The 272,500-nt window shown below is 47.3% G+C and overlaps 2 protein-coding genes and 1 long non-coding RNA gene across 4 annotated transcripts; all 3 read left to right on the plus strand.

Annotated features, from left to right (window-relative positions):
• Positions 1-43,796: 43,796 nt before the first annotated feature.
• Positions 43,797-186,272, plus strand: LOC139543154 (IQ motif and SEC7 domain-containing protein 1-like). The gene is made up of 14 exons (XM_071349392.1): positions 43,797-44,380; positions 108,920-109,211; positions 109,808-110,143; positions 113,888-115,059; positions 137,881-138,042; positions 142,245-142,367; positions 142,536-142,702; positions 142,946-143,085; positions 151,830-151,955; positions 153,185-153,284; positions 154,618-154,779; positions 155,477-155,665; positions 177,926-177,975; positions 184,673-186,272. Exons 1-14 carry the CDS (start codon positions 44,313-44,315, stop codon positions 185,957-185,959), a joined length of 4,374 nt encoding a protein of 1,457 aa, XP_071205493.1. The 5' UTR covers positions 43,797-44,312; the 3' UTR covers positions 185,960-186,272.
• Positions 186,273-199,982: 13,710 nt separating this feature from the next.
• Positions 199,983-205,184, plus strand: LOC139543156 (uncharacterized). The gene is made up of 2 exons (XR_011668616.1): positions 199,983-203,307; positions 203,378-205,184. It is a non-coding gene; the product is annotated as an uncharacterized lncRNA (long non-coding RNA).
• Positions 205,185-208,987: 3,803 nt separating this feature from the next.
• Positions 208,988-235,951, plus strand: LOC139543157 (CXXC-type zinc finger protein 1-like). 2 transcript variants are annotated; one of them, XR_011668617.1, is made up of 16 exons: positions 208,988-209,161; positions 209,860-209,990; positions 210,214-210,314; positions 210,524-210,879; positions 217,047-217,202; positions 217,561-217,716; positions 219,437-219,547; positions 219,984-220,198; positions 227,070-227,277; positions 227,528-227,641; positions 227,721-227,770; positions 230,672-230,768; positions 233,098-233,250; positions 233,840-234,045; positions 234,130-234,297; positions 235,857-235,951. XR_011668617.1 is itself a non-coding variant. In XM_071349396.1 (15 exons), exons 1-15 carry the CDS (start codon positions 209,159-209,161, stop codon positions 235,870-235,872), a joined length of 2,010 nt encoding a protein of 669 aa, XP_071205497.1. In that variant the 5' UTR covers positions 208,988-209,158; the 3' UTR covers positions 235,873-235,951. The 2 variants fall into 2 exon arrangements, 1 of the variants encoding a protein (XP_071205497.1); XM_071349396.1 differs by lacking the exon at positions 234,130-234,297 and having other exon boundaries at positions 233,840-233,982.
• The last annotated feature ends 36,549 nt before the right edge of the window (positions 235,952-272,500 follow it).

The raw sequence follows: 272,500 nt of genomic DNA on the forward strand, positions 1-272,500 counted from the left end.
AGGTCCCTTACCATCCAGTATCTCCTCCCATGTCCATGAATCCTGTGTAGGTGGGTCCTGTTGCTGCTTGACACGCCGCTTGGTCCTAGATTGGTGGGTAATTCTGTCACGATCGTCAAAGGTAGAGAGTGAGGACCAAGGCGCAGCGCGCTTGGTCCTCACTCTCTATCTTTTATTTAGAAGAGGAAAAACACGAAGACGAACACTATACACAAACTAACCAAAATAACAAACGACCGTGAAGCTATAAACGTAGTGCAAACAAAAAGCAACAAACGTTCAACATAGACAATTACCCACAAATACATGATGCCTATGGCCACCTTAAATATGGCTCCCAATCAGAGACAAATGAAAAACATCTGTCTCTGATTGAGAACCACTCAGGCAACCATAGACATAACTAGACACATACACTCAACCAGAAACATACACTCCCTAGAAACATTCACTCAACACAAACCCATACACTCTAACAAATTCCCCTAGACACTACAACCACCCAAGACAAGACAAAAACACAAACATACCCCATGTCACACCCTGACCTAACTAAAATAATAAAGAAAACAAAGAATACTAAGGCCAGGGCGTGACACTTCTATATTATGACAGACCAGCTACTTCTGCTGTCTCTCTTATATTATGACAGACCAGCTAGATATACTGTCTCAATTATATTATGACAGACCAGCTAGATCTACTGCCTCTATTATTTTATGACAGAACAGCTACATCTACTGTCTCTTCTATATTACGACAGACCAGCTCGATCGACTGTCTTAATCATAGTAGTTCTAGCTGGTCTGCCATAAAATAATTTAGACAGTAGATCTATCTGGTCTGTCATAAAATAATTTAGACAGTAGATCTATCTGGTCTGTCATAATATAATAGAGATAATAGATCTAACTGGTCTGTCATAATATAATTGAGACAGTAGATCTCGCTGGTCTGTCATAATATAATAGAGACAGTGGATATAGCTGGTCTGTCATAATATAATAGATATAATAGATCTAGCTGGTCTGTCATAAAATTATAGAGACAGTGGATATAGCTGGTTTGTTGTAATGTAATAGAGACAGTAGATCTAGCTGGTCTGTCATAATATAGTAGATACAGTAGATCTAGCAAGTCTGCCATAATATAATTGAGACAGTAGATCTATTTGGTCTGTCATAATATAAAAGAGGCAGTAGATCTAGCTGGTCTGTTATAATATAATAGAGACAGTAAATCTAGCTGGTCTTTCGTAGTATAATTGAGAGAGTAGATCCAGCTGGTCTGCCATTATATAATTTAGATAATAGATCTAGCTGGTCTGTCATAATATAAATGAGACAGTAGATCTAGCTGTTCTGCCATCATATAATTGATACAGTAGATCTAGCTAGTCTGTCATAATATAATAGAGACAGAAAATCTAGCTGGTCTTTCGTAGTATAATAGAGACAGTAGATCTAGCTTGTCTGTCAAAATAGAATAGAGACAGTATATATAGCTGGTATGTCGTAAGTTAATGTATAATAAATCTAGCTGGTCTGTCATAATATAGTAGAGACAGTCGATGTAGCTGGTCTGTCATAAAAAAATTGAGACAGTAGATCTAGCTGGTCAGTCGTAATATAATAGAGACTGTAAATCTAGCTGGTCTGTCATAATATAATAGACAGTAGTTCTAGCTGGTCTATCATAATATAATAGAGACAGTAGATATAGCTGGTCTGTCATAATATAAAGGAGACAGTAGATCTAGCAGGTCTATCATAATATATTAGGGACTGAAGATCTAGCTGGTCTGTCATAATATAAATTAGACAATAGATCTAGCAGGTCTATCATAATATATTAGAGACTGTAGATGTAGATTGTCTGTCATAATATAGTAGAGACAGTTTATCTAGCTGGTCTGTCATAATATACTAGAGACAGTAAATCTAGCTGGTCTTTCATAATATAATTGAGAAAGTAGATTTAATTTGTCTGCCATAATATAATTGAGACAGTAGATCTAGCTGGTCCGTCACATTATAATACAGTAAATCAAGCTGGTCTTTCGTAATATAATAGATACAGTAAATCTAGCTGGTCTGTTCTAATATAATAGAGACGGTAGATCTAGCTGGTCTGTCATAATATAATAGAGACAGTAGATCTAGCTGGTCTGTTCTAATATAATAGAGACGGTACATGTAGCTGGTCTGTCATAAAAAAATTGAGACAGTAGATCTAGCTGGTCAGGCTCCTGACTGACGGACGGCTCTAGCGGCTCCTGACGGACGGACGGCTCTGAAGGCTCAGGACAGACGGGCGGCTCTGAAGGCTCAGGACAGACGGGCGGCTTTGAAGGCTCAGGACAGACGGGCGGCTCAGACGGCGCTGGGCAGACGGGCAGCGCAGGCGGCGCTGGGCAGACGGACAGCTCAGACGGCGCTGGGCAGACGGGCAGTGCAGGCGGCGCTGGGCAGGCGCTGGGCAGGCAGTGCAGGCGGCGCTGGGCAGCAAGGGCATTGAAGATGAAACGTGGCTGGGTCTTTCAGCATGACAATGATCCAAAACACACCGCCCGGGCAACGAAGGAGTGGCTTCGTAAGAAGCATTTCAAGGTCCTGGAGTGGCCTAGCCAGTCTCCAGATCTCAACCCCATAGAAAATCTTTGGAGTTGAAAGTCCGTGTTGCCCAGCAACAGCCCCAAAACATCACTGCTCTAGAGGAGATCTGCATGGAGGAATGGGCCAAAATACCAGCAACAGTGTCTGAAAACCTTGTGAAGACTTACAGAAAACGTTTGACCTCTGTCATTGCCAACAAAGGGTATATAACAAAGTATTGAGATAAACGTTTGTTATTGACCAAATACTTATTTTCCACCATAATCTGCAAATAAATTCATTAAAAATCCTACAATGTGATTTTCTGGATTTTTTTTTCTCATTTTGTCTGTCATAGTTGAAGTGTACCTATGATGAAAATTACATGCCTCTCTCATCTTTTTAAGTGGGAGTACTTGCACAATTGGTGGCTGACTAAATACTTTTTTGCCCCACTGTATGTATTGTGTAATATGATGTTATAGGACTGTCATCTGATCAATCAATCAATCAATTTTATTTTATATAGCCCTTCGTACATCAGCTAATATCTCGAAGTGCTGTACAGACACCCAGCCTAAAACCCCAAACAGCTAGTAATGCAGGTGTAGAAGCACGGTGGCTAGGAAAAACTCCCTAGAAAGGCCAAAACCTAGGAAGAAACCTAGAGAGGAACCAGGCTATGAGGGGTGGCCAGTCCTCTTCTGGCTGTGCCGGGTGGAGATTATAACAGAACTATGCCAAGATGTTCAAAAATGTTCATAAGTGACAAGCATGGTCAAATAATAATCATGAATAATTTTCAGTTGGCTTTTCATAGCCGATCATCAAGAGTTGAAAAACAACAGGTCTGGGACAGGTGGCGGTTCCATAACCGCAGGCTGAACAGCTGAAACTGGAATAGCAGCAAGGCCAGGCGGACTGGGGACAGCAAGGAGTCACCACGGGCGGCAGTCCCGACGCATGGTCCTAGGGCCCAGGTCCTCCGAGAGAAAGAAAGAGAGAAGGAGAAAATTAGAGAGAGCCAAGATTTTCAAAATTTCCATAAATGACAAGCATGGTCAAATAATAATCAGGAATAAATCTCAGTTGGCTTTTCATAGCCGATCATTAAGAGTTGAAAACAGCAGGTCTGGGACAGGTAGGGGTTCCATAACCGCAGGCAGAACAGTTGAAACTGGAATAGCAGCAAGGCCAGGCGGACTGGGGACAGCAAGGAGTCACCACGGCCGGTAGTCCCGACGTATGGTCCTAGGGCTCAGGTCCTCCGAGAGAAAGAAAGAGAGAAGGAGAAAATTAGAGAGAGCCAAGATTTTCAAAATGTTCATAAATGACAAGCATGGTCAAATAATAATCAGGAATAAATCTCAGTTGGCTTTTCATAGCCGATCATTAAGAGTTGAAAACAGCAGGTCTGGGACAGGTAGGGGTTCCGTAACCACAGGCAGAACAGTTGAAACTGGAATAGCAGCAAGGCCAGGCGGACTGGGGACAGCAAGGTGTCATCATGCCCGGTAGTCCTGACGTATGGTCCTAGGGCTCAGGTTCTCAGAGAGAAAGAGAGAACGAGAGAATTAGAGAGAGCATACTTAAATTCACACAGGACACTGGATAAGACAGGAGAAGTACTCCAGGTAACCAACTGACCCTAGCCCCCCGACACAAACTACTGCAGCATAAATACTGGAGGCTGAGACAGGAGCGGTCAGGAGACACTGTGGCCCCATCCGAAGAAACCCCCGGACAGGGCCAAATAGGAAGGATATAACCTTCCTATTTGGTGATTGATGAAGATTGTGAAGGTTAGTGAATAAATTTATATCTTTTGCTGGTTTTTTCGCTATCGCTACCTTTGCGGTGAATGAATGCGGTTGTGTGGTTGGCTATTGTAGTAAGCTAATATAATGCTATATTGTGTTTTCGCTGTAAAACACTTAAAAAATCTGAAATATTGGCTGGATTCACAAGATGTTTGTCTTTCATTTGCTGTACACCATGTATTTTTCATAAATGTTTTATGATGAGTATTTAGGTATTTCACGTTGGTCTGTAGATATTCTAGCTGCTTTGGTGAGATTTGTGATGGTGGCTGCAATGTAAAACTATGATTTATACCTGAAATATGCAAATTTTTGAACAAAACATATGCTATACAATAAATCTGTTATAAGACTGTCATCTGATGAAGTTGTTTCTTGGTTAGTGACTATTTATATCTTTATTTGGTCGAATTTGTGATAGCTACCTATGCAGTAAAAAAATTGTGAAAATATGCGGTTGAGTCTTTTGCTATCGTGGTTAGCTAATAGAAATACATATTGTGTTTTCGCTGTAAAACATTTAAAAAATCGGAAATGATGGCTGGATTCACAAGATGTTTATCTTTCATTTGGTGTCTTGGACTTGTGATTTCATGAAAATTATATTATATGATATACCTGTCGCGTTAGGCTAGGCTATGCTAGTCAGCTTTCTTGATGGGGGGATCCCGGATCCGGGTTTGTGACTCGTGAGAAGTTAAGAACTAGTGTATCTTTCATTTGCTGTACAACATGTATTTTTTAGTAAAGTTTATGATGAGTTCTTTGATTGATTAGGTGACTGTCCAAAATATCTCCGGATAATTTTGTGCAGTTTGGCTACGTATTCACATTGTAAAACCACGATTTGTACCGCTAAATATGCACATTTTCAAACAAAACATATATGTATTGTGTAACATGATGTTATAGGACTGTCATCTGATGAAGTTTGTCAAGGTTAGTGAATAATTGTATATCTTTTGCTGTTTTTTTGCGATCGCTACCTTTGCGGTGAATGTATGCGGTTGTGTGGTTGGCTATTGTGGTAAGCTAATATAATGCTATATTGTCTTTTCGCTGTAAAACACTTAAAAAATCTGAAATATTGGCTGGTTTCACAAGATGTTTATCTTTCATTTGCTGTACACCATGTATTTTTCATAAATGTTTCATGATGAGTATTTAGGTATTTCACGTTGCTCTCTGTAATTATTCCGGCTGCTTTGGTGATATTTTTATGGTAGCTGAAATGTAAAACTATGATTTATACCTCAAATATGCACATTTTCGAACAAAACATAGATTTATTGTATAACATGTTATAAGACTGTCATCTGATGAAGTTGTTTCTTGGTTAGTGACTAATTATATCTCTATTTGGTCGGTTTTGTGATAGCTACCTATGCGGTAATTTTTTTTAGGTTGAGTCTTTTGCGGTTGAGTCTTTTGCTATCGTGGTTAGCTAATAGAAATACATATTGTGTTTTCGCTGTAAAACATTTTAAAAATCGGAAATGATGGCTGGATTCACAAGATGTGTATCTTTCATTTGGTGTCTTGGACTTGTGATTTCATGATATTTATATGCTAGTATTTACTTGTGGCGCTATGCTAGGCTATGCTAGTCAGCTTTTTTACTGATGAGGATGCTCCCGGATCCGGGATGGTGACCAAGTAGAAGTTAACCGAATAACACGGTGCCTGACCAGTAACGCGCTGCTTATAATAAGCACGAGGAGTGAGCTCAGGTCTGCTACCTGGCTTAGCCACACTCCTCTTTAGCCTCCCCCCCCAAAAAAAATTCTGGGACTGCCTCTCGTACCTGTCGCGCTGCCGTGCTGCCTCCTCACATCGCTGGCTCCTCTCTCCAGTTGCCTCTGCTCTCCTAGCTGCCTCCACCTGTTCCCATGGGAGGCGATCCTTTCCAGCCAGGATCTCCTCCCATGTGTAGCAACCCCTGCCGTCCAAAACGTCTTCCCATGTCCATTCCTCCTTCTTGCGCTGCTCCTGCTGCCGCTGCCTGTTACCACGCTGCTTGGTCCGGTTTTGGTGGGTGATTCTGTAACGCTCGTCGTTAGGTGGAAGAGAGGAGGACCAAAGCGCAGCGTGGTATGTTTCCATATTTATTGGAAACACTTAACAACACGAACAAAAACAATAAACAGAAAATGAAACTAACGACGCTACAGACCTGAACATGTGAACATACAGACAACGAAGAACGCAATGAACAGGAACAATCACTGAGAACAGCCTACCTAAATATGGTTCGCAATCAGAGGAAACGTAAAACACCTGCCCCTGATTGAGAACCATATCAGGCTAGTTGACAACCCTAAACCAAACATAGAAACACATAACATAGAATGCCCACCCAGCTCACGTCCTGACCAACTAAACAAGACTAAACAAAGGAAATAAGGTCAGGAACGTGACAGGTCTGCCATAATTTAATTGAGACAGTAAATCTAGCTGGTCTTTCGTAGTATAATTGAGAGAGTAGATCTAGCTGGTCTGCCATAATATAATTGAGACAGTAGATCTAGCTGGTCTGTCGTAATATAATAGAGTCAATAGATCTAGCTGGTCTGTCGTAATATAATAGAGTCAATAGATATAGCTGGACTGTCACAATATAATAAAGACAGTAGATGTAGCTGGTCTGTCATAATATAATAGAGACAGTAGATCTAGCTGGTCTGTCATAATATAATAGAGACATTAGATCTAGCTGGTCTGTCATAATATAATAGATACTGTAGATCTAGCTGGTCTGTCGTAATAAAATAGAGACATTAGATCTAGCTGGTCTGTCATAATATAATAAAGACAGTAGATCTAGCTGGTCTGTCATAATATAATAGAGATAATAGATCTAGCTGGTCTGTCATAATATAGTAGAGGCAGTAGATCTATCTGGTTTTTAATAATATAATTGTGACAGTAGATCGATCAGTTCTGTCGTAATAAAATAGAGACAGTAGATATAGCTGGTCTGTCATAATATAATAGAGACAGTAGATCTAGCTGGTCTGTCAAAATATAAAATAGACGGTAGATCTAGCTGGTCTGTCATAATATAATAGAGACAGTAGAAGTAGCTGGTCTGTCATAAAATAATTGAGACAGAAGATCTAGCTGGTCTGTCATAATACAGTAGAGACAGTAGATCTAGCTGGTCTGTTGTAATATAATAGAGACAGTAGATGTAGCTGGTATGTCATAATATAATAGTCAGTAGATCTAGCTAGTCTGACATAATATAATACAGTCAGTCGATGTAGCTGGTCTGTTATAACATAATAGAGAAAGTAGATATAGCTGGTATGTTGTAATATAATAGAGACAGTAGATGTAGCTGGTATGTCATAATATAATAGTCAGTAGATCTAGCTAGTCTGACATAATATAATACAGCCAGTCGATGTAGCTGGTCTGTCATAATATAATAGAGACAGTAAATCTAGCTGGTCTTTCATAGTATAATTAAGAGAGTAGATCTAGCTGGTCTGCCATAATATAGTAGAGACAGTAGATCTAGCTGGTCTGCCATAATATAGTAGAGACAGTAGATCTAGCTGGTCTGTCAAAATATAGTAGAGACATGAGATATAGCTGGTCTGCCGTAAAATAATTGAGACAGTAGATGTAGAAGGACTATCACTGAGTGGTTTCTATAAGACCTGATCCTGAAATGACTATCACTGAGTGGTTCCTATAGATCTGATCCTGAAGTGACTATCACTGAGTGGTTCCTATAAGATCTGATCCTGAAGAGACTATCACTGAGTGGGTTCTATAAGGTCTGAAGAGACTATCACTGAGTGGGTTCTATAAGGTCTGAAGAGACTATCACTGAGTGGTTCCTATAAGATCTGATCCTGAAGAGACTATCACTGAGTGGTTTCTATAAGGTCTGAAGAGACTATCACTGAGTGGGTTCTATAAGGTCTGAAGAGACTATCACTGAGTGGTTTCTATAAGGTCTGAAGAGACTATCACTGAGTGGTTCCTATAAGGTCTGAAGAGACTATCACTGAGTGGTTCCTATAAGGTCTGAAGAGACTATCACTGAGTGGTTCCTATAAGGTCTGAAGAGACTATCACTGAGTGGGTTCTATAGATCTGATCCTGAAGAGACTATCACTGAGTGGTTCCTATAAGGTCTGAAGAGACTATCACTGAGTGGTTCCTATAAGGTCTGAAGAGACTATCACTGAGTGGTTCCTATAAGGTCTGAAGAGACTATCACTGAGTGATTTCTATAAGGTCTGAAGAGACTATCACTGAGTGATTTCTATAAGGTCTGAAGAGACTATCACTGAGTGGTTCCTATAGATCTGATCCTGAAGAGACTATCACTGAGTGGGTTCTATAAGATCTGAAGAGACTATCACTGAGTGGGTTCTATAAGGTCTGAAGAGACTATCACTGAGTGGTTTCTATAAGGTCTGAAGAGACTATCACTGAGTGGTTCCTATAAAGTCTGAAGAGACTATCACTGAGTGATTTCTATAGTTCTGATCCTGAAGAGACTATCACTGAGTGGTTTCTATAAGGTCTGAAGAGACTATCACTGAGTGGTTTCTATAAGGTCTGAAGAGACTATCACTGAGTGGTTTCTATAGTTCTGATCCTGAAGAGACTATCACTGAGTGGTTCCTATAGATCTGATCCTGAAGAGACTATCACTGAGTGGTTTCTATAAGATCTGATCCTGAAGAGACTATCACTGAGTGGGTTCTATAAGGTCTGAAGAGACTATCACTGAGTGGTTTCTATAAGATCTGATCCTGAAGAGACTATCACTGAGTGGGTTCTATAAGGTCTGAAGAGACTATCACTGAGTGGTTCCTATAGTTCTGATCCTGAAGAGACTATCACTGAGTGGTTCCTATAGTTCTGATCCTGAAGAGACTATCACTGAGTGGTTCCTATAGTTCTGATCCTGAAGAGACTATCACTGAGTGGTTCCTATAGATCTGATCCTGAAGTGACTATCACTGAGTGGGTTCTATAAGATCTGATCCTGAAGAGACTATCACTGAGTGGGTTCTATAAGGTCTGAAGAGACTATCACTGAGTGGTTCCTATAAGGTCTGAAGAGACTATCACTGAGTGGTTTCTATAGTTCTGAAGAGACTATCACTGAGTGGTTTCTATAAGATCTGATCCTGAAGAGACTATCACTGAGTGGGTTCTATAAGGTCTGAAGAGACTATCACTGAGTGGTTCCTATAGTTCTGATCCTGAAGAGACTATCACTGAGTGGTTCCTATAGTTCTGATCCTGAAGAGACTATCACTGAGTGGTTCCTATAGTTCTGATCCTGAAGAGACTATCACTGAGTGGTTCCTATAGTTCTGATCCTGAAGAGACTATCACTGAGTGGTTTCTATAGTTCTGATCCTGAAGAGACTATCACTGAGTGGTTCCTATAAGATCTGAAGAGACTATCACTGAGTGGGTTCTATAAGGTCTGAAGAGACTATCACTGAGTGGGTTCTATAGTTCTGATCCTGAAGAGACTATCACTGAGTGGTTCCTATAGTTCTGATCCTGAAGAGACTATCACTGAGTGGTTCCTATAGTTCTGATCCTGAAGAGACTATCACTGAGTGGTTCCTATAGTTCTGATCCTGAAGAGACTATCACTGAGTGGTTCCTATAGTTCTGATCCTGAAGAGACTATCACTGAGTGGGTTCTATAAGATCTGATCCTGAAGAGACTATCACTGAGTGGGTTCTATAAGGTCTGAAGAGACTATCACTGAGTGGTTCCTATAAGATCTGAAGAGACTATCACTGAGTGGGTTCTATAAGGTCTGAAGAGACTATCACTGAGCGGTTTCTATAAGGTCTGAAGAGACTATCACTGAGTGGTTCCTATAAGGTCTGAAGAGACTATCACTGAGTGGGTTCTATAAGGTCTGAAGAGACTATCACTGAGTGGGTTCTATAAGATCTGAAGAGACTATCACTGAGTGGGTTCAATAAGGTCTGAAGAGACTATCACTGAGTGGGTTCTATAAGGTCTGAAGAGACTATCACTGAGTGGGTTCTATAAGGTCTGAAGAGACTATCACTGAGTGGTTTCTATAAGGTCTGAAGAGACTATCACTGAGTGGTTTCTATAAGGTCTGAAGAGACTATCACTGAGTGGTTTCTATAAGGTCTGAAGAGACTATCACTGAGTGGGTTCTATAAGGTCTGAAGAGACTATCACTGAGTGGTTCCTATAAGGTCTGAAGAGACTATCACTGAGTGGGTTCTATAAGGTCTGAAGAGACTATCACTGAGTGGGTTCTATAAGATCTGAAGAGACTATCACTGAGTGGTTTCTATAAGGTCTGAAGAGACTATCACTGAGTGGGTTCTATAAGGTCTGAAGAGACTATCACTGAGTAGTTTCTATAAGGTCTTTAGAGACTATCACTGAGTGGTTCCTATAGATCTGATCCTGAAGAGACTATCACTGAGTGGGTTCTATAAGGTCTGAAGAGACTATCACTGAGTGGGTTCTATAAGGTCTGAAGAGACTATCACTGAGTGGTTCCTATAAGGTCTGAAGAGACTATCACTGAGTGGGTTCTATAAGGTCTGAAGAAACTATCACTGAGTGGTTTCTATAAGGTCTGAAGAGACTATCACTGAGTGGTTCCTATAAGGTCTGAAGAGACTATCACTGAGTGGTTTCTATAAGGTCTGAAGAGACTATCACTGAGTGGTTTCTATAAGGTCTGAAGAGACTATCACTGAGTGGTTCCTATAGATCTGAAGAGACTATCACTGAGTGGGTTCTATAAGGTCTGAAGAGACTATCACTGAGTGGGTTCTATAAGGTCTGAAGAGACTATCACTGAGTGGGTTCTATAAGGTCTGAAGAGACTATCACTGAGTGGTTTCTATAAGATCTGAAGAGACTATCACTGAGTGGTTTCTATAAGATCTGAAGAGACTATCACTGAGTGGTTTCTATAGATCTGAAGAGACTATCACTGAGTGGGTTCTATAAGATCTGAAGAGACTATCACTGAGTGGTTTCTATAAGGTCTGAAGAGACTATCACTGAGTGGTTTCTATAAGATCTGAAGAGACTATCACTGAGTGGGTTCTATAAGGTCTGAAGAGACTATCACTGAGTGGTTTCTATAAGGTCTGAAGAGACTATCACTGAGTGGTTTCTATAAGGTCTGAAGAGACTATCACTGAGTGGTTTCTATAAGGTCTGAAGAGACTATCACTGAGTGGTTTCTATAAGATCTGAAGAGACTATCACTGAGTGGGTTCTATAAGGTCTGAAGAGACTATCACTGAGTGGGTTCTATAAGGTCTGAAGAGACTATCACTGAGTGGTTTCTATAAGGTCTGAAGAGACTATCACTGAGTGGGTTCTATAAGGTCTGAAGAGACTATCACTGAGTGGTTTCTATAAGGTCTGAAGAGACTATCACTGAGTGGTTTCTATAAGGTCTGAAGAGACTATCACTGAGTGGGTTCTATAAGGTCTGAAGAGACTATCACTGAGTGGTTTCTATAAGATCTGAAGAGACTATCACTGAGTGGTTTCTATAAGGTCTGAAGAGACTATCACTGAGTGGTTTCTATAAGGTCTGAAGAGACTATCACTGAGTGGGTTCTATAGATCTGATCCTGAAGAGACTATCACTGAGTGGTTTCTATAAGATCTGAAGAGACTATCACTGAGTGGTTTCTATAAGATCTGAAGAGACTATCACTGAGTGGTTTCTATAGATCTGATCCTGAAGAGACTATCACTGAGTGGGTTCTATAAGGTCTGAAGAGACTATCACTGAGTGGTTTCTATAAGGTCTGAAGAGACTATCACTGAGTGGTTTCTATAAGGTCTGAAGAGACTATCACTGAGTGGTTTCTATAAGCTCTGAAGAGACTATCACTGAGTGGGTTCTATAAGGTCTGAAGAGACTATCACTGAGTGGTTTCTATAGATCTGATCCTGAAGAGACTATCACTGAGTGGGTTCTATAAGGTCTGAAGAGACTATCACTGAGTGGTTTCTATAAGGTCTGAAGAGACTATCACTGAGTGGTTTCTATAAGATCTGAAGAGACTATCACTGAGTGGGTTCTATAAGGTCTGAAGAGACTATCACTGAGTGGGTTCTATAAGGTCTGAAGAGACTATCACTGAGTGGGTTCTATAAGATCTGAAGAGACTATCACTGAGTGGGTTCTATAAGGTCTGAAGAGACTATCACTGAGTGGGTTCTATAAGGTCTGAAGAGACTATCACTGAGTGGTTTCTATAAGGTCTGAAGAGACTATCACTGAGTGGTTTCTATAAGGTCTGAAGAGACTATCACTGAGTGGGTTCTATAAGGTCTGAAGAGACTATCACTGAGTGGTTTCTATAAGGTCTGAAGAGACTATCACTGAGTGGTTTCTATAAGATCTGAAGAGACTATCACTGAGTGGTTTCTATAAGGTCTGAAGAGACTATCACTGAGTGGTTTCTATAAGGTCTGAAGAGACTATCACTGAGTGGTTTCTATAAGATCTGAAGAGACTATCACTGAGTGGTTTCTATAAGATCTGAAGAGACTATCACTGAGTGGTTTCTATAGATCTGATCCTGAAGAGACTATCACTGAGTGGGTTCTATAAGGTCTGAAGAGACTATCACTGAGTGGTTTCTATAAGGTCTGAAGAGACTATCACTGAGTGGTTTCTATAAGGTCTGAAGAGACTATCACTGAGTGGTTTCTATAAGCTCTGAAGAGACTATCACTGAGTGGGTTCTATAAGGTCTGAAGAGACTATCACTGAGTGGTTTCTATAAGGTCTGAAGAGACTATCACTGAGTGGTTTCTATAAGATCTGAAGAGACTATCACTGAGTGGTTTCTATAGATCTGATCCTGAAGAGATTATCACTGAGTGGGTTCTATAAGGTCTGAAGAGACTATCACTGAGTGGTTTCTATAAGGTCTGAAGAGACTATCACTGAGTGGTTTCTATAAGATCTGAAGAGACTATCACTGAGTGGGTTCTATAAGGTCTGAAGAGACTATCACTGAGTGGGTTCTATAAGGTCTGAAGAGACTATCACTGAGTGGGTTCTATAAGATCTGAAGAGACTATCACTGAGTGGGTTCTATAAGGTCTGAAGAGACTATCACTGAGTGGGTTCTATAAGGTCTGAAGAGACTATCACTGAGTGGTTTCTATAAGGTCTGAAGAGACTATCACTGAGTGGTTTCTATAAGGTCTGAAGAGACTATCACTGAGTGGGTTCTATAAGGTCTGAAGAGACTATCACTGAGTGGTTTCTATAAGGTCTGAAGAGACTATCACTGAGTGGTTTCTATAAGGTCTGAAGAGACTATCACTGAGTGGTTTCTATAAGGTCTGAAGAGACTATCACTGAGTGGTTTCTATAAGGTCTGAAGAGACTATCACTGAGTGGTTTATATAAGGTCTGAAGAGACTATCACTGAGTGGTTTCTATAAGATCTCATCCAAAATACACTATCAATGAGTAGGTTCTATAGGACAGGACAGGGTAGCTGCTGTTGACATGTAGGACAGGACAGGGTAGCTACTGTTGAAGTGTAGGACAGGACAGGGTAGCTGCTGTTGACATGTAGGACAGGACAGGGTAGCTGGCATTTTAGTTTTTTTCCTGTTAATGAATGCTGAGTTGTAAGACCAGTCCTTATGTCATTGTACATTAGCCTAAAACACCTTTAATAACCTTATGTAGCCTGTATTCAGCTTTACGTACAGTACGTACGTGTACAATAGCCTAAAATACATGTTGGTCCACTGTGGCCAAAGGAGGGGAAGTGAAGTTTAAGACGCTCAAGTGAACTCATTCTCCATTATTTAGTGTGTTGGGATGCAGTGCATTAGATGTGGTGTGGTCTCACAGCAGCAACAGCACACGGAGAGAGAGAGAGAGAAGAGGAGGAGAAGTTGCTTCAATCTACCGCTGTTGTCGTGTCGTTATGTAGCTTCAAGTAGCCTTTATGTAATGTTATGTAGGGCAGCAGATCTTGTGTGGTGGTGGGCTCACAGCAGCAACGTCACAGAGAGAGAGAGAGAAGAGTGCCATCCGTTTTTTGTCACCAAAGCACAATATACTACGCACCACTGCGACCTGTACGCTCTCGTTGGCTGGCCCTCGCTTCATATTCGTCGCCAAACCCACTGGCTCCAGGTCATCTACTGTCAGAGTCGTGTGTATAGGTGGCAGGGAAGTCAGGCGCAGGAGAGTCAAACGGAGTGTAATGGAGTCTCTTTAACAGAAGTCCACTAAACATACTCCAAACACTAAATGTACATCAAAAACAAAAGTGGGTACGAGGACCCGTCGCACACCTATACAGACATAATACAACACTGACATTAAAACAATCTCTGGCAAAGACATGAGGGGAAACAGAGGGTTAAATACACAACAGGTAATGAATGGGATTGAAACCAGGTGTGTAGGAAGACAAGACAAAACCAATGGAAAATGAAAAATGGATCAATGATGGCTAGAAGACCGGTGACGTCGACCGCCGCACACCGCCCGAACAAGGAGAGGCAACAACTTCGGCAGAAGTCGTGACATCTACAAGTCTTTGCTAGGTAAACCCCCGCCTTGTCTCAGTTCACTGGTCACCATAGCAGCACGCTCTCCAGCAGGTTTATTTCACTGGTCACCCCCAAAGCCAATTCCTCTTTGGCCGCCTTTCCTTCCAGTTCTCTGCTGCCAATGACTGGAACGAACTGCAAAAATCGCTGAAGCTGGAGACTCATATCTCCCTCACTAGCTTTAAGCACCAGCTGTCAGAGCAGCTCACAGATCACTGCACCTGTACACAGCCCATCTGTAAATAGCCCATCCAACTACCTCATCCCCATACTGTATTTATTTATTTATTTTGCTCTTTTGCACCTCAGTATCTCTACTTGCACATTCATCTTCTGCACATCTATCACTCCAGTGTTTAATTGCTATATTGTAATTACTTCGCCACCATGGCCTATTTATTGCCTTACCTCTCTTATCCCACCTCATTTGCACTCAGCTGTATATAGATTTTTCTTTTTTCTACTGTATTATTGACTGTACGTTTGTTTATTCCATGTGTAACTCTGTGTTGTTGTACGTGTCGAACTGCTTTGCTTTATCTTGGCCAGGTCAGTTGTAAATGAGAACTTGTTCTCAATAGAAGCACTGTGTCGTTATGTAGCTTCAAGTAGCCTGTCCTGTCCTACACTTCAACAGCAGCTACTTTGTTCCCTGTTCCCTGTCCTGTCCTACACTTCATCAGTAGCTACCCTGTCCTGCCCTACAGTTCAACAGTAGCTACCCTGTACCCTGTCCTGCCCTACAGTTCAACAGTAGCTACCCTGTCCTGTCCTGTCCTACACTTCAACAACAGCTACCCTGTACCCTGTTGTCATGATGCTGGCCTGGGGGTAGGTTTATGACAGTCATAAATACCCCCTCCCCTTTTTTCCTCTCTCTACCCTACTGACGTGACCATTGAAAATCCCTTGGTTAACATAGAGATTCTGGGAACATCAGAAGGTGGGGGGAAATGAACCATATTTTGGTAATCCAACCAGTTGAACATATGCGTTGGTACTTAATGAATATGATGTCAGTTCGGTTGTCATCTGAGACATTCTCATCAATGATAGGATGACATAAACGGTACAGTGGAAAGTCTACACATTATAGTTATCAGATTCACATGGAATTGTTGTGCAATTCAAATGTTTAAATATAAAATTATTGGTGAAAAGATTAAATGTAATTTTAGCTTCCAAATGAGAGATTTGGGTTTTCATAAGGTTAGGGCTCTGCTCAATCAGTGGCCCGCCCCTGTGAAGAGACGTGGGTTATAAAACTATGAAAACACACCCTTCTCGAAAATGCACTATATAAGCTCTTGACGAAAATGTAACCTTCTGTTCCGAGGACGATAGGATGACGGTCCATACGTTGAAAAGGACTAACATGTCAACTACAGAACTAAGCCAACCTCAGCGTGAGCTTTGGTTTTTATTTTTATTTTACCGTTATTTTACCAGGTAAGTTGACTGAGAACACGTTCTCATTTGCAGCAACGACCTGGGGAATAGTTACAGGGGAGAGGAGGGGGATGAATGAGCCAATTGTAAACTGGGGATTATTAGGTGACCATGATGGTTTGAGGATCAGATTGGGAATTTAGCCAGGACACCGGGGTTAACACCCCTACTCTTACGATAAGTGCCATGGGATCTTTAATGACCTCAGAGAGTCAGGACACCCGTTTAACGTCCCATCCGAAAGACGGCACCCTACACAGGGCAGTGTCCCCAATCACTGCCCTGGGGCATTAGGATATTTTTTTTTTTAGACCAGAGGAAAGAGTGCCTCCTACTGGCCCTCCAACACCACTTCCAGCAGCATCTGGTCTCCCATCCAGGGACTGACCAGGACCAACCCTGCTTAGCTTCAGAAGCAAGCCAGCAGTGGTATGCAGGGTGGTATGCTGCTGGCATATGCTGGTATGCTGTTGCGAGTGGTATGAACTTTGAACTCTTATTCGCTACATTAGTGATACCTCCTAGCCGTTGAGTTAGCAGCGGCCGCTGTAAACGTGGGCTAGGAGAGGACAGACAGAGTATCCCGTCTACCAGACAACGACGACACTACAACGTTTCCCGTTCACCACCAGAGACACTCTTCAAAGGACAAAGGACTCTGTTGGGCAACACGGTCTTCCATCTACCACCAACCTATTGAAGCGCAGCTCAGAGTAAATATTTATTGCATTTTCCTTTTACAAATGGGCTATAATTTACAATGCATAAGATTCTGTATTTACGATCGAGTAGCGGCCTACGGCCCGATAGAGACATCGCTTCTCCCTTTGTTCTTCAGGCTTCCCGCTCTTTCACTCAAACCCAACCCCCCTTTTCTTTGTGTAACCAGCTGTCATATCTGTTCCATCCGCTAGGGATGTTTTCCTTTATGACATAATTTGTAATCAAGGTATGATTCATTATGTGTATATGTAATTCTGTGTGATTAATTAGGTATTTAGTAAATAAATAAACCCAATTGTGTTGCTGATTCAACTTGTTAGGTTCGTGAAGATAACCAAGAATTTACAACTTTCAGATAAGACTAAAATAAGTTGACGATTAATATTGACTGCTATTGATGTAAAATATTACTAGGTCTTTAAGAGTTTATTCGGAAGATAACAGCTCTGTAAATATTATTTTGTGGTGCCCTGACTTTCTAGTTAATTACATTTACATGATTAGCTCAATCAGGTAATATTAATTACAGAGAAAGGATTTTATAGAATAGCATGTCATATCACTTAATCCGGCATAGCCAAAGACACGACACTATCCTACACTTCATACAGTTGCAGTACATTCGGAAAGTATTCAGACCCTTTGACTTTTTCAAGATTGACACGTTACAGCCTTATTATAAAATTGATTCAATTATTTATTTTCTTCATCAATCTACACACAATACTCCCATAATGACATCACAATACTCCCATAATGACAAAGTGAAAACTGATTTTTAGAAATGTTATTAAAAATAAGAACCAGAAACACCTTATTTAAATAAGTATTCAGACCCTTTGCTGTGAGACTCTAAATTGAGCTCAGGTGCATCCTGTTTCCATTTATCATCCTTGAGATGTTTCTACAACTTGACTGGAGTCCACCTGTGGTAAATAAAATGGATTGGACATGATTTGGAAAGGCACACACCTTTCTATTTTATTTTTATTTATTTAACTAGGCAAGTCAGTTAAGAACAAATTCTTATTTACAATATATAAAGGTCCCACAGTTGACAACGCATGTCAGAGCAAAACCCAAGCCATGAGGTTAAAGGAATTGTCCATAGAGCTCCGAGACAGTATTGTGTCGAGGCACAGATCTGGGGAAGGGTACCAAAAATTATCTGCAGCATTGAAGTTCCCCAAGAACATAGTGGCCTCCATCATTCTGAAATGGAAGAAGTTTGGAACCACCAAGACTCTTCCTAGAGCTGGCCACCCGGCCAAACTGAGCAATCGGGGGGGGAGGGGCCTTGGTCAGGGAGGTGACCAAGACCCCGATGGTCACTGTGACAGAGCTACAGAGTTACTCTGTGGAGCTGGGAGAACCTTCCAGAAGGACAACCATCTCTGTAGCACTCCACCAATCAGACCTATGTGGTAGAGTGGCCAGACGGAAGCCACTCTTCAGTAAAAGGCACATGACAGCCCACTTGGAGTTTGCCAAAAGGCACCTAAAGGACCCTCAGACCATGAGAAACAAGATTCTCTGGTCTGATGAAACCAAGATTGAACTATTTGGCCTTAATGCCAAGCGTCACATCTGGGGGAAACCTGGTACCATCCCTACGGTGAAGCATGCACTCAGGACACGGGTGGGCATGACACTGGGGTGAAGGTTCACCTTCCAACAAGACAACAACCCTAAGCACACAGCCAAGACAACACAGGAGTGGCTTTGGGACAAGTCTCTGAATGTCCTTGAGTGGCCCAGCCAGAGCCCGGACTTGAACCCGATCAAACATCTCTTGAGAGACCGGAAAATAGCTGTGCAGCGACGCTCCCCATCCAACCTGACAGAGCTTGAGAGGATCTGCAGAGAAGAATGGGAGAAACTCCCCAAATACAGGTGTGCCAAGCTTGAAGCGTCATACCCAAGAAGACTGGAGGCTGTTATCACTGCCAAAGGTGCTTCAAAAAAGTACTGAGTAAAGGGTCTGATTACTTAAGTTAATGTGATTTTTCAGTTGTTGTTTTTTACAAACAGATATGGGACCAGGCTATCGGCCATAGGATTTGGCAAGACAGCACAAACAGATCTGGGAGCATGCTATCGACCATAGGATTTGGCAAGACAGCACAAACAGATCTGGGAGCATGCTATCGACAATAGGATTTGGCAAGACAGCACAAACAGATCTGGGCGCATGCTATCGACAATAGGATTTGGCAAGACAGCACAAACAGATCTGGGAGCAGGCTATCGACAATATGTGGGTGTAGTTAGAGTCTCTTTTTTCTTTTCTCTCCAAATCCTCCAAGGTCTGGAGCGAGGGGACATGAAAAGCAATTACAAAAGTTTCTGTGCAGTGATAGGTAGAACAAGAGAAAGGAGAGAAAAATCCATGAGCTAGATAATAGATGGGGGTTTTCTAAGAACGAGAGAGTGTGAGAGAGGCGGGGAAAGAGATGGATGGAGTGACAGAATGCAGTAGTGCAGTGACAGAGAACGAGATGAACAGACTGGGAGAAAAAGAGTGGAGGTACACAGACAGACCTGCAATCCAATCTCGTTATAGTGAGTGAGTGGGAGGGAGGGTGTGATGGAGAAAATACGGGAGGAAGGGAAGGAGGAGAAAGATGGGAGAACACGAGACATGTGTCTACACGTGTCTGCTTGCACAGTATAGTATTTGCATTTGAAAGGACATGTAAAAGACAGAGGGTGAGCAAAGTGAAAGAGATCGAAGTGAAAAGAGAGTGAGAGATTGAGTTGAAAAAAATGTGAGAGAGAGGTGAAAAGAGTGAGAGAGAGATAGAGAGAGATGAAAAGAGTGAGATGGAGGTAAAAAGAGTGAGAGAGGGAGATAGAGAGAGGTGAAAAGAGTGAGAGCGATGTGGAAAGAGTGAGAGAGCGAGAGATAGAGAGAGAGAGCGAGAGTGAGAGAGATAGGTGAAAAGAGTGTGAGAGAGGTGAAAAGAGTGAGAGATATGTGAAAATAGTGAGAGAGGGAGAGAGGTGAAAGAGTGAGAGTGAGAGAGAGAGAGAGAGAGAGAGAGAGAGAGAGAGAGAGAGAGAGAGAGAGAGAGAGAGAGAGAGGTGAAAAGAGTGAGAGAGAGACGAAAATATTGAGAGAGAGAGAGAGAGAGAGAGAGGTGAAAAGAGAGTGGGAGAGAGAGGTGAAAAGAGTGAGAGATAGAGGGGGGGTCAGCTATACAAATTGATGGAAAGTGGTGTTTGGGGAAAAACATACAACATTATAAAATCCATGTACACAAACACCAACTGTGGTTAAAATGGGCACAAGGTCGTGGGGTGAGACAGGGATGCAGCTTAAGCCCCATCCTCTTCAACATATATATCAACGAATTGGTGAGGGCACTAGAAGAGTCTGCAGCACCCGGTCTCACCCTCTGAAGTCAAATGTCTACTGTTTTCTGATGATTGGGTGCTTCTGTCACCAACCAAGGAGGGCTTACAGCACCTAGATCTTCTGGACAGATTTTCTCAGACCCTGACAGTAAATGAAATAATGGTGCTCCAAAAAGGTCCAGTTGCCAGGACCACAAATACAAATTCCATCTAGACACCGTTACCCTGGAGCACAAAAAAAACTATACATACCTCAGCCTAAACATCAGTACCACAGGTAACTTCCACAATATACACCATCAAAAGCAACATAAAATTCTACATACCAGCTATTTTGTCTGGCTAAAACTACTTGAATCAGTTAAATACCCATCACCAACCATGAATTCACAAAAATGGGACCAACACCGAATTGAGACTCTGCATGCCGAATTCTGCTAAAATATCCCCCGTGTACAATGTAAAACACCAAATAATGCATGCAGAGCAGAATTAGACCGATAGCCGCTAATTATCAAAATACAGAAAAAGAGACGTAAAAATTCTACAACCACCTAAAAAGGAAGTGATTACCAAACCTTCCAAAACAAAGCCATCACCTACAGAGAAATGAACCCCTAAGATGGTTCAGGGGCTGTGTTCACAATCAGAACCCCACAGAGCCCCAGGACAGCAACACAATTAGACCCAACAAAATCAGGAAAAAACTAAAATATAATTACTGAACACAAAGGAAAGAAATTACAAAAAAACAGAGCAAGCTGTAATGCTAATCAATCAAATGTATTTATAAAACCCTTCTTACATCAGCTGATGTCACAAAGTGCTGTACAGAAACCCAGCCGAAAACCCCAAACAGCAAGCAATGCAGGTGTAGAAGCACAGTGGCTAGCACAGTGGCTAAAAACTCCCTAGAAATGCCAAAACCTAGGAAGAAACCTAGAGAGGAACCAGGCTATGAGGGGTGGCCAGTCCTCTTCTGGCTGTGCCGGGTGGAGATTATAACAGAACATGGCCAAGATGTTCAAATGTTCATAAATGACCAGCATGGTCAAATAATAATAATCACAGTGGTTGTCAAGGGCGCAACAGGTCAGCACCTCAGGAGTAAATGTCAGTTGGCTTTTCATAGCCAATCATTCAGAGTATCTCTACCGCTCCTGTTGTCTCTAGAGAGTTGAAAACAACAGGTCTGGGACAGGTAGCACGTCCGGTGAACAGGTCAGGGTTCCATAACCGCAGGCAGAACAGTTGAAACTGGAGCAGCAGCACGACCAGGTGGACTGGAGACAGCAAGGAGTCATCAGGCCGGGGAGTCCTGAGGCATGGTCCTAGGGCTCAGGTCCTCTGAGAAAGAAAGAAAGAAAGAAAGAAAGAAGAGAGAATTAGAGAGCATACTAACAGAGAGTACACAGTGGCAGAATACCTGACCACTGTGACTGACCCAAACTGGAAAGCTTTGACTATGTACACAATCAGTGAGCATGGCCTTGCTATTGAGAAAGCCTGCTATAGACAGACCTGACTCTCAAGGGAAGACAAAATGTGCCGCTGTAACAGTCCTGACCTGTTTTATGTTGTTTTTATGTGTTTATGGTCAGGGCATGTGTTTTGGGTGGGCAGTCTATGTTATTCGTTTCTATGTTGGTTTTGGTTTGCCTGGTATGGCTCTTGATTAGAGGCAGGTGGTTTGCGTTTTCCTCTAATCAAGAGTCATATTTAGGTAGGGCATTCTCACTGTTTGTTGGTGGGTGATTGTCTCCTGTGTCTGTGTTATGTCTTACACCATACGGGATTGTTTCGGTTGTTCGTTTCGTTTCGATGTCGTCTGTTACCTGTACGTAAGTTTATGTTTAGTTATGTAAGTTTATGTTCAGGTCTCGTCAACGTCGTTTTGTTATTTTGTAGTTTGGAAAGTGTTTTGTTTCGTTTCGTGTGCCATCAATATTTATAATAAAGATGGCTTATTTCCCTGAGCCTGCGTTTTGGTCTGAGGATCCTTCTCTTCTCACCTCATCTGAGGATGAGGAAAGCGACAGCCGTTACAGAATCACCCACCAACAAAATGTGACCAAGCGGTATGGGAATGCTCGACGGAGCAACAAGGATTTCTGGACTTGGGAGGAGATCCTGTCTGGTAGAGGACCCTGGGCGCAAACTGGAGAATATCGCTGCTCTCGTGAGAAGAGTGAGGCAGCCACAGCCCAGGAGCGGTGGTTTAAGGAGGCAGCTAGGAGACGTGGATGGAAGCCGGAGATTCAAGCTCGAAACCGGAATTATGAGGGGACACGTCTTGCACGGAAGCCCGAAAAGCCCGTGAGTAACTCCCAAAAATTTCTTGGGGGGGGCTAAAGGGTAGTGGGCCAAGGGCAGGTAGGAGACCTGCGCCCACTTCCCAGGCTAACCGTGGAGAGCGGGAGTACGGGCAGACACCGTGTTACGCAGTAGAGCGCACGGTGTCTCCTGTACGTGTGCATAGCCCAGTGCGGGTTATTCCACCTCCTCGCACTGGTAGGGCTAGATTGGGCATTGAGCCAGGTGTCATGAGGCCGGCTCAACGCGTCTGGTCTCCAGTGCGTCTCCTCGGGCCGGCATACATGGCACCTGCCTTACGCATGGTTTCCCCGGTTCGCCTACACAGCCCGGTGCGGGTTATTCCACCTCCCCGTACTGGGCGGGCGACCGGGAGCATTCAACCAGGTAAGGTTGGGCAGGCTCAATGCTCAAGAGAGCCAGTACGCCTGCACGGTCCGGTATTTCCGGCGCCACCTCCCCGCCCCAGCCTAGTACCTACAGTGCCTACATTACGCACTAGGCTACCAGTGCATTTCCAGAGCCCTGTTCCTCCTCCACGCACTCTCCCTATAGTGCGTGTATCCAGTTCAGTGCCTCCAGTTCCGGCCCCACGCACTAAGCCACCTGTGCGTCTCCTAAGTCCTGTACACACTGTCACTTCTCCCCGTACTAGTCCTGAGGTGCGTGCCCTCAGCCAGGTGCCACCAGTGCCGGTACCACGCACCAGGTATAGAGTACGCTTTGAGAGTTCAGTGTGCCCTGTCCCTGCTCCACGCACTAGTAGGAAGGTGCTTATCATTAGCCCGGTGCCTCCAGTTCCGGCACCACGCACCAGGTCTACAGTGCGCCGTATCCGGCCAGAGCCATCCGTCTCCCCAGCGCCATCTGAGCCATCCGTCTCCCCAGCGCCATCTGAGCCATCCGTCTCCCCAGCGCCATCTGAGCCATCCGTCTCCCCAGCGCCATCTGAGCCATCCGTCTCCCCAGCGCCATCTGAGCCATCCGTCTGCCAGGAGCCTGCAAAGCCGCCCGTCTGCCATGAGCCTGCAAAGCCGCCCGTCTGCCATGAGCCTACAGAGCCATCCGCCAGACAGGAGCCGCTAGAGCCGTCAGCCAGACAGGAGCCGCTAGAGCCGCCCGTCAGACAGGGTCTGCCAGAGCCGCCAACCAGACAGGATCTGCCAGAGCCGCCAACCAGACAGGATCTGCCAGAGCCGCCAACCAGACAGGATCTGCCAGAGCCGCCAACCAGACAGGATCTGCCAGAGCCGCCAATCAGACAGGATCTGCCAGAGCCGCCAGCGAGCCATGAGCAGCCAGAGCCGTCAGAGAGCCATGAGCAGCCAGAGCCGTCAGAGAGCCATGAGCAGCCAGAGCCGTCAGTGAGCCATGAGCAGCCAGAGCCGTCAGTGAGCCATGAGCAGCCAGAGCCGTCAGTGAGCCATGAGCAGCCAGAGCCGTTAGAGAGCCATGAGCAGCCAGAGCCGTCAGAGCGCCATGAGCGTCGAGAGCCGTCAGCCTGCCATGAGCGTCGAGAGCCGTCAGCCTGCCATGAGCGTAGAGAGCCGTCAGTCTGCCATGAGCGTCGAGAGCCGTCAGCCTGCATGGACCTGCCAGAGCCGTCCAAACAGGACCTGCCAGAGTCCTTCAGCCGGGATCTGCCCCTTGTCCCGGTGTTGCCCCTTGTCCCGGTGCTGCCCCTTGTCCCGGTGTTGCCCCTTGTCCCGGTGTTGCCCCTTGTCCCGGTGTTGCCCCTTGTCCCGGTGTTGCCCCTTGTCCCGGTGCTGCCCCTTGTCCCGGTGCTGCCCCTTGTCCCGGTGCTGCCCCTTGTCCCGGTGCTGCCCCTTATTCCGGTGCTGGTCCTTATCCTGGTGCTGCCCCTTGTTCTGGTGCTGCCCCTTGTCCCGGTGCTACCCCTTGTCCCGGTGCTGCCCCTTGTCCCGGTGCTAGCTGTTTATTTAGGGGAAGGTAGTGTTAGGGTGGTCAGTAGAAGGGGTAGACAGAAGAGGGGAGTGACTATGGTGGTATGGGGACAGCGTCCTGAGCCGGAACCACCACCGTGGTCAACTGCCCACCCGGACCCTCCCCTGGACTTTGTGCTTGTGCGCCCGGCGTGCGCATCTTGAGGGGGGGGTACTGTAACAGTCCTGACCTGTTTTATGTTGTTTTTATGTGTTTATGGTCAGGGCATGTGTTTTGGGTGGGCAGTCTATGTTATTCGTTTCTATGTTGGTTTTGGTTTGCCTGGTATGGCTCTTGATTAGAGGCAGGTGGTTTGCGTTTTCCTCTAATCAAGAGTCATATTTAGGTAGGGCATTCTCACTGTTTGTTGGTGGGTGATTGTCTCCTGTGTCTGTGTTATGTCTTACACCATACGGGATTGTTTCGGTTGTTCGTTTCGTTTCGATGTCGTCTGTTACCTGTACGTAAGTTTATGTTTAGTTATGTAAGTTTATGTTCAGGTCTCGTCAACGTCGTTTTGTTATTTTGTAGTTTGGAAAGTGTTTTGTTTCGTTTCGTGTGCCATCAATATTTATAATAAAGATGGCTTATTTCCCTGAGCCTGCGTTTTGGTCTGAGGATCCTTCTCTCCTCACCTCATCCGAGGATGAGGAGAGCGACAGCCGTTACAGCCGCTCTGTTCTTGGCCAGCTGCAGCTAAACTAGGTATTTCCTTGCAGCACTGGACCACACGACTGGACAATAATCAAGATTAGATTAAATTAGAGGCTGCATAACTTGCTTTTTGGAGTGTGGTGTCAAAAAAGCAGAGCATCTCTTTATTACGGACAGACCTCTCCCCATCTCTACAACCATTTAATCTATATGTTTTGACCATGACAGTTTACAATCTAAGGTAACGCCAAGTAATTTAGTCTCCTCAACTTGTTCAACAAAATCAGGAAAAAACTAAAATATAATTACTGAACACAAAGGAAAGAAATCCAAGATGGCGTGGCAGTCAGATGTCCTTTGTCCTCGTTCTGTCCCGTGTATATATTTTTTATATATTTTTCTTCGCATTTCTTTTTATATATATATTTTTCTTCTTAAAAACTCAACTTCAAAACACTCTCCTGCAACCTACCTCACCAAATGTGGTGCGGATCTGCTTTTTTTCTCCTCAAAGGTATTATTCACCTCGTATCCGAAATCTACAACAGAAGCTAGCCAGTAGTTAGCCAGCTCACAAGCTAACGTGAGTAGTTCAGCTAACCACAGCTAGCGCTTATCAGCTATCCTTTAGCTCGGAAAACTATTGCCAGTTTTGTACAACGCGACTCAGACCAGAGCATACCAGACCTATTTTCTCTCCATATCCCCAGATTTTTACCGCAATCTCTGGACATTTACACCTGGATCTTGCAGCTAACTAGCTGCTATCCGAGTGACTATTGGCTAACATCAATTCCGGAGCAAACACCAATTATCCCGGAGCTAGCCAGCTGAAGAGTTCCATCAGCCACTCCTGGGCTACAATTACCTATCCGGACCCGTTTTACTGCCGATGCGGAGCCCCACCGGGCCTTCACGACTGGGATACCGACGTTATCTGCCCGAGGGAGTTATTCAACTGGCCCCTCCATCGCGACGTAACCTGAACGCCCATATGCTAACTGCGGCCCGCTAATCGTTAGCTGTCTTGAGCATATCGGCTGCTATCTGAACAGGTCTATCGAACAATCTTACGCCGCGGGCTAGCTTAGTGGAGGCCTCACTGCTCCATCTACGGCTGCCCCCTGGACACTATGATCACTTGGCTACATAGCTGATGCTTGCTTGACTGTCCATTAATTCACGGTACTCCATTCCGTTTATTTGTGTTTTATCTGTCGGCTCTGTGCTTTAACTCAGGATCTGTGTGTAGTTAATCCGACCCTCTCTGCCTAGCCGTCGCCATTTTTACCTGCTGCTGCTGTGTTAACTGACTAGCTGCTGTTATCTCACCTGTTGTTTTAGCTAGCTCTCCCAATCAAGACCTGCAATCACTTTATGCCTTATTGTATGTCTCCCTCAAATATCAATATGCCTTGCATACTGTTGTTCAGGCTAGCTATCATTGTTTTGGTTTGCAATGGACCCCGTAGTTCCACTCTCCGTACCTCTGATACCCCCTTCGTCCCACCCCCCACACATGCGGTGACCTCACCCATTGAGACCAGCATGTCCAGAGATACAACCTCTCTTATCATCACCCAGTGCCTGGGCTTGCCTCCGCTGTACCCATGCCCCACCATACCCCTGTCTGCACATTATGCCCAGAATCTATTCTACCACGCCCATAAATCTGCTCCTTTTATTCTTTGTCCCCAACGCTCTAGGCGACCAGTTTTGATAGCCTTTAGCCGCACCCTCATCCTACTACTCCTCTGTTCCTCGGGTGATGTGGAGTTAAACCCAGGCCCTGCATGTCCCTAGTCACCCTCATTTGTTGACTTCTGTGATCGAAAAAGCCTTGGCCTCATGCATGTCAACATCAGAAGCCTCCTCCCTAAGTTTGCCTTACTCACCGCTTTAGCACACTCTGCCAACCCTGATGTCCTTGCCGTGTCCGAATCCTGGCTTAGGAAGGCCACCAAAAATTCTGAGATTTCCATACCCAACTATAACACTTTCCGTCAAGATAGAACTGCCAAAGGGGGAGGAGTTGCAATCTACTGCAGAGATAGCCTGCAAAGTTCTGTCATACTTTCCAGGTCTATGCCCAAACAGTTCGAACTTCTAATTTTAAAAATTAATCTCTCCAGAAATAAGTCTCTCACTGTTGCCGCCTGCTACCGACCCCCCTCAGCTCCCAGCTGTGCCCTGGACACCATCTGTGAATTGATCGCTCCCCATCTAGCTTCAGAGTTTGTTCTGTTAGGTGACCTAAACTGGGATATGCTTAACACCCCGGCAGTCCTACAATCCAAGCTTGATGCCCTCAATCTCACACAAATCATCAAGGAACCCACCAGGTACAACCCTAAATCCGTAAACATGGGCACCCTAATAGACATTATCCTGACCAACCTGCCCTCCAAATACACCTCTGCTGTCTTCAATCAAGATCTCAGTGATCACTGCCTCATTGCCTGTATCCGCCACGGGTCCGCGGTCAAACGACCACCCCTCATCACTGTCAAACGCTCCCTAAAACACTTCTGCGAGCAGGCCTTTCTAATCGACCTGGCCCGGGTTCCCTGGAAGGATATTGACCTCATCCCGTCAGTTGAGGATGCCTGGTCATTCTTTAAATGTTACTTCCTCACCATATTAGACAAGCATGCTCCGTTCAAAAAATGCAGAACCAAGAACAGATATAGCCCCTGGTTCACTCCAGACCTGACTGCCCTCGACCAGCACAAAAACATCCTGTGGCGAACTGCAATAGCATCGAAGAGCCCCCGCGATATGCAACTGTTCAGGGAAGTCAGGAACCAATACACGCAGTCAGTCAGGAAAGCAAAGGCCAGCTTTTTCAAGCAGAAATTTGCATCCTGTAGCTCTAACTCCAAAAAGTTCTGGGATACTGTAAAGTCCATGGAGAACAAGAGCACCTCCTCCCAGCTGCCCACTGCACTGAGGCTAGGTAACACGGTCACCACCGATAAATCCGTGATAATCGAAGACTTCAACAAGCATTTCTCAATGGCTGGCCATGCCTTCCTCCTGGCGACTCCAACCTTGGCCAACAGCCCCGCCCCCTCCGCTGCTACTCGCCCAAGCCTCCCCAGCTTCTCCTTTACCCAAATCCAGATAGCAGATGTTCTGAAAGAGCTGGAAAACCTGGACCCATACAAATCAGCTGGGCTTGACAATCTGGACCCCCTATTTCTGAAACTGTCCGCCGCCATTGTCGCACCCCCTATCACCAGCCTGTTCAACCTCTCCTTCGTATCATCTGAGATCCCCAAGGATTGGAAAGCTGCCGCGGTCATCCTCCTCTTCAAAGGGGGAGACACCCTGGACCCAAACTGTTACAGACCTATATCCATCCTGCCCTGCCTATCTAAGGTCTTCGAAAGCCAAGTCAACAAACAGATCACTGACCATCTCGAATCCCACCGTACCTTCTCCGCTGTGCAATCCGGTTTCCGAGCCGGTCATGGATGCACATCAGCCACGCTCAAGGTACTAAACGATATCATAACCGCCATCGATAAAAGACATTACTGTGCAGCCGTCTTCATCGACCTGGCCAAGGCCTTCGACTCTGTCAATCACCATATTCTTATCGGCAGACTCAGTAGCCTCGGTTTTTCTAATGACTGCCTTGCCTGGTTCACCAACTACTTTGCAGACAGAGTTCAGTGTGTCAAATCGGAGGGCATGTTGTCCGGTCCTCTGGCAGTCTCTATGGGGGTACCACAGGGTTCAATTCTCGGGCCGACTCTTTTCTCTGTATACATCAATGATGTTGCTCTTGCTGCGGGCGATTCCCTGATCCACCTCTACGCAGACGACACCATTCTATATACTTCCGGCCCTTCCTTGGACACTGTACTATCTAACCTCCAAACGAGCTTCAATGCCATACAACACTCCTTCCGTGGCCTCCAACTGCTCTTAAACGCTAGTAAAACCAAATGCATGCTTTTCAACCGTTCGCTGCCTGCACCCGCACGCCCGACTAGCATCACCACCCTGGACGGTTCCGACCTAGAATATGTGGACATCTATAAGTACCTAGGTGTCTGGCTAGACTGCAAACTCTCCTTCCAGACTCATATCAAACATCTCCAATCCAAAATCAAAGCAAGAATCGGCTTTCTATTCCGCAACAAAGCCTCCTTCACTCACGCCGCCAAACTTACCCTAGTAAAACTGACTATCCTACCGATCCTCGACTTCGGCGATGTCATCTACAAAATAGCTTCCAATACTCTACTCAGCAAACTGGATGCAGTTTATCACAGTGCCATTCGTTTTGTTACTAAAGCACCTTATACGACCCACCACTGCGACCTGTATGCCCTAGTCGGCTGGCCCTCGCTACATGTTCGTCGTCAGACCCACTGGCTCCAGGTCATCTACAAGGCTATGCTAGGTAAAGTGCCGCCTTATCTCAGTTCACTGGTCACGATGGCTACACCCACCTGCAACACGCGCTCCAGCAGGTGTATCTCACTGATCATCCCTAAAGCCAAAACCTCATTTGGACGCCTTTCCTTCCAGTTCTCTGCTGCCTGCGACTGGAACGAATTGCAAAAATCTCTGAAGTTGGAGACTTTTATCTCCCTCAACAACTTTAAAAATCTGCTATCCGAGCAGCTAACCGATCGCTGCAGCTGTACATAGTCCATCTGTAAACTACCCACCCAATTTACCTACCTCACCCCCCATACTGCTTTTATTTATTTACTTTTCTGCTCTTTTGCACACCAGTATCTCTTCTTGCACATGATCATCTGATGATTTATCACTCCAGTGTTAATCTGCTAAATTGTAATTATTCGATTTATTGCCTACCTCATGCCTTTTGCACACATTGTATATAGATTCTCTTTCTTTTTTTCTACCATGTTATTGACTTGTTTATTGTTTACTCCATGTGTAACTCTGTGTTGTCTGTTCACACTGCTATGCTTTATCTTGGCCAGGTCGCAGTTGCAAATGAGAACTTGTTCTCAACTAGCCTACCTGGTTAAATAAAGGTGAAAAAAAAAAAAAAAAAAAAAAACAGCCGCACCAGATTCATTACCAGATTCTGCAGAAGTCTAGAACTTAAGGAATGAATTGTACCAAATACAATGCTCTTAGTATTAGAGATGTTCAGGACCAGTTTATTACTGGCCACCCATTCCAAAACAGACTGCAATTCCTTGTTAAGGGTTTCAGTGACTTCATTAGCTGTGGTTGCTTATGCGTATATGGTTGAATCATCAGCATACATGGACACACATACTTTGTTTAATGCCAGTGGCAGGTCATTGGTAAAAATAGAAAAGAGTAGAGGGCCAGGAGAGCTGCCCTGTGGTACACCACACTTGACATGTTAACAATAGATGTTTCCATTAAAGAAAACCCTCTGAGTTCTATTAGATAGCTCTGAATCCACGATATGGCAGAGGTTGAAAAGACATAGCACATACGTTATGTTACGGTCAATAAAATAAAAAAAATGCACTGAAATCTAACAGTACAGCTCCCACAATCTTCTTATTCTTAATTTATTTCAACCAGTCATTTGTGTCAGTGCTGTACATGTTGAGTGCCCTTCTCTATCAGCATGCTGAAAGTATGTTGTTAATTTGTTTACAGAGAAATAGCATTGTATTTGGTCAAACACCATTTTTTCCAGCTGGCAGGAAGCTGATAGGTCTGCTGTTAGAACCAGTAAAGGCAGCTATACCACTCTTGGGTAGTGGAATTACTTTGGCTTCCCTCCAGGCCTGAGGACAAAGACTTCCCTCCAGGCCTGAGGACAAAGACTTTCCTCTAGACTCAGATTAAAGATGTGACAGACAGGAGTGGCTATAGAGTCAGCTACCATCCTCAGTAGCTTTCCATTTAAGTTGTCAATGCCAGGAGGTTTGCATAGTCACTTTACCCCTACCTACATTTACAAATTACCTTGACTAACCTGTACATATTGACTCGGTACCGGTACCACTATATACAGTTGAAGTCGGAAGTTTACATCCACTTATGTTGGAGTTATTAAAACTCGTTTTTCAACCACTCCACAAATTTCTTGTTAACAAACTATAGTTTTGGCAAGTCGGTTAGGACATCTACTTTGTGCATGACATTAGGAAACTTTTCCAACAATTGTTTACAGACAGATTATTTCACTTATAATTCACTGTATCACATTTCCAGTGGGTCATAAATTCACATACACTAAGTTGACTGTGCCTTTAAACAGCTTGGAGAATTCCAGAAAATGATGTCATGGCTTTAGAAACTTCTGATAGGCTAATTGACATAATTTGAATCAATTGGAGGTGTACCTGTGTATGTATTTCAAGGCCAACCTTCAAACTCAGTGCCTCTTTGCTTGACATCATGTGAAAATCAAAAGAAATCAGCCAAGACCTCAGAAAAAGAATTGTAGACCTCCACAAGTCTGGTTCATCCTTGGGAGGATTTTCCAAATGCCTGACGGTACTACGTTCATCTGTACAAATAATAGTACTCAAGTATAAACACCATGGGACCACGCAGCCGTAATACCGCTCAGGAAGGAGACGCGTTCTGTCTCCTAGAGATGAACGCACTTTGGTGTGAAAAGTGCAAATCAATACCAGAACAACAGCAAAGGACCTTGTGAAGATGCTGGAGAAAACAGGTACAAAAGTATATATATATTCACAGTAAAACGAGTCCTACATCGACATAACCTGAAAGGCCGCTCAGCAAGGAAGAAGTCACTGCTCCAAAACTGCCATAAAAAAGCCAGACTACGGTTTGCAACTGCACATGGGGACAAAGATCGTACTTTTTGGAGAAATGTCCTCTGGTCTGATGAAACAAAAATAGAACTGTTTGGCCATAATGACCATCGTTATGTTTGGAGGGAAAAGGGGGTGGCTTGCAAGCCGAAGAACACCATCCCAACCGTGAAGCACGGGGGTGGCAGCATCATGTTGTGGGGGTGCTTTGCTGCAGGAGGGTCTGGTGCACTTCACAAAATAGATGGCATCATGAGATAGTAAAATTATGTGGATATTTTGAAGCAACATCAAGACATCAGTCAGGAAGTTAAAGCTTGGTTGCAAATGGACAATGACCCCAAGCATACTTCCAAAGTTGTGGCGAAATGGCTTAAGGACAACATAGTCAATGTATTGGAGTGGCCATCACAAAGCCCTGACCTCAATCCTATAGAAAATTTGTGGGAAAAGAAAAGAGAACTGAAAAACTGAAAAAAGCATGTGCGAGCAAGGAGGCATAAAAACCTGACACAATCCTGTCTCGGAGCTCTACGGACAATTCCTTTGATCTCATGGCTTGGTTTTTGCTCTGACTTTCACTGTCAACATGTGTGTGCTTTTCCAAATCATGTCCAATCAATAGAATTTACCACAGGTGGACTCCAATCAAGTTGTAGAAACATCTCAAAGATGATCAATGGAAACAGGATGCACCTGAGCTCAATAGCTCAACTCCTAGCAAAGGTTTTTCAGTTTTTTATTAGTAATACATTTGCAAACATTTCTAAAAACTTGTTTTTGCTTTGTCATAATGGGGTATGGTGATGTCATAATGGGGTATGGTGATGTCATTATGGGGTATTGTGATGTCATAATGGGGTATGGTGATGTCATTATGGGGTATTGTGATGTCATAATGGGGTATGGTGATGTCATAATGGGGTATGGTGATGTCATTATGGGGTATTGTGATGTCATAATGGGGTATGGTGATGTCATTATGGGGTATTGTGATGTCATTATGGGGTATGGTGATGTCATAATGGGGTATGGTGATGTCATTATGGGGTATGGTGATGTCATTATGGGGTATTGTGATGTCATTATGGGGTATTGTGATGTCATTATGGGGTATTGTGATGTCATTATGGGGTATTGTGATGTCATTATGGGGTATTGTGATGTCATTATGGGGCATTGTGTGTAGATTGATGATGAATTTATTTTATTTTATTCATTTTAGAATAAGGCTGTAACGTAACAAAATGTGAAAAAAGTCAAGGGGTCTGAATACTGTATGCTGCCATATTGTTGCAAAGGTCAACAACTTAGGTCTACTCTGCTCCCCACAGATACACTGTGCCCCTAGGCCGTCTGTCTGTCTGTCTGATAGTGAGGCGGGAGAAGTGTAGACCAAAGTTGACGTTTTCTACACTATGATTGTGTAACATTATATACGTGTGTTAAACTAATGTGTTAATCTGTGCTCGAATGTGTTTCTGATCTGAACTGAGTAGCCAGGCAGGATGTGAGTTTGGTACTGGACTGTGCTCTAATGTGTTAATCTGATCTGAACTGAGTAGCCAGGCAGGATGTGAGTTTGGTACTGGACTGTGCTCTAATGTGTTTCTGATCTGAACTGAGTAGCCAGGCAGGATGTGAGTTTGGTACTGGACTGTGCAATACATGTATGAGTTGTGGTTTCAATCTAATGGAAGATAGTGAGAAGACATTTAACGTTTCATTATTCATATGTACGGGATACACATGGTATTCTCCGTAACTTAGCACTCACTCAGTCACTCAGTCTGTATTATACTGATGATGTCATCCTGTATTATACTGATGATGTCACCCTGTATTATACTGATGATGTCACCCTGTATTATACTGATGATGTCATCCTGTATTATACTGATGATGTCACCCTGTATTATGATGATGATGCCATCCTGTATTATACTGATGATGTCATCCTGTATTATACTGATGATGTCACCCTGTATTATACTGATGATGTCACCCTGTATTATACTGATGATGTCGTCCTGTATTATACTGATGATGTCACCCTGTATTATGATGATGTCACCCTGTATTATACTGATGATGTCATCCTGTATTATACTGATGATGTCACCCTGTATTATGATGATGTCACCCTGTATTATACTGATGATGTCATCCTGTATTATACTGATGATGCCATCCTGTATTATACTGATGATGTCATCCTGTATTATACTGATGATGTCATCCTGTATTATACTGATGATGTCATCCTGTATTATACTGATGATGTCATCCTGTATTATACTGATGATGTCATCCTGTATTATACTGATGATGTCATCCTGTATTATACTGATGATGTCATCCTGTATTATACTGATGATGTCATCCTGTATTATACTGATGATGTCATCCTGTATTATACTGATGATGTCAGCCTGTATTATACTGATGATGTCAGCCTGTATTATACTGATGATGTCAGCCTGTATTATACTGATGATGTCATCCTGTATTATACTGATGATGTCATCCTGTATTATACTGATGATGTCATCCTGTATTATACTGATGATGTCAGCCTGTATTATACTGATGATGTCAGCCTGTATTATACTGATGATGTCACCCTGTATTATACTGATGATGCCATCCTGTATTATACTGATGATGTCAGCCTGTATTATACTGATGATGTCATCCTGTATTATACTGATGATGTCATCCTGTATTATACTGATGATGTCACCCTGTATTATGATGATGATGCCATCCTGTATTATACTGATGATGTCATCCTGTATTATACTGATGATGTCATCCTGTATTATACTGATGATGTCATCCTGTATTATACTGATGATGTCAGCCTGTATTATACTGATGATGTCAGCCTGTATTATACTGATGATGAAATGTTTATTCTATTCTACTGAGCCATTTACTTTGTGTTCGTATTCTTGACTTTTATATTTTCTTATTGTTGTTTCATTGTTGAGAAGGAACCAGCAGTAAGCATTTGGTTGGACAGTGTATACGATGTGTATCCTGAACGACTAATAAAACTTGAAACAGTTTTTTTTTCAAATGTAGGATCTTAATTTGAGCCAGTTTGCTAGAGTAGGAACATTCACATTTCCTGCTACAACAGGATACAACAGGGATTCAAACCAGCAACCTTTCAGTTGCTGCCCCAACACTTTAAACGCTAGGCTACCTGTCGTCATATAAATACACTACAAGGTTTAAAGTTCTCCTGCAAATTAAGATCCTACATCTGTATGTGTCATATGTTCTATTATACTGTACGCGTCATATGTTTACGTCTCACACATGTCATGTGTTGTGTTAATAAGTGTCATGCGTGTCATATGTTAAGTCGGAGGCCCTCCCATCTTGCAGATAAATCCAGCAAAACAGTGTGAAACTCCAGTCGCCAAGGCAATAGTCTTGACTCCCGCTTCCAGCACCCCTCCCCTTGGTTTCACAGCAACCGTTTCTTAGTGACATCTCTCTCTCTCTCTCTCTCTCTCTCTCTCTCTCTGTCTCTCTCTCTCTCTCTCTCTCTCTCCTGTGCATGCCTCTTCCTGCAGCTAAACTTGATTGTGAGAATGACAGAATGGGGAAAGGGAGGAGGAAGGAGAAATATAAAGGCTGAGAGGAGGGTAGGAACGACGGAACGACGGAAAGGAAACAGGGTGGATTAGTGCATAGGGGCATAAGGGGCAGATAGGAAGGCAAATAGAACAGAAGATGAAGGAGGAATAAATAAAAGCTCAGCCCCAATGCTTCTCTCTTTCCTCAGCCCCAATGCTTCTCTCTTTCCTCAGCCCCAATGCTTCTCTCTTTCCTTCAGCCCCAATGCTTCTCTCTCTCCTTCAGCCCCAATGCCTCTCTCTCTCCTTCAGCCCCAATGCTTCTCTCTTTCCTTCAGCCCCAATGCTTCTCTCTTTCCTCAGCCCCACTGCTTCTCTCTTTCATTCAGCCCCAATGCTTCTCTCTTTCCTCAGCCCCAATGCTTCTCTCTTTCCTCAGCCCCAATGCTTCTCTCTTTCCTCAGCCCCAATGCTTCTCTCTTTCCTCAGCCCCAATGCTTCTCTCTTTCCTTCAGCCCCAATGCTTCTCTCTTTCCTTCAGCCCCAATGCTTCTCTCTTTCCTTCAGCCCCAATGCTTCTCTCTCTCCTTCAGCCCCACTGCTTCTCTCTTTCCTTCAGCCCCAATGCTTCTCTCTTTCCTTCAGCACCAATGCTTCTCTCTTTCCTTCAGCACCAATGCTTCTCTCTTTCCTCAGCCCCACTGCTTCTCTCTTTCCTCAGCCCCAATGCTTCTCTCTTTCCTCAGCCCCAATGCTTCTCTCTTTCCTTCAGCCCCAATGCTTCTCTCTCTCATTGGGTGTCATTTCTACATATATCTCTTGTGTACGTCATAACAATATTTAATGTGATATTATGACACTTGAGAAACTGCACCGAGGTCAAGATGGATGTGTTTGTGTTATGGGATCTGTTATCAATTGCAGGCTTTCAACAAACATATTGAAAAATTACACATTTTGGTCAAGTCAGCTGTCAAATAAGAGATCAGAATACTGATCTGGGAACTCAAATGATGGTTTTCAAAATGTCCAAAATCAATGTTTTTAAAGGACAAATCACAAACCAATAGAACATGAGAGAAATAGTCTATTGGTTTCAATGGCATTTCGAAGTCTTTATAAAATATTTGCCTGCATATTTTGTTGGACTTTGGCTAGGCTACTTTGAAGCAAGGTAAGACGTCCCTCATAATACAGTATGTATTAAAACGTTCCGCTTTCAAACAATTAAATATTTGTTTTCAAACTGCATACTGCCTCCAGCTCATTGCAAAGTGGAGTACTGTTAAAATAGAAAAACTCAAAACATCACCGTTGTGTTGTAAAACCATGAAAATGACCGCACCTAAGCTGAGATCTGGTGTTTGGAGGGTGTTTGAATGTGAACCCAACGGACGTGTTCTGATACACTGAATGGATTTCCAAACAGAATGGAAGTACTGAAACACACAAAGCGGTTCTTCATTCTGAATCATTGTGTTTTTTAAGACAGAACTGCGACAACCCTTGTTTGTGTTTCAATGCATTTAAAAGGCAGCATCCAAACACAAAATGTTTTGGCAGACTGTGTCTCTCATACGATCAAATGGTTTTAAAATTGCAAATATTTATAGCATGAATATTGATTGATGATGATTTCAGTCAATATTTTGATGAACATTTTAAAGAAGCCACTGGGAATGAAATACCTTTTCCTAGGGTAGGCTTAGGCACTAATTATAGGCTACAGTTACCAGGCTCATTATGAGATTAGAACTAATGATACAATCACAATGTTTAGGGCTATGTACATTGTAGCAGTGGTAACGTGAGGTAACAGAGTACCAGTCAAAGGATCGGACACACCTGTCACGGATCCCTCCGGAACTGTACCATCACGAACACCTGATTCCCATTTCCCTGATTGTAACGGTATAAATGTGCCCTTTGGTTACCATTGGGCTGTCGATTATTGGTCCAATGTCTGTTGTGCCTACCATATGGTATATATATATATGACTCATACTGTGGTAGTCTATATGATGCACTTTATAGCCACTGTTACTGTAACCTGATCTAGTGCTGGACTACCACACCACATGTTATATATGACTCATACTGTGGTAGTCTATATGATACACTTTATAGCCACTGTTACTGTAACCTGATCTAGAGCTGGACTACCACACCACATGTTATATATGACTCATACTGTGGTAGTCTATATGATACACTTTATAGCCACTGTTACTGTAACCTGATCTAGAGCTGGACTACCACACCACATGTTATATATGACTCATACTGTGGTAGTCTATATGATACACTTTATAGCCACTGTTACTGTAACCTGATCTAGAGCTGGACTACCACACCACTTCTGCCATTCATATTGTTATCTTGTTGCTAAATGTGCATCGCTTATTCATGTATTTGCTTTTTTTGCATATTGATAGCGATGTTTAATACTTGTATTCAAATTGCTTAATATTATATTATAGCATTTGAGAACTTAATTATGCATTCGTGTACTATCATTATTGCTTGTTGTTATCATTTTGCTATCTCTGTCTCCCTGTAGAAAAACATACGGTACATACCCCTAACCACAGTCAATCAGGACACGAATTACATACTAATCCCAACTGAACTGTCAATCATATGATCAAACCCAACATACGGTACATACTCCTAACCACAGTCAATCAGGACACGAATTACATACTAATCCCAACTGAACTGTCAATCATATGATCAAACCCAACTGTACGGTGATTTAATTCAGCTGAACAACCGTCCATGTGTCATCATCTGAATATAAAGACTCAGGTCAGGACATGAGCACAATGGACGACTGGTGGATCGCGTTGAGCCTTGGGCAGAAGTTTATTAACAAGTTTCGTATGAGTGCTACTGCTACATTAGCAGCCTGTATTTTTTCCATGAATGAAGAAATAATGCCTAATTTCTTTTAGATTTTGAAGAATATGGATAAATACCTTATAGATCTTTGAACTGTCTTTGAACTGTCTTCATCAATATCAAAATGTTTAAGGCCTCTTCGTGTTTTGTTATTTGATCATTAGCAAAGAAAAGAAAAAGCATTTGAGGCTTCAATCATGTCTTGAAAAAGTAATTTTACACGTATTAATTGTTATCCAGGACATATGAATTAGTAGTTTCTCATGTTGTTTGTTCTTTACTTTTGGAACTGATGAGGAGTTTCTCAACACACCGGAATTTTTTAATTTTTAATTTAACTAGGCAGGTCAGTTAAAGAACAAATTCTTATTTTCAATGACGGCCTAGGAACAGTGGGTTAACTGCCTTGTTCAGGGACAGAACGACATATTTTCACCTTGTCAGCTCAGGGATTTGATCTAGCAACCTTTCGGATACTACTCCAACGCTCTAACCACTAGGCTACCTGCCGCCCGTCCACTCTAACCACTAGGCTACCTGCCGCCCCTCCACTCTAACCACTAGGCTACCTGCCACCCCTCCACTAACCACTAGGCTACCTGTCGCCCCTCCGCTAACCACTAGGCTACCTGTCGCCCCTCCGCTAACTACTAGGCTACCTGCCGCCCCTCCGCTAACCACTAGGCTACCTGCCACCCCTCCACTAACCACTAGGCTACCTGCCACCCCTCCACTAACCACTAGGCTACCTGCCACCCCTCCACTCTAACCACTAGGCTACCTGCCACCCCTCCACTAACCACTAGGCTACCTGCCACCCCTCCACTCTAACCACTAGGCTACCTGCCACCCCTCCACTCTAACCACTAGGCTACCTACCACCCCTCCACTCTAACCACTAGGCTACCTGCCACCCCTCCACTCTAACCACTAGGCTACCTGCCGCCCCTCCACTCTAACCACTAGGCTACCTGCCACCCCTCCACTAACCACTAGGCTACCTGCCGCCCCTCCACTCTAACCACTAGTCTACCTGCCGCCCCTCCGCTCTAACCACTAGGCTACCTGCCGCCCCTCCGCTCTAACCACTAGGCTACCTGTCGCCCCTCCGCTCTAACCACTAGGCTACCTGTCGCCCCTCCGCTCTAACCACTAGGCTACCTGCCGCCCCTCCGCTCTAACCACTAGGCTACCTGTCGCCCCTCCGCTCTAACCACTAGGCTACCTGCCGCCCCTCCACTCTAACCACTAGGCTACCTGTCGCCCCTCCGCTCTAACCACTAGGCTACCTGCCGCCCCTCCTCTCTAACCACTAGGCTACCTGCCGCCCCTCCTCTCTAACCACTAGGCTACCTGCCCCCCCTACGCTCTAACCACTAGGCTACCTGCCGCCCCTCCGCTCTAACCACTAGGCTACCTGTCGCCCCTCCGCTCTAACCACTAGGCTACCTGCCGCCCCTCCACTCTAACCACTAGGCTACCTGTCGCCCCTCCGCTCTAACCACTAGGCTACCTGTCGCCCCTCCACTAACCACTAGGCTACCTGCCGCCCCTCCACTAACCACTAGGCTACCTGCCGCCCCTCCACTAACCACTAGGCTACCTGCTGCCCAACAGTTAAAGCAGTAAGATCAGGGAATACACAGTAAGAGGAAGAAGTGTTCTAAAGGAATCAAAACACCACAATAGTATTTTCAACCTTTTCTGGGTTAGTGCTCCTAGTCTCTGGCAAAGGTGTTGCACAACTTTTGATTACGTGTGGTTACAACACACCTGATCGTGTTTCAGAACACCGGGATGAATGTCTCAGTAAACCTTCAATCTGTCCCAATGCCCTCACAACCATGTTTCAATGCTCCAGTAAAGTTAAGGTTTTTATCTCCTTTACTGCGTTCACATGAAGAAGAGACGGAGATATTGGGGACGTCGGTCAGGATGCCTTGTAAGGATCCGAAGGCGAGTGAGTAATCTGCCTTTACCATCAGTCCTATTAGCCAACGCGCAATCCTTGGATAATAAAATGTATGAGCTCTGATCAAGACTATCCTACCAATGGGACATTAAAAACTGTAATATCTTATGTTTCACAGAGTCGTGGCTTTCAGTCCGTCAGCAAGATAGAACAGCTGCCTCCGGTACGACAAGGGGTGGAGGTCTCTGTCTATTTATAAATAACAGCTGGTGCACGAAATCTAATATTAAAGGAAGTCTCTAGGTTTTGCTCGCCTGAGGTAGAGTATCTCATGATAAGCTGTAGACCACACTATCTACCAAGAGAGTTCTCATCTCTATAATTCTATTTACCACCATAAACCGATGCTGGAACTAAGACCACACGCAACCAGCTGTATAAGGACATAAGCAAACAAGAAAACGCTAATCCAGAGGCGGCGCTCCTAGTGGCCGGGGACTTTAATGCAGGCAAACTTAAATCAGTTTGACCTAAATCAGCATGTTAAATGTGCAACCAAAGGGATAAAAACTCTAGACCACCTTTACTCCACACACGGAGATGCGTACAAAGCTCCCTTACCCTTCATTTGGCAAATCTGACCATAACTCTATTCTCTTGATTCCTGCATACAATCAAAAACTAAAGCAGGAAGTACCAGTGACTCGCTCAATAAGGAAGTGATCAGATGACACAGATGCTAAACTACAGGACTGTTATGCTATCACAGACTGGAACATGTTCCGGAATTCTTCCGACGGCATTGAGGAGTACACCACATCAGTCACTGGCTTTATCTATAAGTGCATCGATGACATCGACCCCACAGTGACTGTACGTACATACCCCAACCAGAAACCATGGATTACAGGCAACATCCGCACTGAGCTAAAGGGTAGAGCTGCCGCTTTCATGGAACGGGACTCTCACCCGGAAGATTATAAGAAATCCCGTTATGACCTCCGACGGACCATCAATCAGTCAAAGCGTAAATACAGAACTAAGTTTGAATCGTACTACACCGGCTCTGACGTTCGTCGGATGTGTCAGGGCTTGCAAACTATTACGGACTACAAAGGGTAGCACAGCCGCGAGCTGCCAAAAAGACACAAGCCTACCAGATGACCTAAATAACTTCTATGCTCGCTTCGAGGCAATCAACACTGAAGCATGCATGAGAGCATCAGCTGCACCTGACGACTATTTTATCACGCACTCCGTAGCCGATGTGAGAAAGACTTTTAAACAGGTCAACATTCACAAGTCCACAGGGCAAGATGGATTACCAGGGACGTGTACTCCGAGCATGTGCTGACCAACTTGCAAGTGTCGTCACTGACATCAACAACCTCTCCCTGACGGACTCTGTAATACCAACATGTTTCAAGCAGACCACCATAGTCCCTGTGCCCAAGAACACCAAGGTAACCTGCTTAAATGTCTACTGACCCATAGCACCCACGTCTGTAGCCATGAAGTGCTTTGAAAGGCTGGTCATGGCTCACTTCAACACTAACATCTCAGAAACCCTAGACCCACTCCAATTTGCATACCGCCCCAACAGATCCACAGATGATGCAATCTCTATTGCACTCCACACGGCCCTTTCCCACATGGACAAAAGGAACACCTACGTGAGAGTGCTGTTCATTGACTACAGCTCAACGTTCAACACCATATTACCCTCAAACCTCATCACTAAGCTAAGGAACCGGGGACTAAACATCTCCCTCTGCAACTGGATCCTAGACTTCCTGACGGGCCGCCCCCAGGTGGTGAGGATAGGTAACAACACATCTGCCGCTCTGATCCTCAACACGGGGGCACCTCAGGGGTGCGTGCTCAGTCCCCTCCTGTACTCCCTGTTCACCCACGACTGCACGGCCATGCATCACTCCAACACCATCATTAAGTTTGCAGACGACACAACAGTGGTAGGCCTAATCACCGACAACAATGAGACAGCCTATAGGGAGGAGGTCAGAGACCTGGCCGTTTGGTGCCAGGATAACAACCTCTCCCTCAATGTGATCAAGAAAAAGAAGATGATTGTGGACTACAGGAAAAGGAGGACCGAGCACGCCCCCATTCTCATCGACGGGGCTGTAGTGGAGCAGCTTCAGGACTTCAAGTTCCTTGGTGTCCACATCACCAACAAACTATTATGGTCCAAACACACCAACAGTCGTTAAGAGGGCATGACAACGCATGTTCCCCTACAGGAGACTAAAAAGATTTGGCATCTTCAGATCCTCAAAAAGTTATTCAGTTGCACCAGCATCATGACTGGTTGCATCACCCCCTGGTATGGCAACTGCTCGGCCTCCGACTGCAAGGCACTACAATTACCTCGACTAACCTCGACGCACATTGACTCTGTACCATATATCCTCCACATTGACTCTGTACCAGTACCCCCTGTTTATATCCTCCACATTGACTCTGTACCGTAACACCCTGTATATAGCCTCCACATTGACTCTGTACCGGTACCCCCTGTATATAGCCTCCACACTGACTCTGTACCGTAACACCCTGTATATAGTCTCCACACTGACTCTGTACCGGTAACCCCTGTATATAGCCTCCACACTGACTCTGTACCGTAACACCCTGTATATAGCCTCCACATTGACTCTGTACCGGTACCCCCTGTATATAGCCTCCACATTGACTCTGTACCGGTACCCCCTGTATATAGCCTCCACATTGACTCTGTACCGGTACCCCCTGTATATAGTCTCCACACTGACTCTGTACCGGTACCCCCTGTATATAGCCTCCACATTGACTCTGTACCGGTAACACCCTGTATATAGTCTCCACACTGACTCTGTACCGTAACACCCTGTATATAGCCTCCACATTGACTCTGTACCGTAACACCCTGTATAGAGCCTCACTACTGTTATTTTATTGTTGCTTTTTGTTTGTTATTTTTCGAATTTTCTTTTTTTTCTTTAAAAAAAAACCTTTCAGTTTGTTTTAATAAATATTTTCATAACACTCATTTTTCTTGAAACTGCATTGTTGGTTAATGGCTTGTAAGTAAGCATTTCGTGGTAAGGTCTACTACACCTGTTGTATTCATTGCATGTGACAAATCATTTGGATTTGATTTTACTATAATATTTTCTTTGTCTTTCTATCTATTAAATGGAAGAAGGATAACAATTTACTTGGATTGTATAGATAGAATGCACCCTCACTTGCTGCGTGTGTGGACTGGAGCCGGAAATTGTTCACCAAATCAGACTAGCTGTAGTCGTGTTGTTGCCGTGACTGCTGTGTCACGCTGCTCCGCTCTAGCAGATAGCAGCCTGAAGCGACCAGAGAGAGATAGAAACGGCCGCGTTGGAGAGTCAACGAAATGAGGGAGGAGAGGGAAGGGGGAGATTAAGAATTAGAGGTTGGGGATAGATGAAGGGATTGAGATCCGTGTAAAAGGAGAAGATTGAGCGGGAGAACCCTCGACATTTCTCCTCTTTTTCTCTTCTGAGTTAACAATGCGCTCTACCTGAAATAACAGAAGCATGCGTATGAGAACGTATCCCTGGAGCGCGTCTCTCCAGGAGCGGATATCGAGCCAAATTAACGACAGGAGGGAATAAGGGTTTTACGCACCAGGACCGACGTGGATTCGTTAGCAACAATGTGGTGCATCAATTGCGCCTCAGACAAGACTCCTGTTATTCTAAATAACAACAAGCTGATATACTGGTAAGGGCGCGTTTGAGTTGGATTATAGATTGCTGTTTATCAAAGATTATGCGGCAATAATTGTTATTCGCCAGTAAAAAAAACAACAGATTATTGCATTCCATATTATTGCATTTATTTGTATTTTCCAAACGGGTACATGATTGTGATATGCTTAATAAATGAATGGTTTAACGTAAATGATAGTATTGACAGTTAGTTGGTCAATATGGTGTTGTGGACTGCAACAGAAAACGGCTTTGTTATTGAACTGCTGTTTGATGTGCTGCCTCAAATGTCGACTCCTGTTCTGTACAGTAATGTTAGCCTACAGCAGACCCCATTCTGTACAGTAATGTTAGCCTACAGCAGACCCCATTCTGTACAGTAACATTAGCCTACAGCAGACCCCATTCTGTACAGTAACATTAGCCTACAGCAGACCCCATTCTGTACAGTAACATTAGCCTACAGCAGAGTAGGCTACAGTTTTGTCCCTTGGAATATGTCCTCTTAACTCTCAGGTAGGATAACAGTTGGGGAGATAGGAGACCGACCACTAACGTTTAAAAAAGGATGCATTGTTTTCTGTGTTAATCTTTTACTTCTCTACAAATCTACAGCTTCTACACATTCATTTTATTGACCACTCGTGTGGTGGTATGTACTTAATATGGTGTGTGGTGGACCTGAAACATTACAGGGTGAATCAGGTGTTAAAATGTCTCTGATATATGAAGGTAAGGATATTGTTTATTAAAGTACACATTTTTTCATAACCATACTATATCCTAAAATAATGAATATCTTAGCAGAGACGTGTGTGTGTGTGTGTCCTTCACAAACAACCGTTTTATGAAGGAAAATATCATTATCACATCTACTGTGTGTGTGTGTGTGTGTGTGTGTGTGTGTGTGTGTGTGTGTGTGTGTGTGTGTGTGTGTGTGTGTGTGTGTGTGTGTGTGTGTGTGTGTGTGTGTGTGTGTGTGTGTGTGTGTGTGTGTGTGTGTGTGTGTGTGTGTGTCAAATGAGAGGGTGAACTCAGGAAGAGATGCCAAGTCTATTTTATAAGCAGTAGTGAGTTACAGCCACGTGCTCGCTTTTTAACTACACCAGCAGGCCCAGACCTCAAATACCCTTTTGTAAAGTGTGTGTGTCTGTGTTGTGTTGGGGTGTGATGTCTCTCTTACTTAAATAATTGGTTTATAGATTTACACTGACCTATCAAAGAGAGTCAATCCTTTAAAACAGACCTTGGATCAACGATCCTCTCTCTTTCTCGCCTTGCCTCAAAGAAAGGCTGGTCCAAATCACTAAGGATTTAAAATAGTCCACAAAAAGGTTCTACAGCATCTCTTCCCTCTCAGGAGGCTGAAAAGTTTGGCATCGGCCCTCAAATCCTCAAAAATGTCTCCAGCTACACCTCTGAGACGATCTTCATTGGCTGCGTCACTGCTTGGTATGGTAACAGGACCGCCCTCGATCGCATGGCGCTACAGAGGGTGGTGAGGACAGCCCAGTACATCACCGGGACCGAGCTCCCTGCCACCCAGGACCTCTATATCAGAGAGTGGTGAGGACAGCCCAGTACATCACCGGGACCGAGCTCCCTGCCACCCAGGACCTCTATATCAGGTGGTGGTGAGGACAGCCCAGTACATCACTGGGGCCGAGCTCCCTGCCATCCAGGACCTCTATACCAGAGGGTGGTGAGGACAGCCCAGTACATCACCGGGACCGAGCTCTCTGCCATCCAGGGCCTCTATATCAGAGGGTGGTGAGGACAGCCCACTACATCACTGGGGCCAAGCTCCCTGTCATCCAGGACCTCTATACCAGGCAGTGAGAAAAGAGATTCCAGCCACCCACAAACGTTTTAAAAGAATAGAGACATTTCAAATCTTCTATTATTGGCTGTGTTCAGTGTTGTAACAATGAGCAAATAGCCTCTCTCTGTCTCTGTCTCGGTCTCTCTTTCTTTCTTTCTTTCTTTCTTTCTTTCTTTCTTTCTTTCTTTCTTTCTTTCTTTCTTTCTTTCTTTCTTTCTCTCCTCCCTCCAGCCCTGGCCACCTGTCCCACCCTCCCTCTGTTGTCCAATAGCAGAGATCTGTCCACTCTTCTCTGAATGATCCTGATCCTGTCATTAATACAATCCCCAAGATTATTTTCCAAAAATCCACATCCATATCCTCTACCCACCAAAAGCTTCAATTTAAAACTATTTAAAGAGAAAAATCTTTCAGTGGCGCAAGTAGGAAGTAAGGTGGGTCCTTCCCACCTACGTATTGCTAGGGGAAGCACTGCTGTAAAACTCATCTCAACCTCTCTCTATGGTGGCCAGTTTCAGCCACAGCTCTGTTGCATTGTGGTATAGTGTTGGGTTTCCACGTTATGGCATTGAATCTAGTTTGTCTAGCAACTCGTCTCAGTAGGATGTCATGGATCGACGTGCCATGTTGAAATCGCATCTCTGAAAACTCACTTAAATAATACCTTTGATGATACAGTGGGAGAAAGTGGGAGAAATACATGGTTATAACATCTACAGAAAAGACAGAAATGCCAAAGGGGGGAGGCGTTGTTTTCAGAAACACATTCCTGTAGAGCTTAGAGACGATCTCATGTTAAATACTGTTGAAGTAATATGACTACAGGTTCATCTGCCTCACCTAAAGCCCATTCTGGTGGGAAGCTGCTATAGACCACCAAGTATAACAGTCAGTATCTGGATAATACGTGTGAAATTCTTGACAATGTATGTGATATCAACAGAGAGGTATATTATCTGGGTGATTTCAATATTGACTGGCTTCCGTCAAGCTGCCCACTAAAGAGTAAACGTCATACTGTAACAAGTGCCTGCAACCTGGTTCAGGTTATCAGTCAACCTACCAGGGTAGTTACAAACAGCACAGGAATGAAATCATCAACATGTATTGATCATATCTTTACTAATGCTGCAAAAATCCATCAGATGTTTTATTCATAATTTACTAGGCAAGTCAGTTAAGAACAAATTCTTATTTTCAACTGATGGCCTAGAAACAGTGCCTTGTTCAGGGGCAGAATGACAGATTTGTACCTTGTCAGCTCGGGGATTCAACCTTTCAGTTACTAGTTCAACACTCTAACCACTAGGCTACGCTGCCTCCCCATGTAGTGATCACAATATAGTAGCCATATCTAGGAAAACCAAAGTTCCAAAGCCTGGGCCTAATATAGTGTATATGAGGTCATACAATATGATCCTATGTTGTTGATATAATAATAATATGTGTTGGTGTGTAATGAGGAGCAACTAGACGCACCAATTGACACTTGAAATTGCTTATTCCAGTTACTAATAAGCACGCACCCATTATTAAGAAAACTATTGTAAAATTGTTAAATCCCCGTGGATTGATGAGGAATTTAAAAAATTGTATGGTTGAGAGGGATGAGGCAAAAGAAATGGCAAATAGGTCTGGCTGTACAACCGATTGGCAAACATACTACAAATTGAGAACTCATGTGACTAAACTGAATAAAAATGAGAAGAACTACACTATGAAATAAAGAATGACAGTAAAATCTTTGGAGGATTTTCAATGAAATTTTGGGGAAAAAGGCAAACCCAGCTCCATCATTCATTGAATCAGAAGGCTCATTCATCACAAAACCCAATGATATTGCCAATTACGTTGATGATTTTTTTCATTGACAAGATTAGTAAACTTAGGCATGACATGCCAGCAACAAATGCTGGCACTATACATCAAAGTATAACTGATCAAATTATGAAATACAAGCATTGTAATTTTTTATTTCGTAAAGTGAGTGTGAAAGAGGGAAGCAAAAGTCATTCCGCTACCTAAGAATAGTAAAGCCCCCTTTACTGGCTCAAATAGCTGACCAATCAGCTTGTCACCAACCCTTTTGGAAAAATAGTTTTTGACCAGATACAATCCTATTTTACTGTAAACAAATTGACAACAGACTTTCAGCACGCTTATAGGGAAGGGGATTCAACAAGCACAGCACTTACACAAATGACTGATGATTGGCTGAGAGAAATTGATGATAAAAATATTGTGGGGGCAGTTTTAATAGACTTCAGTGCAGCTTTTGACATTATCAACCATAGTCTGCTGCTGGGAAAAATACTTATGTGTTATGACTTTACACCCCCTGCTATAATGTGGATAAATAGTTACTTGTCTAACAGAACACAGAGGGTGTTCTTTAATGGAAGCCTCTCCAACAAAATCCACATAGAATCTGGTATTCCCCACAGCTACTGTCTAGGCCCTTTTACTTTTTAAAATCTTTACGAATGACATGCGACTGGCTTTGCAATACTTATCAAATAAGTTAGTCTTATTCAATACTAGCATTGTATTTGGGACAAATCATTCACCTGTAACGGCATTCAAGAGAAGAAGATGAGGACCAAGGTGCAGCGTAGTACGTGTTCATATTCAATTTAATAACCCGAACACAAAACACGAAAATGACAAAAAGAATAACCGAAACAGTTCTGTCTGGTACATAATACAAAACAAAAAACAACTACCCACAAACATTGGTTGGAACAGGCTACCTAAGTATGGCTCCCAATCAGAGACAACGTTAGACAGCTGCCTCTGATTGGGAACCACACCAGGCCAAACACATAGAAACACAACAACATAGAAAAAATAACATAGACTGCCCACCCTAGTCACACCCTGGCCTAACTAAAATAGAGAATAAAAAGCCTCTCTATAGCCAGGGCGTGACAATACCCTAACCTCAACTAAATCTTGTAATAAATAATGTGGAAATTGAGCAAGTTGAGGTGACTAAAGTGCTTGGAGTAACCCTGCATTGTAAACTGTCATGGTCAAAACATGTTGATACAACAGTAGCTAAGATGGGGAGAAGTCTGTCTATAATAAAGCACTGATCTTCCTTCTTAACAGCACTATCAACAAGGCAGATCCTACAGGCCCTAGTGTTGTCGCACTAGTGTTGTCGCACCTGGACTACAGTTCAGTCGTGTGGTCAGGTGCCACAAAGAGGGACCTCGGAAATTACAATTGGCTCAGAACAGGGCAGCAAGTCTGGCCCTCAAATGTACACGGTGAGCTAGCATTAATAATATGCATGTAAATCTCTCATGGCTCAAAGTGGAGGAGAGATTGACTTCATCACTACTTGTTGTTGTAAGACGTGTTGACCTGCTGAATGCACTGAGCTGTCTGTTTAATAGCACACAGCTCAGACACGCATGCTTACCCCACAAGACATGCCACCAGAGGTCTCTTCACAGTCCCCAAGTCCAGAACAGACTATGGGAGGTGCATAGTACTACATAGAGCCATGACTACATGGAACTCTATTCCACATCAGGTAACTGATGCAGCAGTAGAATCAGATTTAAGAAACAGATAAAAATACACCTTATGGAACAGCGGGGACTGTGAAGAGACACACACACACACACACACACACACACACACACACACACACACACACACACACACACACACACACACACACACACACAGGCACAGACACACCCTTACACTTACACATGATACTCTATACATATGTACACAAGATGTTTTCTGTGGTAGTAGACCTGCCAGGACACACACAATGTGTTGTGAAAAGCAGCGGCGATTTTAGCATGTTAATCTTGGTGGGGCAAACAATTCATTTAAAAAAAAAACTTGTACCTTAGAATACTAGAATTAGAATACTAGAATTAGAATACTAGAATGAACATGAACCTTCTTATGATGGGATAAAGGGCAGCCATATTGGTCAGGGAGTTGGTCAACCGTGGTTTGCCAGTGCTGTGATTAGTGGCGATTTTAGCATGTACATCTTGATGGGGCAAACTCCCCAAATATTTGTAGATACATGCCAGCAAAGCCACTACACAACACAACACAACACTAAACAATACATGAATTGCACTATAACGGTGACAAAAGGTGCCCACAAACTGTTAGGGCCTACAGAAAGCTGTCCCAACAGCAGAGTCCGGACACCTTACCACTGCTACACCTGGTTATCTGCGGAGCCTTGTCTGGCAGCGAAACAGTTCCTTCAGCCTCATTTACTACCTTTTTAAAAAAACATAGCTGATATGGCTGACTTGCTTAAACAAATGTGGTTTCTACTGAAAATTGAGATGTACAAACTATGGCATAAGGGGACGAAAAGCAGATAAGAGGCAATCCGTCATTTCGATTAAGACATTAAGGAGCGAGCTAGGACGGATGCAGTCAATATAACTATTTGTTCAGCACTTTTGAAATGTACAGCGACAGAATTCAGAACATGGGCCATTCTTACAGTGTTCTTACAGTGTTCTCCCTGTACACCAAGTCAAAACCATAGGATAGATAAAGGGGGCATATAAGCAGAAAATGAAAGCTCTTACAATATTCAATGATTAAATTTCTCTAAAACAGGTTATAGGCTACATGTGCACCACCAAGTCAGGTGAAATTAAGAGTGGAAAATCTACCAAATTATTTGGTGAGGCACATGGGCTACTATCAGCTTACTTCACAACATATTACTTTCTTAGCTACAGTGTACATATCTCCCTGGCATATTACATAATTTATACAGCAGCATAAAATACATTTTTGGACTCACCATGTTGTGCTATGCTCACTTGAACAGGAAGGTGGTGCAGTGGTCCTTCATGGGCAAATTTTATCATCAAACTTTGTCATCAAAGTCTGACATTCTCTGGATTTATGGTGCTTTCAAGACAACTGGGAACTCTGAAAAAGGTGAAATCCTGATGACGTCAGTGATCTTCAGGTCGTAGCTCTAGAAAGAGGCCCGAGTTCCCGATTTACAATTCGAGTTGGATGAAAGTTCAAAACGTATTTTTCCAGACGGTTATTTTCTCCGAGTTCCCAGTTGTCTTGAACTCACAAAGTCAGATTTCCCAGTTTCGAGTTAACAGTTGTTTTGAGCTGAAATCATGCTGGATTGCTGGCCAATGTTGAATGTTTATCCTTTGAAGCTTGGAAAAGAGACCCTTAAACACAGACTTGTCCCACACACCCACTCCACTAAATAGCAGGCTAGTGATTGCTTTTCAAATGCTTGCAGTTAATCACTGATTACTTCCAAATCACTTATTGTTGAATTAGCAGTTTCCAACTTGTTGTGTAATGTTTATGCCGAATGGCCGATGAGCACCGATACGTTCTATCTATAATTTCTCTTCATTGTTTCTCTTCATATGACAATGATTAAAAGCATTTGCCAGTAGATTGTCGACTTGATTCATGATGATGACTGCTAGCTAAGATTTTGAAAGAATGATGTTGACATGATCAGTCCAATCAAAGCTACTGTAGATATAACGTGATTTGATGTCATTTTATCTGTGGCCAATGACCTTGAGCCTTCTTGGATGGGCACTTCTAATGTAACTCTATGGCAGAACCCAAGGGGCTTGAATTTTCGAGCTCTACCCTCAGATTTGGCGGTGACGTAGTGTCCCCATGAGTGACAGAGCACTGAGCCAATCACGGCGCAACTAGAGAACATTACCAACCCCTACGCTCCGTATTTTCCGCCACTACAGAAAGCACTGAGCTAGGCTGAAACACCTGAATTTTGGAGCTGCCTTACATGCTGACCAGACTGCACGCGAAAAGTATTAAACATTCATGGCAATACCTAGCTAGCTTTGCTGTTGCTAGCTAATTTGTCCTGCGATATAAACATTGGGTTGTTATTTTACCTGAAATGCACAAGGTCCTCTACTCCGACAATTAATCCATAGATAAAAGGGTAAATTGAGTGTGTTTCTAGTAATCTCTCCTCCTTCAGGCTTCTTCTTCGTCTTTGGACTTTATATGGCTGTTGGCAAACCAACTTTAAGGTGCATTACCACCACCAACTGGTCTGGAGTGTGGACCTCAGTTCATCTTTCAATCACCCACATGGGTATATGCTCCTAAAAACCAATGAGGAGATGGGAGAGGCGGGACTTGCAGCGCTTCAAGCGTCACAAATAGAACCAAGTTCTATTTTAGTGCCTGGCTACGTAGACGCTGAGCAGTGTGGTCAGCTTGTTACTCAAGAAAGCAAAAAAATAGTTTGTTTGTAAAGTATGCAGCTTTATTAAGTCAATTATTATTATTTTTAAATTACATTGTTTGCAAACTGATATGTGACACATATTAATGCCAAAATAACATGCAAAACAGGCAACCCTGTTTTTTGGCAAAAAATGTTGGCCTCAAAACAGGTGGAGCTCTGTAATGTCATGTAATATTTTAAGTTGTATATAACTGGCTTAATGTTGCTGGACCCCAGGAAGAGTAGCTGCTGCCTTGGCAGGAACTAATGGGGATCCATAATAAACCCCAGGAAGAGTAGCTGCTGCCTTGACAGGAACTAATGGGGATCCATAATAAACCCCAGGAAGAGTAGCTGCTGCCTTGACAGGAACTAATGGGGATCCATAATAAACCCCAGGAAGAGTAGCTGCTGCCTTGGCAGGAACTAATGGGGATCCATAATAAACCCCAGGAAGAGTAGCTGCTGCCTTGGCAGGAACTAATGGGGATCCATAATAAACCCCAGGAAGAGTAACCGCTGCCTTGACAGGAACTAATGGGGATCCATAATAAACCCCATGGGGGTTGAGGAGCGTCCTAATGGGGGTTGAAGAGCGTTCTAACGGGAGTTGAGGAGCGTCCTAATGGGGGTTGAAGAGCGCCCTAATGGGGGTTGAGGAGCGTCCTAATGGGGGTTGAGGAGCGTCCTAATGGGGGTTGAAGAGCGTCCTAATGGGGGTTGAAGAGCGTCCTAATGGGAGTTGAAGAGCGTCCTAATGGGGGTTGAAGAGCGTCCTAATGGGGGTTGAGGAGCGTCCTAATGGGGGTTGAGGAGCGTCCTAATGGGGGTTGAGGAGCGTCCTAATGGGGGTTGAGGAGCGTCCTAATGGGGGTTGAGGAGCGCCCTAATGGGGGTTGAAGAGCGTCCTAATGGGGGTTGAGGAGCGTCCTAATGGGGGTTGAAGAGCGTCCTAATGGGGGTTGAGGAGCGTCCTAATGGGGGTTGAGGAGCGTCCTAATGGGGGTTGAAGAGCGTCCTAATGGGGGTTGAGGAGCGTCCTAATGGGGGTTGAAGAGCGTCCTAATGGGGGTTGAGGAGCGTCCTAATGGGGGTTGAGGAGCGTCCTAATGGGGGTTGAAGAGCGTCCTAATGGGGGTTGAGGAGCGTCCTAATGGGAGTTGAAGAGCGTCCTAATGGGAGTTGAAGAGCGTCCTAATGGGGGTTGAAGAGCGTCCTAATGGGGGTTGAAGAGCGTCCTAATGGGGGTTGAAGAGCGTCCTAATGGGGGTTGAAGAGCGTCCTAATGGGGGTTGAAGAGCGTCCTAATGGGGGTTGAAGAGCGTCCTAATGGGGGTTGAAGAGCGTCCTAATGGGGGTTGAAGAGCGTCCTAATGGGGGTTGAAGAGCGTCCAATGATGTCTGAGAGAAATAAAACTGTGATGGTTGTTTGCAGTGACTCTTTGTTAATGTAATATCCCAAACGGACAAGGATGTTTGATCATTAAGGAGTCCAGCTGTAATCAGAAAACAAATACTTTTGTTGACTTAGTATGTGGTGTGGTACACATTGTTAAAGAGGAATTCAAGTATTTGTTTGTTTAGTGTTTCTTGATTTCTGTGTGATAATTAATTGTATGGGCTGTTCCCTATATACCTATGGTCCGGCCCCTAGTCAAAAGTAGTGTACTACTTTTATGGTCCTTGTCTAAAGTAGTGCACTACATAGGGAATAGGGTACTATTTGTGAGGCAGCCCTGGTTTGTTCTTTAGTGAGGGCATGCAGGCTCCTTCTGAAGAGGGGTTTAACTCTAGTGTTAAAAAAGGGATGTATTTTAACTAGGGAGTTGCCTGTTCCTCATGACTGTGAAGCAACACAAATATTGGCATAGACATATGCATAGACACACACACACACACACACACACACACACACACACACACACACACACACACACACACACACACACACACGATAACATACACACTATACATACACATGGATTTAGTACTGTAGATATGTGGTAGTGGTGGAGTAGGGGCCTGAGGGCACACAGTGTGTTGTGAAATATGTGAATGTATTGTAATGTTTTTAAAATTGTATAAACTGCCTTATTTTTGCTGGACCCCAGGAAGAGTAGCTGCTGATGGGGATCCATAATAAATACAAATACTGTCCACTAGAGTTCACAAAAAAAATTCATAAAGAAACTGATTAAACACACAGGTGATAAATCAAGGTGACTTACAAAGATGAGAAGGAACCGAGACCTAGAGAGAGGAAGTGTGGTGATGAAGTGTCCACAACTAAAGAATCACTATGGAATCTGAAAAGACACGTATCCTGAAAGTATGATGGTGTCTCTCCAGGTACCATCACATGAGTCTAAAGACACTGGTCGTTTCTCCAGGTACCATCACATGAGTCTGAAGACACTGGCCATCTCTCCAGGTACCATCACATGAGTCTGAAGACACTGGCCGTCTCTCCAGGTACCATCACATGAGTCTGAAGACACTGGCCGTCTCCCCAGGTACCATCACATGAGTCTGAAGACACTGGCCGTCTCCCCAGGTACCATCACATGAGTCTGAAGACACTGGCCGTCTCTCCAGGTACCATCACATGAGTCTGAAGACACTGTTCGTCTCTCCAGGTACCATCACATGAGTCTGAAGACACTGGCCGTCTCTCCAGGTACCATCACATGAGTCTGAAGACACTGTTCGTCTCCCCAGGTACCATCACATGAGTCTGAAGACACTGGTCTTCTCCCCAGGTACCATCACATGAGTCTGAAGACACTGGCCGTCTCCCCAGGTACCATCACATGAGTCTGAAGCCCCAGACAGGCCAAACTCCTGTTTCTAAAAATGTATTTTAAAATTGAATTCAAAAGGCACTAGAGATTGTAGCCCACTCCAGTCATGTGGTGTGTCTTGCCCTTGGGAAGAACTCAGGCCGTCTGCTAGCCACTGGAGGAGAGGACTGCCGAGTCAACATCTGGGCAGTCAGCAAACCCAACTGCATCATGGGTCTGACAGGCCATAATAACCCAGTTGAGTGTGTAAAGTTTAATAAGGCCTTTTTTTGTTTAATTTGTATTTAATTCTATGTAAGTCACAGCCTATATGCACAACGTATAGACTATAACGATTTAATCCAACTAAATGTTGTTTAAATGCTGAGCGCTTTATGTCCCTAGCAGCCTATTGTGTCTCACTCCCTAATGCTTCACAATGTATTTCTTTGTAGACTATAGCCTTGAAACAACTTAAATAATATAGCCTAAATAATTAATTTAGTTCCTTCTTAGACTCACTGTCTGGCTCCTGACCTATTCAGAGTGTTAATATGCTGTTTAATATGACATGTATCCTATTCAGAGTGTTAATATGCTGTTTAATATGACATGTATCCTATTCAGAGTGTTAATATGCTGTTTAATATGACATGTATCCTATTCAGAGTGTTAATATGCTGTTTAATATGATGAGCGTTTTAATATGATGATATGTTACCATTACAGTGTGATTAGGATATGTTACCATTACAGTGTGATTAGGATATGTTACCATTACAGTGTGGTTAGGATATGTTACCATTACAGTGTGATTAGGATATGTTACCATTACAGTGTGATTAGGATATGTTACCATTACAGAGTGATTAGGATATGTTACCATTACAGAGTGATTAGGATATGTTACCATTACAGTGTGATTAGGATATGTTACCATTACAGTGTGATTAGGATATGTTACCATTACAGTGTAGAGTGATTAGGATATGTTACCATTACAGTGTAGAGTGATTAGGATATGTTACCATTACAGAGTGATTAGGATATGTTACCATTACAGAGTGATTATGATATGTTACCATTACAGAGTGATTAGGATATGTTACCATTACAGTGTAGAGTGATTAGGATATGTTACCATTACAGTGTAGAGTGATTAGGATATGTTACCATTACAGAGTGATTAGGATATGTTACCATTACAGTGTGATTAGGATATGTTACCATTACAGAGTGATTGGGATATGTTACCATTACAGTGTGATTAGGATATGTTACCATTACAGTGTAGAGTGATTAGGATATGTTACCATTACAGTGTGATTAGGATACGTTACCATTACAGTGTAGAGTGATTATGATATGTTACCATTACAGAGTGATTAGGATATGTTACCATTACAGTGTAGAGTGATTATGATATGTTACCATTACAGTGTGATTAGGATACGTTACCATTACAGTGTAGAGTGATTATGATATGTTACCATTACAGAGTGATTAGGATATGTTACCATTACAGTGTAGAGTGATTATGATATGTTACCATTACAGTGTAGAGTGATTATGATATGTTACCATTACAGAGTGATTAGGATATGTTACCATTACAGTGTGATTAGGATATGTTACCATTACAGAGTGATTAGGATATGTTACCATTACAGAGTGATTAGGATATGTTACCATTACAGTGTAGAGTGATTAGGATATGTTACCATTACAGAGTGATTAGGATATGTTACCATTACAGTGTGATTAGGATATGTTACCATTACAGTGTGATTAGGATATGTTACCATTACAGTGTAGAGTGATTATGATATGTTACCATTACAGAGTGATTAGGATATGTTACCATTACAGTGTGATTAGGATATGTTACCATTACAGAGTGATTAGGATACGTTACCATTACAGAGTGATTAGGATATGTTACCATTACAGTGTAGAGTGATTAGGATATGTTACCATTACAGAGTGATTAGGATATGTTACCATTACAGTGTGATTAGGATATGTTACCATTACAGTGTGATTAGGATATGTTACCATTACAGTGTGATTAGGATATGTTACCATTACAGAGTGATTATGATATGTTACCATTACAGTGTGATTAGGATATGTTACCATTACAGTGTGATTAGGATATGTTACCATTACAGAGTGATTAGGATATGTTACCATTACAGAGTGATTAGGATATGTTACCATTACAGTGTGATTAGGATATGTTACCATTACAGAGTGATTAGGATATGTTACCATTACAGTGTGATTAGGATATGTTACCATTACAGTGTAGAGTGATTAGGATATGTTACCATTACAGAGTGATTAGGATATGTTACCATTACAGTGTAGAGTGATTAGGATATGTTACCATTACAGTGTGATTAGGATATGTTACCATTACAGTGTAGAGTGATTAGGATATGTTACCATTAAAGTGTCTGCAGTACTACTGTCAAGGATGAGCTATAGGTGTACCTACTATAGGAGTCTCCTCGAAGCCTACCATTGACTATGTACAGACCCAGTATGCGACAGAGCTGCAGGAGTTTTTACCCATTTTTGGGGGTTATGTTATCATAGTTTTGCCTAGGGGGACATATAGGGAAGGAAATGCTGCCACCTCCTGGTTGGTTAGATACCTGCTGATTCATGCAGGGTAGTAACGTCATGAGTTGGGATTATGGTTCATTATTTACCAATCTAGTTAGCTAACGTTACGTGTATGATCTTATTATTCATATCTTAGTGCCATTTGCTTAGCTAGCTATAGCCTAATGTTAGCTAGCTAACATTGAACCTGTTTGGTTAGCTACCTGCAGATTCATGCAGGGAAGTAACGTCATGAGTTGGGATTATGGTTCATTGTTTTCCCACAGGTTTGGGAGAGTGTCTCGCTGGTCTGGGCGGGGTGTCTGTTGATCTGTTGCTCCTGTGTGAGGTGTTGGGGCTGCGGTTGAGGGCGATGTCCCTTAGGGTCCTGGCGAAGGTGGGCACTGCTGCCTTGTAGAGGTGGACCTGGTCGTAAAGGCTGTTCAAGTCCAGGGTGGAGTGGTGGGCCAGGAAAACATTTGGTTGTGAGGCACAGTCATGGGAAATACTTGCATTTACCCGCTGTATGGTCTTTTTACATGGTAGCAGGGTGGAAGTCTTTTTTCATGGTAGCAGGGTGGAAGTCTTTTTACATGGTAGCAGGGTGGAAGTCTTTTTTCATGCTAGCAGGGTGGAAGTCTTTTTTCATGGTAGCAGGGTGGAAGTCTTTTTACATGGTAGCAGGGTGGAAGTCTTTTTTCATGGTAGCAGGGTGGAAGTCTTTTTACATGGTAGCAGGGTGGAAGTCTTTTTTCATGGTAGCAGGGTGGAAGTCTTTTTTCATGGTAGCAGGGTGGAAGTCTTTTTACATGGTAGCAGGGTGGAAGTCTTTTTACATGGTAGCAGGGTGGAAGTCTTTTTACATGGTAGCAGGGTGGAAGTCTTTTTTCATGGTAGCAGGGTGGAAGTCTTTTTACATGGTAGCAGGGTGGAAGTCTTTTTACATGGTAGCAGGGTGGAAGTCTTTTTTCATGGTAGCAGGGTGGAAGTCTTTTTTCATGGTAGCAGGGTGGAAGTCTTTTTACATGGTAGCAGGGTGGAAGTCTTTTTTCATGGTAGCAGGGTGGAAGTCTTTTTACGTGGTAGCAGGGTGGAAGTCTTTTTACGTGGTAGCAGGGTGGAAGTCTTTTTACGTGGTAGCAGGGTGGAAGTCTTTTTTCGTGGTAGCAGGGTGGAAGTCTTTTTACATGGTAGCAGGGTGGAAGTCTTTTTACATGGTAGCAGGGTGGAAGTCTTTTTACATGGTAGCAGGGTGGAAGTCTTTTTTCATTGTAGCAGGGTGGAAGTCTTTTTTCATGGTAGCAGGGTGGAAGTCTTTTTACATGGTAGCAGGGTGGAAGTCTTTTTTCATAGTAGCAGGGTGGAAGTCTTTTTTCATAGTAGCAGGGTGGAAGTCTTTTTACATGGTAGCAGGGTGGAAGTCTTTTTACATGGTAGCAGGGTGGAAGTCTTTTTTCATGGTAGAAGGGTGGAAGTCTTTTTTCATAGTAGCAGGATGGAAGTCTTTTTTCGTGGTAGCAGGGTGGAAGTCTTTTTTCATGGTAGCAGGGTGGAAGTCTTTTTACATGGTAGCAGGGTGGAAGTCTTTTTACATGGTAGCAGGGTGGAAGTCTTTTTTCATGGTAGCAGGGTGGAAGTCTTTTTTCATGGTAGCAGGGTGGAAGTCTTTTTACATGGTAGCAGGGTGGAAGTCTTTTTACATGGTAGCAGGGTGGAAGTCTTTTTTCATGGTAGCAGGGTGGAAGTCTTTTTTCATGGTAGCAGGGTGGAAGTCTTTTTACATGGTAGCAGGGTGGAAGTCTTTTTTCATGGTAGCAGGGTGGAAGTCTTTTTACGTGGTAGCAGGGTGGAAGTCTTTTTACGTGGTAGCAGGGTGGAAGTCTTTTTACGTGGTAGCAGGGTGGAAGTCTTTTTTCGTGGTAGCAGGGTGGAAGTCTTTTTACATGGTAGCAGGGTGGAAGTCTTTTTACATGGTAGCAGGGTGGAAGTCTTTTTACATGGTAGCAGGGTGGAAGTCTTTTTTCATTGTAGCAGGGTGGAAGTCTTTTTACATGGTAGCAGGGTGGAAGTCTTTTTACATGGTAGCAGGGTGGAAGTCTTTTTTCATTGTAGCAGGGTGGAAGTCTTTTTTCATTGTAGCAGGGTGGAAGTCTTTTTTCATGGTAGCAGGGTGGAAGTCTTTTTACATGGTAGCAGGGTGGAAGTCTTTTTTCATAGTAGCAGGGTGGAAGTCTTTTTTCATAGTAGCAGGGTGGAAGTCTTTTTACATGGTAGCAGGGTGGAAGTCTTTTTACATGGTAGCAGGGTGGAAGTCTTTTTACATGGTAGCAGGGTGGAAGTCTTTTTTCATGGTAGAAGGGTGGAAGTCTTTTTTCATAGTAGCAGGATGGAAGTCTTTTTTCGTGGTAGCAGGGTGGAAGTCTTTTTACATGGTAGCAGGGTGGAAGTCTTTTTTCGTGGTAGCAGGGTGGAAGTCTTTTTACATGGTAGCAGGGTGGAAGTCTTTTTTCATGGTAGCAGGGTGGAAGTCTTTTTACATGGTAGCAGGATGGAAGTCTTTTTACATGGTAGCAGGGTGGAAGTCTTTTTTTCACTGTACTTTCCCCACTTGTGGGTGGAAGAAGCTTTTTCAATCACTCCCTTTCCTGCTGTGCTCTCAGGTCATTGGTGCCAGTGTGTTTTATTATGTGGCTAGGTGACCCTAGTTGGTCCTCAGACAGAAGGTCTAGGGGGCGCTGAGTGAACCTAGTTGGACCTCAGACAGAAGGTCTAGGGTACGCTGGGTGAACCTAGTTGGTCCTCAGACAGAAGGTCTAGGGGGGGCTGGGTGTATTATTATGTGGCTAGGTGACCCTAGTTGGTCCTCAGACAGAAGGTCTAGGGCGCTGGGTGACCCTAGTTGGTCCTCAGACAGAAGGTCTAGGGGGCGCTGGGTGAACCTAGTTGGTCCTCAGACAGAAGGTCTAGGGGGCGCTGGGTGTATTATTATGTGGCTGGGTGAACCTAGTTGGTCCTCAGACAGAAGGTCTAGGGGGCGCTGGGTGAACCTAGTTGGTCCTCAGACAGAAGGTCTAGGGGGCGCTGGGTGTATTATTATGTGGCTGGGTGACCCTAGTTGGTCCTCAGACAGAAGGTCTAGGGGGCGCTGGGTGAACCTAGTTGGTCCTCAGACAGAAGGTCTAGGGGGCACTGGGTGTATTATTATGTGGCTGGGTGACCCTAGTTGGTCCTCAGACAGAAGGTCTAGGGGGCGCTGGGTGACCCTAGTTGGTCCTCAGACAGAAGGTCTAGGGGGCGCTGGGTGAACCTAGTTGGTCCTCAGACAGAAGGTGTAGGGGGCGCTGGGTGAACCTAGTTGGTCCTCAGACAGAAGGTCTAGGGGGCGCTGGGTGACCCTAGTTGGTCCTCAGACAGAAGGTCTAGGGGGCGCTGGGTGACCCTAGTTGGTCCTCAGACAGAAGGTTTAGGGGATGTTGGGCGGGTTATTATGTGGCTGGGTGAACCTAGTTGGTCCTCAGACAGAAGGTCTAGGGGGCGCTGGGTGTATTATTATGTGGCTGGGTGAACCTAGTTGGTCCTCAGACAGAAGGTCTAGGGGATGCTGGGTGTATTATTATGTGGCTGGGTGAACCTAGTTGGTCCTCAGACAGAAGGTCTAGGGGGCGCTGGGTGTATTATTATGTGGCTGGGTGACCCTAGTTGGTCCTCAGACAGGAGGTCTAGGGGGCGCTGGGTGTATTATTATGTGGCTGGGTGACCCTAGTTGGTCCTCAGACAGAAGGTCTAGGGGGCGCTGGGTGACCCTAGTTGGTCCTCAGACAGAAGGTCTAGGGGGCGCTGGGTGAACCTAGTTGGTCCTCAGACAGAAGGTCTAGGGGGTGCTGGGTGAACCTAGTTGGTCCTCAGACAGAAGGTCTAGGGGGCGCTGGGTGTATTATCATGTGGCTGGGTGAACCTAGTTGGTCCTCAGACAGAAGGTCTAGGGGGCGCTGGGTGTATTATCATGTGGCTGGGTGAACCTAGTTGGTCCTCAGACAGAAGGTCTAGGGGGCGCTGGGTGAACCTAGTTGGTCCTCAGACAGAAGGTCTAGGGGGCGCTGGGTGTATTATCATGTGGCTGGGTGAACCTAGTTGGTCCTCAGACAGAAGGTCTAGGGGGCGCTGGGTGACCCTAGTTGGTCCTCAGACAGAGGGTCTAGGGGGTGCTGGGTGTATTATTATGTGGCTGGGTGAACCTAGTTGGTCCTCATACAGAAGGTCTAGGGGGCGCTGGGTGTATTATTATGTGGCTGGGTGACCCTAGTTGGACCTCAGACAGAAGGTCTAGGGGGCGCTGGGTGACCCTAGTTGGACCTCAGACAGAAGGTCTAGGGGGCGCTGGGTGTATTATTATGTGGCTGGGTGACCCTAGTTGGTCCTCAGACAGAAGGTCTAGGGGGCGCTGGGTGAACCTAGTTGGTCCTCAGACAGAAGGTCTAGGGGGCGCTGGGTGAACCTAGTTGGTCCTCAGACAGAAGGTCTAGGGGGCGCTGGGTGTATTATTATGTGGCTGGGTGAACCTAGTTGGTCCTCAGACAGAAGGTCTAGGGGGCGCTGGGTGTATTATTATGTGGCTGGGTGAACCTAGTTGGTCCTCAGACAGAAGGTCTAGGGGGCGCTGGGTGTATTATTATGTGGCTGGGTGAACCTAGTTGGTCCCCAGACAGAAGGTCTAGGGGGCGCTGGGTGTATTATTATGTGGCTGGGTGAACCTAGTTGGTCCTCAGACAGAAGGTCTAGGGGGCGCTGGGTGTATTATTATGTGGCTGGGTGAACCTAGTTGGTCCTCAGACAGAAGGTCTAGGGGGCGCTGGGTGACCCTAGTTGGTCCTCAGACAGAAGGTCTAGGGGGCGCTGGGTGAACCTAGTTGGTCCTCAGACAGAAGGTCTAGGGGGTGCTGGGTGAACCTAGTTGGTCCTCAGACAGAAGGTCTAGGGGGCACTGGGTGTATTATTATGTGGCTGGGGGACCCTAGTTGGTCCTCAGACAGAAGGTCTAGGGGGCGCTGGGTGTATTATTATGTGGCTGGGTGAACCTAGTTGGTCCTCAGACAGAAGGTCTAGGGGGCGCTGGGTGTATTATTATGTGGCTGGGTGAACCTAGTTGGTCCTCAGACAGAAGGTCTAGGGGGCGCTGGGTGAACCTAGTTGGTCCTCAGACAGAAGGTCTAGGGGGGGCTGGGTGTATTATTATGTGGCTAGGTGACCCTAGTTGGTCCTCAGACAGAAGGTCTAGGGCGCTGGGTGACCCTAGTTGGTCCTCAGACAGAAGGTCTAGGGGGCGCTGGGTGAACCTAGTTGGTCCTCAGACAGAAGGTCTAGGGGGCGCTGGGTGTATTATTATGTGGCTGGGTGAACCTAGTTGGTCCTCAGACAGAAGGTCTAGGGGGCGCTGGGTGAACCTAGTTGGTCCTCAGACAGAAGGTCTAGGGGGCGCTGGGTGTATTATTATGTGGCTGGGTGACCCTAGTTGGTCCTCAGACAGAAGGTCTAGGGGGCGCTGGGTGAACCTAGTTGGTCCTCAGACAGAAGGTCTAGGGGGCACTGGGTGTATTATTATGTGGCTGGGTGACCCTAGTTGGTCCTCAGACAGAAGGTCTAGGGGGCGCTGGGTGACCCTAGTTGGTCCTCAGACAGAAGGTCTAGGGGGCGCTGGGTGAACCTAGTTGGTCCTCAGACAGAAGGTCTAGGGGGCGCTGGGTGAACCTAGTTGGTCCTCAGACAGAAGGTCTAGGGGGCGCTGGGTGTATTATCATGTGGCTGGGTGAACCTAGTTGGTCCTCAGACAGAAGGTCTAGGGGGCGCTGGGTGACCCTAGTTGGTCCTCAGACAGAGGGTCTAGGGGGTGCTGGGTGTATTATTATGTGGCTGGGTGAACCTAGTTGGTCCTCATACAGAAGGTCTAGGGGGCGCTGGGTGTATTATTATGTGGCTGGGTGACCCTAGTTGGACCTCAGACAGAAGGTCTAGGGGGCGCTGGGTGACCCTAGTTGGACCTCAGACAGAAGGTCTAGGGGGCGCTGGGTGTATTATTATGTGGCTGGGTGACCCTAGTTGGTCCTCAGACAGAAGGTCTAGGGGGCGCTGGGTGAACCTAGTTGGTCCTCAGACAGAAGGTCTAGGGGGCGCTGGGTGAACCTAGTTGGTCCTCAGACAGAAGGTCTAGGGGGCGCTGGGTGTATTATTATGTGGCTGGGTGAACCTAGTTGGTCCTCAGACAGAAGGTCTAGGGGGCGCTGGGTGTATTATTATGTGGCTGGGTGAACCTAGTTGGTCCTCAGACAGAAGGTCTAGGGGGCGCTGGGTGTATTATTATGTGGCTGGGTGAACCTAGTTGGTCCCCAGACAGAAGGTCTAGGGGGCGCTGGGTGTATTATTATGTGGCTGGGTGAACCTAGTTGGTCCTCAGACAGAAGGTCTAGGGGGCGCTGGGTGTATTATTATGTGGCTGGGTGAACCTAGTTGGTCCTCAGACAGAAGGTCTAGGGGGCGCTGGGTGACCCTAGTTGGTCCTCAGACAGAAGGTCTAGGGGGCGCTGGGTGAACCTAGTTGGTCCTCAGACAGAAGGTCTAGGGGGTGCTGGGTGAACCTAGTTGGTCCTCAGACAGAAGGTCTAGGGGGCACTGGGTGTATTATTATGTGGCTGGGGGACCCTAGTTGGTCCTCAGACAGAAGGTCTAGGGGGCGCTGGGTGTATTATTATGTGGCTGGGTGAACCTAGTTGGTCCTCAGACAGAAGGTCTAGGGGGCGCTGGGTGTATTATTATGTGGCTGGGTGAACCTAGTTGGTCCTCAGACAGAAGGTCTAGGGGGCGCTGGGTGAACCTAGTTGGTCCTCAGACAGAAGGTCTAGGGGGGGCTGGGTGTATTATTATGTGGCTAGGTGACCCTAGTTGGTCCTCAGACAGAAGGTCTAGGGCGCTGGGTGACCCTAGTTGGTCCTCAGACAGAAGGTCTAGGGGGCGCTGGGTGAACCTAGTTGGTCCTCAGACAGAAGGTCTAGGGGGCGCTGGGTGTATTATTATGTGGCTGGGTGAACCTAGTTGGTCCTCAGACAGAAGGTCTAGGGGGCGCTGGGTGAACCTAGTTGGTCCTCAGACAGAAGGTCTAGGGGGCGCTGGGTGTATTATTATGTGGCTGGGTGACCCTAGTTGGTCCTCAGACAGAAGGTCTAGGGGGCGCTGGGTGAACCTAGTTGGTCCTCAGACAGAAGGTCTAGGGGGCACTGGGTGTATTATTATGTGGCTGGGTGACCCTAGTTGGTCCTCAGACAGAAGGTCTAGGGGGCGCTGGGTGACCCTAGTTGGTCCTCAGACAGAAGGTCTAGGGGGCGCTGGGTGAACCTAGTTGGTCCTCAGACAGAAGGTCTAGGGGGCGCTGGGTGAACCTAGTTGGTCCTCAGACAGAAGGTCTAGGGGGCGCTGGGTGACCCTAGTTGGTCCTCAGACAGAAGGTCTAGGGGGCGCTGGGTGACCCTAGTTGGTCCTCAGACAGAAGGTCTAGGGGATGCTGGGTGTATTATTATGTGGCTGGGTGAACCTAGTTGGTCCTCAGACAGAAGGTCTAGGGGGCGCTGGGTGTATTATTATGTGGCTGGGTGAACCTAGTTGGTCCTCAGACAGAAGGTCTAGGGGATGCTGGGTGTATTATTATGTGGCTGGGTGAACCTAGTTGGTCCTCAGACAGAAGGTCTAGGGGGCGCTGGGTGTATTATTATGTGGCTGGGTGACCCTAGTTGGTCCTCAGACAGGAGGTCTAGGGGGCGCTGGGTGTATTATTATGTGGCTGGGTGACCCTAGTTGGTCCTCAGACAGAAGGTCTAGGGGGCGCTGGGTGACCCTAGTTGGTCCTCAGACAGAAGGTCTAGGGGGCGCTGGGTGAACCTAGTTGGTCCTCAGACAGAAGGTCTAGGGGGCGCTGGGTGAACCTAGTTGGTCCTCAGACAGAAGGTCTAGGGGGCGCTGGGTGTATTATCATGTGGCTGGGTGAACCTAGTTGGTCCTCAGACAGAAGGTCTAGGGGGCGCTGGGTGTATTATCATGTGGCTGGGTGAACCTAGTTGGTCCTCAGACAGAAGGTCTAGGGGGCGCTGGGTGAACCTAGTTGGTTCTCAGACAGAAGGTCTAGGGGGCGCTGGGTGTATTATCATGTGGCTGGGTGAACCTAGTTGGTCCTCAGACAGAAGGTCTAGGGGGCGCTGGGTGACCCTAGTTGGTCCTCAGACAGAGGGTCTAGGGGGTGCTGGGTGTATTATTATGTGGCTGGGTGAACCTAGTTGGTCCTCATACAGAAGGTCTAGGGGGCGCTGGGTGTATTATTATGTGGCTGGGTGACCCTAGTTGGACCTCAGACAGAAGGTCTAGGGGGCGCTGGGTGACCCTAGTTGGACCTCAGACAGAAGGTCTAGGGGGCGCTGGGTGTATTATTATGTGGCTGGGTGACCCTAGTTGGTCCTCAGACAGAAGGTCTAGGGGGCGCTGGGTGAACCTAGTTGGTCCTCAGACAGAAGGTCTAGGGGGCGCTGGGTGAACCTAGTTGGTCCTCAGACAGAAGGTCTAGGGGGCGCTGGGTGTATTATTATGTGGCTGGGTGAACCTAGTTGGTCCTCAGACAGAAGGTCTAGGGGGCGCTGGGTGTATTATTATGTGGCTGGGTGAGCCTAGTTGGTCCTCAGACAGAAGGTCTAGGGGGCGCTGGGTGTATTATTATGTGGCTGGGTGAACCTAGTTGGTCCCCAGACAGAAGGTCTAGGGGGCGCTGGGTGTATTATTATGTGGCTGGGTGAACCTAGTTGGTCCTCAGACAGAAGGTCTAGGGGGCGCTGGGTGTATTATTATGTGGCTGGGTGAACCTAGTTGGTCCTCAGACAGAAGGTCTAGGGGGCGCTGGGTGACCCTAGTTGGTCCTCAGACAGAAGGTCTAGGGGGCGCTGGGTGAACCTAGTTGGTCCTCAGACAGAAGGTCTAGGGGGTGCTGGGTGAACCTAGTTGGTCCTCAGACAGAAGGTCTAGGGGGCGCTGGGTGTATTATTATGTGGCTGGGTGAACCTAGTTGGTCCTCAGACAGAAGGTCTAGGGGGCGCTGGGTGTATTATTATGTGGCTGGGTGAACCTAGTTGGTCCTCAGACAGAAGGTCTAGGGGGCGCTGGGTGAACCTAGTTGGTCCTCAGACAGAAGGTCTAGGGGGCGCTGGGTGTATTATTATGTGGCTGGGTGAACCTAGTTGGTCCTCAGACAGAAGGTCTAGGGGGCGCTGGGTGTATTATTATGTGGCTGGGTGAACCTAGTTGGTCCTCAGACAGAAGGTCTAGGGGGCGCTGGGTGAACCTAGTTGGTCCTCAGACAGAAGGTCTAGGGGTCGCTGGGTGTATTATTATGTGGCTGGGTGAACCTAGTTGGTCCTCAGACAGAAGGTCTAGGGGGCGCTGGGTGTATTATTATGTGGCTGGGTGAACCTAGTTGGTCCTCAGACAGAAGGTCTAGGGGGCGCTGGGTGAACCTAGTTGGTCCTCAGACAGAAGGTCTAGGGGATGCTGGGTGTATTATTATGTGGCTGGGTGAACCTAGTTGGTCCTCAGACAGAAGGTCTAGGGGGCGCTGGGTGTATTATTATGTGGCTGGGTGAACCTAGTTGGTCCTCAGACAGAAGGTCTGGGGGATGCTGGGTGTATTATTATGTGGCTGGGTGAACCTAGTTGGTCCTCAGACAGAAGGTCTAGGGGGCGCTGGGTGTATTATTATGTGGCTGGGTGACCCTAGTTGGTCCTCAGACAGGAGGTCTAGGGGGCGCTGGGTGTATTATTATGTGGCTGGGTGACCCTAGTTGGTCCTCAGACAGAAGGTCTAGGGGGCGCTGGGTGACCCTAGTTGGTCCTCAGACAGAAGGTCTAGGGGGCGCTGGGTGAACCTAGTTGGTCCTCAGACAGAAGGTCTAGGGGGCGCTGGGTGAACCTAGTTGGTCCTCAGACAGAAGGTCTAGGGGGCGCTGGGTGTATTATCATGTGGCTGGGTGAACCTAGTTGGTCCTCAGACAGAAGGTCTAGGGGGCGCTGGGTGAACCTAGTTGGTCCTCAGACAGAAGGTCTAGGGGGTGCTGGGTGAACCTAGTTGGTCCTCAGACAGAAGGTCTAGGGGGCGCTGGGTGTATTATTATGTGGCTGGGGGACCCTAGTTGGTCCTCAGACAGAAGGTCTAGGGGGCGCTGGGTGTATTATTATGTGGCTGGGTGAACCTAGTTGGTCCTCAGACAGAAGGTCTAGGGGGCGCTGGGTGTATTATTATGTGGCTGGGTGAACCTAGTTGGTCCTCAGACAGAAGGTCTAGGGGGCGCTGGGTGAACCTAGTTGGTCCTCAGACAGAAGGTCTAGGGGGGGCTGGGTGTATTATTATGTGGCTAGGTGACCCTAGTTGGTCCTCAGACAGAAGGTCTAGGGCGCTGGGTGACCCTAGTTGGTCCTCAGACAGAAGGTCTAGGGGGCGCTGGGTGAACCTAGTTGGTCCTCAGACAGAAGGTCTAGGGGGCGCTGGGTGTATTATTATGTGGCTGGGTGAACCTAGTTGGTCCTCAGACAGAAGGTCTAGGGGGCGCTGGGTGAACCTAGTTGGTCCTCAGACAGAAGGTCTAGGGGGCGCTGGGTGTATTATTATGTGGCTGGGTGACCCTAGTTGGTCCTCAGACAGAAGGTCTAGGGGGCGCTGGGTGAACCTAGTTGGTCCTCAGACAGAAGGTCTAGGGGGCACTGGGTGTATTATTATGTGGCTGGGTGACCCTAGTTGGTCCTCAGACAGAAGGTCTAGGGGGCGCTGGGTGACCCTAGTTGGTCCTCAGACAGAAGGTCTAGGGGGCGCTGGGTGAACCTAGTTGGTCCTCAGACAGAAGGTCTAGGGGGCGCTGGGTGAACCTAGTTGGTCCTCAGACAGAAGGTCTAGGGGGCGCTGGGTGACCCTAGTTGGTCCTCAGACAGAAGGTCTAGGGGGCGCTGGGTGACCCTAGTTGGTCCTCAGACAGAAGGTCTAGGGGATGCTGGGTGTATTATTATGTGGCTGGGTGAACCTAGTTGGTCCTCAGACAGAAGGTCTAGGGGGCGCTGGGTGTATTATTATGTGGCTGGGTGAACCTAGTTGGTCCTCAGACAGAAGGTCTAGGGGATGCTGGGTGTATTATTATGTGGCTGGGTGAACCTAGTTGGTCCTCAGACAGAAGGTCTAGGGGGCGCTGGGTGTATTATTATGTGGCTGGGTGACCCTAGTTGGTCCTCAGACAGGAGGTCTAGGGGGCGCTGGGTGTATTATTATGTGGCTGGGTGACCCTAGTTGGTCCTCAGACAGAAGGTCTAGGGGGCGCTGGGTGACCCTAGTTGGTCCTCAGACAGAAGGTCTAGGGGGCGCTGGGTGAACCTAGTTGGTCCTCAGACAGAAGGTCTAGGGGGCGCTGGGTGAACCTAGTTGGTCCTCAGACAGAAGGTCTAGGGGGCGCTGGGTGTATTATCATGTGGCTGGGTGAACCTAGTTGGTCCTCAGACAGAAGGTCTAGGGGGCGCTGGGTGTATTATCATGTGGCTGGGTGAACCTAGTTGGTCCTCAGACAGAAGGTCTAGGGGGCGCTGGGTGAACCTAGTTGGTCCTCAGACAGAAGGTCTAGGGGGCGCTGGGTGTATTATCATGTGGCTGGGTGAACCTAGTTGGTCCTCAGACAGAAGGTCTAGGGGGCGCTGGGTGACCCTAGTTGGTCCTCAGACAGAGGGTCTAGGGGGTGCTGGGTGTTTTATTATGTGGCTGGGTGAACCTAGTTGGTCCTCATACAGAAGGTCTAGGGGGCGCTGGGTGTATTATTATGTGGCTGGGTGACCCTAGTTGGACCTCAGACAGAAGGTCTAGGGGGCGCTGGGTGACCCTAGTTGGACCTCAGACAGAAGGTCTAGGGGGCGCTGGGTGTATTATTATGTGGCTGGGTGACCCTAGTTGGTCCTCAGACAGAAGGTCTAGGGGGCGCTGGGTGAACCTAGTTGGTCCTCAGACAGAAGGTCTAGGGGGCGCTGGGTGAACCTAGTTGGTCCTCAGACAGAAGGTCTAGGGGGCGCTGGGTGTATTATTATGTGGCTGGGTGAACCTAGTTGGTCCTCAGACAGAAGGTCTAGGGGGCGCTGGGTGTATTATTATGTGGCTGGGTGAGCCTAGTTGGTCCTCAGACAGAAGGTCTAGGGGGCGCTGGGTGTATTATTATGTGGCTGGGTGAACCTAGTTGGTCCCCAGACAGAAGGTCTAGGGGGCGCTGGGTGTATTATTATGTGGCTGGGTGAACCTAGTTGGTCCTCAGACAGAAGGTCTAGGGGGCGCTGGGTGTATTATTATGTGGCTGGGTGAACCTAGTTGGTCCTCAGACAGAAGGTCTAGGGGGCGCTGGGTGACCCTAGTTGGTCCTCAGACAGAAGGTCTAGGGGGCGCTGGGTGAACCTAGTTGGTCCTCAGACAGAAGGTCTAGGGGGTGCTGGGTGAACCTAGTTGGTCCTCAGACAGAAGGTCTAGGGGGCGCTGGGTGTATTATTATGTGGCTGGGGGACCCTAGTTGGTCCTCAGACAGAAGGTCTAGGGGGCGCTGGGTGTATTATTATGTGGCTGGGTGAACCTAGTTGGTCCTCAGACAGAAGGTCTAGGGGGCGCTGGGTGTATTATTATGTGGCTGGGTGAACCTAGTTGGTCCTCAGACAGAAGGTCTAGGGGGCGCTGGGTGAACCTAGTTGGTCCTCAGACAGAAGGTCTAGGGGGCGCTGGGTGTATTATTATGTGGCTGGGTGAACCTAGTTGGTCCTCAGACAGAAGGTCTAGGGGGCGCTGGGTGTATTATTATGTGGCTGGGTGAACCTAGTTGGTCCTCAGACAGAAGGTCTAGGGGGCGCTGGGTGAACCTAGTTGGTCCTCAGACAGAAGGTCTAGGGGGCGCTGGGTGTATTATTATGTGGCTGGGTGACCCTAGTTGGTCCTCAGACAGAAGGTCTAGGGGGCGCTGGGTGAACCTAGTTGGTCCTCAGACAGAAGGTCTAGGGGGCACTGGGTGTATTATTATGTGGCTGGGTGACCCTAGTTGGTCCTCAGACAGAAGGTCTAGGGGGCGCTGGGTGACCCTAGTTGGTCCTCAGACAGAAGGTCTAGGGGGCGCTGGGTGAACCTAGTTGGTCCTCAGACAGAAGGTCTAGGGGGCGCTGGGTGAACCTAGTTGGTCCTCAGACAGAAGGTCTAGGGGGCGCTGGGTGACCCTAGTTGGTCCTCAGACAGAAGGTCTAGGGGGCGCTGGGTGACCCTAGTTGGTCCTCAGACAGAAGGTCTAGGGGATGCTGGGTGTATTATTATGTGGCTGGGTGAACCTAGTTGGTCCTCAGACAGAAGGTCTAGGGGGCGCTGGGTGTATTATTATGTGGCTGGGTGAACCTAGTTGGTCCTCAGACAGAAGGTCTAGGGGATGCTGGGTGTATTATTATGTGGCTGGGTGAACCTAGTTGGTCCTCAGACAGAAGGTCTAGGGGGCGCTGGGTGTATTATTATGTGGCTGGGTGACCCTAGTTGGTCCTCAGACAGGAGGTCTAGGGGGCGCTGGGTGTATTATTATGTGGCTGGGTGACCCTAGTTGGTCCTCAGACAGAAGGTCTAGGGGGCGCTGGGTGACCCTAGTTGGTCCTCAGACAGAAGGTCTAGGGGGCGCTGGGTGAACCTAGTTGGTCCTCAGACAGAAGGTCTAGGGGGCGCTGGGTGAACCTAGTTGGTCCTCAGACAGAAGGTCTAGGGGGCGCTGGGTGTATTATCATGTGGCTGGGTGAACCTAGTTGGTCCTCAGACAGAAGGTCTAGGGGGCGCTGGGTGTATTATCATGTGGCTGGGTGAACCTAGTTGGTCCTCAGACAGAAGGTCTAGGGGGCGCTGGGTGAACCTAGTTGGTCCTCAGACAGAAGGTCTAGGGGGCGCTGGGTGTATTATCATGTGGCTGGGTGAACCTAGTTGGTCCTCAGACAGAAGGTCTAGGGGGCGCTGGGTGACCCTAGTTGGTCCTCAGACAGAGGGTCTAGGGGGTGCTGGGTGTATTATTATGTGGCTGGGTGAACCTAGTTGGTCCTCATACAGAAGGTCTAGGGGGCGCTGGGTGTATTATTATGTGGCTGGGTGACCCTAGTTGGACCTCAGACAGAAGGTCTAGGGGGCGCTGGGTGACCCTAGTTGGACCTCAGACAGAAGGTCTAGGGGGCGCTGGGTGTATTATTATGTGGCTGGGTGACCCTAGTTGGTCCTCAGACAGAAGGTCTAGGGGGCGCTGGGTGAACCTAGTTGGTCCTCAGACAGAAGGTCTAGGGGGCGCTGGGTGAACCTAGTTGGTCCTCAGACAGAAGGTCTAGGGGGCGCTGGGTGTATTATTATGTGGCTGGGTGAACCTAGTTGGTCCTCAGACAGAAGGTCTAGGGGGCGCTGGGTGTATTATTATGTGGCTGGGTGAGCCTAGTTGGTCCTCAGACAGAAGGTCTAGGGGGCGCTGGGTGTATTATTATGTGGCTGGGTGAACCTAGTTGGTCCCCAGACAGAAGGTCTAGGGGGCGCTGGGTGTATTATTATGTGGCTGGGTGAACCTAGTTGGTCCTCAGACAGAAGGTCTAGGGGGCGCTGGGTGTATTATTATGTGGCTGGGTGAACCTAGTTGGTCCTCAGACAGAAGGTCTAGGGGGCGCTGGGTGACCCTAGTTGGTCCTCAGACAGAAGGTCTAGGGGGCGCTGGGTGAACCTAGTTGGTCCTCAGACAGAAGGTCTAGGGGGTGCTGGGTGAACCTAGTTGGTCCTCAGACAGAAGGTCTAGGGGGCGCTGGGTGTATTATTATGTGGCTGGGGGACCCTAGTTGGTCCTCAGACAGAAGGTCTAGGGGGCGCTGGGTGTATTATTATGTGGCTGGGTGAACCTAGTTGGTCCTCAGACAGAAGGTCTAGGGGGCGCTGGGTGTATTATTATGTGGCTGGGTGAACCTAGTTGGTCCTCAGACAGAAGGTCTAGGGGGCGCTGGGTGAACCTAGTTGGTCCTCAGACAGAAGGTCTAGGGGGCGCTGGGTGTATTATTATGTGGCTGGGTGAACCTAGTTGGTCCTCAGACAGAAGGTCTAGGGGGCGCTGGGTGTATTATTATGTGGCTGGGTGAACCTAGTTGGTCCTCAGACAGAAGGTCTAGGGGGCGCTGGGTGAACCTAGTTGGTCCTCAGACAGAAGGTCTAGGGGTCGCTGGGTGTATTATTATGTGGCTGGGTGAACCTAGTTGGTCCTCAGACAGAAGGTCTAGGGGGCGCTGGGTGTATTATTATGTGGCTGGGTGAACCTAGTTGGTCCTCAGACAGAAGGTCTAGGGGGCGCTGGGTGAACCTAGTTGGTCCTCAGACAGAAGGTCTAGGGGATGCTGGGTGTATTATTATGTGGCTGGGTGAACCTAGTTGGTCCTCAGACAGAAGGTCTAGGGGGCGCTGGGTGTATTATTATGTGGCTGGGTGAACCTAGTTGGTCCTCAGACAGAAGGTCTAGGGGATGCTGGGTGTATTATTATGTGGCTGGGTGAACCTAGTTGGTCCTCAGACAGAAGGTCTAGGGGGCGCTGGGTGTATTATTATGTGGCTGGGTGACCCTAGTTGGTCCTCAGACAGGAGGTCTAGGGGGCGCTGGGTGTATTATTATGTGGCTGGGTGACCCTAGTTGGTCCTCAGACAGAAGGTCTAGGGGGCGCTGGGTGACCCTAGTTGGTCCTCAGACAGAAGGTCTAGGGGGCGCTGGGTGAACCTAGTTGGTCCTCAGACAGAAGGTCTAGGGGGCGCTGGGTGAACCTAGTTGGTCCTCAGACAGAAGGTCTAGGGGGCGCTGGGTGTGTTATCATGTGGCTGGGTGAACCTAGTTGGTCCTCAGACAGAAGGTCTAGGGGGCGCTGGGTGTATTATCATGTGGCTGGGTGAACCTAGTTGGTCCTCAGACAGAAGGTCTAGGGGGCGCTGGGTGAACCTAGTTGGTCCTCAGACAGAAGGTCTAGGGGGCGCTGGGTGTATTATCATGTGGCTGGGTGAACCTAGTTGGTCCTCAGACAGAAGGTCTAGGGGGCGCTGGGTGACCCTAGTTGGTCCTCAGACAGAGGGTCTAGGGGGTGCTGGGTGTATTATTATGTGGCTGGGTGAACCTAGTTGGTCCTCATACAGAAGGTCTAGGGGGCGCTGGGTGTATTATTATGTGGCTGGGTGACCCTAGTTGGACCTCAGACAGAAGGTCTAGGGGGCGCTGGGTGACCCTAGTTGGACCTCAGACAGAAGGTCTAGGGGGCGCTGGGTGTATTATTATGTGGCTGGGTGACCCTAGTTGGTCCTCAGACAGAAGGTCTAGGGGGCGCTGGGTGAACCTAGTTGGTCCTCAGACAGAAGGTCTAGGGGGCGCTGGGTGAACCTAGTTGGTCCTCAGACAGAAGGTCTAGGGGGCGCTGGGTGTATTATTATGTGGCTGGGTGAACCTAGTTGGTCCTCAGACAGAAGGTCTAGGGGGCGCTGGGTGTATTATTATGTGGCTGGGTGAACCTAGTTGGTCCCCAGACAGAAGGTCTAGGGGGCGCTGGGTGTATTATTATGTGGCTGGGTGAACCTAGTTGGTCCTCAGACAGAAGGTCTAGGGGGCGCTGGGTGTATTATTATGTGGCTGGGTGAACCTAGTTGGTCCTCAGACAGAAGGTCTAGGGGGCGCTGGGTGACCCTAGTTGGTCCTCAGACAGAAGGTCTAGGGGGCGCTGGGTGAACCTAGTTGGTCCTCAGACAGAAGGTCTAGGGGGTGCTGGGTGAACCTAGTTGGTCCTCAGACAGAAGGTCTAGGGGGCGCTGGGTGTATTATTATGTGGCTGGGGGACCCTAGTTGGTCCTCAGACAGAAGGTCTAGGGGGCGCTGGGTGTATTATTATGTGGCTGGGTGAACCTAGTTGGTCCTCAGACAGAAGGTCTAGGGGGCGCTGGGTGTATTATTATGTGGCTGGGTGAACCTAGTTGGTCCTCAGACAGAAGGTCTAGGGGGCGCTGGGTGAACCTAGTTGGTCCTCAGACAGAAGGTCTAGGGGGCGCTGGGTGTATTATTATGTGGCTGGGTGAACCTAGTTGGTCCTCAGACAGAAGGTCTAGGGGGCGCTGGGTGTATTATTATGTGGCTGGGTGAACCTAGTTGGTCCTCAGACAGAAGGTCTAGGGGACGCTGGGTGAACCTAGTTGGTCCTCAGACAGAAGGTCTAGGGGTCGCTGGGTGTATTATTATGTGGCTGGGTGAACCTAGTTGGTCCTCAGACAGAAGGTCTAGGGGGCGCTGGGTGAACCTAGTTGGTCCTCAGACAGAAGGTCTAGGGGGCGCTGGGTGAACCTAGTTGGTCCTCAGACAGAAGGTCTAGGGGGCGCTGGGTGTATTATTATGTGGCTGGGTGAACCTAGTTGGTCCTCAGACAGAAGGTCTAGGGGGCGCTGGGTGAACCTAGTTGGTCCTCAGACAGAAGGTCTAGGGGGCGCTGGGTGTATTATTATGTGGCTGGGGGACCCTAGTTGGTCCTCAGACAGAAGGTCTAGGGGGCGCTGGGTGTATTATTATGTGGCTGGGTGAACCTAGTTGGTCCTCAGACAGAAGGTCTAGGGGGCGCTGGGTGTATTATTATGTGGCTGGGTGACCCTAGTTGGTCCTCAGACAGGAGGTCTAGGGGGCGCTGGGTGTATTATTATGTGGCTGGGTGACCCTAGTTGGTCCTCAGACAGAAGGTCTAGGGGGCGCTGGGTGACCCTAGTTGGTCCTCAGACAGAAGGTCTAGGGGGCGCTGGGTGAACCTAGTTGGTCCTCAGACAGAAGGTCTAGGGGGCGCTGGGTGAACCTAGTTGGTCCTCAGACAGAAGGTCTAGGGGGCGCTGGGTGTATTATCATGTGGCTGGGTGAACCTAGTTGGTCCTCAGACAGAAGGTCTAGGGGGCGCTGGGTGTATTATCATGTGGCTGGGTGAACCTAGTTGGTCCTCAGACAGAAGGTCTAGGGGGCGCTGGGTGAACCTAGTTGGTCCTCAGACAGAAGGTCTAGGGGGCGCTGGGTGTATTATCATGTGGCTGGGTGAACCTAGTTGGTCCTCAGACAGAAGGTCTAGGGGGCGCTGGGTGACCCTAGTTGGTCCTCAGACAGAGGGTCTAGGGGGTGCTGGGTGTATTATTATGTGGCTGGGTGAACCTAGTTGGTCCTCATACAGAAGGTCTAGGGGGCGCTGGGTGTATTATTATGTGGCTGGGTGACCCTAGTTGGACCTCAGACAGAAGGTCTAGGGGGCGCTGGGTGACCCTAGTTGGACCTCAGACAGAAGGTCTAGGGGGCGCTGGGTGTATTATTATGTGGCTGGGTGACCCTAGTTGGTCCTCAGACAGAAGGTCTAGGGGGCGCTGGGTGAACCTAGTTGGTCCTCAGACAGAAGGTCTAGGGGGCGCTGGGTGAACCTAGTTGGTCCTCAGACAGAAGGTCTAGGGGGCGCTGGGTGTATTATTATGTGGCTGGGTGAACCTAGTTGGTCCTCAGACAGAAGGTCTAGGGGGCGCTGGGTGTATTATTATGTGGCTGGGTGAACCTAGTTGGTCCTCAGACAGAAGGTCTAGGGGGCGCTGGGTGTATTATTATGTGGCTGGGTGAACCTAGTTGGTCCCCAGACCGAAGGTCTAGGGGGCGCTGGGTGTATTATTATGTGGCTGGGTGAACCTAGTTGGTCCTCAGACAGAAGGTCTAGGGGGCGCTGGGTGTATTATTATGTGGCTGGGTGAACCTAGTTGGTCCTCAGACAGAAGGTCTAGGGGGCGCTGGGTGACCCTAGTTGGTCCTCAGACAGAAGGTCTAGGGGGCGCTGGGTGAACCTAGTTGGTCCTCAGACAGAAGGTCTAGGGGGTGCTGGGTGAACCTAGTTGGTCCTCAGACAGAAGGTCTAGGGGGCGCTGGGTGTATTATTATGTGGCTGGGGGACCCTAGTTGGTCCTCAGACAGAAGGTCTAGGGGGCGCTGGGTGTATTATTATGTGGCTGGGTGAACCTAGTTGGTCCTCAGACAGAAGGTCTAGGGGGCGCTGGGTGTATTATTATGTGGCTGGGTGAACCTAGTTGGTCCTCAGACAGAAGGTCTAGGGGGCGCTGGGTGAACCTAGTTGGTCCTCAGACAGAAGGTCTAGGGGGCGCTGGGTGTATTATTATGTGGCTGGGTGAACCTAGTTGGTCCTCAGACAGAAGGTCTAGGGGGCGCTGGGTGTATTATTATGTGGCTGGGTGAACCTAGTTGGTCCTCAGACAGAAGGTCTAGGGGGCGCTGGGTGAACCTAGTTGGTCCTCAGACAGAAGGTCTAGGGGTCGCTGGGTGTATTATTATGTGGCTGGGTGAACCTAGTTGGTCCTCAGACAGAAGGTCTAGGGGGCGCTGGGTGTATTATTATGTGGCTGGGTGAACCTAGTTGGTCCTCAGACAGAAGGTCTAGGGGGCGCTGGGTGAACCTAGTTGGTCCTCAGACAGAAGGTCTAGGGGGCGCTGGGTGAACCTAGTTGGTCCTCAGACAGAAGGTCTAGGGGGCGCTGGGTGTATTATTATGTGGCTGGGTGAACCTAGTTGGTCCTCAGACAGAAGGTCTAGGGGGCGCTGGGTGAACCTAGTTGGTCCTCAGACAGAAGGTCTAGGGGGCGCTGGGTGTATTATTATGTGGCTGGGGGACCCTAGTTGGTCCTCAGACAGAAGGTCTAGGGGGCGCTGGGTGTATTATTATGTGGCTGGGTGAACCTAGTTGGTCCTCAGACAGAAGGTCTAGGGGGCGCTGGGTGTATTATTATGTGGCTGGGTGAACCTAGTTGGTCCCCAGACAGAAGGTCTAGGGGGCGCTGGGTGTATTATTATGTGGCTGGGTGAACCTAGTTGGTCCTCAGACAGAAGGTCTAGGGGGCGCTGGGTGTATTATTATGTGGCTGGGTGAACCTAGTTGGTCCTCAGACAGAAGGTCTAGGGGGCGCTGGGTGAACCTAGTTGGTCCTCAGACAGAAGGTCTAGGGGGCGCTGGGTGTATTATTATGTGGCTGGGTGAACCTAGTTGGTCCTCAGACAGAAGGTCTAGGGGGCGCTGGGTGTATTATTATGTGGCTGGGTGAACCTAGTTGGTCCTCAGACAGAAGGTCTAGGGGGCGCTGGGTGTATTATTATGTGGCTGGGTGAACCTAGTTGGTCCTCAGACAGAAGGTCTAGGGGGCGCTGGGTGAACCTAGTTGGTCCTCAGACAGAAGGTCTAGGGGGCGCTGGGTGAACCTAGTTGGTCCTCAGACAGAAGGTCTAGGGGGCGCTGGGTGAACCTAGTTGGTCCTCAGACAGAAGGTCTAGGGGGCGCTGGGTGTATTATTATGTGGCTGGGTGAACCTAGTTGGTCCTCAGACAGAAGGTCTAGGGGGCGCTGGGTGTATTATTATGTGGCTGGGTGACCCTAGTTGGTCCTCAGACAGAAGGTCTAGGGGGCGCTGGGTGTATTATTATGTGGCTGGGTGAACCTAGTTGTTCCTCAGACAGAAGGTCTAGGGGGCGCTGGGTGAACCTAGTTGGTCCTCAGACAGAAGGTCTAGGGGGCGCTGGGTGAACCTAGTTGGTCCTCAGACAGAAGGTCTAGGGGGCGCTGTGTGTATTATTATGTGGCTGGGTGAACCTAGTTGGTCCTCAGACAGAAGGTCTAGGGGGCGCTGGGTGTATTATTATGTGGCTGGGTGAACCTAGTTGGTCCTCAGACAGAAGGTCTAGGGGGCGCTGGGTGTATTATCATGTGGCTGGGTGAACCTAGTTGGTCCTCAGACAGAAGGTCTAGGGGGCGCTGGGTGTATTATCATGTGGCTGGGTGAACCTAGTTGGTCCTCAGACAGAAGGTCTAGGGGGCGCTGGGTGAACCTAGTTGGTCCTCAGACAGAAGGTCTAGGGGGCGCTGGGTGTATTATCATGTGGCTGGGTGAACCTAGTTGGTCCTCAGACAGAAGGTCTAGGGGGCGCTGGGTGACCCTAGTTGGTCCTCAGACAGAGGGTCTAGGGGGTGCTGGGTGTATTATTATGTGGCTGGGTGAACCTAGTTGGTCCTCATACAGAAGGTCTAGGGGGCGCTGGGTGTATTATTATGTGGCTGGGTGACCCTAGTTGGACCTCAGACAGAAGGTCTAGGGGGCGCTGGGTGACCCTAGTTGGACCTCAGACAGAAGGTCTAGGGGGCGCTGGGTGTATTATTATGTGGCTGGGTGACCCTAGTTGGTCCTCAGACAGAAGGTCTAGGGGGCGCTGGGTGAACCTAGTTGGTCCTCAGACAGAAGGTCTAGGGGGCGCTGGGTGTATTATTATGTGGCTGGGTGAACCTAGTTGGTCCTCAGACAGAAGGTCTAGGGGGCGCTGGGTGTATTATTATGTGGCTGGGTAACCCTAGTTGGTCCTCAGACAGAAGGTCTAGGGGGCGCTGGGTGACCCTAGTTGGTCCTCAGACAGAAGGTCTAGGGGGCGCTGGGTGAACCTAGTTGGTCCTCAGACAGAAGGTCTAGGGGGTGCTGGGTGAACCTAGTTGGTCCTCAGACAGAAGGTCTAGGGGGCGCTGGGTGTATTATTATGTGGCTGGGGGACCCTAGTTGGTCCTCAGACAGAAGGTCTAGGGGGCGCTGGGTGTATTATTATGTGGCTGGGTAAACCTAGTTGGTCCTCAGACAGAAGGTCTAGGGGGCGCTGGGTGTATTATTATGTGGCTGGGTGAACCTAGTTGGTCCTCAGACAGAAGGTCTAGGGGGCGCTGGGTGAACCTAGTTGGTCCTCAGACAGAAGGTCTAGGGGGCGCTGGGTGTATTATTATGTGGCTGGGTGAACCTAGTTGGTCCTCAGACAGAAGGTCTAGGGGGCGCTGGGTGTATTATTATGTGGCTGGGTGAACCTAGTTGGTCCGCAGACAGAAGGTCTAGGGGGCGCTGGGTGAACCTAGTTGGTCCTCAGACAGAAGGTCTAGGGGTCGCTGGGTGTATTATTATGTGGCTGGGTGAACCTAGTTGGTCCTCAGACAGAAGGTCTAGGGGGCGCTGGGTGTATTATTATGTGGCTGGGTGAACCTAGTTGGTCCTCAGACAGAAGGTCTAGGGGGCGCTGGGTGAACCTAGTTGGTCCTCAGACAGAAGGTCTAGGGGGCGCTGGGTGAACCTAGTTGGTCCTCAGACAGAAGGTCTAGGGGGCGCTGGGTGTATTATTATGTGGCTGGGTGAACCTAGTTGGTCCTCAGACAGAAGGTCTAGGGGGCGCTGGGTGAACCTAGTTGGTCCTCAGACAGAAGGTCTAGGGGGCGCTGGGTGTATTATTATGTGGCTGGGGGACCCTAGTTGGTCCTCAGACAGAAGGTCTAGGGGGCGCTGGGTGTATTATTATGTGGCTGGGTGAAACTAGTTGGTCCCCAGACAGAAGGTCTAGGGGGCGCTGGGTGTATTATTATGTGGCTGGGTGAACCTAGTTGGTCCTCAGACAGAAGGTCTAGGGGGCGCTGGGTGTATTATTATGTGGCTGGGTGAACCTAGTTGGTCCTCAGACAGAAGGTCTAGGGGGCGCTGGGTGAACCTAGTTGGTCCTCAGACAGAAGGTCTAGGGGGCGCTGGGTGTATTATTATGTGGCTGGGTGAACCTAGTTGGTCCTCAGACAGAAGGTCTAGGGGGCGCTGGGTGTATTATTATGTGGCTGGGTGAACCTAGTTGGTCCTCAGACAGAAGGTCTAGGGGGCGCTGGGTGTATTATTATGTGGCTGGGTGAACCTAGTTGGTCCTCAGACAGAAGGTCTAGGGGGCGCTGGGTGAACCTAGTTGGTCCTCAGACAGAAGGTCTAGGGGGCGCTGGGTGAACCTAGTTGGTCCTCAGACAGAAGGTCTAGGGGGCGCTGGGTGAACCTAGTTGGTCCTCAGACAGAAGGTCTAGGGGGCGCTGGGTGTATTATTATGTGGCTGGGTGAACCTAGTTGTTCCTCAGACAGAAGGTCTAGGGGGCGCTGGGTGAACCTAGTTGGTCCTCAGACAGAAGGTCTAGGGGGCGCTGGGTGAACCTAGTTGGTCCTCAGACAGAAGGTCTAGGGGGCGCTGTGTGTATTATTATGTGGCTGGGTGAACCTAGTTGGTCCTCAGACAGAAGGTCTAGGGGGCGCTGGGTGAACCTAGTTGGTCCTCAGACAGAAGGTCTAGGGGGCGCTGGGTGAACCTAGTTGGTCCTCAGACAGAAGGTCTAGGGGGCGCTGGGTGAACCTAGTTGGTCCTCAGACAGAAGGTCTAGGGGGCGCTGGGTGTATTATTATGTGGCTGGGTGAACCTAGTTGGTCCTCAGACAGAAGGTCTAGGGGGCGCTGGGTGTATTATTATGTGGCTGGGTGACCCTAGTTGGTCCTCAGACAGAAGGTCTAGGGGGCGCTGGGTGTATTATTATGTGGCTGGGTGAACCTAGTTGTTCCTCAGACAGAAGGTCTAGGGGGCGCTGGGTGAACCTAGTTGGTCCTCAGACAGAAGGTCTAGGGGGCGCTGGGTGAACCTAGTTGGTCCTCAGACAGAAGGTCTAGGGGGCGCTGTGTGTATTATTATGTGGCTGGGTGAACCTAGTTGGTCCTCAGACAGAAGGTCTAGGGGGCGCTGGGTGTATTATTATGTGGCTGGGTGAACCTAGTTGGTCCTCAGACAGAAGGTCTAGGGGGCGCTGGGTGTATTATTATGTGGCTGGGTGAACCTAGTTGGTCCTCAGACAGAAGGTCTAGGGGGCGCTGGGTGACCCTAGTTGGTCCTCAGACAGAAGGTCTAGGGGGCGCTGGGTGTATTATTATGTGGCTGGGTGAACCTAGTTGGTCCTCAGACAGAAGGTCTAGGGGGCGCTGGGTGAACCTAGTTGGTCCTCAGACAGAAGGTCTAGGGGGTGCTGGGTGAACCTAGTTGGTCCTCAGACAGAAGGTCTAGGGGGCGCTGGGTGTATTATTATGTGGCTGGGGGACCCTAGTTGGTCCTCAGACAGAAGGTCTAGGGGGCGCTGGGTGTATTATTATGTGGCTGGGTGAACCTAGTTGGTCCTCAGACAGAAGGTCTAGGGGGCGCTGGGTGTATTATTATGTGGCTGGGTGAACCTAGTTGGTCCTCAGACAGAAGGTCTAGGGGGCGCTGGGTGAACCTAGTTGGTCCTCAGACAGAAGGTCTAGGGGGCGCTGGGTGTATTATTATGTGGCTGGGTGAACCTAGTTGGTCCTCAGACAGAAGGTCTAGGGGGCGCTGGGTGTATTATTATGTGGCTGGGTGAACCTAGTTGGTCCTCAGACAGAAGGTCTAGGGGGCGCTGGGTGTATTATTATGTGGCTGGGTGAACCTAGTTGGTCCTCAGACAGAAGGTCTAGGGGGCGCTGGGTGAACCTAGTTGGTCCTCAGACAGAAGGTCTAGGGGTCGCTGGGTGTATTATTATGTGGCTGGGTGAACCTAGTTGGTCCTCAGACAGAAGGTCTAGGGGGCGCTGGGTGTATTATTATGTGGCTGGGTGAACCTAGTTGGTCCTCAGACAGAAGGTCTAGGGGGCGCTGGGTGAACCTAGTTGGTCCTCAGACAGAAGGTCTAGGGGGCGCTGGGTGAACCTAGTTGGTCCTCAGACAGAAGGTCTAGGGGGCGCTGGGTGTATTATTATGTGGCTGGGTGAACCTAGTTGGTCCTCAGACAGAAGGTCTAGGGGGCGCTGGGTGAACCTAGTTGGTCCTCAGACAGAAGGTCTAGGGGGCGCTGGGTGAACCTAGTTGGTCCTCAGACAGAAGGTCTAGGGGGCGCTGGGTGTATTATTATGTGGCTGGGGGACCCTAGTTGGTCCTCAGACAGAAGGTCTAGGGGGCGCTGGGTGTATTATTATGTGGCTGGGTGAACCTAGTTGGTCCTCAGACAGAAGGTCTAGGTGGCGCTGGGTGTATTATTATGTGGCTGGGTGAACCTAGTTGGTCCTCAGACAGAAGGTATAGGGGGCGCTGGGTGAACCTAGTTGGTCCTCAGACAGAAGGTCTAGGGGGCGCTGGGTGTATTATTATGTGGCTGGGTGAACCTAGTTGGTCCTCAGACAGAAGGTCTAGGGGGCGCTGGGTGTATTATTATGTGGCTGGGTGAACCTAGTTGGTCCTCAGACAGAAGGTCTAGGGGGCGCTGGGTGAACCTAGTTGGTCCTCAGACAGAAGGTCTAGGGGGCGCTGGGTGAACCTAGTTGGTCCTCAGACAGAAGGTCTAGGGGGCGCTGGGTGAACCTAGTTGGTCCTCAGACAGAAGGTCTAGGGGGCGCTGGGTGTATTATTATGTGGCTGGGTGAACCTAGTTGGTCCTCAGACAGAAGGTCTAGGGGGCGCTGGGTGAACCTAGTTGGTCCTCAGACAGAAGGTCTAGGGGGCGCTGGGTGTATTATTATGTGGCTGGGTGAACCTAGTTGGTCCTCAGACAGAAGGTCTAGGGGGCGCTGGGTGTATTATTATGTGGCTGGGTGAACCTAGTTGGTCCTCAGACAGAAGGTCTAGGGGGCGCTGGGTGTATTATTATGTGGCTGGGTGAACCTAGTTGGTCCTCAGACAGAAGGTCTAGGGGGCGCTGGGTGAACCTAGTTGGTCCTCAGACAGAAGGTCTAGGGGGCGCTGGGTGAACCTAGTTGGTCCTCAGACAGAAGGTCTAGGGGGCGCTGGGTGAACCTAGTTGGTCCTCAGACAGAAGGTCTAGGGGGCGCTGGGTGTATTATTATGTGGCTGGGTGAACCTAGTTGGTCCTCAGACAGAAGGTCTAGGGGGCGCTGGGTGTATTATTATGTGGCTGGGTGACCCTAGTTGGTCCTCAGACAGAAGGTCTAGGGGGCGCTGGGTGTATTATTATGTGGCTGGGTGAACCTAGCTGTTCCTCAGACAGAAGGTCTAGGGGGCGCTGGGTGAACCTAGTTGGTCCTCAGACAGAAGGTCTAGGGGGCGCTGGGTGAACCTAGTTGGTCCTCAGACAGAAGGTCTTGGGGGCGCTGTGTGTATTATTATGTGGCTGGGTGAACCTAGTTGGTCCTCAGACAGAAGGTCTAGGGGGCGCTGGGTGAACCTAGTTGGTCCTCAGACAGAAGGTCTAGGGGGCGCTGGGTGAACCTAGTTGGTCCTCAGACAGAAGGTCTAGGGGGCGCTGGGTGAACCTAGTTGGTCCTCAGACAGAAGGTCTAGGGGGCGCTGGGTGTATTATTATGTGGCTGGGTGAACCTAGTTGGTCCTCAGACAGAAGGTCTAGGGGGCGCTGGGTGTATTATTATGTGGCTGGGTGACCCTAGTTGGTCCTCAGACAGAAGGTCTAGGGGGCGCTGGGTGTATTATTATGTGGCTGGGTGAACCTAGTTGTTCCTCAGACAGAAGGTCTAGGGGGCGCTGGGTGAACCTAGTTGGTCCTCAGACAGAAGGTCTAAGGGGCGCTGGGTGAACCTAGTTGGTCCTCAGACAGAAGGTCTAGGGGGCGCTGTGTGTATTATTATGTGGCTGGGTGAACCTAGTTGGTCCTCAGACAGAAGGTCTAGGGGGCGCTGGGTGTATTATTATGTGGCTGGGTGAACCTAGTTGGTCCTCAGACAGAAGGTCTAGGGGGCGCTGGGTGTATTATTATGTGGCTGGGTGAACCTAGTTGGTCCTCAGACAGAAGGTCTAGGGGGCGCTGGGTGACCCTAGTTGGTCCTCAGACAGAAGGTCTAGGGGGCGCTGGGTGTATTATTATGTGGCTGGGTGAACCTAGTTGGTCCTCAGACAGAAGGTCTAGGGGGCGCTGGGTGAACCTAGTTGGTCCTCAGACAGAAGGTCTAGGGGGTGCTGGGTGAACCTAGTTGGTCCTCAGACAGAAGGTCTAGGGGGCGCTGGGTGTATTATTATGTGGCTGGGGGACCCTAGTTGGTCCTCAGACAGAAGGTCTAGGGGGCGCTGGGTGTATTATTATGTGGCTGGGTGAACCTAGTTGGTCCTCAGACAGAAGGTCTAGGGGGCGCTGGGTGTATTATTATGTGGCTGGGTGAACCTAGTTGGTCCTCAGACAGAAGGTCTAGGGGGCGCTGGGTGAACCTAGTTGGTCCTCAGACAGAAGGTCTAGGGGGCGCTGGGTGTATTATTATGTGGCTGGGTGAACCTAGTTGGTCCTCAGACAGAAGGTCTAGGGGGCGCTGGGTTATTATTATGTGGCTGGGTGAACCTAGTTGGTCCTCAGACAGAAGGTCTAGGGGGCGCTGGGTGAACCTAGTTGGTCCTCAGACAGAAGGTCTAGGGGTCGCTGGGTGTATTATTATGTGGCTGGGTGAACCTAGTTGGTCCTCAGACAGAAGGTCTAGGGGGCGCTGGGTGTATTATTATGTGGCTGGGTGAACCTAGTTGGTCCTCAGACAGAAGGTCTAGGGGGCGCTGGGTGAACCTAGTTGGTCCTCAGACAGAAGGTCTAGGGGGCGCTGGGTGAACCTAGTTGGTCCTCAGACAGAAGGTCTAGGGGGCGCTGGGCGTATTATTATGTGGCTGGGTGAACCTAGTTGGTCCTCAGACAGAAGGTCTAGGGGGCGCTGGGTGAACCTAGTTGGTCCTCAGACAGAAGGTCTAGGGGGCGCTGGGTGAACCTAGTTGGTCCTCAGACAGAAGGTCTAGGGGGCGCTGGGTGTATTATTATGTGGCTGGGGGACCCTAGTTGGTCCTCAGACAGAAGGTCTAGGGGGCGCTGGGTGTATTATTATGTGGCTGGGTGAACCTAGTTGGTCCTCAGACAGAAGGTCTAGGTGGCGCTGGGTGTATTATTATGTGGCTGGGTGAACCTAGTTGGTCCTCAGACAGAAGGTCTAGGGGGCGCTGGGTGAACCTAGTTGGTCCTCAGACAGAAGGTCTAGGGGGCGCTGGGTGTATTATTATGTGGCTGGGTGAACCTAGTTGGTCCTCAGACAGAAGGTCTAGGGGGCGCTGGGTGTATTATTATGTGGCTGGGTGAACCTAGTTGGTCCTCAGACAGAAGGTCTAGGGGGCGCTGGGTGAACCTAGTTGGTCCTCAGACAGAAGGTCTAGGGGGCGCTGGGTGAACCTAGTTGGTCCTCAGACAGAAGGTCTAGGGGGCGCTGGGTGAACCTAGTTGGTCCTCAGACAGAAGGTCTAGGGGGCGCTGGGTGTATTATTATGTGGCTGGGTGAACCTAGTTGGTCCTCAGACAGAAGGTCTAGGGGGCGCTGGGTGTATTATTATGTGGCTGGGTGACCCTAGTTGGTCCTCAGACAGAAGGTCTAGGGGGCGCTGGGTGTATTATTATGTGGCTGGGTGAACCTAGTTGGTCCTCAGACAGAAGGTCTAGGGGGCGCTGGGTGAACCTAGTTGGTCCTCAGACAGAAGGTCTAGGGGGCGCTGGGTGAACCTAGTTGGTCCTCAGACAGAAGGTCTAGGGGGCGCTGTGTGTATTATTATGTGGCTGGGTGAACCTAGTTGGTCCTCAGACAGAAGGTCTAGGGGGCGCTGGGTGAACCTAGTTGGTCCTCAGACAGAAGGTCTAGGGGGCGCTGGGTGAACCTAGTTGGTCCTCAGACAGAAGGTCTAGGGGGTGCTGGGTGAACCTAGTTGGTCCTCAGACAGAAGGTCTAGGGGGCGCTGGGTGTATTATTATGTGGCTGGGTGAACCTAGTTGGTCCTCAGACAGAAGGTCTAGGGGGCGCTGGGTGTATTATTATGTGGCTGGGTGACCCTAGTTGGTCCTCAGACAGAAGGTCTAGGGGGCGCTGGGTGTATTATTATGTGGCTGGGTGAACCTAGTTGTTCCTCAGACAGAAGGTCTAGGGGGCGCTGGGTGAACCTAGTTGGTCCTCAGACAGAAGGTCTAGGGGGCGCTGGGTGAACCTAGTTGGTCCTCAGACAGAAGGTCTAGGGGGCGCTGTGTGTATTATTATGTGGCTGGGTGAACCTAGTTGGTCCTCAGACAGAAGGTCTAGGGGGCGCTGGGTGTATTATTATGTGGCTGGGTGAACCTAGTTGGTCCTCAGACAGAAGGTCTAGGGGGCGCTGGGTGTATTATTATGTGGCTGGGTGAACCTAGTTGGTCCTCAGACAGAAGGTCTAGGGGGCGCTGGGTGACCCTAGTTGGTCCTCAGACAGAAGGTCTAGGGGGCGCTGGGTGTATTATTATGTGGCTGGGTGAACCTAGTTGGTCCTCAGACAGAAGGTCTAGGGGGCGCTGGGTGAACCTAGTTGGTCCTCAGACAGAAGGTCTAGGGGGTGCTTGGTGAACCTAGTTGGTCCTCAGACAGAAGGTCTAGGGGGCGCTGGGTGTATTATTATGTGGCTGGGGGACCCTAGTTGGTCCTCAGACAGAAGGTCTAGGGGGCGCTGGGTGTATTATTATGTGGCTGGGTGAACCTAGTTGGTCCTCAGACAGAAGGTCTAGGGGGCGCTGGGTGTATTATTATTTGGCTGGGTGAACCTAGTTGGTCCTCAGACAGAAGGTCTAGGGGGCGCTGGGTGAACCTAGTTGGTCCTCAGACAGAAGGTCTAGGGGGCGCTGGGTGTATTATTATGTGGCTGGGTGAACCTAGTTGGTCCTCAGACAGAAGGTCTAGGGGGCGCTGGGTGTATTATTATGTGGCTGGGTGAACCTAGTTGGTCCTCAGACAGAAGGTCTAGGGGGCGCTGGGTGAACCTAGTTGGTCCTCAGACAGAAGGTCTAGGGGGCGCTGGGTGAACCTAGTTGGTCCTCAGACAGAAGGTCTAGGGGGCGCTGGGTGAACCTAGTTGGTCCTCAGACAGAAGGTCTAGGTGGCGCTGGGTGTATTATTATGTGGCTGGGTGAACCTAGTTGGTCCTCAGACAGAAGGTCTAGGGGGCGCTGGGTGTATTATTATGTGGCTGGGTGACCCTAGTTGGTCCTCAGACAGAAGGTCTAGGGGGCGCTGGGTGTATTATTATGTGGCTGGGTGAACCTAGTTGGTCCTCAGACAGAAGGTCAAGGGGGCGCTGGGTGAACCTAGTTGGTCCTCAGACAGAAGGTCTAGGGGGCGCTGGGTGAACCTAGTTGGTCCTCAGACAGAAGGTCTAGGGGGCGCTGTGTGTATTATTATGTGGCTGGGTGAACCTAGTTGGTCCTCAGACAGAAGGTCTAGGGGGCGCTGGGTGAACCTAGTTGGTCCTCAGACAGAAGGTCTAGGGGGCGCTGGGTGAACCTAGTTGGTCCTCAGACAGAAGGTCTAGGGGGTGCTGGGTGAACCTAGTTGGTCCTCAGACAGAAGGTCTAGGGGGCGCTGGGTGTATTATTATGTGGCTGGGTGAACCTAGTTGGTCCTCAGACAGAAGGTCTAGGGGGCGCTGGGTGTATTATTATGTGGCTGGGTGACCCTAGTTGGTCCTCAGACAGAAGGTCTAGGGGGCGCTGGGTGTATTATTATGTGGCTGGGTGAACCTAGTTGTTCCTCAGACAGAAGGTCTAGGGGGCGCTGGGTGAACCTAGTTGGTCCTCAGACAGAAGGTCTAGGGGGCGCTGGGTGAACCTAGTTGGTCCTCAGACAGAAGGTCTAGGGGGCGCTGTGTGTATTATTATGTGGCTGGGTGAACCTAGTTGGTCCTCAGACAGAAGGTCTAGGGGGCGCTGGGTGTATTATTATGTGGCTGGGTGAACCTAGTTGGTCCTCAGACAGAAGGTCTAGGGGGCGCTGGGTGTATTATTATGTGGCTGGGTGAACCTAGTTGGTCCTCAGACAGAAGGTCTAGGGGGCGCTGGGTGAACCTAGTTGGTCCTCAGACAGAAGGTCTAGGGGGCGCTGGGTGAACCTAGTTGGTCCTCAGACAGAAGGTCTAGGGGGCGCTGGGTGAACCTAGTTGGTCCTCAGACAGAAGGTCTAGGGGGCGCTGGGTGTATTATTATGTGGCTGGGTGAACCTAGTTGGTCCTCAGACAGAAGGTCTAGGGGGCGCTGGGTGTATTATTATGTGGCTGGGTGACCCTAGTTGGTCCTCAGACAGAAGGTCTAGGGGGCGCTGGGTGTATTATTATGTGGCTGGGTGAACCTAGTTGGTCCTCAGACAGAAGGTCTAGGGGGCGCTGGGTGAACCTAGTTGGTCCTCAGACAGAAGGTCTAGGGGGCGCTGGGTGAACCTAGTTGGTCCTCAGACAGAAGGTCTAGGGGGCGCTGTGTGTATTATTATGTGGCTGGGTGAACCTAGTTGGTCCTCAGACAGAAGGTCTAGGGGGCGCTGGGTGAACCTAGTTGGTCCTCAGACAGAAGGTCTAGGGGGCGCTGGGTGAACCTAGTTGGTCCTCAGACAGAAGGTCTAGGGGGTGCTGGGTGAACCTAGTTGGTCCTCAGACAGAAGGTCTAGGGGGCGCTGGGTGTATTATTATGTGGCTGGGTGAACCTAGTTGGTCCTCAGACAGAAGGTCTAGGGGGCGCTGGGTGTATTATTATGTGGCTGGGTGACCCTAGTTGGTCCTCAGACAGAAGGTCTAGGGGGCGCTGGGTGTATTATTATGTGGCTGGGTGAACCTAGTTGTTCCTCAGACAGAAGGTCTAGGGGGCGCTGGGTGAACCTAGTTGGTCCTCAGACAGAAGGTCTAGGGGGCGCTGGGTGAACCTAGTTGGTCCTCAGACAGAAGGTCTAGGGGGCGCTGTGTGTATTATTATGTGGCTGGGTGAACCTAGTTGGTCCTCAGACAGAAGGTCTAGGGGGCGCTGGGTGTATTATTATGTGGCTGGGTGAACCTAGTTGGTCCTCAGACAGAAGGTCTAGGGGGCGCTGGGTGTATTATTATGTGGCTGGGTGAACCTAGTTGGTCCTCAGACAGAAGGTCTAGGGGGCGCTGGGTGACCCTAGTTGGTCCTCAGACAGAAGGTCTAGGGGGCGCTGGGTGTATTATTATGTGGCTGGGTGAACCTAGTTGGTCCTCAGACAGAAGGTCTAGGGGGCGCTGGGTGAACCTAGTTGGTCCTCAGACAGAAGGTCTAGGGGGTGCTTGGTGAACCTAGTTGGTCCTCAGACAGAAGGTCTAGGGGGCGCTGGGTGTATTATTATGTGGCTGGGGGACCCTAGTTGGTCCTCAGACAGAAGGTCTAGGGGGCGCTGGGTGTATTATTATGTGGCTGGGTGAACCTAGTTGGTCCTCAGACAGAAGGTCTAGGGGGCGCTGGGTGTATTATTATGTGGCTGGGTGAACCTAGTTGGTCCTCAGACAGAAGGTCTAGGGGGCGCTGGGTGAACCTAGTTGGTCCTCAGACAGAAGGTCTAGGGGGCGCTGGGTGTATTATTATGTGGCTGGGTGAACCTAGTTGGTCCTCAGACAGAAGGTCTAGGGGGCGCTGGGTGTATTATTATGTGGCTGGGTGAACCTAGTTGGTCCTCAGACAGAAGGTCTAGGGGGCGCTGGGTGAACCTAGTTGGTCCTCAGACAGAAGGTCTAGGGGGCGCTGGGTGAACCTAGTTGGTCCTCAGACAGAAGGTCTAGGGGGCGCTGGGTGAACCTAGTTGGTCCTCAGACAGAAGGTCTAGGTGGCGCTGGGTGTATTATTATGTGGCTGGGTGAACCTAGTTGGTCCTCAGACAGAAGGTCTAGGGGGCGCTGGGTGTATTATTATGTGGCTGGGTGACCCTAGTTGGTCCTCAGACAGAAGGTCTAGGGGGCGCTGGGTGTATTATTATGTGGCTGGGTGAACCTAGTTGGTCCTCAGACAGAAGGTCAAGGGGGCGCTGGGTGAACCTAGTTGGTCCTCAGACAGAAGGTCTAGGGGGCGCTGGGTGAACCTAGTTGGTCCTCAGACAGAAGGTCTAGGGGGCGCTGTGTGTATTATTATGTGGCTGGGTGAACCTAGTTGGTCCTCAGACAGAAGGTCTAGGGGGCGCTGGGTGAACCTAGTTGGTCCTCAGACAGAAGGTCTAGGGGGCGCTGGGTGAACCTAGTTGGTCCTCAGACAGAAGGTCTAGGGGGTGCTGGGTGAACCTAGTTGGTCCTCAGACAGAAGGTCTAGGGGGCGCTGGGTGTATTATTATGTGGCTGGGTGAACCTAGTTGGTCCTCAGACAGAAGGTCTAGGGGGCGCTGGGTGTATTATTATGTGGCTGGGTGACCCTAGTTGGTCCTCAGACAGAAGGTCTAGGGGGCGCTGGGTGTATTATTATGTGGCTGGGTGAACCTAGTTGTTCCTCAGACAGAAGGTCTAGGGGGCGCTGGGTGAACCTAGTTGGTCCTCAGACAGAAGGTCTAGGGGGCGCTGGGTGAACCTAGTTGGTCCTCAGACAGAAGGTCTAGGGGGCGCTGTGTGTATTATTATGTGGCTGGGTGAACCTAGTTGGTCCTCAGACAGAAGGTCTAGGGGGCGCTGGGTGTATTATTATGTGGCTGGGTGAACCTAGTTGGTCCTCAGACAGAAGGTCTAGGGGGCGCTGGGTGTATTATTATGTGGCTGGGTGAACCTAGTTGGTCCTCAGACAGAAGGTCTAGGGGGCGCTGGGTGACCCTAGTTGGTCCTCAGACAGAAGGTCTAGGGGGCGCTGGGTGTATTATTATGTGGCTGGGTGAACCTAGTTGGTCCTCAGACAGAAGGTCTAGGGGGCGCTGGGTGAACCTAGTTGGTCCTCAGACAGAAGGTCTAGGGGGTGCTTGGTGAACCTAGTTGGTCCTCAGACAGAAGGTCTAGGGGGCGCTGGGTGTATTATTATGTGGCTGGGGGACCCTAGTTGGTCCTCAGACAGAAGGTCTAGGGGGCGCTGGGTGTATTATTATGTGGCTGGGTGAACCTAGTTGGTCCTCAGACAGAAGGTCTAGGGGGCGCTGGGTGTATTATTATGTGGCTGGGTGAACCTAGTTGGTCCTCAGACAGAAGGTCTAGGGGGCGCTGGGTGAACCTAGTTGGTCCTCAGACAGAAGGTCTAGGGGGCGCTGGGTGTATTATTATGTGGCTGGGTGAACCTAGTTGGTCCTCAGACAGAAGGTCTAGGGGGCGCTGGGTGTATTATTATGTGGCTGGGTGAACCTAGTTGGTCCTCAGACAGAAGGTCTAGGGGGCGCTGGGTGTATTATTATGTGGCTGGGTGAACCTAGTTGGTCCTCAGACAGAAGGTCTAGGGGGCGCTGGGTGAACCTAGTTGGTCCTCAGACAGAAGGTCTAGGGGTCGCTGGGTGTATTATTATGTGGCTGGGTGAACCTAGTTGGTCCTCAGACAGAAGGTCTAGGGGGCGCTGGGTGTATTATTATGTGGCTGGGTGAACCTAGTTGGTCCTCAGACAGAAGGTCTAGGGGGCGCTGGGTGAACCTAGTTGGTCCTCAGACAGAAGGTCTAGGGGGCGCTGGGTGAACCTAGTTGGTCCTCAGACAGAAGGTCTAGGGGGCGCTGGGTGTATTATTATGTGGCTGGGTGAACCTAGTTGGTCCTCAGACAGAAGGTCTAGGGGGCGCTGGGTGAACCTAGTTGGTCCTCAGACAGAAGGTCTAGGGGGCGCTGGGTGAACCTAGTTGGTCCTCAGACAGAAGGTCTAGGGGGCGCTGGGTGTATTATTATGTGGCTGGGGGACCCTAGTTGGTCCTCAGACAGAAGGTCTAGGGGGCGCTGGGTGTATTATTATGTGGCTGGGTGAACCTAGTTGGTCCTCAGACAGAAGGTCTATGTGGCGCTGGGTGAACCTAGTTGGTCCTCAGACAGAAGGTCTAGGGGGCGCTGGGTGAACCTAGTTGGTCCTCAGACAGAAGGTCTAGGGGGCGCTGGGTGTATTATTATGTGGCTGGGTGAACCTAGTTGGTCCTCAGACAGAAGGTCTAGGGGGCGCTGGGTGTATTATTATGTGGCTGGGTGAACCTAGTTGGTCCACAGACAGAAGGTCTAGGGGGCGCTGGGTGAACCTAGTTGGTCCTCAGACAGAAGGTCTAGGGGGCGCTGGGTGAACCTAGTTGGTCCTCAGACAGAAGGTCTAGGGGGCGCTGGGTGAACCTAGTTGGTCCTCAGACAGAAGGTCTAGGGGGCGCTGGGTGTATTATTATGTGGCTGGGTGAACCTAGTTGGTCCTCAGACAGAAGGTCTAGGGGGCTCTGGGTGTATTATTATGTGGCTGGGTGAACCTAGTTGGTCCTCAGACAGAAGGTCTAGGGGGCGCTGGGTGAACCTAGTTGGTCCTCAGACAGAAGGTCTAGGTGGCAATGTGTGTATTATTATGTGGCTGGGTGAACCTAGTTGGTCCTCAGACAGAAGGTCTAGGGGTCGCTGGGTGTATTATTATGTGGCTGGGTGAACCTAGTTGGTCCTCAGACAGAAGGTCTAGGGGGCGCTGGGTGTATTATTATGTGGCTGGGTGACCCTAGTTGGTCCTCAGACAGAAGTTCTAGGGGGCGCTGGGTGAACCTAGTTGGTCCTCAGACAGAAGGTCTAGGGGGCGCTGGGTGTATTATTATGTGGCTGGGTGAACCTAGTTGGTCCTCAGACAGAAGGTCTAGGGGGCGCTGGGTGAACCTAGTTGGTCCTCAGACAGAAGGTCTAGGGGGCGCTGGGTGTATTATTATGTGGCTGGGTGAACCTAGTTGGTCCTCAGACAGAAGGTCTAGGGGGCGCTGGGTGTATTATTATGTGGCTGGGTGAACCTAGTTGGTCCTCAGACAGAAGGTCTAGGGGGCGCTGGGTGTATTATTATGTGGCTGGGTGAACCTAGTTGTTCCTCAGACAGAAGGTCTAGGGCACGCTGGGTGTTTGGACACCAGAGTTTAGACACACTGTGTTTGGGAAAAAGTGTATTTTCTTGTATATATTTCCCATTTAAGTCCATAAGGAGTACAATCTGTGTCTGGTGTATGTCCTCAGTGGGTGTGGGGGGTTGTCAGGAGGGCTATCAGGGTGGGTGACGGGGGGGGGGGGGGTGCTCAGAGGGGGTGGGATCCCCTGGTGTTCTTCATCTCCACCTCAGTTGGCCTGTGATTGCCATTCTACTGTGCTGCTGTATCAACCGTAGCAGATACCAGTGGATAGCCAATAGTTTATACACCCATTAGTATATTGATTGTATTTTATTTATATACTTTTTTTACCAAGAACAGTACATAATAATCACCAACTCAGACAATGCTGAGGTGTAATGATCCTGCTAGACAGGTCATTTGATCCCTAATGATGTTCTGCTATAGTCCATAGCATGTTACCTGCAGGAGACTCTCAGGGACACAAACTCTGCAACTTTCTAACTCCTGCAGTAGGCTCCCGTCCCCCTCTGCAGCCTAGCAGGCTATGGGTTGTAAACTGGACTTTCACACCTCTGGCCCTAGTCAAACGGATTGGTTGCTAGGGGTCATGGTTGCCAGGTGCCTTATCACAGAGTGGGGTCAGCAAATCACAGGCAGTCACTGTTCTTGGATGAGGCTGGGATGAGGCTGTGATGAAGCTGTGATGAGGTTCTGATTAGGTTGTGATGAGTCTCTGAGTGTCCTCAAGGACTCGTTCATTAGCTTCCCGTCAGGCCCTACACACACACACACACACACACACACACACACACACACACACACACACACACACACACACTTTACAGTCAAATGAAGGACCAGATAGATAGTAATTTATATCAGGAATCAAGGTAAGACCCAGATGCAGACTGTCGAGCAGACTGTCGAAGTAACAATGTTTATTATAGCAACAGGGGCAGGCAACGACATGTCAGGGCAGGCAGGGGTCGATAATTCAGAGTGTAGGGGCAAAGGTACAGGACGGAAGGCAGCCACAGTGTCAGGGCAGGCAGTAGTCCAGAGGTGGGGCAAAAGTACAGTTCGGCTGGCAGTTCAGAGTCAGGACAGGCAAGTGTCAAAACCAGGAGGGCAAGAAAAAGAGAGATTGGTTAAAGGAGGGGCTGAGAAAAACGCTGTTGGACTTGACAAACAAGACGAACTGGCAACGGACAAACAGAGAACACAGGTATAAATACACAGGGGATAATGGGGAAGATGGGCGACACCTGGAGGAGGGTGGAGACAATCTCAAAGACAGGTGAAACAGATCAGGGTGTGACACATTTCTTGTCATTTATTCCCCCTCTCCTCTATAACAAGCTGTGACACGCTGGTACCCAGTAGAGGAGGAGGGTTTCTCTGTGATTAGAGACATTTACATTTTAGTAATTTAGCAGACTCTCTTATCCAGAGCCACTACAGAAGTGAGTCATTTAGCAGACACTCTTATAGAGCCACAACCAGTCTGTCGGCGTGGTATAGTCTGTCAGGAGGAAAAGTCCAAAATTCACCCAACTTATTGTGGGAAGCTTGTGGAAGGCTACCCGAAACGTTTGACCCAAGTTAAACAATTTAAAGGCAGTGCTACCAAATACTAATTGAGTGTATGTAAACTTCTGACCCACTGGGAATGTGATGAAAGAAATAAAAGCTGAAATAAATCATTCTCTCTACTATTATTCTGACATTCCACATTCTTAAAATAAAGTGGTGATCCTAACTGACCTAAGACAGGGAATTTGTACTAGGATTAAATGTCACGAATTGTGAAAAACTGAGTTTAAATTTATTTGGCTAAGGTGTATGTAAACTTCCGACTTCAACTGTATGTCTTGGTGAGGTGTAACGGCAGCCTTCCTCCTCTTCGTCTGAAGAGGAGGTGTAGCAGGGATCGGACCAAGACGCAGCGTAGTTCGTGTTCAACATGTTTAATAAAAGACAATAACGTGAACACTACACAAAATACAAAATAACAAACGTGGCAAAACCGAAACAGTCCTATCTGGTGCAATGAACACAAAGACAGAAAACAACCACCCAACAAACCCCAACACAAAACAAGCTACCTAAATATGGTTCCCAATCAGAGACAATGACTAACACCTGCCTCTGATTGAGAACCATATCAGGTCATACATAGAAACGGACAAACTAGACACACAACATAGAATGCCCACCCAGCTCACGTCCTGACCAACACTAAAACAAGGAAAACACAAAAGAACTATGGTCAGAACGTGACATGAGGGAGATGTGCTTTGATGAACGTTGGGCTTGTAGCCTTTGTATCTTGCATTGATCTCACCTTAATGTGGGGAGGATGTCGTTCACTGCTGGGTAGGGCAGCCGGCAACGAAGACAGGTAGTGGGGGAGAATTTGGGGAACCAGATAAGACAGTGTGAATGCGAGTCACCTTCCCGTGGGCGTTGTAGATTTTCCTTGAATGATGAATTGTCTATACTGAGCGTGCTCATAGTGATCTACTGTCCAGTGTGTAGCCTATTCAGATACACATCCACTGGTGGTCTGCCGACTGGCAGCTGCGTGGTCCCATGGTGTTTATACTTGTGTACTATTGTTTGTAAAGATGAACGTGGTACCTTCAGGCATTTGGAAATTACTCCCAAGGATGAACCAGACTTGCAGAGGTCTACAATTGTTTTTCTGAAGTCTTGGCTGATTTCTTTAGATTTTCCCATGATGTCAAGCAAAGCGGCACTGAGTTTGAAGGTAGGCCTTGAAATACATCACAGGTACACCTCCAATTGACTCAAATGGTGTCAATTAGCCTATCAGAAGCTTCTAAAGCCATGACATCAATTTCTGGAATTTTCCAAGCTGTTTATAGCCACAGTCAACTTAGTGTATGTAAACTTCTGACCCGCTGGAATTGTGATACAGTGAAATAATCTGTCTGTAAACAATTGTTGGAAAAATGACTTGTGTCATGCACGAAGTAGATGTCCTAACCTACTTGCCAAAACTATAGTTTGTTCACAAGAAATTTGTGGAGTGGTTGAAAAACGTGTTTTAATGACTCCAACCTAAGTGTACGTAAACTTTCGACTTTAACTGTACCTGTACTCTCAGCTCTGCCGATGTATCCCTTTCTCAGAGTCCCGAGCAGTCTTGCAAGCGGGCACAGATGCGAGCAATTAGTTTATGATTTAGTGAAATCCTCCCTTACAGGCTGTCACACATCTTCACCACTGTATCTTCTGTCGTTGAATCAATGGGTGTGTGGGTTGTGATGAGTTAAAACAGGCTACTGTTTCTATAGCAAAAGATGTTGAGAGAGAAGTTTTGTGCCCAATAATATATAGATACCTATATGGCTGTGATGAATTCTTTGGTATCATTAATGGACCACAATGCTGCTGTTGAAACCCATGCAGCTGATTCCAGACCTGCTGCTGTTGAAACCCAAGCAGCTGATTCCAGACCTGCTGCTGTTGAAACCCAAGCAGCTGATTCCAGACCTGCTGCTGTTGAAACCAAGCAGCTGATTCCAGACCTGCTGCTGTTGAAACCAAGCAGCTGATTCCAGACCTGCTGCTGTTGAAACCCAAGCAGCTGATTCCAGACCTGCTGCTGTTGAAACCCAAGCTGCTGATTCCAGACCTGAAACCCAAGCAGCTGATTCCAGACCTGCTGCTGTTGAAACCCAAGCAGCTGATTCCAGACCTGCTGCTGTTGAAACCAAGCAGCTGATTCCAGACCTGCTGCTGTTGAAACCCAAGCAGCTGATTCCAGACCTGCTGCTGTTGAAACCCAAGCAGCTGATTCCAGACCTGAAACCCAAGCAGCTGATTCTAGACCTGCTGCTGTTGAAACCCAAGCAGCTGATTCCAGACCTGAAACCCAAGCAGCTGATTCCAGACCTGCTGCTGTTGAAACCCAAGCAGCTGATTCTAGACCTGCTGCTGTTGAAACCCAAGCAGCTGATTCCAGACCTGCTACTGTTGAAACCCATGCAGCTGATTCCAGACCTGCTGCTGTTGAAACCCAAGCAGCTGATTCCAGACCTGAAACCCAAGCAGCTGATTCTAGACCTGCTGCTGTTGAAACCCAAGCAGCTGATTCCAGACCTGAAACCAAGCAGCTGATTCCAGACCTGAAACCCAAGCAGCTGATTCTAGACCTGCTGCTGTTGAAACCCAAGCAGCTGATTCCAGACCTGCTGCTGTTGAAACCCAAGCAGCTGATTCCAGACCTGCTGCTGTTGAAACCCAAGCAGCTGATTCCAGACCTGCTGCTGTTGAAACCCAAGCAGCTGATTCCAGACCTGAAACCCAAGCGGCTGATTCTAGACCTGCTGCTGTTGAAACCCAAGCAGCTGATTCCAGACCTGAAACCCAAGCAGCTGATTCCAGACCTGCTGCTGTTGAAACCCAAGCAGCTGATTCTAGACCTGCTGCTGTTGAAACCCAAGCAGCTGATTCTAGACCTGCTACTGTTGAAACCCATGCAGCTGATTCCAGACCTGCTGCTGTTGAAACCCAAGCAGCTGATTCCAGACCTGAAACCCAAGCAGCATATTCTAGACCTGCTGCTGTTGAAACCCAAGCAGCTGATTCCAGACCTGAAACCAAGCAGCTGATTCCAGACCTGAAACCCAAGCAGCTGATTCCAGACCTGCTGCTGTTGAAACCCAAGCAGCTGATTCCAGACCTGCTGCTGTTGAAACCCAAGCAGCTGATTCCAGACCTGCTGCTGTTGAAACCCAAGCAGCTGATTCCAGACCTGCTGCTGTTGAAACCCAAGCAGCTGATTCCAGACCTGAAACCCAAGCAGCTGATTCCAGACCTGCTGCTGTTGAAACCAAGCAGCTGATTCCAGACCTGCTGCTGTTGAAACCAAGCAGCTGATTCCAGACCTGCTGCTGTTGAAACCCAAGCAGCTGATTCCAGACCTGCTGCTGTTGAAACCCAAGCAGCTGATTCCAGACCTGCTGCTGTTGAAACCCAAGCAGCTGATTCCAGACCTGCTGCTGTTGAAACCAAGCAGCTGATTCCAGACCTGCTGCTGTTGAAACCCAAGCAGCTGATTCCAGACCTGAAACCCAAGCAGCTGATTCTAGACCTGCTGCTGTTGAAACCCAAGCAGCTGATTCCAGACCTGAAACCCAAGCAGCTGATTCCAGACCTGCTGCTGTTGAAACCCAAGCAGCTGATTCTAGACCTGCTGCTGTTGAAACCCAAGCAGCTGATTCTAGACCTGCTGCTGTTGAAACCCAAGCAGCTGATTCCAGACCTGCTGCTGTTGAAACCCAAGCAGCTGATTCCAGACCTGAAACCAAGCAGCTGATTCCAGACCTGAAACCCAAGCAGCTGATTCTAGACCTGCTGCTGTTGAAACCCAAGCAGCTGATTCCAGACCTGCTGCTGTTGAAACCCAAGCAGCTGATTCCGGACCTGAAACCCAAGCAGCTGATTCCAGACCTGCTGCTGTTGAAACCCAGCAGCTGATTCCAGACCTGCTGCTGTTGAAACCCAAGCAGCTGATTCCAGACCTGCTGCTGTTGAAACCCAAGCAGCTGATTCCAGACCTGAAACCCATGCAGCTGATTCTAGACCTGCTGCTGTTGAAACCCAAGCAGCTGATTCTAGACCTGCTGCTGTTGAAACCCATGCAGCTGATTCTAGACCTGCTGCTGTTGAAACCAAGCAGCTGATTCCAGACCTGAAACCCAAGCAGCTGATTCTAGACCTGCTGCTGTTGAAACCCAAGCAGCTGATTCCAGACCTGAAACCCAAGCAGCTGATTCTAGACCTGCTGCTGTTGAAACCCAAGCAGCTGATTCCAGACCTGCTGCTGTTTCAGTCTGACGAGACAGTGGTTGTTGACAGAGAGACGTTGGAGTTAGAGGAGGAAGATGATATTGTATGGCAGCACCAGTCTGTGATGGATAAACTAAACCATGCAGCTGTTTCCAGAACGTGTTGACAGAGATAAAGAGGAGGCCTGCTGCTCACTAATCCTGATGAGCTGCACCTTTAATTAACAAACCAGACCACACCACCCGTTCAATTTTTAATAATCAGATCCCATGCTGGGCCTGACTGGGTCCTTGTAGACAGACAGACAAACAGACAGACAGGCAGACAGACACACAGATAGACGGACGGACGGACAGACAGACAGACTGTGGTACAGACTGACTTCTGACTAGCACTGATTCAGCCTTTTTCTGTACTTTTCTGATAGGGAGAATAAAGGATTTGACAATAGGGAATACTGTACTGTCAGAGGAGGGAGAATAAAGGATTTGACAATAGGGAATACTGTACTGTCAGTGGAGGGAGAATAGAGGATTTGTCATTAGGGAATACTGTACTGTCAGAGGAGGGAGAATAAAGGATTTGACAATAGGGAATACTGTACTGTCAGAGGAGGGAGAATAAAGGATTTGACAATAGGGAATACTGTACTGTCAGTGGAGGGAGAATAGGCTTCTGATGTGTTACTTTATTATAGAGCATCTCTGTCTATCTCTGTGCAGATGTTTTTTTAATCAAACAAATGAATAAACATTTACTGATGATTACTTAATGGTGCCGTAGAGTATGGTTGCCGTTTTATTGTCTCTCAACCAACCGTGCTATTTATTTATTTTTTCACATTGTATGTAACTTATTTTGTACATAATGTTGCTGCTACCGTCTCTTATGACTGAAAACAGCTTCTGGACATCAGAACAGCGATTACACACCTCGAACTGGACAATAATAAAGAATGAGGCCGACGAAAGGGATTTACACCTGAACAGGCCCTCCTCCCCGTCATTCGCAGGAGAAAGAGACGGAGGTTTCGCGGAAAGAGATTGTGGTGCCTTGTGAGGATCAGGCGATGAGTGGCTAATCTGCCTTTGCCATCGGTACTATTGGCCAACCTACAATCGCTGAGTAATAAAATGGACTAACTAAAAGCACGTATATCCTACCAACAGGACATTAGAAACTGTAATATCTTATGTTTCACCGAGTCGTGGCTGAACGACAACATGAATAACATACAGCTGGCAGGTTATACACTGTATCAGCAGGATAGAACAGCAGCCTCTGGTAAAACAAGGGGTGGCAGGTTACACACTGTATCGGCAGGACAGAACAGCTGCCTCTAGTAAGACAAGGGGTGGCGGGTGATACACTGTATCGGCAGGACAGAACAGCTGCCTCTAGTAAGACAAGGGGTGGCGGTCTATGTATATTTGTAAACAACAGCTGGTGCATGATATTTAAGGAAGTCTCGAGGTTTTGCTCGCCTGAGGTAGAGTATCTCATGATAAGTTGTAGACCACACTATTTACCGAGAGAGTTTTCATCTATATTCTTCGAAGCTGTCTATTTACCGCCACAGACCGATAATGGCATTAAGTCTGCACTCAATGAGCTTTATACGGCTATAAGCAAACAGGAATACTGGCAGGTAACACTGAAACATGCATGAGAGCACCAGCTCTTCCGGACGACTGTGTGATCACACTCTTCGCAGCCGATGTGAGTGAGACCTTTACCTTCTCTGGGATATGTGGGACGCTAACGTCCCACTTGGCCAAAAGCCAGTAAAAATGCAGAGCGCCAAATTCAAATAAATTACTATAAAAATCTAACTTTCATGAAATCACACATGCAATACACCAAATTAAAGCTACACTGGTTGTGAATCCAGCCAACATGTCAGAATTCAAATAGGCTTTTCGGCGAAAGCATACGATGCTATTATCTGAGTATAGCACCATAGTAAACAGAGAGAAGCATATTTCAACCCTGCAGGCGCGACACAGAGCGCAGAAATAAAATATAATTCATGCCTTACCTTTGACGAGCTTCTGTTGTTGGCACTCCAATATGTCCCATAAACATCACAAATGGTCCTTTTGTTTGATTAATTCCGTCGATATATATCCAAAATGTCAATTTATTTGGCGCGTTTGATCCAGAAAAACACAGGTTCCAACTTGCTCAAACGTGAAGACAAAAGATCTCAAAGGTTACCTGTAAACTTTACCAGAAAATGTCAAATTACTTTCGTAATACAACTTTAGGTATTTTTTAACGTTAATAATCGATAAAATTGAAGATGGGATGATCTGTGGTCAATACAGGATTAAAACCAAATGTAGCATGCCTTCTAGACATGCGCTTCAATCAAACAGGACACCTAGAGTGACTCGACTTCAAGATGGCCGTATTTCTTCATTACACAAAGGAATAACCTCAACCAAATTCTCAGGACTGTTGACATCCAGTGGAAGCCGTAGGAACTGCAAGCAATTCGCTTAGAAATCTGGTTTCCCAATGAAACCTCATTGAAAAGAGAGTGACCTCAAAAAAAAAATCGTAATGGTTTGTCCTCGGGGTTTCGCCTGCTAAATAAGTTCTGTTATACTCACAGACATGATTCAAACAGTTTTAGAAACTTCAGAGTGTTTTCTATCCAAATCTACTAATACTATGCATATCTTATCTCCTGGGGATGAGTAGCCGGCAGTTGAATTTGGGTATGCTTTTCATCCAAACGTGAAAATGCTGCCCCCTATCCTAGATAAGTTTTTCAAATTCTTATTTACAATGACGACTTACCAAAAGGCAAAAGCCCTCCTGCGGGGACGGGGTCCTGGGATTAAAAACATTAATACAATATAAATATAGGACAAAACACACATCATAACAAGAGAGACAACACAACATAAAGAGATACCTAGACCACAACATAGCAAGGCAGCAACACATGACAACACAGCATGGTAGCAATACAACATAACAACAACATGGTAGCAACTCAACATGGTACAAACATTATTGGGCACAGACAACAGCACAAAGGGCAAGAAGGTAGAGACAACAATACATCACACAAAACAGCCACAACTGTCAGTAAGAGTGTCCATGATGCTCTGCTCAGAGACGGAGACTAATGATCAGGGGAAAAAACTCCTGGTCTTATAGTGATGAAGCAGGTTGGAGTGATGAAGCAGGTTGGCGTGATGAAGGAGGTTGGAGTGATGAAGCAGTTTGGAGTGATGAAGCAGGTTGGAGTGATGAAGCAGGTTGGAGTGATGAAGCAGGTTGGAGTGATGAAGCAGGTTGGAGTGATGAAGCAGGTTGGAGTTATGAAGCAGGTTGGATTTGGTGTTCAGGGTTTTTCTGGAAATGCTCTCTGCTGTTATCTCCAACTCATATTAGACATCACAGAACCAAATTAAAGTTCCACGGTTATGTTTTGCTACCTACCTTATCTGTCATCATGACTCAGAGTTATTAACTGGCTCCGGAAGCTTACACCTGTAACATTCTGGTTGGATCCCATATGGCACCCTATTCCCTATATAGTGCACTACTTTAGACCAGAGCCCTATGGCACCCTATTCCCTATATAGTGCACTACTTTAGACCAGAGCCCTATGGAACCCTATTCCCTATATAGTGCACTACTTTAGACCAGAGCCCTATGGCACCCTATTCCCTATATATAGTGCACTACTTTAGACCAGAGCCCTATAGAACCCTATTCCCTATATAGTGCACTACTTTAGACCAGAGCCCTATGGAACCCTATTCCCTATATAGTGCACTACTGTAATACAGTAGCCATGTTGTTGTAGTACAGTAGCCATGTTGTTGTAGTCCAGTAGCCATGTTGTTGTAATACAGTAGCCATGTTGTTATAGTACAGTAGCCATGTTGTTGTAGTCCAGTAGCCATGTTGTTGTAATACAGTAGCCATGTTGTTGTAGTCCAGTAGCCATGTTGTTATAGTACAGTAGCCATGTTGTTGTAGTCCAGTAGCCATGTTGTTATAGTACAGTAGCCATGTTGTTGTAGTCCAGTAGCCATGTTGTTATAGTACAGTAGCCATGTTGTTGTAATACAGTAGCCATGTTGTTGTAGTCCAGTAGCCATGTTGTTGTAATCTAGTAGCCATGTTGTTTTAATACAGTAGCCATGTTGTTGTAATCCAGTAGCCATGTTGTTGTAGTCCAGTAGCCATGTTGTTGTAATACAGTAGCCATGTTGTTGTAGTCCAGTAGCCATGTTGTTGTAGTCCAGTAGCCATGTTGTTGTAGTCCAGTAGCCATGTTGTTGTAATACAGTAGCCATGTTGTTGTAGTCCAGTAGCCATGTTGTTGTAGTCCAGTAGCCATGTTGTTGTAGTCCAGTAGCCATGTTGTTGTAATACAGTAGCCATGTTGTTGTAGTCCAGTAGCCATGTTGTTGTAGTCCAGTAGCCATGTTGTTGTAGTCCAGTAGCCATGTTGTTGTAATACAGTAGCCATGTTGTTGTAGTCCAGTAGCCATGTTGTTATAGTACAGTAGCCATGTTGTTGTAGTCCAGTAGCCATGTTGTTATAGTACAGTAGCCATGTTGTTGTAATACAGTAGCCATGTTGTTGTAGTCCAGTAGCCATGTTGTTATAGTACAGTAGCCATGTTGTTGTAGTCCAGTAGCCATGTTGTTATAGTACAGTAGCCATGTTGTTGTAGTCCAGTAGCCATGTTGTTATAGTACAGTAGCCATGTTGTTGTAATACAGTAGCCATGTTGTTGTAGTCCAGTAGCCATGTTGTTGTAATCTAGTAGCCATGTTGTTGTAATACAGTAGCCATGTTGTTGTAATCCAGTAGCCATGTTGTTGTAGTCCAGTAGCCATGTTGTTGTAATACAGTAGCCATGTTGTTGTAGTCCAGTAGCCATGTTGTTGTAGTCCAGTAGCCATGTTGTTGTAGTCCAGTAGCCATGTTGTTGTAATACAGTAGCCATGTTGTTGTAGTCCAGTAGCCATGTTGTTGTAATACAGTAGCCATGTTGTTATAGTACAGTAGCCATGTTGTTGTAGTCCAGTAGCCATGTTGTTATAGTACAGTAGCCATGTTGTTGTAATACAGTAGCCATGTTGTTGTAGTCCAGTAGCCATGTTGTTGTAATACAGTAGCCATGTTGTTATAGTACAGTAGCCATGTTGTTGTAGTCCAGTAGCCATGTTGTTGTAGTCCAGTAGCCATGTTGTTATAGTACAGTAGCCATGTTGTTGTAGTCCAGTAGCCATGTTGCTATAGTACAGTAGCCATGTTGTTGTAATACAGTAGCCATGTTGTTGTAGTCCAGTAGCCATGTTGTTATAGTACAGTAGCCATGTTGTTGTAGTCCAGTAGCCATGTTGCTATAGTACAGTAGCCATGTTGTTGTAGTCCAGTAGCCATGTTGTTATAGTACAGTAGCCATGTTGTTGTAATACAGTAGCCATGTTGTTGTAGTCCAGTAGCCACGTTGCTATAGTACAGTAGCCATGTTGTTGTAGTCCAGTAGCCATGTTGTTATAGTACAGTAGCCATGTTGTTATAGTACAGTAGCCATGTTGTTGTAGTCCAGTAGCCATGTTGTTATAGTACAGTAGCCATGTTGCTATAGTACAGTAGCCATGTTGTTGTAGTCCAGTAGCCATGTTGCTATAGTACAGTAGCCATGTTGTTGTAGTCCAGTAGCCATGTTGTTATAGTACAGTAGCCATGTTGTTATAGTACAGTAGCCATGTTGTTGTAGTCCAGTAGCCATGTTGTTATAGTACAGTAGCCATGTTGTTGTAGTCCAGTAGCCATGTTGCTATAGTACAGTAGCCATGTTGTTGTAATACAGTAGCCATGTTGTTGTAGTCCAGTAGCCATGTTGTTATAGTACAGTAGCCATGTTGTTGTAGTCCAGTAGCCATGTTGCTATAGTACAGTAGCCATGTTGTTGTAGTCCAGTAGCCATGTTGTTATAGTACAGTAGCCATGTTGTTGTAATACAGTAGCCATGTTGTTGTAGTACAGTAGCCATGTTGTTGTAGTCCAGTAGCCATGTTGCTATAGTACAGTAGCCATGTTGTTGTAGTCCAGTAGCCATGTTGTTATAGTACAGTAGCCATGTTGTTATAGTACAGTAGCCATGTTGTTGTAGTCCAGTAGCCATGTTGTTATAGTACAGTAGCCATGTTGTTGTAGTCCAGTAGCCATGTTGTTATAGTACAGTAGCCATGTTGTTGTAGTCCAGTAGCCATGTTGTTATAGTACAGTAGCCATGTTGTTGTAGTCCAGTAGCCATGTTGTTATAGTACAGTAGCCATGTTGTTGTAGTCCAGTAGCCATGTTGTTATAGTACAGTAGCCATGTTGTTGTAGTCCAGTAGCCATGTTGTTATAGTACAGTAGCCATGTTGTTGTAGTCCAGTAGCCATGTTGTTATAGTACAGTAGCCATGTTGTTGTAGTCCAGTAGCCATGTTGTTATAGTACAGTAGCCATGTTGTTATAGTACAGTAGCCATGTTGTTGTAATACAGTAGCCATGTTGTTGTAGTCCAGTAGCCATGTTGTTATAGTACAGTAGCCATGTTGTTGTAGTCCAGTTGTGATACAATGTAATACGTATATACTTTAACCTGTTTACCATAGTGGTTGGTTAGTAGCAGCACTATGTATAGTATGTTTACCATAGCGGTTGGTTAGTAGCAGCACTATGTATAGTATGTTTACCATAGCGGTTGGTTAGTAGCAGCACTATGTATAGTATGTTTACCATAGCGGTTGGTTAGTAGCAGCACTATGTATAGTATGTTTACCATAGCGGTTGGTTAGTAGCAGCACTATGTATAGTATGTTTACCATAGCGGTTGGTTAGTAGCAGCACTATGTATAGTATGTTTACCATAGCGGTTGGTTAGTAGCAGCACTATGTATAGTATGTTTACCATAGCGGTTGGTTAGTAGCAGCACTATGTATAGTATGTTTACCATAGCGGTTGGTTAGTAGCAGCACTATGTATAGTATGTTTACCATAGCGGTTGGTTAGTAGCAGCACTATGTATAGTATGTTTACCATAGTGGTTGGTTAGTAGCAGCACTATGTATAGTATGTTTACCATAGCGGTTGGTTAGTAGCAGCACTATGTATAGTATGTTTACCATAGTGGTTGGTTAGTAGCAGCACTATGTATAGTATGTTTACCATAGTGGTTGGTTAGTAGCAGCACTATGTATAGTATGTTTACCATAGCGGTTGGTTAGTAGCAGCACTATGTATAGTATGTTTACCATAGTGGTTGGTTAGTAGCAGCACTGTAGTATGTTCTGTTGCTGCTGCCTAAGCTGTGGTTGTAGTTGCCACCAGTATGTTCTGTTGCTGCTGCCTAAGCTGTGGTTGTAGTTGCCACCAGTATGTTCTGTTGCTGCTGCCTAAGCTGTGGTTGTAGTTGCCACCAGCATGTTCTGTTGCTGCTGCCTAAGCTGTGGTTGTAGTTGCCACCAGTATGTTCTGTTGCTGCTGCCTAAGCTGTGGTTGTAGTTGCCACCAGCATGTTCTGTTGCTGCTGCCTAAGCTGTGGTTGTAGTTGCCACCAGCATGTTCTGTTGCTGCTGCCTAAGCTGTGGTTGTAGTTGCCACCAGCATGTTCTGTTGCTGCTGCCTAAGCTGTGGTTGTAGTTGCCACCAGCATGTTCTGTTGCTGCTGCCTAAGCTGTGGTTGTAGTTGCCACCAGCATGTTCTGTTGCTGCTGCCTAAGCTGTGGTTGTAGTTGCCACCAGCATGTTCTGTTGCTGCTGCCTAAGCTGTGGTTGTAGTTGCCACCAGCATGTTCTGTTGCTGCTGCCTAAGCTGTGGTTGTAGTTGCCACCAGCATGTTCTGTTGCTGCTGCCTAAGCTGTGGTTGTAGTTGCCACCAGCATGTTCTGTTGCTGCTGCCTAAGCTGTGGTTGTAGTTGTTCTGTTGGTAGTTACCGACCGACCCCATGTTGTGAATAGATCTGTTCTGCTGTCTAACACTGCATGTGTATGTGTGAGGGAGAGAGAGAGAGAGAGAGAGAGAGAGAGAGAGAGAGAGAGAGAGAGAGAGAGAGAGAGAGAGAGAGAGAGAGAGAGAGAGAGAGAGAGAGAGAATGTGAGAGAATGTGAGAGAGAGAGAGAATGTGAGAGATAGGAGCGAGATGGAGGGAGGGTAGAGAGAGAGATACAAAGAGAGAGGGGGAGAGAGTGATTGACAGTAAACTGTTGTTGTCATGGGTGTCAACATTTCCTCAGTGTGTTGGGGGAGTGTACAGACTATGATTAACACACTGTGTGTGTGGCCCAGTGGAGTCCATCTCTCTCATCCTCGTCCACACCACCGGCACCATGTGGTTTTTCTACAGGAAGAATAACAAGCTTCCGAAGCGGGCCCGGGCGTACATGTGAGTCTGGCCACTGGTGTGTGTGTGTGTGTGTGTGTGTGTGTGTGTGTGTGTGTGTGTGTGTGTGTGTGTGTGTGTGTGTGTGTGTGTGTGTGTGTGTGTGTGTGTGTGTGTGTGTGTGTGTGTGTGTGTGTGTGTGTGTGTGTGTGTGTGTGTGTGTGCCCGGGCGTACATGTGAGTCTGACCACCTGTGTGTGTGTGTGTGTGTGTGCCCGGGCGTACATGTGAGTCTGACCACCTGTGTGTGTGTGTGTGTGTGTGCCCGGGCGTACATGTGAGTCTGAATACCTGGCTGCTCTAAGCTTTACAGCAGCAGGACATCCAGAGTGTTTGAGGGGGTCGGTTGACAGTGCTGGAGCAAGGAGAGCTGCAGAATCTCATCTTGAACATATAAAGAGTAGATATTTTATTTAACCTTTATTTAACTCGGCAAGAACCGAGTTCAGTTAAGAACAAATTCTGATTAACAAAGACGACCTAGGAGCAGTAATAATTATCCTGAGTAGCTTCATGTGGAAGAGTGTGAGGGCTGCAGTGTCACTCGCTGGTTGGATTTACGAGTCCAGGCCATTTAGTTGGCAGTGGCTGGATCTGTGTAAAATAGTTGTGGCTCGGTTCTTCCACACTCTCTTTCTTACTCTCTTTCTTACTCACTCACTCACTCACTCACTCACTCACTCACTCACTCACTCACTCACTCACTCACTCACTCACTCACTCACTCACTCACTCACTCACTCACTCACTCACTCACTCACTCACTCACTCACTCACTCACTCACTCACTCACTCACTCACTCACTCACTCACTCACTCACTCACTCACTCACTCACTCACTCACACACACACACACACACACACACACACACACACACACACACACACACACACACACACACACACACACACACACACACACACACACACACAGCACCAGTCACTGATTCAATCCATTTCAACCTGACCCTCAATGTTTACACTCTCTCTCTCTCTCGCTTTCTCTACCGCCTCTCTCTCTCTCTCCCCCCTCTCTCTCTCCTCTCTCTCTCTCTCTCTCTCTCTCTCGCCTCCCCCCTTCGGCTATCTCCCTCTATCCCCTCTAGTGTGGAAGAGCCTCAACATGGCGACACAGGCAGTTTCTCCGACAGCACCTGTAGCCAGGGGCCCTACCCGATCGGCTCAGATCATCGCTACAACAGTGGCCCCGGCCCACTGGGCCACCACCCCCAGGGCCCTCCAGTGGCCCCCCCTAGCCCTGCCTCCCGGGCCTGGGCCCAGAGGACCCGGCACCAGCCTGCCAGCCTGGCGCTCCGGAAGCAGGAGGAGGAGGACAACAGGTGCTGTAAAGCCCCGTCGGAAAGCTATGAGCTCTCCACAGACCTACAGGACAAGAAGGTGTTTTTTCCCATTTCGTGACTTTTAAGGCCCGATATCAAGGTGCTAAAGTTCAACACTTAAACTGTGTCCTCACAGATGTTGTTTTCTGATTTGTTATTTGTTATATTCTGGATGCGTACAATAAGTCTAATGTACGCTAATAGAGTGTGGCTGATTCTGCTGATGTTGTATTCTATGTTGTTATGTATTCTGTTGCTGTGTGACATAATGAAGACAGATTAGTGAACATAACCCTGGTTCAGGTCCTCCTTCAACAGAAACTAAAGACCATCCTTTCAAAACAGAGGCTATAGAGATGTCCCTTATGACCAATTTGTATAGGGTTGCCATGGCAATATTCCCTTACAAAGCTCCCCTAATCTCCAGCTCTGTCATTGTTCCTTTCCACTTCCTTCTGCTCTCTCATTGGTCCTTTACACTTCCCCCTACACTCTGATTGGTCCTTTCCAATTCCCCCTACTCACTGATTGATCCTTTCCATTTCCTTCTGCTTTCTCATTGGTCCTTTCCACTTCCCCCTGCTCTCTGATTGGTTCTCTCCACTTCCTCCCACTCTCTCATTGGTTCTGTCCACACTTCCTGTTTCTTGTAAGGTGGAGATGCTGGAGAGGAAGTACGGAGGTTACTTGCTCAGTCGGCGGGCGGCGCGTACCATCCAGACGGCGTTCCGTCAGTACCGCATGAACAAGAACTTTGAGCAGCTACGAAGCTCCGCCTCCGAGAGCCGGATGACTCGACGTATCATCCTGTCTGACATGAGACTGCAGTACTCGTTTGACGAGCGGCAGGGCCAGCCCCAGGGCCAAGGGGTTCAGCAGGGACAGAGGTATCCGCACCCTGGGGATGAAGAGATGCAGGCTGGGTCTCCTCCACGCTGCCTGGGGGACAGAGAGGAGTACACACACCTGGACGAGACCTTCTCCAAACAGGTGAGAGTTACTAACACACCTGGACGAGACCTTCTCCAAACAGGTGAGAGTTAGTAACACACCTGGACGAGACCTTTCCAAACAGGTGAGAGTTAGTAACACACCTGGACGAGATCTTCTCCAAACAGGTGAGAGTTAGTAACACACCTGGACGAGATCTTCTCCAAACAGGTGAGAGTTAGTAACACACCTGGACGAGACCTTCTCCAAACAGGTGAGAGTTAGTAACATACCTGGACGAGATCTTCTCCAAACAGGTGAGAGTTAGTAACACACCTGGACGAGACCTTCTCCAAACAGGTGAGAGTTAGTAACACACCTGGACGAGATCTTCTCCAAACAGGTGAGAGTTAGTAACACACCTGGACGAGACATTCTCCAAACAGGTGAGAGTTAGTAACACACCTGAATGAGACATTCTCCAAACAGGTGAGAGTTAGTAACACACCTGGACGAGATCTTCTCCAAACAGGTGAGAGTTAGTAACACACCTGGACGAGATCTTCTCCAAACAGGTGAGAGTTAGTAACACACATGGACGAGATCTTCTCCAAACAGGTGAGAGTTAGTAACACACCTGGACGAGACCTTCTCCAAACAGGTGAGAGTTAGTAACACCCCTGAATGAGACATTCTCCAAACAGGTGAGAGTTAGTAACACACCTGGACGAGATCTTCTCCAAACAGGTGAGAGTTAGTAACACACCTGGACGAGACCTTCTCCAAACAGGTGAGAGTTAGTAACACACCTGGACGAGATCTTCTCCAAACAGGTGAGAGTTAGTAACACACCTGGACGAGATCTTCTCCAAACAGGTGAGAGTTAGTAACACACCTGGACGAGATCTTCTCCAAACAGGTGAGAGTTAGTAACACACCTGGACGAGATCTTCTCCAAACAGGTGAGAGTTAGTAACACACCTGGACGAGATCTTCTCCAAACAGGTGAGAGTTAGTAACACACCTGGACGAGATCTTCTCCAAACAGGTGAGAGTTAGTAACACACCTGGACTAGATCTTCTCCAAACAGGTGAGAGTTAGTAACACACCTGGACGAGATCTTCTCCAAACAGGTGAGAGATAGTAACACACCTGGACGAGATCTTCTCCAAACAGGTGAGAGTTAGTAACACACCTGGACGAGACCTTCTCCAAACAGGTGAGAGTTAGTAACACACCTGAATGAGACATTCTCCAAACAGGTGAGAGTTAGTAACACACCTGGACGAGATCTTCTCCAAACAGGTGAGAGTTAGTAACACACCTGGACGAGATCTTCTCCAAACAGGTGAGAGTTAGTAACACACATGGACGAGATCTTCTCCAAACAGGTGAGAGTTAGTAACACACCTGGACGAGACCTTCTCCAAACAGGTGAGAGTTAGTAACACCCCTGAATGAGACATTCTCCAAACAGGTGAGAGTTAGTAACACACCTGGACGAGATCTTCTCCAAACAGGTGAGAGTTAGTAACACACCTGGACGAGACCTTCTCCAAACAGGTGAGAGTTAGTAACACACCTGGACGAGATCTTCTCCAAACAGGTGAGAGTTAGTAACACACCTGGACGAGATCTTCTCCAAACAGGTGAGAGTTAGTAACACACCTGGACGAGATCTTCTCCAAACAGGTGAGAGTTAGTAACACACCTGGACGAGATCTTCTCCAAACAGGTGAGAGTTAGTAACACACCTGGACGAGATCTTCTCCAAACAGGTGAGAGTTAGTAACACACCTGGACGAGATCTTCTCCAAACAGGTGAGAGTTAGTAACACACCTGGACGAGATCTTCTCCAAACAGGTGAGAGTTAGTAACACACCTGGACGAGACATTCTCCTAACAGGTGAGAGTTAGTAACACACCTGGACGAGACCTTCTCCAAACAGGTGAGAGTTAGTAACACACCTGGACGAGACATTCTCCAAACAGGTGAGAGTTAGTAACACACCTGGACGAGACATTCTCCAAACAGGTGAGAGTTAGTAACATACCTGAACGAGACATTCTCCAAAAGATCATTTCTCAGGTCACGGTGACTCACCGTTCTGTCTTTATCCACCCTGTGTGACTCACCGTTCTGTCTTTATCCACCCTGTGTGACTCACCGTTCTGTGTTTATCCACCCTGTGTGACTCACCGTTCTGTGTTTATCCACCCTGCGTGACTCACCGTTCTGTGTTTATCCACCCTGTGTGACTCACCGTTCTGTCTTTATCCACCCTGCGTGACTCACCGTTCTGTGTTTATCCACCCTGTGTGACTCACCGTTCTGTCTTTATCCACCCTGTGTGACTCACCGTTCTGTCTTTATCCACCCTGTGTGACTCACCGTTCTGTGTTTATCCACCCTGTGTGACTCACCGTTCTGTCTTTATCCACCCTGTGTGACTCACCGTTCTGTGTTTATCCACCCTGTGTGACTCACCGTTCTGTCTTTATCCACCCTGTGTGACTCACCGTTCTGTGTTTATCCACCCTGTGTGACTCACCGTTCTGTCTTTATCCACCCTGTGTGACTCACCGTTCTGTCTTTATCCACCCTGTGTGACTCACCGTTCTGTCTTTATCCACCCTGTGTGACTCACCGTTCTGTCTTTATCCACCCTGTGTGACTCACCGTTCTGTGTTTATCCACCCTGTGTGACTCACCGTTCTGTCTTTATCCACCCTGTGTGACTCACCGTTCTGTGTTTATCCACCCTGTGTGACTCACCGTTCTGTGTTTATCCACCCTGTGTGACTCACCGTTCTGTGTTTATCCACCCTGTGTGACTCACCGTTCTGTGTTTATCCACCCTGTGTGACTCACCGATCTGTCTTTATCCACCCTGTGTGACTCACCGTTCTGTCTTTATCCACCCTGTGTGACTCACCGTTCTGTGTTTATCCACCCTGTGTGACTCACCGTTCTGTCTTTATCCACCCTGCGTGACTCACCGTTCTGTGTTTATCCACCCTGTGTGACTCACCGTTCTGTCTTTATCCACCCTGCGTGACTCACCGTTCTGTGTTTATCCACCCTGTGTGACTCACCGTTCTGTCTTTATCCACCATGTGTGACTCACCGTTCTGTCTTTATCCACCCTGTGTGACTCACCGTTCTGTCTTTATCCACCCTGTGTGACTCACCGTTCTGTCTTTATCCACCCTGTGTGACTCACCGTTCTGTCTTTATCCACCCTGTGTGACTCACCGTTCTGTGTTTATCCACCCTGTGTGACTCACCGTTCTGTGTTTATCCACCCTGTGTGACTCACCGTTCTGTGTTTATCCACCCTGCGTGACTCACCGTTCTGTGTTTATCCACCCTGTGTGACTCACCGTTCTGTCTTTATCCACCCTGTGTGACTCACCGTTCTGTCTTTATCCACCCTGTGTGACTCACCGTTCTGTCTTTATCCACCCTGTGTGACTCACCGTTCTGTCTTTATCCACCCTGTGTGACTCACCGTTCTGTCTTTATCCACCCTGTGTGACTCACCGTTCTGTGTTTATCCACCCTGTGTGACTCACCGTTCTGTCTTTATCCACCCTGTGTGACTCACCGTTCTGTCTTTATCCACCCTGTGTGACTCACCGTTCTGTCTTTATCCACCCTGTGTGACTCACCGTTCTGTGTTTATCCACCCTGTGTGACTCACCGTTCTGTCTTTATCCACCCTGTGTGACTCACCGTTCTGTCTTTATCCACCCTGTGTGACTCACCGTTCTGTCTTTATCCACCCTGCGTGTGCTGTAGGTGAAGTCCCTGGCCGACTCCATCGATGACGTCTTGACCTGTCAGTCTGGTGAAGACCTTCAGGGGGATGTGGAAGAGGAGGAGGAGGAGGAAGGTGACGGAGACGAGACAGGGGTGGAGGCGGACGACTTTGGAGAGTGTGTTTGGAGGCCGAGGGAAGGAGACAGACAGAGGGGTGGAGGAAGAGGAGGAGTGGGAGGAGGAAGAGGAGGAGGAGGAGAGAGACAGAGCATGCACGAAGACAGCACAGCCACCTCCTACAGCGACGTGACCCTCTACATGGATGACGGGCTCTCCTCCTCTCCTCTGTCCTTGAACCGGGCCCCCAGCAGCCCAGAAACAGAGTACTGGAGCGCTGGAGTGTGTGGCGGCAAGGTGGGGGGGCGCGAAGACAGCCGGGACACAGAGGGAGGGGGCAGCAGTAACAGCCGACGCAGCACCCCCTGTACAGAGTGTAGAGACTACAGCCTGAGAGGAGCTCACCCACCTCTGCTGACCATCGAACCCCCTAGCGACAGCTCTGTTGATATGAGTGGCCGTTCGGACCGTGGCTCTATAGGCAGACTGGTCTACGATACAGAACCAGGGGGAGGAGTTGGAGGAGGGGGGTCGCATCAGAGCGCTATTAAACATAACCCCGACCCAAATCCTCACCCTAACCCCAACGGGCGCGCTGTCCCCACACCTCCCCAGGCGCAAGGCCAGACTCCTTCTGTGCTTCCTCACCGCCCCCACCCTCACCCCCACCCCTCGGCCATCCCCTCCCACCTGCCCTACCACACCATCCTACACCACCACCATCAGCTCCCATATCACCCTCTACATCCCCACCAACCGTACCCCGATACCCCCTCCTCCTCCTCTCAGCCCCCACAGGGAGCACCCCTCACCCCCCTATTTTCCTCCTCATCTGCCACACTGCCCCCTGGTGGCCAGGAGCAGGTCTGCTGTTCTGACGGAGACAACGACTCTCTCAGCTCCACCACCACCTCTAACGACACCATCAACTGCTCCTCCGGGTCCTCATCACGCGACAGCCTCCGGGAGCCCCTCCCACCGCTCGGGAAACAGACCTATCAGAGAGAGAGCAGACACAGCTGGGATAGCCCCGCCTTTAACAACGACGTGGTGCAGAGACGACAGTACCGCATCGGACTCAATCTGTTCAACAAGTAAGTTAGACAGTACCGCATCGGACTCAATCTGTTCAACAAGTAAGTTAGACAGTACCGCATCGGACTCAATCTGTTCAACAAGTAAGTTAGACAGTACCGCATCGGACTCAATCTGTTCAACAAGTAAGTTAGACAGTACCGCATCGGACTCAATCTGTTCAACAAGTAAGTTAGACAGTACCGCATCGGACTCAATCTGTTCAACAAGTAAGTTAGACAGTACCGCATGGGACTCAATCTGTTCAACAAGTAAGTTAGACAGTACCGCATCGGACTCAATCTGTTCAACAAGTAAGTTAGACAGTACCGCATCGGACTCAATCTGTTCAACAAGTAAGTTAGACAGTACCGGATGGGACTCAATCTGTTCAACAAGTAAGTTAGACAGTACCGCATCGGACTCAATCTGTTCAACAAGTAAGTTAGACAGTACCGCATCGGACTCAATCTGTTCAACAAGTAAGTTAGACAGTACCGCATCGGACTCAATCTGTTCAACAAGTAAGTTAGACAGTACCGCATCGGACTCAATCTGTTCAACAAGTAAGTTAGACAGTACCTCATCTGACTCAATCTGTTCACAAGTTAGTTAGACAGTACCGCATCGGACTCAATCTGTTCAACAAGTAAGTTAGACAGTACCGCATCGGACTCAATCTGTTCAACAAGTAAGTTAGACAGTACCTCATCGGACTCAATCTGTTCACAAGTAAGTTAGACAGTACCTCATCTGACTCAACCTCTAGTAAGAATAGACAGTACCTCATCGGACTCAACCTCTAGTAAGTTAGACAGTACCTCATCGGACTCAACCTCTAGTAAGAATAGACAGTACCTCATCGGACTCAACCTCTAGTAAGTTAGACAGTACCTCATCTGACTCAACCTCTAGTAAGTTAGACATTACCTCATTTGACTCAACCTCCAGTAAGAATAGACAGTACCCCATCGGACTCAACCTCTAGTAAGATTAGACAGTACCTCATTTGACTCAACCTCTAGTAAGATTAGACAGTACCTCATTTGACTCAACCTCCAGTAAGAATAGACAGTACCTCATTTGACTCAACCTCCAGTAAGAATAGACAGTACCCCATCGGACTCAACCTCTAGTAAGTTAGACAGTACCTCATTTGACTCAACCTCTAGTAAGTTAGACAGTACCTCATTTGACTCAACCTCCAGTAAGTTAGACAGTACCTCATCTGACTCAACCTCTAGTAAGTTAGACAGTACCTCATTTGACTCAACCTCTAGTAAGTTAGACAGTACCACATCGGACTCAACCTCTAGTAAGTTAGACAGTACCTCATCTGACTCAACCTCTAGTAAGTTAGACAGTACCTCATCGGACTCAACCTCTAGTAAGAATAGACAGTACCTCATCGGACTCAACCTTTTGTAAGTTCGACAGTACCTCATCGGACTCAACCTCTAGTAAGTTAGACAGTACCTCATCGGACTCAACCTCTAGTAAGTTAGACAGTACCTCATCTGACTCAACCTCTAGTAAGTTAGACAGTACCTCATTTGACTCAACCTCTAGTAAGTTAGACAGTACCTCATCGGACTCAACCTCTAGTAAGTTAGACAGTACCTCATTTGACTCAACCTCCAGTAAGAATAGACAGTACCTCATCGGACTCAACTTCTAGTAAGTTAGACAGTACCTCATCAGACTCAACCTCTAGTAAGTTAGACAGTACCTCATCTGACTCAACCTCTAGTAAGAATAGACAGTACCTCATCTGACTCAACCTCTAGTAAGTTAGACAGTACCTCATCGGACTCAAGCTCTAGTAAGGTAGACAGTACCTCATCTGACTCAACCTCTAGTAAGTTAGACAGTACCTCATCGGACTCAACCTCTAGTAAGGTAGACAGTACCTCATCGGACTCAACCTCTAGTAAGTTAGACAGTACCTCATCGGACTCAACCTCTAGTAAGAATAGACAGTACCTCATCGGACTCAACCTCTAGTAAGTTAGACAGTACCTCATCGGACTCAACCTCTAGTAAGTTAGACAGTACCTCATCGTACTCAACCTCTAGTAAGAATAGACAGTACCTCATCGGACTCAACCTTTTGTAAGTTAGACAGTACCTCATCGGACTCAACCTCTAGTAAGTTAGACAGTACCTCATCGGACTCAACCTCTAGTAAGTTAGACAGTACCTCATCGGACTCAACCTCTAGTTAGAATAGACAGTACCTCATCGGACTCAACCTCTAGTAAGTTAGACAGTACCTCATCGGACTCAACCTCTAGTAAGTTAGACAGTACCTCATCGGACTCAACCTCTAGTTAGAATAGACAGTACCTCATCGGACTCAACCTCTAGTAAGTTAGACAGTACCTCATTTGACTCAACCTCCAGTAAGAATAGACAGTACCTCATTTGACTCAACCTCCAGTAAGAATAGACAGTACCTCATCGGACTAAACCTCTAGTAAGATTAGACAGTACCTCATTTGACTCAACCTCTAGTAGGATTAGACAGTACCTCATTTGACTCAACCTCCAGTAAGAATAGACAGTACCTCATTTGACTCAACCTCCAGTAAGAATAGACAGTACCCCATCGGACTCAACCTCTAGTAAGTTAGACAGTACCTCATTTGACTCAACCTCTAGTAAGTTAGACAGTACCTCATTTGACTCAACCTCCAGTAAGTTAGACAGTACCTCATCTGACTCAACCTCTAGTAAGTTAGACAGTACCTCATTTGACTCAACCTCTAGTAAGTTAGACAGTACCACATCGGACTCAACCTCTAGTAAGTTAGACAGTACCTCATCTGACTCAACCTCTAGTAAGTTAGACAGTACCTCATCGGACTCAACCTCTAGTAAGAATAGACAGTACCTCATCGGACTCAACCTTTTGTAAGTTCGACAGTACCTCATCGGACTCAACCTCTAGTAAGTTAGACAGTACCTCATCGGACTCAACCTCTAGTAAGTTAGACAGTACCTCATCTGACTCAACCTCTAGTAAGTTAGACAGTACCTCATTTGACTCAACCTCTAGTAAGTTAGACAGTACCTCATCGGACTCAACCTCTAGTAAGTTAGACAGTACCTCATTTGACTCAACCTCCAGTAAGAATAGACAGTACCTCATCGGACTCAACTTCTAGTAAGTTAGACAGTACCTCATCAGACTCAACCTCTAGTAAGTTAGACAGTACCTCATCTGACTCAACCTCTAGTAAGAATAGACAGTACCTCATCTGACTCAACCTCTAGTAAGTTAGACAGTACCTCATCGGACTCAAGCTCTAGTAAGGTAGACAGTACCTCATCTGACTCAACCTCTAGTAAGTTAGACAGTACCTCATCGGACTCAACCTCTAGTAAGGTAGACAGTACCTCATCGGACTCAACCTCTAGTAAGTTAGACAGTACCTCATCGGACTCAACCTCTAGTAAGAATAGACAGTACCTCATCGGACTCAACCTCTAGTAAGTTAGACAGTACCTCATCGGACTCAACCTCTAGTAAGTTAGACAGTACCTCATCGTACTCAACCTCTAGTAAGAATAGACAGTACCTCATCGGACTCAACCTTTTGTAAGTTAGACAGTACCTCATCGGACTCAACCTCTAGTAAGTTAGACAGTACCTCATCGGACTCAACCTCTAGTAAGTTAGACAGTACCTCATCGGACTCAACCTCTAGTTAGAATAGACAGTACCTCATCGGACTCAACCTCTAGTAAGTTAGACAGTACCTCATCGGACTCAACCTCTAGTAAGTTAGACAGTACCTCATCGGACTCAACCTCTAGTTAGAATAGACAGTACCTCATCGGACTCAACCTCTAGTAAGTTAGACAGTACCTCATTTGACTCAACCTCCAGTAAGAATAGACAGTACCTCATTTGACTCAACCTCCAGTAAGAATAGACAGTACCTCATCGGACTAAACCTCTAGTAAGTTAGACAATACCTCATCGGACTCAACCTCTAGTAAGTTAGACAGTACCTCATCGGACTCAACCTCTAGTTAGAATAGACTTTACCCCATCGGACTCAACCTCTAGTAAGATTAGACAGTACCTCATTTGACTCAACCTCTAGTAAGTTAGACAGTACCTCATTTGACTCAACCTCCAGTAAGAATAGACAGTACCTCATCGGACTAAACCTCTAGTAAGTTAGACAGTACCCCATCGGACTCAACCTCCAGTAAGTTAGACAGTACCTCATCAGACTCAACCTCTAGTAAGAATAGACAGTACCTCATCGGACTCAACCTCTAGTAAGTTAGACAGTACCTCATTGGACTCAACCTCTAGTAAGTTAGACAGTACCTCATCTGACTCAACCTCTAGTAAGTTAGACAGTACCTCATTTGACTCAACCTCTAGTAAGTTAGACAGTACCTCATCTGACTCAACCTCTAGTAAGTTAGACAGTACCTCATTTTACTCAACCTCTAGTAAGTTAGACAGTACTTCATCGGACTCAACCTCTAGTAAGAATAGACAGTACCTCATTTGACTCAACCTCCAGTAAGAATAGACAGTACCTCATCGGACTAAACCTCTAGTAAGAATAGACAGTACCTCATCGGACTCAACCTCTAGTAAGTTAGACAGTACCTCATCGGACTCAACCTCTAGTAAGTTAGACAGTACCTCATCGGACTCAACCTTTTGTAAGTTAGACAGTACCTCATCGGACTCAACCTCTAGTAAGTTAGACAGTACCTCATTTGACTCAACCTCCAGTAAGAATAGACAGTACCTCATTTGACTCAACCTCCAGTAAGAATAGACAGTACCTCATCGGACTAAACCTCTAGTAAGTTAGACAGTACCTCATCGGACTCAACCTCTAGTAAGAATAGACATTACCTCATTTGACTCAACCTCCAGTAAGAATAGACAGTACCTCATCGGACTCAACCTCTAGTTAGAATAGACAGTACCCCATCGGACTCAACCTCTAGTAAGATTAGACAGTACCTCATTTGACTCAACCTCTAGTAAGTTAGACAGTACCTCATTTGACTCAACCTCCAGTAAGAATAGACAGTACCTCATTTGACTCAACCTCCAGTAAGAATAGACAGTACCTCATTTGACTCAACCTCCAGTAAGAATAGACAGTACCTCATCGGACTAAACCTCTAGTAAGTTAGACAGTACCTCATCGGACTGAACCTCTAGTAAGTTAGACAGTACCCCATCGGACTCAACCTCCAGTAAGTTAGACAGTACCTCATCAGACTCAACCTCTAGTAAGAATAGACAGTACCTCATCGGACTCAACCTCTAGTAAGTTAGACAGTACCTCGTCGGACTCAACCTCTAGTAAGTTAGACAGTACCTCATCGGACTCAACCTCTAGTAAGTTAGACAGTACCTCATCTGACTCAACCTCTAGTAAGTTAGACAGTACCTCATTTGACTCAACCTCTAGTAAGTTAGACAGTACCTCATCTGACTCAACCTCTAGTAAGTTAGACAGTACCTCATTTTACTCAACCTCTAGTAAGTTAGACAGTACCTCATCGGACTCAACCTCTAGTTAGAATAGACAGTACCTCATTTGACTCAACCTCCAGTAAGAATAGACAGTACCTCATCGGACTAAACCTCTAGTAAGTTAGACAGTACCTCATCTGACTCAACCTCTAGTAAGTTAGACAGTACCTCATTTGACTCAACCTCTAGTAAGTTAGACAGTACCTCATCTGACTCAACCTCTAGTAAGTTAGACAGTACCTCATTTTACTCAACCTCTAGTAAGTTAGACAGTACTTCATCGGACTCAACCTCTAGTAAGAATAGACAGTACCTCATTTGACTCAACCTCCAGTAAGAATAGACAGTACCTCATCGGACTAAACCTCTAGTAAGAATAGACAGTACCTCATCGGACTCAACCTCTAGTAAGTTAGACAGTACCTCGTCGGACTCAACCTCTAGTAAGTTAGACAGTACCTCATCGGACTCAACCTCTAGTAAGTTAGACAGTACCTCATCTGACTCAACCTCTAGTAAGTTAGACAGTACCTCATTTGACTCAACCTCTAGTAAGTTAGACAGTACCTCATCTGACTCAACCTCTAGTAAGTTAGACAGTACCTCATTTTACTCAACCTCTAGTAAGTTAGACAGTACCTCATCGGACTCAACCTCTAGTTAGAATAGACAGTACCTCATTTGACTCAACCTCCAGTAAGAATAGACAGTACCTCATCGGACTAAACCTCTAGTAAGTTAGACAGTACCTCATCTGACTCAACCTCTAGTAAGTTAGACAGTACCTAATTTGACTCAACCTCTAGTAAGTTAGACAGTACCTCATCTGACTCAACCTCTAGTAAGTTAGACAGTACCTCATTTTACTCAACCTCTAGTAAGTTAGACAGTACTTCATCGGACTCAACCTCTAGTAAGAATAGACAGTACCTCATTTGACTCAACCTCCAGTAAGAATAGACAGTACCTCATCGGACTAAACCTCTAGTAAGAATAGACAGTACCTCATCGGACTCAACCTCTAGTAAGTTAGACAGTACCTCATCGGACTCAACCTCTAGTAAGTTAGACAGTACCTCATCGGACTCAACCTTTTGTAAGTTAGACAGTACCTCATCGGACTCAACCTCTAGTAAGTTAGACAGTACCTCATTTGACTCAACCTCCAGTAAGAATAGACAGTACCTCATTTGACTCAACCTCCAGTAAGAATAGACAGTACCTCATCGGACTAAACCTCTAGTAAGTTAGACAGTACCTCATCGGACTCAACCTCTAGTAAGAATAGACATTACCTCATTTGACTCAACCTCCAGTAAGAATAGACAGTACCTCATCGGACTCAACCTCTAGTTAGAATAGACAGTACCCCATCGGACTCAACCTCTAGTAAGATTAGACAGTACCTCATTTGACTCAACCTCTAGTAAGTTAGACAGTACCTCATTTGACTCAACCTCCAGTAAGAATAGACAGTACCTCATCGGACTAAACCTCTAGTAAGTTAGACAGTACCCCATCGGACTCAACCTCCAGTAAATTAGACAGTACCTCATCAGACTCAACCTCTAGTAAGAATAGACAGTACCTCATCGGACTCAACCTCTAGTAAGTTAGACAGTACCTCATCGGACTCAACCTCTAGTAAGTTAGACAGTACCTCATCGGACTCAACCTCTAGTAAGTTAGACAGTACCTCATCTGACTCAACCTCTAGTAAGTTAGACAGTACCTCATTTGACTCAACCTCTAGTAAGTTAGACAGTACCTCATCTGACTCAACCTCTAGTAAGTTAGACAGTACCTCATTTTACTCAACCTCTAGTAAGTTAGACAGTACCTCATCGGACTCAACCTCTAGTAAGAATAGACAGTACCTCATTTGACTCAACCTCCAGTAAGAATAGACAGTACCTCATCGGACTAAACCTCTAGTAAGTTAGACAGTACCTCATCGGACTGAACCTCTAGTAAGTTAGACAGTACCCCATCGGACTCAACCTCCAGTAAGTTAGACAGTACCTCATCAGACTCAACCTCTAGTAAGAATAGACAGTACCTCAGACAGGGAGATGTTGAAAATGTCAGTGAAGACACTTGCCAGTTGGTCCACGAATGCTCTTAGTACACGTCCTGGTAATCCGTCTGGCCCTGCGGCCTTGTGAATGTTGACCTGTTTTAAGGTCTTGCTCACATCAGTTATGGAGAGCGTGATCACACAGTCGTCCGGAACGGCTGGTGCTTTCATGCATGCTTCAGTGTTGCTTGCCTCGAAGTGAGCATAAAAGGCATTTAGCCCGTCTGGCAGGCTCGCGTCACTCGGCTGCTCGCTGCTGGGTTTCCCTTTGTAGTCCGTAAGAGTTTGCAAGGCCTGCCACATCCGACGAGTGCTAGAGCCGGTGTAGTAGGATTCAATTGTAGTCCTGTATTGATGCTTAGCCTGTTTGATGGTTTGTCTTAGGGCATAACGAGATTTCTTATAAGAGCCCGGATTAGTGTCCCGCTCCTTGAAAGCGGCAGCTCTAGCCTTTAGCTAGGTGTGGATGTTGCCTGTAATCCATGGCTTCTGGTTTGGATATGTACGTACGGTCACTGTGGGGACGACGTCGTCGATGCCCTTATTGATGAAGCTGGTGACTGAGGTGGTATACTCCTCAATGCCATTGGATGAATCATGGAACATATTCCAGTCTGTGCTGCAAAACAGTCCTGTAGCATCCACATCATCTGATCACTTCCGTATTGAGCGAGTCACTGGCACTTCCTGTTTTAGTTTTTTGCTTGTAAGCAGGAATTAGGCGGATAGAATGATGGTCAGATTTGCCAAATGGAGGGCGAGGGAGAGCTTTGTATGCGTCTCTGTGTGTGGAGTAAAGATGGTCTAGAGTTTTTTTCCCTCTGGTTGTACATGTTAAATGCTGGGAGAAATGAGGTAAAACGGATTTAAATTTGCCTGCATTAAAGTCCCCGGCCACTAGGAGCGCCTCTTCTGGATGAGCATGTTCTCATTTGCTTATGGCCTTATACACCCCGTTGAGTGTGGTCTTAGTGCCAGCATCGGTTTGTGGTGGAAAATAGACGGCTACAAATAATATAGATGAAAACTCTCTTGGTAGATAGTGTGGTCTACAGCTTATCATGAGGTACTCTACCTCAGACGAGCAATACCTTGGTACTACCTTATTATTAGACATCGCGCACCAGCTGTTATTGACAAATAGACACACACCCCCACCCCTCGTCTTACCCAACGTAGCTGTTCTGTCCTGCCGATGCTGGAAAACCCAGCCAACTGTATATTAACCATGTCGTCGAACAGCCACGACTCGGTGAAACATAAGATAATACAGTTTTTAATGTCCCATTGGTAGGAGAGTATCGAATGGAGCTCATCCAGCTTATTCTCCAGTGATTGCACGTTGGCCAATAGAACGGATGGTGGAGGCGGGTTATCCACTCGCCGACGAGTCTCTCAGATGTTGTAGGATCTGATGTCTCTCTGTTTCGCCGACGAGTCTCTCAGATGTTGTAGGATCTGATGTCTCTCTGTTTCGCCGACGAGTCTCTCAGATGTTGTAGGATCTGATGTCTCTCTGTTTCGCCGACGAGTCTCTCAGATGTTGTAGGATCTGATGTCTCTCTGTTTCGCCGACGAGTCTCTCAGATGTTGTAGGATCTGATGTCTCTCTGTTTCGCCGACGAGTCTCTCAGATGTTGTAGGATCTGATGTCTCTCTGTTTCGCCGACGAGTCTCTCAGATGTTGTAGGATCTGATGTCTGTCTGTTTCGCCGACGAGTCTCTCAGATGTTGTAGGATCTGATGTCTCTCTGTTTCGCCGACGAGTCTCTCAGATGTTGTAGGATCTGATGTCTCTCTGTTTCGCCGACGAGTCTCTCAGATGTTGTAGGATCTGATGTCTCTCTGTTTCGCCGACGAGTCTCTCAGATGTTGTAGGATCTGATGTCTCTCTGTTTCGCCGACGAGTCTCTCAGATGTTGTAGGATCTGATGTCTCTCTGTTTCGCCCAGAAACAGTCACCAGAAATACAAATGTTCTTTAGAAAGTTCATTAATTTACAACAGCAGATTTTTGGGGGGGACTTTATAGACACGCCCCTGACAACCCTGCAGCTATAGACACGCCCCTAACAACCCTGCAGCTATAGACACGCCCTAACAACCCTGCAGCTATAGACACGCCCCTAACAACCCTGCAGCTATAGACACGCCCTAACAACCCTGCAGCTATAGACACCCCCCTAACAACCCTGCAGCTATAGACACGCCCTAACAACCCTGCAGCTATAGACACGCCCCTAACAACCCTGCAGCTATAGACACGCCCCTAACAACCCTGCAGCTATAGACACGCCCTAACAACCCTGCAGCTATAGACACGCCCCTAACAACCCTGCAGCTATAGACACGCCCTAACAACCCTGCAGCTATAGACACGCCCCTAACAACCCTGCAGCTATAGACACGCCCCTAACAACCCTGCAGCTATAGACACGCCCTAACAACCCTGCAGCTATAGACACGCCCTAACAACCCTGCAGCTATAGACACGCCCTAACAACCCTGCAGCTATAGACACGCCCTAACAACCCTGCAGCTATAGACACGCCCCTAACAACCCTGCAGCTATAGACACGCCCCTAACAACCCTGCAGCTATAGACACGCCCCTAACAACCCTGCAGCTATAGACACGCCCCTAACAACCCTGCAGCTATAGACACGCCCCTAACAACCCTGCAGCTATAGACACGCCCTAACAACCCTGCAGCTATAAACACGCCCCTAACAACCCTGCAGCTATAAACACGCCCCTAACAACCCTGCAGCTATAGACACGCCCCTAACAACCCTGCAGCTATAGACACGCCCCTAACAACCCTGCAGCTATAGACACGCCCCTAACAACCCTGCAGCTATAGACACGCCCCTAACAACCCTGCAGCTATAGACACGCCCCTAACAACCCTGCAGCTATAGACACGCCCTAACAACCCTGCAGCTATAGACACGCCCTAACAACCCTGCAGCTATAGACACGCCCTAACAACCCTGCAGCTATAGACACGCCCCTAACAACCCTGCAGCTATAGACACGCCCCTAACAACCCTGCAGCTATAGACACGCCCCTAACAACCCTGCAGCTATAGACACGCCCCTAACAACCCTGCAGCTATAGACACGCCCCTAACAACCCTGCAGCTATAGACACGCCCTAACAACCCTGCAGCTATAGACACGCCCCTAACAACCCTGCAGCTATAGACACGCCCTAACAACCCTGCAGCTATAGACAAGCCCTAACAACCCTGCAGCTATAGACACGCCCTAACAACCCTGCAGCTATAGACACGCCCCTAACAACCCTGCAGCTATAGACACGCCCCTAACAACCCTGCAGCTATAGACACGCCCTAACAACCCTGCAGCTATAGACACGCCCTAACAACCCTGCAGCTATAGACACGCCCCTAACAACCCTGCAGCTATAGACACGCCCCTAACAACCCTGCAGCTATAGACACGCCCTAACAACCCTGCAGCTATAGACACGCCCTAACAACCCTGCAGCTATAGACACGCCCCTAACAACCCTGCAGCTATAGACACGCCCCTAACAACCCTGCAGCTATAGACACGCCCCTAACAACCCTGCAGCTATAGACACGCCCCTAACAACCCTGCAGCTATAGACACGCCCTAACAACCCTGCAGCTATAAACACGCCCCTAACAACCCTGCAGCTATAAACACGCCCCTAACAACCCTGCAGCTATAGACACGCCCCTAACAACCCTGCAGCTATAGACACGCCCTAACAACCCTGCAGCTATAGACACGCCCCTAACAACCCTGCAGCTATAGACACGCCCTAACAACCCTGCAGCTATAGACACGCCCTAACAACCCTGCAGCTATAGACACGCCCTAACAACCCTGCAGCTATAGACACGCCCTAACAACCCTGCAGCTATAGACACGCCCTAACAACCCTGCAGCTATAGACACGCCCCTAACAACCCTGCAGCTATAGACACGCCCCTAACAACCCTGCAGCTATAGACACGCCCTAACAACCATGCAGCTATAGACACGCCCTAACAACCCTGCAGCTATAGACACGCCCCTAACAACCCTGCAGCTATAGACACGCCCCTAACAACCCTGCAGCTATAGACACGCCCCTAACAACCCTGCAGCTATAGACACGCCCCTAACAACCCTGCAGCTATAGACACGCCCTAACAACCCTGCAGCTATAAACACGCCCCTAACAACCCTGCAGCTATAGACACGCCCTAACAACCCTGCAGCTATAAACACGCCCCTAACAACCCTGCAGCTATAGACACGCCCCTAACAACCCTGCAGCTATAGACACGCCCTAACAACCCTGCAGCTATAGACACGCCCCTAACAACCCTGCAGCTATAGACACGCCCTAACAACCCTGCAGCTATAGACACGCCCCTAACAACCCTGCAGCTATAGACACGCCCCTAACAACCCTGCAGCTATAGACACGCCCTAACAACCATGCAGCTATAGACACGCCCTAACAACCCTGCAGCTATAGACACGCCCCTAACAACCCTGCAGCTATAGACACGCCCCTAACAACCCTGCAGCTATAGACACGCCCCTAACAACCCTGCAGCTATAGACACGCCCCTAACAACCCTGCAGCTATAGACACGCCCTAACAACCCTGCAGCTATAAACACGCCCCTAACAACCCTGCAGCTATAGACACGCCCTAACAACCCTGCAGCTATAAACACGCCCCTAACAACCCTGCAGCTATAGACACGCCCCTAACAACCCTGCAGCTATAGACACGCCCTAACAACCCTGCAGCTATAGACACGCCCCTAACAACCCTGCAGCTATAGACACGCCCTAACAACCCTGCAGCTATAGACACGCCCCTAACAACCCTGCAGCTATAGACACGCCCTAACAACCCTGCAGCTATAGACACGCCCCTAACAACCCTGCAGCTATAGACACGCCCCTAACAACCCTGCAGCTATAGACACGCCCTAACAACCCTGCAGCTATAGACACGCCCCTAACAACCCTGCAGCTATAGACACGCCCTAACAACCCTGCAGCTATAGACACGCCCCTAACAACCCTGCAGCTATAGACACGCCCTAACAACCCTGCAGCTATAGACACGCCCCTAACAACCCTGCAGCTATAGACACGCCCCTAACAACCCTGCAGCTATAGACACGCCCCTAACAACCCTGCAGCTATAGACACGCCCCTAACAACCCTGCAGCTATAGACACGCCCCTAACAACCCTGCAGCTATAGACACGCCCCTAACAACCCTGCAGCTATAGACACGCCCCTAACAACCCTGCAGCTATAGACACGCCCCTAACAACCCTGCAGCTATAGACACGCCCCTAACAACCCTGCAGCTATAGACACGCCCCTAACAACCCTGCAGCTATAGACACGCCCCTAACAACCCTGCAGCTATAGACACGCCCTAACAACCCTGCAGCTATAGACACGCCCCTAACAACCCTGCAGCTATAGACACGCCCCTAACAACCCTGCAGCTATAGACACGCCCCTAACAACCCTGCAGCTATAGACACGCCCCTAACAACCCTGCAGCTATAGACACGCCCCTAACAACCCTGCTGCTATAGACACGCCCCTAACAACCCTGCAGCTATAGACACGCCCCTAACAACCCTGCTGCTATAGACACGCCCCTAACAACCCTGCAGCTATAGACACGCCCTAACAACCCTGCAGCTATAGACACGCCCTAACAACCCTACAGCTATAGACACGCCCTAACAACCCTGCAGCTATAGACACGCCCCTAACAACCCTGCAGCTATAGACACGCCCTAACAACCCTGCAGCTATAGACACGCCCCTAACAACCCTGCAGCTATAGACACGCCCCTAACAACCCTGCAGCTATAGACACGCCCTAACAACCCTGCAGCTATAAACACGCCCCTAACAACCCTGCAGCTATAGACACGCCCCTAACAACCCTGCAGCTATAGACACGCCCTAACAACCCTGCAGCTATAGACACGCCCTAACAACCCTGCAGCTATAGACACGCCCCTAACAACCCTGCAGCTATAGACACGCCCTAACAACCCTGCAGCTATAGACACGCCCCTAACAACCCTGCAGCTATAGACACGCCCTAACAACCCTGCAGCTATAGACACGCCCCTAACAACCCTGCAGCTATAGACACGCCCCTAACAACCCTGCAGCTATAGACACGCCCTAACAACCCTGCAGCTATAAACACGCCCCTAACAACCCTGCAGCTATAGACACGCCCCTAACAACCCTGCAGCTATAGACACGCCCTAACAACCCTGCAGCTATAGACACGCCCTAACAACCCTGCAGCTATAGACACGCCCCTAACAACCCTGCAGCTATAGACACGCCCCTAACAACCCTGCAGCTATAGACACGCCCCTAACAACCCTGCAGCTATAGACACGCCCCTAACAACCCTGCAGCTATAGACACGCCCCTAACAACCCTGCAGCTATAGACACGCCCCTAACAACCCTGCAGCTATAGACACGCCCCTAACAACCCTGCAGCTATAGACATGCCCCTAACAACCCTGCAGCTATAGACACGCCCCTAACAACCCTGCAGCTATAGACACGCCCTAACAACCCTGCAGCTATAAACACGCCCCTAACAACCCTGCAGCTATAGACACGCCCTAACAACCCTGCAGCTATAAACACGCCCCTAACAACCCTGCAGCTATAGACACGCCCCTAACAACCCTGCAGCTATAGACACGCCCTAACAACCCTGCAGCTATAGACACGCCCCTAACAACCCTGCAGCTATAGACACGCCCTAACAACCCTGCAGCTATAGACACGCCCCTAACAACCCTGCAGCTATAGACACGCCCTAACAACCCTGCAGCTATAGACACGCCCCTAACAACACTGCAGCTATAGACACGCCCCTAACAACCCTGCAGCTATAGACACGCCCTAACAACCCTGCAGCTATAAACACGCCCCTAACAACCCTGCAGCTATAGACACGCCCCTAACAACCCTGCAGCTATAGACACGCCCTAACAACCCTGCAGCTATAGACACGCCCTAACAACCCTGCAGCTATAGACACGCCCCTAACAACCCTGCAGCTATAGACACGCCCCTAACAACCCTGCAGCTATAGACACGCCCCTAACAACCCTGCAGCTATAGACACGCCCCTAACAACCCTGCAGCTATAGACACGCCCCTAACAACCCTGCAGCTATAGACACGCCCCTAACAACCCTGCAGCTATAGACACGCCCCTAACAACCCTGCAGCTATAGACACGCCCCTAACAACCCTGCAGCTATAGACATGCCCCTAACAACCCTGCAGCTATAGACACGCCCCTAACAACCCTGCAGCTATAGACACGCCCCTAACAACCCTGCAGCTATAGACACGCCCCTAACAACCCTGCAGCTATAGACACGCCCCTAACAACCCTGCAGCTATAGACACGCCCCTAACAACCCTGCAGCTATAGACACGCCCTAACAACCCTGCAGCTATAGACACGCCCCTAACAACCCTGCAGCTATAGACACGCCCCTAACAACCCTGCAGCTATAGACACGCCCCTAACAACCCTGCAGCTATAGACACGCCCCTAACAACCCTGCAGCTATAGACACGCCCCTAACAACCCTGCAGCTATAGACACGCCCCTAACAACCCTGCAGCTATAGACACGCCCCTAACAACCCTGCAGCTATAGACACGCCCTAACAACCCTGCAGCTATAGACACGCCCTAACAACCCTACAGCTATAGACACGCCCTAACAACCCTGCAGCTATAGACACGCCCCTAACAACCCTGCAGCTATAGACACGCCCTAACAACCCTGCAGCTATAGACACGCCCCTAACAACCCTGCAGCTATAGACACGCCCCTAACAACCCTGCAGCTATAGACACGCCCTAACAACCCTGCAGCTATAAACACGCCCCTAACAACCCTGCAGCTATAGACACGCCCCTAACAACCCTGCAGCTATAGACACGCCCTAACAACCCTGCAGCTATAGACACGCCCTAACAACCCTGCAGCTATAGACACGCCCCTAACAACCCTGCAGCTATAGACACGCCCTAACAACCCTGCAGCTATAGGCACGCCCCTAACAACCCTGCAGCTATAGACACGCCCCTAACAACCCTGCAGCTATAGACACGCCCCTAACAACCCTGCAGCTATAGACACGCCCTAACAACCCTGCAGCTATAAACACGCCCCTAACAACCCTGCAGCTATAGACACGCCCCTAACAACCCTGCAGCTATAGACACGCCCCTAACAACCCTGCAGCTATAGACACGCCCTAACAACCCTGCAGCTATAAACACGCCCCTAACAACCCTGCAGCTATAGACACGCCCCTAACAACCCTGCAGCTATAGACACGCCCTAACAACCCTGCAGCTATAGACACGCCCTAACAACCCTGCAGCTATAGACACGCCCCTAACAACCCTGCAGCTATAGACACGCCCCTAACAACCCTGCAGCTATAGACACGCCCCTAACAACCCTGCAGCTATAGACACGCCCCTAACAACCCTGCAGCTATAGACACGCCCCTAACAACCCTGCAGCTATAGACACGCCCCTAACAACCCTGCAGCTATAGACACGCCCCTAACAACCCTGCAGCTATAGACACGCCCCTAACAACCCTGCAGCTATAGACACGCCCCTAACAACCCTGCAGCTATAGACACGCCCTAACAACCCTGCAGCTATAGACACGCCCCTAACAACCCTGCAGCTATAGACACGCCCCTAACAACCCTGCAGCTATAGACACGCCCCTAACAACCCTGCAGCTATAGACACGCCCCTAACAACCCTGCAGCTATAGACACGCCCCTAACAACCCTGCAGCTATAGACACGCCCCTAACAACCCTGCAGCTATAGACACGCCCCTAACAACCCTGCAGCTATAGACACGCCCCTAACAACCCTGCAGCTATAGACACGCCCCTAACAACCCTGCAGCTATAGACACGCCCCTAACAACCCTGCTGCTATAGACACGCCCCTAACAACCCTGCAGCTATAGACACGCCCCTAACAACCCTGCAGCTATAGACACGCCCCTAACAACCCTGCAGCTATAGACACGCCCTAACAACCCTGCAGCTATAGACACGCCCTAACAACCCTACAGCTATAGACACGCCCTAACAACCCTGCAGCTATAGACACGCCCTAACAACCCTGCAGCTATAGACACGCCCCTAACAACCCTGCAGCTATAGACACGCCCCTAACAACCCTGCAGCTATAGACACGCCCCTAACAACCCTGCAGCTATAGACACGCCCCTAACAACCCTGCAGCTATAGACACGCCCCTAACAACCCTGCAGCTATAGACACGCCCCTAACAACCCTGCAGCTATAGACACGCCCCTAACAACCCTGCAGCTATAGACACGCCCTAACAACCCTGCAGCTATAGACACGCCCCTAACAACCCTGCTGCTATAGACACGCCCCTAACAACCCTGCAGCTATAGACACGCCCCTAACAACCCTGCAGCTATAGACACGCCCCTAACAACCCTGCAGCTATAGACACGCCCTAACAACCCTGCAGCTATAGACACGCCCTAACAACCCTACAGCTATAGACACGCCCTAACAACCCTGCAGCTATAGACACGCCCTAACAACCCTGCAGCTATAGACACGCCCCTAACAACCCTGCAGCTATAGACACGCCCCTAACAACCCTGCAGCTATAGACACGCCCCTAACAACCCTGCAGCTATAGACACGCCCCTAACAACCCTGCAGCTATAGACACGCCCCTAACAACCCTGCAGCTATAGACACGCCCCTAACAACCCTGCAGCTATAGACACGCCCCTAACAACCCTGCAGCTATAGACACGCCCTAACAACCCTGCAGCTATAGACACGCCCCTAACAACCCTGCAGCTATAGACACGCCCCTAACAACCCTGCAGCTATAGACACGCCCCTAACAAGCCTGCAGCTATAGACACGCCCCTAACAACCCTGCAGCTATAGACACGCCCTAACAACCCTGCAGCTATAGACACGCCCCTAACAACCCTGCAGCTATAGACACGCCCCTAACAACCCTGCAGCTATAGACACGCCCCTAACAACCCTGCAGCTATAGACACGCCCCTAACAACCCTGCAGCTATAGACACGCCCCTAACAACCCTGCAGCTATAGACACGCCCCTAACAACCCTGCAGCTATAGACACGCCCCTAACAACCCTGCTGCTATAGACACGCCCCTAACAACCCTGCAGCTATAGACACGCCCCTAACAACCCTGCAGCTATAGACACGCCCCTAACAACCCTGCAGCTATAGACACGCCCTAACAACCCTGCAGCTATAGACACGCCCTAACAACCCTGCAGCTATAGACACGCCCCTAACAACCCTGCAGCTATAGACACGCCCCTAACAACCCTGCAGCTATAGACACGCCCCTAACAACCCTGCAGCTATAGACACGCCCTAACAACCCTGCAGCTATAGACACGCCCTAACAACCCTGCAGCTATAGACACGCCCTAACAACCCTGCAGCTATAGACACGCCCTAACAACCCTGCAGCTATAGACACGCCCTAACAACCCTGCAGCTATAGACACGCCCCTAACAACCCTGCAGCTATAGACACGCCCCTAACAACCCTGCAGCTATAGACACGCCCTAACAACCCTGCAGCTATAGACACGCCCTAACAACCCTGCAGCTATAGACACGCCCTAACAACCCTGCAGCTATAGACACGCCCTAACAACCCTGCAGCTATAGACACGCCCTAACAACCCTGCAGCTATAGACACGCCCTAACAACCCTGCAGCTATAGACACGCCCCTAACAACCCTGCAGCTATAGACACGCCCCTAACAACCCTGCAGCTATAGACACGCCCCTAACAACCCTGCAGCTATAGACACGCCCTAACAACCCTGCAGCTATAAACACGCCCCTAACAACCCTGCAGCTATAGACACGCCCCTAACAACCCTGCAGCTATAGACACGCCCCTAACAACCCTGCAGCTATAGACACGCCCCTAACAACCCTGCAGCTATAGACACGCCCCTAACAACCCTGCAGCTATAGACACGCCCTAACAACCCTGCAGCTATAGACACGCCCTAACAACCCTGCAGCTATAGACACGCCCTAACAACCCTGCAGCTATAGACACGCCCTAACAACCCTGCAGCTATAGACACGCCCCTAACAACCCTGCAGCTATAGACACGCCCCTAACAACCCTGCAGCTATAGACACGCCCTAACAACCCTGCAGCTATAGACACGCCCTAACAACCCTGCAGCTATAGACACGCCCTAACAACCCTGCAGCTATAGACACGCCCTAACAACCCTGCAGCTATAGACACGCCCTAACAACCCTGCAGCTATAGACACGCCCTAACAACCCTGCAGCTATAGACACGCCCCTAACAACCCTGCAGCTATAGACACGCCCCTAACAACCCTGCAGCTATAGACACGCCCCTAACAACCCTGCAGCTATAGACACGCCCTAACAACCCTGCAGCTATAAACACGCCCCTAACAACCCTGCAGCTATAGACACGCCCCTAACAACCCTGCAGCTATAGACACGCCCTAACAACCCTGCAGCTATAAACACGCCCCTAACAACCCTGCAGCTATAGACACGCCCCTAACAACCCTGCAGCTATAGACACGCCCTAACAACCCTGCAGCTATAGACACGCCCCTAACAACCCTGCAGCTATAGACACGCCCTAACAACCCTGCAGCTATAGACACGCCCCTAACAACCCTGCAGCTATAGACACGCCCTAACAACCCTGCAGCTATAAACACGCCCCTAACAACCCTGCAGCTATAGACACGCCCCTAACAACCCTGCAGCTATAGACACGCCCCTAACAACCCTGCAGCTATAGACACGCCCTAACAACCCTGCAGCTATAGACACGCCCTAACACCCCTGCAGCTATAGACACGCCCCTAACAACCCTGCAGCTATAGACACGCCCCTAACAACCCTGCAGCTATAGACACGCCCCTAACAACCCTGCAGCTATAGACATGCCCTAACAACCCTGCAGCTATAAACACGCCCCTAACAACCCTGCAGCTATAGACACGCCCCTAACAACCCTGCAGCTATAGACACACCCTAACAACCCTGCAGCTATAAACCCGCCCCTAACAACCCTGCAGCTATAGACACGCCCCTAACAACCCTGCAGCTATAGACACGCCCCTAACAACCCCGCAGCTATAGACACGCCCCTAACAACCCTGCAGCTATAGACACGCCCCTAACAACCCTGCAGCTATAGACACGCCCCTAACAACCCTGCAGCTATAGACACGCCCCTAACAACCCTGCAGCTATAGACACGCCCCTAACAACCCTGCAGCTATAGACACGCCCCTAACAACCCTGCAGCTATAGACACGCCCTAACAACCCTGCAGCTATAGACACGCCCCTAACAACCCTGCAGCTATAGACACGCCCTAACAACCCTGCAGCTATAGACACGCCCCTAACAACCCTGCAGCTATAGACACGCCCTAACAACCCTGCAGCTATAGACACGCCCTAACAACCCTGCAGCTATAGACACGCCCTAACAACCCTGCAGCTATAGACACGCCCTAACAACCCTGCAGCTATAGACACGCCCCTAACAACCCTGCAGCTATAGACACGCCCCTAACAACCCTGCAGCTATAGACACGCCCTAACAACCCTGCAGCTATAGACACGCTCTAACAACCCTGCAGCTATAGACACGCCCCTAACAACCCTGCAGCTATAGACACGCCCTAACAACCCTGCAGCTATAGACACGCCCTAACAACCCTGCAGCTATAGACACGCCCTAACAACCCTGCAGCTATAGACACGCCCCTAACAACCCTGCAGCTATAGACACGCCCTAACAACCCTGCAGCTATAGACACGCCCTAACAACCCTGCAGCTATAGACACGCCCTAACAACCCTGCAGCTATAGACACGCCCTAACAACCCTGCAGCTATAGACACGCCCTAACAACCCTGCAGCTATAGACACGCTCTAACAACCCTGCAGCTATAGACACGCCCCTAACAACCCTGCAGCTATAGACACGCCCTAACAACCCTGCAGCTATAGACACGCCCCTAACAACCCTGCAGCTATAGACACGCCCTAACAACCCTGTAGCTATAGACACGCCCCTAACAACCCTGCAGCTATAGACACGCCCCTAACAACCCTGCAGCTATAGACACGCCCTAACAACCCTGCAGCTATAGACACGCCCTAACAACCCTGCAGCTATAGACACGCTCTAACAACCCTGCAGCTATAGACACGCCCCTAACAACCCTGCAGCTATAGACACGCCCCTAACAACCCTGCAGCTATAGACACGCCCTAACAACCCTGCAGCTATAGACACGCCCTAACAACCCTGCAGCTAAAGACACGCTCTAACAACCCTGCAGCTATAGACACGCCCTAACAACCCTGCAGCTATAGACACGCCCTAACAAACCTGCAGCTATAGACACGCCCTAACAACCCTGCAGCTATAGACACGCCCCTAACAACCCTGCAGCTATAGACACGCCCCTAACAACCCTGCAGCTATAGACACGCTCTAACAACCCTGCAGCTATAGACACGCCCTAACAACCCTGCAGCTATAGACACGCCCTAACAACCCTGCAGCTATAGACACGCCCTAACAACCCTGCAGCTATAGACACGCCCTAACAACCCTGCAGCTATAGACACGCCCTAACAACCCTGCAGCTATAGACACGCCCCTAACAACCCTGCAGCTATAGACACGCCCCTAACAACCCTGCAGCTATAGACACGCCCCTAACAACCCTGCAGCTATAGACACGCCCTAACAACCCTGCAGCTATAGACACGCCCTAACAACCCTGCAGCTATAGACACGCCCTAACAACCCTGCAGCTATAGACACGCCCTAACAACCCTGCAGCTATAGACACGCCCTAACAACCCTGCAGCTATAGACACGCCCTAACAACCCTGCAGCTATAGACACGCCCCTAACAACCCTGCAGCTATAGACACGCCCCTAACAACCCTGCAGCTATAGACACGCCCTAACAACCCTGCAGCTATAGACACGCCCCTAACAACCCTGCAGCTATAGACACGCTCTAACAACCCTGCAGCTATAGACACGCCCCTAACAACCCTGCAGCTATAGACACGCCCTAACAACCCTGCAGCTATAGACACGCCCTAACAACCCTGCAGCTATAGACACGCCCTAACAACCCTGCAGCTATAGACACGCCCTAACAACCCTGCAGCTATAGACACGCCCTAACAACCCTGCAGCTATAGACACGCCCTAACAACCCTGCAGCTATAGACACGCCCTAACAACCCTGCAGCTATAGACACGCCCTAACAACCCTGCAGCTATAGACACGCCCTAACAACCCTGCAGCTATAGACACGCCCTAACAACCCTGCAGCTATAGACACGCCCTAACAACCCTGCAGCTATAGACACGCCCTAACAACCCTGCAGCTATAGACACGCCCTAACAACCCTGCAGCTATAGACACGCCCTAACAACCCTGCAGCTATAGACACGCCCTAACAACCCTGCAGCTATAGACACGCCCTAACAACCCTGCAGCTATAGACACGCCCTAACAACCCTGCAGCTATAGACACGCCCTAACAACCCTGCAGCTATAGACACGCCCTAACAACCCTGCAGCTATAGACACGCCCTAACAACCCTGCAGCTATAGACACGCCCTAACAACCCTGCAGCTATAGACACGCCCTAACAACCCTGCAGCTATAGACACGCCCTAACAACCCTGCAGCTATAGACACGCCCTAACAACCCTGCAGCTATAGACACGCCCTAACAACCCTGCAGCTATAGACACGCCCCTAACAATCCTGCAGCTATAGACACGCCCTAACAACCCTGCAGCTATAGACACGCCCTAACAACCCTGCAGCTATAGACACGCCCCTAACAACCTCTGAGTTAGTTGAGTAGGCCAGTTCTTCAAGGCCATTTATTGATTCTCTGAGTGGTGTCATTCTACTTTAAAAGTCACTTTGGATAAAAGCGTCTGTTAAGTGGCATATACAGTGTTTTATAATAACTCCCGTTTCTCTGTGTCTCTCCCCCGATGCAGGAAGCCAGAGAAAGGTATACAATACCTGATAGAGAGAGGCTTCGTATCGGACACACCGGTAGGCATCGCCCGCTTCATCCTGGAGAGGAAAGGACTGAGTAGACAGATGATAGGAGAGTTCCTGGGCTGCAGACAGAAACAGTTCAACAAGGACGTACTGGAGTGAGTGGCTAATCAGTCAACTATACGGTATCGTGTTCTGTCTGACTCTCTCTCTCTCTTTCCTTTAGTAGAAGGAAACTTTAGTGTCCATTTTTCTTACAGCCTGTGTTATCTATTTCCTCTGTGATGACTCTGTCCCTCTCTTCCTGTCTTCCCCTTTCCTTCCTCCCTCTCATCATCCTTCCTCCCTCTCTCCCTCTCTTCATCCTTCCCTCCCTCTTTCCCTCTCTTCATCCTTTCTCTGTCTCCCTCTCATCATCCTTTCTCCTTCTCTCCATCCTTCCTCCCTCTCATCATCCTTCCTCCCTCTCTTCATCCTTCTCTCCCTTTCATCATCCTTCATCCCTCTCTTCATCCTTCCTCCCTCTATCCCTCTCACCATCCTTCCTCCCTCTCTCCATCCTTCCTCCCTCTCATCATCCTTCCTCCCTCTCATCATCCTTCCTCCCTTTCATCATCCTTCATCCCTCTCTTCATCCTTCATCCCTCTCTTCATCCTTCCTCCCTCTCTCCCTCTCATCATCCTTCCTCCCCCTCTTCATCCTTCCTCCATCTCTTCATCCTTCCCTCTCTCTCTCCACTCTCTTCATCCCTCTCTCCCTCTCTTCATCCTTCCTCCCTCTCTTCATCCTTCCTCCCTCTCTTCATCCTTCCTCCCTCTCTTCATCCTTCCTCCCTCTCTTCATCCTTCCCTCCCTCTCTTCATCCTTCCTCCCTCTCTCCCTCTCTTCATCCTTCCTCCCTCTCTCCCTTTCTTTATCATTCCTCCCTCTCATCACCCTTCCTCCATCTCTTCATCATTCCTCCCTCTCTCCTCTCTCTTCATCCTCTCTCCCTCCTTCCTCCCTCCTCTCTCTTCATCCTCTATCCCTCTTCATCCTTCCTCCCTCTCATCATCCTTCCTCCCTCTCTTCATCCTTCCCTCCCTCATCATCCTTCCTCCCTCTCTTCATCCGTCGCTCCCTCTCTTCATCCTTCCTCCCTCTCTCCCTCTCTTCATCCTTCCTCCCTCTCTTCATCCTTCCTCCCTCTCATCATCCTTCCTCCCTCTCATCATCCTTCCTCCCTCTCTTCATCCTTCCCTCCCTATCTCCCTCTTCATCCTTCCTCCCTCTCTCCCTCTCTTCATCCTTCCTCCCTCTCTCCATCTCAATATCCTTCCTCCCTCTCATCATCCTTCTCTCCCTCTCTTCATCCTTCTCTCCCTTTCATCATCCTTCATCCCTCTCTTCATCCTTCCTCCCTCTATCCCTCTCACCATCCTTCCTCCCTCTCTCCATCCTTCCTCCCTCTCTCCATCCTTCCTCCCTCATCATCCTTCCTCCCTCTCATCATCCTTCCTCCCTCTCTTCATCCTTCTCTCCCTTTCATCATCCTTCATCCCTCTCGTCATCCTTCCTCCCTCTCTCCCTCTCATCATCCTTCCTCCCCCTCTTCATCCTTCCTCCCTCTCTCCCTCTCATCATCCTTCCTCCCTCTCTTCATCCTTCCTCCCTCTCTTCATCCGTCGCTCCCTCTCTTCATCCTTCCCTCTCTCTCTCCACTCTCTTCATCCCTCTCTCCCTCTCTTCATCCTTCCTCCCTCTCTTCATCCTTCCCTCTCTCTCTCCACTCTCTTCATCCCTCTCTCCCTCTCTTCATCCTTCCTCCCTCTCTTCATCCTTCCTCCCTCTCTTCATCCTTCCTCACTCTCATCATCCTTCCTCCCTCTCTTCATCCTTCCTCCCTCTCTTCATCCTTCCTCCCTCTCTTCATCCTTCCCTCCCTCTCTTCATCCTTCCCTCCCTCTCTTCATCCTTCCTCCCTCTCTCCCTCTCATCATCCTTCCTCCATCTCTTCATCATTCCTCCCTCTCTCCTCTCTCTTCATCCTCTCTCCCTCCTTCCTCCCTCCTCTCTCTTCATCCTCTCTCCCTCTTCATCCTTCCTCCCTCTCATCATCCTTCCTCCCTCTCTTCATCCTTCCCTCCCTCATCATCCTTCCTCCCTCTCTTCATCCGTCGCTCCCTCTCTTCATCCTTCCTCCCTCTCTTCATCCTTCCCTCTCTCTCTCCCTCTCTCTCTCTCTCTCTCTCCATCCTTCCCTCCCTCTCTTCATCCTTCCTCCCTTTCTTCATCCTTCCCTCCCTCTCCCTCTCTTCATCCTTCCTCCCTCTCTCCCTCTCTTCATCCTTCCTCCCTCTCTTCATCCTTCCTCCCTCTCTTCATCCTTCCTCCCTCTCATCATCCTTCCTCCCTCTCATCATCCTTCCTCCCTCTCATCATCCTCCCTCCCTCTCTTCATCCTTCCCTCCCTCTCTCCCTCTTCATCCTTCCTCCCTCTCTCCCTCTCTTCATCCTTCCTCCCTCTCTATCTCAATATCCTTTCTCCCTCTTCATCCTTCCTCCCTCTCTTCATCCTTCCTCCCTCTCTTCATCCTTCCTCCCTCTCTTCATCCTTCCTCCATCTCCCCACTCTCTTTATCCTCTCTCCCTCCTCTCTCCCTATCTTCATCCTTCCTCCCTCTCTCCTCTCTCTTCATCCTCTCTCCCTCTCTTCATCCTTCCTCTCTCCTCTCTCTTCATCCTTCCCCCCTCTCTCCCTCTCTCCCTCTCTTCATCCTTCCCTCTCTCTCTTCATCCTTCCCTCCCTCTCTCCCTCTCTTCATCCTTCCTCCCTCTCTCCCTCTCTTCATCCTTCCTCCCTCTCCATCCTTCCTCCCTCTCTTCATCCTTCCTCCCTCTCATCATCCTTCCTCCCTCTCTTCATCCTTCCTCCCTCTCTTCATCCTTCCCTCCCTCTCTCCCTCTTCATCCTTCCTCCCTCTCTCCCTCTCTTCATCCTTCCTCCCTCTCTCCATCTCAATATCCTTCATCCCTCTTCATCCTTCATCCCTCTCTTCATCCTTCCTCCCTCATCATCCTTCCTCCCTCTCTTCATCCTTCCTCCCTCTCTCCACTCTCTTCATCCTCTCTCTCTCCTCTCTCCCTCTCTTCATTCTTCATCCTCTCTCCCTCTCTTCATCCTTCCTCCCTCTCTCCATCTCAATATCCTTCCTCCCTCTCTTCATCCTTCCTCCCTCTCTTCATCCTTCCTCCCTCTCATCATCCTTCATCCCTCTCTTCATCCTTCCTCCCTCATCATCCTTCATCCCTCTCTTCATCCTTCCTCAATCTCTCCACTCTCTTCATCCTTCCTCCCTCTCTCCTCTCTCTTCATCCTCTCTCCCTCTCTTCATCCTTCCTCCCTCTCTCCTCTCTCTCATCATCCTTCCCCCCTCTCTCCCTCTCTCCCTCTCTTCATCCTTCCCTCCCTCTCTTCATCCTTCCTCTCTCTCTTCATCCTTCCCTCCCTCTCTCCCGCTCTTCATCCTTCCTCCCTCTCTCCCTCTCTTCATCCTTCCCCCCTCTCCATCCTTCCTCCCTCTCTTCATCCTTCCTCCCTCTCTTCATCCTTCCTCCCTCTCTTCATCCTTCCTCCCTCTCTTCATCCTTCCTCCCTCTCTTCATCCTTCCTCCCTCTCATCATCCTTCCTCCCTCTCTTCATCCTTCCCTCCCTCTCTCCCTCTCTTCATCCTTCCTCCCTCTCTCCATCTCAATATCCTTCCTCCCTCTTCATCCTTCCTCCCTCTCTTCATCCTTCCTCCCTCATCATCCTTCCTCCCTCTCTTCATCCTTCCTCCCTCTCTCCACTCTCTTCATCCTCTCTCTCTCCTCTCTCCCTCTCTTCATTCTTCATCCTCTCTCCCTCTCTTCATCCTTCCCCCCTCTCTGCTCTCTCTTCATCCTTCCCCCCTCTCTCCCTCTCTTCATCCTTCCTCCCTCTCTCCTCTCTCTTCCTCCCTCTCTGCTCTCTCTTCATCCTTCCCCCCTCTCTCCCCCTCTTCATCCTTCCTCCCTCTCTTCATCCTCTCTTCATCCTTCCTCCCTCTCTTCATCCTTCCTCCTTCCCCCTTCTCTCCCTCTCTTCATCCTTTCTCCCTCTCTCCCTCTCGTCATCCTCTCTCCCTCTCTTCATCCTTCCCCCCTCTCTCCCCCTCTTCATCCTTCCTCCCTCTCTTCATCCTCTCTTCATCCTTCCTCCCTCTCTTCATCCTTCCTCCTTCCCCCTTCTCTCCCTCTCTTCATCCTTTCTCCCTCTCTCCCTCTCGTCATCCTCTCTCCCTCTCTTCATCCTTCCTCCCTCTCTTCATCCTTCCTCTCTCTCTCCATCCCCTGTCCAGTTGTGTGGTAGATGAGATGGACTTCTCAGGGATGGATCTGGATGATGCCCTCAGGAAGTTCCAGGCCCAGATTAAAGTCCAGGGGGAGGCCCAGAAGGTGGAGAGACTGATCGAGGCATTCAGGTAACAGCAGGATTATAGTAAGACCTGTGGATTTATAGACTTTTATGAATCTTTTTTTTGTTTGGATAGTTTGTGTTGTGCACAACAGTATTCATTTTGTATTTTATTTTTTTCTGCTTCATATCTAATCTCTCTCTGTCTCTCCCCCCCCACCCCACTCACCTCCAGTCAACGGTACTGTGTGAGTAACCCGGTGCTGATCCGACAGTTCCAGAACCCCGACACGATCTTCATCCTGGCCTTCGCCATCATCCTCCTCAACACAGACATGTACTCTCCCAACGTCAAACCAGAGAGGAAGATGAAGCTGGAGGACTTCATCAAAAACCTCAGAGGTGAGGAAGACGCTGACTGTTTTTTCACAACCTGAGGTAAAAGTGATCACCTGTTCTTACTCGTCAAAAACAGACAACCAGAAGAGTGTACGACGTCTATTTCTCTCACTTCATTGGCCCGTCTCAGACTTTCCCTTCTATCCTCCTCGTCATCTCCACCTCTTCTTCTACAGAACGTTAGGGAATGTTTTATAGTAGAATTCATAAATCACTTTCTTTCTCTGTGTGTGGTTTGTTTCCCAGGAGTGGATAACGGTCAGGACATTCCCAGAGACCTGTTAGTAGGGATCTACCATCGGATAGAGAAGCGGGAGCTATGCACCAACGATGACCACGTCTCTCAAGTACAGGCTGTGGAGAAGGTTTTGGTTGGCAAGAAGCCTGTAAGTCAACATACAGTATAAATACGTCTCGATTTCTCTATTGACGTTATATCCAATCTAAAGTGATTATCTTATTTTAGCATTTTATGAAAGTAAAAATTTATGAAAGTACAGACTTAGATTTAAAAATTTTAAAAATGGTATATCACTGTAGTTAGTGAGAAACATGGGGAAGGTCTCCTGCTTTAAAAGTTAGTCAACTTGCTATCCCCTTCTTCTTCAGAGACAAGTAGGAGAAAATGCCCTTATGAAAGACTGACGAGATTTTCACCCTTTCTAGAGAGTTCTTCTCTTGTGTACGCACATTCAGCATTGTTACTAACACCCTCTTAATCCTTAGCCCCACCCACACATGTAAACATGTGAGTCAGCATGCTATTGTCCTCCAGGAAGTAGTCGCTCTACTTAAACCCAGCTAAATTAAGGGCAGTAATATTTTTGAGCGCTGTAGCAACACTTTTGCATTTGTCCAAAAAACTATATATTTCCAAAAATCTGCAGTAGCGAAGATTATCTATATACTGACCAGGGAAGCCCCCCGTTTTGTTATAGACAGAAGCCTGTCAGACCAATCGGGACTCATCTCTCGGCATGTCCAACCACACCATTATCTCGAGCCAATCACGACTAGCCAGGAAGCATCCTGTCTCTCTCTACCAGTATAGCTCTGTGCTTTCTCCGTAGCCAAACTAGGCTCATGATTGTAAAATGTGTGTTCATATTTGAAGATCCCATACCAGTTTGTTATTAAGACACATGAAAGTTCACATGTTCAAGAAAGCATTTTTATGGATAAAAATATATATATATTCAAACGTAACTGCCATCAAATGCCTCTTGTTACAAGTGTTCAAATGTCTACTCCACGGACTGTGTACCCCATACTGTAGGTAGTAGATATACCCATGGTTAGTGGGGGGGGGACCCCATACTGTTGGTAGTAGATATACCCATGGTTAGTGGGGGGGGGGGGGGAACCCCATACTGTAGGTAGTAGATATACCCATGGTTAGTGGGGGGGGGGAAACCCCATACTGTAGGTAGTAGATATACCCATGGTTAGTGGGGGGGAAACCCCATACTGTAGGTAGTAGATATACCCATGGTTAGTGGGGGGGTAACCCCATACTGTAGGTAGAAGATATACCCATGGTTAGTGGGGGGGACCCCATACTGTAGGTAGTAGATATACCCATGGTTAGTGGGGGGGGGGAAACCCCATACTGTAGGTATTAGATATACCCATGGTTAGTGGGGGGGACCCCATACTGTAGGTAGTAGATATACCCATGGTTAGTGGGGGGGACCCCATACTGTAGGTAGTAGATATACCCATGGTTAGTTGGGGGGGGGAAACCCCATACTGTAGGTAGTAGATATACCCATGGTTAGTTGGGGGGGGGAAACCCCATACTGTAGGTAGTAGATATACCCATGGTTAGTGGGGGGGGGGACCCCATACTGTAGGTAGTAGATATACCCATGGTTAGTGGGGGGGGGGGGGGAACCCCATACTGTAGGTAGTAGATATACCCATGGTTAGTGGGGGGGGGGGAAACCCCATACTGTAGGTAGTAGATATACCCATGGTTAGTGGGGGGGGAAACCCCATACTGTAGGTAGAAGATATACCCATGGTTAGTGGGGGGGTAACCCCATACTGTAGGTAGAAGATATACCCATGGTTAGTGGGGGGGACCCCATACTGTAGGTAGTAGATATACCCATGGTTAGTGGGGGGGGGACCCCATACTGTTGGTAGTAGATATACCCATGGTTAGTGGGGGGGGGGGGGGAACCCCCTACTGTAGGTAGTAGATATACCCATGGTTAGTGGGGGGGGGGGGAAACCCCATACTGTAGGTAGTAGATATACCCATGGTTAGTGGGGGGGAAACCCCATACTGTAGGTAGTAGATATACCCATGGTTAGTGGGGGGGTAACCCCATACTGTAGGTAGAAGATATACCCATGGTTAGTGGGGGGGACCCCATACTGTAGGTAGTAGATATACCCATGGTTAGTGGGGGGGGGAAACCCCATACTGTAGGTATTAGATATACCCATGGTTAGTGGGGGGGACCCCATACTGTAGGTAGTAGATATACCCATGGTTAGTGGGGGGGACCCCATACTGTAGGTAGTAGATATACCCATGGTTAGTTGGGGGGGGGAAACCCCATACTGTAGGTAGTAGATATACCCATGGTTAGTTGGGGGGGGGAAACCCCATACTGTAGGTAGTAGATATACCCATGGTTAGTGGGGGGGGGACCCCATACTGTAGGTAGTAGATATACCCATGGTTAGTGGGGGGGGGGGAACCCCATACTGTAGGTAGTAGATATACCCATGGTTAGTGGGGGGGGGGGAAACCCCATACTGTAGGTAGTAGATATACCCATGGTTAGTGGGGGGGGAAACCCCATACTGTAGGTAGAAGATATACCCATGGTTAGTGGGGGGGACCCCATACTGTAGGTAGTAGATATACCCATGGTTAGTGGGGGGAACCCCATACTGTAGGTAGTAGATATACCCATGGTTAGTGGGGGGGAAACCCCATACTGTAGGTAGTAGATATACCCATGGTTAGTGGGGGGGTAACCCCATACTGTAGGTAGAAGATATACCCATGGTTAGTGGGGGGGGGACCCCATACTGTAGGTAGTAGATATACCCATGGTTAGTTGGGGGGGGGAAACCCCATACTGTAGGTAGTAGATATACCCATGGTTAGTTGGGGGGGGGAAACCCCATACTGTAGGTAGTAGATATACCCATGGTTAGTTGGGGGGGGGAAACCCCATACTGTAGGTAGTAGATATACCCATGGTTAGTGGGGGGACCCCATACTGTAGGTAGAAGATATACCCATGGTTAGTGGGGGGGGGACCCCATACTGTAGGTAGTAGATATACCCATGGTTAGTGGGGGGGGAAACCCCATACTGTAGGTAGTAGATATACCCATGGTTAGTGGGGGGGGGACCCCATACTGTAGGTAGTAGATATACCCATGGTTAGTGGGGGGGGAAACCCCATACTGTAGGTAGTAGATATACCCATGGTTAGTGGGGGGGGGGGAACCCCATACTGTAGGTAGTAGATATACCCATGGTTAGTGGGGGGGGAAACCCCATACTGTAGGTAGTAGATATACCCATGGTTAGTGGGGGGGGGGGGGAAACCCATACTGTAGGTAGTAGATATACCCATGGTTAGTGGGGGGGGGACCCCATACTGTAGGTAGTAGATATACCCATGGTTAGTGGGGGTGGGGGGGGGGACCCCATACTGTAGGTAGTAGATATACCCATGGTTAGTGGGGGGGGAAACCCCATACTGTAGGTAGTAGATATACCCATGGTTAGTGGGGGGGGGGGGGGGGGGAAACCCCATACTGTAGGTAGTAGATATACCCATGGTTAGTGGGGGGGAAACCCCATACTGTAGGTAGTAGATATACCCATGGTTAGTGGGGGGGGGAAACCCCATACTGTAGGTAGTAGATATACCCATGGTTAGTGGGGGGGGGGGTAACCCCATACTGTAGGTAGTAGATATACCCATGGTTAGTGGGGGACGGAACCCATACTGTAGGTAGTAGATATACCCATGGTTAGTGGGGGGGGGACCCCATACTGTAGGTAGTAGATATACCCATGGTTAGTGGGGGGGGGAAACCCCATACTGTAGGTAGTAGATATACCCATGGTTAGTGGGGGGGGAAACCCCATACTGTAGGTAGTAGATATACCCATGGTTAGTGGGGGGGGGGGACCCCATACTGTAGGTAGTAGATATACCCATGGTTAGTGGGGGGGGGACCCCATACTGTAGGTAGTAGATATACCCATGGTTAGTGGGGGGGAAACCCCATACTGTAGGTAGTAGATATACCCATGGTTAGTGGGGGGGGGGGGGGAAACCCCATACTGTAGGTAGTAGATATACCCATGGTTAGTGGGGGGGGGACCCCATACTGTTGGTAGTAGATATACCCATGGTTAGTGGGGGGGGGGGAACCCCATACTGTAGGTAGTAGATATACCCATGGTTAGTGGGGGGGGGGGGAACCCCATACTGTAGGTAGTAGATATACCCATGGTTAGTGGGGGGGAAACCCCATACTGTAGGTAGTAGATATACCCATGGTTAGTGGGGGGGTAACCCCATACTGTAGGTAGAAGATATACCCATGGTTAGTGGGGGGGACCCCATACTGTAGGTAGTAGATATACCCATGGTTAGTGGGGGGGGGAAACCCCATACTGTAGGTAGTAGATATACCCATGGTTAGTGGTGGGGACCCCATACTGTAGGTAGTAGATATACCCATGGTTAGTGGGGGGGACCCATACTGTAGGTAGTAGATATACCCATGGTTAGTTGGGGGGGGGAAACCCCATACTGTAGGTAGTAGATATACCCATGGTTAGTTGGGGGGGGGAAACCCCATACTGTAGGTAGTAGATATACCCATGGTTAGTGGGGGGGGGCCCCATACTGTAGGTAGTAGATATACCCATGGTTAGTGGGGGGGGGGGGGGAACCCCATACTGTAGGTATTAGATATACCCATGGTTAGTGGGGGGGGGGAAACCCCATACTGTAGGTAGAAGATATACCCATGGTTAGTGGGGGGGACCCCATACTGTAGGTAGTAGATATATCCATGGTTAGTGGGGGGAACCCCATACTGTAGGTAGTAGATATACCCATGGTTAGTGGGGGGGAAACCCCATACTGTAGGTAGTAGATATACCCATGGTTAGTGGGGGGGTAACCCCATACTGTAGGTAGAAGATATACCCATGGTTAGTGGGGGGGGGGACCCCATACTGTAGGTAGTAGATATACCCATGGTTAGTTGGGGGGGGGAGAAACCCCATACTGTAGGTAGTAGATATACCCATGGTTAGTTGGGGGGGGGAAACCCCATACTGTAGGTAGTAGATATACCCATGGTTAGTGGGGGGGGGGACCCCATACTGTAGGTAGTAGATATACCCATGGTTAGTGGGGGGGGGGGGAAACCCCATACTGTAGGTAGTAGATATACCCATGGTTAGTGGGGGGACCCCATACTGTAGGTAGAAGATATACCCATGGTTAGTGGGGGGGGGACCCCATACTGTAGGTAGTAGATATACCCATGGTTAGTGGGGGGGGAAACCCCATACTGTAGGTAGTAGATATACCCATGGTTAGTGGGGGGGGGGGGGAAACCCCATACTGTAGGTAGTAGATATACCCATGGTTAGTGGGGGGGGGGGGGGAACCCCATACTGTAGGTAGTAGATATACCCATGGTTAGTGGGGGGGGGACCCCATACTGTAGGTAGTAGATATACCCATGGTTAGTGGGGGTGGGGGGGGGGACCCCATACTGTAGGTAGTAGATATACCCATGGTTAGTGGGGGGGGAAACCCCATACTGTAGGTAGTAGATATACCCATGGTTAGTGGGGGGGGGGGGGAAACCCCATACTGTAGGTAGTAGATATACCCATGGTTAGTGGGGGGGAAACCCCATACTGTAGGTAGTAGATATACCCATGGTTAGTGGGGGGGGGAAACCCCATACTGTAGGTAGTAGATATACCCATGGTTAGTGGGGGGGGGGGGTAACCCCATACTGTAGGTAGTAGATATACCCATGGTTAGTGGGGGACGGAACCCATACTGTAGGTAGTAGATATACCCATGGTTAGTAGGGGGGGGACCCCATACTGTAGGTAGTAGATATACCCATGGTTAGTGGGGGGGGGAAACCCCATACTGTAGGTAGTAGATATACCCATGGTTAGTGGGGGGGGGAAACCCCATACTGTAGGTAGTAGATATACCCATGGTTAGTGGGGGGGGGGACCCCATACTGTAGGTAGTAGATATACCCATGGTTAGTGGGGGGGGGGACCCCATACTGTAGGTAGTAGATATACCCATGGTTAGTGGGGGGGAAACCCCATACTGTAGGTAGTAGATATACCCATGGTTAGTGGGAGGGAAACCCCATACTGTAGGTAGTAGATATACCAATGGTTAGTGGGGGGGGGGGGAAACCCCATACTGTAGGTAGTAGATCTACCCATGGTTAGTGGGGGGGGGGAAACCCCATACTGTAGGTAGTAGATATACCCATGGTTAGTGGGGGGGGGGACCCCATACTGTAGGTAGTAGATATACCCATGGTTAGTGGGGGGGGGGACCCCATACTGTAGGTAGTAGATATACCCATGGTTAGTGGGGGGGGGAAACCCCATACTGTAGGTAGTAGATATACCCATGGTTAGTGGGGGGGGGAAACCCCATACTGTAGGTAGTAGATATACCCATGGTTAGTGGGGGGGGGACCCCATACTGTAGGTAGTAGATATACCCATGGTTAGTGGGGGGGGGGAAACCCCATACTGTAGGTAGTAGATATACCCATGGTTAGTGGGGGGGGGGGACCCCATACTGTAGGTAGAAGATATACCCATGGTTAGTGGGGGGGGGGGAACCCCATACTGTAGGTAGAAGATATACCCATGGTTAGTGGGGGGGGGGACCCCATACTGTAGGTAGTAGATATACCCATGGTTAGTGGGGGGGGGGGGAAACCCCATACTGTAGGTAGTAGATATACCCATGGTTAGTGGGGGGGGGGGGGGGGAAACCCCATACTGTAGGTAGTAGATATACCCATGGTTAGTGGGGGGGGAAACCCCATACTGTAGGTAGAAGATATACCCATGGTTAGTGGGGGGGGGACCCCATACTGTAGGTAGTAGATATACCCATGGTTAGTGGGGGGGGGGAAACCCCATACTGTAGGTAGTAGATATACCCATGGTTAGTGGGGGGGGGAAACCCCATACTGTAGGTAGTAGATATACCCATGGTTAGTGGGGGGGGGGGTAACCCCATACTGTAGGTAGTAGATATACCCATGGTTAGTGGGGGGGGTGGTAACCCCATACTGTAGGTAGTAGATATACCCATGGTTAGTGGGGGGGGGGACCCCATACTGTAGGTAGTAGATATACCCATGGTTAGTGGGGGGGGGGGACCCCATACTGTAGGTAGAAGATATACCCATGGTTAGTGGGGGGGGGGAAACCCCATACTGTAGGTAGTAGATATACCCATGGTTAGTGGGGGGGGGGGAAACCCCATACTGTAGGTAGTAGATATACCCATGGTTAGTGGGGGGGGGGGGGAAACCCCATACTGTAGGTAGAAGATATACCCATGGTTAGTGGGGGGGGAAAACTCCATACTGTAGGTAGTAGATATACCCATGGTTAGTGGGGGGGGGGACCCCATACTGTAGGTAGTAGATATACCCATGGTTAGTGGGGGGGGGGAAACCCCATACTGTAGGTAGTAGATATACCCATGGTTAGTGGGGGGGGGGAAACCCCATACTGTAGGTAGTAGATATACCCATGGTTAGTGGGGGGGGGGGGAAACCCTATACTGTAGGTAGAAGATATACCCATGGTTAGTGGGGGGGGGAAACCCCATACTGTAGGTAGAAGATATACCCATGGTTAGTGGGGGGGGGGGAAACCCCATACTGTAGGTAGAAGATATACCCATGGTTAGTGGGGGGGGGGAAACTCCATACTGTAGGTAGTAGATATACCCATGGTTAGTGGGGGGGGGGGACCCATACTGTAGGTAGTAGATATACCCATGGTTAGTGGGGGGGGGGACCCCATACTGTAGGTAGTAGATATACCCATGGTTAGTGGGGGGGGGGGAAACCCCATACTGTAGGTAGAAGATATACCCATGGTTAGTGGGGGGGGGAAACCCCATACTGTAGGTAGTAGATATACCCATGGTTAGTGGGGGGGGGGGGTAACCCCATACTGTAGGTAGAAGATATACCCATGGTTAGTGGGGGGGGGGGAAACCCCATACTGTAGGTAGTAGATATACCCATGGTTAGTGGGGGAAACCCCATACTGTAGGTAGTAGATATACCCATGGTTAGTGGGGGGGGGGGGAAACCCCATACTGTAGGTAGTAGATATACCCATGGTTAGTTGGGGGGGAAACCCCATACTGTAGGTAGTAGATATACCCATGGTTAGTGGGGGGGGGGGGGGAGGGGAAACCCCATACTGTAGGTAGTAGATATACCCATGGTTAGTGGGAGGGAAAACCCCATACTGTAGGTAGTAGATATACCCATGGTTAGTGGGGGGGGAAACCCCATACTGTAGGTAGTAGATATACCCATGGTTAGTGGGGGGGGGACCCCATACTTTAGGTAGTAGATATACCCATGGTTAGTGGGGGTGGGGGGGGGACCCCATACTGTAGGTAGAAGATATACCCATGGTTAGTGGGAGGGAAACCCCATACTGTAGGTAGTAGATATACCCATGGTTAGTGGGGGTGGGGGGGGACCCCATACTGTAGGTAGTAGATATACCCATGGTTAGTGGGGGGGGAAACCCCATACTGTAGGTAGTAGATATACCCATGGTTAGTGGGGTGGGAAACCCCATACTGTAGGCAGACTCAAATGTTGCCTGATATGAAGTCGGATTCTGTAAACATTTACGCTTAATTGTATATTTGAGCTGGTAATCCTGAACTGCAAACTAACCTCTCTGTGCTCTCACTGTCTCACTGCTCTGTGTAGAGGTTCTGTCTGCCAGGTTCTGTCTGCCAGGTTCTGTCTGCCAGGTTCTGTCTGCCAGGTTCTGTCTCTGTGAATAGTAATAATAATTTGTGTGTAGGTGCTCTCGCTGCCACACCGCAGATTGGTGTGTTGTTGTCAGCTGTACGAGGTGCCTGACCCTAACAGAAACCAGAGGACTGGAGTCCACCAGAGAGAAGTCTTCCTCTTCAATGACCTGCTCGTGGTAAGACTCACCTGTGTTATGTCTGTACCATATAGACTCACCTGTGAGCCATCGGATGGGTTACGTCTGAGGCACATAGTGGGCCAACACACTTTACATGATAGAGGATAGAGAGAGTTTTGTTATTGCAGAGAACAGAATGTACACTGTTTTAAAGCAACTGTCACGTCCGTTGTAATGAGGAGACCAAGGCGCAGCGTGATATGAATACATTCTTCTTTTAATGAAGAAATAACACGAAACAAAGTAACAAAACGAACGTGAAGCTATATAAACGAGTGCTGACAGGCAACTACACATAGACAAGAACCCACCAAACCAAAAGGGGAAATGGCTACCTAAATATGATCCCCAATCAGAGACAACGATAAACAGCTGCCTCTGATTGGGAACCAATTCAGGCCACAATAGACCTACAATTACCTAGACTTACAAACACCCCATAGATCTACAAAAACCCTAGACAATTCATAACAAGCATACCCACCCTCGTCACACCCTGACCTGACCAAAATAATACAGGAAACATAGATAACTAAGGTCAGGGCGTGACATCAACACTCTTAGAATGTTTTCTGAACGTTACTAATATTTTTCTTGTTTGTGTTTTTGTTTTTATGGACTGTTTTCTTAACGTTCTCTGAAAACAATTTGAGAACATGACTTTAATTCGAACCACGAGGAAAACTGTAGGAAACCTCACGCTGAAGTACTGAAAAATGCCCACGTTGTTTCTTAACGTTCTCTGAACTATTAGAGAACATTCCCCAATTTCAAACCAGTTGGAGAACGTCCCTAGAACATTATTTAAAATAGAAATGTAACCATGTTTGAACTTTTAGGAAACGTTTTGTTAAAGTAACAAAATACCAAGACAATAACGTCAAGTTCCTTAATAAATGTGCTGAGAACGTTCCCAAAACCTATCAGGCACTGTTCCCAGAACGTCGTGTGAAGGTTGTACATAAAATAACCATAGGAAAACCAGGCTCTTACCAAGCTCTAACGTTCCCAGAACGTCGTGTGAAGGTTGTACATAAAATAACCATAGGAAAACCAGGCTCTTACCAAGCTCTAACGTTCTCAGAACGTTGTGTGCTAGCTGGGATCATAAAGAGACCTGGTTTCCCCTCTTCTCCCCTATAGATAACCAAGATCTAACGTTCTCAGAACGTTGTGTGCTAGCTGGGATCATAAAGAGACCTGGTTTCCCCTCTTCTCCCTTAAAGGTAACCAAGATCTTCCAGAAGAAGAAGACCTCTGTGACATACAGCTTCAGACAGTCCTTCGCCCTGGTCGAGATGCAGGTCCACATGTTCCAGAACCAGCGTAAGAGTGTGTGTGTGTGTGTGTGTCTGTGTCTGTGTCTGTGTGTGTGTGTGTGTGTGTGTGTGTGTGTGTGTGTGTGTGTGTGTGTGTACTCCTGTAAGTATTTAGCTATATCCAGATTCTCCACCCTCCTCCTAACGTGAGCACTTCACAGTGTGTCATGGATTTTAAATCATAGGCGTAAACATTAACTGGAGGGAATTTCACCATTGTTAATATCCATGACAGAAAGTGTTCAAGTGCACACTATGGGAGAAGGGTGCAGAATGGGGAGGCAGTATGTGTCTCTCCCTCCATCTGTCCCTCCATCTGTCCCTCCATCTGTCCCTCTCTAACCCTAACTATCTGTCTGTATATCTACCTATCTATCTGTCTGTGTCTGTCTCTCTCTCTCTCTCTCTCTCTCTCTCTCTCTGTCTTTCTCTGTCTGTCTCTGTCTGTCTCTGTCTGTCTGTCTCTCTCTCTGTCTCTCTCTCTCTGTCTCTCTCTCTCTCTGTCTCCGTCTGTCTCTCTCTCTCTCTGTCTCTCTCTCTCTGTCTCTCTCTCTCTCTGTCTGTCTCTCTCTCTGTCTCTCTCTCTCTGTCTCTATCCCTGCTGTAAATACATCACCGTATCTATTCTCTGATCACAGCACAGATGAGGACATTTTATACCTTCGTCCTGTTTAATGATAATTCTCCCTCGATAATGACAATTACATTTGTATCTAATTCTTTCATTTTTGGACATAACATGACATTTATTTATCTGACAACTATGGTTGTATTCTCACCACAATAACATTATAGTTTGTAAATTACAACCATATGATTGGGGTATTGGATGGTTAGTTGTATGTGGGTGTTTGTGTGAAGACACCTCCTCTCTAGTGAAGACTGTGATTGAGTCCCAAATGGCCTTCCTCTCTGGTGAAGACTGTAATTGAGTCCCAAAGGGCCCTCCTCTCTGGTGAAGACTGTAATTGAGTCCCAAATGGCCCTCCTCTCTGGTGAAGACTGTAATTGAGTTCAAAATGGCCCTCCTCTCTGGTGAAGACTGTGATTGAGTCCCAAATGGCCCTCCTCTCTGGTGAAGACTGTAATTGAGTCCCAAATGGCCCTCCTCTCTGGTGAAGACTGTGATTGAGTCCCAAATGGCCCTCCTCTCTGGTGAAGACTGTAATTGAGTCCCAAATGGCCCTCCTCTCTGGTGAAGACTGTGATTGAGTCCCAAATGGCCCTCCTCTTTCCTTTGTGGTGCACTACCTCTGACCAGAGCCCTATGAGATGTACACTGGGTCTGTATTACTGTACAGTATGTGTTGTGTAAAACATGTCTCCTCTCTCCACTGCAGACTACCCCCACGGTATCCGTCTGTCATCAGCCAACCCCGGCGGGGAGAGAAAGGTTCTGATCGTGTTTAACGCTCCGAGCCAGCAGGACAGAACACGCTTCACCTCCGACCTGAGAGAGAGCATCGCTGAGGTGCAGGAGATGGAGAAATACAGGGTGGAATGTGAGTAGACTATACAGTGCTATGTAGAATACTGTATTATCCCATAGGGGAATACAACAGAATAGTATAAAATACAACTAATGTGATAACCGTACACCCTTTTAAAGCAAAGTAATCCCTAATGTGATAACCAAATACATTATAAAGCAAAGTAATCCTTTCCCACTATTATTCTCTACTCACTTCTTGCTCTCTTCTCTCTTTCTCTCTCTCACCCTCTTCCTCACCTTCCTCCTCTCTCTCTCTTACTCTCTTTTGCTCTCTCACCCTCTTCCTCACCTTCCTCCTCTCTCTCTCTCGCTCTCTCACCCTCTTCCCCACCCTCCACTCTCTCTCTCTCTCGCCCTCTTCCTCACCTTCCTCCTCTCTCTCTCTTGCCCTCTTCCTCACCTTCCTCCTCTTACTCTCTCGCCCTCTTCCTCACCTTCCTCCTCTCTCTCTCTTACTCTCTCGCCCTCTTCCTCACCTTCCTCCTCTCTCACCCTCTTCCTCACCTTCCTCCTCTCTCTCTCTCTCTTTACTTTCTCTCGCTCTCTCGCCCTCTTCCTCACCTTCCTCTCTCTCTCTCTTTACTCACCTTCCTCCTCTCTCTCTCTCGCTCTCTCACCCTCTTCCTCACCTTCCTCCTCTTCCTCACCCTCCTCCTCTCGCTTTCCCTTTCTCCCCTCTCTCCCCCTCTCCTCCTCCCTCTCTACAGCGGAGTTGGATAAGCAGAAAGGAGTGATGAGGCCTGTTGTGGCTGGGTCTGACGGTGGTGGTCCCAGCGGCGGCGTGAAGGCGGTGAACGGCACTCTGGTTAGGCCCAGTCTGGACGACAGCTATGCCTCTGCAGACGGACTCAAACGTACCGCGCTCAGCTCATCACTGAGAGACCTAGCAGACACAGGTATGTACACACACACACACACGACAGACATACTGGACACCAGACCTGTGTCAAATACTTGTCTGATATACTTTATAATATGTAGTCCTACAGCAGGTAGCCTAGTGGTTAGAGCGTTGGGCCAGTAACTGAAAGTTTGCACGATCGAATCCTCGAGCTGACATGGTAAAAATCTGTCATTATGTCCCTGAAACAAGGCAGTTAACCCACTGTTCCCCGGTAGGCCGTCATTGTAAATAAGAATTTGTTCTTAACTGGCTTGCCGAGTTAAATAAAATTCTTATAAATATAACCTAATCAAAAAGAACCTTATGAATAGCTTTTCACTGGTAGTTTGTGTAATTGCTCACTTAACTTTTTAAATATATCTGTCATACACACATCTAAAATGTAGAATATCTTGTCTGTCATACACACATCTAAAATGTAGAATATCTTGTCTGTCATACACACATCTAAAATGTAGAATATCTTGTCTGTCATACACACATCTAAAATGTAGAATATCTTGTCTGTCATACACACATCTAAAATGTAGAATATCTTGTCTGTCATACACACATCTAAAATGTAGAATATCTTGTCTGTCATACACACATCTAAAATGTAGAATATCTTGTCTGTCATACACACATCTAAAATGTAGAATATCTTGTCTGTCATACAGACATCTAAAATGTAGAATATCTTGTCTGTCATACACACATCTAAAATGTAGAATATCTTGTCTGTTATACATTCAGAGAAGAAGTCAAGAGAGCGCTCGACATGTGAAAACAAAGTGATATGAAACGAACCGTTTGCAACAGAACAGTCATTCGGCTTGGCACTACAGACATGCTGACTGAAGGTCAGAGCCAAGGCCCGCTGAGTTGTGAGGGAGTGAATTGTTAATTATAGAACAGATCATGCTTCACAGAAAGAGAGAGATGGCAGGGTACTAAGGAGCTGTTATTGTTAATTATAGAACAGATCATGCTTCACAGAAAGAGAGAGATGGCAGGGTACTAAGGAGCTGTTATTGTTAATTATTATTATTATATTCATCCAGTTTACAATTGGCTCATTCATCCCCCCTCCTCTCCCCTGTAACTATTCCCCAGGTCGTTGCTGCAAATGAGAACGTGTTCTCAGTCAACTTACCTGGTAAAATAATGGATAAATAAATAAATAAATAAAAAATTATAGAACAGATCATGCTTCACAGAAAGAGAGAGATGGCAGGGTGCTAAGGAGCTGTTATTGTTAATTATAGAACAGATCATGCTTCACAGAAAGAGAGAGATGGCAGGGTACTAAGGAGCTGTTATTGTTAATTATAGAACAGATCATGCTTCACAGAAAGAGAGAGATGGCAGGGTACTAAGGAGCTGTTATTGTTAATTATAGAACAGATCATGCTTCACAGAAAGAGAGAGATGGCAGGGTACTAAGGAGCTGTTATTGTTAATTATAGAACAGATCATGCTTCACAGAAAGAGAGAGATGGCAGGGTACTAAGGAGCTGTTATTGTTAATTATAGAACAGGTCGTGCTTCACAGAAAGAGGGAGATGGCAGGGTGCTAAGGAGCTGTTATTGTTAATTATAGAACAGATCATGCTTCACAGAAAGAGAGAGATGGCAGGGTACTAAGGAGCTGTTATTGTTAATTATAGAACAGATCATGCTTCACAGAAAGAGAGAGATGGCAGGGTACTAAGGAGCTGTTATTGTTAATTATAGAACAGATCATGCTTCACAGAAAGAGAGAGATGGCAGGGTACTAAGGAGCTGTTATTGTTAATTATAGAACAGATCATGCTTCACAGAAAGAGAGAGATGGCAGGGTACTAAGGAGCTGTTATTGTTAATTATAGAACAGATCATGCTTCACAGAAAGAGAGAGATGGCAGGGTGCTAAGGAGCTGTTATTGTTAATTATAGAACAGATCATGCTTCACAGAAAGAGAGAGATGGCAGGGTACTAAGGAGCTGTTATTGTTAATTATAGAACAGATCATGCTTCACAGAAAGAGAGAGATGGCAGGGTACTAAGGAGCTGTTATTGTTAATTATAGAACAGATCATGCTTCACAGAAAGAGAGAGATGGCAGGGTACTAAGGAGCTGTTATTGTTAATTATAGAACAGATCATGCTTCACAGAAAGAGAGAGATGGCAGGGTACTAAGGAGCTGTTATTGTTAATTATAGAACAGATCATGCTTCACAGAAAGAGAGAGATGGCAGGGTACTAAGGAGCTGTTATTGTTAATTATAGAACAGATCATGCTTCACAGAAAGAGAGAGATGGCAGGGTACTAAGGAGCTGTTATTGTTAATTATAGAACAGATCATGCTTCACAGAAAGAGATAGATGGCAGGGTACTAAGGAGCTGTTATTGTTAATTATAGAACAGATCATGCTTCACAGAAAGAGAGAGATGGCGGGGTGCTAACGAGCTGTTATTGTTAATTATAGAACAGATCATGCTTCACAGAAAGAGAGAGATGGCAGGGTGCTAAGGAGCTGTTATTGCAGCAGGTTGACGTTTTTAAATGGACTGAGTCTGGTCCTTGAAGCAGAACTGAGAGAATTTCCGTTAGATGGGCCAGTTGTGAAGTCAAAATTGGCTATATGAATGATGAATGGCATGTTATTTTCGCGTCAAACCGCCAGTTGGCAACCCAACCCTTCTGGGATTAATTGACACATAAACAAATATTACAATAATTCACTGTGGTAATTAAATGATCATTCTTCTTCCTGTGTTCTCTGCATTGTCCATCACATAAAGAGTGAAAAAAAAAAATATATATATATATATATATATTTATATATATTTATAAAATAAAATACATAATAAATAGTCAATAAGGTTTTAGAAAGAATAATTATATCCCTAGAGTAGTAAAAAATATTAATATATAGATATATAAAATAAACAGAAGTCACTTGAATCCAGTCTGGTACAAAGAGAATATTAATGTGGGAGAGAAGCCTATACACACTCTATATACAAACACGTGCCATTTACACACATGTAATTTAATTATAGGTCACCCTTATTCTTTTATTCCAGGTTTTATCAAAATATTTTGCAAATGGAAATACGAAAATTGACAAGAAAACATTTCAGTTTCCCTTCATGACTACATAATACCAGGGCATATCTGGTGGTCTGTCTCCTCATGGCTACATAATACCAGGGTATATCTGGTGGTCTGTCTCCTCATGACTACATAATACCAGGGCATATCTGGTGGTCTGTCTCCTCATGACTACATAATACCAGGGTATATGTGGTGGTCTGTCTCCTCAGCTACATAATACCAGGGTATATCTGGTGGTCTGTCTCCTCATGACTACATAATACCAGGGTATATCTGGTGGTCTGTCTCCTCATGACTACATAATACCAGGGTATATCTGGTGGTCTGTCTCCTCATGACTACATAATACCAGGGTATATGTGGTGGTCTGTCTCCTCATGACTACATAATACCAGGGTATATCTGGTGGTCTGTCTCCTCATGACTACATAATACCAGGGTATATCTGGTGGTCTGTCTCCTCATGACTACATAATACCGGGGTATATCTGGTGGTCTGTCTCCTCATGACTACATAATACCAGGGTATATGTGGTGGTCTGTCTCCTCATGACTACATAATACCGGGGTATATCTGGTGGTCTGTCTCCTCATGGCTACATAATACCAGGGTATATCTGGTGGTCTGTCTCCTCAGCTACATAATACCAGGGTATATCTGGTGGTCTGTCTCCTCAGCTACATAATACCAGGGTATATCTGGTGGTCTGTCTCCTCATGACTACATAATACCAGGGTATATCTGGTGGTCTGTCTCCTCATGGCTACATAATACCAGGGTATATCTGGTGGTCTGTCTCCTCATGACTACATAATACCAGGGTATATCTGGTGGTCTGTCTCCTCAGCTACATAATACCAGGGTATATCTGGTGGTCTGTCTCCTCATGGCTACATAATACCAGGGTATATCTGGTGGTCTGTCTCCTCGAGACTCAGCTACATAATACCAGGGTATATCTGGTGGTCTGTCTCCTCATGACTACATAATACCAGGGTATATCTGGTGGTCTGTCTCCTCAGATACATAATACCAGGGTATATCTGGTGGTCTGACTCCTCATGGCTACATAATACCAGGGTATATCTGGTGGTCTGTCTCCTCATGACTCAGCTACATAATACCAGGGTATATCTGGTGGTCTGTCTCCTCATGGCTACATAATACCAGGGTATATATGGTGGTCTGTCTCCTCATGACTACATAATACCAGGGTATATCTGGTGGTCTGTCTCCTCATGACTACATAATACCAGGGTATATCTGGTGGTCTGTCTCCTCATGACTACATAATACCAGGGTATATCTGGTGGTCTGTCTCCTCATGACTACATAATACCAGGGTATATCTGGTGGTCTGTCTCCTCATGACTACATAATACCAGGGTATATCTGGTGGTCTGTCTCCTCATGACTACATAATACCAGGGTATATCTGGTGGTCTGTGTCCTCATGACTACATAATACCAGGGTATATCTGGTGGTCTGTCTCCTCATGGCTACATAATACCAGGGTATATGTGGTGGTCTGTCTCCTCAGCTACATAATACCAGGGTATATCTGGTGGTCTGTCTCCTCATGACTACATAATACCAGGGTATATCTGGTGGTCTGTCTCCTCAGATACATAATACCAGGGTATATCTGGTGGTCTGTCTCCTCATGGCTACATAATACCAGGGTATATCTGGTGGTCTGTCTCCTCATGACTACATAATACCAGGGTATATCTGGTGGTCTGTCTCCTCATGACTACATAATACCAGGGTATATGTGGTGGTCTGTCTCCTCATGACTACATAATACCAGGGTATATCTGGTGGTCTGTCTCCTCATGACTACATAATACCAGGGTATATCTGGTGGTCTGTCTCCTCATGACTACATAATACCAGGGTATATCTGGTGGTCTGTCTCCTCATGGCTACATAATACCAGGGTATATCTGGTGGTCTGTCTCCTCATGACTATATAATACCAGGGTATATGTGGTGGTCTGTCTCCTCATGACTACATAATACCAGGGTATATGTGGTGGTCTGTCTCCTCATGACTACATAATACCAGGGTATATCTGGTGGTCTGTCTCCTCATGACTACATAATACCAGGGCATATCTGGTGGTCTGTCTCCTCATGACTACATAATACCAGGGTATATGTGGTGGTCTGTCTCCTCATGACTACATAATACCAGGGTATATCTGGTGGTCTGTCTCCTCATGACTACATAATACCAGGGTATATCTGGTGGTCTGTCTTCTCATGACTACATAATACCAGGGTATATCTGGTGGTCTGTCTCCTCATGACTACATAATACCAGGGTATATCTGGTGGTCTGTCTCCTCATGACTACATAATACCAGGGTATATCTGGTGGTCTGTCTCCTCATGACTACATAATACCAGGGTATATCTGGTGGTCTGTCTCCTCATGGCTACATAATACCAGGGTATATCTGGTGGTCTGTCTCCTCATGACTACATAATACCAGGGTATATCTGGTGGTCTGTCTCCTCAGCTACATAATACCAGGGTATATCTGGTGGTCTGTCTCCTCATGGCTACATAATACCAGGGTATATCTGGTGGTCTGTCTCCTCATGACTCAGCTACATAATACCAGGGTATATCTGGTGGTCTGTCTCCTCATGACTACATAATACCAGGGTATATCTGGTGGTCTGTCTCCTCAGATACATAATACCAGGGTATATCTGGTGGTCTGTCTCCTCATGGCTACATAATACCAGGGTATATCTGGTGGTCTGTCTCCTCATGACTCAGCTACATAATACCAGGGTATATCTGGTGGTCTGTCTCCTCATGGCTACATAATACCAGGGTATATCTGGTGGTCTGTCTCCTCATGACTACATAATACCAGGGTATATCTGGTGGTCTGTCTCCTCATGACTACATAATACCAGGGTATATGTGGTGGTCTGTCTCCTCAGCTACATAATACCAGGGTATATCTGGTGGTCTGTCTCCTCATGACTACATAATACCAGGGTATATCTGGTGGTCTGTCTCCTCAGATACATAATACCAGGGTATATCTGGTGGTCTGTCTCCTCATGGCTACATAATACCAGGGTATATCTGGTGGTCTGTCTCCTCATGACTACATAATACCAGGGTATATCTGGTGGTCTGTCTCCTCATGACTACATAATACCAGGGTATATGTGGTGGTCTGTCTCCTCATGGCTACATAATACCAGGGTATATCTGGTGGTCTGTCTCCTCATGACTACATAATACCAGGGTATATGTGGTGGTCTGTCTCCTCATGACTACATAATACCAGGGTATATCTGGTGGTCTGTCTCCTCATGACTACATAATACCAGGGTATATCTGGTGATCTGTCTCCTCATGGCTACATAATACCAGGGTATATCTGGTGGTCTGTCTCCTCTAGACTACATAATACCAGGGTATATCTGGTGGTCTGTCTCCTCATGACTACATAATACCAGGGTATATCTGGTGGTCTGTCTCCTCATGGCTACATAATACCAGGGTATATCTGGTGGTCTGTCTCCTCATGACTACATAATACCAGGGTATATCTGGTGGTCTGTCTCCTCATGACTACATAATACCAGGGTATATCTGGTGGTCTGTCTCCTCATGACTACATAATACCAGGGTATATCTGGTGGTCTGTCTCCTTAGCTACATAATACCAGGGTATATCTGGTGGTCTGTCTCCTCATGACTACATAATACCAGGGTATATCTGGTGGTCTGTCTCCTCATGACTACATAATACCAGGGTATATGTGGTGGTCTGTCTCCTCATGGCTACATAATACCAGGGTATATCTGGTGGTCTGTCACCTCATGACTACATAATACCAGGGTATATCTGGTGGTCTGTCTCCTCATGACTACATAATACCAGGGTATATCTGGTGGTCTGTCACCTCATGACTACATAATACCAGGGTATATCTGGTGGTCTGTGTCCTCATGACTACATAATACCAGGGTATATCTGGTGGTCTGTCTCCTCATGACTACATAATACCAGGGTATATCTGGTGGTCTGTCTCCTCATGACTACATAATACCAGGGTTTATCTGGTGGTCTGTGTCCTCATGACTACATAATACCAGGGTATATCTGGTGGTCTGTCTCCTCATGACTACATAATACCAGGGTATATCTGGTGGTCTGTGTCCTCATGACTACATAATACCAGGGTATATCTGGTGGTCTGTCTCCTCATGGCTACATAATACCAGGGTATATCTGGTGGTCTGTCTCCTCATGACTACATAATACCAGGGTATATCTGGTGGTCTGTCTCCTCATGACTACATAATACCAGGGTATATCTGGTGGTCTGTCTCCTCATGACTACATAATACCAGGGTATATCTGGTGGTCTGTCTCCTCATGACTACATAATACCAGGGTATATCTGGTGGTCTGTCTCCTCATGACTACATAATACCAGGGTATATCTGGTGGTCTGTCTCCTCATGACTACATAATACCAGGGTATATCTGGTGGTCTGTGTCCTCATGACTACATAATACCAGGGTATATCTGGTGGTCTGTGTCCTCATGACTACATAATACCAGGGTATATCTGGTGGTCTGTCTCCTCATGGCTACATAATACCAGGGTATATCTGGTGGTCTGTCTCCTCATGACTACATAATACCAGGGTATATCTTGTGGTCTGTCTCCTCATGACTACATAATACCAGGGTATATCTGGTGGTCTGTCTCCTCATGGCTACATAATACCAGGGTATATCTGGAGGTCTGTCTCCCCATGACTACATAATACCAGGGTATATCTGGTGGTCTGTCTCCTCATGACTACATAATACCAGGGTATATCTGGTGGTCTGTGTCCTCATGACTACATAATACCAGGGTATATGTGGTGGTCTGTCTCCTCATGACTACATAATACCAGGGTATATCTGGTGGTCTGTCTCCTCATGACTACATAATACCAGGGTATATCTGGTGGTCTGTCTCCTCAGCTACATAATACCAGGGTATATCTGGTGGTCTGTCTCCTCATGACTACATAATACCAGGGTATATCTGTCTCCTCATGACTACATAATACCAGGGTATACAGTGGGGAGAACAAGTATTTGATACACTGCCGATTTTGCAGGTTTTCCTACTTACAAAGCATGTAGAGGTCTGTAATTTTTATCATAGGTACACTTCAACTGTGAGAGACGGAATCTAAAACAAAAATCCAGAAAATCACATTGTATGATTTTTAAGTAATTCATTTGCATTTTATTGCATGACATAAGTATTTGATCACCTACCAACCAGTAAGAATTCCGGCTCTCACAGACCTGTTAGTTTTTCTTTAAGAAGCCCTCCTGTTCTCTACTCATTACCTGTATTAACTGCACCTGTTTGAACTCGTTACCTGTATAAAAGACACCTGTCCACACACTCAATCAAACAGACTCCAACCTCTCCACAATGGCCAAGACCAGAGAGCTGTGTAAGGACATCAGGGATAAAATTGTAGACCTGCACAAGGCTGGGATGGGCTACAGGACAATAGGCAAGCAGCTTGGTGAGAAGGCAACAACTGTTGGGGCAATTATTAGAAAATAGAAGAAAATAGAAGAAGTTCAAGATGATGGTCAATCACCCTCGGTCTGGGGCTCCATGCAAGATCTCACCTCGTGGGGCATCAATGATCATGAGGAAGGTGAGGGATCAGCCCAGAACTACACGGCAGGACCTGGTCAATGACCTGAAGAGAGCTGGGACCACAGTCTCAAAGAAAACCATTAGTAACACACTACGCCGTCATGGATTAAAATCCTGCAGCGCACACAAGGTCCCCCTGCTCAAGCAGGCGCATGTCCAGGCCCGTCTGAAGTTTGCCAATGACCATCTGGATGATCCAGAGGAGGAATGGGAGAAGGTCATGTGGTCTGATGATTCAAAAATAGAGCTTTTTGGTCTAAACTCCACTCGCCGTGTTTGGAGGAAGAAGAAGGATGAGTACAACCCCAAGAACACCATCCCAACCGTGAAGCATGGAGGTGGAAACATCATTCTTTGGGGATGCTTTTCTGCAAAGGGGACAGGACGACTGCACCGTATTGAGGGGAGGATGGATGGGGCCATGTATTGCGAGATCTTAGCCAACAACCTCCTTCCCTCAGTAAGAGCATTGATGATGGGTCGTGGCTGGGTCTTCCAGCATGACAACGACCCGAAACACACAGCCAGGGCAACTAAGGAGTGGCTCCGTAAGAAGTATCTCAAGGTCCTGGAGTGGCCTAGCCAGTCTCCAGACCTGAACCCAATAGAAAATCTTTGGAGGGAGCTGAAAGTCCGTATTGCCCAGCGACAGCCCCGAAACCTGAAGGATCTGGAGAAGGTCTGTATGGAGGAGTGGGCCAAAATCCCTGCTGCAGTGTGTGCAAACCTGGTCAAGAACTACAGGAAACGTATGATCTCTGTAATTGCAAACAAAGGATTCTGTACCAAATATTAAGTTCTGCTTTTCTGATGTATCAAATACTTATGTCATGCAATAAAATGCGAATTAATTACTTAAAATTCATACAATGTGATTTTCGGGATTTTTGTTTTAGATTCCGTCTCTCACAGTTGAAGTGTACCTATGATAAAAATTACAGACCTCTACATGCTTTGTAAGTAGGAAAATCGGCAAAATCGGCAGTGTATCAAATACTTGTTCTCCCCACTGTATCTGGTGGTCTGTGTCCTCATGACTACATAATACCAGGGTATATGTGGTGGTCTGTCTCCTCATGACTACATAATACCAGGGTATATCTGGTGGTCTGTCTCCTCATGACTACATAATACCAGAGTATATCTGGTGGTCTGTCTCCTCATGACTACATAATACCAGGGTATATCTGGTGGTCTGTCTCCTCATGGCTACATAATACCAGGGTATATCTGGTGGTCTGTCTCCTCAGCTACATAATACCAGGGTATATCTGGTGGTCTGTCTCCTCATGGCTACATAATACCAGGGTATATCTGGTGGTCTGTCTCCTCATGACTACATAATACCAGGGTATATCTGGTGGTCTGTGTCCTCATGGCTACATACTACCAGGGTATATCTGGTGGTCTGTGTCCTCATGGCTACATACTACCAGGGTATATCTGGTGGTCTGTGTCCTCATGACTACATAATACCAGGGTATATCTGGTGGTCTGTCTCCTCAGCTACATAATACCAGGGTATATCTGGTGGTCTGTCTCCTCATGGCTACATAATACCAGGGTATATGTGGTGGTCTGTCTCCTCATGACTACATAATACCAGGGTATATCTGGTGGTCTGTCTCCTCATGACTACATAATACCAGGGTATATCTGGTGGTCTGTCTCCTCATGGCTACATAATACCAGGGTATATCTGGTGGTCTGTCTCCTCATGACTACATAATACCAGGGTATATCTGGTGGTCTGTCTCCTCATGACTACATAATACCAGGGTATATGTGGTGGTCTGTCTCCTCATGACTACATAATACCAGGGTATATCTGGTGGTCTGTCACCTCATGACTACATAATACCAGGGTATATCTGGTGGTCTGTCTCCTCATGACTACATAATACCAGGGTATATCTGGTGGTCTGTCTCCTCATGACTACATAATACCAGGGTATATCTGGTGGTCTGTCTCCTCATGACTACATAATACCAGGGTATATCTGGTGGTCTGTCTCCTCATGACTACATAATACCAGGGTATATCTGGTGGTCTGTCTCCTCATGACTACATAATACCAGGGTATATCTGGTGGTCTGTCTCCTCATGGCTACATAATACCAGGGTATATCTGATGGTCTGTCACCTCATGACTACATAATACCAGGGTATATCTGGTGGTCTGTCTCCTCATGACTACATAATACCAGGGTATATCTGGTGGTCTGTCTCCTCATGACTACATAATACCAGGGTATATCTGGTGGTCTGTCTCCTCATGGTTACATAATACCAGGGTATATCTGGTGGTCTGTCTCCTCAGCTACATAATACCAGGGTATATCTGGTGGTCTGTCTCCTCATGACTACATAATACCAGGGTATATCTGGTGGTCTGTCTCCTCATGGCTACATAATACCAGGGTATATCTGGTGGTCTGTCTCCTCATGGCTACATAATACCAGGGTATATCTGGTGGTCTGTCTCCTCATGGTTACATAATACCAGGGTATATCTGGTGGTCTGTCTCCTCATGGTTACATAATACCAGGGTATATGTGGTGGTCTGTCTCCTCATGGCTACATAATACCAGGGTATATCTGGTGGTCTGTGTCCTCATGACTACATAATACCAGGGTATATCTGGTGGTCTGTCTCCTCATGGCTACATAATACCAGGGTATATCTGGTGGTCTGTCTCCTCATGACTACATAATACCAGGGTATATCTTGTGGTCTGTCTCCTCATGACTACATAATACCAGGGTATATCTGGTGGTCTGTCTCCTCGTGGCTACATAATACCAGGGTATATCTGGAGGTCTGTCTCCCCATGACTACATAATACCAGGGTATATCTGGTGGTCTGTCTCCTCATGACTACATAATACCAGGGTATATCTGGTGGTCTGTGTCCTCATGACTACATAATACCAGGGTATATGTGGTGGTCTGTCTCCTCATGACTACATAATACCAGGGTATATCTGGTGGTCTGTCTCCTCATGACTACATAATACCAGGGTATATCTGGTGGTCTGTCTCCTCAGCTACATAATACCAGGGTATATCTGGTGGTCTGTGTCCTCATGACTACATAATACCAGGGTATATCTGTCTCCTCATGACTACATAATACCAGGGTATATCTGGTGGTCTGTCTCCTCATGACTACATAATACCAGAGTATATCTGGTGGTCTGTCTCCTCATGACTACATAATACCAGGGTATATCTGGTGGTCTGTCTCCTCATGGCTACATAATACCAGGGTATATCTGGTGGTCTGTCTCCTCAGCTACATAATACCAGGGTATATCTGGTGGTCTGTCTCCTCATGGCTACATAATACCAGGGTATATCTGGTGGTCTGTCTCCTCATGACTACATAATACCAGGGTATATCTGGTGGTCTGTGTCCTCATGGCTACATACTACCAGGGTATATCTGGTGGTCTGTGTCCTCATGGCTACATACTACCAGGGTATATCTGGTGGTCTGTGTCCTCATGACTACATAATACCAGGGTATATCTGGTGGTCTGTCTCCTCAGCTACATAATACCAGGGTATATCTGGTGGTCTGTCTCCTCATGGCTACATAATACCAGGGTATATCTGGTGGTCTGTCTCCTCATGACTACATAATACCAGGGTATATCTGGTGGTCTGTCTCCTCATGACTACATAATACCAGGGTATATCTGGTGGTCTGTCTCCTCATGGCTACATAATACCAGGGTATATCTGGTGGTCTGTCTCCTCAGCTACATAATACCAGGGTATATCTGGTGGTCTGTCTCCTCATGGCTACATAATACCAGGGTATATCTGGTGGTCTGTCTCCTCATGACTACATAATACCAGGGTATATCTGGTGGTCTGTGTCCTCATGGCTACATACTACCAGGGTATATCTGGTGGTCTGTGTCCTCATGGCTACATACTACCAGGGTATATCTGGTGGTCTGTGTCCTCATGACTACATAATACCAGGGTATATCTGGTGGTCTGTCTCCTCAGCTACATAATACCAGGGTATATCTGGTGGTCTGTCTCCTCATGGCTACATAATACCAGGGTATATCTGGTGGTCTGTCTCCTCATGACTACATAATACCAGGGTATATCTGGTGGTCTGTCTCCTCATGACTACATAATACCAGGGTATATCTGGTGGTCTGTCTCCTCATGGCTACATAATACCAGGGTATATCTGGTGGTCTGTCTCCTCATGACTACATAATACCAGGGTATATCTGGTGGTCTGTCTCCTCATGACTACATAATACCAGGGTATATGTGGTGGTCTGTCTCCTCATGACTACATAATACCAGGGTATATCTGGTGGTCTGTCACCTCATGACTACATAATACCAGGGTATATCTGGTGGTCTGTCTCCTCATGACTACATAATACCAGGGTATATCTGGTGGTCTGTCTCCTCATGACTACATAATACCAGGGTATATCTGGTGGTCTGTCTCCTCATGACTACATAATACCAGGGTATATCTGGTGGTCTGTCTCCTCATGACTACATAATACCAGGGTATATCTGGTGGTCTGTCTCCTCATGACTACATAATACCAGGGTATATCTGGTGGTCTGTCTCCTCATGGCTACATAATACCAGGGTATATCTGATGGTCTGTCACCTCATGACTACATAATACCAGGGTATATCTGGTGGTCTGTCTCCTCATGACTACATAATACCAGGGTATATCTGGTGGTCTGTCTCCTCATGACTACATAATACCAGGGTATATCTGGTGGTCTGTCTCCTCATGGTTACATAATACCAGGGTATATCTGGTGGTCTGTCTCCTCAGCTACATAATACCAGGGTATATCTGGTGGTCTGTCTCCTCATGACTACATAATACCAGGGTATATCTGGTGGTCTGTCTCCTCATGGCTACATAATACCAGGGTATATCTGGTGGTCTGTCTCCTCATGGCTACATAATACCAGGGTATATCTGGTGGTCTGTCTCCTCATGGTTACATAATACCAGGGTATATCTGGTGGTCTGTCTCCTCATGGTTACATAATACCAGGGTATATGTGGTGGTCTGTCTCCTCATGGCTACATAATACCAGGGTATATCTGGTGGTCTGTGTCCTCATGACTACATAATACCAGGGTATATCTGGTGGTCTGTCTCCTCATGGCTACATAATACCAGGGTATATCTGGTGGTCTGTCTCCTCATGACTACATAATACCAGGGTATATCTTGTGGTCTGTCTCCTCATGACTACATAATACCAGGGTATATCTGGTGGTCTGTCTCCTCGTGGCTACATAATACCAGGGTATATCTGGAGGTCTGTCTCCCCATGACTACATAATACCAGGGTATATCTGGTGGTCTGTCTCCTCATGACTACATAATACCAGGGTATATCTGGTGGTCTGTGTCCTCATGACTACATAATACCAGGGTATATGTGGTGGTCTGTCTCCTCATGACTACATAATACCAGGGTATATCTGGTGGTCTGTCTCCTCATGACTACATAATACCAGGGTATATCTGGTGGTCTGTCTCCTCAGCTACATAATACCAGGGTATATCTGGTGGTCTGTGTCCTCATGACTACATAATACCAGGGTATATCTGTCTCCTCATGACTACATAATACCAGGGTATATCTGGTGGTCTGTCTCCTCATGACTACATAATACCAGAGTATATCTGGTGGTCTGTCTCCTCATGACTACATAATACCAGGGTATATCTGGTGGTCTGTCTCCTCATGGCTACATAATACCAGGGTATATCTGGTGGTCTGTCTCCTCAGCTACATAATACCAGGGTATATCTGGTGGTCTGTCTCCTCATGGCTACATAATACCAGGGTATATCTGGTGGTCTGTCTCCTCATGACTACATAATACCAGGGTATATCTGGTGGTCTGTGTCCTCATGGCTACATACTACCAGGGTATATCTGGTGGTCTGTGTCCTCATGGCTACATACTACCAGGGTATATCTGGTGGTCTGTGTCCTCATGACTACATAATACCAGGGTATATCTGGTGGTCTGTCTCCTCAGCTACATAATACCAGGGTATATCTGGTGGTCTGTCTCCTCATGGCTACATAATACCAGGGTATATCTGGTGGTCTGTCTCCTCATGACTACATAATACCAGGGTATATCTGGTGGTCTGTCTCCTCATGACTACATAATACCAGGGTATATCTGGTGGTCTGTCTCCTCATGGCTACATAATACCAGGGTATATCTGGTGGTCTGTCTCCTCATGACTACATAATACCAGGGTATATCTGGTGGTCTGTCTCCTCATGACTACATAATACCAGGGTATATGTGGTGGTCTGTCTCCTCATGACTACATAATACCAGGGTATATCTGGTGGTCTGTCACCTCATGACTACATAATACCAGGGTATATCTGGTGGTCTGTCTCCTCATGACTACATAATACCAGGGTATATCTGGTGGTCTGTCTCCTCATGACTACATAATACCAGGGTATATCTGGTGGTCTGTCTCCTCATGACTACATAATACCAGGGTATATCTGGTGGTCTGTCTCCTCATGACTACATAATACCAGGGTATATCTGGTGGTCTGTCTCCTCATGACTACATAATACCAGGGTATATCTGGTGGTCTGTCTCCTCATGGCTACATAATACCAGGGTATATCTGATGGTCTGTCACCTCATGACTACATAATACCAGGGTATATCTGGTGGTCTGTCTCCTCATGACTACATAATACCAGGGTATATCTGGTGGTCTGTCTCCTCATGACTACATAATACCAGGGTATATCTGGTGGTCTGTCTCCTCATGGTTACATAATACCAGGGTATATCTGGTGGTCTGTCTCCTCAGCTACATAATACCAGGGTATATCTGGTGGTCTGTCTCCTCATGACTACATAATACCAGGGTATATCTGGTGGTCTGTCTCCTCATGGCTACATAATACCAGGGTATATCTGGTGGTCTGTCTCCTCATGGCTACATAATACCAGGGTATATCTGGTGGTCTGTCTCCTCATGGTTACATAATACCAGGGTATATCTGGTGGTCTGTCTCCTCATGGTTACATAATACCAGGGTATATGTGGTGGTCTGTCTCCTCATGGCTACATAATACCAGGGTATATCTGGTGGTCTGTCTCCTCATGACTACATAATACCAGGGTATATGTGGTGGTCTGTCTCCTCATGGCTACATAATACCAGGGTATATCTGGTGGTCTGTCTCCTCATGGCTACATAATACCAGGGTATATCTGGTGGTCTGTCTCCTCATGACTACATAATACCAGGGTATATGTGGTGGTCTGTCTCCTCATGACTACATAATACCAGGGTATATCTGGTGGTCTGTCTCCTCATGACTACATAATACCAGGGTATATCTGGTGGTCTGTCTCCTCATGACTACATAATACCAGGGTATATCTGGTGGTCTGTCACCTCATGACTACATAATACCAGGGTATATCTGGTGGTCTGTCTCCTCATGACTACATAATACCAGGGTATATCTGGTGGTCTGTCTCCTCATGACTACATAATACCAGGGTATATCTGGTGGTCTGTCTCCTCATGACAACATAATACCAGGGTATATCTGGTGGTCTGCCTCCTCATGACTACATAATACCAGGGTATATCTGGTGGTCTGTCTCCTCATGACTACATAATACCAGGGTATATCTGGTGGTCTGTCTCCTCATGACTACATAATACCAGGGTATATCTGGTGGTCTGTCTCCTCATGACTACATAATACCAGGGTATATCTGGTGGTCTGTCTCCTCATGACTACATAATACCAGGGTATATCTGGTGGTCTGTCTCCTCATGACTACATAATACCAGGGTATATGTGGTGGTCTGTCTCCTCATGACTACATAATACCAGGGTATATCTGGTGGTCTGTCACCTCATGACTACATAATACCAGGGTATATCTGGTGGTCTGTCTCCTCATGACTACATAATACCAGGGTATATCTGGTGGTCTGTCTCCTCATGACTACATAATACCAGGGTATATCTGGTGGTCTGTCTCCTCATGACTACATAATACCAGGGTATATCTGGTGGTCTGTCTCCTCATGACTACATAATACCAGGGTATATCTGGTGGTCTGTCTCCTCATGACTACATAATACCAGGGTATATCTGGTGGTCTGTCTCCTCATGACTACATAATACCAGGGTATATCTGGTGGTCTGTCTCCTCATGGCTACATAATACCAGGGTATATCTGGTGGTCTGTCACCTCATGACTACATAATACCAGGGTATATCTGGTGGTCTGTCTCCTCATGACTACATAATACCAGGGTATATCTGGTGGTCTGTCTCCTCATGGCTACATAATACCAGGGTATATCTGGTGGTCTGTCTCCTCATGGCTACATAATACCAGGGTATATCTGGTGGTCTGTCTCCTCATGGCTACATAATACCAGGGTATATCTGGTGGTCTGCCTCCTCATGACTACATAATACCAGGGTATATCTGGTGGTCTGTCTCCTCATGACTACATAATACCAGGGTATATCTGGTGGTCTGTCTCCTCATGACTACATAATACCAGGGTATATCTGGTGGTCTGTCTCCTTAGCTACATAATACCAGGGTATATCTGGTGGTCTGTCTCCTCATGACTACATAATACCAGGGTATATCTGGTGGTCTGTCTCCTCAGCTACATAATACCAGGGTATATCTGGTGGTCTGTCTCCTCATGGCTACATAATACCAGGGTATATCTGGTGGTCTGTCTCCTCATGACTACATAATACCAGGGTATATCTGGTGGTCTGTCTCCTCAGCTACATAATACCAGGGTATATCTGGTGGTCTGTCTCCTCATGACTACATAATACCAGGGTATATCTGGTGGTCTGTCTCCTCATGGCTACATAATACCAGGGTATATCTGGAGGTCTGTCTCCTCATGGTTACATAATACCAGGGTATATCTGGTGGTCTGTCTCCTCATGGTTACATAATACCAGGGTATATGTGGTGGTCTGTCTCCTCATGGCTACATAATACCAGGGTATATCTGGTGGTCTGTCTCCTCATGACTACATAATACCAGGGTATATCTGGTGGTCTGTCTCCTCATGGCTACATAATACCAGGGTATATCTGGTGGTCTGTCTCCTCATGGCTACACAATACCAGGGTATATCTGGTGGTCTGTCTCCTCATGGCTACATAATACCAGGGTATATCTGGTGGTCTGTCTCCTCATGACTACATAATACCAGGGTATATCTGGTGGTCTGGCTCCTCATGACTACATAATACCAGGGTATATCTGGTGGTCTGTCTCCTCATGACTACATAATACCAGGGTATATCTGGTGGTCTGTCTCCTCATGACTACATAATACCAGGGTATATCTGGTGGTCTGTCTCCTCAGATACATAATACCAGGGTATATCTGGTGGTCTGTCTCCTCAGATACATAATACCAGGGTATATCTGGTGGTCTGTGTCCTCATGACTACATAATACCAGGGTATATCTGGTGGTCTGTCTCCTCATGACTACATAATACCAGGGTATATCTGGTGGTCTGTGTCCTCATGACTACATAATACCAGGGTATATCTGGTGGTCTGTCTCCTCATGACTACATAATACCAGGGTATATCTGGTGGTCTGTGTCCTCATGACTACATAATACCAGGGTATATCTGGTGGTCTGTCTCCTCATGACTACATAATACCAGGGTATATCTGGTGGTCTGTCTCCTCATGGCTACATAATACCAGGGTATATCTGGTGGTCTGTCTCCTCATGACTACATAATACCAGGGTATATCTGGTGGTCTGTCTCCTCATGACTACATAATATCAGGGTATATCTGGTGGTCTGTCTCCTCATGACTACATAATACCAGGGTATATCTGGTGGTCTGTCTCCTCAGCTACATAATACCAGGGTATATCTGGTGGTCTGTCTCCTCATGGCTACATAATACCAGGGTATATCTGGTGGTAGTATATGTGTCTCCCTTCATTTGGTTTGCGTACAGATGTTAACAGTCAGACTGTTGAAAAAGGTCAGATATTTCAGTTTGGGTGATCATAAGTCTCCATCTTTTACACCAAGTCATTATCTGTGTTTTAGTCTGGTTAATTATGAGTCTCCATCTTCTACACCAAGTCATTATCTGTGTTTTAGTCTGGTTGATCATGAGTCTCCATCTTCTACACCAAGTCATTATCTGTGTTTTAGTCTGGGTGATCTTGAGTCTCCATCTTTTACACCAAGTCATTGTCTGTGTTTTAGTCTGGGTGATCATGAGTCTCCATCTTTTACACCAAGTCATTATCTGTGTTTTAGTCTGGTTGATCTTGAGTCTCCATCTTTTACAACAAGTCATTATCTGTGTATTAGTCTGGTTAATTATGAGTCTCCATCTTCTACACCAAGTCATTATATGTGTTTTAGTCTGGGTGATCTTGAGTCTCCATCTTTTACACCAAGTCATTATCTGTGTTTTAGTCCGGTTAATCACGAGTCTCCATCTTTTACACCAGCTGACAGCACATAATAACATGTTCTGCAGGTCTTGTTCAGTTTCTGCCGTCATAATAATATCATCAGCATATTAAAGGATGCTTAGCATTTCATCATCTTATCTCATTCCAATATTTATCTGTTTATTTATTTTGCCAAATCTTTAATAAACATTGCTAACAAAGTCAGTGATGAGAAGTCACCTTGTTTTACACCCGAGGGTGTGGGGAAACCAATCTGTACCATATTCATTAAAATTTCCCATCAACCCCTGTCTTTAACAAAATATAGGCTAACATATCCCTATTTACAAAATCAAAAGCTTTCTGGAAATCAATGAAACATGATTTGTGTAATCTATTTCTGATTATTGTACAGACCGAAAGACTGACTAAATTGTAAAAATGTGTTAAAACAAAAATCTATTAAAGGTTAGGCATTAGGGTGTAGTTAAGGTTTAAAATCAGATATTATGACTTTGTGACCACTCTGCAGAGTTGCCTCCAGAACAACATTCATAAAGAAAAACGTTAACCTGCGTTATGCACCGTGTGGTGATCGGTATCCTCCTGCTGTCCGACAGGAGAACTGTAGGTATCCACCCGCTGTCCTACAGGAGGACTGTAGGTATCCACCCGCTGTCCTACAGGAGAACTGTAGTTATCCACCTGTTGTCCTACAGGAGAACTGTAGGTATCCTCCTGCTGTCCTACAGGAGGACTGTAGTTATCCTCCTGCTGTCCTACAGGAGGACTGTAGTTATCCTCCTGCTGTCCTACAGGAGGACTGTAGTTATCCACCCGCTGCCCTACAGGATAACTGTAGTTATCCACCTGCTGTCTTACAGGATAACTGTAGTTATCCTCCTGCTGTCCTACAGGAGGACTGTAGTTATCCTCCTGCTGTCCTACAGGAGGACTGTAGTTATCCACCTGTTGTCCTACAGGAGGACTGTAGTTATCCACCTGCTGTCCTACAGGAGAACTGTAGTTATCCACCTGCTGTCCTACAGGAGGACTGTAGTTATCCACCTGCTGTCCTACAGGAGAACTGTAGTTATCCACCTGCTGTCCTACAGGAGGACTGTAGTTATCCACCTGCTGTCCTACAGGAGGACTGTAGGTAACCACCTGCTGTCCTACAGGAGGACTGTAGTTATCCACCTGCTGTCCTACAGGAGAACTGTAGTTATCCACCTGCTGTCCTACAGGAGAACTGTAGTTATCCACCTGCTGTCTTACAGGAGAACTGTAGTTATCCTCCTGCTGTCCTACAGGAGAACTGTAGTTATCCACCTGCTGTCCTACAGGAGGACTGTAGTTATCCACCTGCTGTCCTACAGGAGGACTGTAGTTATCCACCTGCTGTCTTACAGGAGGACTGTAGTTATCCACCCGCTGTTCTACAGGAGAACTGTAGTTATCCACCCGCTGTCCTACAGGAGGACTGTAGTTATCCACCTGCTGTCCTATAGGAGGACTGTAGTTATCCACCTGCTGTCTTACAGGAGGACTGTAGTTATCCACCTGCTGTCTTACAGGAGGAATGTAGTTATCCACCTGCTGTCTTACAGGAGGACTGTAGTTATCCACCCGCTGTCCTACAGGAGAACTGTAGTTATCCACCTGCTGTCCTACAGGAGGACTGTAGTTATCCACCTGCTGTCTTACAGGAGGACTGTAGTTATCCACCTGCTGTCCTACAGGAGGACTGTAGTTATCCACCTGCTGTCTTACAGGAGGACTGTAGTTATCCTCCTGCTGTCCTACAGGAGGACTGTAGTTATCCACCTGCTGTCCTATAGGAGGACTGTAGTTATCCACCCATTGTCCTACAGGAGGACTGTAGTTATCCACCCGCTGTCCTACAGGAGGACTGTAGTTATCCACCCGCTGTCCTACAGGAGGACTGTAGTTATCCACCTGCTGTCCTACAGGAGGACTGTAGTTATCCACCTGCTGTCCTACAGGAGGACTGTAGTTATCCACCTGCTGTCCTACAGGAGAACTGTAGTTATCCACCTGCTGTCTTACAGGAGGACTGTAGTTATCCTCCTGCTGTCCTACAGGAGGACTGTAGTTATCCACCTGCTGTCCTACAGGAGAACTGTAGTTATCCACCTGCTGTCTTACAGGAGGACTGTAGTTATCCTCCTGCTGTCCTACAGGAGGACTGTAGTTATCCACCTGCTGTCCTACAGGAGAACTGTAGTTATCCACCCGCTGTCCTACAGGAGAACTGTAGGTATCCTCCTGCTGTCCTACAGGAGAACTGTAGTTATCCACCTGCTGTCTTACAGGAGGACTGTAGTTATCCTCCTGCTGTCCTACAGGAGGACTGTAGTTATCCACCTGCTGTCCTACAGGAGAACTGTAGTTATCCACCCGCTGTCCTACAGGAGAACTGTAGTTATCCTCCTGCTGTCCTACAGGAGAACTGTAGTTATCCACCTGCTGTCCTACAGGAGGACTGTAGTTATCCACCCGCTGTCCTACAGGATAACTGTAGTTATACAGGAGGACTGTAGTTATTCTCCTGCTGTCCTACAGGATAACTGTAGTTATCCACCTGCTGTCCTACAGGAGGACTGTAGTTATCCACCCACTGTACAACAGGAGGACTGTAGTTATCCACCTGCTGTCCTACAGGAGGACTGTAGTTATACAGGAGGACTGTAGTTATCCACCTGCTGTCCTACAGGAGAACTGTAGTTATACAGGAGGACTGTAGTTATCCACCTGCTGTCCTACAGGAGGACTGTAGTTTAGAGAGAGATAGTCAACAGTAGAATCTCGTGTCAGTGTTGACTGATACAGTAACAATGCCGTCTACATGACCCCACAAAATATGACTTTTGTTATTCCTTGCTGGGTGCAGGGAAGCGGGGCCGCCGAAACAGTGCTGGCTCCCTGGACAGTACTATGGAAGTAAGTCTGCTTCTCTGGGGGGGGGGGGGTCAGTGTTGGTATGCTAGTCTGATATAGAGGGGACAGGAAGAGGGGACGGGGGGGTCAGTGTTGGTATGCTAGTCTGATATAGAGGGGACAGGAGGAGGGGGGGGGGTCAGTGTTGGTATGCTAGTCTGATATAGAGGGGACAGGAGGGGGGGGTCAGTGTTGGTATGCTAGTCTGATATAGAGGGGACAGGAAGGGGGGGGGGGGTCAGTGTTGGTATGCTAGTCTGATATAGAGGGGACAGGAAGGGGGGGGGGGTCAGTGTTGGTATGCTAGTCTGATATAGAGGGGGGGGGGTCAGTGTTGGTATGCTATTCTGATATAGAGGGGACAGGAGGGGGGGGGGGGGGTCAGTGTTGGTATGCTAGTCTGATATAGAGGGGACAGGAAGGGGGGGTCAGTGTTGGTATGCTAGTCTGATATAGAGGGGACAGGAAGGGGGGGGGTCAGTGTTGGTATGCTAGTCTGATATAGAGGGGACAGGAGGGGGGGGGGGGGTCAGTGTTGGTATGCTAGTCTGATATAGAGGGGACAGGAAGGGGGGGGGGTCTGTGTTGGTATGCTAGTCTGATATAGAGGGGACAGGAAGGGGGGGGGGTCAGTGTTGGTATGCTAGTCTGATATAGAGGGGACAGGAAGGGGGGGGGGGGTCAGTGTTGGTATGCTAGTCTGATATAGAGGGGACAGGAGGGGAGGGGGGGGGGGGTCAGTGTTGGTATGCTAGTCTGATATAGAGGGGGGGGGTCAGTGTTGGTATGCTAGTCTGATATAGAGGGGACAGGAAGGGGGGGGGTCTGTGTTGGTATGCTAGTCTGATATAGAGGGGACAGGAAGGGGGGGGGGGGGTCAGTGTTGGTATGCTAGTCTGATATAGAGGGGACAGGAAGGGGGGGGGGGTCAGTGTTGGTATGCTAGTCTGATATAGAGGGGACAGGAAGGGGGGGGGGTCAGTGTTGGTATGCTAGTCTGATATAGAGGGGACAGGAGGGGGGGGGGGGGGTCAGTGTTGGTATGCTAGTCTGATATAGAGGGGACAGGAAGGGGGGGGGTCAGTGTTGGTATGCTAGTCTGATATAGAGGGGACAGGAGGGGAGGGGGGTCAGTGTTGGTATGCTAGTCTGATATAGAGGGGACAGGAGGGGAGGGGGGTCAGTGTTGGTATGCTAGTCTGATATAGAGGGGACAGGAAGGGGGGGGGGGGGTCAGTGTTGGTATGCTAGTCTGATATAGAGGGGACAGGAAGGGGGGGGGGGTCAGTGTTGGTATGCTAGTCTGATATAGAGGGGACAGGAGGGGGGGGGGGGGGTCAGTGTTGGTATGCTAGTCTGATATAGAGGGGACAGGAAGGGGGGGGTGTCAGTGTTGGTATGCTAGTCTGATATAGAGGGGACAGGAAGGGGGGGGGGGGGGGGTCAGTGTTGGTATGCTAGTCTGATATAGAGGGGACAGGAGGAGGGGGGGGGTCAGTGTTGGTATGCTAGTTTGATATAGAGGGGACAGGAGGGGGGGGGTCAGTGTTGGTATGCTAGTCTGATATAGAGGGGGGGGGGGTCAGTGTTGGTATGCTAGTCTGATATAGAGGGGGGGGGGGTCAGTGTTGGTATGCTAGTCTGATATAGAGGGGACAGGAGGGGGGGGGGGGGGTCAGTGTTGGTATGCTAGTCTGATATAGAGGGGACAGGAAGGGGGGGGTCAGTGTTGGTATGCTAGTCTGATATAGAGGGGACAGGAGGGAGGGGGGGGGGGTCAGTGTTGGTATGCTAGTCTGATATAGAGGGGACAGGAAGGGGGGGGGGGGGGTCAGTGTTGGTATGCTAGTCTGATATAGAGGGGACAGGTGGAGGGGGGGGTCAGTGTTGGTATGCTAGTCTGATATAGAGGGGACGGGGGGGTCAGTGTTGGTATGCTAGTCTTATATAGAGGGGACAGGAGGGGGGGGGGGGTCAGTGTTGGTATGCTAGTCTGATATAGAGGGGGGGGGGGGGTCAGTGTTGGTATGCTAGTCTGATATAGAGGGGGGGGGGGGTCAGTGTTGGTATGCTAGTCTGATATAGAGGGGACAGGAGGGGGAGGGGTCAGTGTTGGTATGCTAGTCTGATATAGAGGGGACAGGAAGGGGAGGGGGGGTCAGTGTTGGTATGCTAGTCTGATATAGAGGGGACAGGAGGGGGGGGGCAGTGTTGGTATGCTAGTCTGATATAGAGGGGACAGGAAGGGGGGGGGGTCAGTGTTGGTATGCTAGTCTGATATAGAGGGGACAGGAAGGGGAGGGGGGGTCAGTGTTGGTATGCTAGTCTGATATAGAGGGGACAGGAGGGAGGGGGGTCAGTGTTGGTATGCTAGTCTGATATAGAGGGGACAGGAGGGAGGGGGGGGGGGTCAGTGTTGGTATGCTAGTCTGATATAGAGGGGACAGGAGGGGGGGGGGGGGGTCAGTGTTGGTATGCTAGTCTGATATAGAGGGGACAGGAGGGAGGGGGGTCAGTGTTGGTATGCTAGTCTGATATAGAGGGGACAGGAGGGAGGAGGGGGTCAGTGTTGGTATGCTAGTCTGATATAGAGGGGACAGGAAGGGGGGGGGGGTCAGTGTTGGTATGCTAGTCTGATATAGAGGGGGGGGGGGGTCAGTGTTGGTATGCTAGTCTGATATAGAGGGGACAGGAAGGGGAGGGGGGGTCAGTGTTGGTATGCTAGTCTGATATAGAGGGGGGGGGGGTCAGTGTTGGTATGCTAGTCTGATATAGAGGGGACAGGAAGGGGAGGGGTCTGTGTTGGTATGCTAGTCTGATATAGAGGGGACAGGAAGGGGGGGGGGGGTCAGTGTTGGTATGCTAGTCTGATATAGAGGGGACAGGAAGGGGGGGGGGGTCAGTGTTGGTATGCTAGTCTGATATAGAGGGGACAGGAAGGGGGGGGGGTCAGTGTTGGTATGCTAGTCTGATATAGAGGGGACAGGAGGGGGGGGGGGGGGGTCAGTGTTGGTATGCTAGTCTGATATAGAGGGGACAGGAAGGGGGGGGGTCAGTGTTGGTATGCTAGTCTGATATAGAGGGGACAGGAGGGGAGGGGGGTCAGTGTTGGTATGCTAGTCTGATATAGAGGGGACAGGAGGGGAGGGGGGTCAGTGTTGGTATGCTAGTCTGATATAGAGGGGACAGGAAGGGGGGGGGGGTCAGTGTTGGTATGCTAGTCTGATATAGAGGGGACAGGAAGGGGGGGGGGGTCAGTGTTGGTATGCTAGTCTGATATAGAGGGGACAGGAGGGGGGGGGGGGGGTCAGTGTTGGTATGCTAGTCTGATATAGAGGGGACAGGAAGGGGGGGGGTGTCAGTGTTGGTATGCTAGTCTGATATAGAGGGGACAGGAAGGGAGGGGGGGGGGGGTCAGTGTTGGTATGCTAGTCTGATATAGAGGGGACAGGAGGAGGGGGGGGGTCAGTGTTGGTATGCTAGTTTGATATAGAGGGGACAGGAGGGGGGGGGTCAGTGTTGGTATGCTAGTCTGATATAGAGGGGGGGGGGGGGTCAGTGTTGGTATGCTAGTCTGATATAGAGGGGGGGGGGGTCAGTGTTGGTATGCTAGTCTGATATAGAGGGGACAGGAGGGGGGGGGGGGGGGTCAGTGTTGGTATGCTAGTCTGATATAGAGGGGACAGGAAGGGGGGGGTCAGTGTTGGTATGCTAGTCTGATATAGAGGGGACAGGAGGGAGGGGGGGGGGGTCAGTGTTGGTATGCTAGTCTGATATAGAGGGGACAGGAAGGGGGGGGGGGGGGTCAGTGTTGGTATGCTAGTCTGATATAGAGGGGACAGGTGGAGGGGGGGGTCAGTGTTGGTATGCTAGTCTGATATAGAGGGGACGGGGGGGTCAGTGTTGGTATGCTAGTCTTATATAGAGGGGACAGGAGGGGGGGGGGGGGTCAGTGTTGGTATGCTAGTCTGATATAGAGGGGGGGGGGGGGGTCAGTGTTGGTATGCTAGTCTGATATAGAGGGGGGGGGGGGTCAGTGTTGGTATGCTAGTCTGATATAGAGGGGACAGGAGGGGGAGGGGTCAGTGTTGGTATGCTAGTCTGATATAGAGGGGACAGGAAGGGGAGGGGGGGTCAGTGTTGGTATGCTAGTCTGATATAGAGGGGACAGGAGGGGGGGGGCAGTGTTGGTATGCTAGTCTGATATAGAGGGGACAGGAAGGGGGGGGGGTCAGTGTTGGTATGCTAGTCTGATATAGAGGGGACAGGAAGGGGAGGGGGGGTCAGTGTTGGTATGCTAGTCTGATATAGAGGGGACAGGAGGGAGGGGGGTCAGTGTTGGTATGCTAGTCTGATATAGAGGGGACAGGAGGGAGGGGGGGGGGGTCAGTGTTGGTATGCTAGTCTGATATAGAGGGGACAGGAGGGGGGGGGGGGGGTCAGTGTTGGTATGCTAGTCTGATATAGAGGGGACAGGAGGGAGGGGGGTCAGTGTTGGTATGCTAGTCTGATATAGAGGGGACAGGAGGGAGGAGGGGGTCAGTGTTGGTATGCTAGTCTGATATAGAGGGGACAGGAAGGGGGGGGGGGTCAGTGTTGGTATGCTAGTCTGATATAGAGGGGGGGGGGGTCAGTGTTGGTATGCTAGTCTGATATAGAGGGGACAGGAAGGGGAGGGGGGGTCAGTGTTGGTATGCTAGTCTGATATAGAGGGGACAGGAGGGGAGGGGGGTCAGTGTTGGTATGCTAGTCTGATATAGAGGGGGGGGGGGTCAGTGTTGGTATGCTAGTCTGATATAGAGGGGACAGGAAGGGGAGGGGGGGTCAGTGTTGGTATGCTAGTCTGATATAGAGGGGACAGGAGGGGAGGGGGGTCAGTGTTGGTATGCTAGTCTGATATAGAGGGGGGGGGGTCAGTGTTGGTATGCTAGTCTGATATAGAGGGGGGGGGGGTCAGTGTTGGTATGCTAGTTTGATATAGAGGGGACAGGAGGGGAGGGGGGTCAGTGTTGGTATGCTAGTCTGATATAGAGGGGACAGGAAGGGGGGGGGGTCAGTGTTGGTATGCTAGTCTGATATAGAGGGGACAGGAAGGGGGGGGGGGTCAGTGTTGGTATGCTAGTCTGATATAGAGGGGGGGGGGGTCAGTGTTGGTATGCTAGTCTGATATAGAGGGGGGGGGGGGTCAGTGTTGGTATGCTAGTCTGATATAGAGGAGACAGGAGGGGGGGGGGGGGGTCAGTGTTGGTATGCTAGTCTGATATAGAGGGGACAGGAGGGGAGGGGGGTCAGTGTTGGTATGCTAGTCTGATATAGAGGGGAGGGGGGTCAGTGTTGGTATGCTAGTCTGATATAGAGGGGACAGGAGGGGAGGGGGGTCAGTGTTGGTATGCTAGTCTGATATAGAGGGGAGGGGGGTCAGTGTTGGTATGCTAGTCTGATATAGAGGGGGGGGGGTGTCAGTGTTGGTATGCTAGTCTGATATAGAGGGGACAGGAGGGGGGGGGGGAGGTTGTCCTACCACTGCAATATAGCATGATGCTTCTGGATGTTTTCAATACCCTGCATGGTACTATTCATTACTGCTTGATACCTTGGTGGATTGAAATGGCCTTACATGCATGTGTTTGCCTCACCAGTTGCTGATAGGATTGAACTAAAATAGATATTGCATGTCTGTTAAGCTGTTAACTTCAATAGTGTCATCATCTGTCGTCAGTGTCTAAGGTGTGTGTTCTGTCCATATGATGACGCAATAAAAACAGCACTTTACTGACCCTCCTCCCCACTGTCTCCTCTCTCCCTCCTCCCCTCTGTCTCCTCTCTACCCACTGTCTCCTCTCTCCTCTCTCCCTCCTCCCCTCTGTCTCCTCTCTCCCTCCTACCCACTGTCTCCTCTCTACCCACTGTCTCCTCTCTCTCCTCTCTCCCTCCTCCCCACTGTCTCCTCTCTCCCTCCTCCCCACTGTCTCCTCTCTCCCCCTCCTCCCCTCTGTCTCCTCTCTCCCCCTCCTCCCCTCTCTCTCCTCTCTCTCCTCTCTTCCTCCTCCCCACTGTCTCCTCTCTCCCTCCTCCCCACTGTCTCATCTCTCTCCTCTCTCCCCACTGTCTCCTCTCTCTCCCCTCTCCCTCCTCCCCACTGTCTCATCTCTCCCTTCTCCCCACTGTCTCCTCTCTCCCTCCTCCCCACTGTCTCCTCTCTCCCTCCTCCCCTGCCTCTTCTCTCATCTCTCTCCCTCCTCCCCTCTGTCTCCTCTCTCCCTCCTCCCCACTGTCTCCTCTCTCTCCTCTCTCCTCTCTCCCTCCTCCCCACTGTCTCCTCTCTCTCCCTCCTCCCCTGTCTCTTCTCTCTCCCTCCTCCCCTCTGTCTCCTCTCTCCCTCCTCCCCACTGTCTCTCCTCTCTCCCTCCTCCCTCCTCTCGCCCTTCTCCGCTCTGTCTCCTCTCTCCTCTCCCTCTGTCTCATCTCTCTCCTCTCTCCCTCCTCACCCCCCCTCATCTCTCTCCCTCCTCCCCTCTGTCTCATCTCTGTCCTCTCTCCCTCACCCCTCTCTCCTCTCTCTCTCTTCCATTTTGTCTCCTCTCACCCCTCTCTCTCTCTTCCCTTTTGTCTCCTCTCTCTCCTCTCTCCTCTCTCCCTCCTCCCCTCTGTCTCTCTCTCCTCATCGCTCATCTCTCTCTTCCTATCCTTCTCTGGTCAGGGCTCCATCATTAACAGTCCCAGGCCTCATCAGCGCCCCCACATGGCTGAAGATGTAATGCCACCCTGCTGCTATGACATCCAAGACTACCGACTTCACCACCCCATCCTGAGCCCCGAGACGGGGGTGGGGGGTGGGCCGGGACTAAATCACAATACCGCTACTGGGACGACGGCACTGGTTCCCAGCAGCGTAGACCGAGGGGGAACGGGATCCCAGGGGAGCGGGTCTGGAGGGGGAGGGGGCAGTAGAGGCTCCTCCCTGAGATCCCTGTTTGGGAGCAAGCGCTCCATCACCAAGCCCCCCGGTCCTCTCCTCCCTCTCCTCCCACCTGGGCTGCCACACTACCCTGCACCTGTCCCCCCGCCCACCACCGGCGGCCCGCCCCCACACTCCCCCTCCGCCCTCAGCAACTCCGACCCAGGAGGGCCCTCCAAGATCCAGGCCCTGCACGCCCAGTACTGCCACAACAGTACCGCAGGGCAGCAGCCTCCTCCACCCTACTACCACCACCACCGCTACCACGCCCAGACAGGACCCGCTCCCAGCCAGCCCTCCTTCACCGCCCAGGGGGCCCCTGGGCCTCATACCATCCACAGGGGCCCCATGGTTGGGGTCCCCAAGCGGCCGGACCCCGGTCCTGCTCCCTCCCACCCCAAGCTGCAGCAGCATGGTGTACAGGGGGGGTGCTATACCAACATGGGGGTTTCTATAGGGGTAGGCTGCCCCCCTCCGCCCCTTTCTCCACATTCCCCGGTGTCCCCGACCCTCGCCCTCTACCACACACACTCCACTCACGGTCGAGGAGGCGCCAAGCTCCCTCTTACTCTCTCGCGCTCGCAGCCCCACCCTCACGCCCACGTCCCTCATCTTACCGCTCATTCCCACAGCCCCAGCCCCCATCCCGGCCTTTCCCCCAGCCCCCATCCGGCCCAACACCCTCAGCACCAGACTCACTTCATCTTTGCCGCCCCGCCCCCCCAGACCCCTTCCGCCCGGCACGTCCCACAGGCCGACGCCCACAGCCACGCCCAGTACCTCCCACTCTCCTCCATACCCCCTCCCCCTCCTCACTCCCCTTTACCCCCCCCTTCCTCCCCTCATACCCCGCTTCCCCCTCTCTTCCCCTACACCCACCACCTCCAGCAGCAGCAGCAGCAGCCCAGCCAGCCGCCCCAGCTCCAGGGAGGGCAGCAGGGGTCTGGCGGGGGCAACAGCAGCACGGGGACGGACAGCACCACCAGCTCCAAGTCCAAGCCCATCAACCGCATCAGCACGGTGGTGTGAGTGTCAGGAGACGCAACAACCCTCCCAGACACCAGGGGACACCGCTCGTCGGACTGAGGTCGTCAGACGAGGACAACTACAGGTTTAAGAGGGGCCACGCCCAGGTCATCCAATATGGCCGCCGGCGCTCTGGGAGAGGCAGGAGGAGGCGGTACTTGCTCAGGCTGTGTTACTTCCACCTCCGGTTCCCTCACAGATTCACATTCAGGTAGAGAGGAAGATGAAGATACTAACTCACTGAAGAGGAAGATGAAGATACTAACTCACTGAAGAGGAAGATACTAACTCACTGAAGAGGAAGATACTAACTCACTGAAGAGGTAGAGAGGAAGAGGAGACACTAACTCACTGAAAGTCTGACTCGCTCTCCAGACTCAGAGACTAGAGGAAGAGGAAGACACTAACTCACTGAAAGTCTGACTCGCTCTCCAGACTCAGAGACTAGAGGAAGAGGAAGACACTAACTCACTGAAAGTCTGACTCGCTCTCCAGACTCAGAGACTAGAGGAAGAGGAAGACACTAACTCACTGAAAGTCTGACTCGCTCTCCAGACTCAGAGACTAGAGGAAGAGGAAGACACTAACTCACTGAAAGTCTGACTCGCTCTCCAGACTCAGAGACTAGAGGAAGAGGAAGACACTAACTCACTGAAAGTCTGACTCGCTCTCCAGACTCAGAGACTAGAGGAAGAGGAAGACACTAACTCACTGAAAGTCTGACTCGCTCTCCAGACTCAGAGACTAGAGGAAGAGGAAGACACTAACTCACTGAAAGTCTGACTCGCTCTCCAGACTCAGAGACTAGAGGAAGAGGAAGACACTAACTCACTGAAAGTCTGACTCGCTCTCCAGACTCAGAGACTAGAGGAAGAGGAAGACACTAACTCACTGAAAGTCTGACTCGCTCTCCAGACTCAGAGACTAGAGGAAGAGGAAGACACTAACTCACTGAAAGTCTGACTCGCTCTCCAGACTCAGAGACTAGAGGAAGACACTAACTCACTGAAAGTCTGACTCGCTCTCCAGACTCAGAGACTAGAGGAAGAGGAAGACACTAACTCACTGAAAGTCTGACTCGCTCTCCAGACTCAGAGACTAGAGGAAGAGGAAGACACTAACTCACTGAAAGTCTGACTCGCTCTCCAGACTCAGAGACTAGAGGAAGAGGAAGACACTAACTCACTGAAAGTCTGACTCGCTCTCCAGACTCAGAGACTAGAGGAAGAGGAAGACACTAACTCACTGAAAGTCTGACTCGCTCTCCAGACTCAGAGACTAGAGGAAGAGGAAGACACTAACTCACTGAAAGTCTGACTCGCTCTCCAGACTCAGAGACTAGAGGAAGAGGAAGACACTAACTCACTGAAAGTCTGACTCGCTCTCCAGACTCAGAGACTAGAGGAAGAGGAAGACACTAACTCACTGAAAGTCTGACTCGCTCTCCAGACTCAGAGACTAGAGGAAGAGGAAGACACTAACTCACTGAAAGTCTGACTCGCTCTCCAGACTCAGAGACTAGAGGAAGAGGAAGACACTAACTCACTGAAAGTCTGACTCGCTCTCCAGACTCAGAGACTAGAGGAAGAGGAAGACACTAACTCACTGAAAGTCTGACTCGCTCTCCAGACTCAGAGACTAGAGGAAGAGGAAGACACTAACTCACTGAAAGTCTGACTCGCTCTCCAGACTCAGAGACTAGAGGAAGACACTAACTCACTGAAAGTCTGACTCGCTCTCCAGACTCAGAGACTAGAGGAAGAGGAAGACACTAACTCACTGAAAGTCTGACTCGCTCTCCAGACTCAGAGACTAGAGGAAGAGGAAGACACTAACTCACTGAAAGTCTGACTCGCTCTCCAGACTCAGAGACTAGAGGAAGAGGAAGACACTAACTCACTGAAAGTCTGACTCGCTCTCCAGACTCAGAGACTAGAGGAAGAGGAAGACACTAACTCACTGAAAGTCTGACTCGCTCTCCAGACTCAGAGACTAGAGGAAGAGGAAGACACTAACTCACTGAAAGTCTGACTCGCTCTCCAGACTCAGAGACTAGAGGAAGAGGAAGACACACAAAATGATATTGAATAACAGTACAGAGGTTGTTACTTGACATGAGAAGAAGGAAAGAGTGATGGTGAGATGAGCGGTAGAGTGAGATGAGCGGTAGAGTGAGATGGTGAGATGAGCGGTAGAGTGAGATGAGCGGTAGAGTGAGATGGTGAGATGAGCGGTAGAGTGAGATGAGCGGTAGAGTGAGATGAGATGAGCGGTAGAGTGAGATGAGCGGTAGAGTGAGATGAGCGGTAGAGTGAGTTGAGCGGTAGAGTGAGATGAGCGGTAGAGTGAGATGGTGAGATGAGCGGTAGAGTGAGATGAGCGGTAGAGTGAGATGAGATGAGCGGTAGAGTGAGATGAGCAGTAGAGTGAGATGAGCGGTAGAGTGAGATGAGCGGTAGAGTGAGTTGAGTGGTAGAGTGAGATGAGCGGTAGAGTGAGTTGAGTGGTAGAGTGAGATGAGCGGTAGAGTGAGATGAGTGGTAGAGTGAGATGAGCGGTAGAGTGAGATGAGTGGTAGAGTGAGATGAGTGGTAGAGTGAGATGAGCGGTAGAGTGAGATGAGCGGTAGAGTGAGATGAGCGGTAGAGTGAGATGAGCGGTAGAGTGAGATGAGTGGTAGAGTGAGATGAGTGGTAGAGTGAGATGAGCGGTAGAGTGAGATGAGCAGTAGAGTGAGATGAGCGGTAGAGTGAGATGAGCGGTAGAGTGAGATGGTGAGATGAGCGGTAGAGTGAGATGAGCGGTAGAGTGAGATGAGCGGTAGAGTGAGATGAGCGGTAGAGTGAGATGGTGAGATGAGCGGTAGAGTGAGATGAGCGGTAGAGTGAGATGAGATGAGCGCTAGAGTGAGATGAGTGGTAGAGTGAGATGAGCAGTAGAGTGAGATGAGCGGTAGAGTGAGTTGAGTGGTAGAGTGAGATGAGCGGTAGAGTGAGTTGAGTGGTAGAGTGAGATGAGCGGTAGAGTGAGATGGTGAGATGAGCGGTAGAGTGAGTTGAGCGGTAGAGTGAGATGAGCGGTAGAGTGAGTTGAGCGGTAGAGTGAGATGAGCGGTAGAGTGAGATGAGCGGTAGAGTGAGATGAGCGGTAGAGTGAGATGGTGAGATGAGCGGTAGAGTGAGTTGAGCGGTAGAGTGAGATGAGCGGTAGAGTGAGTTGAGCGGTAGAGTGAGATGAGCGGTAGAGTGAGATGAGCGGTAGAGTGAGATGAGCGGTAGAGTGAGATGGTGAGATGAGCGGTAGAGTGAGATGAGCGGTAGAGTGAGATGAGCGGTAGAGTGAGATGAGCGGTAGAGTGAGATGGTGAGATGAGCGGTAGAGTGAGATGAGCGGTAGAGTGAGTTGAGCGGTAGAGTGAGATGAGCGGTAGAGTGAGATGAGCGGTAGAGTGAGATGAGCGGTAGAGTGAGATGGTGAGATGAGCGGTAGAGTGAGATGAGCGGTAGAGTGAGATGAGCGGTAGAGTGAGATGAGCGGTAGAGTGAGATGAGCGGTAGAGTGAGATGAGATGAGCGGTAGAGTGAGATGAGTGGTAGAGTGAGATGAGCAGTAGAGTGAGATGAGCGGTAGAGTGAGATGAGCGGTAGAGTGAGATGAGCGGTAGAGTGAGTTGAGTGGTAGAGTGAGATGAGCGGTAGAGTGAGATGAGCGGTAGAGTGAGATGAGCGGTAGAGTGAGATGGTGAGATGAGCGGTAGAGTGAGATGAGCGGTAGAGTGAGATGAGCGGTAGAGTGAGATGAGCGGTAGAGTGAGATGGTGAGATGAGCGGTAGAGTGAGATGAGCGGTAGAGTGAGTTGAGCGGTAGAGTGAGATGAGATGAGCGGTAGAGTGAGATGAGTGGTAGAGTGAGATGAGCGGTAGAGTGAGATGAGTGGTATAGTGAGATGAGCGGTAGAGTGAGATAAGCGGTAGAGTGAGATGGTGAGATGAGCGGTAGAGTGAGATGAGCGGTAGAGTGAGATGAGTGGTAGAGTGAGATGAGCAGTAGAGTGAGATGAGCGGTAGAGTGAGATGAGCGGTAGAGTGAGTTGAGTGGTAGAGTGAGATGAGTGGTAGAGTGAGATGAGCGGTAGAGTGAGATGAGCGGTAGAGTGAGATGGTGAGATGAGCGGTAGAGTGAGATGAGCGGTAGAGTGAGATGAGCGGTAGAGTGAGATGAGCGGTAGAGTGAGATGGTGAGATGAGCGGTAGAGTGAGATGAGCGGTAGAGTGAGATGAGATGAGCGCTAGAGTGAGATGAGTGGTAGAGTGAGATGAGCAGTAGAGTGAGATGAGCGGTAGAGTGAGGTGAGTGGTAGAGTGAGATGAGCGGTAGAGTGAGTTGAGTGGTAGAGTGAGATGAGCGGTAGAGTGAGATGGTGAGATGAGCGGTAGAGTGAGTTGAGCGGTAGAGTGAGATGAGCGGTAGAGTGAGTTGAGCGGTAGAGTGAGATGAGCGGTAGAGTGAGATGAGCGGTAGAGTGAGATGAGCGGTAGAGTGAGATGGTGAGATGAGCGGTAGAGTGAGTTGAGCGGTAGAGTGAGATGAGCGGTAGAGTGAGTTGAGCGGTAGAGTGAGATGAGCGGTAGAGTGAGATGAGCGGTAGAGTGAGATGAGCGGTAGAGTGAGATGGTGAGATGAGCGGTAGAGTGAGATGAGCGGTAGAGTGAGATGAGCGGTAGAGTGAGATGAGCGGTAGAGTGAGATGGTGAGATGAGCGGTAGAGTGAGATGAGCGGTAGAGTGAGTTGAGCGGTAGAGTGAGATGAGCGGTAGAGTGAGATGAGCGGTAGAGTGAGATGAGCGGTAGAGTGAGATGGTGAGATGAGCGGTAGAGTGAGATGAGCGGTAGAGTGAGATGAGCGGTAGAGTGAGATGAGCGGTAGAGTGAGATGAGCGGTAGAGTGAGATGAGATGAGCGGTAGAGTGAGATGAGTGGTAGAGTGAGATGAGCAGTAGAGTGAGATGAGCGGTAGAGTGAGATGAGCGGTAGAGTGAGATGAGCGGTAGAGTGAGTTGAGTGGTAGAGTGAGATGAGCGGTAGAGTGAGATGAGCGGTAGAGTGAGATGAGCGGTAGAGTGAGATGGTGAGATGAGCGGTAGAGTGAGATGAGCGGTAGAGTGAGATGAGCGGTAGAGTGAGATGAGCGGTAGAGTGAGATGGTGAGATGAGCGGTAGAGTGAGATGAGCGGTAGAGTGAGATGAGATGAGCGGTAGAGTGAGATGAGTGGTAGAGTGAGATGAGCGGTAGAGTGAGATGAGTGGTATAGTGAGATGAGCGGTAGAGTGAGATAAGCGGTAGAGTGAGATGGTGAGATGAGCGGTAGAGTGAGATGAGCGGTAGAGTGAGATGAGTGGTAGAGTGAGATGAGCAGTAGAGTGAGATGAGCGGTAGAGTGAGATGAGCGGTAGAGTGAGTTGAGTGGTAGAGTGAGATGAGTGGTAGAGTGAGTTGAGTGGTAGAGTGAGATGAGCGGTAGAGTGAGATGAGTGGTAGAGTGAGATGGTGAGATGAGCGGTAGAGTGAGATGAGATGAGCGGTAGAGTGAGATGAGTGGTAGAGTGAGATGAGCAGTAGAGTGAGATGAGCAGTAGAGTGAGTTGAGTGGTAGAGTGAGATGAGCGGTAGAGTGAGTTGAGTGGTAGAGTGAGATGAGCGGTAGAGTGAGATGAGTGGTAGAGTGAGATGAGCGGTAGAGTGAGATAAGCGGTAGAGTGAGATGGTGAGATGAGCGGTAGAGTGAGATGAGCGGTAGAGTGAGATGAGATGAGCGGTAGAGTGAGTTGAGTGGTAGAGTGAGATGAGCGGTAGAGTGAGTTGAGTGGTAGAGTGAGATGAGCGGTAGAGTGAGATGAGTGGTAGAGTGAGTTGAGCGGTAGAGTGAGATGAGCGGTAGAGTGAGATGAGCGGTAGAGTGAGATGAGCGGTAGAGTGAGATGAGTGGTAGAGTGAGATGAGCGGTAGAGTGAGATGAGCGGTAGAGTGAGATGAGCGGTAGAGTGAGATGAGCAGTAGAGTGAGATGAGCGGTAGAGTGAGATGAGCGGTAGAGTGAGATGAGCGGTAGAGTGAGATGGTGAGATGAGCGGTAGAGTGAGATGAGCGGTAGAGTGAGATGGTGAGATGAGCGGTAGAGTGAGATGAGCGGTAGAGTGAGATGAGCGGTAGAGTGAGATGAGCGGTAGAGTGAGATGAGATGAGCGGTAGAGTGAGATGAGTGGGAGTGAGATGGTGAGATGAGCGGTAGAGTGAGATGAGCGGTAGAGTGAGATGAGCGGTAGAGTGAGATGAGCGGTAGAGTGAGATGAGCGGTAGAGTGAGTTGAGTGGTAGAGTGAGATGAGCGGTAGAGTGAGTTGAGTGGTAGAGTGAGATGAGCGGTAGAGTGAGATGAGATGAGCGGTAGAGTGAGATGAGTGGTAGAGTGAGATGAGCAGTAGAGTGAGATGAGCGGTAGAGTGAGATGAGCGGTAGAGTGAGATGAGCGGTAGAGTGAGATGAGCGGTAGAGTGAGATGAGTGGTAGAGTGAGATGAGCGGTAGAGTGAGATGAGCGGTAGAGTGAGATGAGCGGTAGAGTGAGATGAGCAGTAGAGTGAGATGAGCGGTAGAGTGAGATGAGCGGTAGAGTGAGATGGTGAGATGAGCGGTAGAGTGAGATGAGCGGTAGAGTGAGATGAGCGGTAGAGTGAGATGAGCGGTAGAGTGAGATGGTGAGATGAGCGGTAGAGTGAGATGAGCGGTAGAGTGAGATGAGATGAGCGGTAGAGTGAGATGAGCGGTAGAGTGAGATGAGCGGTAGAGTGAGATGAGCGGTAGAGTGAGATGAGCGGTAGAGTGAGATGGTGAGATGAGCGGTAGAGTGAGATGAGCGGTAGAGTGAGATGAGCGGTAGAGTGAGATGAGCGGTAGAGTGAGATGGTGAGATGAGCGGTAGAGTGAGATGAGTGGTAGAGTGAGATGGTGAGATGAGCGGTAGAGTGAGATGAGCGGTAGAGTGAGATGAGATGAGCGGTAGAGTGAGATGAGTGGTAGAGTGAGATGAGCAGTAGAGTGAGATGAGCGGTAGAGTGAGATGAGCGGTAGAGTGAGATGAGCGGTAGAGTGAGATGAGCGGTAGAGTGAGTTGAGCGGTAGAGTGAGATGAGTGGTAGAGTGAGATGAGCAGTAGAGTGAGATGAGCGGTAGAGTGAGTTGAGTGGTAGAGTGAGATGAGCGGTAGAGTGAGTTGAGTGTTAGAGTGAGTTGAGCGGTAGAGTGAGATGAGCGGTAGAGTGAGATGAGCGGTAGAGTGAGATGAGCGGTAGAGTGAGATGAGCGGTAGAGTGAGATGAGCGGTAGAGTGAGATGAGCGGTAGAGTGAGTTGAGCGGTAGAGGGAGTTGAGCGGTAGAGTGAGATGAGCGGTAGAGTGAGATGAGCGGTAGAGTGAGATGAGCGGTAGAGTGAGATGAGCGGTAGAGTGAGTTGAGCGGTAGAGCGAGTTGAGCGGTAGAGCGAGTTGAGCGGTAGAGTGAGATGAGCGGTAGAGTGAGATGAGCGGTAGAGTGAGATGAGCGGTAGAGTGAGATGAGCGGTAGAGTGAGATGAGCGGTAGAGTGAGTTGAGCGGTAGAGTGAGATGAGCGGTAGAGTGAGATGAGCGGTAGAGTGAGTTGAGCGGTAGAGTGAGATGAGCGGTAGAGTGAGATGAGCGGTAGAGTGAGATGAGCGGTAGAGTGAGATGAGCGGTAGAGTGAGATGAGCGGTAGAGTGAGATGAGCGGTAGAGTGAGTTGAGCGGTAGAGTGAGATGAGCGGTAGAGTGAGATGGTGAGATGAGCGGTAGAGTGAGTTGAGTGGTAGAGTGAGATGAGCGGTAGAGTGAGATGAGCGGTAGAGTGAGATGAGCGGTAGAGTGAGTTGAGCGGTAGAGTGAGATGAGCGGTAGAGTGAGATGAGCGGTAGAGTGAGATGAGTGGTAGAGTGAGATGAGTGGTAGAGTGAGATGAGCGGTAGAGTGAGATGAGCGGTAGAGTGAGATGAGCGGTAGAGTGAGATGAGCGGTAGAGTGAGATGAGCGGTAGAGTGAGATGAGCGGTAGAGTGAGATGAGCGGTAGAGTGAGATGAGCGGTAGAGTGAGTTGAGCGGTAGAGTGAGATGAGCGGTAGAGTGAGATGGTGAGATGAGCGGTAGAGTGAGTTGAGTGGTAGAGTGAGATGAGCGGTAGAGTGAGATGAGCGGTAGAGTGAGATGAGCGGTAGAGTGAGATGAGCGGTAGAGTGTGAGATGAGCGGTAGAGTGAGATGAGCGGTAGAGTGAGATGAGCGGTAGAGTGAGATGAGCGGTAGAGTGAGATGAGTGGTAGAGTGAGATGAGCGGTAGAGTGAGATGAGCAGTAGAGTGAGATGAGCAGTAGAGTGAGTTGAGCTGCTGAAGAGGAGGTGGGCTGCTGTGTCTTTGTGTGGCCTGTACGTACGTGTGACCTCATGGTACAGTGAGCTCCAAAAAGTATTGGGACAGTGACACATTTTTTTGTTTTGTTTTTGGGGCTCTGTACTCCAGCAGGTTTTTGAAATGATACAATGACTATGAGGTTAAAGTGCAGACTGTCAGCTTTAATTGGAGGGTATTTTCTCAGTCATATCGGGTGAACCGTTTAGAAATTACAGCAGTTTTTGTATGTAGTCCCCAACATTTTAAGAGTATTGGGACAAATTCCCTTATGTGTATTAAAGTTGAGTATTTGGTCCTATATTCCTAGCATGCAATGACTACATCAAGCATGTGACTTTACTAACTTGTTGGATGCATTTGCTGTTTGTTTGTTTTGGTTGTGTTTCAGATTATTTTGTGCCCGATAGAAATTAATGGTAAATAATGTATTGTGTCATTTTGGAGTCACTTGTAAATAAGAATACAATATGTTTCTAAACACTTCTACATTAATGTGGATGATACCATGATTACGGATAATCCTGAATGAATCGTGAATAACGATGAGTGACAAAGTTACAGACGCACAAATATCGTACCCCCAACTCATGCTAACCTCACCATATTTTATGCCTCGGTAACATTCTTACTCATCATTATTCAGGATTAATTCAGGATTATCCGTAATCATCCACATGAATGTAATAGGGTTTGGAAACATTGCACTTTGACCTCATAGTGACTGTATGATTTCAAATACAAAGTGCTGGAGGTCTATAAGTGTTACGTCATAAACACTCCCCAATCACTCGGGACAACAACAGGTGAAATGTCTTGTAGTCCTATCAAATATTTGTCAAGGATTTTCTTTGAATACAGTATATTTGGTACAGTGGAATGAGCCAACCACTCCAGTATAGAATATTTAAATATTTTGGGGCTTTCTGTCCCAACCATTCCAGTATAGAATATTAAAATATCTTAGGGCTTTCTGTCCCAACCATTCCAGTATAGAATATTAAAATATCTTAGGGCTTTCTGTCCCAACCATTCCAGTATAGAATATAGAAATATTTTGGGGCTTTCTGTCCCAACCATTCCAGTATAGAATATTAAAATATCTTAGGGCTTTCTGTCCCAACCATTCCAGTATAGAATATTAAAATATCTTAGGGCTTTCTGTCCCAACCATTCCAGTATAGAATATTAAAATATCTTAGGGCTTTCTGTCCCAACCATTCCAGTATAGAATATTAAAATATCTTAGGGCTTTCTGTCCCAACCATTCCAGTATAGAATATTAAAATATCTTAGGGCTTTCTGTCCCAACCATTCCAGTATAGAATATTAAAATATCTTAGGGCTTTCTGTCCCAACCATTCCAGTATAGAATATTAAAATATCTTAGGGCTTTCTGTCCCAACCATTCCAGTATAGAATATTAAAATATCTTAGGGCTTTCTGTCCCAACCATTCCAGTATAGAATATTAAAATATCTTAGGGCTTTCTGTCCCAAACATTCCAGTATAGAATATTAAAATATCTTAGGGCTTTCTGTCCCAACCATTCCAGTATAGAATATTAAAATATCTTAGGGCTTTCTGTCCCAACCATTCCAGTATAGAATATAGAAATATCTTGGGTCTTTCTGTCCCCCACAGCAATATAAAAGCTTTCTATCCATGACCATTAGAAACAATATTTTATGTAAGTGTTTATATTCTTATATTAATGAATTGGACACTTCAATAATGTATTTAACATGTACAGTACCATTTGTCATTTGGATAAGAATATTAGGTTTACACACCCACGATGAGTATAAGGTTTGCACACCCACGATTAGCATTAGGTCTACACACCCACGATTAGCATTAGGTTTACACACCCACGATTAGCATCAGGTTTACACACCCACGATTAGCATTAGGTTTACACACCCACGATTAGCATTAGGTTTACACACCCACGATTAGCATCAGGTTTACACACCCACGATTAGCATCAGGTTTACACACCCACGATTAGCATTAGGTTTACACACCCACGATTAGCATTAGGTTTACACACCCACGATTAGCATCAGGTTTACACACCCACGATTAGCATTAGGTTTACACACCCACGATTAGCATTAGGTTTACACACCCACGATTAGCATTATGTTTACACACACACGATTAGCATCAGGTTTACACACCCACGATTAGCATCAGGTTTACACACCCACGATTAGCATCAGGTTTACACACCCACGATTAGCATTAGGTTTACACACCCACGATTAGCATTATGTTTACACACCCACGATTAGCATCAGGTTTACACACCCACGATTAGCATCAGGTTTACACACCCACGATTAGCATTAGGTTTACACACCCACGATTAGCATTAGGTTTACACACCCACGATTAGCATTAGGTTTACACACCCACGATTAGCATTATGTTTACACACACACGATTAGCATCAGGTTTACACACCCACGATTAGCATCAGGTTTACACACCCACGATTAGCATCAGGTTTACACACCCACGATTAGCATTAGGTTTACACACCCACGATTAGCATTATGTTTACACACCCACGATTAGCATTATGTTTACACACCCACGATTAGCATCAGGTTTACACACCCACGATTAGCATCAGGTTTACACACCCACGATTAGCATTAGGTTTACACACCCACGATTAGCATTAGGTTTACACACCCACGATTAGCATTAGGTTTACACACCCACGATTAGCATCAGGTTTACACACCCACGATTAGCATTAGGTTTACACACCCACAATTAGCATTAGGTTTACACACCCACGATTAGCATCAGGTTTACACACCCACGATTAGTATCAGGTTTACACACCCACGATTAGCATCAGGTTTACACACCCACGATTAGCATCAGGTTTACACACCCACGATTAGCATCAGGTTTACACACCCACGATTAGCATCAGGTTTACACACCCACGATTAGCATTAGGTTTAATGCTAATCGTAATCATCCACATGTAATCATGTAATCATCCACATGAATGTAATAGGGTTTGGAAACATTGCACTTTGACCTCATAGTGACTGTATGATTTCAAATACAAAGTGCTGGAGGTCTATAAGTGTTACGTCATAAACACTCCCCAATCACTCGGGACAACAACAGGTGAAATGTCTTGTAGTCCTATCAAATATTTGTCAAGGATTTTCTTTGAATACAGTATATTTGGTACAGTGGAATGAGCCAACCACTCCAGTATAGAATATTTAAATATTTTGGGGCTTTCTGTCCCAACCATTCCAGTATAGAATATTAAAATATCTTAGGGCTTTCTGTCCCAACCATTCCAGTATAGAATATTAAAATATCTTAGGGCTTTCTGTCCCAACCATTCCAGTATAGAATATAGAAATATTTTGGGGCTTTCTGTCCCAACCATTCCAGTATAGAATATTAAAATATCTTAGGGCTTTCTGTCCCAACCATTCCAGTATAGAATATTAAAATATCTTAGGGCTTTCTGTCCCAACCATTCCAGTATAGAATATTAAAATATCTTAGGGCTTTCTGTCCCAACCATTCCAGTATAGAATATTAAAATATCTTAGGGCTTTCTGTCCCAACCATTCCAGTATAGAATATTAAAATATCTTAGGGCTTTCTGTCCCAACCATTCCAGTATAGAATATTAAAATATCTTAGGGCTTTCTGTCCCAACCATTCCAGTATAGAATATTAAAATATCTTAGGGCTTTCTGTCCCAACCATTCCAGTATAGAATATTAAAATATCTTAGGGCTTTCTGTCCCAAACATTCCAGTATAGAATATTAAAATATCTTAGGGCTTTCTGTCCCAACCATTCCAGTATAGAATATTAAAATATCTTAGGGCTTTCTGTCCCAACCATTCCAGTATAGAATATAGAAATATCTTGGGTCTTTCTGTCCTCCACAGCAATATAAAAGCTTTCTATCCATGACCATTAGAAACAATATTTTATGTAAGTGTTTATATTCTTATATTAATGAATTGGACACTTCAATAATGTATTTAACATGTACAGTACCATTTGTCATTTGGATAAGAATATTAGGTTTACACACCCACGATGAGTATAAGGTTTGCACACCCACGATTAGCATTAGGTCTACACACCCACGATTAGCATTAGGTTTACACACCCACGATTAGCATCAGGTTTACACACCCACGATTAGCATTAGGTTTACACACCCACGATTAGCATTAGGTTTACACACCCACGATTAGCATCAGGTTTACACACCCACGATTAGCATCAGGTTTACACACCCACGATTAGCATTAGGTTTACACACCCACGATTAGCATTAGGTTTACACACCCACGATTAGCATCAGGTTTACACACCCACGATTAGCATTAGGTTTACACACCCACGATTAGCATTACGTTTACACACCCACGATTAGCATTATGTTTACACACACACGATTAGCATCAGGTTTACACACCCACGATTAGCATCAGGTTTACACACCCACGATTAGTATCAGGTTTACACACCCACGATTAGCATCAGGTTTACACACCCACGATTAGCATCAGGTTTACACACCCACGATTAGCATCAGGTTTACACACCCACGATTAGCATTAGGTTTACACACCCACGATTAGCATCTGGTTTACACACCCACGATTAGCATTAGGTTTAATGCTAATCGTAATCATCCACATGTAATCATGTAATCATCCACATGAATGTAATAGGGTTTGGAAACATTGCACTTTGACCTCATAGTGACTGTATGATTTCAAATACAAAGTGCTGGAGGTCTATAAGTGTTACGTCATAAACACTCCCCAATCACTCGGGACAACAACAGGTGAAATGTCTTGTAGTCCTATCAAATATTTGTCAAGGATTTTCTTTGAATACAGTATATTTGGTACAGTGGAATGAGCCAACCACTCCAGTATAGAATATTTAAATATTTTGGGGCTTTCTGTCCCAACCATTCCAGTATAGAATATTAAAATATCTTAGGGCTTTCTGTCCCAACCATTCCAGTATAGAATATTAAAATATCTTAGGGCTTTCTGTCCCAACCATTCCAGTATAGAATATAGAAATATTTTGGGGCTTTCTGTCCCAACCATTCCAGTATAGAATATTAAAATATCTTAGGGCTTTCTGTCCCAACCATTCCAGTATAGAATATTAAAATATCTTAGGGCTTTCTGTCCCAACCATTCCAGTATAGAATATTAAAATATCTTAGGGCTTTCTGTCCCAACCATTCCAGTATAGAATATTAAAATATCTTAGGGCTTTCTGTCCCAACCATTCCAGTATAGAATATTAAAATATCTTAGGGCTTTCTGTCCCAACCATTCCAGTATAGAATATTAAAATATCTTAGGGCTTTCTGTCCCAACCATTCCAGTATAGAATATTAAAATATCTTAGGGCTTTCTGTCCCAACCATTCCAGTATAGAATATTAAAATATCTTAGGGCTTTCTGTCCCAACCATTCCAGTATAGAATATTAAAATATCTTAGGGCTTTCTGTCCCAAACATTCCAGTATAGAATATTAAAATATCTTAGGGCTTTCTGTCCCAACCATTCCAGTATAGAATATTAAAATATCTTAGGGCTTTCTGTCCCAACCATTCCAGTATAGAATATAGAAATATCTTGGGTCTTTCTGTCCCCCACAGCAATATAAAAGCTTTCTATCCATGACCATTAGAAACAATATTTTATGTAAGTGTTTATATTCTTATATTAATGAATTGGACACTTCAATAATGTATTTAACATGTACAGTACCATTTGTCATTTGGATAAGAATATTAGGTTTACACACCCACGATGAGTATAAGGTTTGCACACCCACGATTAGCATTAGGTCTACACACCCACGATTAGCATTAGGTTTACACACCCACGATTAGCATTAGGTTTACACACCCACGATTAGCATTAGGTTTACACACCCACGATTAGCATTAGGTTTACACACCCACGATTAGCATCAGGTTTACACACCCACGATTAGCATTAGGTTTACACACCCACGATTAGCATTAGCTTTACACACCCACGATTAGCATTAGGTTTACACACCCACGATTAGCATTAGGTTTACACACCCACGATTAGCATTAGGTTTACACACCCACGATTAGCATTAGGTTTACACACCCACGATTAGCATCAGGTTTACACACCCACGATTAGCATTAGGTTTACACACCCACGATTAGCATTAGCTTTACACACCCACGATTAGCATTAGGTTTACACACCCACGATTAGCATTAGGTTTACACACCCACGATTAGCATCAGGTTTACACACCCACGATTAGCATTAGGTTTACACACCCACGATTAGCATTAGGTTTACACACCCACGATTAGCATTAGGTTTACACACCCACGATTAGCATTAGGTTTACACACCCACGATTAGCATCAGGTTTACACACCCACGATTAGCATCAGGTTTACACACCCACGATTAGCATCAGGTTTACACACCCACGATTAGCATTAGCTTTACACACCCACGATTAGCATTAGGTTTACACACCCACGATTAGCATTAGCTTTACACACCCACGATTAGCATTAGGTTTACACACCCACGATTAGCATCAGGTTTACACACCCACGATTAGCATCAGGTTTACACACCCACGATTAGCATCAGGTTTACACACCCACGATTAGTATTAGGTTTACACACCCACGATTAGCATTAGGTTTACACACCCACGATTAGCATTAGGTTTACACACCCACGATTAGCATTAGGTTTACACACCCACGATTAGCATTAGGTTTACACACCCACGATTAGCATTAGGTTTACACACCCACGATTAGCATCAGGTTTACACACCCACGATTAGCATCAGGTTTACACACCCACGATTAGCATCAGGTTTACACACCCACGATTAGCATTAGGTTTACACACCCACGATTAGCATTAGGTTTACACACCCACGATTAGTATTAGGTCTACACACCCACGATTAGCATTAGGTCTACACACCCACGATTAGCATTAGGTCTACACACCCACGATTAGCATTAGGTTTACACACCCACGATTAGCATTAGGTTTACACACCCACGATTAGCATTAGGTTTACACACCCACGATTAGCATTAGGTTTACACACCCACGATTAGCATTAGGTTTACACACCCACGATTAGCATTAGGTTTACACACCCACGATTGGCATCAGGTTTACACACCCACGATTAGCATTAGGTTTACACACCCACGATTAGCATTATGTTTACACACCCACGATTAGCATTAGGTTTACACACCCACGATTAGCATTAGGTTTACACACCCACGATTAGCATTAGGTTTACACACCCACGATTAGCATTAGGTTTACACACCCACGATTAGCATTAGGTTTACACACCCACGATTAGCATCAGGTTTACACACCCACGATTAGCATCAGGTTTACACACCCACGATTAGCATTAGGTTTACACACCCACGATTAGCATTAGGTTTACACACCCACGATTAGCATTAGGTTTACACACCCACGATTAGCATCAGGTTTACACACCCACGATTAGCATTAGGTTTACACACCCACGATTAGCATTAGGTTTACACACCCACGATTAGCATCAGGTTTACACACCCACGATTAGCATCAGGTTTACACACCCACGATTAGCATTAGGTTTACACACCCACGATTAGCATTAGGTTTACACACCCACGATTAGCATCAGGTTTACACACCCACGATTAGCATTAGGTTTACACACCCACGATTAGCATTAGGTTTACACACCCACGATTAGCATTATGTTTACACACACACGATTAGCATCAGGTTTACACACCCACGATTAGCATCAGGTTTACACACCCACGATTAGCATCAGGTTTACACACCCACGATTAGCATTAGGTTTACACACCCACGATTAGCATTATGTTTACACACCCACGATTAGCATCAGGTTTACACACCAACGATTAGCATCAGGTTTACACACCCACGATTAGCATTAGGTTTACACACCCACGATTAGCATTAGGTTTACACACCCACGATTAGCATTAGGTTTACACACCCACGATTAGCATTATGTTTACACACACACGATTAGCATCAGGTTTACACACCCACGATTAGCATCAGGTTTACACACCCACGATTAGCATCAGGTTTACACACCCACGATTAGCATTAGGTTTACACACCCACGATTAGCATTATGTTTACACACCCACGATTAGCATTATGTTTACACACCCACGATTAGCATCAGGTTTACACACCCACGATTAGCATCAGGTTTACACACCCACGATTAGCATCAGGTTTACACACCCACGATTAGCATCAGGTTTACACACAATTTAGTAATTGGCATGATAGAAAGCATTTATACCTATTTAGAATACGTGTACTGTAAAGTATATTAGTACTTGCAAAACAATTTTACCAGTGTAGCTCCCTCAATACTTTCAGGAATTATAATAAAACAATTGTTACAGTCATTGAGCATTTTATACATTCTTTTTTTTTCATTATCATTTACTGCCACGGGAAAATGATTTTTACAATTCACCCAAGATAAACCACAAATAGGAGAAAATATGTCCTACTGAAAATACTGGTATGCTTGTACTTGAACTAACACTTTCTGGTCACTGCATAAAACTGGTACACTTATAAATATATATTTTTGGATGAAGTAAAAAAAAAATATATATAAATATATTTAGGTGTTCCCAGGTCATCCATCTTGGACACATCAGCGTTCCCAGGTCATCTATCCTGTTAGACACATCAGCGTTCCCAGGTCATCTATCCTGTTAGACATATCAGCGTTCCCAGGTCATCTATCCTGTTAGACATATCAGCGTTCCCAGGTCATCTATCCTGTTAGACACATCAGCGTTCCCAGGTCATCTATCCTGTTAGACACATCAGCGTTCCCAGGTCATCTATCCTGTTAGACATATCAGCGTTCCCAGGTCATCTATCCTGTTAGACATATCAGCGTTCCCAGGTCATCTATCCTGTTAGACACATCAGCGTTCCCAGGTCATCTATCCTGTTAGACATATCAGCGTTCCCAGGTCATCTATCCTGTTAGACATATCAGCGTTCCCAGGTCATCTATCCTGTTAGACATATCAGCGTTCCCAGGTCATCTATCCTGTTAGACACATCAGCGTTCCCAGGTCATCTATCCTGTTAGACATATCAGCGTTCCCAGGTCATCTATCCTGTTAGACACATCAGCGTTCCCAGGTCATCTATCCTGTTAGACACATCAGCGTTCCCAGGTCATCTATCCTGTTAGACATATCAGCGTTCCCAGGTCATCTATCCTGTTAGACACATCAGCGTTCCCAGGTCATCTATCCTGTTAGACATATCAGCGTTCCCAGGTCATCTATCCTGTTAGACATATCAGCGTTCCCAGGTCATCCTCTTAGACATTGATTGTACTTGAGAGGAATGAATTTACATGGTTGAGGACAGAATTGTTGGGATTAAACTACAATGACAACGAAGATTACTACTGATGCTACTATTGTTGGTGTGGTGTAACAGCTACTAATGTCACTATTAACTATTGTTTTGGGCTGTTTGTACTACTGTTTGAAGATGTGACTGTTTATTTGGGCGAGCCATTGGAACTACAGTATTATGGACGTCTGGTTTGATCTAACAGTTACTAACTAGCCTGAGTCGCTGACAACTGCTCTCTAACATACAGTTGGTATTCATACGGATTTAAGATAAGTGGACTAACGATGTACACACCTTTGTATACAGGATCAGCACACACACTGGCTTTATCAAAAAAGATGTTGCACACAGTGCCTCTCCTCCAATCCTGCAACCCCCCAGCCTCCACTTCCTACTCCACCATGGCCCCTCCCCTTCTAACTCCCCCCCCCCCCCAGCCTCCACTTCCTACTCCACCATGGCCCCTCCCCTTCTAACTCCCCCCCCCCCCCCAGCCTCCACTTCCTACTCCACCATGGCCCCTCCTCTTCTAACTCCCCCACACCACCACTAAGGATTTACCGCTTTCTGATTGGCTGGCCCAGGGCTGACGGACAGAGACTCCGCCCGTGTTCTACGTCATGTAATTCCCAATGCTCTGCGTGTTGCTTCGACTGGTTCTTTCTCCGATGCTCCATCTTACAACCAGACTTAGCAGGGCCATTTCCATTCTCTCCTCGCTGTACGTTCATTCATCCGCCATATACCCTCTGCTCCCCGGATGTTGTCATGATCTGGGGGGGGGTCGTACGTAAGAGACAGGAAGGAGAAGTAGGTTGTCAGAAATGAAAATGTCTTCTTGACGTTATTGTGATCTCTGTTGCACGTGTCAGCACTTATTGAATGAAGCTGTATTATAAACATGAATGTACGTACAGTACTATCTTAATAACAATAACACATGTAGTCTGGAATGGACTGTATTACTATGTCTCTGTAACAACAAAGGGAACGGACAGAAATATAATGTTGTGTGTCTCGGGACGGAGGGGAGGGAGATAGTAATTGTAAAATTGTCAGTACATTAGTACATTACGTGTGCATCAGAGCAGGCATTATTTTGAAGATAAACATTTTATGGAATTTTAGAATTTTAGCTGTATATACATACTGTAGGTATTTTTGTTTAAATTAAAATGCAGCGATATGAAATATCGCTCTTATAATATAAAATATGTTCTTGCTGTTGGAAAGATTGTGTGTTTTTATTCAGGTCTGAAACTTAACCCTGGAATCTATTTTATGGGTGTGGAACAACTTAACCCTGTTTACAGTAGGGGCTCTAATCAATCTGGACCACTGAAGTTACCCTCTTTACAGTAGGAGCTCTAATCAACCTGGATCACTGAAGTTACCCTCTTTACAGTAGAGGCTCTAATCAACCTGGACCACTGAAGTTACCCTGTTTACAGTAGGAGCTCTAATCAACCTGGACCACTGAAGTTACCCTGTTTACAGTAGGAGCTCTAATCAACCTGGATCACTGAAGTTACCCTGTTTACAGTAGGGGCTCTAATCAACCTGGATCACTGAAGTTACCCTGTTTACAGTAGAGGCTCTAATCAACCTGGATCACTGAAGTTACCCTGTTTACAGTAGGGGCTCTAATCAACCTGGACCACTGAAGTTACCCTGTTTACAGTAGAGGCTCTAATCAACCTGGACCACTGAAGTTACCCTGTTTACAGTAGGGGATCTAATCAACCTGGACCACTGAAGTTACCCTGTTTACAGTAGGGACTCTAATCAACCTGGATCACTGAAGTTACCCTGTTTACAGTAGGGACTCTAATCAACCTGGATCACTGAAGGGTTGCAGATTGCGCCATAGAAATTTAAAGTTAATTTCCGATTGAGCCGACCTATGTAGCGTATTCCGTGAATACAGTCTACGCTCATGTGGGAACGCTGCCTTTAAATTACAATCATGCTGTAACGCTGAACTTCTGCCATACGGATTGAATAGAGCCATAGGTCAATTAATACCAACAAAAAAAACAATGTTATAAAATTAAATTCTAGTTCAGGTGTGTAATCTGTGTCTGTAAAACCGCTCCTTAACCCTACATTTGACTTAGCCTAACCTAAGCCTATAAGCCTAGCCTAATACATAAACCTACTCAAATGGGAAAATGGACAAGGTAGTTGGCAGCTTTTGAACGTATTTTGATGCTATACAAGGTTTAGGTTCCTGTTATAAACGATGGCATAATGCAACCTTATAATGATGGGTTATAGTTGGGTTATACAAATTGTGCTATGCTCTTGAGAAATGTATAAGTTAGAGTATTGAAAGGGTCCATCTGTGATTGCTTCATCAATGTTTTGGACTTTTTAATAATTTACACACTTGAAGAATATAACTTATAAATGCCTCATGAGTTTAGTCCAGTTGTCATACACCATCAGAACCCCATCAGAACCCCATCAGAACCGCATCAAAACTACATCAGAACCACATCAAAACCCCATCAGAACCATATCAGAACTCCATCAGAACCCCATCAGAACTACATCAGAACTCCATCAGAACCCCATCAGAACCACATCAGAACCCCACCAGAACCACATCAGAACCCCACCAGAACCACATCAGAACTCAAAATATGTACTTGTTCAACTCAATTGTTAATTTTAAACAAACATTGTTTAGCCTCTGAATATGGTTAAAATGAGCGTTTTCCTGTTTGCTTATGGCGGAATACAGCTCATTGAGTGAGGTTTAAGTGCCAGACTCGGTCTGTGGTGGTATGCAAACAGCTACGAAAAATACAGATGAAAACTCCTCTAGGTAGATAGTGTGGTCTACAGCTTATCATGAGATACTCTACCTCAGGTGAGAAAAACCTTGAGACTTCCTTAGATATCGTGCACCAGCTGTTGTTTAGATATATGCATAGGCCCCCGCCCCGTGTCTCTCCAGAGGCTGCTGTTCTGTCCTGTGGATCTGGGTCGGGTATCTGAAGTAGTATATCCCTCCCGTCTGACTCATTGAAGAAGAACTCCTCGTCCAATGTGAGGTGAGTAATCCCAGTTCTGATGTCCAGAAGCTCATTCCGGTCCTAAGAGATGGTAGCAGCAACATTATGTACAAAACAAGTTACGAGCAATGCGACAAAACTAACAAAATAGCACGGTTGATTAAGTGGATAAGGAATAACAGTACTTTATCACATTGTCCTAGGCTATATGGACATGAACAATAGGATGAATATTCACTTTCAGACTGATTTTCCCAATTATTAATATCAAATGAACATTTATAAGCATTATTCACATAGGATGTATAATAGAATGACATTTCTATCAAATTCAAAAATGATTGAAAAGAAAAGTGATTTGTTATCAGTTCATTAATCTAATTAATTAATAAATTCAACAATGAATGACAAATAATTGTAATCAAATTAAAATGTTGATGCATTATAATGAGTTCATTATCTGAATGCCTCTCTCTATAGCCGATAGAGCGTTAACAAAAATATTCATACAAATATGATTAGGCCTCTCAAAGACTTAGGCCTTGTAGAAAGAGGGCCAATCAAGTTAGGTCTGCCAAATTAATGTAGCATTAGATAAAATACATAAATCCAGCCATAGAGTATAACCTTTCATCATCAAAAAATGTGTTTTTTTATAACATGCACGAATTAGATCTATCTATCTACATCAATCTATATACAGCAAGCTGGACTAAATTCGAGCCCAGTAACTTTGCTCACCGCATCTTCCTTTGATAGTCTCGTCCTGCTGCCACGAAAAGCCCCGACCTGCTGATCTGCTCGAAGTGTGTCAGTTCCTCTGGCGATGCTGGACATGTTGGCTGTTCTCGGCGGCGCGTCATCTCTTCAAACGCATTCCGTCGTGGTGTTATCGGTTGGCCTACTACTATTACTGGTAGTACCGGTAAAATGTAAGTTATGAATCGCAAATCCCCATACAGCTGACAGACTTCGATTTCATCAATCATTTTGATTCCAATTTAGTTGTCCAAAATACTGTCAACTTGCACCTGCGTCTTCGCTGATGAATGCCCTGATCTCTGGCCAGTCAATTGGTTAAATTACATTGTTTCGTCAATTAATAGCTTCTAATAGAGCTGAAAATGTTGCAATAACCATGAATTTAACCGACTGGTTTGTTTATTAATGAGGGACGTCCCACGTTTAACCTGGACAGATAAAAGTAGGAGTTTGCGCTGACTTCAGCCGTGACGGCATGAGAGAGAAATGAAACATCGTCGCCTGCAGGTGATACCTGTATTTCACTGTCCAATCCGAGGTTCGGACATGATCTGAGTCTGTCTGGTCTCTTGGGCATCAAATTGGGAAAGCCTCAAGGGAGAGCAGGACAGTACCTTATAAAGAAAGAGCCGCATATATTGGCCCAAAAATAACACATCTGATTTATTTATTTTTAAATCGGGGTGTGGAGAAAAGTGAGGCGGGGTATCCGTTAAACAGTAATTCAACTTTGTCCGGCCTTACTGAGAATGGTATTGTAGTTGAATTGGTCTGTTGGTTTATTCAGTTGCTTGAGTTGCTTTCAACATCATTGCTGCCAGTTTTTAAGCCTTTTAAAAAAGCTAAGATAAGTGGTAGAGGCAGAAGGGAACAATAATAAAATGTTCTGTTGCGACCTCCAGTTGGCTCCTCTTTCCAACACTAAGAGGTTTAAAAGTGTTGTTGTGATATAACGATTACCTCATTGAAAATGTACGTGAAGTTGATATTTGGCTGTAGAATCAATGGCCACAAAATATGTATTTTCAACGTCCGGAAAGATAGGGAAAATACGTTTTTTTGAGCACCTAAATGCACCTGATTTCAACGTCCGGGGGGAAAAAATAATATTTTTGTTTCATGTTGGGGTGGTACGCAATACCTTTCAGATCAGAGTTGTAGAAATTGGACTTGCATTATCTCCTAACAAACAGCAGGTGGTGCGCTACCTCAAAAGGCTACTTGTGGCTCGCTTTGAAAATACCCGAAGAAGGAGGAACCGGAAGCAACCATTTTCTGCAGATGTTTTGAACCAAAATCGTGCAAATCAAAACATCTAAATGTGAAATCAAATGTTTTATTTTCTCATGCAGTGGTTGGACATTATTTCTCTACTCTACCCGGTTTTTCTGTAAGTGTCTCGCCCAACGCGATCACCAGTCATCATGGTAAGTGAAAGAGCATCTCATCATTTTCAGCATCTCCTCATATGGCATTGTCCATCTTCACAAAGCGGGATGATACGGCGATGTGTGTATGTGTGATTCTGCATCGCAAAACAGGATTATATTCGTTATTCTAGTCATGGTCATTTCATGTTAAAAATTCTGATATACATTAATTCATTCATTAAATCGTTAATTTGATACCTGATGTTTTCAAATCCAAGTCAAATCAAAAACACAAATCAAAGTTTACATAAGCAGCCCAATTAAATATTGCCAACATTTTGCCCAATTATTGCCAACATTGGTTAAATTATTGGCAAAGAGCTGATCTGATTGGTCAAAATATTAATTTAGTGGAAGATCAGAATTAGGCTGCCAGTGTTAACGCCGAGCAAGAAGATGAGTACAGATTTTAATAATATACTTTTTAATATGGATACCTAAAGCCAAACCCCAATTTCCTTAGTCAATCTATTATCGTTTCTCCTTTACTAAATATTGGTTCTTCCTCTTTGTCATCTTTGTTGACATGATCAGAATTCAGCTAATTTAGGCAATCATCACCATGAGCAAATACACACACACACACACACACACACACACACACACACACACACACACACACACACACACATACATACATACACACATACACACACACACACTCACTCCAGATGTATAACTCCTCTACCCCTCAGGACAGTCACAGTGAGGTATCAGACCTCGTCCCAGCCCCTGGCCCTGAGAGACCTGTAGGACCCATGATGGAGGGGGACAACGCACCTGTCTACTGTGTCTGTCGCAGACCTGACATCAACTGCTTCATGATGTAACTATCTGTCTGTCTTTCTACTGTCTGTCTGTCTGTCTGTCTGTCTGTCTGTCTGTTGTGCCTACCTGTCTGTCTTTCGTCTGTCTGTCTTTCTACTGCCTGCCTGCCTGTCTGTCTGTCTGTCTGTCTATTGTGTCTGTCTGAACAAAGATGACAAACGACAGATGGACGGTGGAACAGGCCTCTCATACCTGTGTTTCCCCTGTCTCTGTCTCTGCAGTGGTTGCGACTGCTGTAACGAGTGGTTTCACGGTGACTGCATCGGCATATCAGAGAAGGCAGCTAAAGTCATCCGGGTGTGGTACTGTGAGAAATGTCGCGGTAAGTCTGTCCTCTGTTTTAGTAATGATGATGACCAACCAATGCAGACGTGTCGAGAAAAAGAGACAAACACGAAAACCACGGCACTCCTTTTGTGATCTAAAAATGAAACGGCCAATGAAGCAGTCTGAGTTAAAGGGCCAATCTGTGATATGTACATCCAATCATTTAAATGAATTAAACCCACTGATTCTTGTGTTGTTATCTAGCCAAAGACGGGACCCTGGAGATAAAGTATCGTCCCAAGAAGACCAAGGAGAAGACGGAGAAGGAGACGGGAAACCAGGAGAAGACAGAGAAGGAGAAGGAGACGGGAGACCAGGAGAAGACAGAGAAGGAGACGGGAGACCAGGAGAAGATGGAGAAGGAGACAGGAGACCAGGAGAAGACAGAGAAGGAGACGGGAGACCAGGAGAAGACGGAGAAGGAGACGGGAGACCAGGAGAAGATGGAGAAGGAGACGGGAGACCAGGAGAAGACGGAGAAGGAGACGGGAGACCAGGAGAAGATGGAGAAGCAGCATCACACTCCAGACCTGAATATAGAACACCGCCGAGGTTCACGGGTAACAACCAATAATTCACTGAATATATACAGCGCCTTCAGAAAGTATTCATACCCCTTGACATTTTCCACATCTTGTTTTATTACCCGAGCGCCTAAGAACAGTCCTTAGCCATGGTATATTGGCCATGGTATATTGGCCATGGTATATTGGCCATGGGGTGGCAGGTAGCCTAGTGGTTAGAGCGTTGGACTTGAAAGGTTGCAAGATCAAATCCCCCGAGCTGACAAGGTAAAAATCTGTCGTTCTGCCCCTGAACAAGGCAGTTAACCCACTGTTCCTAGGTCGTCATTGTAAATAAGAATTTGTTCTTAACTGACTTGCCTAGTTAAATAAAAGGTTACAAAAATATATATATATTTTTTAAATACCACATGCGTGATTGCTTAAATATGCCATCCATGACCTATAGAAATACATTCATAAATATGTATTTACATTTTGAGTCAAACCATTCATTAACCATTAACAAATACCTTATTGACCGCATTGACAATAACTCCTTTATAGCTGGTTTATAGGTTTGTTAAATAGTACATTATTAAATAATTTAAAATAGTGTTTATAAATGCGTAATTTACTATTTTGCTTTTTTTTACATTTTCAAATGTAGGAATAATGATTAATAAATGGTAGAATGGTTGAAATCATATACAAATCTGATTCCTGGCCATGCGCCTTGTATCTGAGCGGTCAAATCTGATTCCTGGCCATGCACCTTGTATCTGAACGGTCAAATCTGATATTTGCCCTCAAGTGGTTTTTAGACTGTTATTTGACATATCTTATTGCTTGTTAGCTGATCTGTTGACAGTTTGACAAGAACATGTGGTAGCTTGTTAATTGTTTCCAAACAAATTAGTGAATGTGTCAAAATCTAAACAACTAGCTAGCTAGCTAGTCGACTGTTGTGGCTAGCTGGCTAGTCGACTGTTGTGGCTAGCTAGCTAGTCGACTGTTGTGGCTAGCTAGCTAGTCGACTGTTGTGGCTAGCTAGCTAGTGGCCTGTTGTGGCTAGCTAGCTAGTGGACTGTTGTGGTTCCTGGCCATGCGCCTTGTATCTGAACGGTCAAATCTGATTCCTGGCCATGCGCCTTGTGTCTGAAGGGTCAAATCTGATTCCTGGCCATGCGCCTTCTGTCTGAACGGTCAAATCTGATTCCTGGCCATGCGCCTTGTGTCTGAACGGTCAAATCTGATTCCTGGCCATGCGCCTTGTATCTGAACGGTCAAATCTGATTCCTGGCCATGCGCCTTGTATCTGAACGGTCAAATCTGATTCCTGGCCATGCGCCTTGTGTCTGAACGGTCAAATCTGATTCCTGGCCATGCGCCTTCTGTCTGAACGGTCAAATCTGATTCCTGGCCATGCACCTTGTACCTGAACGGTCAAATCTGATATTTGCCCTCAAGTGGTTTTTAGACTGTTATTTGACATATCTTATTGCTTGTTAGCTGCTCTGTTGACAGTTTGACAAGAACATGTGGTAGCTTGTTAATTGTTTCCAAACAAATTAGTGAATGTGTCAAAATCTAAACAGCTAGCTAGCTAGCTAGTCGACTGTTGTGGCTAGCTGGCTAGTCGACTGTTGTGGCTAGCTGGCTAGTCGACTGTTGTGGCTAGCTGGCTAGTCGACTGTTGTGGCTAGCTAGCTAGTGGACTGTTGTGGCTAGCTAGCTAGTGGACTGTTGTGGCTAGCTAGCTAGTGGACTGTTGTGGCTAGCTAGCTAGTGGACTGTTGTGGCTAGCTAGCTAGTGGACTGTTGTGGCTAGCTAGCTAGTGGACTGTTGTGGCTAGCTAGCTAGTGGACTGTTGTGGCTAGCTAGCTAGTGGACTGTTGTGGCTAGCTAGCTAGTGGACTGTTGTGGCTAGCTAGCTAGTCGACTGTTGTGGCTAGCTAGCTAGTGGACCGTTGTGGCTAGCTAGCCAGTGGACCGTGGTGGCTAGCTGGCCAGTGGACCGTTGTGGCTAGCTAGCTAGTCGACCGTTGTGGCTAGCTAGCTAGTCGACCGTTGTGGCTAGCTAGCTAGTCGACCGTTGTGGCTAGCTAGCTAGTCGACCGTTGTGGCTAGCTAGCTAGTCGACCGTTGTGGCTAGCTAGCTAGTCGACCGTTGTGGCTAGCTAGCTAGCTAGTCGACCGTTGTGGCTAGCTAGCTAGTGGACCGTTGTGGCTAGCTAGCTAGTCGACCGTTGTGGCTAGCTAGCTAGTGGACCGTTGTGGCTAGCTAGCTAGTCGACCGTTGTGGCTAGCTAGCTAGTGGACCGTTGTGGCTAGCTAGCTAGTCGACCGTTGTGGCTAGCTAGCTAGTGGACCGTTGTGGCTAGCTAGCTAGTCAACTGTTGTGGCTAGCTAGCTAGTGGACCGTTGTGGCTAGCTGGCTAGTGGACCGTTGTGGCTAGCTAGCTAGTCGACTGTTGTGGCTAGCTAGCTAGTGGACTGTTGTGGCTAGCTAGCTAGTCGACTGTTGTGGCTAGCTGGCTAGTGGACTGTTGTGGCTAGCTGGCTAGTGGACTGTTGTGGCTAGCTAGCTAGTCGACTGTTGTGGCTAGCTAGCTAGTGGACTGTTGTGGCTAGCTGGCTAGTGGACTGTTGTGGCTAGCTGGCTAGTGGACTGTTGTGGCTAGCTAGCTAGTCGACTGTTGTGGCTAGCTAGCTAGTCGACTGTTGTGGCTAGCTAGCTAGTCGACTGTTGTGGCTAGCTAGCTAGTCGACTGTTGTGGCTAGCTAGCTAGTCGACTGTTGTGGCTAGCTGGCTAGTGGACTGTTGTGGCTAGCTAGCTAGTCGACTGTTGTGGCTATGACGAAAAGGACTTGTTTTGAAAGTTGGATCATCTTATCCTTTGAGGCTTTAAAAGTGTTCTGACACTACGGTTTTGAACATTCAAAGCAACTGGGAAACATCCAGCCTACACCACCACCGCCATCCAGCCTACACCACCACCGCCATTCGGCCTACACCACCACCTCCATCCGGCCTACACCACCACCGCCATTCAGCCTACACCACCACCGCCATTCAGCCTACACCACCACCTCCATCCAGCCTACACCACCACCTCCATCCAGCCTACACCACCACCGCCATCCAGCCTACACCACCACCACCATTCAGCCTACACCACCACCACCATTCAGCCTACACCACCACCTCCATCCAGCCTACACCACCACCGCCATTCAGCCTACACCACCACCGCCATTCAGCCTACACCACCACCTCCATCCAGCCTACACCACCACCTCCATCCAGCCTACACCACCACCGCCATCCAGCCTACACCACCACCACCATTCAGCCTACACCACCACCGCCATTCAGCCTACACCACCACCGCCATCCAGCCTACACCACCACCGCCATTCAGCCTACACCACCACCTCCATCCAGCCTACACCACCACCGCCATTCAGCCTACACCACCACCTCCATCCAGCCTACACCACCACCTCCATCCAGCCTACACCACCACCGCCATTCAGCCTACACCACCACCGCCATTCAGCCTACACCACCACCTCCATCCAGCCTACACCACCACCTCCATCCAGCCTACACCACCACCGCCATCCAGCCTACACCACCACCACCATTCAGCCTACACCACCACCACCATTCAGCCTACACCACCACCGCCATCCAGCCTACACCACCACCGCCATTCAGCCTACACCACCACCTCCATCCAGCCTACACCACCACCGCCATTCAGCCTACACCACCACCGCCATTCAGCCTACACCACCACCTCCATCCAGCCTACACCACCACCACCATCCAGCCTACACCACCGCCATCCAGCCTACACCACCACCACCATTCAGCCTACACCACCACCATTCAGCCTACACCACCGCCATCCAGCCTACACCACCACCGCCTTTCAGCCTACACCACCACCGCCATTCAGCCTACACCACCACCTCCATCCAGCCTACACCACCACCACCATCCAGCCTACACCACCGCCATCCAGCCTACACCACCACCACCATCCAGCCTACACCACCGCCATCCAGCCTACACCACCACCGCCATCCAGCCTACACCACCACCGCCTTTCAGCCTACACCACCACCTCCATCCAGCCTACACCACCACCGCCATTCAGCCTACACCACCACCACCGCCATTCAGCCTACACCACCACCACCACCATTCAGCCTACACCACCACCACCATCCAGCCTACACCACCACCATTCAGCCTACACCACCACCATTCAGCCTACACCACCGCCATCCAGCCTACACCACCACCGCCTTTCAGCCTACACCACCACCTCCATCCAGCCTACACCACCACCGCCATCCAGCCTACACCACCACCGCCATCCAGCCTACACCACCACCGCCTTTCAGCCTACACCACCACCTCCATCCAGCCTACACCACCACCGCCATCCAGCCTACACCACCACCGCCATTCAGCCTACACCACCACCTCCATCCAGCCTACACCACCGCCATCCAGCCTACACCACCACCATTCAGCCTACACCACCACCGCCATTCAGCCTACACCACCACCGCCATTCAGCCTACACCAGTGGTTAACCAACCTTTTCCGGTTACTGTACCACCAACTGATGTACCCCCTCATGTGCATTTTACCAGCCTCTCATGAGGCTTCTCAAGTACCCCCTGTGGATAGACCAAGTACCCCCTGTGGATAGGCCAAGTACCCCCTGTGGATAGGCCTGAGTACCCCCAGTGTCTGAGTACCCCCTGTGGATAGGCCAAGTACCCCCTGTGGATAGACCAAGTACCCCCTGTAGATAGGCCAAGTACCCCCTGTGGATAGACCAAGTACCCCCTGTGGATAGACCAAGTACCCCCTGTGGATAGGCCAAGTGCCCCCTGTGGATAGGCCAAGTACCCCCTGTGGATAGGCCAAGTACCCCCTGTGGATAGGCCAAGTGCCCCCTGTGGATAGGCCAAGTACCCCCTGTGGATAGGCCAAGTACCCCCTGTGGATAGGCCAAGTACCCCCTGTGGATAGGCCAAGTACCCCCTGTGGATAGGCCAAGTACCCCCTGTGGATAGGCCAAGTACCCCTGTGGATAGACCAAGTACCCCCAGGGTTCCTAGTATTGGCCTACACCACTGCGCATGTCATTACTATGACATCTAATGACTGCTAACACACATATCTGATTTGGGTCACTTGTAACTTTCTGTTTGAACAGTCAGTATTCCCAAAATGGATTTGAAAAACACAACTGATTTGAGCGTTAAAGGAGAGTCCCTCACTTTAGCATCACTGTCTGGCAAACCCAGACATCCTAGGAAAGGAAACCGAGGAAATATTTTAGGTTTGCTTGTCCCGATGCAACAACTTTGAAACTATAACCAGGTTGTATGAATGGTACAGGGATATAGGAGAATCTACTTTATTCAGTCAGTTCGACACTTTTTTTAATAAACTATTCAACACTTGTTGTTTAGTATTCAGTCAAATTTACATTTACATTTAAGTCATTTAGCAGACGCTCTTATCCAGAGCGACTTACAAATTGGAGATAGCCTATGTGCCACGACTCATTGTGGCTGGCTATTTGACACACGTGAAAGAAAATATACGTGCCAGAAAACAATAATGAGAATTACTTAAAAATTACTTAAAAATCATACAATGTGATTTTCTGGATTTTTGTTTTAGATTCCGTCTCTCACAGTTGAAGTGTACCTATGATAAAAAATTACAGACCTCTACATGCTTTGTAAGTAGGAAAACCTGCAAAATCGGCAGTGATTCAAATACTTGTTCTCCCCACTGTATCTGAATATACTAACTACTGTGATATGTGGTTGTCTCACCTAACTATCTTTAAGATGAATGCACTAACTGTGCGTCGCTCTGGATAATAGCGTCTGCTAAATGACTAAAATGTAAAAATTGTACACAGGCAGCCCAATTCTGATCTTTTGCCCCATTATTGGCAAAGATCTGATTGGTTAAAGGCCAATAAGTGGTTAAAAAGATCAGACTTGGGCTGCCTGTATAAACCCAGTGTGATTCCAATGTGATTCCAATGTGATTCCAGGGTGATTCCAGTGTGATTCCAGTGTGATTCCAATGTGATTCCAAGGTGATTCCAGGGTGATTCCAATGTGATTCCAGTGTGATTCCAGTGTGATTCCAATGTGATTCCCTTTTGTGCAGGTGAAGCGTTCGGCCCGTATGTGTGGAGAGTGTGAGCCGTGCAGGAGGACTGAGGACTGTGCTCAGTGTGATTTCTGTAAAGACATGAAGAAGTTTGGAGGACCCAATAAGATCAGACAGAAGTGCAGACTCAGGCAGTGTGACGTCCGAGCTCGGGTGAGTCCATAACGGTAGATAGAGGGTGCGTTTGGACCATAGTCTATTTTAGTATTGAGCATTTGATTTATGCCTCCCAAGAAACCACCAAACCTCGACAAAATGGGGGTGCATTCTTTAATCATTTACACTAATGAAGCCTCTGAAATTGACATTATTGTAGCGACATCTAACCCAAACACCGAGCGAACTCGTCAAGAGGTTTGAATTTCTTTACCTAAAATATGTTTGGGTTGACAGTTGTTGAACCCAGGTTTGAATCCTGGACTGGGTTAACCCCCCCCGATTTGCTTCAGTATATTTGATGCACCATGTGCTCTCTGTCTCTGTCTCTGTCTCTTGCTCTCTCTCGTTGTAGAAAATGCTTCGTGTAAAGGATGAGGAGTTTGCCCTGTCTGTTCGGGGGGCCAGAGGGAGTCTGAGAAGAGGAGGGCCTCTGTTTGATGACTACAGTGAGAATGAGATGGAGCTCTACCAGCAATACAAGGATGCAGGCTACGAGGATAACAATATGGTACACGGACGGACAGACAGACACATAACACTATGGTACACGGACGGACAGACAGACACATAACACTATGGTACACGGACGGACAGACAGACACATAACACTATGGTACACGGACGGACAGACAGACACGTAACACTATGGTACACGGACGGACAGACAGACACATAACACTATGTTACACGGACGGACAGACAGACACATAACACTATGGTACACGGACGGACAGACAGACACATAACACTATTGTACACGGACGGACAGACAGACACATAACAATATGGTAAACGGACGGACAGACAGACACGTAACACTATTGTACACGGACGGACAGACAGACACGTAACACTATGGTACACGGACGGACAGACAGACACGTAACACTATGGTACACGGACGGACAGACAGACACGTAACACTATGGTACACGGACGGACAGACAGACACGTAACACTATGGTACACGGACGGACAGACAGACACATAACACTATGGTACACGGACGGACAGACAGACACATAACAATATGGTAAACGGACGGACAGACAGACACGTAACACTATTGTACACGGACGGACAGACAGACACGTAACACTATGGTACACGGACGGACAGACAGACACATAACACTATGGTAAACGGACGGACAGACAGACACATAACAATATGGTAAACGGACGGACAGACAGACACATAACAATATGGTAAACGGACGGACAGACAGACACATAACAATATGGTAAACGGACGGACAGACAGACACATAACAATATGGTAAACGGACGGACAGACAGACACGTAACACTATTGTACACGGACGGACAGACAGACACATAACACTATGGTACACGGACGGACAGACAGACACATAACACTATTGTACACGGACGGACAGACAGACACATAACACTATGGTACACGGACGGACAGACAGACACATAACACTATTGTACACGGACGGACAGACAGACACATAACACTATGGTACACGGACGGACAGACAGACACATAACACTATTGTACACGGACGGACAGACAGACACATAACACTATGGTAAACGGACGGACAGACAGACACATAACACTATTGTACACGGACGGACAGACAGACACATAACACTATTGTACACGGACGGACAGACAGACACATAACACTATTGTACACGGACGGACAGACAGACACATAACACTATGGTACACGGACGGACAGACAGACACATAACACTATTGTACACGGACGGACAGACAGACACATAACACTATTGTACACGGACGGACAGACAGACACATAACACTATTGTACACGGACGGACAGACAGACACATAACACTATTGTACACGGACGGACAGACAGACACATAACACTATTGTACACGGACGGACAGACAGACACATAACACTATGGTACACGGACGGACAGACAGACACATAACACTATTGTACACGGACGGACAGACAGACACGTAACACTATTGTACACGGACGGACAGACAGACACATAACACTATTGTACAATACAAGGCTACGAGGATAACAATATGGTACACACACACATCCGCTCACACACGGACGGACAGACTGACACACACACACACAACACACACATACATACAGTATACTAGCCTTGTTAGTTAAAAGTGATACGTCAATACATTTTGATTGACTGATTGATCGATTGATTGATTCATTTTATTGATTGATTATCTCCTGTGGTATCTATGCAGCCATGGCATAGCGATGATGAGGAAGCGGCCTTCGACCCCGTGCAGAGGAAGAGGGCTGTGAAGGTCAAGCACGTCAAGAGACGAGAGAAGAGATGGGACAAGAAGGACAAGGTACGGAAGGCACTAGACCTTTCGCAATAAGGCTATGGGACATGTTTTGTGTTGCAAAAGCAATGTGGGGGGAAAAACGGTCTAATTGACCATAAACCTAATTGTAATCTGGCAGCGTGATTTAATTACTTTTCTTCAACAATGTGTAATATATTTAGAGATATTATAGAGAGAGATATATTATAGAGAGATATATTATAGAGAGATATATTATGAAGAGATATATTATGAAGAGATATATTAGAGAGATATATTAGAGAGATATATTAGAGAGATATTATAGAGAGATATTATAGAGAGATATTATAGAGAGATATATTATAGAGATATATTATAGAGAGATATATCATAAACGGTTGACTATTTCTGTACTGCTCAGTTGTCTGGAGTCCAGTTAATCAACCACCTCCTATATTGTCCCTTGTTCCCCCTCCAGAAAGAGAAAGAGGTGCGTCGCCACAAGCAGAAGCAGAAGCACCGTGAGCGAGTGAAGCACAGTGAGAGGGGTGGCGGGGGCGGTGGCGAGGCTCGGGGGGACGGTGGTGGAGGAGGAGGGGGAATGAGACAGTGTTTGGGACCAGGGTGTGTGGAGGTTGCCAGGGCCGGCTCCAAATACTGCTCAGAGGACTGCGGCATGAAACTGGCTACCAAGTAAGAGGAATACTTATTACAGAATCATTTAGGAAACAATGTACTGTCAATTAAGTAGCAAACCCTTAATCAATGTAAAATATTTATTGTCTAAATCACTTAAAGTTATTTTAAAACATTTTTCTTTTATCACAAACATAAAATAGTATTTTAATACATTGATTGGGCCTGTTTGTCTGATGAGAGTAGGAAACTTGTAGGAAACTTGTAGGAAACTTGTAGGAAACTTGTAGGAAACTTGAGGAACTTGAGGAAACTTGAGGAAACCTTTTGGACGTGTATCTGTTTACATCTGTATCTCTGCCCGTCCTTATGTCCCCCCAACCAGTCGTATCTATGAGAATACAGCAGTGGCAGCAGTCTCCCTGTTTACAGAGCCTTCAGAAAGTATTCATACCCCTTGAATTATTCCACATTTTATCGTGATACAGCCATCTACACACAATACCCCCGTAATGACAGTGGTTTTTGTATTTTTTTAAATTTTAAGTTGTATTAAGTTCTTGTTTTTCAATCAAAAAACAAAAACACAAAAATAATAAATAATAGAATCAAAATAGAATATCCCAACAAAACAAAAAAACATTTGCAGCAGCACTATCTGTGATCCTGTTAACTATTTCCAGCTTTAGCTGAGACAACTAACAAATCATTTGTATTACATCACCTTACACAACATGTATAAACACTCATTTCCTTAATCACTGCATTCACTCTGTCCAATGTGAAATATAGTTGATTAGTGGAGACCAGAGTCTATCAAACCTGGGCCGTCTCTTGGCAGAGGTCATCAGTGAGCTTTTCAAGAGGGAAGGAAAGTTTTTTTTAAATCTGGTCAATCCACATTTTAAATGTGAGAGAAGAATTTGAAGCCCACAGCTGGAGAATAGATTTATTAGCAAAGTATGTGATGTCATAAAACACATTTGCTGGACATCTAGTATGGTCTGTGAGGCAGTATGTATAGATTGAAGATAGATACACTAGACAGTATGTATAGATTGAAGATAGATACACTAGACAGTATGTATAGATTGAAGATAGATACACTAGACAGTATGTATAGATTGAAGATAGATACACTAGACAGTATGTATAGATTGAAGATAGAGACACGGGTTCATACCAAACTGTTCATCTAGTATGGTCTGTGAGGCAGTATGTATAGATTGAAGATAGAGACACGGGTTCATACCAAACTGTTCATCTAGTATGTTCTGTGAGGCAGTATGTATAGATTGAAGATAGATACACTAGACAGTATGTATAGATTGAAGATAGATACACTAGACAGTATGTATAGATTGAAGATAGAGACACGGGTTCATACCAAACTGTTCATCTAGTATGGTCTGTGAGGCAGTATGTATAGATTGAAGATAGAGACACGGGTTCATACCAAACTGTTCATCTAGTATGTTCTGTGAGGCAGTATGTATAGATTGAAGATAGAGACACGGGTTCATACCAAACTGTTCATCTAGTATGGTCTGTGAGGCAGTATGTATAGATTGAAGATAGAGACACGGGTTCATACCAAACTGTTCATCTAGTATGGTCTGTGAGGCAGTATGTATAGATTGAAGATAGATACACTAGGCAGTATGCATAGATTGAAGATAGATACACTAGGCAGTATGTATAGATTGAAGATAGATACACTAGACAGTATGTATAGATTGAAGATAGATACACTAGACAGTATGTATAGATTGAAGATAGATACACTAGACAGTATGTATAGATTGAAGATAGATACACTAGACAGTATGTATAGATTGAAGATAGATACACTAGACAGTATGTATAGATTGAAGATAGATACACTAGACAGTATGTATAGATTGAAGATAGATACACTAGACAGTATGTATAGATTGAAGATAGATACACTAGACAGTATGTATAGATTGAAGATAGATACACTAGACAGTATGTATAGATTGAAGATAGATACACTAGACAGTATGTATAGATTGAAGATAGATACACTAGACAGTATGTATAGATTGAAGATAGATACACTAGACAGTATGTATAGATTGAAGATAGATACACTAGACAGTATGTATAGATTGAAGATAGATACACTAGACAGTATGTATAGATTGAAGATAGATACACTAGACAGTATGTATAGATTGAAGATAGATACACTAGACAGTATGTATAGATTGAAGATAGATACACTAGGCAGTATGTATAGATTGAAGATAGATACACTAGACAGTATGTATAGATTGAAGATAGATACACTAGGCAGTATGTATAGATTGAAGATAGATACACTAGACAGTATGTATAGATTGAAGATAGATACACTAGACAGTATGTATAGATTGAAGATAGATACACTAGACAGTATGTATAGATTGAAGATAGATACACTAGACAGTATGTATAGATTGAAGATAGATACACTAGACAGTATGTATAGATTGAAGATAGATACACTAGACAGTATGTATAGATTGAAGATAGATACACTAGACAGTATGTATAGATTGAAGATAGATACACTAGACAGTATGTATAGATTGAAGATAGATACACTAGACAGTATGTATAGATTGCCGAAATATGGTAACCTCTCTACAACTCAAAAATACATGCATATAGGTTCCACTTTCAGAGTTACATCTTTTACAATCAGGATAAATGTCTATTCATTCTATGGAGTCTCACTGGGGTGTAATATAATGTGTATAACATTTAAAAAATTTGATTCATTTTTATATTAGTAGAGGAGCAGTATACCCTGTCGCAAACATCCGCCCATAACTCATCACTGATAGTCAGACAAAGGTCCTTTTCCCAGATTATTTTCAAAAGAGTAAAGGAGGAGCCCACATTTGTTATGAAATTATTATTACATTTTTTTTATTTAACATTTAACATTATTTAAAATAGACAAGTCAGTTGAGAACAAATTCTTAATTGCAATGACAGCCTAGGAACAGTGGGTTAACTGCCTTGTTCAGGGGCAGAACGACACATTAACTGCCTTGTAACCATCCCGGTTACTAGTCCAACAGATCTAACCACTAGGCTACCTGCCGCCCCATCCATGATTCTAATCAATGTTGTGCTGCTATTCTTATTGAATACGGTAGACCATTATGATGTTGTGGGCCGGCTGAGGAGTATTGGTGTCTCTGAGGGGTCTTTGGCCTGGTTTGCTAACTACCTCTCTCAAAGAGTGCAGTGTATAAAGTCAGAAAATCTGCTGTCTCAGCCACTGCCTATCACCAAGGGAGTACCCCAAGGCTCGATCCTAGGCCCCACGCTCTTCTCAATTTACATCAACAACATAGCTCAAGCAGTAGGAAGCTCTCTAGCTGTAGGGCTCTAGCTGCCTGTGGAAAGAAATCTATGTTTTTTGCCAATTTTAACTGGATTTTATAATGTAGTTTTTTTATTTTTCCCCAGCACCACTTTCCATTTATATAGCAGACCCTCGTACCAAATTGAGTCAGAAACCTTTTTGAAATCAACAAAGCATGAGAAGACTTTGCTTTTTTTTTTTCTTTTTTTTGTCAATTAGGGTGTGCAGGGTGAATACGTGGTCTGTCATAAGGTAATTTGGTTTTTAAAAAACATTGTTTTCACAGAGGAAATGTAGGTGTCTGCTGTTCATGGTAATGCAGAGGATTTCCCCAAGGTTGCTGTTGACGCATATCCCACAGTAGTTATTGGGGTCAAATTTGGGGTGATCAGTCCTTGGTTCCAAATATTGGGGAAGATGCCAGAGCTGAGGATGATGTTAAAGAGTTTTAGTATAGCCAATTGGAATTTGTGGTCTGTATATTTGATCTTTTCATTTTGGAGACCATCGACACCACAGGCCTTTTTGGGTTGGAGGGTTTGCATTTTGTCCTGTAGTTCATTCAATGTAATTGGAGGATCCAGTGGGTTCTGGTAGTCTTTAATAGTTGATTATAAGATTTGTAATGTATTGTGTATATGATTTTGCTGTTTGTTCTTTGTTATAGAGCCAAAAAGATTGAAGAAGCGATTTATCCCTACTGCCCTACAAAGCAAAAATGCAGTAACTGCTCATTTGGTCGAAAATTAGTTAATGTCATTTTTGCTGCATTAAATACATGCTTAATCATGTGGACAAGTATCCTGCCTCTATTGTATTGTGTTTTGGAGAAATTGGGGGTTATGTTAGCAGTAACTGCATAAAGGTTCTGTGAAACCAAGGTAAATAAAAGCCATTTTACTCAGTTCCACACTGTGAGCAGTTACTGCATACATCTCCATTTTGGATAGATAACTCTTCGTGTTGTTGTTTGTTTAGTGTTTTCCAATTTTCCCAGAAGTGGTTAGAGTCTATGGATTCTTCAATTACATTGAGCTGATTTCTGACGTGCTGTTCCTTCTTTTTCCGTAGTGTATTTCTGTATTGTTTTAGTGATTCACCATAGTGAAGGCGTAGACTCAGGTTTTCCGGGTCTCTATGTTTTTGGTTGAATAGATTTCTCAATTGCTTTCTTAGGTTTTTGCATTCTTCATTAAACCATTTGTCATTGTTGTTCATTTTCTTACGTTGTCTGCTTGACATTTTTTAGATTTGATAGGGGAAGCTGAGAGGTCAAATATACTGTTTAGGTTTTCTACTGCCAAGTTTACACCTTCACTATTACAGTGGAACAATATGTCCAGGAAGTTGTGTCTCTCTCTCTCTCTCTCTGTCTGTCTGTCTGTCTGTCTGTCTCTCTGTCTGTCTGTCTGTCTGTCTGTCTGTCTGTCTGTCCCCCTCCTACCAGTCGTATCTATGAGATCTTACCCCAGGAAATACATTGGCTGTTCTGTCTATTCGCTCTCTCTCTATATATATATATATATATATTATATATGCCAATAAAGCCTGGGAAACATATGTTAACATTGCCAAAGCAAGTGAGGTAGATAATATACAAAGGTGAAATAAACAATAAAAATTAACAGTAAAGATTTCACATACAGAAGTTTCAATATATCTCTCTGTATCTCCCTCTACCTCTCTCTCTCTATCTATCTCTTTCGCTTTCTCTCTTTCTCCCTCTATCTATCTCTTTCTCCCTCTCCCTCTATCTATCTCTTTCTCCCTCTCCCTCTATCTATCTCTTTCTCCCTCTCCCTCTATATATCAATTCAATTCAATTCAATTCAAGGGGCTTTATTGGCATGGGAAACATGTGTTAACATTGCCAAAGCAAGTGAGGTAGGTAATATACAAAAGTCAAATAAACAATAAAAATGAACAGTAAACATTACACATACAGAAGTTTCAAAACAATAAAGACATTACAAATGTCATATTATATATATGCAGTGTTGTAACAATGTACAAATGGTTAAAGCACACAAGTTAAAATAAATAAACATAAATATGGGTTGTATTTACAGTGGTGTTTGTTCTTCACTGGTTGCCCTTTTCTTGTGGCAACAGGTCACAAATCTTGCTGCTGTGATGGCACACTGTGGAATTTCACCCAGTAGATATGGGAGTTTATCAAAATTGGATTTGTTTTCGAATTCTTTGTGGATCTGTGTAATCTGAGGGAAATATGTCTCTCTAATATGGTCATACATTGGGCAGGAGGTTAGGAAGTGCAGCTCAGTTTCCACCTCATTTTGTGGGCAGTGTGCACATAGCCTGTCTTCTCTTGAGAGCCATGTCTGCCTACGGCGGCCTTTCTCAATAGCAAGGCTATGCTCACTGAGTCTGTACATAGTCAAAGCTTTCCTTAAGTTTGGGTCAGTCACAGTGGTCAGGTATTCTGCCACTGTGTACTCTCTGTTTAGGGCCAAATAGCATTCTAGTTTGCTCTGTTTTTTTGTTAATTCTTTCCAATGTGTCAAGTAATTATCTTTTTGTTTTCTCATGATTTGGTTGGGTCTAATTGTGCTGTTGTCCTGGGGCTCTGTGGGGTGTGTTTGTGTTTGTGAACAGAGCCCTAGGACCAGCTTGCTTAGGGGACTCTTCTCCAGGTTCATCTCTCTGTAGGTGATGGCTTTGTTATGGAAGGTTTGGGAATCGCTTCCTTTTAGGTGGTTGTAGAATTTAACGGCTCTTTTCTGGATTTTGATAATTAGTGGGTATCGGCCTAATTCTGCTCTGCATGCATTATTTGGTGTTCTACGTTGTACACGGAGGATATTTTTGCAGAATTCTGCATGCAGAGTCTCAATTTGGTGTTTGTCCCATTTTGTGAAATCTTGGTTGGTGAGCGGACCCCAGACCTCACAACCATAAAGGGCAATGGGCTCTATGACTGATTCAAGTATTTTTAGCCAGATCCTAATTGGTATGTTGAAATTTATGTTCCTTTTGATGGCATAGAAGGCCCTTCTTGCCTTGTCTCTCAGATCGTTCACAGCTTTGTGGAAGTTACCTGTTTCTCCCTCTCTCTATCTCTTTCTCCCTCTATCTATCTCTTTCTCCCTCTATCTATCTCTTTCTCCCTCTACCTCTCTCTCCCTCTATCTATCTCTTTCTCCCTCTCCCTCTATCTATCTCTTTCTCCCTCTACCTCTCTCTCCCTCTATATATCTCTTTCTCCCTCTACCTCTCTTTCTCCCTCTATCTATCTCTTTCTCCCTCTACCTCTCTCTCCCTCTATCTATCTCTTTCTCCCTCTCCCTCTATCTATCTCTTTCTCCCTCTACCTCTCTCTCCCTCTATCTATCTCTTTCTCCCTCTATCTATCTCTTTCTCCCTCTATCTATCTCTTTCTCCCTCTATCTATCTCTTTCTCCCTCTATCTATCTCTTTCTCCCTCTATCTATCTCTTTCTCCCTCTATCTATCTATCTCTCTCTCATATATATATATATATATATATATCTTTCTCTCTCTCTATCTCTCTCTCTGTCCCCACCAGTCGTATCTATGAGATTTTGCCTCAGCGGATACAGCAGTGGCAGCAGTCTCCCTGTATAGCCGAGGAGCAAGGCAAGAAGCTTCTGGAGCGAATCAGGAGAGATCAGCAGTCAGCCCGCCTGAGACTCACGGACATGGAGAAACGCTTCCACGAGCTGGAGGGGATCATCGCCAAGGCCAAGCAACAGGTGGTGCAACAGGACGAAGAGGTGTGAGACACAAACACAGCCCCAAACACAGCCTCAAACACAGCCCAAAACACAGCCCCAAACACAGCCTCAAACACAGCCCCAAACACAGCCCCAAACACAGCCCCAAACACAGCCTCAAACACAGCCCCAAACAGAACCTCAAACACAGCCCCAAACACAGCCCCAAACAGAACCTCAAAAGCCCGTCCATTCTGAGTTACTACTTGATTTGTTTCAGTAGCTGTATTTATTTGTTGCTCTCTTTTAGGTGAATGAGGCAGAAGGGGACACAGATACAGACCTGCAGATATTCTGTGTGTCCTGCAGTCACCCCGTCAACCCCAAGGTGGCGCTAAGACACATGGAGAGATGCTATGCCAAGGTCAGTAGGTCAAAAACATTTGAGCAGTAATGTTTAGTATAAAATGTGTTGTGATAAAGGGTATTGTTTCCTTGTGCAGTATGAGAGCCAGACGTCTTTCGGCTCCATGTATCCCACACGCATCGAAGGGTAAGGACAACGCCAATCCCACCAGCAACGCCACATCCCACCAGCAACACCACATCCCACCAGGAACACCACATCCCACCAGCAACACCAGCAACACCACATAGACCAGCAACACCACATCCCACCAGCAACACCAGCAACACCACATCCCACCAGCAACGCCACATCCCACCAGCAACACCAGCAACACCACATCCCACCAGCAACACCACATCCCACCAGCAACACCACATCCCACCAGCAACACCACATCCCACCAGCAACACCACATCCCACCAGCAACACCAGCAACACCACATCCCACCAGCAACACCAGCAACACCACATAGACCAGCAACACCACATCCCACCAGCAACACCACATCCCACCAGGAACACCACATCCCACCAGCAACACCACATAGACCAGCAACACCACATCCCACCAGCAACACCACATCCCACCAGCAACACCACATCCCACCAGCAACACCACATCCCACCAGCAACACCACATCCCACCAGCAACACCACATCCCACCAGCAACACCACATCCCACCAGCAACACCACATCCCACCAGCAATGCCACATCCCACCAGCAACACATACATTTAGTGCATTCACCTTCAGATAGCTAGGTGGGACAACCACATATCACAGTAGTTAGTATATTCAGATAGCTAGGTGAGACAACCACATATCACAGTAGTTAGTATATTCAGATAGCTAGGTGGGACAACCACATATCACAGTAGTTAGTATATTCAGATAGCTAGGTGGGACAACCACATATCACAGCAGTTAGTATATTCAGATAGCTAGGTGGGACAACCACATATCACAGTAGTTAGTATATTCAGATAGCTAGGTGGGACAACCACATATCACAGTAGTTAGTATATTCAGATAGCTAGGTGGGACAACCACATATCACAGCAGTTAGTATATTCAGATAGCTAGGTGGGACAACCACATATCACAGTAGTTAGTATATTCAGATAGCTAGTTGAGACAACCACATATCACAGTAGAGCTGGGACGTTATACCGATAAATGATCTACACCGACCATACCTAGCACTGGTCTCAGGCATTTTCCTGATATTGTTCATTACGATCAGTAGCCTGTACTAAAGAAATGTGACGTTTGAAATGAAATAGGTTTGGCTAATGTGGGTGATTGTTAATACTACAACCATCAAACCAGTAGCAGTGGCCAAAAGTTGTGAGAACGACACAAATATTAATTTACAAGTCTGCTGCTTCAGTGTCTTTAGATATTTTTGTTAGATTTTACTATGGAATACTGAAGTATAATTACAAGCATTTCATAGGTGTCAAAGGCTTTTATTGACAATTACATGAAGTTCATGCAAAGAGTCAATATTTGCAGTGTTGACCCTTCTTTTTCAAGACCTCTGCAATCCACCCTGGGATGCTGTCAATTAACTTCTGGGCCACATCCTGACTGATGGCAGCCCATTCTTCCATAATCAATGCTTGGAGTTTGTCAGAATTTGTGGGTTTTTGTTTGTCCACCCGCTTCTTGAGGATTGACCACAAGTTTTCAATGGGATTAAGGTCTGGGGAGTTTCCTGGCCATGGACCCAAAATATCAATGTTTTGTTCCCCGAGCCACTTTATCACTTTTGCCTTATGGCAAGGTGCTCCATCATGCTGGAAAAAGCATTGTTCGTCACCAAACTGTTCCTGGATGGTTGGGAGAAGTTGCTCTCGGAGGATGTGTTGGTACCATTCTTTATTCATGTCTTTGTTCTTAGGCAAAATTGTGAGCCCACTCCCTTGGCTGAGAAGCAACCCCACACATGAATGGTCTCAGGATGCTTTACTGTTGGCATGACAGAGGACTGATGGTAGCGCTCACCTTGTCTTCTCCGGACAAGCTTTTTTCCGGATGCCCCAAACAATCGGAAAGGGGATTCATCAGAGAAAATGACTTCACCCCAGTCCTCAGCAGTCCATCCCTGTACCTTTTGCAGAATATCAGTCTGTCCCTGATGTTTTTCCTGGAGAGAAGTGGCTTCTTTGCTGCTCTTCTTGACACCAGGCCATCCTCCAAAAGTCTTTGCCTCACTGTGCGTACAGATCCACAGATGCACTCACCTGCCTGCTGCCATTCCTGAGCAAGCTCTGTACTGGTGGTGCCTCGATTCCGCAGCTGAATCAACTTTAGGAGACGGTCCTGGCGCTTGCTGGACTTGCTTGGGCACCCTGAAGCCTTCTTCACAACAATTGAACCCCTCTCCTTGAAGTTCTTGATGATCCGATAAATGGTATATTTAGGTGCAATCTTACTGGCAGCAATGTCCTTGCCTGTGAAGCCCTTTTTGTGCAAAGCAATGATGACGGCACGTGTTTCCTTGCAGGTAACCATGGTTAACAGAGGAAGAACAATGATTCCAAGCACCACCCTCCTTTTAAAGCTTCCAGTCTGTTATTCGAACTCAATCAGCATGACAGAGTGATCTCCAGCCTTGTCCTCCTCAACACTCACACCTGTGTTAACGAGAGAATCACTGACATGATGTCAGCTGGTCCTTTGGTTGCAGGGCTGAATTGCAGTGGAAATGTTTTTGGGGGATTCAGTCATTTGCATGGCAAAGAGGAACTTTGTAATTAATTGCAATTCATCTGATCACTCTTCATAACATTCTGGAGTATATGCAAATTGCCATCATTCAAACCGAGGCAGCAGACTTTGTGAAAATGTATATTTGTGTCATTCTCAAAACTTTTGGCCACGACTGTAGTTTAAAGAGTTCTTAATGTTTGATATACTCAGTGTATAATCACACTCATAGTAAGTACATTTTTACTCAATAAAGTAGTTAGTAGGAAAGGATAGGGTTATTTACTTGAGTTAGTTAGTTGTTTATTTTCCGGCTTGTCTCTCTCCGTAGTGCAACCAGACTGTTCTGTGACGTGTACAACCCACAGAGTAAAACCTACTGTAAGAGACTGCAGGTGTTGTGTCCTGAACACTCAAGAGACCCCAAGGTAGGTTTAGACCCTAAGGTAGACTTATAACAACCTACACATACCCTTCATAACACATGAATAGCTGTCATAGCAACCCTCAGAGTAAAACCTACTGTAAGAGACTGCAGGTGTTGTGTTCTGAACACTCTAGAGACCACAAGGTAGGTTGAGAACCCAAGGTAGGTTTAGAACCAAAGGTAGGTTTAGAACCCAAGGTAGGTTTAGACCCCAAGGTAGGTTTAGAACCCAAGGTAGGTTTAGAACCCAAGGTAGATTTAGAACCCAAGGTAGGTTTAGAACCCAAGGTAGGTTTAGAACCCAAGGTAGGTTTAGAACCCAAGGTAGATTTAGAACCCAAGGTAGGTTTAGACCCCAAGGTAGGTTTAGATCCCAAGGTAGGTTTAGAACCCAAGGTAGGTTTAGAACCCAAGGTAGGTTTAGAACCCAAGGTAGGTTTAGATCCCAAGGTAGGTTTAGAACCCAAGGTAGGTTTAGAACCCAAGGTAGGTTTAGAACCCAAGGTAGGTTTAGAACCCAAGGTAGGTTTAGAACCCAAGGTAGGTTTAGAACCCAAGGTAGGTTTAGAACCCAAGGTAGGTTTAGAACCCAAGGTAGGTTTAGACCCCAAGGTAGGTTTAGAACCCAAGGTAGGTTTAGAACCCAAGGTAGGTTTAGCACCCAATGTAGGTTAGGTCACCAAGGTAGGTTTAGAATCCAAATCAAATCAAGTTCATTTTATATAGCCCTTCGTACATCAGCTAATATCTTGAAGTGCTGTACAGAAACCCAGCCTAAAACCTCAAACAGCAAGCAATGCAGGTGTAGAAGCACGGTGGCTAGGAAAAACTCCCTAGAAAGGCCAAAACCTAGGAAGAAACCTAGAGAGGAACCAAGCTATGAGGGGTGGCCAGTCCTCTTCTGGCTGTGCCGGGTGGAGATTATAACAGAACATGGCCAAGATGTTCAAATGTTCATAAATGACCAGCATGGTCAAATAATAATAATCACAGTAGTTGTCGAGGGTGCAGCAAGTCAGCACCTCAGGAGTAAATGTCAGTTGGCTTTTCATAGCCAATCATTAAGAGTATCTCTACCGCTCCTGCTGTCTCTAGAGAGTTGAAAACAGCAGGTCTGGGACAGGTGGCACGTCCTGTGAACAGGTCAGGGTTCCATAGCCGCAGGCAGAACAGTTGAAACTGGAACAGCAGCAAGGCCAGGTGGACTGGGGACAGCAAGGAGTCATCATGCCCGGTAGTCCTGACGCATGGTCCTAGGGCTCAGGTTCTCCGAGAAAGAGAAAGAAAGAGAGAAGGAGAGAATTAGAGAGAGCATACTTAAATTCACACAGGACACCGGATAAGACAGGAGAAATACTCCAGATATAACCAACTGACCCTAGCCCCCCGACACATAAACTACTGCAGCATAAATACTGGAGGCTGAGACAGGAGGGGTCAGGAGACACTGTGGCCCCATCCGATGATACCCCCGTACAGGGCCAAACAGGAAGGATATAACCCCACCCACTTTGCCAAAGCACAGCCCCCGCACCACTAGAGGGATATCTTCAACCACCAACTTACCATCCTGAGACAAGGCCGAGTATAGCCCACAAAGATCTCCACCACAGCACAAACCAAGGGGGGGCGCCAACCCAGATCCAAGGTAGGTTTAGACCACAAGGTAGATTTGGAACCCAAGGTAGATTTGGAACCCAAGGTAGGTTTAGAACCCAAGGTAGATTTGGAACCCAAGGTAGGTTTAGAACCCAGGGTAGGTTTAGAACCCAAGGTAGGTTTAGAACCCAAGGTAGATTTGGAACCCAAGGTAGGTTTAGAACCCAAGGTAGATTTGGAACCCAAGGTAGGTTTAGAACCCAGGGTAGGTTTAGAACCCAAGGTAGGTTTAGAACCCAAGGTAGGTTTAGAACCCAAGGTAGGTTTAGAACCCAAGGTAGGTTTAGAATCCAAGGTATATTTAGAACCCAAGGTAGGTTTAGAACCCAAGGTAGGTTTAGAACCCAAGGACCCAAGGTAGGTTTAGACCCCAAGGTAGGTTTAGAACCCAAGGTAGGTTTAGAATCCAAGGTATATTTAGAACCCAAGGTCGGTTTAGTACCCAAGGTAGTTTTAGAACCCACGTTAGGTTTAGAACCCAAGGTAGGCTTAGACTCCAAGATAGGTTTCGCTGGCCTTCTCATCTATTTATAAGCCTTGATCCTACACATAATCTTCAAAACAATATATGTAATTTAGCATTTAAATTCAGTTCAATAACACATGATGTATACCTATTCAGACCGTTATGTTTCAGTGGTCCCTCCCACCTGAGCTCTGTCTCCCTCCAGGTTACTGTGGACGAGGTGTGTGGCTGTCCCCTGGTGAGAGACATCTTCCAGCCCACAGGAGAGTACTGCCGGGTGTCGAAACGCAAGTGTAACAAGCATTACTGCTGGGAGAAACTGAGGAGGGCCGAGGTGGACCTGGAGAGAGTCAGAGTGGTCAGTGGGAAAGTGAAGCTAGCTTTTCATGAAAGTGTCATGATAATCATATAGCTAGGTTACGTTAAGTCAGTCTCTCATATGTAGTCCACATTTCAAGCCCTTTTTAGTCATCATGTGGAACATTTTACTTTTGGAAAATTTGACATGTTTTAACTGTTTAAATAAGTAGCCATTCTCTCATATGACTTGTCCTCTCCTTTGTCCCTTCTCCTCTTGTCCTCTCCTTCGTCCCCTCTCCTTCGTCCCCTCTCCTCTTGTCCTCTCCTTCGTCTCCTCTCCTTCGTCCCCTCTCCTCTTGTCCTCTCCTCTTGTCCTCTCCTTTGTCCCCTCTCCTCTTGTCCTCTCCTTTGTCCCCTCTCCTCTTGTCCTCTCCTTTGTCCCCTCTCCTCTTGTCCTCTCCTTCGTCCCTTCTCCTCTTGTCCTCTCCTTCGTCCCTTCTCCTCTTGTCCTCTCCTTCGTCCCTTCTCCTCTTGTCCTCTCCTTTGTCCCCTCTCCTCTTGTCCTCTCCTTCGTCCCCTCTCCTCTTGTCCTCTCCTTCGTCCCCTCTCCTCTTGTCCTCTTCTTTGTCCCCTCTCCTCTTGTCTAGTGGTACAAGCTGGACGAGCTCTTTGAGCAGGAGAGGAACGTCCGGACAGCCATGACCAATAGAGCAGGTCTCCTGGCCCTCATGCTGCACCAGACCATCCAGCACGACCCTATTACCACCGACCTCCGCACCGCCAAGGATAGGTAGACCCCCAAACCTCCGCCCCTTGACCCTTGAACTACACCCTGACCACGGACCTCCTACGGGTACTACTGACTTACGTACCGCCAAGGATATTTAGAGGACCAACCCCTCACCCCCCCTAATCACGAGCCTCTGCATCTCCTCAGGACAGATAGACCCCCCCCCAACAAGACCCTCAACACCACAACCCTGGCGGTGGCCCAGTCACCACAATCCCGACCCCACCTCCAAGGACAGATTGAACCAAGCTGTTACCATGACTACACCTTGACCACCAAGACCCTGTCACCACGACAACCTGTCACCACGACCCGGTAACCTGGACCTCAGCACCTTCAAGGACAGATAGACAGAGGCAGATAGACAGAGGCAGATAGACAGAGGCAGATGGGCAGAGGCAGATGGGCAGAGGCAGATGGGCAGATACAGATACAGATAGGCAAATAGACAGATGGACAGATACAGATGGACAGATACAAATGGACAAATAGACAGATACAGATAGGAAAATAGACAGATAGACAGATACAGATAGACAGATACAGATGGACAGATACAGATGGACAGGGACAGGTAGACAGAGACATATAGACAGAGACATATAGACAGGTGTACAGATACAGATAGACAGATACAGATAGACAGATACAGATAGACTGATACAGACTGCCCAGGTTTCCACTAGTGTATTATTTATTATTATTATTTTGTAATGTTTTTAAGGAGATGAGCCGTAGTTGAACCCACACTTACACTAGTTTACTTGGTGTTCTGATGCCACTACACACCCCAGTATGATTGCGTCGTCTTACTTCGGAAAGCGTCACTGTGGTAGGAGTGGCGCCACCTCTCTGACGGACAGTGGTACTGCATTTGTGTCGTGCTCTGTTTTACCTGAATAGCTGATTATTTCACATCGTTTCCACATCGTTTCCACTACATCTGACAGGACTGAGTCGAATGACTGGGTCCTGTGTTCCAAAATGCACACTTGCGTTCTGCGTTCTCCCGTTCTTCCAAGAACACCTCAGAGAAATACTGTCTAGTGTAGGAGAACGCAGAGCGCTTAAAATCCGCTAAATTTGAAACGTACTTCGACGTGACCTTTAACCTAAACCGGGAAACTGCATCATCGCGCGGCCGGTGTCAACAAAGCTAGCTTTTATGTTCGCTAACTAGCTACGTCTGTTTACAGCCGGCGTCAACAAAGCTAGCTTTTATGTTCGCTAACTAGCTACGTCTGTTTACAGCCGATGTAGCAGCGTCAGCAACTAGTGCTGGCAATTCAGTGAACAACTGTCCCAGAATGGAAATATTTAACACCAATAACAAGTAAACAGAATTGATTAGTGAATTAAGCTAACAGCGACCAGAATAATTGTATGTGGGGTATGACAGGTAAGCTTTCAAACATTGTATAGAGGCTGAAGCAACAACAACAACAAAAAATATGAAATAGCTAAATAAGCTTTTTTGCTTAATGTTTAAGAATGATAACTAGCCAGAATAGTGGTGTTTCACTGTGAAGATAATACTGCATTAGGACTGCTTGTGTTTTATATCCAATGAGAAGACTTGCATTGAGAGACATTATAACACCCGTGTATATTATTAAATGACACTGACGTTCATGATAGCTTGTTTTTAATATTCACCTCCTGCATCGATAACAAATAGGCGATATGATGCAATACAACGTGATTAGAAGGCCTAGACTACTTCATCCTAATGTAAGATAAATGCAATGGATACAAAACCAACACTGACATGTGAATAAGGAGAACAATATAATTATATGCATGCATATCAAACAGTAATAGATTAAATTAATACAGTATTGTAATATTATTCATGTCTTTCTCTCTCCTTGCAGGGGATTGGACAGATGAACTACAGACCCCAGATGACCAAGCCTCAGAACCATGTGGAGACGTCAAAACTCATTTTGAATAAATATTAACTCATTTATTGGTTTTCCTGTATCTGCATGGATCCTTAGAACACAGTCCATTAGAACACAGTCCATTGGAACACAGTCCATTGGAACACAGTCCATTGGAACACAGTCCATTAGAACACAGTCCATTAGAACACAGTCCATTGGAACACAGTCCATTAGAACACAGACCATTGGATCACAGTCCATTAGAACACAGTCCATTGGAACACAGTCCATTGGAACACAGTCCCATTAGATCACAGTCCATTAGAACACAGTCCATTGGATCACAGTCCATTAGAACACAGTCCATTGGATCACAGTCCATTGGAACACAGTCCATTGGAACACAGTCCATTAGAACACAGTCCATTAGAACACAGTCCATTAGATCACAGTCCATTGGAACACAGTCCATTGGATCACAGTCCATTGGATCACAGTCCATTGGATCACAGTCCATTAGATCACAGTCCATTGGACCACAGTCCATTGGGAACACAGTCCATTAGATCACAGTCCATTAGATCACAGTCCATTGGACCACAGTCCATTCGAACACAGTCCATTCGAACACAGTCCATTCGAACACAGTCCATTGGAACACAGTCCATTAGAACACAGTCCATTAGAACACAGTCCATTCGAACACAGTCCATTCGAACACAGTCCATTAGATCACAGTCCATTGGATCACAGTCCATTAGAACACAGTCCATTAGAACACAGTCCATTAGAACACAGTCCATTTAGAACACAGTCCATTGGAACACAGTCCATTAGATCACAGTCCATTAGATGACAGTCCATTAGATCACGGTCCATTAGAACTACTAGGATAGGGTGATTTTCCTGACTAAACTACTAGGATAGGGTGATTTTCCTGACAACTCCTAGGATAGGGTGATTTTCCTGACTAAACTACTAGGATAGGGTGATTTTCCTGACTAAACTACTAGGATAGGGTGATTTTCCTGACTAAACTACTAGGATAGGGTGATTTTCCTGACTAAACTACTAGGATAGGGTGATTTTCCTGACTAAACTACTAGGATAGGGTGATTATCCTTTACGAGCTCCTAATCAACTGTGCTATTTTGTTCGTTTTTTCGCATTGTTTGTAACTTATTTGGTACATAATGTTGCTGCTACCGTCTCTTATGACCGAAAAGAGCTTCTGGACATCAGAACAGCGATTACTCACCTCAGTGGTAGTTTACCATTAGATCAGGCAGACCAGTGCTTCTCCAACACCTCAGTGATAGTTTACCATTAGATCAGGCAGACCAGTGCTTCTCCAACACCTCAGTGATAGTTTACCATTAGATCAGGCAGACCAGTGCTTCTCCAACACCTCAGTGGTAGTTTACCATTAGATCAGGCAGACCAGTGCTTCTCCAACACCTCAGTGATAGTTTACCATTAGATCAGGCAGACCAGTGCTTCTCCAACACATCAGTGGTAGTTTACCATTAGATCAGGCAGACCAGTGCTGCTGTAACACCTCAGTGGTAGTTTACCATTAGATCAGGCAGACCAGTGCTTCTCCAACACCTCAGTGGTAGTTTACCATTAGATCAGGCAGACCAGTGCTTCTCCAACACCTCAGTGATAGTTTACCATTAGATCAGGCAGACCAGTGCTTCTCCAACACCTCAGTGGTAGTTTACCATTAGATCAGGCAGACCAGTGCTTCTCCAACACCTCAGTGGTAGTTTACCATTAGATCAGGCAGACCAGTGCTGCTGTAACACCTCAGTGGTAGTTTACCATTAGATCAGGCAGACCAGTGCTTCTCCAACACCTCAGTGGTAGTTTACCATTAGATCAGGCAGACCAGTGCTTCTCCAACACCTCAGTGGTAGTTTACCATTAGATCAGGCAGACCAGTGCTGTTTTCACCAACGACTGCTTCAGTAATGACTTGAGTGTTTCTGTAGAGGACATGAGACAGGCTCACAGTCTCAGAATGAGGTAGCCCTGCCTACCTCTTCAAAATCACTTTCTTCCTCTGGCCAAGAGAGAATTTCCTCTTGGTTTAACAGTCAAGATGATAGTTTTTCTTAATAGAGACCAGGTTTCAGATCCCACCCATGATATATGGTATTCCTTTAAATCTAAGGACAATAGACTGACATGCACCTACATACCTACACAGAACTACTGTAGGCTATGTTGACTTGTTGCTCCTGTCTTGTAGTTCTCATCTCTGCCACTAGGTGGCGACCCTCTCTTGAACAATGGACCACTGAACTACCCTGGCTGGGACCTTCACATTGAAGAAACATTCTCACAGGTTAATGCTATTCTATGCTTCAAGGTCTTCACTCCATCAGTTCAAATCAAATGTATTTATATAGCCCTTTTTACATCAGCTGATATCTCAAAGTGCTGTACAGAAACCCAGCCTAAACCCCCAAACAGCAAGCAATGCAGGTGTAGAAGCACGGTGGCTAGGAAAAACTCCCTAGAAAGGCCTGGAACCTAGGAAGAAACCTAGAGAGAAACCAGGCTATGAGGGGTGGCCAGTCCTCTTCTGGCTGTGCCGGGTGGAGATTATATCAGAACATGGCCAAGATGTTTAAATGTTCATAGATGACCAGCAGGGTCAAATAATAATAATCACAGTAGCTTCTTATATTATATGCTGACACACACTCTAAGTGAATATAAGTCTCTATATAGTGATTTTAAGAAAACAATTTGTTAAAGTTATTTGCTGAATCCCCAATAGACTCCATGTTTACTTCAGTAGTTTAACGTTTTATTATTCGTATAAATGAAAGAGAAAACATTACTACCTTAATATCTCTTGGACAACAATATTATTACAGTATTGAGTTGCTCCACCTCATAGTGGGTGGTGATGTCATCATGGTGAGGGTGTAGGTCTACATCAGCCTGCTACTAGATAGTGATGTCATTATGGTGAGGGTGTAGGTCTACATTAGCCTGCTACTAGATAGTGATGTCATTATGGTGAGGGTGTAGGTCTACATTATCCTGCTACTAGATAGTGATGTCATCATGGTGAGGGTGTAGGTCTACATTAGCCTGCTACTAGATAGTGATGTCATCATGGTGAGGGTGTAGGTCTACATTAGCCTGCTACTAGATAGTGATGTCATCATGGTGAGGGTGTAGGTCTACATTAGCCTGCTACTAGATAGTGATGTCATCAAGGTGAGGGTGTAGGCCTACATGGAGCACTATGGAGAGATGTTATACGATGGAGCACTATGGAGAGATGTTATACGATGGAGCACTATGGAGAGATGTTATACGATGGAGCACTATGGAGAGATGTTATACGATGGAGAGATGTTATACATTACCTTCCACTCTGGTCTCAGACCCCTTCAGGGAATGTGTATCTGGTAGAGCTGTGATGAGGTGGGCCTGGTAGAGCTGTGATGAGGTGGGCCTGGTAGAGCTGTGCTGAGGTGGGCCTGGTCTGGTAGAGCTGTGATGAGGTGGGCCTGGTAGAGCTGTGATGAGGTGGGCCTGGTAGAGCTGTGATGAGGTGGGCCTGGTAGAGCTGTGATGAGGTGGGCCTGGTAGAGCTGTGATGAGGTGGGCCTGGTAGAGCTGTGATGAGGTGGGCCTACAATACATACATTTCATACAAACATACAATCGACCCCACTATCCTGGCGATGCAATGCTCTACCTAGATGCATGGCAGGGTTATAAATGCTTTGTGAAGCCTCACTTTATGGTTATAAATGCTTTGTGAAGCCTCACTTTATGGTTATAAATGCTTTGTGAAGCCTCACTTTATGGTTATAAATGCTTTGTGAAGCCTCACTTTATGGTTATAAATGCTTTGTGAAGCCTCACTATATGGTTATAAATGCTTTGTGAAGCCTCACTTTATGGTTATAAATGCTTTGTGAAGCCTCACTTTATGGTTATAAATGCTTTGTGAAGCCTCACTTTATGGTTATAAATGCTTTGTGAAGCCTCACTTTATGGTTATAAATGCTTTGTGAAGCCTCACTTTATGGTTATAAATGCTTTGTGAAGCCTCACTTTATGGTTATAAATGCTTTGTGAAGCCTCAATTTATGGTTATAAATGCTTTGTGAAGCCTCACTTTATGGTTATAAATGCTTTGTGAAGCCTCACTTTATGGTTATAAATGCTTTGTGAAGCCTCACTTTATGGTTATAAATGCTTTGTGAAGCCTCACTTTATGGTTATAAATGCTTTGTGAAGCCTCACTTTATGGTTATAAATGCTTTGTGAAGCCTCACTTTATGGTTATAAATGCTTTGTGAAGCCTCACTTTATGGTTATAAATGCTTTGTGAAGCCTCAATTTAGTATGATTTATATGACCTTTATTAAGCGGTGCTTTGTGACACCCTTTATAAAGCACTTGTTTATGTCACATTTGACATTGGTGGGTTATGTCTCATTTGACGTTGGATGGTTATGTCACGCAGTTATGCCATATTTATGAAGCCTTTATTAGAGCACGACATATGGTTCTAGATGATTTGTGACATGTTTATGTAGTGATTATAAAGGCGTTATGAAGGATTTATGAAGCCTTTATACAATTCACCTCGCTTAACGTTGGATCCAATAGCCATACCCATGCATTATAAAATGTCGTCTTCATACTTAGCAACATTTCATTTATACTAGCCCAATCCAGACAAAGATTTATAATGGAATCCCTTTCTGTGATTTTCATCCTTTTCACTCTTGAAGGCAAAGTAAGTTACACCTGTGCTGTTTGTCATATGAGCTGGATTCATTTAAGTGTCTTGTCACCAGAGCTGGGTGGTATGGCAAAAAATCATATCACCATGTTTTTCTTCTTTTATATTTTCTGAATAATAACAAGTTGTAAATGAGTAGTGTACGACCTCTAAATGAGTAGTGTACGACCTCTAAATGAGTAGTGTACGACCTCTAAGTGAGTAGTGTACGACCTCTAAATGAGTAGTGTACGACCTCTAAATTAGTAGTGTACGACCTCTAAATGGTGTTCCTGGACTTTCTCCATTCTGACTGTTTTCTACTCAAACAAACTAGGACAAAACTGACAGTGAAGGAGACCAATTTGTAGAACTTTTCATTTATTTAGGACTGTATCAAAAAGTACCTTTATAGACAGTATTGTAAAAATTCATACCGGTATGTGGATCCATACCGGTATACCTTGAAAGACGATATACGGCCCAGTTCTACTTGTCACTGTACAGTTCAGTCTTGCTGAAATACACACAGACACTGTACTTTTCATAGAGTTGTTAATCTCTTGGAAAGGGCTGTTTAAGGTTATTATTTTAGGAATTAAAGACCATTAAAGATAATCAAGAAGTAATCTGTAAATACAGTAGTTACAGTAGTTAGTCATTAGAATAGAGCAGTAGTCATTACATCCTCTTTAAAGATTATACAGAGGATTCAGGCAGGCCCCTTCAAAAGGGTTCAAACCCAACCCAATGTAATCATGGCATCAGTTAGTCGCTGCTCTCTCTCTCTCCTCAACGTGCAATGACGGCATTAAGAGAGTCCCTTCCTTGAACTCCTCAACGTGACGGCATTAAGAGAGTCCCTTCCTTGAACTCCTCAACGTGACGGCATTAAGAGAGTCCCTTCCTTGAACTCCTCAACGTGACGGCATTAAGAGAGTCCCTTCCTTGAACTCCTCAACGTGACGGCATTAAGAGAGTCCCTTCCTTGAACTCCTCAACGTTGGTACTTCTGTCCTTTACCAGAGGCTCTTATCCACAACGACTTCCAGTCAGAACCTGGTTGGGTCTCAAAAAGCACCTAATTCCCTCAACTATTTAGAGAACTATACGGAAGCCAATAGGACTCTGGTCTAAAGTAGAGCACCATGTTACTCCCTTTATACTGACCCCACCATGTTACTCCCTTCATACTGAACCTGACCCACCATGTTACTCCCTTTATACTGAACCCACCATGTTACTCCCTTCATACTGAACCCACCATGTTACTCCCTTCATACTGAACCCACCATGTTACTCCCTTCATACTGAACCTGACCCACCATGTTACTCCCTTCATATTGAACCCACCATGTTACTCCCTTCATACTGAACCCACCATGTTACTCCCTTCATACTGAACCCACCATGTTACTCCCTTCATACTGAACCCACCATGTTACTCCCTTCATACTGAACCCACCATGTTACTCCCTTCATACTGAACCCACCATGTTACTCCCTTCATACTGAACCCACCATGTTACTCCCTTCATACTGAACCCACCATGTTACTCCCTTCATACTGAACCCACCATGTTACTCCCTTCATACTGAACCCACCATGTTACTCCCTTCATACTGAACCCACCATGTTACTCCCTTCATACTGAACCCACCATTTCACTCCCTTCATACTGAACCCACCATGTTACTCCCTTCATACTGAACCCACCATGTTACTCCCTTCATACTGAACCCACCATGTTACTCCCTTCATACTGAACCCACCATGTTACTCCCTTCATACTGAACCCACCATGTTACTCCCTTCATACTGAACCTGACCCACCATGTTACTCCCTTCATACTGAACCCACCATGTTACTCCCTTCATACTGAACCCACCATGTTACTCCCTTCATACTGAACCTGACCCACCATGTTACTCCTTTCATACTGAACCCACCATGTTACTCCCTTCATACTGAACCCACCATGTTACTCCCTTCATACTGAACCCACCATGTTACTCCCTTCATACTGAACCCACCATGTTACTCCCTTCATACTGAACCCACCATGTTACTCCCTTCATACTGAACCCACCATGTTACTCCCTTCATACTGAACCTGACCCACCATGTTACTCCCTCCATACTGAACCCACCATGTTACTCCCTTCATACTGAACCCACCATGTTACTCCCTTCATACTGAACCCACCATGTTACTCCCTTCATACTGAACCCACCATGTTACTCCCTTCATACTGAACCCACCATGTTACTCCCTTCATACTGAACCCACCATGTTACTCCCTTCATACTGAACCCACCATGTTACTCCCTTCATACTGAACCCACCATGTTACTCCCTTTATACTGACCCCACCATGTTACTCCCTTCATACTGAACCTGACCCACCATGTTACTCCCTTTATACTGAACCCACCATGTTACTCCCTTCATACTGAACCCACCATGTTACTCCCTTCATACTGAACCCACCATGTTACTCCCTTCATACTGAACCTGACCCACCATGTTACTCCCTTCATATTGAACCCACCATGTTACTCCCTTCATACTGAACCCACCATGTTACTCCCTTCATACTGAACCCACCATGTTACTCCCTTCATACTGAACCCACCATGTTACTCCCTTCATACTGAACCCACCATGTTACTCCCTTCATACTGAACCCACCATGTTACTCCCTTCATACTGAACCCACCATGTTACTCCCTTCATACTGAACCCACCATGTTACTCCCTTCATACTGAACCCACCATGTTACTCCCTTCATACTGAACCCACCATTTCACTCCCTTCATACTGAACCCACCATGTTACTCCCTTCATACTGAACCCACCATGTTACTCCCTTCATACTGAACCCACCATGTTACTCCCTTCATACTGAACCCACCATGTTACTCCCTTCATACTGAACCCACCATGTTACTCCCTTCATACTGAACCTGACCCACCATGTTACTCCCTTCATACTGAACCCACCATGTTACTCCCTTCATACTGAACCCACCATGTTACTCCCTTCATACTGAACCTGACCCACCATGTTACTCCTTTCATACTGAACCCACCATGTTACTCCCTTCATACTGAACCCACCATGTTACTCCCTTCATACTGAACCCACCATGTTACTCCCTTCATACTGAACCCACCATGTTACTCCCTTCATACTGAACCCACCATGTTACTCCCTTCATACTGAACCCACCATGTTACTCCCTTCATACTGAACCTGACCCACCATGTTACTCCCTCCATACTGAACCCACCATGTTACTCCCTTCATACTGAACCCACCATGTTACTCCCTTCATACTGAACCCACCATGTTACTCCCTTCATACTGAACCCACCATGTTACTCCCTTCATACTGAACCCACCATGTTACTCCCTTCATACTGAACCCACCATGTTACTCCCTTCATACTGAACCCACCATGTTACTCCCTTCATACTGAACCTGACCCACCATGTTACTCCCTTCATACTGAACCCACCATGTTACTCCCTTCATACTGAACCCACCATGTTACTCCCTTCATACTGAACCCACCATGTTACCCCCTTCATACTGAACCCACCATGTTACTCCCTTCATACTGAACCCACCATGTTACTCCCTTCATACTGAACCTGACCCACCATGTTACTCCCTTCATACTGACCCACCATGTTACTCTCTTCATACTGAACCTGACCCACCATGTTACTCCCTTCATACTGAACCCACCATGTTACTCCCTTCATACCTGACCCACCATGTTACTCCCTTCATACTGAACCCACCATGTTACTCCCTTCATACTGAACCTGACCCACCATGTTACTCCCTTCATACTGACCCACCATGTTACTCTCTTCATACTGAACCTGACCCACCATGTTACTCCCTTCATACTGAACCCACCATGTTACTCCCTTCATACTGACCCACCATGTTACTCTCTTCATACTGAACCTGACCCACCATGTTACTCCCTTCATACTGAACCCACCATGGTACTCCCTTCATACTGAACCTGACCCACCATGTTACTCCCGTCATACTGAACCCACCATGTTACTCCCTTCATACTGAACCCACCATGTTACTCCCTTCATACTGAACCCACCATGTTACTCCCTTCATACTGAACCCACCATGTTACTCCCTTCATACTGAACCCACCATGTTACTCCCTTCATACTGAACCCACCATGTTACTCCCTTCATACTGAACCCACCATGTTACTCCCTTCATACTGAACCCACCATGTTACTCCCTTCATACTGAACCCACCATGTTACTCCCTTCATACTGAATCCACCATGTTACTCCCTTCATACTGAACCCACCATGTTACTCCCTTCATACTGAACCTGACCCACCATGTTACTCCCTTCATACTGAACCCACCATGTTACTCCCTTCATACTGAACCCACCATGTTACTCCCTTCATACTGAACCCACCATGTTACTCCCTTCATACTGAACCCACCATGTTACTCCCTTCATACTGAACCCACCATGTTACTCCCTTCATACTGAACCCACCATTTCACTCCCTTCATACTGAACCCACCATGTTACTCCCTTCATACTGAACCCACCATGTTACTCCCTTCATACTGAACCCACCATGTTACTCCCTTCATACTGAACCCACCATGTTACTCCCTTCATACTGAACCCACCATGTTACTCCCTTCATACTGAACCTGACCCACCATGTTACTCCCTTCATACTGAACCCACCATGTTACTCCCTTCATACTGAACCCACCATGTTACTCCCTTCATACTGAACCTGACCCACCATGTTACTCCTTTCATACTGAACCCACCATGTTACTCCCTTCATACTGAACCCACCATGTTACTCCCTTCATACTGAACCCACCATGTTACTCCCTTCATACTGAACCCACCATGTTACTCCCTTCATACTGAACCCACCATGTTACTCCCTTCATACTGAACCCACCATGTTACTCCCTTCATACTGAACCTGACCCACCATGTTACTCCCTCCATACTGAACCCACCATGTTACTCCCTTCATACTGAACCCACCATGTTACTCCCTTCATACTGAACCCACCATGTTACTCCCTTCATACTGAACCCACCATGTTACTCCCTTCATACTGAACCCACCATGTTACTCCCTTCATACTGAACCCACCATGTTACTCCCTTCATACTGAACCCACCATGTTACTCCCTTCATACTGAACCTGACCCACCATGTTACTCCCTTCATACTGAACCCACCATGTTACTCCCTTCATACTGAACCCACCATGTTACTCCCTTCATACTGAACCCACCATGTTACCCCCTTCATACTGAACCCACCATGTTACTCCCTTCATACTGAACCCACCATGTTACTCCCTTCATACTGAACCTGACCCACCATGTTACTCCCTTCATACTGACCCACCATGTTACTCTCTTCATACTGAACCTGACCCACCATGTTACTCCCTTCATACTGAACCCACCATGTTACTCCCTTCATACCTGACCCACCATGTTACTCCCTTCATACTGAACCCACCATGTTACTCCCTTCATACTGAACCTGACCCACCATGTTACTCCCTTCATACTGACCCACCATGTTACTCTCTTCATACTGAACCTGACCCACCATGTTACTCCCTTCATACTGAACCCACCATGTTACTCCCTTCATACTGACCCACCATGTTACTCTCTTCATACTGAACCTGACCCACCATGTTACTCCCTTCATACTGAACCCACCATGGTACTCCCTTCATACTGAACCTGACCCACCATGTTACTCCCGTCATACTGAACCCACCATGTTACTCCCTTCATACTGAACCCACCATGTTACTCCCTTCATACTGAACCCACCATGTTACTCCCTTCATACTGAACCCACCATGTTACTCCCTTCATACTGAACCCACCATGTTACTCCCTTCATACTGAACCCACCATGTTACTCCCTTCATACTGAACCCACCATGTTACTCCCTTCATACTGAACCCACCATGTTACTCCCTTCATACTGAACCCACCATGTTACTCCCTTCATACTGAACCCACCATGTTACTCCCTTCATACTGAACCCACCATGTTACTCCCTTCATACTGAACCTGACCCACCATGTTACTCCCTTCATACTGAACCCACCATGTTACTCCCTTCATACCTGACCCACCATGTTACTCCCTTCATACTGAACCCACCATGTTACTCCCTTCATACTGAACCCACCATGTTACTCCCTTCATACTGAACCCACCATGTTACTCCCTTCATACTGAACCCACCATGTTACTCCCTTCATACTGAACCCACCATGTTACTCCCTTCATACTGAACCCACCATGTTACTCCCTTCATACTGAACCCACCATGTTACTCCCTTCATACTGAACCCACCATGTTACTCCCTTCATACTGAACCCACCATGTTACTCCCTTCATACTGAACCCACCATGTTACTCCCTTCATACTGAACCCACCATGTTACTCCCTTCATACTGACCCACCATGTTACTCCCTTCATACTGAACCTGACCCACCATGTTACTCCCTTCATACTGAACCCACCATGTTACTCCCGTCATACTGAACCCACCATGTTACTCCCGTCATACTGAACCCACCATGTTACTGCCTTCATACTGAACCCACCATGTTACTCCCTTCATACTGAACCCACCATGTTACTCCCTTCATACTGAACCCACCATGTTACTCCCGTCATACTGAACCCACCATGTTACTCCCTTCATACTGAACCCACCATGTTACTCCCTTCATACTGAACCCACCATGTTACTCCCGTCATACTGAACCCACCATGTTACAGTAACAGTAACATACATGATTCTCTACAGTATGGGGTGTGTATCAGTAACAGACATGATTCTCTACAGTATGGGGTGTGTATCAGTAACAGACATGATTCTCTACAGTATGGGGTGTGTAACAGTAATCAAATCAAATCAAATCAAATTTTATTAGTCACATACACATGGTTAGCAGATGTTAATGCGAGTGTAGCGAAATGCTTGTGCTTCTAGTTCCGACAATGCAGTAATAACCAACAGTAATCTAACCTAACAATTCCACACTACTACCTTACACACACACACAAGTGTAAAGGGATAAAGAATATGTACATAAAGATATATGAATGAGTGGTGGTACAGAACGGCATGGCAGATGCAGTAGATGGTATAGAGTACGGTATATACATATGAGATGAGTACTGTAGGGTATGTAAACATAAAGTGGCATAGTTTAAAGTGGCTAGTGGTACATGTATTGCATAAAGATGGCAAGATGCAGTAGATGATATAGAGTACAGTATATATACATATGAGATGGGTAATGTAGGGTATGTAAACATTGTATTAAGTGGCATTGCTTAAAGTGGCTAGTGGTACATTTTTACATAATTTCCATCAATTCCCATTTTTAAAGTGGCTGGAGTTGAGTCAGTATGTTGGCAGCGGCCGCTAAATGTTAGTGGTGGCTGTTTAACAGTCTGATGGCCTTGAGATAGAAGCTGTTTTTCAGTCTCTCGGTCCCTGCTTTGATGCACCTGTACTGACCTCGCCTTCTGGATGATAGCGGGGTGAACAGGCAGTGGCTTGGGTGGTTGTTGTCCTTGATGATCTTTATGGCCTTCCTGTGACATCGGGTGGTGTAGGTGTCCTGGAGGGCAGGTAGTTTGCCCCTGGTGATGCGTTCTGCAGACCTCACTACCCTCTGGAGAGCCTTACGGTTGTGGGCGGAGCAGTTGCCGTACCAGGCGGTGATACAGCCCGACAGGATGCTCTCGATTGTGCATCTGTAGAAGTTTGTGAGTGCTTTTGGTGACAAGCCGAATTTCTTCAGCCTCCTGAGGTTGAAGAGGCGCTGCTGCGCCTTCTTCACAACGCTGTCTGTGTGGGTGGACCAGTTCAGTTTGTCCGTGATGTGTACACCGAGGAACTTAAAACTTTCCACCTTCTCCACTACTGACCCGTCGATGTGGATAGGGGGGTGCTCCCTCTGCTGTTTCCTGAAGTCCACAATCATCTCCTTTGTTTTGTTGACGTTGAGTATGAGGTTATTTTCCTGACACCACACTCCGAGGGCCCTCACCTCCTCCCTGTAGGCCGTCTCGTCGTTGTTGGTGATCAAGCCTACCACTGTAGTGTCATCCGCAAACTTGATGATTGAGTTGGAGGCGTGCATGGCCACGCAGTCGTGGGTGAACAGGGAGTACAGGAGAGGGCTCAGAACGCACCCTTGTGGGGCCCCAGTGTTGAGGATCAGCGGGGTGGAGATGTTGTTACCTACCCTCACCACCTGGGGGCGGCCCGTCAGGAAGTCCAGGACCCAGTTGCACAGGGCGGGGTCGAGACCCAGGGTCTCGAGCTTGATGACGAGTTTGGAGGGTACTATGGTGTTAAATGCTGAGCTGTAATCGATGAACAGCATTCTCACATGGGTATTCCTCTTGTCCAGATGGGTTAGGGCAGTGTGCAGTGTGGTTGCGATTGCGTCGTCTGTGGACCTATTGGGTCGGTAAGCAAATTGGAGTGGGTCTAGGGTGTCCGGTAGGGTGGAGGTGATATGGTCCTTGACTAGTCTCTCAAAGCACTTCATGATGACGGAAGTGAGTGCTACGGGGCGGTAGTCGTTTAGCTCAGTTACCTTAGCTTTCTTGGGAACAGGAACAATGGTGGCCCTCTTGAAGCATGTGGGAACAGCAGACTGGGATAAGGATTGATTGAATATGTCCGTAAACACACCAGCCAGCTGGTCTGCGCATGCTCTGAGGACGCGGCTGGGAATGCCGTCTGGGCCTGCAGCCTTGCGATGGTTAACACGTTTAAATGTTTTACTCACCTCGGCTGCAGTGAAGGAGAGCCCGCAGGTTTTGGTAGGGGGCCGTGTCAGTGGCACTGTATTGTCCTCAAAGCGGGCAAAAAAGTTGTTTAGCCTGTCTGGGAGCAAGACATCCTGGTCCTCGACGGGGCTGGTTTTCTTTTTGTAATCCGTGATAGACTGTAGACCCTGCCACATACCTCTTGTGTCTGAGCTGTTGAATTTCGACTCGATTTTGTCTCTGTACTGAGACTTAGCCTGTTTGATTGCCTTGCGGAGAGAATAGCTACACTGTTTGTATTCGGTCATGCTTCCGGTCACCTTGCCCTGGTTAAAAGCAGTGGTTCGCGCTTTCAGTTTCACGCGAATGCTGCCGTCAATCCACGGTTTCTGGTTTGGGAATGTTTTTATCGTTGCTGTGGGTACGACATCGTCAATGCACTTCCTAATGAACTCGCTCACCGAATCAGCATATTCGTCAATATTGTTGTTGGACGCGATGCGGAACATATTCCAATCCGCGTGATCGAAGCAGTCTTGAAGCGTGGATTCAGATTGGTCGGACCAGCGTTGAACAGACCTGAGCGCGGGAGCTTGTTGTTTGAGTTTTTGTTTGTAGGCTGGAATCAACAAAATGGAGTCGTGGTCAGCTTTTCCGAAAGGGGGGCGGGGGAGGGCCTTATAAGCGTCGCGGAAATTAGTATAACAATGGTCTAGTGTTTTTCCAGCCCTGGTAGCACAATCGATATGCTGATAGAATTTAGGGAGTTTTGTTTTTAGATTAGCCTTGTTAAAATCCCCAGCTACGATGAATGCAGCCTCAGGGTGTGTGGTTTCCAGTTTACAAAGAGTCAGATAAAGTTCGTTCAGGGCCATCGATGTGTCTGCTTGGGGGGGAATGTATACGGCTGTGATTATGATTGACGAGAATTCCCTTGGTAGATAATGCGGTCGACATTTGATTGTGAGGAGTTCTAGATCAGGTGAACAGAACGACTTGAGTTCTTGTGTGTTGTTATGATGATCACACCACTTCTCGTTAATCATAAGGCATACCCCCCCGCCCCTCTTCTTACCGGAAAGATGTTTGTTTCTGTCGGCGCGATGCATGAAGAAACCAGCTGGCTGCACCGACTCCGTTAGCGTCCCTTGAGTTAGCCATGTTTCCGTGAAGCAGAGCACGTTGCAATCCCTGATGTCTCTCTGGAATGCTACCCGTGCTCGGATTTCATCAACCTTATTGTCAAGAGACTGGACATTGGCGAGTAGTATGCTAGGGAGTGGAGCGCGATGTGCCCGTCTCCGAAGCCTGACCACGAGACCGCCACGTTTTCCCCTTTTTCGGCGTCGCACAGGGTCGCCGGCTGGGATCAGATCCATTGTATTGTGTGGAAGGCAAAACACTGGATCCGTTTCGGGAAAGTCATATTCCTGGTAGGAACAATGATGAGTTGACGTTAATCGTATATTCAGTAGTTCCTCCCGACTGTATGTAATGAAACCTAAGATTACCCGGGGTACCGATGTAAGAAATAACACGTAAAAAAACAAAATACTGCATATTTTCCAAGGAACACGAAGCGAGGCAGCCATCTCTTTTCGGCGCCGGAAGACATGATTCTCTACAGTATGGGGTGTGTATCAGTAACAGACATGATTCTCTACAGTATGGGGTGTGTAACAGTAACAGACATGATTCTCTACAGTATGGGGTGTGTATCAGTAACAGACATGATTCTCTACAGTATGGGGTGTGTATCAGTAACAGACATGATTCTCTACAGTATGGGGTGTGTAACAGTAACAGACATGATTCTCTACAGTATGGGGTGTGTATCAGTAACAGACATGATTCTCTACAGTATGGGGTGTGTATCAGTAACAGACATGATTCTCTACAGTATGGGGTGTGTAACAGTAACAGACATGAGTCTCTACAGTATGGGGTGTGTATCAGTAACAGACATGATTCTCTACAGTATGGGGTGTGTAACAGTAACAGACATGATTCTCTACAGTATGGGGTGTGTAACAGTAACAGACATGATTCTCTACAGTATGGGGTGTGTATCAGTAACAGACATGATTCTATACAGTATGGGGTGTGTAACAGTAACAGACATGATTCTCTACAGTATGGGGTGTGTAACAGTAACAGACATGATTCTCTACAGTATGGGGTGTGTATCAGTTACAGACATGATTCTCTACAGTATGGGGTGTGTAACAGTAACAGACATGATTCTCTACAGTATGGGGTGTGTAACAGTAACAGACATGATTCTCTACAGTATGGGGTGTGTATCAGTAACAGACATGATTCTCTACAGTATGGGGTGTGTATCAGTAACAGACATGATTCTCTACAGTATGGGGTGTGTAACAGTAACAGACATGATTCTCTACAGTATGGGGTGTGTATCAGTAACAGACATGATTCTCTACAGTATGGGGTGTGTATCAGTAACAGACATGATTCTCTACAGTATGGGGTGTGTATCAGTAACAGACATGATTCTCTACAGTATGGGGTGTGTATCAGTAACAGACATGAGTCTCTACAGTATGGGGTGTGTAACAGTAACAGACATGATTTTCTACAGTATGGGGTGTGTAACAGTAACAGACATGATTCTCTACAGTATGGGGTGTGTATCAGTAACAGACATGATTCTCTACAGTATGGGGTGTGTAACAGTAACAGACATGATTATCTACAGTATGGGGTGTGTAACAGTAACAGACATGATTCTCTACAGTATGGGGTGTGTAACAGTAACAGACATGATTCTCTACAGTATGGGGTGTGTAACAGTAACAGACATGATTCTCTACAGTATGGGGTGTGTATCAGTAACAGACATGATTCTATACAGTATGGGGTGTGTATCAGTAACAGACATGATTCTCTACAGTATGGGGTGTGTATCAGTAACAGACATGATTCTCTACAGTATGGGGTGTGTAACAGTAACAGACATGATTCTCTACAGTATGGGGTGTGTATCAGTAACAGACATGATTCTCTACAGTATGGGGTGTGTAACAGTAACAGACATGATTCTCTACAGTATGGGGTGTGTAACAGTAACAGACATGATTCTCTACAGTATGGGGTGTGTAACAGTAACAGACATGATTCTCTACAGTATGGGGTGTGTAACAGTAACAGACATGATTCTCTACAGTATGGGGTGTGTAACAGTAACAGACATGATTCTCTACAGTATGGGGTGTGTAACAGTAACAGACATGATTCTCTACAGTATGGCACATTGACTGTTAGATCGTGTTTCAGTTCATACAGTACATCTACTGTGGCAGAGGATCACATCGGTTACCAAGAGAGACTCAGACTTATTATTCTAGCAAACACAGTATTTATGTTACAGGAAAATGGCTTTGATTCCCTTCTGATAAAGAGTGGACTATGACAATGCTTTGTGACCTAGAATAGTTTATTGTTATGGTGAGAAACTCCTCTCTCTCTCTCATAAATTCATCAGGCCAGTGTTGTGATGACATCACTTCCTCACAGGATGACAGGCTAACCCTGTCGCTATCAAAACCCCTGGACTCAGCTTCCTCGACTTTCTCAACCTCCTTCCTCAATCACAACACTACAGCAACCTTACAGAAACCTTACAACAACCCTACAGTACCCTCACAACAACCCTACAGCAAAATATCAACAACAACAAAAAGACTGGCATCCATTGCGATGTGTACCAATAGTAGCAAAGCAGGAAGTAAATACAGGACGTTTACCCATCAATATGTGCTGTGATTTGTTTATTCAAATCAACTTACATTACAAAAAAATACATTCCATTGCATAAACCACATCAGTTAACATCATTTGAATGTACATTGTACATTACCAAGGAAATTAATCAATTACAACACCAGGCAGCTATTACGAGTGTACCCATGAGATTACCATTATATTGCCAGGGTTAGAGGTTCCAAGTCCGTTCTATTCATTGTATTTCTATGTCATCTGCTGCTGCAGAGAGGGGGCCGTTGCTTGCTAGAGTTTCCCTACTCCAGTGCTCTAGTACCCCACCAGTACACATTGGTATTGGGAACCACTGGCCTAAAGCAACTAGAAACCACTGACCTACAGCAGCTGGAAACCACTGGCCTAAAGCAACTGGGAACCACTGGCCTAAAGCAACTGGGAACCACTGGCCTAAAGCAACTGGGAACCACTGGCCTAAAGCAGCTGGGAACCACTGGCCTAAAGCAACTGGGAACCACTGGCCTAAAGCAACTGGGAACCACTGGCCTAAAGCAGCTGGGAACCACTGGCCTAAAGCAACTGGGAACCACTGGCCTAAAGCAACTGGGAATCACTGGCCTAAAGCAACTGGGAATCACTGGCCTAAAGCAGCTGGTAACCACTGACCTAAAGCAGCTGGAAACCACTGGCCTAAAGCAACTGGAAACCACTGGCCTAAAGCAACTGGAAACCACTGGCCTAAAGCAACTGGGAACCACTGGCCTAAAGCAGCTGGAAACCACTGGCCTAAAGCAACTGGGAATCACTGGCCTAAAGCAACTGGGAACCACTGGCCCAAGCAACTGGAAACCACTGGCCTAAAGCAACTGGGAACCACTGGCCTAAAGCAACTGGGAACCACTGGCCTAAAGCAACTGGGAACCACTGGCCTAAAGCAACTGGGAACCACTGACCTAAAGCAGCTGGAAACCACTGACCTAAAGCAGCTGGAAACCACTGGCCTAAAGCAGCTGGTGACCACTGGCCTAAAGCAACTGGAGACCACTGGCCTAAAGCAACTGGGAACCACTGGCCTAAAGCAACTGGGAACCACTGGCCTAAAGCAGCTGGGAACCACTGACCTAAAGCAACTGGGAACCACTGGCCTAAAGCAGCTGGAAACCACTGGCCTAAAGCAACTGGGAATCACTGGCCTAAAGCAACTGGGAACCACTGGCCTAAAGCAGCTGGGAACCACTGGCCTAAAGCAACTGGGAACCACTGGCCTAAAGCAACTGGGAACCACTGGCCTAAAGCAACTGGGAACCACTGGCCTAAAGCAACTGGGAACCACTGGCCTAAAGCAACTGGGAACCACTGGCCTAAAGCAACTGGAAACCACTGGCCTAAAGCAGCTGGAAACCACTGGCCTAAAGCAACTGGGAATCACTGGCCTAAAGCAACTGGGAACCACTGGCCCAAGCAACTGGAAACCACTGGCCTAAAGCAACTGGGAACCACTGGCCTAAAGCAACTGGGAACCACTGGCCTAAAGCAACTGGGAACCACTGGCCTAAAGCAACTGGGAACCACTGACCTAAAGCAGCTGGAAACCACTGGCCTAAAGCAACTGGGAACCACTGGCCTAAAGCAACTGGGAACCACTGGCCTAAAGCAACTGGGAATCACTGGCCTAAAGCAACTGGGAACCACTGGCCTAAAGCAACTGGGAATCACTGGCCTAAAGCAACTGGAAACCACTGGCCTAAAGCAGCTGGGAACCACTGGCCTAAAGCAGCTGGGAACCACTGACCTAATGCAGCTGGGAACCACTGGCCTAAAGCAGCTGGGAACCACTGACCTAAAGCAACTGGGAACCACTGACCTAAAGCAACTGGGAACCACTGGCCTAAAGCAGCTGGAAACCACTGGCCTAAAGCAACTGGGAATCACTGGCCTAAAGCAACTGGGAACCACTGGCCCAAGCAACTGGAAACCACTGGCCTAAAGCAACTGGGAACCACTGGCCTAAAGCAACTGGGAACCACTGGCCTAAAGCAACTGGAAACCACTGGCCTAAAGCAACTGGGAACCACTGGCCTAAAGCAACTGGGAATCACTGGCCTAAAGCAACTGGAAACCACTGGCCTAAAGCAGCTGGGAACCACTGGCCTAAAGCAGCTGGGAACCACTGACCTAAAGCAGCTGGGAACCACTGGCCTAAAGCAGCTGGGAACCACTGACCTAAAGCAACTGGGAACCACTGGCCTAAAGCAGCTGGAAACCACTGGCCTAAAGCAACTGGGAATCACTGGCCCAAGCAACTGGAAACCACTGGCCCAAGCAACTGGAAACCACTGGCCTAAAGCAACTGGGAACCACTGGCCTAAAGCAACTGGGAACCACTGGCCTAAAGCAACTGGGAACCACTGGCCTAAAGCAACTGGGAACCACTGACCTAAAGCAGCTGGAAACCACTGACCTAAAGCAGCTGGAAACCATTGGCCTAAAGCAGCTGGAAACCACTGGCCTAAAGCAGCTGGTGACCACTGGCCTAAAGCAACTGGAGACCACTGGCCTAAAGCAACTGGGAACCACTGGCCTAAAGCAACTGGGAACCACTGGCCTAAAGCAGCTGGGAACCACTGGCCTAAAGCAACTGGGAACCACTGGCCTAAAGCAACTGGGAACCACTGGCCTAAAGCAGCTGGGAACCACTGGCCTAAAGCAACTGGGAACCACTGGCCTAAAGCAACTGGGAACCACTGGCCTAAAGCAACTGGGAACCACTGGCCTAAAGCAACTGGGAACCACTGGCCTAAAGCAACTGGAAACCACTGGCCTAAAGCAGCTGGAAACCACTGGCCTAAAGCAACTGGGAATCACTGGCCTAAAGCAACTGGGAACCACTGGCCCAAGCAACTGGAAACCACTGGCCTAAAGCAACTGGGAACCACTGGCCTAAAGCAACTGGGAACCACTGGCCTAAAGCAACTGGGAACCACTGGCCTAAAGCAACTGGGAACCACTGACCTAAAGCAGCTGGAAACCACTGGCCTAAAGCAACTGGGAACCACTGGCCTAAAGCAACTGGGAACCACTGGCCTAAAGCAACTGGGAATCACTGGCCTAAAGCAACTGGGAACCACTGGCCTAAAGCAACTGGGAATCACTGGCCTAAAGCAACTGGAAACCACTGGCCTAAAGCAACTGGGAACCACTGGCCTAAAGCATCTGAAAACCACTGGCCTAAAGCAACTGGAAACCACTGGCCTAAAGCAACTGGAAACCACTGGCCTAAAGCAGCTGGAAACCACTGGCCTAAAGCAGCTGGAAACCACTGACCTAAAGCAGCTGGAAACCACTGGCCTAAAGCAACTGGGAACCACTGGCCTAAAGCATCTGAAAACCACTGGCCTAAAGCAACTGGGAACCACTGGCCTAAAGCAACTGGGAACCACTGGCCTAAAGCAACTGGGAACCACTGGCCTAAAGCAACTGGAAACCACTGGCCTAAAGCAACTGGGAACCACTGGCCTAAAGCAACTGGGAACCACTGGCCTAAAGCAACTGGAAACCACTGGCCTAAAGCAACTGGGAACCACTGGCCTAAAGCAACTGGAGACCACTGGCCTAAAGCAACTGGAAACCACTGGCCTAAAGCAACTGGAAACCACTGGCCTAAAGCAGCTGGAAACCACTGGCCTAAAGCAACTGGGAACCACTGGCCTAAAGCATCTGAAAAACACTGGCCTAAAGCAACTGGGAACCACTGGCCTAAAGCAGCTGGTAACCACTGGCCTAAAGCAGCTGGAAACCACTGGCCTAAAGCAGCTGGAAACCACTGGCCTAAAGCAGCTGGAAACCACTGGCCTAAAGCAACTGGGAACCACTGACCTAAAGCAGCTGGAAACCACTGGCCTAAAGCATCTGCAAACCACTGGCCTAAAGCAACTGGGAACCACTGGCCTAAAGCAGCTGGAAACCACTGGCCTAAAGCAACTGGGAACCACTGGCATAAAACAGCTGGAAACCACTGGCCTAAAGCAACTGGGAACCACTGGCCTAAAGCAACTGGGAACCACTGGCCTAAAGCAGCTGGAAACCACTGGCCTAAAGCAACTGGGAACCACTGGCCTAAAGCAGCTGGAAACCACTGGCCTAAAGCAACTGGGAACCACTGGCCTAAAGCAACTGGGAACCACTGGCCTAAAGCAGCTGGAAACCACTGGCCTAAAGCAACTGGGAACCACTGGCCTAAAGCAACTGGGAACCACTGGCCTAAAGCAGCTGGAAACCACTGGCCTAAAGCAACTGGTAACCACTGGCCTGAAGCAACTGGGAACCACTGACCTAAAGCAGCTGGAAACCACTGGCCTAAAGCAGCTGGAAACCACTGGCCTAAAGCAACTGGAGACCACTGGCCTAAAGCAACTGGGAACCACTGGCCTAAAGCAACTGGAAACCACTGGCCTAAAGCAGCTGGTAACCACTGGCCTAAAGCAGCTGGAAACCACTGGCCTAAAGCAGCTGGGAACCACTGGCCTAAAGCAACTGGAAACCACTGGCCTAAAGCAGCTGGTAACCACTGGCCTAAAGCAACTGGTAACCACTGGCCTAAAGCAGCTGGAAACCACTGGCCTAAAGCAACTGGAAACCACTGGCCTAAAGCAGCTGGAAACCACTGGCCTAAAGCAGCTGGGAACCACTGGCCTAAAGCAACTGGGAACCACTGCCCTAAAGCAGCTGGAAACCACTGGCCTAAAGCAACTGGAGACCACTGGCCTAAAGCAACTGGGAACCACTGGCCTAAAGCAACTGGAGACCACTGGCCTAAAGCAGCTGGAAACCACTGGCCTAAAGCAACTGGGAACCACTGGCCTAAAGCAACTGGTAACCACTGGCCTAAAGCAGCTGGAAACCACTGGCCTAAAGCAGCTGGTAACCACTGGCCTAAAGCAGCTGGGAACCACTGGCCTAAAGCAACTGGGAACCACTGGCCTAAAGCAACTGGAAACCACTGGCCTAAAGCAACTGGAAACCACTGGCCTAAAGCTACTGGAACCACTGGCCTAAAGCAACTGGGAACCACTGGCCTAAAGCAACTGGAAACCACTGGCCTAAAGCAGCTGGAAACTACTGGCCTAAAGCAACTGGGAACCACTGGCCTAAAGCAGCTGGAAACCACTGGCCTAAAGCAACTGGAGACCACTGGCCTAAAGCAGCTGGAAACCACTGGCCTAAAGCAACTGGGAACCACTGGCCTAAAGCAACTGGGAACCACTGGCCTAAAGCAACTGGGAATCACTGGCCTAAAGCAGCTGGTAACCACTGACCTAAAGCAGCTGGAAACCACTGGCCTAAAGCAACTGGAAACCACTGGCCTAAAGCAACTGGAAACCACTGGCCTAAAGCAACTGGGAACCACTGGCCTAAAGCAACTGGGAACCACTGGCCTAAAGTAACTGGGAACCACTGGCCTAAAGCAACTGGAAACCACTGGCCTAAAGCAACTGGAACCACTGGCCTAAAGCAACTGGGAACCACTGGCCTAAAGCAACTGGAAACCACTGGCCTAAAGCAGCTGGAAACCACTGGCCTAAAGCAACTGGGAACCACTGGCCTAAAGCAGCTGGAAACCACTGGCCTAAAGCAACTGGAGACCACTGGCCTAAAGCAGCTGGAAACCACTGGCCTAAAGCAACTGGGAACCACTGGCCTAAAGCAACTGGGAACCACTGGCCTAAAGCAACTGGGAATCACTGGCCTAAAGCAGCTGGTAACCACTGGCCTAAAGCAGCTGGAAACCACTGGCCTAAAGCAGCTGGGAACCACTGACCTAAAGCAACTGGGAACCACTGGCCTAAAGCAACTGGGAACCACTGGCCTAAAGCAACTGGGAACCACTGACCTAAAGCAGCTGGAAACCACTGGCCTAAAGCAGCTGGAAACCACTGGCCTAAAGCAGCTGGTAACCACTGGCCTAAAGCAGCTGGGAACCACTGGCCTAAAGCAACTGGGAACCACTGGCCTAAAGCAACTGGAAACCACTGGCCTAAAGCAACTGGAAACCACTGGCCTAAAGCTACTGGAACCACTGGCCTAAAGCAACTGGGAACCACTGGCCTAAAGCAACTGGAAACCACTGGCCTAAAGCAGCTGGAAACTACTGGCCTAAAGCAACTGGGAACCACTGGCCTAAAGCAGCTGGAAACCACTGGCCTAAAGCAACTGGAGACCACTGGCCTAAAGCAGCTGGAAACCACTGGCCTAAAGCAACTGGGAACCACTGGCCTAAAGCAACTGGGAACCACTGGCCTAAAGCAACTGGGAATCACTGGCCTAAAGCAGCTGGTAACCACTGACCTAAAGCAGCTGGAAACCACTGGCCTAAAGCAACTGGAAACCACTGGCCTAAAGCAACTGGAAACCACTGGCCTAAAGCAACTGGGAACCACTGGCCTAAAGCAACTGGGAACCACTGGCCTAAAGTAACTGGGAACCACTGGCCTAAAGCAACTGGAAACCACTGGCCTAAAGCAACTGGAACCACTGGCCTAAAGCAACTGGGAACCACTGGCCTAAAGCAACTGGAAACCACTGGCCTAAAGCAGCTGGAAACCACTGGCCTAAAGCAACTGGGAACCACTGGCCTAAAGCAGCTGGAAACCACTGGCCTAAAGCAACTGGAGACCACTGGCCTAAAGCAGCTGGAAACCACTGGCCTAAAGCAACTGGGAACCACTGGCCTAAAGCAACTGGGAACCACTGGCCTAAAGCAACTGGGAATCACTGGCCTAAAGCAGCTGGTAACCACTGGCCTAAAGCAGCTGGAAACCACTGGCCTAAAGCAGCTGGGAACCACTGACCTAAAGCAACTGGGAACCACTGGCCTAAAGCAACTGGGAACCACTGGCCTAAAGCAACTGGGAACCACTGACCTAAAGCAGCTGGAAACCACTGGCCTAAAGCAACTGGTAACCACTGGCCTAAAGCAACTGGGAACCACTGGCCTAAAGCAACTGGGAATCACTGGCCTAAAGCAACTGGGAACCACTGGCCTAAAGCAACTGGTAATCACTGGCCTAAAGCAACTGGAAACCACTGGCCTAAAGCAACTGGGAACCACTGGCCTAAAGCATCTGAAAACCACTGGCCTAAAGCAGCTGGAAACCACTGGCCTAAAGCAGCTGGAAACCACTGGCCTAAAGCAGCTGGAAACCACTGGCCTAAAGCAACTGGGAACCACTGACCTAAAGCAGCTGGAAACCACTGGCCTAAAGCATCTGCAAACCACTGGCCTAAAGCAACTGGGAACCACTGGCCTAAAGCAGCTGGAAACCACTGGCCTAAAGCAACTGGAAACCACTGGCCTAAAGCAACTGGGAACCACTGGCCTAAAGCATCTGAAAACCACTGGCCTAAAGCAACTGGAAACCACTGGCCTAAAGCAACTGGAAACCACTGGCCTAAAGCAGCTGGAAACCACTGGCCTAAAGCAGCTGGAAACCACTGACCTAAAGCAGCTGGAAACCACTGGCCTAAAGCAACTGGGAACCACTGGCCTAAAGCATCTGAAAACCACTGGCCTAAAGCAACTGGGAACCACTGGCCTAAAGCAACTGGGAACCACTGGCCTAAAGCAACTGGGAACCACTGGCCTAAAGCAACTGGAAACCACTGGCCTAAAGCAACTGGGAACCACTGGCCTAAAGCAACTGGGAACCACTGGCCTAAAGCAACTGGAAACCACTGGCCTAAAGCAACTGGGAACCACTGGCCTAAAGCAACTGGAGACCACTGGCCTAAAGCAACTGGAAACCACTGGCCTAAAGCAACTGGAAACCACTGGCCTAAAGCAGCTGGAAACCACTGGCCTAAAGCAACTGGGAACCACTGGCCTAAAGCATCTTAAAAACACTGGCCTAAAGCAACTGGGAACCACTGGCCTAAAGCAGCTGGTAACCACTGGCCTAAAGCAGCTGGAAACCACTGGCCTAAAGCAGCTGGAAACCACTGGCATAAAGCAGCTGGAAACCACTGGCCTAAAGCAACTGGGAACCACTGACCTAAAGCAGCTGGAAACCACTGGCCTAAAGCATCTGCAAACCACTGGCCTAAAGCAACTGGGAACCACTGGCCTAAAGCAGCTGGAAACCACTGGCCTAAAGCAACTGGGAACCACTGGCATAAAACAGCTGGAAACCACTGGCCTAAAGCAACTGGAAACCACTGGCCTAAAGCAACTGGGAATCACTGGCCTAAAGCAGCTGGAAACCACTGGCCTAAATCAACTGGGAACCACTGGCCTAAAGCAACTGGGAACCACTGGCCTAAAGCAGCTGGAAACCACTGGCCTAAAGCAACTGGGAACCACTGGCCTAAAGCAACTGGGAACCACTGGCCTAAAGCAACTGGTAACCACTGGCCTAAAGCAACTGGTAACCACTGGCCTAAAGCAACTGGGAACCACTGACCTAAAGCAGCTGGAAACCACTGGCCTAAAGCAACTGGGAACCACTGGCCTAAAGCAGCTGGAAACCACTGGCCTAAAGCAACTGGGAACAACTGGCCTAAAGCAACTGGGAACCACTGACCTAAAGCAGCTGGAAACCACTGGCCTAAAGCAACTGGGAACCACTGGCCTAAAGCAACTGGAAACCACTGGCCTAAAGCAACTGGAGACCACTGGCCTAAAGCAACTGGGAACCACTGGCCTAAAGCAACTGGAAACCACTGGCCTAAAGCAACTGGGAACCACTGGCCTAAAGCAGCTGGAAACCACTGGCCTAAAGCAACTGGAGACCACTGGCCTAAAGCAACTGGGAACCACTGGCCTAAAGCAACTGGAAACCACTGGCCTAAAGCAGCTGGTAACCACTGGCCTAAAGCAGCTGGAAACCACTGGCCTAAAGCAGCTGGGAACCACTGGCCTAAAGCAACTGGAAACCACTGGCCTAAAGCAGCTGGTAACCACTGGCCTAAAGCAACTGGTAACCACTGGCCTAAAGCAGCTGGAAACCACTGGCCTAAAGCAACTGGAAACCACTGGCCTAAAGCAGCTGGAAACCACTGGCCTAAAGCAGCTGGAAACCACTGGCCTAAAGCAACTGGAAACCACTGGCCTAAAGCAGCTGGAAACCACTGGCCTAAAGCAGCTGGGAACCACTGGCCTAAAGCAACTGGGAACCACTGGCCTAAAGCAACTGGGAACCACTGGCCTAAAGCAACTGGAAACCACTGGCCTAAAGCAGCTGGAAACCACTGGCCTAAAGCAACTGGAGACCACTGGCCTAAAGCAACTGGAGACCACTGGCCTAAAGCAACTGGGAACCACTGGCATAAAGCAACTGGGAACCACTGGCCTAAAGCAGCTGGGAACCACTGGCCTAAAGCAACTGGGAACCACTGGCCTAAAGCAACTGGGAACCACTGGCCTAAAGCAACTGGGAACCACTGGCCTAAAGCAACTGGGAACCACTGGCCTAAAGCAACTGGGAACCACTGGCCTAAAGCAACTGGAAACCACTGGCCTAAAGCAGCTGGAAACCACTGGCCTAAAGCAACTGGGAATCACTGGCCTAAAGCAACTGGGAACCACTGGCCCAAGCAACTGGAAACCACTGACCTAAAGCAACTGGGAACCACTGGCCTAAAGCAACTGGGAACCACTGGCCTAAAGCAACTGGGAACCACTGGCCTAAAGCAACTGGGAACCACTGACCTAAAGCAGCTGGAAACCACTGGCCTAAAGCAACTGGTAACCACTGGCCTAAAGCAACTGGGAACCACTGGCCTAAAGCAACTGGGAATCACTGGCCTAAAGCAACTGGGAACCACTGGCCTAAAGCAACTGGTAATCACTGGCCTAAAGCAACTGGAAACCACTGGCCTAAAGCAACTGGGAACCACTGGCCTAAAGCATCTGAAAACCACTGGCCTAAAGCAACTGGAAACCACTGGCCTAAAGCAACTGGAAACCACTGGCCTAAAGCAGCTGGAAACCACTGGCCTAAAGCAGCTGGAAACCACTGACCTAAAGCAGCTGGAAACCACTGGCCTAAAGCAACTGGGAACCACTGGCCTAAAGCATCTGAAAACCACTGGCCTAAAGCAACTGGGAACCACTGGCCTAAAGCAACTGGGAACCACTGGCCTAAAGCAACTGGGAACCACTGGCCTAAAGCAACTGGGAACCACTGGCCTAAAGCAACTGGGAACCACTGGCCTAAAGCAACTGGAAACCACTGGCCTAAAGCAACTGGGAACCACTGGCCTAAAGCAACTGGAGACCACTGGCCTAAAGCAACTGGAAACCACTGGCCTAAAGCAACTGGAAACCACTGGCCTAAAGCAGCTGGAAACCACTGGCCTAAAGCAACTGGGAACCACTGGCCTAAAGCATCTGAAAAACACTGGCCTAAAGCAACTGGGAACCACTGGCCTAAAGCAGCTGGTAACCACTGGCCTAAAGCAGCTGGAAACCACTGGCCTAAAGCAGCTGGAAACCACTGGCCTAAAGCAGCTGGAAACCACTGGCCTAAAGCAACTGGGAACCACTGACCTAAAGCAGCTGGAAACCACTGGCCTAAAGCATCTGCAAACCACTGGCCTAAAGCAACTGGGAACCACTGGCCTAAAGCAGCTGGAAACCACTGGCCTAAAGCAACTGGGAACCACTGGCATAAAGCAGCTGGAAACCACTGGCCTAAAGCAACTGGAAACCACTGGCCTAAAGCAACTGGGAATCACTGGCCTAAAGCAGCTGGAAACCACTGGCCTAAAGCAACTGGGAACCACTGGCCTAAAGCAACTGGGAACCACTGGCCTAAAGCAGCTGGAAACCACTGGCCTAAAGCAACTGGGAACCACTGGCCTAAAGCAACTGGGAACCACTGGTTTAAGCAGCTGGAAACCACTGGCCTAAAGCAACTGGTAACCACTGGCCTGAAGCAACTGGGAACCACTGACCTAAAGCAGCTGGAAACCACTGGCCTAAAGCAGCTGGAAACCACTGGCCTAAAGCAACTGGAGACCACTGGCCTAAAGCAACTGGGAACCACTGGCCTAAAGCAACTGGAAACCACTGGCCTAAAGCAGCTGGTAACCACTGGCCTAAAGCAGCTGGAAACCACTGGCCTAAAGCAGCTGGGAACCACTGGCCTAAAGCAACTGGAAACCACTGGCCTAAAGCAGCTGGTAACCACTGGCCTAAAGCAACTGGTAACCACTGGCCTAAAGCAGCTGGAAACCACTGGCCTAAAGCAACTGGAAACCACTGGCCTAAAGCAGCTGGAAACCACTGGCCTAAAGCAGCTGGGAACCACTGGCCTAAAGCAACTGGGAACCACTGGCCTAAAGCAGCTGGAAACCACTGGCCTAAAGCAACTGGAGACCACTGGCCTAAAGCAACTGGGAACCACTGGCCTAAAGCAACTGGAGACCACTGGCCTAAAGCAACTGGGAACCACTGACCTAAAGCAGCTGGACACCACTGGCCTAAAGCATCTGCAAACCACTGGCCTAAAGCAACTGGGAACCACTGGCCTAAAGCAGCTGGAAACCACTGGCCTAAAGCAACTGGGAACCACTGGCATAAAGCAGCTGGAAACCACTGGCCTAAAGCAACTGGAAACCACTGGCCTAAAGCAACTGGGAATCACTGGCCTAAAGCAGCTGGAAACCACTGGCCTAAAGCAGCTGGAAACCACTGGCCTAAAGCAACTGGAGACCACTGGCCTAAAGCAACTGGGAACCACTGGCCTAAAGCAACTGGAGACCACTGGCCTAAAGCAGCTGGAAACCACTGGCCTAAAGCAACTGGGAACCACTGGCCTAAAGCAACTGGTAACCACTGGCCTAAAGCAGCTGGAAACCACTGGCCTAAAGCAGCTGGTAACCACTGGCCTAAAGCAGCTGGAAACCACTGGCCTAAAGCAACTGGGAACCACTGGCCTAAAGCAACTGGGAACCACTGGCCTAAAGCAACTGGAAACCACTGGCCTAAAGCAACTGGAAACCACTGGCCTAAAGCTACTGGAACCACTGGCCTAAAGCAACTGGGAACCACTGGCCTAAAGCAACTGGAAACCACTGGCCTAAAGCAGCTGGAAACTACTGGCCTAAAGCAACTGGGAACCACTGGCCTAAAGCAGCTGGAAACCACTGGCCTAAAGCAACTGGAGACCACTGGCCTAAAGCAGCTGGAAACCACTGGCCTAAAGCAACTGGGAACCACTGGCCTAAAGCAACTGGGAACCACTGGCCTAAAGCAACTGGGAATCACTGGCCTAAAGCAGCTGGTAACCACTGACCTAAAGCAGCTGGAAACCACTGGCCTAAAGCAACTGGAAACCACTGGCCTAAAGCAACTGGGAACCACTGGCCTAAAGCAACTGGGAACCACTGGCCTAACGTAACTGGGAACCACTGGCCTAAAGCAACTGGAAACCACTGGCCTAAAGCAACTGGAACCACTGGCCTAAAGCAACTGGGAACCACTGGCCTAAAGCAACTGGAAACCACTGGCCTAAAGCAGCTGGAAACCACTGGCCTAAAGCAACTGGGAACCACTGGCCTAAAGCAGCTGGAAACCACTGGCCTAAAGCAACTGGAGACCACTGGCCTAAAGCAGCTGGAAACCACTGGCCTAAAGCAACTGGGAACCACTGGCCTAAAGCAACTGGGAACCACTGGCCTAAAGCAACTGGGAATCACTGGCCTAAAGCAGCTGGTAACCACTGGCCTAAAGCAGCTGGAAACCACTGGCCTAAAGCAACTGGAAACCACTGGCCTAAAGCAACTGGAAACCACTGGCCTAAAGCAACTGGGAACCACTGGCCTAAAGCAACTGGGAACCACTGGCCTAAAGTAACTGGGAACCACTGGCCTAAAGCAACTGGGAACCACTGGCCTAAAGCAACTGGGAACCACCGGTCCAAGCAGCTGGAAACTCCCTAGCTACCACACCAATTTTCATCAGGTTGTAAAGAGTCCATGGTACCGTGGAAATGGACTCATCCGCACAAATGTCCCGCCATCCGGTTCGTAAAAATGATTATTTTATTTTCGTCCTTAACCGTTGGTCACATGGTAATTGTGCCAGCCCTAACCTTACAGCAACCTCTCAAAACTATCAACTACCAACCTTATATCAACCTTATGAAACCATCAACTCCCAACCTTGTATCGTCCTTATAAAACCATCAACTCCCAACCTTATATCAAACTTATAAAACCATCAACTCCCAACCTTGTATCAACCTTACAACAACCTTTCAAAAGTCAACCCCCTAACCTTATATAAACCGTAGTTATAAAACCATCAACTCCTGCCCTTGTGGCAACATTACGTAACCGATAACCCTCCTTCTACCCAAAGAACATATTCCCTTTGGTTTCTTTGTCTGGTCTCTGAACATAAATGATTAACACCTCATTATAGATGATAATGGTGATGATGTTTTTAATGCAGACAGCGTCCCGCTCCTCCCTCCCTGTCTGCACACCACACCCTGTTCTGAGGAGTCAGCCGTGTCTCTCTCTCTGCAGCGCTGGCTGGTTTCTGAGCGCTCGCTCGCTCTCGGCTTACTTGAGGACTTCAAACAGATGTTATTTTTTTCTCTTTTCAGATGATTATCTTTGATATGGAGCAGAGAGCCTGAGAGGAGAGACTGTTGCTGTGTAGAAACCTCCACCCAAACACACTCAGCTTCTTCTACTCTTGCCAGCCAGTCAGCCAGTCAGCAAGCAGTCAGCCAGCCAGCCAGCCAGTCAGCAAGCTGTCAGCCAGTCAGCAAGCAGTCAGCCAGCCAGCCAGTCAGCCAGCCAGTCAGCAAGCAGTCAGCAAGGAGTCAGCCAGCCAGTCAGCCAGTCAGCCAGTCAGCAAGGAGTCAGCCAGCCAGTCAGCAAGGAGTCAGCCAGCCAGCCAGCCAGCCAGTCAGCAAGGAGTCAGCCAGCCAGTCAGCCAGCCAGCCAGCCAGCCAGTCAGCCAGCCAGCCAGTCAGCCAGCCAGTCAGCCAGCCAGCCAGGAGTCAGCCAGCCAGCAGTCTGCCAGTCCTACTACTGCTGGTGCAGCAACTCTACCACCCATACGAGGGAGGGAGAGAGGGGGGGAGAGAAATAGAGAGAAGGGGATATGGATGGGAGACAGTGAGAGTGAGAGAGAGTGGAGATAGATGGATAGAAAGAGAGAGATAGAGTCCTCCCTACGCTCACCCCATCCTCACCCTTCCTCAACAGTACTACTACTACAGAGAGGAGAAGAGTGGACTGTTTAGGCTTTTCTCTCTCTCTCTCTCAATTCAATTCAATTCAAGGGGCTTTATTGGCATGGGAAACATGTGTTAACATTGCCAAAGCAAGTGAGGTAGATATTATACAAAAGTGAAATAAACAATACAAATTAACAGTAAACATTACACATACAGAAGTTTCAAAACAATAAAGACATTACAAATGTTATATTATATATATACAGTGTTGTAACAATGTACAAATGGTTAAAGCACACAAGTTAAAATAAATAAGCATAAATATGGGTTGTATTTACAATGGTGTTTGTTCTTCACTGGTTGCCCTTTTCTTGTGGCAACAGGTCACAAATCTTGCTGCTGTGATGGCACACTGTGGAATTTCTCCCAGTAGATATGGGAGTTTATCAAAATTGGATTTGTTTTCAAATTCTTTGTGGATCTGTGTAATCTGAGGGAAATATGTCTCTCTAATATGGTCATACATTGGGCAGGAGGTTAGGAAGTGCAGCTCAGTTTCCACCTCATTTTGTGGGCAGTGAGCACATAGCCTGTCTTCTCTTGAGAGCCATGTCTGCCTACGGCGGCCTTTCTCAATAGCAAGGCTATGCTCACTGAGTCTGTACATAGTCAAAGCTTTCCTTAAGTTTGGGTCAGTCACAGTGGTCAGGTATTCTGCCACTGTATACTCTCTGTTTAGGGCCAAATAGCATTCTAGTTTGCTCTGTTTTTTTGTTAATTCTTTCCAATGTGTCAAGTAATTATCTTTTTGTTTTCTCATGATTTGGTTGGGTCTAATTGTGCTGTTGTCCTGGGGCTCTGTGGGGTGTGTTTGTGTTTGTGAACAGAGCCCTAGGACCAGCTTGCTTAGGGGACTCTTCTCCAGGTTCATCTCTCTGTAGGTGATGGCTTTGTTATGGAAGGTTTGGGAATCGCTTCCTTTTAGGTGGTTGTAGAATTTAACGGCTCTTTTCTGGATTTTGATAATTAGTGGGTATCGGCCTAATTCTGCTCTGCATGCATTATTTGGTGTTCTACGTTGTACACGGAGGATATTTTTGCAGAATTCTGCATGCAGAGTCTCAATTTGGTGTTTGTCCCATTTTGTGAAATCTTGGTTGGTGAGCGGACCCCAGACCTCACAACCATAAAGGGCAATGGGCTCTATGACTGATTCAAGTATTTTTAGCCAGATCCTAATTGGTATGTTGAAATTTATGTTCCTTTTGATGGCATAGAAGGCCCTTCTTGCCTTGTCTTTCAGATCGTTCACAGCTTTGTGGAAGTTACCTGTGGTGCTGATGTTTAGGCCGAGGTATGTATAGTTTTTTGTCTGCTCTAGGGCAACGGTGTCTAGATGGAATTTGGGGTCCTGGTGACTGGACCTTTTTTGGAACACCATTATTTTGGTCTTACTGAGATTTACTGTCAGGGCCCAGGTCTGACAGAATCTGTGCAGAAGATCTAGGTGCTGCTGTAGGCCCTCCTTGGTTGGTGACAGAAGCACCAGATCATCAGCAAACAGTAGACATTTGACTTCGGATTCTAGTAGGGTGAGACCGGGTGCTGCAGACTGTTCTAGTGCCCGCGCCAATTCGTTGATATATATGTTGAAGAGGGTGGGGCTTAAGCTGCATCCCTGTCTCACCCCACGACCCTGTGTGAAGAAATGTGTGTGTTTTTTGCCAATTTTAACCGCACACTTGTTGTTTGTGTACATGGATTTTATAATGTCGTATGTTTTACCCCCAACACCACTTTCCATCAATTTGTATAGCAGACCCTCATGCCAAATTGAGTCGAAGGCTTTTTTGAAATCAACAAAGCATGAGAAGACTTTGCCTTTGTTTTGGTTTGTTTGGTTGTCAATTAGGGTGTGTAGGGTGAATACATGGTCTGTTGTACGGTAATTTGGTAAAAAGCCAATTTGACATTTGCTCAGTACATTGTTTTCATTGAGGAAATGTACGAGTCTGCTGTTAATGATAATGCAGAGTATTTTCCCAAGGTTACTGTTGACGCATATTCCACGGTAGTTATTGGGGTCAAATTTGTCTCCACTTTTGTGGATTGGGGTGATCAGTCCTTGGTTCCAAATATTGGGGAAGATGCCAGAGCTAAGGACGATGTTAAAGAGTTTTAGTATAGCCAATTGGAATTTGTTGTCTGTATATTTGATCATTTCATTAAGGATACCATCAACACCACAGGCCTTTTTGGGTTGGAGGGTTTTTATTTTGTCCTGTAACTCATTCAAGGTAATTGGAGAATCCAGTTGGTTCTGGTAGTCTTTAATAGTTGATTCTAGGATTTGTATTTGATCATGTATATGTTTTTGCTCTTTATTCTTTGTTATAGAGCCAAAAAGATTGGAGAAGTGGTTTACCCATATATCTCCATTTTGGATAGATAATTCTTCATGTTGTTGTTTGTTTAGTGTTTTCCAATTTTCCCAGAATTGGTTAGAGTCTATGGAGTCTTCAATTACATTGAGCTGATTTCTGACGTGCTGTTCCTTCTTTTTCCGTAGTGTATTTCTGTATTGTTTTAGTGATTCACCATAGTGAAGGCGTAGACTCAGGTTTTCCGGGTCTCTATGTTTTTGGTTGGACAGGTTTCTCAATTTATTTCTTAGATTTTTGCATTCTTTATCAAACCATTTGTCATTGTTGTTCATTTTCTTCGGTTTTCTATTTGAGATTTTTAGATTTGATAGGGAAGCTGAGAGGTCAAATATACTGTTAAGATTTTCTACTGCCAAGTTTACACCTTCACTATTGCAGTGGAACATTTTGTCCAGGAAGTTGTCTAAAAGGGATTGAATTTGCTGTTGCCTAATTGTTTTTTGGTAGGTTTCCAAACTGCATTCCTTCCATCTATAGCATTTCTTAATGTTACTCAGTTCCTTTGGCTTTGATGCCTCATGATTGAGTATTGCTCTGTTCAAGTAGACTGTGATTTTGCTGTGGTCTGATAGGGGTGTCAGTGGGCTGACTGTGAACGCTCTGAGAGACTCTGGGTTGAGGTCAGTGATAAAGTAGTCTACAGTGCTACTGCCAAGAGATGAGCTATAGGTGAACCTACCATAGGAGTCCCCTCGAAGCCTACCATTGACTATGTACAGACCCAGCGTGCGACAGAGCTGCAGGAGTTGTGACCCGTTTTTGTTGGTTATGTTGTCATAGTTGTGCCTAGGGGGGCATATGGGGGAGGGAATGCTGTCACCTGCAGGCAGGTGTTTGTCCCCCTGTGTGCTGAGGGTGTCAGGTTCTTGTCCAGTTCTGGCATTTAGGTCGCCACAGACTAATACATGTCCCTGGGTCTGGAAATGATTGATTTCCCCCTCCAGGATGGAGAAGCTGTCTTTATTAAAGTATGGGGATTCTAGTGGGGGGATATAGGTAGCACACAGGAGGACATTTTTCTCTGTTAAGATAATTTCCTTTTGAATTTCTAGCCAAATGTAAAATGTTCCTGTTTTGATTAATTTAATGGAGTGAGTTAGGTCTGCTCTATACCAAATTAGCATTCCCCCTGAGTCCCTTCCCTGTTTCACACCTGGTAGTTTGGTGGATGGGACTACCAGCTCTCTGTAACCTAGAGGGCAACCAGTGGGTCCGTCTCCGCTATACCATGTTTCTTGCAGGATGACAATGTCTGCATTACCGATTTCTTTGGTGAAGTCCGGGTTCCTGCTCTTTAGGCCAAAGGCAGATGACCTCAGGCCTTGGATATTCCAGGATGATATAGTGAAGGCTTTTTGTTCCATAAAGTGTCCAATGTTGTTGGCCGTGTGGTTTGGCCTCAGGCCAGTAAGTGTGAGCAGAGCCTGCTGAGCATCTGGTACATGCCGTTGGCTTGGGCGAGTGTAAGAGTGGGGGTTGTGCCTGTTTGCCCGCTCACTACCTGGGCGTATGTGTGACTTCCATGTTGATGCCCTCTTTGCGGGGGTGGGGTGCATGGGGTGGGCAGGAGTGGCATAGGTCTGATCTGAGGGGGCCTAAATGGGGTGTGGGCATGGTTGATGTGGGGGGGTGTTGATTGGTTGGGGTGGGGGTGTGGATGTGTCTGGGGGTGCTGTGGTCTGGATGTAAGTCCTCTTGGCGTGGGTCCTCTATGTGTAGGTCCACGGGGGGGTCCTGCAGGTCTTGGAGGGTGTCTCGCTGGTCTGGTGGGGTGTCTATTGATCTGTTGCTCCTGTGTGAAGTGTTGGGGCTGCGTTTGAGAGCGATGTCCTTTAGAGTCCGGGCAAAGGTGGGCACTGCTGCCTTATAGAGGTGGACCTGGTCATAGAGGCTGTTCAAGTCCAGGGTGGAGTGGTGGGCCAGGAAAACATTTGGTTTTGAGGCACAGTCACGGGAAATGCTTGCGTTTACCCGCTGTATTGTAGCAGGGTGGAAGTCTTTTCGTGGTAGCAGGGTGGAGATAACCACTTGTGCATTGGGGAAAGTAGAAGAAGCTTTTTCAATCACTCCCTTCAGTGCTGTGGCCACCCTTTCCTGCTGTGCTCTCAGGTCGTTTGTGCCTGTGTGTATTATTATGTGGCTAGGTGAGCCTAGTTTGTCCTCAGACAGAAGGTCTAGGGCGCACTGGGTGTTTGGACACCAGAGTTTAGACACACTGTGTTTGGGAAAAAGTTGTTTTTCTTCTATATATTTCCCATTTGAGTCCATAAGGAGAACAATCTGTGTCTTGTGTTTGTTCTCAGTGGGTGTGGGGGGGTTGTCAGGAGGGCTATCAGGGTGGCTGACAGGGGGGGTGCTCAGGGGGGGTGAGAGCTGCTGGGCTTGGGGTTTTTCTTTTGTCTGTTCTGCTGTGATGTTGACTCTATGGTCAGGGTCTGGTGTGGACTGTTCTGCTGTGGTGTCGAGACTTTTGTCCGGTGCTGAGGTGGGCTGTTCTGCTGGCGTCTCTGTGGGGATGGCCAGCTCCCTAGTGGGTTGTTCTCTGTCACATGCCATCCCCCTCAACCTCTCCTCCAGCAGTCTGATCCTCTCCTCCATCCCCCTCTCC

Source organism: Salvelinus alpinus, chromosome 17 (assembly GCF_045679555.1).
Source record: "Salvelinus alpinus chromosome 17, SLU_Salpinus.1, whole genome shotgun sequence".
NCBI lineage: Eukaryota > Metazoa > Chordata > Actinopteri > Salmoniformes > Salmonidae > Salvelinus > Salvelinus alpinus.

Excerpts from the sequence above, each read along its gene's own strand:
- LOC139543154 (XM_071349392.1), top strand. The coding sequence starts at position 44,313 with ATGTGGTGCATCAATTGCGCCTCAGACAAGACTCCTGTTATTCTAAAT. Across the intron at positions 143,086-151,829 it reads TTTTGGTTGGCAAGAAGCCT|GTGCTCTCGCTGCCACACCG; the intron begins GTAAGTCAACAT and ends ATTTGTGTGTAG. Across the intron at positions 154,780-155,476 it reads GGAGAAATACAGGGTGGAAT|CGGAGTTGGATAAGCAGAAA; the intron begins GTGAGTAGACTA and ends CCCTCTCTACAG.
- LOC139543157 (XM_071349396.1), top strand. Across the intron at positions 220,199-227,069 it reads GGCATGAAACTGGCTACCAA|TCGTATCTATGAGATTTTGC; the intron begins GTAAGAGGAATA and ends TGTCCCCACCAG. Across the intron at positions 227,278-227,527 it reads TGGTGCAACAGGACGAAGAG|GTGAATGAGGCAGAAGGGGA; the intron begins GTGTGAGACACA and ends GCTCTCTTTTAG.